General features: G+C 40.7%; 6 protein-coding genes across 13 annotated transcripts in view; 4 read left to right on the top strand and 2 right to left on the bottom strand.

Moving 5' to 3' along the window:
• Positions 1–264: 264 nt before the first annotated feature.
• slc22a6l (solute carrier family 22 member 6, like) lies at positions 265–7749 on the top strand. The gene is made up of 12 exons (XM_026182117.1): positions 265–394; positions 613–643; positions 734–1228; positions 1316–1419; positions 1564–1718; positions 1812–1980; positions 2083–2206; positions 2293–2408; positions 2503–2717; positions 2802–2910; positions 4548–4751; positions 5000–7749. Exons 3-12 carry the CDS (start codon positions 824–826, stop codon positions 5085–5087), a joined length of 1689 nt encoding a protein of 562 aa, XP_026037902.1. The 5' UTR covers positions 265–394; positions 613–643; positions 734–823; the 3' UTR covers positions 5088–7749.
• Positions 7750–7820: 71 nt separating this feature from the next.
• On the bottom strand, positions 7821–86801 carry nrg2a (neuregulin 2a). Of its 5 annotated transcripts, none has more exons than XM_026182111.1 (11): positions 85248–86801; positions 48676–48841; positions 47324–47442; positions 25336–25456; positions 20574–20632; positions 17047–17070; positions 15234–15336; positions 14856–14979; positions 14621–14748; positions 13602–13823; positions 7821–10316 (listed from the first exon to the last, which is right to left on the bottom strand). In XM_026182111.1, exons 1-11 carry the CDS (start codon positions 85654–85656, stop codon positions 9662–9664), a joined length of 2130 nt encoding a protein of 709 aa, XP_026037896.1. In that variant the 5' UTR covers positions 85657–86801; the 3' UTR covers positions 7821–9661. The 5 variants fall into 5 exon arrangements, with proteins under 5 accessions (XP_026037896.1, XP_026037898.1, XP_026037897.1 ...); XM_026182113.1 differs by lacking the exon at positions 85248–86801 and adding an exon at positions 58581–59906; XM_026182112.1 differs by lacking the exon at positions 17047–17070.
• Positions 86802–88140: 1339 nt separating this feature from the next.
• On the top strand, positions 88141–96192 carry puraa (purine-rich element binding protein Aa). Its single transcript, XM_026182120.1, has 2 exons — positions 88141–88257; positions 92338–96192. The coding sequence occupies exon 2, from the start codon at positions 92406–92408 to the stop codon at positions 93261–93263; it is 858 nt and encodes a 285-aa protein (XP_026037905.1). The 5' UTR covers positions 88141–88257; positions 92338–92405; the 3' UTR covers positions 93264–96192.
• A 2420-nt stretch (positions 96193–98612) lies between these two features.
• Positions 98613–114334, top strand: LOC113030568 (SH2 domain-containing protein 4A). 2 transcript variants are annotated; one of them, XM_026182119.1, is made up of 8 exons: positions 98613–98759; positions 99444–100002; positions 103799–103943; positions 104154–104256; positions 105171–105209; positions 105306–105347; positions 106706–106997; positions 113100–114334. In XM_026182119.1, the coding sequence occupies exons 2-8, from the start codon at positions 99816–99818 to the stop codon at positions 113321–113323; spliced, it is 1032 nt and encodes a 343-aa protein (XP_026037904.1). In that variant the 5' UTR covers positions 98613–98759; positions 99444–99815; the 3' UTR covers positions 113324–114334. The 2 variants fall into 2 exon arrangements, with proteins under 2 accessions (XP_026037904.1, XP_026037903.1); XM_026182118.1 differs by having other exon boundaries at positions 105168–105209.
• A 55342-nt stretch (positions 114335–169676) lies between these two features.
• Positions 169677–188559, bottom strand: cxxc5a (CXXC finger protein 5a). Of its 2 annotated transcripts, XM_026182607.1 has the most exons (4): positions 188250–188559; positions 180769–180871; positions 179862–180674; positions 169677–169864 (listed from the first exon to the last, which is right to left on the bottom strand). In XM_026182607.1, exons 3-4 carry the CDS (start codon positions 180654–180656, stop codon positions 169820–169822), a joined length of 840 nt encoding a protein of 279 aa, XP_026038392.1. In that variant the 5' UTR covers positions 180657–180674; positions 180769–180871; positions 188250–188559; the 3' UTR covers positions 169677–169819. The 2 variants fall into 2 exon arrangements, with proteins under 2 accessions (XP_026038392.1, XP_026038393.1); XM_026182608.1 differs by having other exon boundaries at positions 169677–169861; positions 179862–180871.
• Positions 188560–199161: 10602 nt separating this feature from the next.
• ppp3ca (protein phosphatase 3, catalytic subunit, alpha isozyme) overlaps positions 199162–229025 on the top strand; it is a 31393-nt gene continuing 1529 nt past the window's right edge. Inside the window, exons 1-14 of one of the 2 annotated variants that reach the window (XM_026181808.1) lie at positions 199164–199619; positions 204567–204767; positions 209349–209473; positions 209570–209681; positions 210153–210298; positions 210389–210528; positions 219571–219648; positions 219779–219873; positions 221864–221989; positions 222094–222171; positions 223522–223606; positions 223774–223871; positions 225435–225485; positions 227843–229025. The exon at positions 227843–229025 is cut by the window's right edge and continues 1529 nt beyond it. In XM_026181808.1, coding sequence (XP_026037593.1) covers positions 199565–199619; positions 204567–204767; positions 209349–209473; positions 209570–209681; positions 210153–210298; positions 210389–210528; positions 219571–219648; positions 219779–219873; positions 221864–221989; positions 222094–222171; positions 223522–223606; positions 223774–223871; positions 225435–225485; positions 227843–228021 — 1569 coding nt within the window. In that variant the 5' untranslated portion in view covers positions 199164–199564 and the 3' untranslated portion in view covers positions 228022–229025. Of the gene's footprint in view, positions 199620–204566; positions 204768–209348; positions 209474–209569; positions 209682–210152; positions 210299–210388; positions 210529–219570; positions 219649–219778; positions 219874–221863; positions 221990–222093; positions 222172–223521; positions 223607–223773; positions 223872–225434; positions 225486–227842 lie in introns of both variants that reach the window. The other variant, XM_026181809.1, reaches the window with a different exon arrangement.

The following is a 229025-nucleotide window of genomic DNA, read 5'->3' as shown; positions in this document are numbered from 1 at the left end:
TTTAAAGGTGTCGTATACCTTTTTTGTACATATATTACCAGCAAACCGGCCCTTGCTTGATTTGCGAACAATTCAAGAAGAAAGAAAAGAATATTTCAAAAAACGAAAGAAAGAAAGAAAATGACAAAGAAAATCAAATTCAGCCGGCCTGACACGTATGAACACACACACACACACGTTTGTGCGCACACACTGCCCTTCGTGTTATGTAGTCACTAAAGGGCAGGGAGTGCATCTCAGAGCAGCGAGCTGAGCATAGTTATGTGCTCACTCTTGATGCTGAAGCTCAGTTGCAGTGAAGGACTTGACGCTGCCACTTTACAACAAAGAGTACTCTACCTCAGCTTTCGCAGAACAAGCTGGTAATACCTCAAGAATTCACAGTGTACTTCAGGTAATCCAAACTTCAGGAAAGCTTTTGGAATTTGTGAGCAGATTGCTCACTTTTCCATGGTGCAGCAACAAGACGACTTTAACTTTATTTAGCATTTATAGCTTTGTTTTTTAAGGACTGTCTGTGGACCACTTTGCTAGCATTCATTTGAGCTGCATTAATTGTTTTAATGGCGATGCTACAGTAACCAACATAGTCACTGTGCATTCTTTTTCCAGTTTATCTAATTAGAGAAGACTAACTTGGCAGGTAAGTCTGTTTAACTCTCTAATATTTAACACTATCACAACATTCAGTGGTTGTTTTTCACAACCAGTGTTTTTTTCAATGTTGTCACAGGTGCCGGAACCAAGTTCATTGGGAAACAACAGCATAATCTAGTGCCATTAACATTAAAGTCACCTTCTAGCGTTCTAGTTGTACAAAAGCATGGGGTTCAGCGACCTCCTTGAGCAGGTGGGCAGCACAGGCCGCTTCCAAATCGTGCACGTAACCCTCCTCTCCACACCCATCCTTATGTTGGCCAGCCACAACCTGCTGCAAAACTTTGTGGCTGCGGTGCCTCCTCACTACTGTAGCGCTCACTCAAATCTCTCACAGTCCCAGCTGAGCCCAGAGGAAGCTTTGCGGATCACAGTACCACAGGACCACAGAGGAAAATTGCACAGGTGCCAGCGTTACGTTGTTCCACAGTGGCACCTCCTGGATAAAAATGGGACCTCCAATTTGAGAAATGAGGGAAACAGTGTGGATGATCTGGATGCTGACCTCCAAGGATGCATAGATGGCTGGACGTACAACATGGCTGACAGAAGCTCCACAATCATATCTGATGTAAAACTGCATTTTTATCACACTGTTTCAGTCAACTTGTCATCGCAGTGCAGATGTTCATATGTTGTAATGTGCATTTTTTGCTAGTGGCATTTAGTGTGTGACCAGCACTCTTTGAAGCAAATGGGACAAACCATCTACATGGGAGGCGTGCTTGTGGGAGCGTTTCTCTTCGGAAGCCTTGCAGACAAGTAACACCAATAATATACAATAAGCTGAATGTGTAATATTTTGACTCGTCTTTGAAAAGAAAAATCTTAATTGCCCAGTGGCATGAATAATAAACAGTTCAGCAAGTCAAATAATGTTTCACCGATGGCCCTCATGTCTTCTAGATATGGTCGACGTATCCTCCTGCTCATGTCTTACCTTCTGATGGCGGTCTCTGGAACATGTGCTGCATTTTCTCCTTCCTTCCCTCTGTTCTGCTTTTTCCGGTTTGGTTGTGGCATGGCTCTATCTGGCATAGCACTCAACAGCTTGTCCCTCAGTATGATTTTTAGTTCCTTTATTTTACTTGACTAAAGGGATGTTGATGACATGGGCTCCCAATCTTATGAAAATGTGTTTCATCTGTTTCAAGTTCTTGAGTGGATCCCCACTCGTGTGAGAACTGTGGTGGGCACGATGAGTGGCTACTGTTACACACTGGGCCAGCTGATCCTGGCATTGATGGCCTACTACATCCGGGACTGGAGGTGGTTAACCCTGGCTGTGTCTTTGCCTTTCTATGTGTTCTTCCTCTACGCATGGTGAGATGGCAATCATTGAACTGAAAAGTTTCAACTATAGTCACCAATGTAAGCTAAAACATTTTTAAAAAATGTAGCAAACCTAACCAATATTCCTTATAGGTGGTTTCATGAATCCGCAAGATGGTTGGCCTTAAAGAATAAGCCTGATCGGGCGATCAAGGGACTTAAAAGTGTGGCTAAGTTTAACGGACGGTGTGATGAGGGAGAAAAAATTGACATTAAGGTAAGGGAATATTTTTAAACTTTGGGATAAATCTGTGTTTCACATAAACAGACTGTATATTAACAATGTTTTCTCTTTGTGCACAGATGCTCCAGGAGTCCATGAAGAATGAGCTGTCCATGTCAAAGGGCTCCTACACTGCCTTGGATCTGTTCCGCACACCCTACATGAGGATTAGCACAGTCTGTCTGGCAGCTGCCTGGTGTGTGTGTGCTGCTCTTGTAGAAACACTCAGTGACAGATTTACAGCACCTTCTGTGAAACTGCAATGACACCAAGTGTATTTTTATATTTAGGTTATCAACCAGCTTTGCCTACTACAGCCTTTCCATGGATCTGCAAAAGTTTGGAGTGGATATTTACCTGATACAAGTGATCTTTGGAGCTGTTGACATACCAGCTAAAATCATCATCGCTGTGACTATGAGTTATATAGGGCGCCGGCCGTCGCAGTCTGCTGCTCTCATCATCGCTGGGGTCACTATCTTAATCAACCTGCTGGTACCTTATGGTATGTCAGAACACAGACATGTGCACAAGATAAGGCTGAGGAGAAGCAAGTGAGTGACCTGATGAATGTTCCGCTTTTTTGCAGATCAACAAACTCTGCGGACCTCTCTGGCTGTTGTGGGTAAAGGTTGTCTTGCTGCATCTTTCGTCTGCTGTTACCTTTACACTGGAGAACTGTACCCAACCGTTATTCGGTAAGTCTCATCTGGCAAAACCATAAAACTATCAGCAAGGAAACCTAGATGACTTTGGTTTAACAATGAAATCTAGGTTTCGCTGAAGAGCAACAACTAAGGATAATCGCTAATCCAGGGGTGGCTGCTTTTTTGTTTTTTATACAGTAGTAGATTTACAAATTCTGTGAACTGGAAAATCTATTGGTAACACTTTATAATATGAACTGCAAATTGCAGGCAAGTACGCTGTACTTACGTGCATTTTGAGGGCAACAAGTCAGGTTTTTGCAAAAAATAATGAACAAGTACACTGTAAGTACCCTGTACTTACATGCATTTTGTGGGCAACATGTCAGGTTTTTGCAAACAAGTGAAACAAGTACAGGGTACAAACAGTGTACTCGTTTGAACGTTTTTGCAAAAACCTAACTTGCCTGCAAATTATTCACAGGTCATGTTATAAAGTGCTACCAGACTTTTTATGTTTTCAAACTGAAGGTCTAAGCCAGACCTTCCCAAAGTGTGGGGCCGGGGGGGGGGGGGGGGCTTCAAATCACGGACAAACAGTGTCCCACATTCTTGATTTTTAGTTCACACACACTTGTTGTAATGACTAACTACTCCTGACATTTTGGAGATGTTAGCTCTGTATACAGTAAAGTTACAGTGGGATACAAATAATATCAGGCTGATCCTGCCACGATTTGTTCCCCCTGTCTAAATCACGGACAAACAGTATCTCACACTTGTTTATGTTTTTCAACCCATTTTGCACAGACAGGCATTTTTCGAAAATGAATTGATAGCAATGTTGAATATTATTACACGGGGGAATAACAACTACACGTAAAATAATCACACCGTGATGCCTCTGCCTTTCTAAATAGAGGGACAGTAACTGCGTGTGTATATGTAAGCCTGTAAAAACCGAAGATAGTCAGATTAACAGTATTTTGTCTCTATCTGCCATTCTGCAATTCATCTCCGGTAAACAATAACGTGGCGCAAAACGTTTTCAAAAATACTCGTGTAGGTGTGGACGTAGCATAAAAGAGTTAGTAGTTTATTTTCTTACTACCTGTAATTTATTGCAGTTTATTTGTATTTGCTTAATTGTTTACTAAATGTTTGAGGTGTGAAATAAACCGCAATGGAGCAAAATATGGGTGTGTGTGGTTGGAGGATGTGTTTGTGCACACGCACACGCGAACATTTTTCTTGTAAAACAAAGGGGGGCCCAGCAAAAAAAGTTTGGGAACCACTGGTCTAAGCAATGAGTTCCAAATAATGTCTTTGTCACGTAGAAAACCTGAACTGTACCGTTGAAATTGTGCTGATTTTTCTTATATTAAGAAATCTAAGGTATTAAATGTGTAGACAAACTTCTTTACACTGATATAAAGAGGAGTTTGAGGAGTTTCACTGGTCTGGCCCACTTAAGTTCAACGTTGGCTGGATGTGGCCCATAATGACATCTCTGCTCTAATATATGGTTTCATGACATTTTAATAGTCTAAGACTGCACATGCACTTCTTTACTATCACTAAAATAATTTACATATTTACTGACCCTCTGTTGACACAATCTCTGACTTTACTAGTGTGTAGTTATGACTGTTTGCAGCTGTTTTATGGTTTTATGTCTTCTCTCTCAGTCAGAATGGCATGGGATTGGTGTCCAGTATGGCACGTGTAGGAGCTATGGTGGCCCCCATGGTGCGCCTCACGGGAGACTACATACCTTGGCTACCAGGTTTAATCTATGGAGGGGCGCCAATCGTCAGTGGGGTTGCTGTTATATTTCTTCCAGAAACGCTTGGCACACCCCTTCCCGACACAATACAAGATGTGGAGGAGAGGTAAGATTGAGTTCCAGGACGCAGCATGTGTTCCTTTTATTTTATCTCTGCATGTCCCAGAATCAAAACATTAATTTTAGAAACAGAACTCAGGAGGACTCGAGGGTAACGTATACAGCAAATAGCAAATCATCATGGTTTACTCAAGGCCAAAAAAAGCACATAAGACTAGAAGAGAGAAAGAGAAAGGGAGAGAAGGGAGAAAAAAAATAATGTATCCACATTTGCATTTTCTATTTTGCACACAGGGGATCTGGGAAACGCTCCAAAATGTCACCAAAAGAAACAATAATCTTGGAAGACACCGGGGCAAACCTCCTAAAGCCTGTTGCCTGAGTGTTTTTGTACTCCACATGTTAATGAAAGTAGAGTGAGTGCTACTTTTATCTCTTCTCTGTTTGATTTCCACAAATTTGGTTCACCTTATGATTGCTGGACGAATGTTTTTTCTTTCGTTTTGTGAACAAATGAGTTAAATCCGAAGCGAACGCCACCGTGAAAAGAACGCTGTGGACAATCAGACCTGTTTATCTGACAATCAGTAGATTTCAGGATCTTAATCTTACTTTGCACATGTCATTATTATTATTTTTTATTTGTATTTTGAATGTGTAGAGCGATTTCTTTATTTGAGCCTTTCACAGGTTAAAGACGGCATCCACTGGTATCTTTATTGTTCTATACACAAGCCCGTATTGGAAAACAATTGCCTTTTTGTCTTTTAAATCAAGACTTCTTATAATCCTTTTTAAATCTCAAAGTCTGTCTTTTTTATGGACGTTTGAACACAAATACTAGTAAAACCCCTTTCAGTCTACTTCATCTGGCATGAGTCACTTTGAGCTGAAGTAACTAAAACGAGACAGAACAAGAAATCAAGGATTTGGATTTAAATAAAAGCAGCAGATGAGCCACACAACAGAAGGCACAAAGTATAAAAACTAAATAAATAGATTCACAGCAGGAATCTGACATGCCGTTGCTTTTCACTGCCCCCCCCCACACACAGTTTTGCTATAGCATTGTTGTTGTGAACACAAGAGTAAAGGCAGATTTCCCATGAATTATGTGAAATGAACCCCCACTCTTTAAAAATTGAACACCCTAGTTAATGTTTGAAGGGCAGATCAGTGTTTTGTTGCTGAAGCAGGTAGCTTGGATGGGTCAGAGGATTTTGTTTGTGTTTTTCATAAGACAGCCTCCGAGAAATGTAGTTTCTTAGATTTCAGTCCATTTAATTTATTCAACTACTTTTGTTCTCAGCACGCTGCACGCTCTGGATTTAACGCCGCTCTCTTGAGTTCTCACAGTTACCACCCGGAAAACGATCATCACGCAAGCAAAAATGTAATGCAGTAGTTATCAATGTAGTTATTAAACGGATGGTGGTCAGCGAAAAGAATGATAAGAGTGAATATTATGGAAACATTACTTGGTCTCGTCCCTTTCCTTGAATCGGTTCAGCGGATTTGCTGCTTTTCTCTCAGTTACTGCTGTTACACGGATGTGAGGGGGGGATGTTACTGGTAAAGGAGGAAACAGTGCTGATGCGGAGCACCACTCACGCCTACATAGGGTGAACTCTTGTGATTTGAAGACTTCCGCATCTTGCTGCTTGTGACACCATCTAGTGGTGCATATATGCCAATGCAGGAGCTGAACTTCCCATCACGGGAAGGTATCCATGTGAGGAAAAAAAAATTAAAGGTGGAAAACTAAATCTAAAATGAAATCTTGACCATATTGAGGTTTTGTCTTTCAGTGTTTAAATATTGGACTTGGATTTCACATATTGTAGCTACTCTCATTTATCAGAACAGTTGATATTTTGGCCATAGAGTCATCCATGATTAACAAAAAAGGCAGCGTCACAATACTAGTATGCTTTGGTTCGTGTTCCTTAAAAGATCCGTCTGGAGTGAAAAAACCCAAACAAACCAGGATTTACAATAAATAGATTCATACTTATAGCCTCATATCAACATGTATGTTTTCAATTTAAGGCTCGTACTTTCCTCTTTGAAATAGTTAAAGTTCGCCAGTGCTCTTGCTCTCACGCAACAAATGCATTGTTGTGTGTGTCTGGCACTAACTGTATGAAACTGCTATCTAAAACCTTTTGGTGGCAACATATAAACCCTCGATCACTGTATTAAATAGATTTTATTTCACTGTCAGGTTTTATGCGTGTTCTCCTGAGACACCTTGCGCACGCCAGACGAGTCCAACCCCAAGCCAAGAAAAAAAAAAGAAAGAGAGAGAGAAAGAGAGATGAATCAAAATACAGAGCAAGGCGGTCTACAGAAATGACTACAACGTAAAATGATATGAATAAAGATTTATTTTCTCATATGAACAGGTGGATTCATTTTTCATTGTATTTTACAATCTATGACAATCTCGCAAGTTTTTTCTTTTTTCTAGCATATTTCAGGAATGACATGGGGAAAGGTTCTTTTTTATTGCTGAATGTTAAATGAAATACACTTTCACTGACTGGAAAAGAATTGTCTGCTGCTTTTTTTGTGTGATTTTTTTTTTAAATCTCTTTTTTTTTAAACCATGCACCCATCTAACCTTGACCACAAGGACATGCAGAGGAGAGGTGTTCAAACATTTCAAGCGAGGGTGGGGTCGGGGGGGTCATAAATTTCAACAGAAGAGGCTGATTGGACGTGCCCGGTAGCATCTCAAATGGGTGAGAGGACTGGCAGGGTGAAGGGGCTGTCACATTAAAACTGGAGGTGAAGTCTTCTTTTGCACTTTTCTGACATACAAAATTAGACCCAGAGGTGAGAAACTCAATGAAAACATCTGCATGTTGTGACCAATGTGTGACCATCCTCTATTGCCATGCCACTGTGCATTTACCATATACCAGTCAGAATTGCAGATCAGTGTTTAAAAGGCATTTCCCCCCCTAATTGCAGCATTCCATTATTTTTTAATAAGGAGGAGCAGAAATATACCGACAGAGACGAAACATCAGCTGTCCTTTCTGTGCGAGCCACACTGACGGCTGTGACTTTGAGATATCTTTCAAATATTTACTTCTCCCTCAGTGGAGGACAAAGGGCTTAAAATGAATTTATTCACTTTCAAAATCATCATTTACAGGCTAAATTTTAAATGACTCCATCAGTCAACAAGACAAAGCAGTACACATTACTATCAGAGGAGAAACTATTTGGATTCTATCGGCTATTACTGGGAAGTATGCACGTGAGGTGGAGGGATCTAAGCCGAGTGATAAAATAATTCACAGACACAGTCATTCAATGGACGTGACGTTAAGTGAACAAGAAAGGCTGAAAACATGATAGACGGCTGCATAATGGCTTTCAAAAAATAACTCGGGTAAATATGCATTTGTATCATGTTATTTCATTCTACACTATAGGCATCACATTTTTTTTCCACACAACACACTACAGTCACCTCTTAGAAAATGATGTAATCAAACAGCAAAATAGAAAGTTTGCATATTTTTGCATCATATGATCCTCCAAAGTTTCACAGCTATTTCGTTAATATTGTCTAGTATGCTCTGTACTGTGATCCACTGAGCTGCTTCCACCTGACTTTACTTTTCTCTGCATGGGAATGATCGGGGTACTAGTAACTGCGTGTTAACACGTAGGTCCTCAGCATCTGAGAACTTGAATCTTAGGTAGACCTAAACTTAAGGAAGAGGTTGAGCAGGGCTTGAGGTGGAGGCGGGGGGATGAATGTGGAAATCCTGAGACGCTGGTGGCCTTAAACGTAAGCCACGAAAACAGAATGGACACAGAAGGATGATTAGGCGTGGGATTCGAGTGAAAACAGACGCAATCTTTTTGTTTTGCCACTGCCTCTGACAGCAGGGGTCACCCTGTGCCAAGCGGCTCAGTGTTTGTTGGCCACATACCAGGCTGAAGCAAGGAAAACCTGTTGGGAAATAATCATTTTCAAAAAATTTTTTTTTAAAAAAGGACGTAAATGGGGCGGGCTGGGGAGGGGCAGAATAGCTGTAAACACATCAAGCAATGACCTGGATAACATACAACCCTACAGCAGCCTTGCCTGCTCACCTACACTGGGGTCACTGTTCTGATTAACCACTTTTCTGTGAACCTCCGAGACTCTTTACTCTCACTCTCCTGAGACACCAGTAGACCCACACATTTGATGTTACCACAACAAACAGTGAAGTTCATCTAACAGTCACAAACGCATGCAAGCAACACACACAGGTGCGCACGAGCGTGCACAAACACGCACACACACTCGCAGACATTTATGCACACGCAACACAATTTCTCACTCTCTGTGACTCTTTTTCTCTTGGTAGACATTAGTTAGCGGGCAAAAAAAAAAGAAAAAAAGAAAAGAATCTACATCGCATTTATGAGGCGTTCTAATAAATCCCAAATCATAAAAGAAAACCCTACAGGCGAATCATATTATCATATGTAAACATACACTTTATGCTGAAGTGGTTTATATCGCGTGATATGGAAGGGGTTAGACTTCTCGAAGAATGCAATTTGGAAAGAAAGTAAATAGGAAACCAGAGAGGAAAAACAAAAACATAAATGTGTATAAAAAAATGAGGCGTCCATATAAGAAAGGCTACAAAAACCTCCACTGGCCCTCTGGCATCGGCATACAGCAAAAGGCACCACAATATTACTCTATTTTTTAACATTGTGAAAAAACTGGCACATCTTTTTATGCTGTAAATCAAAATGTACATATAAATAGAGTTTTCCCTATAAAAAAGTCTTTGCTGTTAACTAGTAGACAACTTTTGCTAAAATGAAAATAAATATTTCATTTGTTTAGAATATCTGTCAGTTATATAAAATAAAAATATTTCTTATAGATGCAGGTCTATACTATATTGATTTTTGTCGGTTCATTATCACTCTTTAATGCGGTGTATTGTCCGGTTTGGAGCGTGACTGTGTGAGTCTCGTATGCGTGTTCCCATGCCCACTGTGTCGCCCTGACGAGTTAGAAGTCCGACTGTCCGCCGGCCTGTAGATGGTGGAAGGCTCGGCGTTCATGTTCTGCATACTGAGGAAGGGCGTGCTCTCGCCGTCCTCCTCTGACTCACTATCTGTTAGACAGCTTCGAGACCCATAGTCCCGAGATGCCTCGTATCCTCGTGGGGCCACGTGGCCATTCAGTCTGGATCTCCGCCAGCGCCGGCTTCCAGTTCCACTGGACCCACTTCTCTTTGGTTGCTCCCGAGAGGACAGATACTCCTGGGTGGTCTCATAGTCTTCATCCTCAGCCAGCCGGTAGGGGCTGGAGGGAAGGCTTCCCCTGCTGTCATTTAGATAGGTTCGACGCTGCTGCCGGTAAGGCTCCTGGCAATGAGCATCGTGTAGGGGCACCTGGTAGCGGCGCAGCAGAGGCTGGTCATCCTCCAGGGGGTACGGATTGTGAACAGCAGGAGGGAGCGACATGGCGTGGCTGGCATTGGGGGATGTGATCTGGAAGGTAGGCACCTGCGGGGGCAATGAGTAATGGAAATCCACTGGGGATAGGCGGGCTGGTGTTGTCAGGGCTGATACGTATCTGTGGTAAATACAGAGAGGAGGAGGAGGTCATAGTTAATTGGAGAAGAACAAAGAATTATGCTGACAAAGACAGCTGCACATACAGTAACCTAGCGTGAATGTTTTAAAGGTATTCTTTAAACTAATGAACATTATACCCTGAAGCTGCACGTACACTTAAATATTCAGTCAAAGTGATTGCTTTTCGATAGAGACGTTTAGCTTAGAGTTTCACCTGAGCAGCACCGCTCCCTGCTGTAGGTGGAGCACTGGGCGTTGGCTACAGGTTGCCCCAAAGTGTAGTTTACTTCCAGCAATCCTCTGCAGTCTAGATAACTATATTACTGTTATATTTGCTACTCGATTACTGCTCAGACTGCTTTTGCTTTTGTGTGCAGAGCTTAAACATCTCTAATGAGAAATATAATATATAATAATATCTCCACTTGTAACAGCACCATGGAGTCTCCTCTGTGATCTGCTCTGGATTGCATAACCCAACACAGGCACAATACTGCTTTATGTTCAAGACTGACAAAAGTAAAACCATCATTACTATGTTTATTAATGTTGGTACAGAAATCTTTCATAACAACATGGCTCAGGATTTAGTACACAGACATTCAATGTTTTTCCCCAGCAGAGCTTGAATAGCAAACATTTACATCAGTTTTCTGATGATCTACTATGAGCAGCCAGGTTTCAGTCCTGACGAGGAAGAAGGATGAGGACTTAACTCTCTTCTTTAATAACCGTGGATCAACCTGCCCAACAAGATCAACGAGTCAAATCTGTAGCTATACTTTACAAAACTCTTCAAAACAAACCCACGTTTAGCCATTCAATGAGCGTACTAACATCGTGCCTGATTGCTGAAGTTAATGTTGAGAATCTATATTTAGACATCGAAAGCGCATACGCTACAGATGCAGAGTTTTCCCATCATTTGTAATATTAAAATAAAAAAAAATAAAAAAGCAACAACAATTCAAAACATTCCTGAAAGACAGGTTAGAATTTATGGATGGCTGACGGTGACTCACTTTGGACCTGTGTGTACAGAGCGTTTTATTTATTTACTTTTATTTCCTTTAGGAAACCTGCTATATTAGACACAAGCCTCAGATATCCCCGCAACACCACTCATTCAGCTGAGGCAGAAACTGCCACCATGATCAAAGACGTACGTGCAACCTGGAATGACTCTGAGGACATGTAATCTGTCGCTGCATCACAACCTAGCGGTCATGCACAGATGCTGCATGCGGGTATTGTCAGTTAAGTTAAGAACTCAAGCAGATAAAAGGCAGCACATGTCTTGTTCGGTTCGGTTTTCTTAGGTACTGATAGTTGGCTTGGATTCTGTATAGGAGCTCCAGCCTCCTTGATACATCCATTTCATACTTCCATTTTGGCTCAGTACTAAAGCCAAAGGTACAGAACAGAATGTTAGTACTGGTTAATATATTAATCAATTAAAATGTGATTATAATTTGGTCTGACTGTTATGCATTTTAAGTTTGGAAAGGTAAGAAAACCATGCTAAGGTAAATCTAATTGTGCCTTTCAATATAATGAATCCCACCGAGCAGACTGTTCTGCTGGATGCTTCTAGACTGTACCACTTTGTATGAAGCATTTCACTTAGGGGTTAAGTATATTCAACAAAGTGACTTTTGAGAAGTAGTCTTAAAAAAATAAACAGCTGCTTTTCCATTGGAATCTTATGTTTCCTTTAGGATCAGCTTGTCAGTTTGAGCTATCAATACACAGTACTGTTTTCCATCTGAAATGGATTAGGCGATGATAAGTGTTATCAAGCATGCATGAAGCAAGATACTAGAAGTGATGTAGATCCTGAAGACTAAATCTGCCTGATCAGTTCAGTTTCAGCTTGGCAGCACTCACAGTTGCCTGTTGGTCACAGAAAATGCAATTCATACTGACAGGTCACAAATGATCTGCGGCAGCAAAACAATCTGTTGCTGTTTTAGTAAAACAGACAGACAATAATCGCCGCTGAAGAAATGATCTCTAAAACTCCTAATGGCTTACTGTAGAGCTGCTTTGTTGAACAACAATGTTTAGGAGCATTAAAGCTCACTGATACAATCTACACTATAGTAAAAGTCTGTTTTTACAGTAATGTGAAGCTGTAATGTAGCAGTAAGGGCTAGAACACATTCAGTTAGTACAGTATTTTTTTCCTGGGAATAATGCAGCTACCCTGTGCGTAACACTGTATAAATATTGCAATACCTTTACAGCAGACCATAGGCTCAAATCACCATTATGTTACAACACCGTTAATGACTTTCATTTGAATAAAAAAATGTTTGAGAGTGTGATGTTAAGCACCCTTTTATAGCAGGTCTTCATACTAAGAAATAATTTGTTTTAAAAAGAAGAAGAAGAAGCAGAAGAAGAAGAAGAAGAAGAAGAAGAAGAAGAAGAAGAAGAAGAGAGAAACCTTAACCTTAGTGTCTTTAAAAATCTTTGTAGGAGTTGTGTTGAAGCAGTAGAAACAACCATGCCCCCAAATTCCCAAATTTCCTCTCTGCTCACTGCTAATCTAGGCTTGCTGAGCGATGGATTGTCAGCTGTGAACAGTGCTGGAATTCAAAATATCAGCAGAGACCGAGGAGGGCATTTGGGGATTTTAGGTACCACAATCAGGCAACAGAATAATGTAACGCTGACTACTATTGAATTGCAACACACATAAAGAGAAAGACCTAGATGCACACTATTTAGATCTAAGTTTAGGTCTGATCTGATTTGTCATGTGAGAACTTTAATTTCTCTGTGCCTCTGGTACAGACATATTTACATGAAGTACAGGAAATAAAAATGATACAGCTGTGGAGGTGATGAAAGTCGTATTTCTTCGTATCTGCCAGACTGTTTCTGAATCTCCTCTTTGTGCTAGCTTTCACTAAACCTGTCCTATTTCTGACTTAAGTGAGTTTAAATCTGACTGTGCAAAATGGCAGACAAGTGTATTTAACAAAATGTCACACCATCCCTTAAATAAAATAAAATAACATTAAAAGGGAACACTAGCCAATTAGAATTGCATACTGGCCAGGGAATACTCTTCCCATTGAAATGAGCACTGTTTCTCACTCTTGCCTACCTTAGCGTATTTCATCATCATGCCTGCTGTGTGTCAGTTTCCACTGAGTTTCTCAGAGTGCCCTGACTGGCCTCTCGAGGCTGAGAGAGAACCAGCAGAGAGAGGAAACTTCTCAAAATATTCATGACAAACCCAGTGCCATATCAGCCACACAGGTCTGGTCCCCACCTGTCGCTGTGCGGAGAGTCTCCCAGCGAGTCGAAGGAGTCCCCGTACTGCAGCCTCGGCCGATGGGGGTCAGAGTAACCACAGTGTGCAGCGCGCCGTGCTCGAGCCTCCATGCACGCAGGGCTGCTGCATTTACTGGTCCCCACGGATGATGACATCATTCCCGGCGAGTCAGAGAGGATACTGTCAGAATGTTCCAGGCTCCATGTCCGTTCCTCATGTCTGACAATAAAAAAAAGACAAAAAAAATAGGTGTTAACATGCACACACCCCACAATGTGTCCAAGTTTCACTTTTTTGTCCTTTTTTTTTGAAAGAGTGCTTGATAACAAATCTGCGGCTGTCTCTGGAGGAAGAACATTTCCACAATTCAACTGCAATTCCATGATCCGTTAGCAAAAGTACCAAGATATTCAGCTCTTATCTCTTTTGATCCTGTTCCTCTCTAACCTGCATATGAAAACTTAGTCCCTCACAGCGACAGGTCAGTCATAAACCCTTTGATTAAGTTGCTTCTGAAGAGAAGTCCACAAGAGCTTTCCAATAGAAACAACAGAAGAAAACCAAATCTTCAGTAGTGCAGACTAATGCATTCAGCACTCGTTGGCCTCTGTGTCTTTGCAAATTCCCATGTGAGAAATCCTGGTAATACTTTCAGCTGTGACTCCTCTGCCAGCACTACTTTTTCCCATCTTAGATCACTTACAAATTTAAAATCGTGTCTGTTACAGATAACAAAGCTTGCCTTTTTCAGCAGAAATCAGACAGACTGTCTTACCTCACCAGCAATTGGCTCACTCTGCAGCAGCGAGACTCCTGGTGTGTGTTTTTTAACGATTCTATTCAGATACTCTGCACTGTTAACAATTTACTTACATCGGATTGTAATGATCAACTAAAACCGAGTGTGCCCTTTAAATATAGGAACTTGTCTCGATGAATCAAACTCTTCTATCACTTTGTGATTGATTCCCTATTTGCAAGAGGCAGTTATGATGACGCACGTGCTGGATGCTCACCTGTGAGTTGATGAATGAGCTCGTGTGGAAGAGTTGTGAGATCTGGAAGAGGCATGACTGGCAGGAAATGAGCCCTCTGTAGCAGGCCGTATAACACGTTCAGTCGCAGGGACATTCTTTGATATGTACTGCAGGTGGAGAGTGAAAAACAAAAACGATTGTAAAGAACAAAATCCATGTGGTGTAAATTAGTCTGTGTGTACTGCAATAATGTAAGGAATCCTCGGAAACATACATCTACCATAGGGATATCCTCCGGGCCGGGTCCTGGGTGATTGGGTCCATTAGCTAAGTTACGATTGGGATGTTCTGGACACATGTTTTGTCGCAGATGATTGTGCATCCTGTTTCTTTGTTTCCTGTTGAGAACATCTTGGTCATTCCCTTATTATTTAATCACCTTTTATTAAGTCTTTTTGATTTACTGTAACACCTACAGTAACTATTTAAACATGCCTAATAAAGTAAGGGTGTATTTTAAGACATAATCTATCATTTCCACCTGCTGAATGTCACAAGGACTGGGAAGTACACGAATATTTACGGTTTTGTATATTTATTAAATTAAAGAGCAGGAGTACATCTTCAGAAATCATTCATCATCTGGACTTACTTGGTTTTACAGTAGGCAACCACACACACGATGCCCACGACCAAGAGAGCCACACAAATACCCGTGATTGTCAGGACTCTTTTCTGGTAGAGTTCCTCTGCCTCTGTCAACATCACACACACACACACACACACACACACACACACACACACACACACACACACACACACACACACGCACGCACACACACGCACGCACACACACGCACACAGAAATGACAGAGGAAAAAAATTAGCTTCTTTTCTTTAAGGTGGTTATGGTGTCACATCTACACATCTATTTTTTTTATTTTTTACTAAATCCTGAGCAGAATGAAGCATCATCCCCCCTTTCCCTTCACACTTAAACCTCTTCTTTTGCATAATCACAAATGCAGCAGATGCTGCTGCTGCTCCCTGCGCTGCAGTAAGGCGGCGTAGGTGGGGGAAGGGCATTGGACTGTTGGAGAGTTAGACTGTTCGATCAAACAACTCTAAAAACCAGCTATTTTAAATTGCACCATGCATGATAAAATGAAAAATATTCAATAACAAGTCTTAGTCTTGGTGTCTTTGGTGGTCTACTATCTCACTCACTCACTTACAGAAGCGATCATCTGCTCAGGCATTCAGTGAAACACAACGATGAGATCACAACAATTTTGCAAAAAAATTTGTCAAACAAGAGAAATTAGAAATGAAATGAAGATGAAATTTGATTGATGCTTTTGCTTTTCCAGAGAAGAGCTTGTAAAAGGTTGACGTAGATTCTTTGTTTCCCCTGGGGGGAAATAATGGAGGCAGTGTAGTCCCCAATTAATAATGTAATAAGAATGAATTGAATCTGTGCAACCATCTCGGGTTTCCTCCTTTCATTCACCAGTAGCCATTTTACATCAGCATACCAATTTGTGTCAACCTTCTGACGCCATAAATAAATCACTGAAGTCAGTTTATTTTTAGCTGCAAACTCAGTGATATTTCAACAATATTGCTTTTAGCCACTGATATTGAATTTGAAACAGAGGAAACGATACTTGTGTTAGTTTAATGACACTTATGGTCTACTACTAGAGTGCACTTGTGTAGTTGAAGCAGCGAGATCTACTATTAATTTTATACTCCCAACCACAAGAGGACTTTTCTGGAAAAGGTAGCAGGAAACAAAGGCTGACGATGAAAGAGGGCAGAAAGAGTGTCTGATAGAGGAGAAAGTGTAGGTTCTAAATATAGCATGGCATGCTCACATCACAGCATTTTACAGCATCCCTGAAGGATGATCCAAACCAGAAACGTGTCATGTTTTATACTCCGACATTACATTTCAGCTACACTAATGACGAAATGATGTAAGAGGCATGGTCAGGATCACACATAAAAAGAAAGACTGAGGTGGCATATCAAAGAAAAAAAAAAAGAGACGCTAGAAATGAGACCAAGAAGGTCGGAAAGATAGATCCTAATATTGAGCAAATCCTTGGGTATAGCTCCAAACATGACAGATCATGCTTGTTACAGATGGAATGAGGAACTAAAGTCCAAGGGGAAAATATGCTCTTGTAAGTGAGATGGAAACTGAGTTAATGGTATTTTTCCATTGCACGCGAATGAGAGGTGGAGGCGATTACATCCATGTTAATGATGTTTGATGAAGGATCAGTTGCATTGACTGAGGGTTCGTCGCCGTAATAAGTCATGGCATGATTGTTTGAGAGATCGACTTGTTAATCGGGGGACGATATGGTCACACCACAGACGGAACACGAGCAATGTCAAAATGAACGACATCTTAGTAGCTATGCTAGCACTGAGAATCAAAATGGATTGTTCCATACCCATAAATTCAATCCCAAGATGCTCTGCCATTGCAGAGAGTTGGAAGGTGGGTGGGAGAGGGGGGGGAGAGACACAAGAAACAAAAGACCAGATTAAGAGCGGCACCTTCTAATATAGAAGTGGAGCAAGTACAAATTGGCATTACACAACACTTGTTGGTCATTGTCAGCACGACACGGTCAGTACTATCTAAGACGAGACACAAGCATGCAACACACACTTCAAACCACACTACGTATCAGTATCACTACCACATATCACTACTACTAATTCTAATAAAGGGATTTTTGATTTCTTTTTACTACTTTTTAATACTCTTAATAAAACTACAATATTCTGCTCTTGCTTGAAAATTATATCCACTCTATATCTCAGCATACGGGGCCTCAACAAGATCATTTCCTTTTTTTGTAATTTTCTTTGAGTTAGCTGAAAAAGCTGACTAACAGTAAGTTTACAATAAGTAATAAGTTTTCGCTCTTTTTTTGATACATGTTACCAGTTGCTGTGTTGGTCCAATTCAGTAATAATGCAGTGCCAAGTAAAGGGAACGTTTCCAGATATGATCAAAGGAGAGATGACGTGGCCCTGTGTGAGTCGCTTAGTGTTTATTACTCCTATAAAAGGCTGATCCCTGACAGCAACCAGGTGCTAGTGGTGAGCACATCCTATAGATGCACCCACTGTGGTAGGTGTAGGGTTATTTAAGCCTGTTCTGCTTTCGTGGCGGATCTGTTACCAATAGTTGCGGCTCTCTAAAAACAAACAGGACGTACTCGTAATCTTAACAACCAAAGATTGCCTGGAGTCACTACCGCTGTCGGCTTTGTCATCCTCAGTCTCCATTTTTAATCACACGTAGCGTCTCCGGCGGCACGTGAGGGGGCTGAATTAACCCCGCTTATTTTCTTTCCAAATGCAATGATGCAGAATTTTGCCCAAGCATGCAGCCACTTCTGAGGGACTGTATTTATCTTGCGCCACAGTTTTATGTTTTACAAGTAAGTCTTGAGGTTTATGTTTTATGGAGCGCCATATCATTGCATAACCAAACAAAATCCTAAAAGGGAATGGGATATTAGGTGCATAGCAACTGTTTGGGAAAATATGCGTCATCTACCGAGATTACCTGTGCTTTCAGTTTTCTGCTTTCTAAAAATGCAACACTGTCAATTCCAGGACACACCCATCACATGAACAGGCAAGTTAAAAGGAGTGTATGTGCACTGTGTTGGAATAATCATGAAGAATAAGAAGAATTATGGCTTGACTTTATATTGTATGGCAGATAGAGGCCACAGGGATGTCGTACCAGCTAGCAAGTCCATATTTCTGGCTCCTCACTTGCTTTACTTGGGCTAAAGCAATTCCCAGCTGTTCTTATGACAACATGCTCTTATTTAATCCAAGCACTTATGGCTGAGGAGAAAAAAAGCCATCCTCCTTCTCTTTTTTATCTCCTGGGGATGGGAGGTGCCCCTTTCGGGACGCAGGTTTTTAACTATGAAACGGATGTGCGTGAGCACAAGGGTCTGCCTTTTAAACTAAAATTTTAGCAGTTCTACTTGATTGTAAAGACTAAAAGCCAAGCTGTTCCCATGATAGTGTTGTAACGGAAAGAGGGTGCACGCTTTTTTTTCTCTCTCATTGTTTTACTATTTGTTTTTATCATCTTCTGTCTGTTTTTTGATTACTTGGTTGTATAACCATGCAAAGCAAATAATACAAGGCTGGTCTGTACTTGTGTAGCTGGATGAGAACAGGAAATAAACGCTGTCCTTGATGCACAGCTGCGCTGAAGTTAAACAGAATGTAGAAAAAGTGTGTGAGTGTACGGGGGAGGAAAAAAAAAGCTCCCACACAACACTGTGCTCTGCTCTGCCAGAAAAACAAGCAATTTCAGCACAGTGCATTACAACTTAATGTGAGATGAAATTACTTGTACTTAAGAAGGGGTTTTTTGGGGGTATTGTACTCTGTGCCAATATACAACAAACAGAATGTGTAAGCTTGAAAAGTCAGACTACAGGGATGAGCATTAGGAAACTCCAAACGCAGATGCAGTTTGTTATTTTCTGAATGCAATGTTACATTAAATCGCAACCATATGGGCTTGCAAAGGCATGATGCTGCCATTATCCAGCATAAATGACAGGCTTTGGATTTAATTATATATCATTTTTATACTTGAACCCTGTGCATGCAGTGCTTTCCCTAAAGAATCAAGTCCAGACTTTTTGAAATTTCAGTCGTTTCATTAATGTCACGTCTCTCACTGTACAAGTAATCACCAATCAAGTAATACTGACATTTAAACGCTCCACAAGAATCCCCACCATGTGGTTGGTTTTTAAAGCTAAAACCCTTAAGGGCAATATCAATCAGGCCATAGTCGTCCACAAAACGTCCTCTAATCTTAGTATAACAACGCAGTTGATAGATGTGTTTGCAGATGTTGCCGTGTGGGATGGTGCAGGGTTTAGTTCTCTAACCCCAGGCTACTAAAGCTGCTTGACATGGCACTCCAGTACAGTGTTTGGACTATCTGTCGTGCGAACACCATTTTGTTTCTTCTGGATCAGCGTGTTATAGCAGATGTAATTGGCTAAATGTTCTTGTGTGGACCTAACAAAGCTTAGTGTTTTCTACAGGCTGGCTGTGATTTAGGTCCTCCGCAAGTTATCCACTGGTCTCAAAGTTAAACAAATAGTGCTTCACATTTACCATCTTGGCTAATTTTGAACTAATGCGAGGCAGGTGCTGTAAAGTTTTGCGGTAAGTGGGCCTTTTCTTTTGGAATCCATGATTATCTCCGACATCAAATCAAATCAGTGTGATTTTGTTTTTTCATTTTCATATTTGATCTTTATATTGATGATAACGGTTACGCTTTCACACCTGTTTATCAATAGTTAATAAATCCTAGTAGAAAGAAATGCACCATCATTTCAGCTTCAGCTGGTTGCAGCCTCTCAAATAAGGGCTCTTTACAAGCTTGCTGTTATCAGTTAGTGCTCCACCTGATAGAGCCAGTCATTTGTCATGCTTGTTAGTTGCGACTAATTGTTTGGGCCTGGCTTTCCATACAAGCTCTACTTAGGGTCAAACGTGCTTGCATGTTTCAAGCTGATTGCGAGAACAGGCATCATTAGTAAGTGGGCTAAACAAAGTCCTTTTGTAATTATTTTGCCATTAGACTGTGTCGTTACATGCAACTTGCGATGTGCAAATCAACTTGCACAAAGCAAACTCACACCCTGACTCGCTGCTGTCGGCCTCGCTACGAACTCTTATTCTGCGAATGCGCATGCAACGCACTGCACTAAGTCAAAGGGCACACAATATTACATGCAGACCAAACACAGTAACAGACTCCACTAATCTATGCCAGCTTGTGAATGAGTCACCAGAGCAGACACAGACAAAACTATTAGGTAATAACAGGAAATTAATGCGGTCTCTACACCCAGCATGCACGCGTGACACGAGGACAGACTGACAGTGACAGAAGAGGAAATTGACATACGGTAGAAACTGGCCATAACGTAGGTTTGACAGCGATCACCAGTAAAGTCATTTGGACACCTGATGGAAAGAAACAAAGCCGAAGAAAGAGAGAAGGAGGAAGAGGGTGGTGAAAGAGTGAGAGAAAGGAAGAAAATAGAGGGGGAGAGAGTGGAGTGAAAAGGACAGTGTGAGTAAGAAAAAGTGAGAAAGAAGGGAAGGGGGGGAGAAGAGGGGGGAGAGAGGAAGAGAGACACAGAATTAGAACAACAGAACATCTACAGACAGCAGAAGCAGAGTGTTCCCTTTGGATGACACCATCGTGTGCATGGTGTAGTGCACAGCTCAATGCGTGTTGACCTGAGAAGGAGGAAGAGGAGGAGAAAGAGGAAGAGATCTGGTGGGGGGGGTGGGGAGTGGGGGGGGGGGGGGGGGATGAGGAGGGCAGCAAGAGTCCACAGAGGTAATCCAGTGACAACTGTGTCTCTGTTGTCAGCTGCTCATATCATTTGAACATACTTTTGAAAGGATTGGGCATGTACACCCGCAGTGGCTCAGTCTGTAAGCATCGAGGGCCGAAGTATCCATCCGGACATCTGGGAAGGAGCAGACAAGTGTTATGGAAAAGGAAAAAAAAACACACAGAGAGTGAGGTTGATTTCAGGGGCTTGAATCCCTTCACACACATTTCTGCAAAATGTCACAGCATGTTTAAACACACAACAAAACAAGTAACAGCAACAACAAAAAAACTGCTACCAAACTCACAGTAAAGTGCAAACAAAGCAAGGAGGGCATCCTCTGCTGATGAACGTGCCCAATTTCGCAGTTTTAAATTGATCTCAATCTGCACAAAAATGTAATGCTTAGCAGATGCTGCATCTCTCTGATAAGCTAGCAGCTCCCCCCCCCCTTACAGACACACTGACAAACAAAAAAGGGTAAAAATATACTTCAGCCTGGGCTCTCATCTTGGCAGCGGAATTAAAAAAGAAGAAGAAAAGAGAAAGAACCAAAAAAAACATATATAATGACATATAATAATAATAATATGGGCTTTTATAAAAAGAGATAAATGTGATTCAGGATACTGACAGTCCCATGGCTTTCTGAACTCTGTCTATGGGATGAGAGAAGAGCAATTTTCATGAGTGTATGGAGAATAAGAATGTAGCTTGGGATAAACCAGGCAATGTTTTATAGGTAATCAATAAATCATTCCTTGGAAAGCAGTGAAACAGAGCTGAAAGTTGGGAAATGTTTCTCTTTCTCTTGGAGCCTGTTGGAATCCTTGTGGATGTATCCATAACCTGCAAACGTGACTGTTTTATAACTGATACCAGAGCACAGAGTGTTAAAGCAGTCAGATCAGGAAATAAGGAAATAAAATCCCAAATTTTAATTTCCAGCTTGGAAAGGAAAAAAAAAAGAATATGTAAATGTTTCTTGGTAAACACGCGAGGATGTGTTCAGCTGTTCTTTGAAGTCAGCGTCAAGACCAAAGTTTCAAATGTGTGGCTGCGTTAGGTTTTTGTTACTGAGGACAGACTATCATCACCATCAGGAGCGTTGGGTTAAACCACATTTCCTCATTATAATCTCAATTTGGATGAGAAGTTGGTCTTTTCAGGGCCACCAACAATCTACCCAGAGCCACAACTAGACCACTGATCCAACAAATGTGATTTACTGGGTCCACACAGTGCCTCCTGGGAGCACCATAAATATTCGGCAATGAGTTACTCATCCTGAGTGATGGTGTTTAACTGGGGTGGGGGGGGGGGGGGGGGGAATTGCGCCACCTAGGTCGAGGAAACTTGGCTGAAAGATGAAGGAAATAAACTGTCACGGGGTGCAAATGACCACAGAGGTGCAGAAAATAAACATGTAACTTTCAGGAGGAAAACAAACACTTTGCAATGTTTATGAAAATGTTCTACAAACTGTAGATACACTGAACTTTCTCAACTCATTACCCTTCTAATAAGTTCCATAAAGAAGTGATAACTATCGTTCTCTTAGGAAGACACTTCTGTTCAACAACTTTCATTGTACTTGTATCATCATGTATAGAACTGAAACAGTCAATTTATTACATAATAGTAAAACTTCTAATCACTGTGTCTCTGATGGTTTGCTGCTTTTCCTTGTTTTGAATCATTATAAACGTAATTTTGTTGGATTTGGACCGCTGGTCAGACAGTAGGAAGCAAACTGAAAGACAGAAAAAAAAAATCAGGTATCTGTAACGAGCATTACCCAGGAGATCTGTGAGACCTGTGGAGTATACGCCCGATTTAAAACCATCTCAGTCAAATTTTGAGCACCTTTATTCGAGCCGTTTCAGCTGATTCAAAAATATAACAAGCACATAATTAGTTGAGGGAAGCCACAATGTCAAGATTGGCTTGCAATCCAAGCACATCAGAAGATCTCACTGCCAGCTTTTTTCACCTTATGCTTAAGCTGATATTCTTGCATGTTCAATCATCAAATTTCATATGAGGTACCTATTTAAGTTGCTTTCACCTTCCTTGTAAGCAACTAAAAGTGTAGAAAAGTCCCAGATTAGAGCCATACTAATAATCTTCTGCACGCCAGAGTCCTGCAGATGGAAATAATTATTTTCCCTTTTTGGCTGCAGTGGTCCTGACTGAATGTACACAACTAACAAATACAGTTCTTTTTTCTGCACATTATGCATGCTTTGCATGAAAATAACAGCAGGTTTCAACTTTCAACACTCTTCACATCATTTCACCTTATCACATCACCTTACCTCAACCTAAAAGTTTCTATCTGAAAGTGAAGGAGCTGGGAATAAAAGTAGGACTAGCTGTCTGCAGGACTTGTTTAGCCAGAGAGTAATACCCACTGAAGCCTGGCCTATATTGAATGAGATGGCTGTGGGGCAACAAATCCCTGCAGGCCTTCACCACTGCATTATCCAACTTTTCTGGACCCATGCCCCAGCCGTGAGTGAATTAGCTGCAGCAATTGAGTTATTGCTGCCTCCAATTTGTACACAGCGTATTGAACGGCTGTTGCAGCCATGTCCTGCTTGCTCGTCGAGCATTCTTCCTGCGGCCAACTGGGCACAGAAAGCCTTGCTAGTGTTTCAGCTCTATATCAAATCAGCCAAAAGGATTATGTTAGCATATGGTTGAAGAGAAAATACATCAGAATATCTGACAACAATGCAAGCAGATGTCATTTGTTTTGTAACTACACAATAAGGTTTAACTGATTTTTACAACTAAGGTAACCTATTTTTTTTCCTTTTGATTAACTAATACATACAGCTGTGCTCAAAGGTTTACATGCACTCACCAGTGGCAGTGGTAGATTACACAAAGTGAATGGAATAATATAGAAGTAGGACTACCTGCTACCTTCACCTTAGATCAACAGCTAGACAGTTGAAACGTGTAGACAGTTGCATGTTCCAACAAGAAAATGATCCCACAGACACATCAAAAAGTGAAGTTAAAAGTTGGGCCTGTGCCAGGAAACCAACCACTTTAAACAAACTCTACCAATTCTGCCAAGAAGAGTGGTCAAATATCCAGACAGAATTAATCCAGGTTGTTAACTGCTACCAAAAGTGTCTGATTGAGGTGTAACTTTCTAATGTACATTTAACCAAATGTACGTAGGAAAGGTAGTGAAAATCTTACATAAATTTAAACTTGTGCACCAAATATTTGTTTTTAAAGTCATGAAAGATGTATGTTGTTCAACTAAATCATTAAAAGCCAAAATTACCATGACGTTCATGCCCATATTGAGTGTAAATAAAATTCTGAATACAACTGTATTTGGGTCCAATAAATGTAAGAAACTCTAAATAACAGTCACAGTTTCCAAAGGAACGGTTTTGAAATTGCTTGTTTTGTTTGATCTACAGCCCAAAATCAATGATTTTATTTTAAAATAGCAGCAGATAACCAGCCAATAGTCATTCCCAAATCTAAAACCAGTGAACATCTGGCTTTTATGACTAAAAATGAGTAATAGTTAATGCAAGTAGTTGCAGGGCGTTTTTCTGATTACTAAATGACTAATCAAGAAAGTGGTTGTTTCATCTCTTAAAATAAATTTTTAAAAAACAACAAAAACTGTTAGTCCTCTACAAAGAAAACCACTTGTTTAGCTTAACCTCTCGTGCACATGGTCCCAAATAATGTTGATTTCGAGGCTAACACAAACTCACATGTAAATGTCAAAGAAAAAAAAGGTTGTTTCCGTGATAATGTCAACCTGTTTTCCTCCTGAAAAGCTAAGATGCATGGTTCCTCCAACGCACTTTACACACAGGTCTTGATCCCCTTTGCCAAATGTAAGCAATGATTCTATTTACCTCATTGGGGGCCTCTAACAGGCATAAATATTTGCTCGCGACTAAACCAGTGACTCATGACATTTTGAAAAGCCTTTTAATGTGCGGCCCTCCTGTACACTAAACATGACTTAAAAGGATGAGCACACCATCGCCTCACTCCATTATTAGTGTTAAAATACACAACAGGTGGGTAGTTAGACAAACTGGCAGCATATTCCTGTGATGCGTCGCTGCTGCTGCTGAAAGAAGGAAGGGGAATCGAGCTATACCACAAAAACAAAAAGCAAGGTAAAAACTTGTAGTTAGATAGCTGAAGATGATTATCAAAGTCAAGATGCCGTAAAAGAGCCTCTAATTTGGACTGTGGGACAAAACATCTGTCAAACAACAACGGCCAAGAAGAAAAATACTTGAAAAGAAAAGGATAGAAGAGATTACTCACTTGCAGGAAAGCTGATTTATACCATGGAAGAAGTAACAGTCGCCGCCATTCACACAGTAGGCTCTCTCTGTGTCGTTGCATTTTCTGGCATGGCCTGAGCCTGGAGATAGCGTTGTGGTCACTGAGAAAAAACACAGAGAAGAAAATGACAAATTACCTCCAGCTGACCCAGTGGATCCTTTATAACGTCAGCTTTATTTCCTTTATAGCCACAGCCAGATGAATAAACAATAATTTGCAGTCAAAACAAGGAAACGTCATGATAAATGAACATGAAGAGGATTTTCATTTAATAAAAATTTGTTAGTTTTTCTTGTATCTCTGCAAGACTAATATGACTTTTATGTGTGTATCTCTAGTTTTTCTTAAAGAGTTACTTAAATGCCACACTTGTAATTCCACAAGGACTCTTAGTCTTTCATGTACAAATGTAATTGTTTCTCAAAAGGAGTGTTGACATTATCTCAACAAGTTCTATGAGCAAAGATAAATATTTCCCTGAAGTAGCGTAGGAGGTGTTTATGCCTCGACTCAGGTCCTTGGAGTGGCCTGAAATGTCATGTATCTGCACTTAATCCCCCCCATTGAACAGATATCTGTTTGGGATGAAGTCTGCTCATCGGAATCAAAATAGGGATGTTTAGAGGAATGAGAGTGCTGAGAAAGGTTCACTGTGGCAGGATTGGGCTTGAGAAGGGTGGAGTGCACCTCACATGTCAGATACTGACATGTGATGGAAATTGTGTACCTGCTGTCAGACGATGTTAGTACCTTGGGAGAATGTGGCTGTTAGGCATAGAGAAGTCTTCGGCTGGTAAGAGTTTTACACTGACAATATATTGGCTTCAGCAGCCTGACACTCATTTTATCAAGCATAGCCACTGGGTTTACTGTAAGTAATGTCAGTCCTGTGAAAACTAAGCACACTCCCTGATTCAGAAGCTTGTAGAAACATCTTTAGCAGCAATACCTTGAATTAATTGCATCCTATACTTTTATACTTTTCATCCCAGCCTCTATCAGTCTCTCACGTCATTCTGCATCTCAATCGCGTGAAGGTCTGAACTTGGTCTGACTAGGTCACTGTAGCATCTTGATTCTTGTCCTTTTTTAGCCGTTCTGTTGCAGAATTGCTGCTGTGCTTGGGATTATTGTCTTATTGCAAAACCCACTTTCTGCCAAGCTTTAGCTGTCAGACAGATGGCTTCACATTTAGTCTAGAACACCGATACATAGAGGTGGTCATGGTCCACCAGTGACAGTGCGTATGAGGTGTGTGTGTGTGTGTGTGTGTGTGTGTATTGTACTGCCATGAACTTAACCAGTTAACATGCCAACTCAGGTTTGGAGTCTGAGATCTAGTTTTGGATTTTTTCCAATCTCTCTAAACATTGCACAGTCTGTTCTTCTGAAGTATTTGCTGGGACATTTGCTTCTAGGAAGATTATAGCTTACTGTTAACATTAGCAACTAGCAAACTTCCAAAACATCTGCTTTTATACAGGTGCTCACACATTAACTGAACATCAATTAATCATGTTCAATTGACTAGCAGCACCTGGCTGCTATATATCTTCTTAATGCTGAACAAAGCAATAGGGCGTACATAGTCTGATCAGGAGGGCTAGCTCTGTGGTCGGCATGAAGCTGGACACTCTGGTGACAGTGGCAGAGAAAAGGACATTAAAGAAACTGATGGACATTATGGACAATGCCAGGCATCCTCTGCACACGGCCATTAACAACCAGAAGAGTCTGTTCAGTGACAGGTTGCTTCTCCCCAAGACAAGAACTAACAGACTTAAAAACTCCTTTGTCCCACACGCCATCAAACTGTTTAACTCCTCTCTGGAGGGGAGAGGGAGGGGAAACAGGAGGACAAAGGAGGGGGGAACAACTAAGCTGTAGTGCCTCTTCACCTCACTGTGCAATACCTTGTGCAATACTTTTGTAAATAGTCAACAGTGCAATAGACCTCAATACTTGAAATGTGCAATTCACTTGTATTTTTATTTTTTATTTTTTTATTCCTATTTATTCTATTTATCCCCTTCGTATATTTTATTTATATTGTCTCTGTATTTATATATATGTGTGTGTGTGTGTGTGTGTGTGTGTGTGTGTGTGTGTGTGTGTGTATATATATATAATATTCTGTAACTCTGTAACTTCTGTCGGTGCTGTGCTTTTTTGGAAATCGAATTTCCCAGAGGAACCCACCCGAGGGATTAATAAAGTTCTATCTAATCTAATCTAATCTAATCTAATCTAATCTAGTACATAGAGTCCCGTGAAAACGTTCTTCTTCACATGCCAGATTGGCTGTTTTCCGTAAAGACATACTATACCCTCCGGCTGGAGAAGTGCGTTGCTTACTGCAGAAGCTCACCTCTGGTTTGGCTACTACATTAGAGGTTAATTCCCATGCTTATTAGGATAGAGAAGCAAACAAATGACATCAGTCTGTGCGTCATTGCCAGTATGAGTGAAGAGCACGAATAAATCAGAACACTATATAACCAAAAAATGTTTTGTTCTTTACACATGCAGTATACCAAAATATATCTAATAGCGTGTCATTGCTGGGCAAAAATTACTTTGTGAATAAAGTACAACATCCATCCATTCAATGAACAAACAAAGACATAAATCCACTTGGTTAAATCGCGATGAGATAAGTCGATAAAAGGTGTTATTTATACCTAGCATTTCATTTTAGAGGTAAAATTTTACTACGGTAAATTTACGATGTCACGCTGTTCTGCCAAAATTCCTTAAAAAAAAGTAATGCTCCCAAGACAACACCACACCTATTTATTATCATAGGTCCAAATATTCCTAAAATATTTCCAGGTTTACCCATTGATCAGAACCACTTCATCACCTGATGTCTCACTTGGAGGACTGGTTCGTAAAACACTTCATTAAAAAAAGAGGGGAAAAAAAATCAGAAAAAGCTGTCGGGCAAACCCTTTTTTAAAAAAACCAAAAAAACCTCCCACGCTCAAAATGGAAACTTCGTGCAGGATTCAAGTGCAAAACCTGTGCAGGAACATGTGGACAAACAAGCTGCACAAGGCTGCAACCTTTCCCAGAATGCACCAGTGGAAATCAGAGGAGCGTCGTAGACAGATCATCAGTCTCCACAGGACGGGTGGACGCCACGATACTCGTAGTCACAGATAATCTACGGTCCACCTGGCGTGCATGTGGGTGGACTGCGGGTGGAAAACAGATGACCCACACGGGGAGGTGGAGAACATGCAGACTTCACATAGGAAAGATCAAGGCCTATATCTGAACCGTGGACAAGTTCTGCTGTCAATGTTTATTTTGCTACTGGTCATACCAAATTAGTTCCACAGTAGTCACCTTTTTTCCCTCTTTGTCATCATTTTCAATGAAAAAGTGAAAAGTGAAAAAACAACTTCCTGCACTTAGTTGAGCTGTTTCACATAAAAAGAGTCAGATGCAAAATCTCAAAATTACACATATTTTTTGTCTAATAGGGCTGCTAGATACATTTTAACTAACTGAAACCTATATTTGTTAAGATCACATTATTTTTATACAGAAATAAATGACTTAAAAAAAACCCAAATAAACCAAAATAAGGTATACTGGTACGGGTAAAGGCGCTATTTTCTTAGCTGTACTCCTTGTTATAAAATGTTCAAAGTGAAGATCAGCCCTGTGTAAGCTAACTGGAATGAGGGCATTTAAACAATATATCCAAAATCCCTGTTTTGGATTAAACTTGATAAATAGCTACAGTTTGCGAAGAGGCTTTAAATCTGGACAGCTGTAGCATGGGGCTTATATTTTTATTGCCATACAGCTGAATGCTTGCAGGTGGAGACCACACATCTCCTCAGCCGACAAGGTTCATTTACCTAAACAACAAACACCACCTGCAATATTAAGGGGCTTCCTAGAGGAGCAGAAAAATTCCTGCAGACCACAATTTACACTCCATACAGTGAGAAGAACAGCAAATCCAACTGACTGAAGGAAATTACACGCTAATATCGCTGCAACGATTCATTAAATATATCAAAACAATGAAAGTGTTTAATGATGACTTAACAATTTGGCAAAAAAAATAATTCCTGGAGTTGATCCCACTTTCAGAAAACTATCTACTTCTATTTTACTGAATCTATTCTCTGCCAAATGTTTAAAATGAATTTAAATGAATCATATAAAAGTATTATTTGTATAACTTTAATAAATGATCTATATAAACATACTCCTACTGGCATGGAGGAATTGATGATTTCTTAAGAAAAAGGTCACTTTACATATTTTAGCAGGATTCAAGCACTGCTTTCAGTGGGCTTCAAAGATTGCAGTTATCCTAACATTAACATTACTATTGGTTTTCAGTCATCAACATCTATGATGTAGCACAGTGTCCCAGTTTTATCCTCCCCTACTCCTTTTCCCTGCTGTCCTCCCTTCTTTCCTTTGTGTCTTCCAGTTACTCCCACATAGCAGACCCTCTGCTTTAAGAAAAGTGAAGAAAAAGTTCCAGTTTTTGCACACTGTGTACAGAAAGCTTAGGAATTCTTACTAAAAAAGCATACACATATACACCGTCAGCAGAAGCGTATAATAAAACAGTTGTTGATGTTTACGGCATTCGAGATACAAAGTAAAATGATCATGTGTAAAATTACAAAAACCTCACTATCCGTATTATTTTCATAACAGTTATGGTTTAAGCTTGTGAGCAGGACGGCCTAAATAGGAAACATACAATTAATTTCAGAGGCAGACTAAAAACTTGAAAACACCAATAGGAGACTCAGTGTTTTAAATTGTGTCAGATTTAAAGGTTTACGGCAGTTAAAGGCCAACACACAGGACCTGAACTGATGCATCTATAAATCATAGGTTCGTGCACTTTAGGGTTTATGATAAACTTGTAAACTTGACAAAAGCATGTGTAAAAACCCTGCTGAGCTGCAGTAAAATATCTAAAAACCCTGAAATGCTGAAGGCTAGCTTTGCGCCCAGCAAGCTATAGTTTTTTTTTGTTTGTTTTTTTGCAAAACCAAACTGTTTGGTTATTCCCATCATCATGCCTTCTGTCAATAAAATAGATATTTATATTTTAAGAGAAATTGAATGCACCTGGAGTAAAACATTTTATATAACATATGTCTGTGTAGGTTCTCAGTCATCCAGGCCATGGTAATCTAAGGAGCTTGGAAAAACAGCTACTGAACCTCTTTAAGTTTCTTGAAGATGCTTCACTTTCATCCGAGAAGCTTCTTCAGTTTTAAGACCAAATGGTCGAGAGTCACGGGTTTTAGTCCTTTAGGGTTGTTGACCCACTATTGATCATGTGTCTCATCACATGTGCCAAGGCATGACAACAACACCAATGAAGCCTTAAGATGAGACCCCCCAAGTAACTACAAAAAGAAAGTCATCAGTTGCCAAAACAACTTGAAAAAATGATAAAGCCATTGACCACTCTACCTAGGGCTGCACGATTTTGCATAAAATGAGAATCACGATTTTTTGGCTTAGAATTGAGATCACGATTCTCTCACGATTTTCTTTTCCAGTATAAATATTTATTGCACTTATTAACTGCACATCAACTTCGTAACAATTGAGACTGAACATAAAAACAATAAATAAACATAAAAACAACAAATGTCTCACGTTTTGTTGTTGCCGCAAAATGTTGTACTGCTTGAAATTCCGTCTCCACCGTTGCTCGACACTGCGTGTATAGAGCAGGTAGTGCAACAATAGAAAAATAGTTGCGGGACGGCACTGTGTAGCGTTTGTCTAGGGTGTTGATCATTTTCCTAAATCCCTCGTTTTGCACAGTGTTGATGGGAGCCATATCTTTGGTCAGGTGATAAGTGATAGCCTCCGTAATTTCTTTGTGCCTGCGGAAGTTCGACGGGTATAGGGAAGCGCTGTATAAGGTTCCCGTTATTGATGTTTGGGTGGTTGACCGGAAGGATTTTCTCCTGTCACTTTCTCGTCATCCCTGACGTGCTCTCCGTTGTTTTTTCCCTGCTAATTTTAGCATCACACCGCACAGCTTCTGTATCACGTGGTATAAGGCTCCGCCCTTGTCATTTGTTGAGCAGGAAGAGTGAGCGCTTGTTTTCATGCAGATTACGTCCCGGATCAAAATGCGGTACAATCGTCGTCTTTTTTTTTCTTTTTTCTTTTTCTTTTTTAAATCGTTGTCATTTGGAAATGAGATTGCACATAAGTATGAATCGAGATCGCGATTTTCTAACGATTAATCGTGCAGCCCTACTACGTACCACTGTCTGTACCCAGGGATGCTATACCCTGTTATACCCTGGAGTCCCACCCAGCCACCTACAACATTTCCAAGCACCTCGTCACCATCCTCTTGTGGGGAACACACCCCATCACATCAAAAACTCCCCCTACTTTGCCAACAAGGTTCAGAAAAGTACACTGGATCCAAATGAAACCATTGTGTCCTTTGATGTGGTCTCTCTCTTCTCTTAAAAGATAGCGATCTCTGCCTTACCACCACATATTTTAAATACAAAGAGGGTTTCTACAGACAAAAACATGAGTGTTCCCCAGTGTCCCCAGCCTTTACATGGAGGAAGTGGGAAATAAAGCTCTTGGCTTTTTCAAAGGGACAGCACCTAGCCACTGGTACAGATACTTGGATGACACCTGGATCAAAATCGAAACCCAAAAAGTAGAATCCTTAATTCTTCGCATCAAATCAGTGGATAAAAACATAAAGTTCAAAAGAGAAGATACAAAGGATAACAGCCATTTCTGGACTGTGCTGTGAGCATTGAGGAAAATGGAAACCTTAACACTGAGGTTTACCAGAAGCCCACACACATGGACCAGTACCTACTCTTTAACTCCAATCACCCTCTGGAACAAAAACTTGGAGTAATCAAGAAAAGGAACACACACATGCAAAGAAAACTCTTAAAACATGTAGTTATCCCAACTGGGCTTTCATCAAATTTGCAGAGATGCACAGTAAAGAAGGTCAGACACCAATTTGTCATCCTTTATGTAGCAGGTTTATCAGAGAAACAACCAGCCACAGCTCAGACAAAAACTGGTTCATCCCAAAGACATAACTCCCAAACACAAACTAAACAACATACTATATGCTGTGAAGTGCAGTGAGAAATGCTCAGACCTCTACGTTGGAGAGACCAAACAGCCACGTCATAAATGCATGGCACAACATAGAAGAGCCACCTCGACGGGACAAGACTCAGCTGTACACCTGCATCTAAAGGATAAAGGTCACTCTTTCGAGGATACTAATGTTTTGGACAGAGAAGACGGGCGGTTTGAAAGAGAAGTGAAAGAAGAACAGAGGTGGAGGTTTACAACACCATCTGCCGCTCACAATCCAGTTTTTAACACCCACTCACATCTTGTGTCAGTTGATCTCAGTAGGTAAGGCTCTCCATGGTTTCACCCGAAACCTCTGATGATAATGACCCACTCCCTTTTTCACACCTTGGCTCATGTGATGAGGAACATGAACAATAGTGGATAACGACCCTCTTAAGGGACAACTCCCACTAGGGCTTAAATACTTGGGACTCTCCAATATTTAGCTTTAGAACTGAAGAAGCCTTTTAGATGAGACGTGAAACGTCTTCAAGAAACTTAAAGAAGCCCAGTCACTTTTTCTTTCCAAGCTCCTTAGTTTATATAACATATATAAAATTGTATATATATTTATATTCCTGCAATATCTATATTCATATTCATAACCATAACATTTAAGGTATGGTACAGATGAAGGGTGAAGACTTAAATATGCTGTAGTTGAAATGTTTTTGACCTTCCTCCCAGAGTTGGAAACACATGATTTAAATGTTCCTATAACAAATAAAACTTTCGGCACTCTACTATGAAGAAACATTGCATTAATACAGTAAACGACCATCCAGTCACACGCACGCGGGCGCACACACACGCCTTTGAAGCAGTCTCGTTGTCTGCTCCACCTCGATATGTTTACAAGAAAAGGCTCGGGTCACGTCACGCCAACGCCACAATTTCAGGAAGGACGTACATCAAGTGCAGCAGGGAAAATAAAATGAGGGGGGAAAAAAAATAAAAAGACTACCACAAAAATATTGCAGGTGATGGTTATCTGACTTAATGGGAAACCCATACAAGGAAATGGTACATGCAGACTCGGTTCCAGAGATGAAACAAGAGCAATGTTTTCTTTCTAAGATCTACTTCAGCCAATAGAGTGTTTACTCAGGCTGCACCACATGTTTACATGAGATTAAAACTCATGACAAGACCTAACAATTTATTGACTTGGTTAGAGATACACATTTAAACAACAGAGAACATCTCATTTAAGGGTGTGTGATGCAGATTAAAGAAAAAAAAGTGTTTGAAATCGCTGTACTACTGAAATATAGTTAGCATAAGTACAACGTTTTTGACTTTTTAGGAATACATTTCTGTAAATGAGAGGAGATAACTGGTCTGGTAACAGACTGAGTTATTCTTCAAAGAACTGCAATACAACTGCAAACGCTCCAAATGGTTTCCTTTGATATGAGAAGATAATCTTTTTCTTTTACTACTTAACAATATCACGCAGAAAAGCCTTTTTTTTCCCCCGAGTCAGTTGGGGCCAGCACAGTGGAGCAGTGGTCCTGGTTTGAATCCGAGTTTCCATGCTCTCCCTGTGCTCGCACGGTTTCTCTCTGGCTTGCTCAAACAGTCCAAAGACATGCATGCAGTTAGGATGATTGGTGATTCCAATAGAGCATGCATCAAAACGTTAATTGGGGATTGCAGAATGGCTGCTGGTGTGAATCTGAATGTGAATTGCTGTCTGTCTCTATACGACAGCTCTGCAACAGACTGGCAACCCGTACAGGGTGTACCCCACCTCTCACCCTGCGACAGCTGGAATAGGCTCCAAACCCACTGTGACCCAGAATGGGATAAGCAGAAAAGATGAATGGACTGGATAACTGGTCAGACCACCAACTAGAAAGCAATAATTCAAAGCTTGATCTTTATGTTTATGGACTCATAACAGATTTAATTACTGTTGCATACTGTCATCCTGAGATAAGACGTATGGAGTACAGTCTTATCTCAGTCGCTGTATCTAAAAGGACTGAAATGCTTCATAATCCTCACTGGCTTTTGTTCTTCTCCTTTTTTTCTGAGGGTTTCATTGTTTAGTTGCAATAAATCACATCAGTTTTGCATCATTCATCTCTCTGACCTCTGAAGAGCGTTCTGTTTGTGTGGACTAAAAATGATCCTCACAATCTTGCACATATTCAGTGATAAAATAATTACATGGGTTCAGGTTACAGTTTTATGGTGTGCGAACAGCACCGAATGACAAAGGATGATCTGCGGTGGACTCACCTCTAATCATCGAGCGCGACTGCGGCGAACAAACCACTGCAATTTTTGTTGACATTTGGAATAATAACATGTGTCACGAAGGCTGTATGTGTTCATCACTGCCATGCAGCGCAGCTGTTCAGCTGGGTTAGAGTGCTAGTGCCTTTGCATGTGCTTATTAAAGAAAATTGACATCAGTAATATATTTTTGTATTTTTTTTTTTTTTTATAGAAAGACACGGTGTTACTCAAGCAATCTGTTTCATTAACTACTAACAAAAATAATAAATAAATAAAAAGCCCCTCTGTTCCACAAGCTCCAGTTATTCCTGTCAACTGAAGGGTTGTTTTCTCCAGTGTCTGAAGTGATAATTAACAGAAGCACAACAGCGGGTAGCTCTATTAACAAAAATAGAGTCGTCTTATCCAGAAATGAACAGTTTTGTTATAACTCAGATTTTGTGATTTTATCTTATTTATTTATTTTTGGCTTTTCTTGTTTCGAGCTGTCGTCCTTTTTTTCAGCTCGCCGCTTTCATCTGCATCTGTCAGGAGATAGTGATGAAGCTAAAAATGGTTTCTAAAAAGGCAAAAACTTTGTCTGATCACAGCAATCAGAAATCCTTTTTAGCCTTCTTGTGCAGGATAAAGCACTGAATCGCTGAAATGCATTTGACTAAAAACAGAACAAAAGGGAACTCGGATAATTAATCTCTACAGAGAATCCATAAATACCAAAGTCCAAATGACTTAAAGTTCATGAGTTTGTTCTGCTGCATTTTCTTGCCTTTCGTGCCATATGGTGTTGTCTGTCTCCAGTCACGCTACGCAATCCCCCTCCCCGCCTCTCAAAGGGGACCAGAGTTCAGGTGTATTCATTAAGGCTGACTCCTTGCTGGACGCAATACAGATTCCTTTAACCTGAGGAGGACATCAGCTGCTCCGCTAAACAGAATTGGGGGCAGAGTTTGTTTATCTGCACTCGTGTAGCCAAGGTTTCGTTAAGTGTGCTTGGTTTTTAACCTTGGGTTTCAACTTTCCTCAGTACTGTAGCCCAGGGGCTGAATTTGACTTGAAGTAAGTTGAACAGAGGTTTCCTCTGGGTTAGTGAGAGCCACAGTGTTTAGCCATCAGCCCTTACCACTGACTTTGATTAATCCTTCATGGCTCAAGAACTGAAAAGAAAAGCTGGGGGTGCAAGGCGGACCATCTGGAAACCTTCATAAACATGCCTGTCTTTCCACGCTCTCCAAAGGATTCAAGGAAAATCGTAAAAATGAAAAGAGAGGTCCCTTTTGCACAGTTTTGTCCTCTCGAGGCACCCTGTGCATATGCAGCAAGCAGAAATGCGCTCATACTGAATCCTAGCCCTGCGCTGCACCTCACAGCCCGGCCCCAAAACACTGAATTGTGTAATGAAATACATTTTCAACAGGCCCGCGGTGAAGTTACACACACGTCCCTGCAATTTATGGCGAATGCTGATAATTTACTTCAGCTTAGCCTAATCTTTTTCACCTCAGCACTGTAGATGAACAGTAAGGCCTCTAAAAATGCGAGACAGAATCAGATTCAGTGCAGGGAAAAAGACAAGACCAGATCCATCTGGACTTGGTTATGAATTTCTTGTTTTCACTCTTAAAAAAAGTGTTATCAAGATGAGCAGTATAAATTATCTAGCCTATTTGGAAATATGTCATTGAGCAAGAACAGGTGCGGAGATTCATCTCTGACATTTCTGCAGCAAAGCAACGCAAATAAAGGAGGTGAAGGTGCAAAAACCACTAATTTTCTGCAGCTTAACAACCATTACAATGGACGAGCGTGTTATCATTGCAAACGTAACAACCTAAATATAAATCCAAATAATGTAAATCTTCATCACAATCTAAAGAGGGAGGAAACCTTCGAGCCAGACCATAAAAATCAGAAGAGAGAGTGATAAATGCAAATGTACAGAGCCTTCAGCAGAGACGTAAAGAGGGTGGTCTCTGCAATAGCTCTGCCACCCAGACAGGCTTTTCCACAACTCAGTTTTATGTACCAGAAAAAAAAAAGTACTGAGTGCCCCCTAACCTCCCAACTCTTGGTAGGGAATGCCTGACGTGTCTCCTGTTACAGCTAGAACCGAGATCTTTTATCTTAATACTCGAGACCTGTTCATTTTGTGAGCATTCTTGCTACACATGTGTACACTGCATTTTGTTCCTTTCTGCTCTTCTGCAAAGACGATCCCATCCAAAGAAAACGGATAAATAAGATAAACAGATAAGAAGAGGTACAAAGGAGCAAACTGGGAAGTGTGGCTTTGATTAAATATAAAGCTGTTGACAGCCGTGTCTGATGTGGCAACAGAGAATGTCCAGTGAGGTTTAACAAAATGAATGAGGAGAAGAAGAAAAAATATTTGCAGAGTTTAGCTATTTATATTGTGGGCTGTACTGAATAGCAGCATTACACTTTTAAAGAAGGTGCGACCGGAGACAAATGAGCCTAGAAAGTAAGATAAATGTCTGGACCTCACAAATGCTACAATAAAGATCTGCTGCTTGAACAAATATTTATAAAAGTTAGCAATTAAAAATAAAAAAAGTGTCTATTTAAATAAATAAAAAAATGCATACAATACGTGTTTTCACGCTCAGCTTTGGAGCCACAACATATTTTGACAGGAGCTCAAGCCCAGACAAATGTAGGAGCAATGAAAGAAAACAAGAGACACATGAGAAGGACAAAGAGCGATGGATACAGAAGTAGTGCAGGGAAGATGAGAGCAGAGAACGAGAAAAGAGGGCTTGTTGACAGGATCATTAGGTGGAAAATATTTCAGCTTGCCAAAACCAACAAAAACCAAGCATGCTACTTCCACACATACAATATGGCCACACCCAGTCAGTGGTAATATCAAGCATCTGTGCCTTCCAGCATTTTGCACAAAGTATAAAATAAGCAAGAGATTTCATGTCAAAGGTCCAAAGAGGAATTAAATTACTATTTACTGTAGGTAAGACGCAAGAAAGAGCCCATTATGAATGGCGATGCACTTAAAGCTTTTTTTCAAAGGAAATTTATCCACAATTCAAACTCCTTCAGTACGAAACGGGAATGTTTAGAAATGAACAAAATGGAGCCTGCCAGGAACATTAATCTACCACCCACTCTCAGCAAGACTGCCACTGCCACAACCAGTGTGTCTTCTTTTATATTCTTGTCTCCTATTACCATTTTTCAGTCACATAGCTGATTTGCCTGGTCTTGCCTGCCTCAATCATCTCAGCGCTGAAGTCAAATCAAAGCGCGACATAGTATGTGATTGCACAACAGCTGCTCACGCACTGCGAGGGAGCGAAGAGCTCTTAGGAAAGACAGGGTATGGTGTGCGAATGGTGTACAAACGGGCGCTGTTATGGTCACTGGCGGGCACCAGTGTGTGTGCAGCTGGCAACAGGGCAGCACGAGGGGTTTTCCGCGCCGCGGTTAAGGACAAAGGTATTCTCTCATGGGCAGCTCAGATCAGAGTCAGGGTGGCGTTCGAGACACTTTCACAATCCAAGTGTGGGGATGCCAGTGGCTTTCACTTTTTCAACTCTGGGCTGAGAAGCTGTTGTTTACCACATCCTTGAGTTTTCCAGCCTGTAGCCATGGCTACAGTGGTCACAAATGAGCATCAAAAGGTGAGGAAGAGCAACGGGCTAACTCTTTAGAAAGCTTTCAGCGTCACTGTGAATTTACTGCAGCGAGGACTCGGTGGACAAAGATTCAAATCGGGGGGAAAAAAACCTGTGGTAACAAAAAAACAAACAAACAAACAAACAAACAAACAAGAAAACACCACAGGGCTTTAGGGCACACTGCATCTCCACTTTAGAGTCACTGACATCTTTTATTTAAACCCGACAGGCAGCGACTCCGATAGCTAAGTTGGGGGAAAAAAGCAGATTTACAACTCGAAGCTAACATGTTAGAACAAAACAAATGAAATTATTTGTAATGAAGCGAGACTGATTTTGCTGTGAAGTGTTTATAAAGTTTTAAGTAGCGGATTGAAAGGCGCTCGATGAAAAATAATCACCGATCAAATCGATATACTTAAACGTGTTCCACAAACAGAAATTCCATCTAATATTTATTATGAGTCATAAATGCTGGAAGTGGCCACAATTTCAGATGATCAATCTGATGTCAACTATAAAAAATACATTAGGTAAAGCTTTAAAAGGACAGAGTGTGAGATATCCATATGCTCCTTTGCCTTCACCTTCAACAGCTGGCCCTCTTTTCCAAGGTAGGCCTGCCTTTGCGACCTTGTACCAGATATAGAAGACATATACCACAGCTCCATATTTGGGTCTTGTACTCACAGCTACAGTAGTGGCCAGCTGTTAGGACTAAAGGTTTTCCCTCGGTTATTCCCCGAAAGCCTGAAAGCACACAGCAGCCCTCCTTCGGTCATAAACACACATGCACACACACCACCCACACCTGCTGTATGTCCTGAAAACAGGCAACGCAGCAAGTGTGTTTTGTTTTAGGCTGCCCTCTGTATACTAACGATGAGTTCACTGTGAGTGTGTCATTGACTAAAGAGAGGCATTTTCTGTTTACACCTACACACTTAGGAGGAAATGGCTTCAACGCTGATGACACTATTGCTGTACCCACTACTCATACAGAGTCCCCGGTAAAAGAACTTACTCACCCTGACACACACACACGATGAATACAGTTGCCGAGTGTCCAACAAAAGGAAGCAGCACGATGGAGTAATGGGAGGTTTAAGATTAAAGACAGCTGTGGCAACTAAACTATAGTACTGTTACTCTGAGCTTTACGCAACGGAATGGTAAATATATGTTCCTCTTGTACTCAAAGAGAATTTTAAAGAGAACAGAAGACACCCCTGAATTAGTCTGACCCCATTCTGAAACATGCCAGGTAAGAGTAGGAGCAGGGACTTTGTTTTAATGCGAATGAACACATCTTAAGGCAACTTAATGTCATTACTCTGTCGGCACATCCAGGCCCTTATGATGAAATTCATCATTTTTAGACAATCGCTTCTCCTCCGAGGTGCTTCTTAGTGATTTGTCAAGAAAGAAGAAGACGGCGCCCAGTCACCCTGCACAGTTGGGGTCTCCATCAGGGGGAAAAAAGACCACCAGCACAGCTGAGGAGGGCTGAAAGAGATTCTTTTATTATGCTATCAAATTAAGGCTCAGATAGGTTTGGTCCCAGGGTACTGGAAGAGTTAACAAAGCCCTGCACACAGCGAAAACCTTGTGTCACCTGCTCACATCACTCAGCTTTTCAAGTGTAACAGCTGCTTCCTTCCTCACACATAGCAATATCCTCACTCATTCACACTAACGGCTTAACTGTCCCGCATAACACAGTGAGATTACCGGACATTCTCAGAAGTCTGATGTGTTTGGATTTTTTATAACTTAGTTGTTTTTTCAAAGATCTGAGTGAGGACGTCCACTTATCGTCCTGGATCGGAGGGGATTAAAGTGAAGTGACAGATCAAGCAAAATATAATAATCCATCGAGGGACTTTTAGAAAGTGTTTTCTTTAACATATTTGACTCATTTTTCACAGATTCTGATGTTAGGATCCAACAGCTGCCTCTTCTCCAGGACATTAGCACGTAGTACATATGAAAGCCAATAACTCACAGTCCCTGTCAAAAAGCAATGAATTACTGACAGATTAGGGAGCTGATTTATGTTTTAGGTGCGAAACGTAACTTGTCTTCTGTCAGATTAACTTCAGGAGAAGCCCCCAAACATTGGTTAAAATCGATATACTCTAAGATCTGAGGCAGTATTTACAGATGTGCCTCACAGTGGTTGCTGTGGTTGGGCTCAGGTATGCATGTTGTGCAGAAGGTGCCAAAAGATCAGCAAAAGAATGATGGCATCGTTTCCAAGAATTTTCTTGATAGTCATGATAAATTATTCTTTCCCTTTGATTTCTGCTTCATTTGGATGTTACTGGAAGCAGCGTTCGAGTCCTCCACTGCCGTACGTATGCACTCATCCATTCATAACACGAGCTGTGTTCTGATCACTAGATGATGCAGAGTGTGTTCATCCTCTCGCGACGTAAACGCTTCCGCTTAGTCTGGAACTTCTCACCACACCGGATGCTGTCCACTAATACAAAAAGTCTTTAACAATAAACAAAAACAAACCGCAGCGTAGATGAAATGATGATTCTGTGAGTGCAATAAGAAAACAAGTGACTCACTCGAGCTGTCATAAGTCAAGTCGTAATGTCAGACAGCAAAACAAACAATCTGGTTTCATTTGATAAAACAGGTTTCTTAACACGTGAAAGAGAGGAAATGCAGATCCCGATTCTTTTTATATGTCTGGATTAACGGCTTTTGTAAATTTGCCTGCAGGCTGCTGCACGCAAAACTGTAGACAATGGCAAGCACGACTTCAGAAAGTTTGTCGTTTTACTTCCAAATGGTCAAGATCAGGATCGTTTCCTTCCGTTTGTGTTCATCGAAGAAATCAAACATTCAGCAGCGTTTTAAAACCACAGCAGTCTTCTATAAGGCAATGTGTTTGCCGCTATATGTTAGATTACAACATGCTCTTTGCTGTACAGAGCCCTGGACCTGATCTTGATATTGTGGAGATTCTGGCACAATCAGATGGCCACCTCAGAGACACGCCTGTCCAGACCCCCGGACTCCTGGATAGTTTTAAAAAAGTGGGTATGACTAATAGCCGAGCAGCTTGATCCACAGAACCTGACAAGCTGTTCTCCAGTGGCCTGTAAATACAGAGAGCTTGGCAGATGTGAAGGCCCGTTTCCTGCAGACATGGTTGTAGCTTTACCCGCAGCAATCAATACAATTGACCGACTTACAGATACTCCACATTCATCCGAGGCCACAACTAACATCCTTTAGCGTCACTAGAGATGAGTTTATCTTTTCGCTTGCGTAGTAGGATTGAGTAAGTTTTGCTTTTACTCAGTTGACCATCGAAAGACATGGAAGGAGTGAAGGAAGTTGTTGTTTATCCAGTGCAAAGAGGTACTTACTGTAATGATTCACTTACGTAGAACATATTAACTTACTGGAAGAAAACAGAAAAAGCTTTTTTTTCTCGGTTTCGTGTTTATTGCTTTGTGTTAATCATGTCTTCTGTAACTTATAAAGTTGTTTTACAACTCGGGAAAATTTTGGCCTTCGGTTCCAAGGAATGGCTTTCTAAACGCATCGTAAACCTTTCTCTTTGATAGACTTTGATCAATGTTTTGTATCATCACCAAGCTTTAACACTGAATGTGAATAAGGGCTATCGGTTTATTTTCCATATTTGGTCTTGTTGTCCGTTTTAGCTAAGTTCAAATAACAACCAATCAGGAGCTTTTTCATATAATCACAACAAATCTATAATTTATATATTAGCATATTTTCTGCAGGTGAATTATGTGCAACAGCAAATGTGACGGAGTAAATGTAGCCTTCTGTACTGACTTGAGGTCAGATGCAGGATGACTGGGGTGTAATTGCTCGAGTTCTTGAGCCTTTAACAATGCAACAAATTGTAAATTAAGCTTAAGCTTAGTTCTCGTTTGCTTGCTCAATTGTTTAAGTTATTAAGAGTTTTTGAGATTGCCAACAGCTTTTTTCCCCTCTTTTTGACAGCAGGAATGCAAGTATTTGATTTCAAAATGAGAAGCGAAAACACGCAAAACATTTACGCACATTTATATGTGTGTGGGGTTGAGGAAGGGGTAGGGGCTGAGGGGCATTGTGCATGCGTGCGTGCATGCGTGTGTGCGTGCGTGCGTGCGCAAAATTGTTGCTGGTGGGCCTCAGCAGGACTGTTGAGGTTGGAGGAATCGTACGTTCAGCTGTGATTTCCATCAACACATTCCTGGACGCTCACACACTCTCTCAGCGGAGCTGCGCACAGCACCCCCCAAGGATGTGACCTGCAGCCTGCAGACACAAATGGCTGTCTCACAAGCGCTTATCACAACACAGCAGCCTGTAGGATAATGGGACGCCTTAATCTGAAGCCACGTGGAGCTGAGCAAACTTTGACTAGTGTTGCTCCTTCATGCTGGCCCTATGGAAAACAGCGGATGATATACAACACTGTTCGGCAGTATGCCAGCAGGTTTCACCATGCCAAACTGATTACAGGGTAGAGGTCAGACCACATGGACAACAAATGGTCCCTGGCACTGGGGGTTGGGCATAAGGCGGAAAGCATCATGCTCAAAAAGACAGCAATTGTCACCGAGACTGTTTAAAGGATACATGATATTCCAAAGCACCAGGAAGTGCACAGTTGCTCATATGCTGCACACTGTTGTGCATTTTGTCAGAAAGCCAAAGTTGGCGCAAACACAAATAATAAAACATGTGGCCTCACAAAAGTATGCAAAAACTGGTCCGCAGATTAAACTAATGTTTCAAAATTCCCAGGAAGCTAAAACGGAGCCAAAGAGAAGGAGAAAGTATTAAATGGGACTTAAGACATTGATAACGAGCAACTTAAACACTCAACTCAGCAGAACCTCCGACCATCTGTGCTGAATAACTGTACAGTAACTGGCACTTAATCGGTGTGTGTTTCTCTTCTGCTGCCCTAACAAAAAGACATGACTAAAATCCCCACACAAGTCCAATCAATCAATGTTATTGGCAAACTGCAAGGCTGGCGTGAAGCCACAATGTGCTGCATGCCTCCAAATGCATAAAGGGGTTCAGTTTGAGGGAAGGTTCTGCTCACAGCAGTTTCTACGCCATGGTCCACATCTCGACTCGAGATTACACAGGTCTTATATTTGTCTTATATTGATATGGTTTGTGATGAGTCATGACCAGCTGTTCTGTGTAATATGGGAATATATACAGACTGCTTTTTCCTTCTATGGCAAGTGGAAGCGGTTCTCCTAAGAATAATTTGAACTGAACAGAACAATAGCTTTTAACTTTGGCGACACCTCAGGAGAATGCGTCATATCCTGGCACTCCTTCTGTACCTGCTACTTTGCATATCAAGTCAAACACTGTACCAATAAAGACGGGTTGAAAAAAATGTTTTGTTAAGTGTGGTACCGTAGCGTCTTCCGATTAAAACCTTTGTGGTGATCCACAAAAGCTTTTTGAAAACGTTTGAAAAGGTCCTTTCATTTACTTTAAAACATATTAATGTATAACACACAACTGGCAAAGAATGAGGTGCGGGAGTTACTGTGAGCCGCTGAGATAAAGATGGGTTGTGGTGGCCTGTGTTCACCATGTGGTGGAGCTGAGTGCTGGTTTCCCGAAGTGTCTGTTCACCAGAACAGACAAGCAGGCAGGCAAAGCCCGGCGCACACTGTATCCAAGTGCGAGCGCTCGAATGACGCTCTCGTGCTGAGCTGCTATTTGACTTTATTATCTATGCTCTACGGATTTCACTTTCTGTCTTCTCCTTAATAAGTTCAAGAAGTGTTGGCTTGTTTGCATGCCAGATACTGTTAGAGACACACCACAGGCAAGGAGGAAAGACACCCTGAATCTAGATGTCAGGTACAGTACGGAGGTGCTCAGGACAAAAGCTGGAGAGCAGTAACTGCATTCTAAAATGGGTGTGAAACCCTCCTCTGCAACAGAGCGGACTCATGTCTTCCTCTTCATACTTTTCTCTCCCTCACTGTCTGCCTCTCTTTTCCACTGGCTGTATCTCCCTCTTGCCCTCTACCCTAATGTCTTTGTCTGCTTTCTGTCATGCATTCCCTCATTTTGCTCCCCCTCCCCACAACCCGCCCTCCTTCCTTTATCCACGCTATCTTCTTCTTTAGCTCACTCTGTCCATCTACATCTGCACCCCCTCCCCTCGCTCTCCCTCCCTGGAAGGCACACATACACAGATAATACTGCGGCTACATGCTGCTTCTGCAACATACTGCAGCAGGCGAGCATACTCCACTGCAGCCCTTTAACACAATGGCCATTTCTCTTATGACCTCACAATGAAAACAGCTCTCGGTCTAAACAGATTGCATGTTCTCTGCATCTCAATCAAAATCACACAGTACATTTTTTGGGGAGGAGGGAAATACATTTCACAGAGACTCCCTGCAACATGCAATGCATCATTTTTTTTTTTATCTGCATCTGCTAATATCAGCCTTTCACAAGACCAGCATGTTAATCAAAGCAACATGCCCTGCTTGCTTCCAATTCCTTTTAATACCATATGTATTTTCAGTTAAGCACTCCCACTGCCTATGGACATATCACCCCTGATTCGCCCTGTCTTGCCTTCTCCCCCGAAGCATGACAGAACGAGACGTGCTGTTGTAACACAATGGGACTTTTTTTTTTTTATTGAACCATGAACAAACACATTCACACAAACACACACTCCCAATCACACACAAAAACAAAACACACAGAGACAGACATCTAGTGATCGTAGCACATGAAAGGACATACAGTGATGCCATTGTTGGAATATCCAGGAGTGATTTAAGGAAATGACAAAGTGTCGACAGATAACAACACAAAGAGAACACAAAGATGCTTTTACACAAAGACAAAAGAGCGACAAAACTGTGAAAAGGATGACTTGAGATTCAATGAAGAAGTATGCTTTAACCTCAGCTTTGACACATGCAGATGCTTAGCTTTAAGTTGGAACTGTCGGGTGTTCGGTCATGTTTTATCCATTGTGGCTACTGTACATCTCAGCCCACATGTTCATTGCTTTGTGATATCATATTACCTTTGATATTGCTGCATTACCAGCTCTTTTCGTCTGCTAAGGTCATCATATACAGTTTCATGTGCCGCCAGTCACATGTTCGCAAGCTCGATCAAACAGGTGCTACCACCAGGGGTTCCTAGGGTCTCAAGCACGATCTGACCTTTCTTATTTACTTGCCATTAAACTGACTACTGTTTATCGAATTAATTTTTCATAAATGTTAGCGCAGTATGTATTGCATCACTGACCCTTTAAATATTAAATGCACATAAGTGCAAAGGAATATATCACTGCACTGGAGAAGAGCCAAATCTCATGACAAGCAATATAGTGAGAGTCACACAATCTGTCTGTGAATCTCAAATGAAGCCTTTTATATGCAATATTAAAGATACAATATTAAGCCCCATTTAAACACAATACGGAGGACTTCTTTTCGGCGCAATTGTTTGCTGGAAATCAAACTTGCATGCTGAAACCCCTGAGAATCTCCGTGTTTCCAAACACAATGGGTCCTTTCTTTATCTGAAAAGGCTCTAATAATGAAGCTCAGCTTAAGTCTGTTAACTGTAAACAATAGCTCTAAAAGGTGGCCTTGACAAATGCAAAACAAGAAGGTGGAGGTGATTATTGTGCCCTGAGTGCGCCCAAGGACAGGGTGTGATGGATAAACTCCAATCCCCCTCCTTTTCCCCACCATTTACACCTCCATCAGCGTGGGATGAGTACAGAAATCACCTAGTTGGAAGGTCAGCAATAACAAGAACATCTCCACTGGTGTGGCACGAGGAACCTTACTTTTTAAGTCACTCATTCTTCAAAAATAGTGAATATGTGGATGTTGTAAACTAGGAAATCTCTCACTCGGAATAGCGTGAATAAAAATATGCCGTCACGCACGAGAGGTTTGATTAAACAATCACTATCTGCGCTGACTTCATTCACGTCGCATGCTCATGCCTGCACAGTATCAAAGTCTTGCGCCATTACTCAGTGGTCTACAAACAGAAAAGCCGGGTGATCTCAGTGGAGGAAGTTGGATTTCCTCAAGCACATCCAACAGTTTCTGACTCTTGCATGCCAGACAACCATATAGATCTCTGACAGTCCAGCACCAGATAACATCAAGTCCTTTCTTGAAAGGATGCAGAGCAACATAAGGTCTTTAAAACTCTTTCTTTCTTTCTTTCTTTCTTTCTTTCTTTCTTTCTTTCTTTCTTTCTTTCTTTCTTTCTTATATTTTGATATATAAATGTATTCGATTCATCTACTCAAAAAACAAGCTCCCCACAGCAGCTAAAAATTCGCTACCCATACTGTGAGGAACAAACATAAGCTCACTAACCCACTGAATGGAAGCAGCTGTTATCAAAACTCTTTCATCTGATACAATACTTTGCAAAAATCTGCAATGCACACACACCACTACCACTACTAAACAAGCCTGTTAGATTCTATCACACACACTGAAGATACTTTTTACAACTCTCATATTCTGTCAAGCTATGTTTCAGATCTAAATCTGTAGTCTGCTGCTTTTGCTGCGTGTCGGTGACGGTCAAAGACACTGTGCAGAACAGTTTTGTGGGGTTTTGCATTGCAAGCGAAGAATGGTGAATGAAAGGAGATAACACACAATACATTGCATTTAAATTCCATTCACCCCAAAGTGCAATTCTGTTTCCACTGATTAATAGGCCAAAACCACATGTGTGGACAGTTGTTCTTCATGCGTGTTACTCTTCTTGCATGCCTGTTTGTAATGGCTCCTTTGGATCTCTCAATTGGCAGGAGAACAGTTATAACAACAACAACAATGCCAGTACATCTGTGCCGCTTTGCCTGTTGCTTAGGAGTCAGTACTCACTGCTTTGGACGTTAACAGTGCCAGTGGAGTTGTCCTTTCCCAGCAGGTTCTCCACCACACATGTGTAATTCCCAGAATCCTCCAGTTTTGCTCTGCTGATCTGGACTCTGGAGTTTTTCCTGTGGGTGACAACACTCACATAGCTGAGTCAGGGGAATCAGGGCAGGGAGGAAATAGCAAGTGAAGGCAACAAGTGGAAATACTGAGGGAGGGGTGCCGGTGCATGACAGGGCATGGCACCAGCTCTTCTGTAATAAGGATTCATGATTACTTGCTCTGGAGAGTGGGATGACTGTTTTTAATAAGAAACCGTGGAACAATATGTTAGAACTAGCTGCTGTGTTGTTTTGTAGCTTTGTTTCACGTCGATATTGTTATATCGTGGCCTCCTTAAGTTTTAACCTTTGCTCAACAGTAGCCACGGTGAGTAATTGCTGGACAAGGACACAGAAAACTGTCATATTTCCTTTCTTTCCTTGGGTATTTCTTATTTTCTAATGATGTTTTAAATCAATTAAAAAGAAAACATAATTACAAAAGAACCCCAGACCATCAGGTATTTTTGATGTTAATTTACAACAAGGTAATAAAGCATCCTCCCCCACCCCCCACACTGCTGTTATGAAAGAGGCATTTGTAAAGCTTTCCACAGGGCGACCTGAACCCCAGAGCTAGTTTTAACTCTGAGTGTTCCACACCTTTGATCTGTTCAAAAGCTAATTTATGTGTGATCTCCAAAAATAGTCTAAAGGCTGGCAGTAACAAAACTGTGGCTACACAGCGTGCAAAAGAAAACCAGAAACAAAGAAAATTATAATTTGTAGGGTTTTCAAAAAAGATATATATATGAGGGGCACTATATCATACTCTTGTATTGCTAATAATAATAATATATTCTTTGAAGAGGGACGAAACAGAAAACAGCTACTGCAGACGTAGCTCACCCTCAGTTTTATCAGGTTTAGCTGGTTTAGCTGAGAATAAGTCAGCGACATCACCCTGTATGTTTCAGCTTTACATAAAACATTAGCCCCCGGTTGCACTCCTCCAAACCAACTTGACTAGTGCTAACTTGCACTTCTGCCACATTGAGTGCTTAGATATATGATCTATTGCTTTGAAATGCAACTTTTTATTTGAATGAGAAAGTTAAATAAAAGGAGGGATCAAACGCTAACTGAGTCATTACAGTGCACTTCAATGAAGGAATTATCCTTTATAATCCCAAATACTAGAAAAGAGGAGGAAAACTGCATCAGCCCTGCCTTCTGACAGTAACGTCACCCACGGAGAACCTTTTACCGTACCGCCTATGTTGGGTTTACAGTACTCGGTTTTTGATTTGTACTCACTTGCCGCTCCTTATTTTGACTTTTTTGCTTTTCTTCAGCTCGTTGCCATCTTTGAACCATCTGTAGGTAGGGGCAGGGTTTCCTGTGGCCTCGCACCTAACTGTGAGCTTGCTTCCCTCGTCCACTATCATTGGATTTTTCATCGGTTTTAACTTTGGAGCCGCAGCTAAAAATAGAGAAAGACAAAAAAAAAACAAAAAACAACAAGTCAGTGATAATATATAGACATGGACTTGATTATGGTTTGGTTTGTGTGTAATTGTGTGTTTTAGGAGGAGACAAAGAGACTGCAACAGAGGCGGTGATTGTCTCTACGGACTGAGCCAACAGCTCTCTCATGTAACCTCCAGATGTTGTCACCAGAGACATGATCAGCTTTACCTCAGACTAATAAACAGGCTGATTTTCAATCTGGCATCGCTTTTATAAAAACACCTGAAGCAATATTTAGCAAACATCCATTGGCTGATCTAGAAAATCTGTAACCGCAAACTTTAAAGCCAATCTGTACGCAAGAAAAGCCAATAACATTATGACTGCATAACAACTAGTCTGTTGTGATGATGGGAACAACAAAAACAAAAAAAGGGATTTAATTATAGCTCTTCTGTTTGTTACAGTATTGTGCTTTGCAAGAGCACAAAACCCTTGTTTTGCCCAGAAATGTTAAACTTTGAGTGAATTTCTTGTGTGTTCATTTCTTTCTCTGTATGCTCATATCAATGATCAGTGCCTCAGCAGTACACTCTGTAAATTCTTGCAACTTTTCTTTCCCCTTTCTTTAGTCTCCAGAAGAGGAAAAGATTTTAATTGAAATATGAAAATGATCTGCATCCAAAGCACACACAAAACAGACAACACAGACACACTCACTCATTCACACAAACACTTGCCAGCTGACAGCTGCACACATGTTTAGGAGAAAACTCATCCAGGGCGGAGCAAGAGGAAAGAGGTGAACAAGGGTCAGCCAGGGCTGGCCGAGAGCCCCCTCCAAACCCTAATGCGCACACGCACGCACACACACACACACACACACACACACACACACAATTTCCTGCTCCATGTGTAACATTTAAAATTTCATGCATTTGCTGAGTTGAGTGGTCCCACAAATTGCAGCTATTTGTGGTGCATCAAAGGATGACAGCTGAATGAAGACAAAGCATGACAAGCAAAATGAAGTACACACAGGTAATGACTTCAATTAAACACTGAAATAGCAGTGTACCGAAATTATCCCTTGTTGTCCTCTTTTTTTTTAAAGAGACTGTCCCACTTCACTGACCTGGTTAAGCGACATGTCTGCACAGAGAGAAAAACTCTAATGATGCTGCAGTTTTTATGTTCTGTGTGTGTTTAAGTGGGCAGCGGGTGACAGTGGTGGGTTTTGATGCAGCTACAGGTATATCTGTAGATTGATTATATCTACATAACAGCATTTTCACATTTTAAAATGTGGCATTCCAAACGTATACCGTTGTTAAACAATAACCACAGGTTTGTGCGCTACTTTTGAAGGTATTGTTCCTTGTCAGTTCTGCAGAGGTCACTGTTGCTTATTACTGATCCTACCTCAATATACTCTATTATTCACAGGAACAGAAATGCAAGCACTTTCCGGTGCCATGTAAGCCAAGCAGATGTGACATTTAGGAACTCTGTTGCAGCCAAGCTTGTCAGTGTGTCCTACAACTGACAGTGTGTCCTCCACTCTACATCCTGACACAGACCTGTGCTCGATCTCCTGGGCCACTTGGCGCTAATTCTCCTGACAGGAGCCGGAGGTCAGTGCTCATGGTCCCAGTCATGGATCTCTCAGTAACGGACATGAAATGATTCCTCAGCTGAAGCAAAAGTATGATGTAGACAAATCATTCATTCTTGTAAATAGAATTTTGCTAAGAACACTAACGCATTATAATTATTATTTATAATTACACTATTTATATTATTACATAATTATTACTTACAATAATAATTATTATACAGTTATTACTTTATAATTAATTATTATACTTGCACTTCAAAAGGTTTTTCAGTTATCTGTTCACCTGGCAGTTAAAAAACCCCAACAACAACAACAACAACAAATACAAACGTCCCTTTTTCTTCCCCTGCACTCCTGATACAATCAGCTAAATTCAGTTTGCCTGCAGGAGGTGTACAACTTTTAAGGAGTAAAGATACGGACATTTTTTTATTTTTTTTGCACGAAAGGACAAGAATGCTGAAATACTGAAAACCGCCCCCAGGACAGAAATAGCTGCATTATACTTACATAACACAACTTGCAAGCATCTGCACAGATAGCATGCTAATGCAAAGCTAGCAAAGAGTGTATGCCGACTCCAGCCCAGCAGCCAGACCCTGAACTTGTTGCTCATATTTTGAGCATTGTAGCCTCCATTTCTACCTGTAAATGTTCCTACAGTAGAGTCACTGTGGCAACCGCATTAAGGTCTCTTTTGGCTAGCTATATCTTTACTTCATGTTCATATATAAATGCTAAAATGAAAGATCCTGTGTTGGTCCTCATTAGTATAGAGATGTGTGTTGGTCTGTGGGACTATATCCTCAGGTTTATAAGTTACCTGGTCATTATGAGACTATGCTTTTCAACTCATTTAACAGAGTAATGTGAAAGTAATCTAATAAGTAGTTTGACAAATTACTGAGTAATTGGTGAGTAATTAACTTACTGAATTTAACTGCGTTTGAGAAAAGTAACAAGCAGTGTATAATAAATTACTTTTTTGAGTAACCGTTGTTACTCACGTTTTGCCAAAAACATTTCTGATATTTAGTGAAGTAATCTTAATTGCTGAAGGTTATTGTTAGATAGCTCGAGTTAGGCCTCAGAAACCAGTTTTAAACATAAAAGAATGTAAAAACCACAATTACTCTACAATAGTGAATACTATAATTAGAAAATTGTGCTTGTGTTGCACACACTGCTTTTTTCAGGGATCAAAGAGAGAAAAATGTCAGATTTAAAATAGATCCCAACCAACAGAGATCAATGGAAAAGCTGGTATTTTTAGTTCAATAGCTGGCATTTGATACTAAAATTACTGGAGAAAAACAAGGAACTTTTATCTGTGAACAACATCCTGCTGGAAAAGACTCCTACACAGTGGAGAGTCGCAGATGTGCCACTGTAAGGTGGCACGTACTAACTTTAATGAGCTTACGGTCTCAATATGGATTTGTGCGCTGCAACTGCTTGACACATTCGGTTCAGTTCAGTTCAATTTCATCCAGTTCAGTACAGTTATATTCACATAACTCCATCTCACAACCACAGTCATCTCAGGGCACTTAACACTGTAAAGTAAAGACCTTACGGTATTATAGAGAAAACCCAAAGATCCCCTTTGAGGAAGCACTTGGCGCGACAGTGGTTTGGGACAATAAAACCTTATTTATGCAGTAAGACATAAATGTGGCTTTGCAGAGAGTCATAACGTTATATAGGCTTCACATATTGTATATTACCATTCAAAATCAACTCTGCTAGTGGGGCTGGTTTATCGACAGCCTGCAGCAAGACCATATAGTGAGTGCAAGACTCCTGATGCTCCAGATGTACTTCATTAAGCATTTATTTATTAAATCTAATATATTACACAGGACTGGAAACTCAATGGAGATAAGACTTCACAATGTAGGCTCCTGGTACTCTTCACATTGCAGAGCTAATGGAAAATTACCAAAAATGAATCAGCTGTGCTGTAACTGCATTGTTGAATACAGTAAAATAGAGTACACATGTGTCATGTTTAATAAGCAGCTTACTCAGACACTCTCAAGGACTTTTATTTCAATTTAATTAGGATATTATTCTCTACTTTTCTATTTAGTGACATACAAAGCTTACAGAATTTACATGGGTCCCAATTCTACATAAATGAAAATACTGTGCATGATTTCCCTACACACTCAACTCTGCCAGACCCAGCACATTGCCTGGGGACAGCCTTGTCAGTCATAGCGCGGAGCGGGAATGAGGCTGAAACGTATAGAATGTTTAGTGCTTTGTCTGGACACAGGCCTGTCCTTGCCAAGCAAATTAAACAAGTTTCGTCCTTGACTGGAAAACTTCCAGGAAAACAGAGCTGCACTTTTCATCAAACAATAAGCCAGATGTGTGAGAGGGAGTACTCCAGTATACCGTGCTAATGAAGACGCAAGGAATCTTTGATATACATTTAATGGTAACTTTAAACCATGTATACATTAGCACAAAGAAGGATTTAAAATCCATGTACTTTGTGATGTAGTAGCTCAGTTCTGGAACGACACATGGAAAAAAAGCACTATTCAATCAACAGTTTAATGGACATTATTGTGCAGGCTGTGCAACAAAGTAAAGCCCAACATACATTTTTTTTAGAGAGCATGTTCATTTTACCAAGTGCAATTAATGTTTTCCAACAGGATAATAAAGACTCGTTATCCTTGAAAATAAAATAATTTCTTGGGGACAAGCAGTTGTCTCATTTTCCATTACAGCAGTGGAAAAAGTTTCAGGGAGTAATGATAAACCCTCGCCTCAACAACAGCCTGATTTTCTCAATTTGAAGCACAGGGGCAGCTGCAGATATGGACTATAAAAACCCAATTTGAGAATAGAAGCCTATCCGGTGTGTCAACGGCTCATGTCTTGGGTAACAGTTGGAAACCTCAGCCCAGAGAGTTGTTCAGAAACAAAGTTACTTGATGAATTAACAATACAGTGCTCTTATTGAGTGAACGATTCTGTTTTACTTCCAGGAGCTTAGACAAGGAATCTGAGGCATGCCTTTGTGTTTTCCTTTCTAGACAAAGTATCCCTGATTACTCTGGTGTTATGTCACTTCACTGCACGTTGTCAAAAGACAAATTACATGGTGAGACAGCCAGAGAAATGGGTTTTGCATGTGGGAATGGTCTTCAAGCACCTCACACTAGTCACTGTAACTCAACATCTGTTCAAAGAGATCATTTCAACAGCCTCCCAGCACATCTAGTGCACTTTCACCAAATAATTATCTGGGACATTGTTTATATGTGACCTCTCTCTTACCAGCACTGCATGTCAGATTTTAATTGTGACTACTGTTCTGAATGATGAACGTTTGACAGAAGTGATAATGACTGCAATTCAAAACTCTTTTGAGTAAATGAATCCTGGGTTTAATCACTTCTCCTTTCTAGTAATTTTCCTATGAATTCAATGCTGACACTTGAGTTAAATATAGTAGTCAGTCAGTAGTCATCAAGACTCCAAAGCAGGGCACAAAAATAGACTAAACATTGAAGATGCAATTGTGAATTCAAAAGGTCTTATCTCACCCCATCTGTATTTTGGATTATCGCACTGGTTCACTTGGGACCAAAAGAGGTTCTTCCATTTAGATTTGCTTACAAGCAGCAGAACTGGCTTCTATTTACAGTTTGTTGAACACACAAAAGGTAAACTTTTACCAGTCCATGTTTCACAATGTTTCCTCCATGCTTGCCAGTGCAGTGCTTGCAAAACCATGTTTGTTTCAGAGTCCAAGTACTATAGAATTTTGTTTGCAACATTAAAATATATGTGTATATAAAAAAAACTAAAATTTCTTCTATCATGTCTATAGCACGGTCCAGGATCATCGCTTCATTATGGTTCAGGTCTTGAATGGTTAAGAGTGCCACAGCCCACCTTAAAAACCAGGATATCCCATTGGGCATCCCTAATCTAATAAGAAAAAACTGATGTATGTTGTTAAAATTTATTCAAAAAACAAACCACAGAGGCTGTCAGCCAGAAATTGCTAATGCTACCTAGTCATGCACAAAATGTTAAAGCCAATGTGTGACCCACCTGCCACTGGGACATTTTGCATTAATGTTTTATTGATTATTGCATTAATTGTTGTTTAGTTGTTTTGTACTGCTGAGGTTTTATACATTTCAGTTACCGCTAATTAAAGAGTAGTAAAGTAGTTTATTTATCATTCTTTTGTAAGCTAACATCACAAAAGCTACAGTGGGTAGTGACGCAAGTGTGACTTGGCAAAGGTTTTACCCCAGGTGCCCTTCCTGACAGAGTCCCAAAGGCAATAGTGTTTCCTCCTGGGATCCTGGGAATCTTCCGCTTGTCATGTGTAAACCACTACACTATTAGCATATAAATTTGAAAAAAATAAATAAACAAAATTATAATTCCATGTTAGGGCCTTACCCTGTGCTTATTTAGCTGTAAGTGACATTTATGTTCAGGAAGTTTCCATTAATATAACCATAGTCGTTACTGTTATGTTCAATGCCCCAACTGTGCCACGATAAGCGCCATGCAAATGCTTTACACAAATCAGAATTCCTTGGTATTTGATTCCCAGAAGCTGCCGCCTTCTGTGTAATTTAAATATGACATGGCATAACAAATTTAAATAAGACATTTGTTTATTCTACCAAGAAGTATTTTTACATCGATATGGGAATGAATGCGAAAGGGATGCTCGCATCAACACCTCCCTACATGGCTCCACGAAGCTTTCGACTACTTCCGGCCCTCCATTCGACGGTTTAAACCAAGCTGGGTATTTTTGGTTCTTGAGTCTCTATCTATAGCGTTACCTGAAAGGGTGAGGAATTTTGTTTTGTTTTGTTTTTTTTAAAAAGGGGGAAAAACGGTCTGGGGGGTAACTGACGAAACCCAAACAGCAATAAAATGAAAGCAAGACAGAAGAAAGAAAAGCTTCTCGTGTGTTGGTAGATCAAACAAGGGCAGCAGCTGGAAAGAGATTCCAGCAGGATGCCCATGATACTCTGTTTCTGCTAGATGTGTAATACACTTTCAAATGGCTGTAGGGATTTGACTACAGCCATTACTACAGCTGCTGGTCTCCTAACCCCAGCCACTGAGATTGGTGAACAAACATTGTAAAGACAGAGAGGGACAGAAAGATGGGATGCAGAGGTCTACTTTTATGGGAAGACAGTTCTGATATCCCACAAACTTAAACTTTATCATAAGTTATTTTTAAGGTATTTTCTTTCAGACAACTTTTCCATAAGACGTTTGCAGAATGGCAGCGAACCTAACATAAACACAGGCACAGTTATTGAGGATTTATTGTATTCTATCATCTAGAATCAATGTCGTCTTACTTATTTTCTCAATCCTTTTCCTGTTTCCAGCAGGAGCTTGTAATAGCACATTAAAATAAATATATTGAGTAAGAGCTGTAAGAAGCAAGATCACACCTGAATCAGAAGTTGAGGCTGTCTGATCTTTCACCATTAACTCCTCTGACTATTGGTTGCCATAAATTAGATTACTTGATGTAAACTCTGGAATTCTTCAATTTAAAGGTGTGGTGGGTGTTAGCACATGGCAAAAAACACTTGGCACAAAAGGAAGGAATAAGCTCTTCACTTCCATAATTAATTATTACCACGCTCACTAGGCACGCAAGCCAAAAAAAAGAAAAAGAAAAAAAAGAGCATGCCTTGTTCTGTCTTGGTATTAGAAGTAGGAGGAAGTCTGTGAAAAATAAAATACTTTTCCAGTTTTCCCCTTGCTCTGGTGTCTTACTTGCCAGCGAGGACCAACGCTTTAGCAGAAATGTCTTTGTCGGGACCTGTAGAAGTTCTGCCTTTCCCACCCTAGACCTGCCTCATTAGAAAACTTGTGCAATTTTCTCCAAAGAGTGTCAACTTACAGACACAATAAACGTAGCCCTCAAAGGCAGAGATGTGAAAGGAAGTCATCATGTAACACTGTAGCAGGAGTATTCCCTAAAATCAACACTGAAATATTTTCTAGTCCAATTGCTGAAAAAAGTAATTATAGCTGACAAGTACCTACTGTGAGATGATATGCTTAAAATAAAATGTAAAATTTCATTTTCAGGGAAGCTGAGGAACCCGGGAGAATTCTGTCTTATTTTTTTAACCCTGTAATGTCTGTGATTGATTGAGGACAGTCACACCAAGACCAGCCGTTATCCAGCAATACGTGACCATATTCCAGTGAGTGTATAGGCAGCAGATAGGTAATCTACAAGGCAGTCTTAGCGTTACATTACAAGTATGCTGCAAGTGCGCTGTAAGTTAGCAAGCTGGAATATCTGTATACTGTACTCTGTTTTGAACAAAACAAAGACAAATAAAGTAGAATAGATGACAACATACAGGTCTGATAATAAAATGGTTATTAAATGCTGGCAAAATTTCATAAGGAATCAGATCAGACTGAGGAAATTTATAGAAGCTGATTCTCTCCAAGTACAACAGAAAGGAGTGTGTTTTTCATTTTGGAGCCAAGGCTCATAAAACACGTCTGATGTTGTGCTAGTACCTTTAGTATGTATACGGTAATCGTCACCCACGTGAATGTATTCATTTGACCTACTTTGAAAGCTCAGTTTTAAAACAGGTGAACGCGTCACCTCACACAGATGAATCAAGTTTTTACCAAGAAAATGATGATTCAAAGATCAAATGATTGTGCTCTGGGGGACTCATACAAAACGGACATAAGACATGTATCAACACGTGACAGCTACAAAAAGACATTTACAGTAACATTAAATGCTTTGTGCAAAATACCACAACAGGCAAACACAGTTTGTTTCCATTCATTTTGTGACAAGCAGAAAAAATAAACTAGAAGATACACATTACATGCAGCTGTTTTCTGTGTGCACAGCAGCTGTGCGGCAAATTCTCTCACACACACACACACACACACACACACAGATAATCTGCAAGTATTCCAAGTCCCCTTTCGTTTGGGGAGCTGTTTACCTGACATGTTTATAGATCATAATCACACTTGGAATGACGACTGGGAATTATTTATATGATCAGATCTGCATGTGTAATAGAACGATTATATAAAGTAAATAGGACAAAAAATAGCTACGATAGCATATTTAGGATGAAAGGAGTGCAATTTAAAGAATTAAGTGGTGTAAACACACTGTTTTGGGGTTGTTGGGGTTTTTTTGGAAATCATATGACTAGTCTTGATGGTTATCTGTTGGAAGCTGACAGAACTGAGATCAGTGGCATCAAAATGACTATAAAGATGAAGAGACCGAGCCTAAAATAGAGTATCTGATCAAACGGAAGATGACACATTGTGGCTATAGTAAAAAACAAAGTTTTGTTTTTGGATGCCACTAAAATAGGGATTGTGCTTCCCCATGACCTGAGGTCAACCTACAGTGACATGCTGCAGCTTGTAGGATCCTCTACTGAGCAAGCACGTCGCCACCTTAGTGACTCTGAAAGACAAACAGCTTCCATTTTATTCAAATTTCATAAGTGGCTTCGAGCAAAAATACGGAGACACTTTCACACTGAATGACTCACCACGGACTAAAATTCTGATGAGCACTGAAAACACGGCTAAACCCTTAAATTATTAACCCCGTTAAAGACTGTGTAATGAAACATGATTTACAGCTACACGCACTGCTTTTAAAAGTATAAAGCACTGTGATACAGCAACAGAACTGTGACCTAACACAAGCGTGTTGTAGCCAGTCACCAGTTTTCAGAGACCTTTTAATAAAACGACACTTTGGTCGTGTGAGGTGCAGGGATTAATTGAAAGCTTATTCTGTACACAAGTCCTTTCATTTGACTTCCATGCAATCCCGAAGTGCTGCCAAAACCAGATGTTTCTCTTTCAAGCTGACCACCTGAGAAGTCTTTTCCATGTGACAACCTAGCAGCAAGCTTTGACAAGCCGAGGGAATACTTACTTTCCCACACTTTTGTAATAAAGCTGCAGAACACAAACTTAATCTCACTTGTTCCCGTTCTCCAAATCTTTCTCTTTGTCACTCTCTCTCTCTGTCTCACACACACACACACAAAGCGGAACACACGTTACACAGAAATCATCTGCCATTTAATTTTACCTTTAGTGGGATCACCTTCTGTCTCCTTTTGTCCTTTCTTACCCACCCTCTTTCTCCCTTTTTTATCTTTCCTCTTTCCGTTCTCTGTCATGCTGTCAGATGTTAGTAAATCCTTAGGAAAAAAACCAGGTAGTCCTTTTTGGGAACGTGTGGTAAGTGGGCACCACCAGACTCTGAGCCGGTTAGAGCGTTTCTCCTCCTATATAAACTGGCTCCAATAAGAGGAGAGAGGAGGGAGAGAGAGGAGCAGGAAGGGGCAATACTGTAGAAGGAGGAGGGAAGAAAAAAGGTGGGGGAGGCAAAGAAAGCATTTCCCATTGCTTTAAGGCAATCAACTGTTGTCTTACTGGATCTATCAGATAAGTACAGCGTCTTCCAGGCCCAGAAGCCAAAGCTGAGGACAAAGTGAGAAATCGAGTGAGTACACGTGAAAATCTGAAGTCAGCCCATTCAAGCTCCATGGCTCTGTTTCTCCTGTCCCAGCAGCATCCTCTCATTTGTAATGAAGCGTGCAGAAAGTGAAGTGAGACAAGTTAAGCTGTCCACTTTGCACTGCTGACCTCAGCCACATAATTCAGGCGGAGACTTGCCCCTTACCAGGTTGATGTTTGGGGTCCCAAAACACTTCACATCTGTTAAACATTTGTTGAAAACAGATTCAGTGGATGCGTGTAAGAGAGCGGTGTGTGCGCGAGGTGCCAAAATGTCAGATCCCAATCGGCGACAGACTGCTTCTTGCAGAACTACACAGAAATCGGCTCTGCCGGTCTGCTCCCCTTCCTCTCCTCTCTCTGTCTGTTAGCACCTCTAAGTATTACAGGCAAGTTTGAGCTTGTCTCCGGGTGTCTTTCTGCCTTTCACTGCCGCTGTTAGCCCGGTGTCATCAATGTCCACACAGCAATAAGTATTAGAATGCCAGCTTTTACAGTAAAAGTAAAATTTTATTCGCACAGCGCCTTTCAAGATAAATATCACAAAGTGCGTCACCACAAAAATGCTAGAACGTCAAAATAAAATGTCTGATATTTCCTTATCTCTGAAAGTTGAATGTGCATTTCAGTTTTTCATGCCTCTGTTGCATTCTGTGTATTCAAAGAATTTAGGGATTCATAATTTAGAGGAATTTAGGAAAATGGAGAAAGTTGAAAGTCAGTAGAGGTACATGTGTGGCTCCAAAAGTGGCAGAAACTTAAATATTAAATAGGCAATCACCGTCCTGCCTGACTCTAATATAAAAAGGATATTTTTTCTCTTTATATTTGTGTGAAACAGCATTTAAAGCGAACATAACTACAACATCAGTTAATCTGTTATCTTTAGTTGACATAGCTCAAGATGTGACTATGTAAAAAAAAGAAAAAAAAAAGAAAAATGTGCCTTCGAAACAAGAGCACAATGACTCAATGAAACTCATGTTTTAAAAAAGAAATCTGTAGATGAGTCACATGTGAGACCATCTCAGTCAAGCCCTCAGAGGATTCCTGACGCCGCTTGGGAGTAGGCGGCAGCAGCAGGGATTGAAAGGGGCAGCCGAAGGGTCATGTCTTAACAGGTCAGCTCACTCAGTGGCATAAGCTGTGGGCAAGGAACCTGGAGGGGTCGATTCAAGGCCAGTGTTTGACATGCCAGTAAGGTTCAAGGTGGAGATTTTTCTAGTTCAAAAACAACTGGCTCTTTCTGCTTTCCCTCTCTTGTTCTCAGTGACATAACAAATCAGCAGTTGAAGCTGTGTACTGTTAAGGCGATGCAGTATCACAGAAAACTGCCCCTTTACCACCTTTATCCCCCCCGCTGCCCCGCAGTCTCAAAACGCACTTCCTCCGCCTCTATCCTACAAGATGAGACTTGCTCAAAGTACTGCTTGAGTGTGGGTGGGATGGGATGGGATTGCGATTCATGCATCTGTCATGTACGCGAGGATTTGTGACGTCGGAACAAAAAAAAAGAAAAGCGTGCCTTTTAGGATGACTTCATGCAGATTTGGGAGAAGATTAGTCTCTCAGGGCATCGCTCATCATGCTCTTCTAAGATCTCAAAATCTATTCAAACGGAGCCACGAGATGTAAATGACACAGGATGACATCACCTATGAGGGTGTACTGTATTTAGCTATAGGGGCATTTGTGTGATGTTGATCTTGAACAGCAACATGTACCTTTAGGTTCTGTAAACATTTCTTTTAACGCGTGCTAAAATCTGCAGCGTAGAGTGTGGATGCAAACGAATGAGCTTTACAATCGCCTGCTTGCCACAAGTGTCTCCCATTGGGACGGTTACATAAAATATGCAAGAACTGCATGAGCATGCACATGAAAGTGAGGGGAGGCGGACTTGTAGTAGACAACACACTGTGAGGAAATTAGGTTTTTAAGAACCTAAGCTCTGAACAAGGTCTAGCGTTTTGTATATGACCTTGTGGAGTACAATGGAAGTCTGAAATAAACTCACATTTTACACACCCAAACTCAAATATGGTCATGAACATGTAGATCATGAACATGTAGATCTCTTCTTTTTTCTTTTCTTTTTTTCTACACTACTCTAAAGCATCTGCTGTTTTTCAGCAGCCGTGGGCTGTCCTTGGATTAGGGTCTGTAGGTGGAGAGACACAATAGACCAGTGTGGGAGTGGCAAAACTTTAAGAAATCAAAGAAAAAAGGAGCCAACCTCTGTAACTTCATACATAGATCCTCCATAGATATATGCCCTACCCATAAATGCTTCATAGATCCCATCTCTGGTTGTCTCCTAACCCCTTCATTGCTTCTCCCAGAAAAGGGAAGATAGCTTCCCTGCATGATGGAGCTGAGCTCCAGCCTCCTAACAGCAACATACCTGCACATCATCATTCTGATACTCCTTAAAAAAGCCCTTTCATAAGCACAAGAGTTTATCTCTTTAGACATAATGGCTTTAAACAGCCATTAGGTTTTACTGTTTACATCTGTCAGCTATTTTTTTCCAGCAAAGTGTATACTCAGGACTTAAAGCAAGGTAAAGTGCCTGCTTTTAACAAACATCTATATTTTTGATTGACAGAGGTGAGGCAAAGGCAAGGGGGAGAAGAAAGAGGACCAAACCTTCTACGAGAAGCAGAAGTAAAAAAGAGCTAGAATAAATAGAAAGCATGGGAAAAAAACAGCAGTAATGGAGGAAGAGAAGGGAAGATAGGGTTAAAAAAAAAAAAGCATGAAAGAGGGAATTTGTGAGTGAAACTAATGTCCCTTTCAACAGATGACAGAAAACAGCCCCACCTGCTGCATTCACCTTTTTAACAAGGCATCTGTTCCTCAGCTGACCACACGCTGAGCTGTGCTGCTGGAATAAAAAACACATTGTGCCTGAAATAAAGACATGCTGTGTGGTAGTAACCAAAGAGTTTGCAGCAAACCCAGATTTGTCTGCATGAATTTGACAGCTGCTGTTTGCTCATGTGCATGTGCTACAAATGCCTGCACAAGCGGACAACGTGTGGCCAGCAACAGCCGAGGAGGGTCGAGACGCCATCGATTAATGTCACCTTGCGAGCTGCTGAGTGGAGTGGAGACGTGACACAAATCAATGTCGGTGACATCTGGAGTTCCCAGAAAGGGGCTGGTTTCTCAAGGTCAGCTGCGCCAAGGTCAACGGAGATTCCAAATCTGAGTGTTACTAATGAGTGTGCTCAGCAACAGCTGGGATCGGGATCACAGAAAAGAAGCCACAAGTTGCTTCTGCTGCCTCATTTACAGCATGGCAAAATGGTTGGATGCATTCAAATCAAGCGTGTCCGTCTGTTATTTAAGGGGAGCTGCCAGAAACCAGAGGGAAACGACAGCAAAGAACACAAGTGTTAAAACAAGGAAGTGATCCTGTGTGGATTCAGCTCTTTGACGTTTCTGCAGCACATAGCTGTCACCATGGCAACCGCAGTCTTAAAGGTAGCAACTAGAGTATGTGAGAGAGGGATGTGGAGGGGCAGAGAGAGGATGAGAGACCGGGAGAGCGAAAGCAGAGAGGATGCTAGTGAGAAAGTAGGAGATAATGTGCGAGAAATACAATGGGAGGAAGAGTGAGGGAGGCTGAACTGAAAGACAGGTAAGATAAGAGGGCGTGGGGGGACGGAGCAACACCGAGAAAAAAAAGAAACGCAGAGGGAAGCATCTTCCGAGCAGCTGCAGCCTGGCCACTGTATCGCTCTATAAGAGAGATGTCCATGAGTAAGCCTGTGCCAAGCCTGCTGGGAAGCACTGCAGTAGCATCTCAGAGAGGGAGAGATGACAAACATCAGCACTGAGCATGCTCCACTCTCAAGGCCACTGAGAAAATGAGATTTCAGCTCTTTAGCCTCCCAGTTTGTTCAGTTCTCCCGCTCTGTACCAGTCTCCATCCTTCACTAGCTCGCTCTGACAGACACGTGACATCACCAACACCTCTCACAGCTTTAGATGTGGCTCCACAGTGGACAAAATGTGACTGGTGTGTCTGATAACTGATTGATTTAATGGCAAGAGGCATCTTCCCCACTTACGGCCACGCTGACTCACACTGTGACAGGTTTGATTGCGGCTGAGAGGAACAAGAGACGAGCACAGCAACTCATCAGCCGGTGGGGCATGATACTGCAATAACAGTCCAACCCTGCCACCAGATTTGATCTCTGTGCCTCCCAACTCTAACCGACTGTCTTCCTAATCTGGACGGCTGCCAGAACGGAAGAGGAGAGAGAATGGCAGCCATACATTAGCGTCAGACCTACCATTAAGCAGATTTTGATTTATGTTACGTTTTGCTCTTAATGCCTGTACTGCAGGCAGACAAACACCTACTCACACAGATGTACTGTTGTGTGTGCTTTTCCTTTGTTTCACAACTGAAAGCTGATTCCTTTTTTTTTGGCCTTGCTCATGGTAATGTGATGAAGTGTGGGGTTATGTGTGCTTGAGAGCAAGAGAGAGACAAAAATTGTGCGTGCATTGAATGTGTTGCGTGTGTGTGCAGGAAACTGTACAGAAAGCTCTACAGGATGTCAATTGCCTCTCGACTTCCAGTGGGGCTAAACTGACAAACTCTGTAAAACAATTTTCTGCTCCCTGATGATGAAAATAAATATTAAAGTCATTGAATTTCACGTTCGCTAGCCATATCCTTTCAGCTGGATAAGAATAGCTCATTGCTGAGATTAAAATAGAACAAACATTTTAAATGACAGATGCTGTCTGAGTAGCTGAGTATGACTTTGATCCTCTTAAACAAAAAAATCCGCTCTATCTTCTTAAGGTTGCCTGATTGAATCTCTCTCCTTCTCTCCTCCTCTTGTATTCATCCACCATTTAAACATATTTATTTTCTGAGTCTCTTTGTCTGTCTCGCGCTCTCTTTCTCTCTGCCCGTCTCCCTCCCTTCTGCCAAAGGAGACATAAAGAGGTTTGTGTGACGGAGCAGATTGACTTGAAGATAGAGGCTGGAAGCAGATCTGCTCTTCCACCTCCTCATTCTGCTCTATCTCTCCTGCTCTCACCCAGATGAATAGACAAACAGTCTCCCACATGCTCTCACAGTTTATCAAACACACACCCACATAGAACGAGGTCTTCACGCAAACACATATGTGCACTCTCGCCAGAGAGAACAACACACACTCAATCTAAGTGTCCTCAGGCTGACAAAGTATACACTGTCACACTCAAATACAAACAGACCCCCTCAAACACGCTCGTACGCATACGCATGCAAACACACAGGTGCATCCGCATGTAAATAAAAGATGCACGTGGGCCACTGATGCATTTCAAATTGACCTTTTTCCACTCGTAGTGTAGTAAATACAAACCACTTGCATGTAGTTTACTAAAACGGACCTTTAATTTGCCACATCTGAATCACAAGATAGTGGGGTTTTTCCATTGCGTACATTTTAGCTCTTAAACTGACAACAACAACAAAAATTCCCCATCTTACATAGAATTATGAAATACATATAGAGCTATTAATAGTATACCTGTTATATCAGTTTCTATAACCACACAATAATAACACCAATACCCCCAAATTTCCATGACTGACAAACATTTACATTGCGGATTTAAATAAATCATGTGTAAACATATCTGAACTTTTTTTTTAAGTGAATCCACCAATGACGTTTTCATACATGGTTTAAAACCGAAACATAAATGTACACATGGGAAAACACGGGAAGGTTGTTTTCTTATCAGCACCCCCCCCTTGAAAAACATACGCTCATCCGTTCTCTGCTTTGCATTCTTCACATCAAATCAAATTCCTTTTGTGCTCTGCACTTTTCTTTATCTCCAGAATGTGCTTTTAGAGAAGCACAAACATGTCACAATGAGGACACTGTGAAGTGTTTCACACACACTGAATGCAGCTCCTTGGTCAAGTCATTTGCGATTCTGTTTTTTGCCTCGTGGCTGAGCTTGGGCTTATCGAGACTCTGTCTTATCTCTTTGTTTGTTTTTCACCAATCTAGGCTTTTCCTGGAAAACAGGCCACTACGCATGTGTAAGCTTAGATCATGCTTTGGCGGCATGAGCCCAAACCAAGGTGGTCTCAAATTGAGTGAATTTGATAAGTGGGCAAGAGAGCTGGCCCAGCTGATGGTGCCTCACACTGAGCTCTGGCAAGCCAGATGTAGCTGACAGGAAGCCAAGGCTGTGGTTGGGTCATCTCGAAGCGACAAGATGACTGCAAAGGCACACACACAAACACACACACAGGAAAAAAAAACCTCTCTCTAACTCTCTACAAGCAGTTAAATCCAATGCCGAGCACAGCAGCGACTGACAACCCCGGCACTAAGAAGGAGGTCAAAGCTAGCTAAAGCTCAAGCTCAAGGCGAGCCACCACCAGCTTAGTGATGGAGGTGCGGTACCAAAGCTTTAGCTTAAATTCTAATAGTTGAATTTCAGCCAAGAGTATTTACTATTGCTCAAAAAGCCAAGTAATAATAATAATATCATGCTATACCAGGTTTAGATGGATAAAAATGAAATGCTAAGACACTGGAGACAGGGTCAGAGTTTCACTGACTGCAGTGCAAAACTAAGGTCAAATAATTACCCAGTATTTTAACCAGAATGACCTTTCACAGTTTTAACAGGGCAAACAGAGAAGTCATCTACTGGGATATTTTTCAAGGTACGTTTTATGTTGTTTTGTATTGCTGGCTTGCCTACAGTGGTTTCCTGGCCCATGGCCATTTGCAGTATGATAACTCCTCGCTTCTAAGCCTAATGTCATGAAGACAACAAGGGAAGGAAAAGAAACATGCCTAGACAATGTGTAGTAAAAGTACACATCCCAACAGATGTGATGGGGAAAAAGCGGAAACGAGGCTACGGGGCTCACACTGCAGGGACTTTCTGTAACACTGATCTTACTGGCTTTTACAAGTACAACAGACCACTGTGAGGAATGCTGCGTTCTCATTTAGGGTAAAACACCCCCAGAGTTAAGGGGTATCAGTATCACAAGGGAGATATTTCCTCTTTTGTCTACATTTGCTGCAGCGAGGTGATGGTAGTGTGCTGGTCTGTGGGCCAGCTGGGACACATCTCAGTTTCCTTCTGCACACACACACACACTGAAGCTTGCTCTACGCTGCTCGCTATCTTTCAACAACAAGCTGAGCAACGACCAGACGGAAAGAGGTCCTATTTGTGCAGGAAGATAAATACACTTCTGCACCCAGTCCTGTCCCCTCCAGATTAGAGCAACACAATAATGAGCAGGAGCACTGGTGGAAGGTCAGAAGAAAGCAAGGCTAAAGGACAGAGGAACAGCCAACGACAAAAACACACGCCCTGGCATGCATCACACACGCAGGAGTAATCACAAACAGACATGCTTGCTTTTTACCTTTTTAGAATTTCAGAAATTTTTAATGATTGCCTAAATTTTCTGAAAAACCTTGGGGGTTGGGGCGGGGGGTGGTGTTACTATCCTACGTCATACTTCCCAAATCATTCCACTGGAAAATGTCCACAGTTTACAACTTGATGGCGTCACAGTTTGTAGACCAGTTCTCGGACGGCACACAAGGACTGCTTTGTGCATGGGCGTCAAGTATCTAGTCATCTTATGGTGTGATGAATGAAATATCCGTATATATATATTGTAAATACTGAGGAATACAATGGTTGAGTCGTCGACATGTTATTGCTGGTCGAGTCAGCAGCTTCATAATCTTCTATCAGCTCCTCCTCGGTATTACGTTCAGTCACAGAACACAGAATTAGGCAATTTATCTCCAATCTGCAAATGATGCATATTTTCGTTAGTTTTGTTGTAAAGTAAACATCTGTCCCAAGGTCGGAGACCCCTGTTGAGGGAGACAGGATTTTATCTTGGTCCACTTCCAAACACCGCTAACAAGCCATTCCATTCTGTGTAAAGTTATTTCATGTTAAGACACACATCAATCCACACCTACAACATACCTGAGGAAACAAACCTTCTCTCAGGATATGTACTGTGTGTGTGGGGTGAACATGGCCGGACACGTCCCTTAAACACACCGGGAGGCGCCCAGCAGGAGTGCCAGCAGCCCCTCTTTTCAACACTTCGGCACGCTGCACACAAACACCGTTGCCCTTCCCATGGTCCTTTTGTTCCCTATCATTTTGTTTGTTTATTTTTGGTTGAAGTTCCTGTCATGGACACCATCAGCTTTCTTTGCTAAAATGCATAATTGGCTGTCATATTACACAGTTTTCGGACAAATGTTTATTTCAGTCTATTAAATCTTACAGAGGCTGCATGTCAGTGTTCACGCTTGAATCACGGCGCAAATGCAGGCAAGGTTTGAAGCTAGCCATTCTACAACCAGCTGACGTAGGAAAGCGTGCATATGCTTGCAGACTCAGAATTATAGCAAATGTATTTAGAGAAATTCAGCCAATTATCCAAAAGGATAACACGCACAAGCACCGGCAAGCAACAACATCGAGCTGGGAATTTCTTTTTTCCTCGATCTGCATGCATTCCCCATAAAAACAAAACAAAAAAGTGTTCAGATTCAGATGAGGAAAGGATGAACTATTTCTGTATGTACCTTTTAAGAAGGTGGACTGAAATGTGAGATATCCAAATTAACAAAACAACTAAACTACTCTGAGAGTTATGTACTCCACGTTCTAAGCAACACTCTGTTCCCAGTGACTGAACAAATTTTACTACCGTGACATGACCTAAAAAGAAGTACAAAACGCTGGTACGTCTGTCATCAAGTAGTGACTAAATAAAACCTGCCCGAATCTACTGATAAAACCAGCAGACTACAAGAAACTGATGCTTGATGAGAGTGAAGCAGTAGCCCGGGGCCTATAGTAATTGAAGGCCAAAGAGAGAGAGAGAGCCTCAGTGAAAGGTTATCATCCGTACTGTTCTTTATTGCCACGTTGTTTCCTGTGAAGCTACCGGACAATTTGTTGAGGTGATAGTGTAATGAAGAATCGCCCAGAGCTACAAATGGTTAACTGATGAGTAGGTTAAAAAAATGCTGCTGCAATAAGTCAAATTAAGGCTGTGAATACTAAATTACACAAATCACAAATGAAGTCATGTTTGCCACTCGTTAATGCAACCTGCTTCTTACTGTTGCCCAATAATAAGAAGCAATAATAAGCTGTACTATAATTCTTCCAAAGACTTGGCACTTTCTTGACATTTTACACTGTCAGTTGATACTGTTCCTCTCCTTTTCCAGCCAAAACAAGCTACACGGCTTTGGCTACATCGAGTCATAATTTCCAATGAAAGAGCGAGAGTTGCATTTGTGTTTTGATTATAGTGTTTGTGTTTTATTTTAGGGATTAAGTAAGACTGTGTTAACTCCCGTTCTCCACCACAGTGTCACTGACATTACAAACACAGTGCGCACGTATGTATACTTAAAAACTTGTGTGGTGCTCTACAGTAACCGAAGCTAGAGCCAAAGCTAAAGATGCCGCCGAAGACGTTAAGCTGTTTACACAAACCTTTTATACCTTGTGATTGAGGAGCTCTATTCTCACCTATAAACCAGTTTATGGAATGTTTATGGAATGTGTTTTCTTCCATGATACGCCTGCAGCTACGAAGATCGACAAGCGAAATGTGTGCCTGCCAGCTATGCCCTCCCTCTGTGGACTGAGCAATAGTAGACTACTTCTGCAACATGCCAAAACAGTGTTGATCTCAAGAGTAATTTGTGTGAGCACAATCATGACCACAGGCCTCCAGCTTTAAGCAATTATTCTGTTCATAAGAATTATCAACCAAAAGTGAATCTAGTGCTCTGTCGGGCTGCAGAAACAACAAGTATCAGACGCAGGGAAAAGAGTAACCAGTTTAGTATTGGGGCAAACCAAGAAGCTTCACGAGGCTTCCGATCAAAAAAAAAAAAAGGAGGTTACCTGAGTAGTTTGTGAGTTATGCCGTTCACATGTATTAATCCAAAGTGATATTAATTAATATGTGATGTGATTAACCTGTTGATCGATGTAAAGAATGCAAAATCTGTATATAACAAAGTTAATAGCCCAGAATTATTTCCCCCAATTTAGTTGGAATGATGGATAAACTGTATGCAGTGCAGATTTCCAACATTGATCTACACTCTATGCCATTAATACAGATGGGCCACATTGTTTTTTTTTTAGTGTCAATGAATAATTAACTTCTAATGTTCTGTTGTTCTTTGCTCCAAACAAAAAGACTAGTCTGCAGTCTAATCTTTTTCATACTGAAATACAGCATAAGTTAAAAAAAAATCATGTTTGTTTTACATTTATGCATGTGCAAAAGTCTTTGCTCATTTGTCATTTCTCTATATTTAACTTCCAAGGAGCCAGACTTTCTTATTTGTCTTTAAAAGTGGTCTTGAGCAATAATTCTGAAGGTCTTTCAAAGTTTTTCTTTGTACATTGGCTGCTTTTTCACTCATTTTCAGTCCAGTCCTTGTACCTGACCATTTTCAGAGGAATGTTTATTGTTTGTTAAGCCACTTAACACGGACCTGTGACTCATTCAAGCATGCAAAAGGCACATAACTCAAGGGATGAACCAGTGTTGTGTTGACACGTAAGAGACAAGTTAGGCACTTTGTTACTAACAGCCTGTTTCAAAAACACATAATTTGTTCTCATTTCTTTACTTTAATCTATGAAACAATCCAAAAATAACGCAGTTTTAACAGGCATAAAACTGGATTTTTGCACTAACAAAGTGATTCCCAAAGAGCTATTAGCTGAAAACGTGCGTGTCCTTACAAGATTTGAGCAAAGTAGAGAACAAAAGAAGAAGTGGGAGGCCTAAAAAATGATACACAACAGATGACGAGTGTCTGAATGTAACGTGCTTAGGAAAGAAGGACACAGGACCTGAGAGACGCATTGGTCCCTTCAGCTGATCCATCTACTGTTCAATGATGTCTCATTAGAAATGGTCTCAGTGGAAGGGTAGCTGTCGAAGAAACAGTCTCAAGGAGAAATGGCTGATGTATGCCAAATTACACAACTGGACCAAAAATCTGGCAAGAGGTGTTAATCCATATTTGAAATTTGTGTTTCAAATCATCAATATGTACTGAGGAGGTCAGGAGGGAGCTAAAACAGTGAGTATCTACAGCCATCTATAAAACATGGTAGAGGCTCCATCATGGTTTGGAGCCAAAACACAGTGCCAGTTCAGTAAAAACTCATATCAGTCATGGATTGGCCCCCCAGATCCAGGATTTCAGCATTTTTGAAGCAGTGCAGGATCATCTTGACAGTGAACAGAAGAAAACTCCAAACCAGATAACATCCAATGAAGAGCTTTGCATGTCCTTCAAGAAGCCTGGAGAACTAGTCCTGAAGACTACATAAAGGAACTACAAGGAAACTTCCCTAAGGGGTGCAGGCTGTGTTGAAGAATAAATGTGGTCATATCAAATACTCACATTCAGGCTTGTTAGAAATTCTGTTTTGCCTTATATGCTGCATTTCTGTGTGCGTTTGCATATGTTTCAATAAATTCTGCAACTATTTCACATTTTCTGAGAGAAACAAGGGGTGGTAACCCACAGAACTGTATATGTCTCATATTTAGACTTCACGTTTAAAAATAGGATCGTGTCTCTTTTTATTTACTGATTTCTTATTTAATGATAATACCAAAGGAGTTTAAGAGGTTATTTTTGGTGACAGCCTTTCATGGCGTGCACAATATAAAGAAAAAAAAAACAAGTTTTAAATATTTAAATACGTGCACTAGCTGCAGCCTGTGAAGGAAGCGTATTGCAGCCCAAGATAGCTGCAAATTACTGAATAATTCAAAAGGCTGAGTAAACTTGAACTGCCTTCACAAAGCAGGAGGATACAAGTCATAATGATCAGGCCAACGTAAACACACTAAATAGGGGTCTATGGTGTGGAAACATGCGCTGCAAACCAGGTATATGTGTGTTTTTCCATTTCATTGGCAATTTTGTGTTTTTTTCTTAGTCATTCATCTATAGTATTTTTCTTTTTCTTTTTAAATTTCAGTACATGCCTTATGTTATTCAGTGCTAGCTCTGAAGTATACCTGTAGTAATACTGTAGTATTTGAAAGAGTCGATTCTTTGTATTTTAGGAATGTCCACCCCAGGGCATTCAGGGGTGGACAGGAAAAACAGATTGCCTTTGTCATCAAAGTAAAATCCAAATGGCTGTGAGTTTCACAGTTGTTGTGCTGTTGATATCTTGCGGACTGTGCGGCGATTGTGGCCATTTGAGCGCTGCTGACACTGCTCCAGCTGTAGAGGCAAGGAGCCTAACAACTGCTGGGACATTCCCAACGGACTCATCCCTTTCAACTTTTTGGTGTTTCTCCCACTTCCTCGTCCTGATCCTGATCATATACTGCCTCATTGTGGTGAAGTCAACATTCTTCAGTGGGTTGAAAAACTCTAACTGCTAAAAAGTCCACTTGCAGGGTGTAAACTGTAGTTACAGAGGCCAAAGTCTAAGAACTACAATATTTCCAACATTTGTGTTAGACTAATGTTCTCTTTAGTGCCAGATGTTCTTTGATTTCTTCTTTTATTTATCTAAAATGTCCCTAGCAAGTGTTATATACACATTTTGTTACCAAACTTCTGGCCAGCAATTTTAGGTATTCAGCAAAAATAACTGAATTTATAAAACTGGTAAAATATGATAACACCTAAAGCCATTTACAGTTTCCCTATGCTTATAAAAGTTCCCCTCTTATACCATCTCTCAAGGTAGTCCAAAGAATAAGCCACTGGCCGTTTTATAAATATTGACCTACTTAATTTTTTCTAATGCATAGTCTTAATTTACACAAATCACAAACAAATACCAACCTACAAATTTTTAACTTGTCAGGTTTATTACTGACGATGTAGTCAGTAGATATATATATTTTTAAATGCAGATCCTTTTATGTGGCTCTAAGAGCTTGAGGACATCTGTTTATGAATGAACTGACACATCCCAACAATATAAAAAAAAAAGGTTTCGAGCAGATTTTCATTGTGTTGTCGTCGTTTAAAGAAACTAAGCACATCTTCCCAGTTCCAAAACACACACACAGAGAAAAGACACATACAGTGAAACAGGACACATGAGGAGAAACTGTAAATGAAAGTAAGGACTGAAAGTCACCGTCACACAAATATACAATAGAAATAACATATCAGTCCTGTGATAGACTGTCCCGAAATGACCCTGAAAAGAATAAACAGTTAAGAGAATGGCTGGCTGTCTGGATGCTCAAGGAATGCTGTTCAAATCGTGCTATGTGCATTATTAGCAAAATTATTTTACAAGGTTGGATGATTAGTCTACACTGCATTATTTTCAGCTAAGAAACTGCTCAGCATCTGGTACTGAAGAGATCCATGGCTTTTATTCCATTTGTTTCTCTGGTGGGGTGGGATACGCATTCTCAATAAATGCCAAAGACAGTAATAATTAATCTGTTTATGACGCCATCACTTAAGGTGATTAAACAGAAATGGGAAGCTTTAACAAAAGATTTAGTGAGAGAACAGTGAGGTTGAGATACACTGCTTAACCTTTGCTAAAAATTTTAGCTGTAGGCCCAGCTTTTAGTCTAATAAATAGTGCACTGAACACTGTGACTATTTAGTGGACATAGTCAAACATTGTGCTCTCCACTACCACTGCAGTACTACAGTACTTGTACAATAGGAAACAAGAAAGTAGTGACTGAAAATCACAGAAAAACACAGTAAAGACTACCATACAAAAATATAATAGGAATCATATATTAGCCCTGCGTTAGGGTGCCTTGAACTGACCCTGAATCGGATAAGCGGTTGTAAAGATGGATGGAGTGAGGATTGTTTGATTCCCTGTTTGGGTTGAAGGAGTCTCCAATAATGCCACAGACAATAATATTTAATCTGTTAATGACGCCATTGCTTAAGGTGATTAAATGGAAATGGGAAGCTTGAAGGAAAGATTTACAATAGTGTGGTCAAGATGACGTGCTTACTTTTTGAACCTGAATGAACAAAAAAAAAAAAAAAGGGGGGGGGGGGGGGGGCGCTTGGTGACTCACATTCTTCATTTAAAGGTGACCTTGGCCCTTTGCAAAAACAAAAACAAAACAAAACAAAACTGGAGGTGATCTTTGATGGCAGCGTCATTTAATAAAGAAATAAATTCTGTTGTTAAAACCAATTTCTTCCAGATGAGAGCCCTCGCGAAGATTAAGAACGTTCTCCCATCTGCTGACTTTGAGAAAGTAATTCATGCCTTCATTTCATCCGGGCTTGATTATTGCAATAGCCTTTATTTCGTAATCAGCCAGGCTCTGCTTTGTTGTCTACAACGAATGCAGCAGCTCGACTGCTGTCAGGCACACGTAAATGAGACCATATTTCCCCTGTTTTTGGCTTCTTTACACTGATGCCCGGTTACAGAATTGATTTTAAGATTTTATTGATTGTTTTTTTTAAATAAATGGTTTTAAACAGATTAGAATCCTTTTACATTTTTGAACTTTTAACTATGGATATTCCTGATATGTCTTTAAAGTCAGCTAATCAGATGCTTCTGGTAGAAGCAGATTAAAACACCTAAATGTGACTGAGTTATTGTTTGTCTTCCCAGCTCGGTTATACTGCTTTTAGTTGTACAGCACTTCGGTTATCCCTTGTCGTTTTTAAATGTGTTAAAGAATAAATAGGTTTGACTTCTATAAATGTTGGCAGTGGTTGGGGGGCTGTAAGCTAATCTAAAAGCCCAGCTCGGTCCACTACATAGTCACAGTCCAGCACTACACTGTAGTGTCTGAGACGTCAAGGCCCATGAGATTCTGCTGTACCGTAAAACAGGTAAAGAGAAGGAAATGGGGCATATTAGTGGAAGGTTCTTCGTATCAAAAAGCAATGCATCAGGTGCAGGAGGCTTCCATGCCATGTTACAATGCCTCACTGATACAGTGGGGCAAAAAAGTATTTAGTCAGCCACCGATTGTGCAAGTTCCCCCACTTAAAATGATGACAGAGGTCAGTAATTTGCACCAGAGGTACACTTCAACTGTGAGAGACAGAATGTGAAAAAAAAATCCATGAATTCACATGGTAGGATTTGTAAAGAATTTATTCGTAAATTAGGGTGGAAAATAAGTATTTGGTCACCTCAAACATGGAAAATCTCTGGCTCTCACAGACCTGTAACGTCTTCTGTAAGAAGCTTTTCTGTCCCCCACTCGTTACCTGTATGAATGGCACCTGTTTGAACTCATCATCTGTATAAAAGACACCTGTCCACAGCCTCAAACAGTCAGACTCCAAACGCCGCCATGGCCAAGACCAAAGAGCTTTCGAAGGACACCAGGAAAAGTATTGTAGACCTGCACCAGACTGGGAAGAGTGAATCTACAATAGGCAAGCAGCTTGGTGTGAAAAAATCAACTGTGGGAGCAATCATCAGAAAATGGAAGGCATACAAGACCACTGATAATCTCCCTCGATCTGGGGCTCCACGCAAGATCTCATCCCGTGGGGTCAAAATGATCATGAGAACGGTGAGCAAAGATCCCAGAACCACACGGGGGGACCTGGTGAATGACCTGCAGAGAGCTGGGACCAAAGTAACAAAGGTCACCATCAGTAACACACGAAAACGGCAGGGAATCAAATCCCGCAGTGCCAGACGTGTTCCGCTGCTGAAGCCAGTGCATGTCCAGGCCCGTCTGAAGTTTGCCAGAGAGCACATGGATGATACAGCAGAGGATTGGGAGAATGTCATGTGGTCAGATGAAACCAAAGTAGAACTTTTTGATATAAACTCAACTCGTCGTGTTTGGAGGAAGAAGAATACTGAGTTGCATCCCAAGAACACCATACCTACTGTGAAGCATGGGGGTGGAAACATCATGCTATGGGGCTGTTTTTCTGCCAAGGGGACAGGACGACTGATCCGTGTTAAGGACAGAATGAATGGGGCCATGTATCGTGAGATTTTGAGCCAAAACCTCCTTCCATCAGTGAGAACTTTGAAGATGAAACGAGGCTGGGTCTTCCAACATGACAATGATCCAAAACACACCGCCCGGGCAACAAAGGAGTGGCTCCGTAAGAAGCATTTGAAAGTCCTGGAGTGGCCTAGCCAGTCTCCAGACCTCAACCCCATAGAAAATCTGTGGCGGGAGTTGAAAGTCCGTGTTGCTCGGCGACAGCCCCAAAACATCACTGCTCTCGAGAAGATCTGCATGGAGGAATGGGCCAAAACACCAGCTACTGTGTGTGCAAACCTGGTAAAGACCTATAGTAAACGTTTGACCTCTGTTATTGCCAACAAAGGTTATGTTACAAAGTATTGAGTTGTATTTTTGTTATTGACCAAATACTTATTTTCCACCCTGATTTACGAATAAATTCTTTACAAATCCTACCATGTGAATTCATGGATTTTTTTTTTTTTCACATTCTGTCTCTCACAGTTGAAGTGTACCTCTGGTGCAAATTACTGACCTCTGTCATCATTTTAAGTGGGGGAACTTGCACAATCGGTGGCTGACTAAATACTTTTTTGCCCCACTGTAAAGTATAATTAAAGGTTCAACCATCCTTTAAAATGTCCTTTGGTGCTGACACTGTACATTAAATCCAGTGCTAGTGTTTTACAGGGAGGTTTATAAAAAATAATGGTGTCTTCCAGGGTGAATGAGCTGTTTAACTGAATAGCTGATAACATGGACGTGGATGTTTTCCTCTGAGGTATGCCATGAGATCTAATAAAGTTGAAGAATAAATTAAGTATTTAGACTGAACATGGATCATTTTATCAGAACACACAAATCTGGGTTATGTGGAGGCAAGGTTGCCCTTTTTATTCTCCTTTTGATATTCTGATAGCGTTTTTATTATTATTTGTTTTTTAAATATTATTTTTATCTTTTTGTCTTCCTTCGGATCTTCCTGGCAGCAGCCAGCAGGCAAAATTGGGGCGATAGGGTTTGGGGTTATGCAAGATCCTTGTGTGATAGAGATGGGTTGAGTGAGAGCTGATTTAATGTGCTGGTCCACATTTTCCTGCAACTTCTAACCATATCCTCTTTTTTGTCCCTGTTGCTTTAGAAGGACCAGTAAACTTTTTTGTACCAATTCATTAGCACAGTTTTAAAATATAATAAAACTGTGACAGAACTGACACTGAATATTTCTGACTGTTAAGTATAAAAAACACAGGTGGAAACCCTTTCTGTGACAGGGTTTCCACCTGTCGCAGAAAGTATCAGACAGACTATCCTCGTGTTCTGCTCTAAATAGTTTTGCCATTTCAAACGCAGCCTTCATCCCAGTTTGTGAATTCAAGCAGGCTGGAGATTAATGGAGATTATTGTTTGCGAGATTAGGTTCCAACTGTAAGACTAATCTGCATTCACACCACTAACCAATCCAAATCTGCTTCTCTGTCTGATGGTAGATTTCAGCCAGCTGTTTGCAAGCTGCAGTGTTGCAGTATAACAGCCATGACACAAAGATCTGTGGCTTTACAGTTAAGGTAAATGCTCTGGATAAAACATGACTGTTTATCTAATTATACACAGAAAATATTGACCCGTTTGTCAGAGACTTGCGATGCAATGTTTGATAAAAGCTGGTGAAAAGGTGCAGTTTACCTGCAGCAGAAGGTGCATGCAGTATTGATCTATTAACAAAAAACCTTTTCCATAAAATTACAAATACATGAATACAAATAAAAGCAGACACAGCTATTAAATTACTGCAATTTTTTTTAAATCCATATTTTTGCCAATAATATCACATGCATATTTTGCTTAATCATGTTTAAGCGAGAAACTGAACAAGCAGGCAGTCTATCATGTTTGTCTACTATCATATCTACCAATATGGCATCGTGCAGGCTGTTATTTCCCCAGTCTCGTGATCTTACGAAATACTTTTAAACTCTCACTTAAGCAGTTTGCACTTATGGAAGCAAATAATAAACCAGATATAAAATTGAAAGTTTTAAACTGCATGGCATTGCAGACTTGTTTTCATAGTTCTTATCCAGCTGAACTTAGAGTAAGCCCATTATTCTCCATGAGCCCAGACATAATTCTGTATTACATGGAAATTTATAATCGTCCAAAGCATTGCTTTAGTGTGTGTGTGAAATCTAAAGCTTATGTTAACAGACATTTAAACTATAGCAAGTATCTCTGATGCTGGATATGTTAAACTGCACATAAGTAAACTGTCAGCATTTTGTGGATCGGGAAGAATTAGGAAGTGATAACTCCATTTTGTGCTTTGTCCAGAGCTTTCCTTGCATCACAAATGGTGCTTAACCTTAATAACCGTAATACTGTATGAAATCCGTTAGGTACATGACATTCTCTAACATTTGTTGTCTAACCAGCAAGAACCATTAAGCAAGCTGAAAACCTGAATCTTATTTCTCAAATACCTGCTACCAATCGGTGCCCATCTTAAATTACTGATATGAATATAATTTGGAAATCAAATATTGTGTTTGCAGCTGATAGATAATTTTGGCCCGTTTTGTATCTTTCATATACCAAAATTGTCATATATTTATGTTTACTGTATATATATATATATATACACAAATATTAGTGTGCAAGAATCTTAAGCCACCACTTTTATGTGGCCTTGAAGAATAGTTTTTCTTTGGACATTGGCTGCTTTTTCACTCATTTTCAGTCCAGTCCTTGTACCTGACCATTTTCAGTGGAATGTTTATTGTTTGTTATGCCACTTAACACTGACCTGTAGACCTGCACATAACAGACGGCTTAGCAAAGAACCAACTTTAAATTGCACCTTTGCATTGCACTTTGTTACTACCATCCTGCTGCAAAAACACATTTTCATTTCTTTACGTAAATCTGTGAAAAATGCTCCAGTTGGTATACTTATACAAACGCAAGCTAGTATTTTTCCACTAACAAGGTAATTTTCAAAGATCTATTAGTTGAAAACTTGGTATGGTATGCAGTGTGTCCTTAAACAAATTTGAGGAACCTGGACAAGTAGAGGACAATAAAAAGTGGCAGGTCTACAAACTAACCTTTCAGCATATTTCAATACTCTTTACTGGAGCCTCATCATTGGTCTCAGCGGAGGGGCGTTGTCAAGAAGCTATTCTTAAGGATGGGAAAACAAGGAGAAAAGACTAAGGTATGCCAAATTACACAAGAACTTGACCAAAAATCCATCAACGTGTACAGAGGAAGACTGGAGAGAGGTACAACAGTGAGTGTCTACAGCTGTAAAACACTGTGGTGGAGGCCCTGTTTGGTTTGGGACTGCGCTTCAGCCTGTGGTGTTGGAGAGCTTGCCAAAAAACAGAAAAGTATCATCAGATCCACCACGCAATATGGAAATATGCAATACGGAAAGCATCTAATTGGCAATAGCTTCAATTTTAGCATGTCAAACACCCCAAACACACTGTCAGTGCATTAAAAGCATACCTGCATAGAAAACCACACAGAAGAACACTATCAGTCATTGATTGGCCTCCTTCGAACCAGAAGCTCAACATTATTGAATAAGTGTGGGATCATCTTGAGAGAGCAGAACAAGAAGCAAACAGCATCCAAAGAAAAACTCTGAATATCCTTAAAGAAGCCTGGAGAACTAATCCTGAATAATCCTTAAAGAGAGTACAAGAAAGTTTGCCTAAGAGAGCTCATGCTGTGTTGAAGAATAAAGGTGGCCATACCAAATATTGACTTTCAAGCACCTTATAAATGTACATACTCTGTTTTTGCTTTATATACTGTATTTCCATGCGTGTTTGCACATATTTCAGAAAATCCCGGCACACATTTCCCATTTTCCCAGCAAAGTATAAAGCAATGATAGGTGGCTCAAGACTTCTGCACAGTATTGTACAGTAACCGTATTAATGTTCTAAATCATGGAAGGCAAGGAGTAACACAGTACATTTACATAATAACAGAAAGTTTTTAGGTGGTAGTAACTAAAGCTAATATGTTCCATCTTCATCCACTGTGATTTTGAGTATTTCAAATGACATTGCATATCTGGTGAATGCCACAACTAGAGCAGAAAGGAAATTGACATTCCTCATTGATGAGATAATTGTGTAACTTTCACAAACATGCATCAGCGTTAAGAGCTTCACACTGTTTTAAACAATAAATGGATCAACTAACACTGTAGTTAAAGTACTGGCTTACTCAGTAACAGTAATAACCAAATATGTGCCTCACCTCCAAAAAAAGAATGAATTCTGCTCTAAATCATCATCTTTTTCTAACTCTTATTTCTGCTATGACTGTTCTTTCTTTTTTTCATATCATGGCTCTATAGAGCTCATTACGTAACGCAGAAGAGCAACAATTACAACACACGAGCTGGGAAGAATCTGATTTGAAATTTTAGGAGTGTAGAGGAAAGGCTCGAAGCACACCGCTTGCTCACTTGCAATAGCTCTGCTGTACAAACAGGTACAACCATGACCCAAATCAGAAAACCTCAACTGTGCCATGACAGCTGCTCTGTTACTGGGGCAGTGTGACTTATGGAGACGCAAAAGATAGATATCCTAAATGCTTACCCTGTCACAATAATAGCTTTTAAAAATCTGTCTCTAGAAACGTGGAGCACAAGTCTGAGTGATTGTGAGAAAGTACCTAATGGACAAGAAAATGGGCACCCAATTACTGAAAATGGTCATGCCTTTTTCCCCCACAGATCTTGTGACTATACATCAAGCAATCTTGTCACTGTAAAATAGCCAAGATGAGATTGAATGGGGCAGAAATTCTTCATAAATGACCACCATGTGAACATAGAAAACAATCCTCACACAATCGCATAATATAAAGTGTAATCTCAGTCACGTTCAGTTGGAAGGCCACAACACTGACCATCGAAAAACGCTTCAGTCATCACCTAAACAAGCACACATCCTTTGCATGGCAATAATTTTTGCTGGTGAAATACAGTAAATGAGCACCTTTGTCACAACTGTTTGCTAAATGGCCCCTGAGAGTGTCATTGGGGTGTAATGACCAACTTGTAGATGCATGCTGATTAATGCTGCCACAAGACTAAATTGTGGGGTAGAAGCAGAGCCCAGTAGCCATCAGCAGCTGTCATTCTTGTTCTATGTCTGGCTCTTCTAAGGACCTCTTCCAATTCACAGAAAGATATAGCTTGCAGGCAAAATTCTGCCTGTCTACCACCTCAATGCAGCAGCTGTGACCTGCATACAGTTGGACTTTGCAGTGACAGATTAGTAACAGGGTGTGCATTCACTGCAACAGGTTTACATTGATCAAGCTCAAAAAAACTAAATGGCCAGAATGAGCACTTTAAAAATACACACAAGTGACAGTGATTTGCATGTTTGATGCATTTTGCAGTACAATGTACAGCTTTTAAAATGAGAGCTTTTTGTCATAGACATTGCACTGATTTGTACTTCATTTTACTCATACAGTGCTCCCACCAGCCTGAATACACCCACACACATGCACACGCAAAATACAGCTATGTAGGTCTCCTCAATGAGTCTGTGGATAGACAAAAAGCTGGGGGGGGGGGGGGGGGGGGGGCACCTACCACATTTGTTTCAGTCTGCACACTTTTGATTTAGGCTAAAATAAATAAATAAATACATAAAATAATGAAACAATCCTGAGATGTGATCTCTGAAAAAGGTTCTGAATAGACAAATGGATGACAATGTGTGTGTGTGTGTGTGTGTGTGTGTGTGTGTGTGTGTGTGTGTGTGTGTGTGTACAGAGCAGTCTGCCTCCTACTTCAGTACTTGTGCGCCAAGTCAACTGACATATGTTCAACAAGCTTAAAAAGAGATGTAAACACAAATTGTGTACTGAGGAGTAGGTCACTGGGCCTTATGGTGCACTAATACTGACTATGGTCCACTGTGTAGATTTCCTTATTCTGGAATACCAGTATATCTGACATGCTTGTGCCTGCTTTGTATAATAAGCGAACTTCCTTTTTAAAAGTGATAGCATCAACAGTGACCTGTTGCAGAGCAGCACTAAACTCCAAGGAAATACTGGCTGTCATGCAATGATACTGAAATGTATACTTGAGTGAGATGTTTATATGTCTGCTAGCTTACTGTATAACTTTTTTTATACACAGTAATGTCACAGATAATGCTACTGATTCAGCCAGACATGGACAACCAGTGTGAGGGCAGCATTTTCATAGCTAACATGAACCTGTGTTTGTGCATGCTTTCTGTAACCTGTAGCATAAGAAGTGTAATTGTTGCTGATTTCATCTCTGCTCTGACAGAAACCCAGAGCACCCAGCTGACTGAGTCCTGCAGCCAAAGTGCAGGTGTTAACAGGGAGTTACAGTGGGATTTTGCAGGTGAGGAAACGGGTATAGCAGTGCAATGTGGGCATAAGAACCACTTTGAAATAAGCAATTATATTTTGCATTGTGAGATCCAGTAAAATTTTCCTTTGTGTATAGGCTGTGGTCTGGTGCTGCTGTGAGAGTCCCTGCTCTTTGTGGATTTTTGCCACTTAACTTTCAACAAGATAGACGCAGATGTTGTATGAGCTATCGTCCCTGATCTGAAACCACTAGACGATATAAAGTTCAGATAAAAGGTAAATTCCACTGAGTGAAGCTTATCGGCATCATCAGCTTACTTTTGCATTAAGATCTGCTACCCTTGATGTAAACTTACATTGACCATAAATACCACAATCTGCTCTGCACCTGTCCAACATAGCACATGACTGTACATTCACCACAGTACTGCCAGCTAACCAGCCTGTATGAAACTGTACTGAAGTACCTAGTATTTCATTGCAAACTTTGAATACAGCACCACAAAATTATGATGCTTTGATTTCCTTTGCAAGATGTTTCACAATATGAAAAAACACAACTACAGCATGTCATGCATGTCTGATTAAAATCTCCAAAGTTAAGGCATTACAAGTAAACTTTAAATTTCCAGTTTATCAAATATCTGCTCAACAAATAACCGGTTAACTTTAACTAAAATTATGTTTCATCTTCCTCCTTTGCCTAACACATTTCTCTATTGTAAATAGGCAGCACATGTATATTTAGCGAGCATGACACACTGCAATATAAACTGCATATAAACAGCTTGTGTGTGATCATATTTGTTGAATTTATTAAGCTTGTTTCCACTTATTTTTAAGTGGGAAATCATTTCAAAACGTACAGAAGCTTGTTTTGCCACTGAAAAAAAATGACATCCATTAATCCAAAACTTCAAGTTAAATATCTCCGAATTTGGGGTTTCTTGAGATATAATAACTTTAAATTTTAAGATAATAACCTGAAGTTCTGATTTATCGATGGCAAAGAAATTTGCCTTTTTTGGTTTGGTTTTATTTTAGTGTTGTTATTTTTATTTGGTGGTACAGTGGTTAGCGTTGTTACCTCACAGCAAGACTTTCTGCATGGAGTTTCCATGTTCTCCTTATGTTTGCGTGGGTACTCTCCCATTCCTCTGGCTTCCTCCCACAATCCAAAGACATGTTAGTGGGGTTACGTTAATTGGCATTTCTAAATTGGCCTGAATGTGAGTGTGAATGGTTGTCTGTGTCAATGTGTTGGCCCTGTAATAGACTGGTGATCTGTCCAGCGTGTACCCTGCCTCTCGCCCTACAACAGCTGTCGCTGGCAACCCTAAAATTGGATAAGCAGAAGAGAATGGATGAATTGAAGGAAGCATTTTTTTCAGTGGCAGAAACAAGATTCTATACATTTAAAATTACTGCCCACCAAAAAATAATGTTTATGAGCAAAAGTATAAACAACATTTATGCTAACTCCTCTTTTGAAGAGGAGTGAGCTAGATGCTAAATTTCCACCACAGCAGCTTCATTTACATCTGCACCATTAACACTCAGTAGGGATGAGACGGACAAGGGGATGTGACACGAAATCCCACAATGAGGTTGTGGGATTTCATGCCATTATTTTCTTATTACTCCATCCTTTTGGCTATAAGCAAGTACAGGTAGAAAAAAAACATACTCAATAGTAATATGTATTATTCTGCCTATCAGATTTACTCTTTTACTAAAGGTGCTCAAGCTCACTTTAACACCTGTGTTAACTGCTGTAGGTAGCCTGAGTTTAAGGCAGCTCATAGGAAGTGGAAGTCACACAACCACATAATTTTGAGAGTTGCACAGTATATATGTTTAACACACTAGACAGCATCTGTACGGTGCCAAAAAGGGATTAAAGGCAAGTTTTGGGGAGGTCCTAAGAAGACCTGGAATCAGTCTCTGGGCCTAAACAAGATTTGTTAAGCCAAAAAAATATGAGCAAACATTAAGAGATAGTTAAATGCCTAAAACAGTCACCATAAAGTTGGTGATCTTTGGTTAGTGCTGAACAAAGAAAGGAACTGAAAGTATCACGAGGATATTGTTACTGTTTGCATGACAAGCCATAAATGGGGAGGAGAGGGGGGTCAGAAAAGAAACTCTGGGGAGATCTTAATATCCATGTATAACCACATACTTTGATGGGTTCTTTGAAGTAAATAAAAGGCCCAGGAACTGGGTGTGGTAACTCAAAGTGACACAATAGGTGGCTGTGCCAGTTTGATCACATCACTGACAAGCTTTGATAAGTGCCAGAAAAACTGACAAGGGCTGTTTGGGCTGTTCAGGGAATCCAAAAGGGAATAGGGTCCATTTTCTGTTACCTCTCTAACAAGATGATGAGTTTAAAAGCCACAGTGAGAGTGGCACAATCAAGAGGAGAGGGGAGAATTTGTGTCTCGTGAGTACAGACTAAGTGGATTTAAGACAGCAGCAGTACAGGACACGCATCACATTTTAGGCCGCAGTGCTTCAATGGAAGTGCAAATGTGTGTCCTAAACATTGTGGAAGAAGTGTGGAAGACAGGCAAGTAAGATTTTACAGCTGAGTAGCAAACACCATAGCCTAGACACAATGAAGGAACTATGTGGCCTTTAAGTTCACGTTACAGACACTTGCACTACTTTCTAATTAAAGTAGTAGGGGCTCATTTTAGCCTAGTAAAGGGCATTGAAAACAACATTGCTTATGCAAATCAAGTGAAAAAGCAAAAATCTGTGTCCATCTACATATGTACAATAATTCAGGATTTGAGTGCAGCCTGTTGCACCGCAGTTTCCTTTATTTTTTTGTACTCCGTAATTTCCACATCCTCAAGAAAATAATCTAACAAAAGAAGAAAAGAGCAAAGTTATTTTCCTTTGAAATATCTGCTGTCAATAAACCTGATTCTCTCAATGGCGATTAACAGGGTCATGATGCCTCACTGCAAACATAATGCCCTGGATATTGTTTTCAAGTTACTCTCTAAGAACAACATCTACAGACCAAAGTTATTTCTTAAACTACTAACAAGAAAAGGAAAATGCTTGAGTGTGACGTGGGAAAGTTGTTAATTCGACATTTTCAATCACAGCATCACGTTTCAGGATTCAGCTACAGCACACTGCTAGCCCTTAGCATGTGAGCAGGTCTGTCTGTTTGCAGACAGACCTGCTCTGCTGCTGCTACGACAAAGTGTGGCATTAAAGCATTAAAGCAGGGCGGTAGCCTAAATATAGCCTAGGAGCCAATTTGCCTAGGGCAGCGTGATTTTCAACACGTGATACCGGTGATACAGGCCGCTGTCCCTGGTCCTGAAATTGTGCTCGCTCCTTTAAATGTAAGCGTTTGGCGTTTCATAAAAGAAGCCACGAGGATATTTGGAAAACTGCAATGATTGTATGACTAACGACAAGTAAAACGTGCACTGCAATGTGTCTGAAATGTCAAAGAATAAAGCAGCTTTCCTGGCTGCAGATAGTAAAGTACACATAAACTGCAATTCCTCACTAGCAACAGTGCGAGGCGCTTGTCTATTGCAGTTCAGGGAGAATGGGAGAGAGAAAGAGAGTTTGATTGATCATGTGGGCTATGGGAGCCTGCGAGAGTTGTCGAAAATTGCTGCATAGACGCCCCTTAGGCACCTATTTGGTACCCAGTGACTCCAAGCCATGCTGTGGCCACAATAACCACAATTCACCAGAGTGCCTGTTACCAAAAGCCCCAAGCCCGGGGCTGTTAACACAACGTTGATTCTTCCGGGTTGGACTTCACCGGTATTCCACATTAGGGCTACATTGACTTACCGCAGTCCTCACACAAGATCCTTCCAACATCCTTTTTTAGGTTCTTTCCACTGGTGTCAAGAGGCGCGAACGATGCCTTAAAAACCAAGGGCTCGTCAGTGGGGTCCATGAAAAAAATGTACTTGTGGTTTTTCTTCACTTTGGTGCACGGAGCCTCAGATCCAAATTCCCCCACGGTGACGAGCTGTTCTCGCTCCAGACCCCCGCTGTTTAGGGGCCAAACATCCAGCACTTTGACATTCACACGGTACGGCTCCGCAGAGACGTTCACAGGCGTAGACTGCACCTTGCCCTCGATCACCACGGCGGATTTGTAAGCCTGGTCCTGCAGGGAATTCAAACTCGGGGAGTAGCAGGCGAATGAGACCCCGATGACCAGCATGGATAAATGTACTGAATCAAGCCTCATGCCGCCTGCTTTGGCTCGGTGGTCGCTGGTCGCGTTGCGGCAGGGCTCTCTCGGCTGCGGGGCGATGGCGATGGAGCTGGGTTGAATGAAGAGACAGCAAGTAGGCTCCAGTAGCACGACAGCGCGGCAGACCTTGCATAAGTGTCCATGCCATCGGGATCCGCTGCTTTTTCGGGTGATTTTCAGTGGGTAAACAGTAGCTCTGGAACCGCGGGGTGACGCTGGGTTTCAAACCCAGTCACTGATTTCTACTAATAATAAGGCATCGTAGACATGCTAAGCAAGGAATCGGCGGTTTCACTCTCTCCAGAAGATGCTTCCTATGCTGCCATAGTAGCCTTAACTGCAAGACGACGCCACTCTTATCTTTGCCCAAAAATTGCAGTGGTGGGGTACCGCTATGATGGTTTTCTGTATCATCTGCAGCGGAGAGAAAAGACGCAAAATGCTGCAGTGAACCACAAGTTTGGTAGTCCGCTCGCAAAACAAAAGCCACGTTTCATTCCCCCCACCCCTTCAAAAAAGAAGAAAGAAAAGAAAAGAAAAGAAAAAAAATTAAATTAAAATAAAGCAATTATTTCTGCTCGGCAGCTATAGCGCTAATACGCCGCCTTCCACCGCGGCTCTCTCTCCGCCTCCCCTACGAGCCACAGACGGACAGAAAATAATGCCGATTGCCAAGAGGCTCCCTCAACAGAAAAAAAACGCAGAACTGGAGCTCTGACACGGGCAACCGACGCACCGAAGGGTCGTTCTCCTCACTCCCCAAACCCCGCTACTGTGTGCCGATCACTCCATGGTCTTTTATCGGTGTCGACCTCACGTTATAACGAAACAAACGAAATCCAAAATCCATGACTGTCCCTCCTCAAAATCGCATTTCACTGTAGCCAAGGCATCGCTCCAAAGACCGAAACAGGTTCACACGGAAACCCGCTGAGCCCAGAGAAATCATATGGCTGCGATGACTAAGGCTGCGAAAGCATTTCGGAGTCTTCAAGAGACTGTTTTGAATGAGTTTTGCGTCTCATCCCATTAAGTCATGCCCTGCATTCAGGTCACATTCACTGCTCTGCCTCTAAAAAAAAGAAGAAGAAGAAGAAAAAGAAAGAAAAAGAAGAAGAAGAAAAAAAACGCTGTTGAAAGAAGACCGCATTAAATCTATAGAGCTGCAACACCGGGGTCCAAACCGCAGATGAACTATTTGTTAAAGTGTTGTTGTTTTTTAAATATATATTTAAACGTGTTCATTCAGGGTAGTTCTGACAGAGCACTTTGACAAACGTCACGTTACATAACTACACAAATTAACATAGGAATACTGATTATCGTCATACCAAATATAACTAAAGTTGAAATTTATAATGGTTTGGTTTTAGCCTGAATGCGGATACATGATGTTCAAGTAACTGCATCACAAAGAGCGACATCTGCTGACCAGAGAGTAGTTGAGAGACAGTAACATACCCTAACTGCTGATGTTCATCAAACAAGCGACACAGCAGGGTGCTAGATTTGAATTTGGCTCAAATGAAAGGTGCACAAGATTAAGTGAAATAACCTTTAAAAGGTAAAAAGGTCAGGGTATAAATTCTATAATAAATCAATCTAAAACCAGGAAGCCAAAGACTCTCAAAACCATACTGTAACTTATAATAGCACAATGGAGTTACTTGCGTGCACCACCTGCCAGCTTGAAACAGACCTGGCTGCTCTCCGTGGTGCTGAAATTTGAATTAGACCTATAGAGTGTTAATGTCAAACACGCTCACAATAGACAAGACATTACTGTGTGGACTAAAGTCCTCCTGTCAGCACCTATAATTGAGAATGCGATTTTTAAACAGCACTCTGCAGACCAGTGCGGGATAGATGCGATGATGTAGGAATTGGTGGAACAAGCATTTAAGGAGCAATCACATAATAGGTAATGGATTTCCCCTTTAAGATCAGAGCTACTTTATCAATTCTTGGCTGGGAATTACTATAAATAGTCACTTTAGTTTTTCAGTGGCTGCTCAAAGAGCCAGGACATAGGACTTTGTACAGGGGTCATATGTTTTTGAATATATTTTTGATAGGAAAACCAATAATTAGAGTGATTAAAAGTTTCTCCCACTGAAAACGCTGCGTCCAGATGAACAGAATCAACTTTTGGAGATCATTCATTCATTCATTTTGCCACTGGCAAAGTGGGACACACAAGTTCACAACATTAACGCAAAAACTACGCTCGGATTTCACTTCTTTAGACGCTACCCTGCATTACAGTTCCCAGAAATGTTGCCCTATACCTGTTACAGTCAAAAAGACAATACTGTAATTCCCCAGTGTCGCCGAGAAGTGGCGCCCTTGAACCGAGTTTCCAACATTTGCGTGTTGACATCATGCAACGTGCAGTGGCGTTGAATTGTGCGTGTGTCGCTCTTCGTGCCACGACTCTCGGTTTCTTGTCCATCTTGTGAAGCAAGCAGGAGCAGTCCGTGTCGCTGTCACGCAGGAGTCCGAGCGCATTCACATGTGTCTTTTGCCTCGTCTCGCCATCTGCGGCAGGCCGTCGAGGTTTTAAGGCGCTGCGCCTGCAGACTGAGCGGGGTAAAGGTAGGTTATGGAGTCTCGCTCGGTGGAATGACGCTTTATTTACAAGTCATTCGCATTGTTGCTGTGCTGTAAGTGTCCTGACGTGCAGCCAAGCATATGACATTGCTTAGGAGAGTTTACAGAAGCATGAATACTTCACTGTACGACCGATCTGTCTGATCTGATACAAAAAACGAAAAATGAAAAAAAAAAAATGGAGCTGCATTTGGAGCGATGCCACCTATGCTGGGATGTAGGGAGAAACTTTGGGAGGTGATCACAGCGGCTGTCTTTTACCAACTGCGACAACACTTTCTGAGGCTGAAAACTGCGTTGGATGCGATCTCGGGATCCGAAAAAGACCTGCATGTATGATCCACGTCCATAATTTAAAATTGTCAGAAAGAAAATAGGCCAAGTACCGACTGGTGATGAATTTATTGCTTAACTGATAAGTTATTCATCTGTCTAGTGGGTCTTCATAAATCTGCGTATATAGAGGCGTATATAGTGTTTTAGGTGTAACTTTGTACAGACAAAGATGAGCTTGTCACAGTAAACGCTTTGATTAGAAAGTCTGATGAAATTCTAAATGAGTGGTTCCATTGCAATCTGAGGCCCAGAGAGGTAAGGCCATTTTAAATCCGACACATTATTCACAAACGAGGCCTGTAAGTTTGCAGTGCTGTTCCTTCATTCAGTGCAATAGGAATGACTTACCCATTTCGCGTGCATCCACAGCGGTGTTTATTGGACTCATCTATTTAGAAAAACTAACAATAAAAAGAAAGGGCACATCATTTAAAAAAAAAAAAACAGCATAGAGTTGACTTCTCTTCAGCAGAAACACTTAATGAAAAGAATACAAGCTTGTACTCAGAGTTTCCTGGGGAGTGGCAATGAAATAATGAGAGAGGTTCACTGCGAGCAGGTGCGGACAAACTTAGTTGATTTTTTTTTGCATAGAAAACCAACAGGCCAACCTCACGCTGAACATCACAGTCATACACGTTTAGACTCTAAAATTGTCATTGGTTTAATCCTCGCGCAGTTGTTAGGTTTTTAATCACAATTTATTCATTTATTTTTTAATCAAAGTGGGAATTACTGGGGAATGAATCACCCTTTGAGGCGCAGAATAGGTCATATTTGAATGTTTATGTGTATAAAAAATATAAAAGGTGGGTAAAGATTAAGAGAACGTTTAAAAGAAGGAGAAAATTAGTCAAGTGTATTGTTTCCTCTTAAGGCCCACATGCTTCTGTCTCCTCACCTGCAGCTCTGATTTACACTATTGATGGACAGAGTAGAAGAGCGACCTAAATTCTTCTTCAGGGAATTTTAGAGGGAATAATTTTCTTGAACGCGACTTCTCTCTTAGCATCGTCCGGATATTTCAGCGTCCTCCTGCTTCACATTTTATTATTCATTATTTGTTTAAATAAATTATAATTTTTAATATTTGTAACTTTTTAAATTACCCAATATTTTTTTCACAGCCCGGAATTTTCTTTTTTAAACAATAAGCATTTGAAATGATTACTATAAACATACAGAATGCATACAGCATTTTAAATGTAAAGCATTTCAAATTACTGCTTTAATATTTAACGCCTGAGAAATCAAGTAGTATCTATAAGTCAAGATGCATACATGTTTATTTTTATTTTATTTTACTTTATTTTTAAGTTTCTGCGTTGGGTTTGTTTGTATGACTGGCTTCAGTCAGGCCTAACAGTCTTGTGGAAAGGTAGAGAAGAAAGGTCAACTTTGAGAGGGAAATTAATCACGTATCTCAACGTTTCCATCAATGCAGTTGATATTTTCTATTCTAAATAAAAGTTTGAGGTTCAATTCTCGGTCTTGTTTGTGAAGTGAAGAACGAATAGTGCCTAAAGGATACCCACAGTTAAACATCTTACCATTTTCCCTTATTTGGACTCGGCAGCGACACATAAACGAGTCTGCAAGAATGAGCGGCGGGGGAAACAATTATGTTTTAAATTCTGGGCTTTCTGCAGTGTAATCATATAGACGAGGCCTAGGACAGCTGTCTCACAGTCACTGACTGAATACTAAATTTTATTTTCTTGTAATAATAGGCCTACTAACTCTTTGTAGTGCGCTTGAATAAAACTCCGGAATCACTATTTGAGCGATTTTTACATTTAAAACCTATTTGCGCTGTTTATCTTTGGTCGTAAAAATGATTTGGAGGCAATCTAAAGTAGTTTGAAGTAAATATGAAAAAGGAATTAGAAAAGGCGGAAGAAGGGCAGAAGATTTATGCTAAATAAAAAATACAGATACCCTATACAGGCTCATAGATGCCTCGAGTGAAAGGTCTTGGCACTCTTTTTTTAAAAAACAAAACAAAAAAACAAAATCGTTTTCCAGGTAAATCGGAAGTAAGACTAAAAAAAAGGTCCTTCGTGTAAAAAAAAAAAAAAAAAAGTATCGCCAGCATTGATTATTGTATTTTATTTTTTGGGCAGAATTTAAGTTAAGATGGGTTTATTATTTATTTATTTGGGGCTTTATTACTACTTATTTTTATGCTCTAAGATCGTCATGGTCTAGTCAGTAATAATCTGTGTAGGCCCAGATGGGCATGCCTTGATCTTTTCCCATTATCAATCCATGCAGTGGCTTTACTTGAAATGCGCAAAATATTACCAGAGCAAATGAGCTGAACTATCATAGCCCAGGTCTGCCCATCAAATTTCACATTTGCGCAAGTAAAAAAAATAAAATGAAAGAAAGAGCTTTGACCCGGAGCAGACATTGCCGCCGCTGAATAGCTGAAGAGAAGGAGGCCCGAGTACTAATGAGGCAGGCCTGCGAGCTGCAGGGGGCTCCGCTGAGACAGCGTTCAGACCTTGCTCGGACACCTGGGTGACACAATTCTATCTTAAGGCGTGAATAAGTGGGTAAGATTACCTTAGAAATAGTCGCCACAAAGTCAGAGTTTAGAAACAGCACCTTTCTTTCATGAACGTAAGCTACAGGAGGGGTTGCTACACTTTCACGCCTTCTGTGTGTGTTAGCCTTGATGTTGGCAGCTGTTTTGCATGTCCCGTAGGCATACCGAGCACGCTCATTGGATGTTTTGCTACATAAAAAATGTAACCTTTGTAAAAAAAAATTTGCACCTTTACAGATTTCAAACTGAGGAATGACTGGTGGTATTAAAGCTAGCCTAGTTGTTCCGTCTTTTATCTAAGCAGAGGTAAGTAGCCTCTAGGGTGGGGAAACTTAGCTGAGTTGCTGAAACAATGTTGTGTGAGACCCACCTCTGCTCATATTATTCCCACACAGTTAACATGGCGGCTCTCTTTCCCTTTCTGACATGATTTGGCGTTATAGAACAAAACTGCTCATTCATAAAATAAAACGGGAATCGGAAACTAAAAATTAATATATATAATTTTTTTTATTTGTATTATTAGCTATACATAGCATATATTTTAAACTAAACTTCCTTCCTTCCTTTCTAATTCTAATGCTGATATCAGTGTTTAGTATAGCCTAGAAATCCAATACAATGTATAAAAGGTAAGACGTATTATAAATTATGTAATAATTGACTGTCGCCTAGAGTGAAAACTAATTATTCGTTACAAGCTATTCGTTTTATCAGTCCTGCTATTATTTGTATTGCTGCTGATGTGGTCCTGTTAAATAATATGTATAGACCAATTTTCTTGTGACTTGTAAATCAAAAAAAAAAATTTAATTCTTCAACTCTTTGAGAGCAAACGGTGATCTGTAAACTCGTTAGCACATCCCACGTAAACAGATACACTTGTGATGTGAAGTCGGTGATGCATTAGAAGGCTATTTTCTTAGATAAAAACTTGAGGGCAAGCTTGGGTCTTTCCAGGTTGGAAAAGCACCTGGCTTTTCGGGAGTTGTACAGACGAAATGAAACTTAAGTGGGCTGGTAGACGCATTTCCTCCAACAACCGTAGGTTTCGCTTTCAATGTTAGTGACAGCTTATGACATTAGTCGTGCGGTGTGGCATAAAGGGCATTAAAACACATGGCAATCGCTCTGCGTTAAGCGCCCTTCTCGTTTTATTTTTTTATACTCTTGTGTAGATCTCGCGAGAGCTCCGGCTCGCTGTGGCTGTGCAGCAGACAGAGGGAGAAGGCAGGCAGGCAGCATCATGGCGGACAGAGACAGTGGAAGTGAGCAGGGAGGAGCAGCTACGGGCCCAGGCTTCGGTTCCATGCACCTAGCGACAGGAGGGGCGGGCTCGGCCTCCGGGCTCCAGCATGAGACCCAAGAGCTGGCATCGAAGAGGGTTGACATCCAAAACAAACGTTTCTATTTGGACGTTAAGCAGAATGCGAAAGGCCGCTTCTTAAAGATAGCAGAAGTCGGGGCCGGTGGAAACAAGAGCCGCCTCACTCTCTCCATGTCCGTGGCGGTTGAGTTCCGTGACTACTTGGGGGACTTCATCGAACATTATGCCCAGCTGGGTCCGAGCAACCCGGGGATGGTACAAGACGAGCCCAGGCGAGCCCTCAAAAGCGAGTTCTTGGTCCGAGAAAATCGGAAATACTATATGGATCTGAAAGAGAACCAGCGGGGACGGTTTCTGAGGATTCGACAGACCGTTAACCGGGGGCCCGGTTTGGGATTCACGCAAGGCCAGACGATTGCTCTGCCTGCCCAGGGACTTATTGAGTTTCGTGACGCTTTGGCTAAACTTATTGACGATTATGGTGTAGAGGACGAACCTGCAGAGTTGCCCGAAGGGTCATCGTTGACTGTGGACAACAAACGGTTTTTCTTCGACGTCGGATCCAATAAGTACGGTGTGTTTATGAGGGTAAGCGAGGTGAAGCCAACGTACCGCAACTCAATTACAGTGCCCTACAAAGTGTGGTCCAAATTTGGGAATACTTTCTGTAAATATGCCGAGGAGATGAAGAAGATCCAGGAGAAACAGCGGGAGAAAAGGGCATGCGAGCTGCAGCAACAAGAGGAGATGCAGCAGGACGATGGAGACGAGGATTGATATAGACAGCAAACAAAAAAAGAAAAAAGAGAGAGAGAGAGGAAAAACATGCCAGAGTAATGAAAATAACAAGAGAATTATAATTAAAAAGAAAACACTCTACTGTATAATGAAAGAAATCTAAAGATTTAACTGTATTGGTTTAACCAAGGGAGCATCACCCACAATATAAGAAACCTCCACGACCTGACAGTTATGACATGTTGTCACTCATCGCTGGATGTTACCCCACTTAACCACCATTAATACAGTAACAGGCTGCTAAACAAAGTAATAACATTATATTTGAACATTGTTTCCTACTTGACAAACGATATTGAACTGTTTATTTCCCTTATTAACAGAAAACTTTTGTACCAGTTAAAGCTATTGTAAAGAGGAGAGGAAAAAAAAGTGTTTGCAATGTTCAAATTGAATTATTGCCGAGTTCAAAGGAGAGACAAAAAAGTTTCCTTCTCATGTGAGTTAAATGACTTCAGCACAAATCAGATGTTTTAATTTTTAGACCAAAATTCCAAAACTTTGTAAAAGGTTGTCACATGTACTTGCCATCCTATTTACCTTTACCTGTGAGTAGAGAGGTGTTTACACATAAATCATATGAGGGCTAGGCCTGCTTCGGAAACTGATAAGATTTCATGCAGTACATATATATATATATATATTAAAAACAAAACAAAACAAAGGAACGTGTAGGCATTTTCATGAAATGAAATAAGTGCTCTATTTATTGTGCAATATGCATTGCATATAAGGAACTGGTCATTGGATCTTGACATTTGCCAGAGGCATTCAAAGATATATTAATATTGTAACTTTTGTTTCAGTTGAAATTGTTGCCATGCAGATGGATATATAATAGACTACCTTTGTGTCTCGTTGTTAATGCAATGTGTTCAGTTTAAAGGTACTAAATGTGTATTTGATAGAGGAAATGCAGAGACAACATGTAGCAAATGGCCTGAACTGCAGATTATTTAACAAGGCAAAAGACCCTGAATATACTGTGTTGATTGGCATAGTAAAAACTGGAAGAGCGCAATCGGTTAGTACATATGAAACAAACTTTTTGTGATCTTGTTTAGTCATAAAAGTCTAAATGGTGCCAAGGAGTGCTGTTGCTGCATGTTTATCTGCACTACGATTTCGTTGGTCTCCCAAAATATTGGCTCAAAGACCCTTCCATACGTATCTTTATCTGCCTATGTTGTATGAATCTCAAGTTCGAGGACTGGGGGGGGGGGATTACCATCCAAAAGGCTCGGTGTAGTTCTAGTGGAAGTTGTTTCAAAGCATGATTGTAAAAGCAGCGACCTTGTGAACAGTAATCGAAATGTCACCATCACACTATGAGGACGGCCACTGAGGCGCTTGCCTGGCTTAGCCGAGGTGAAGACGGCCTGGTTCACCTGTTGGTGAATGTCTGTTATGTCATTGGATGTGCACATTCCTTTCTTGCGTTTTAAGATCTGAGGGTGTGAAGTTCAGTGTGGGGCTACTTTGGATACATTCTCATAGCTCTGCTTTAGATTTGTAAGCCCAAATACCCACCTGGGGTGATGAGATTCTGTTCTGGTCTAATTGTAAATATTTGGGCTGCCACACGGAAAACAACTGGTTCTAATCCAGTTCAGTCGCATCTCATAGATGTGTGATAGCAGTTTTATAAACTCTGTCAGTAAACTCCAGAGAAACTGGCAACAATCAGATACTGTCAGATTTACCTCAGCATTGAATTAAATGATTGCTCCCATGTTTAGATTGACTGGAAACCAGCAAACTAGACTGTCCTTGACCACCTATTTTTGGAGCCTTTGGTATAGCCTAAATGATACCTGATTGGGAGCATCCTCTTCAGCATATAAACAACCTGGTGCCTTACACACTCCGCATGCTTACACGCTGGCCTGGTGCTTTGGATCGCAGTTATGGCTTCTTTTTGTTTTCTTCTTCTTCTTTTTTTCAAAACTCCTTTTTCTTCTATTTCTTGTGTCTCAGCCCCCTTGTGTGCTAGCGCACGACTCGTGGTGCTAAAAGTGTTTGTTACAAACTCTTTAGAAAAATAGGAGCAGAATTCTTAACTTTTTTCTGCTACCTTTCAGCCCCCCCCCCCCCCCCCCCCGACTTTATTGCCATCCCCATTCCCTAGCCATCCAGGTATCGGCCTACATGTAAACATGGAAGGGGGTGGTCACCTAGATGCAAGACGATGCAGAAGAGATGGCTCTTCACCAGCCATATGCATTAGCAGGGAGAGCAGGGGCTGATTGGGAACATCAGTAGTGGCCTGAAATGGTATCCGTTGTTACGGGAAAGCCCCACCCCACCCCTTAAAATGCTTGTTTCATGGCTTGGGTTAGTTATGTGTAAGTTGTAAGTTGCTCAATTAATGGGGAGTAGCAAGCATGTCTTGTTTTGTTTTGTGGGGGGTTTTGTTTGTTTGTTTTTTGTTTGTTTTTATGTAGTTTTACCTTTTCAGCATTATTCCACATTATTTGTAATTTTGGAATGTTTTTGCCCACAAAAATATCGTTTTGTTTTTTTTTTCTTTCTGTGCAACATTTCATCACTGTGTGCAATATCATATGTGCCAATGGTGGCAATATATGTATATCAATTAAATATATGATTACTATTTGAAAGCATATGGCTGAATTCCATGTTTATTTCTCATGAAGGAATTGTATGCCTTTATTTGCACACAAAGCTCCATCCTGGAGGAAAATATAGTAAACCAAGGTCTTAGCAGCCTGTTGAGTCAAGCAGTTCACGTACTTACTTTAACTTGAAATCGAACATTGTCCCTGCAAGTATGCCCCTCTCAAGGAAAAGGGTAAACTTGGCTAATGGTTTGTTCAAGGTAGACTGTAAACATACAATGGAGGTTTTTTTTTTTTTGTTTCTTTGTTTTGTTTTTTCTTTTGTTTTTTTGTGAAAAGGAAAATTTAAAAAGAAGAAAAAAAAATCCCTGGAATCTCCATTTTAGCTTTAAGCTAAGAAAAGGTGCTTCAGTCCAATCCTCATTAAGGTGTATGGTGAACTGTCTTCAGTGGTTGTTGTGTGTAGCACTTTGCTTTCCCAGGTTAATGAAATGCCTGACCAATACTTGTTTAAAAATGATCTCAACAAAGAATGTTGTTCTCTTTTCTGTTACCTCTTTTTATTTAAAAAAAAATGAGGTTATTTGATTTGCTCATTTGGTTTTTGATGCATTAAATATAATTTATGTACATTTGACAAATTATAAAAAAAAAGAATAAATTTAATTTACCCATGAGGGTGAAAAAAATCTATATTCAAAATGTATGTGTTTTTCATGTTTCATTTCTTGTTGTGGGATGGGGGTGGGGGAAATCACTGAAAAGTCTGTTTAATTTTTATGTAGTGCTGTCTACAATGTCTGATTATACATTTGCAATGATACTAATTGCTAAAGCTTAATTTTACAGCCTATAAAATGCAAATTTTGCAATGGCGAGTACCTGATGACTCATGTCTTCTTAGAGATTTCTACAATAGTACTGTATGTGTAAAACCAGGCTGTAAAATAAAGCGTTACTTTGTTCTCTGACTATCCCGACTATGCAATTTGTGATCATCTGTATGCAACAATTGCTCTTCTGTGAGTTTTTCTGTTAATCTAAAACTAAAGAAATTAGACTTTATTGATCGTGACCCAACAGAACCTGCACATGTTTCAAGTTACATTTTTGTAATGATTGTTTTTCTTTCTTATTTTTTTTCTTTTTTAATACGTTTGGTGTCAGAGTTAAGCTAAAAATCAAAGTTTAAAAAAGAGCTTAAAAAAGTTGCTTCCAGATGTTTTTAGGATGCATCTCACTATCTTGAGTTTATAGCTATTTATAAGTAAAACTGATTCCCTGTAACAAGTTGAAGTCTTGGTTTAATTCTGTTAATAAAATGAAATGACATAGAAAATGTTAATTATCATTATGTAAATTCTGAAAATTGGCAAAGTGATAAAGCAGCACCATTTGGGTTGCTTCTAGGTTCTAAATCATGGAGCATAGAGGCAGATTTATTTCTGGGCCATCCACACGCGGTACCTTTGTATTGCTTCAACCATTCTCCTCCTATCAGAAGAACCCACATAAGAGTAAATACAGCATAACGAGCTGGGAGGTCCATTCTCTAGATATGCCCAAAGGTATTTCTCCAGGACATATGTATGTTTGTGCTTTGTTGTTAGTTGATAGTCCCAGCCTGCCAGAGGGGGATGGAGGGTGAAAAAACTGAAGTGGATGTGCTATACCGAGATGGACTCCAGCCCAGATGCCAGCTTACACTCCGACTTTGCTCCTCATCCCAGAATCTACACAGAGAACTGGTCTCTGTCGTCACAGCATGATTAAAGCATCCAAAAAAAGGATAAACCCCATTTAATTAAACAAAAATTCTCTTATTAAACATAAAACACATTGTAATGTGTTCTGATGTGTTTAGTCTGATCCAAGGTGCCACACTTTGAATCTAGAGAACTTACATTTTATTAATTTTGAAGCATGACCATTCTCACATGAGCACTTTGCCACCGCTGACTATAACAAATGGCTTGTTACAAAAGCATCCTGCCCCTCGTTACGTTTTAGGTGCAGGTGTCTGCATGCATTGTATATTTACGCTGTTTTGCAGTGGAAATTTATGGAGCCATGCGGTCAGTGTGCATAAGTGCTTATACACAGTTTTTATTCAGCTTTCGTTTAGTGCTGTAGTTTAAGGTAGTTGAGCACTGGCTTGGGTGGTGACGTAATCCATGGCAGGCTCCTTTTCTTTTTTTTTAAATCACAGCAATTGCCTTAACCAGTAGAGGCCGCTCTTTACCTAAAAATGAGTGGCTCATAAGCAGAGGAGGACAGTTAGCTGAGAAAATTTCCTCTGGCTTGAATGTGCAAACTATCAGCAGACATGGTAAATTAAACAGCAAACAGTTACTTGCATAATGCTAGAAGGCACATCGGTTGTTTCACATAATGCTAGAGGCTGTGCTAAAGTTTTGGGTAATACTAAACGCGAACGTTAGCAAATAGCATTTCTTAATTAAAAGGCGTCATTAAAATGGAAGAAAATACAGGAGGAAGAGAGCTCATTTTTCTTTGCTGTATTTTTTTTTAAATATTATTTGTGTAGAATTATATGTGTAAGCGAAAATGTGTGAAGATGTGGAAAATACGTGTGTTATGAACATGAACGCATGCCTTTCTTTCTAGCTTTTTAAAGTGTGAGTTCAACTTCCTGAGACCAACTCAGGAAGTTGAAATGTAGCCTTAAATGTAGCTTTAGTGTGTGTGTGTGTGTGTGAGAGAGAGAGAGAGAGAGAGAGAGAGAGAGGAAGGGAGAGGGAGGTAAAGAGATTATGGAATGCTGTGATGTCATCAGCTCAGTCATACACACAAAGACGAGGAGGACCCACAGGCGCTGTGACTCCCTCAGCTCAGTTAGCATACTCTGCTGTGGAGCGGCTGTCTACATCCCACTGTGAGTACTTCAGCAAATTCTAACCTTCTCCTACAACTCCCTTTTTGTTTTGTAGCACTCATTTTCTCCACTTCACCCCCTCCCCCCTGTTTTCTTTGGTTTCCTTCTCTGCACCCTGCGGTGTGTTTAGCAGACACCAATCTGTATTCCACCAGTGTGATAGTTTTCAGTCTGAGACGAGCTTTCTTTCCCTCCAAGTGCTGCCTATGTGGTAGCCATTGTTTAACTACCCACTGTGACTGGAGGAGTCCATTTCAATCCTCTTGTTAGACAACCTGGCTCTCGCTGTCCAGTGCTATGACCCAGATTTTTATCCCTCATTACAACCAGACACTGGCCATGTTTTTTTACAAAAGGAAAAAGAGGCGGGGGCCGCTATCTTGTGAGAGTTTTAGAGAGAAACGAACATGGTTTTGGGGAGAGGAAGGAGCAGGGTGGGACACTGATGTCAGATGCAGTCCCATTCCTTTGGAATCTCCTCCCATTCTGGGTAGCAGACTTTCTGTAAAGTGTTGAAATTGGCTTTGGGCTCTTCCGTATTCATGCACGGAAGGACAAGACAACTGCTTTAAACAGATATTTCTAGGAAATAAGAAAAAAAGTTTCTTAAGAAAATATGTAAGACACTGCAGCTTTGAAAATCATGCAAGATGATCTTCACTGTGTGTTTTGTTTTTCTCATAGATTGTGCCAAAGATGACCTCCAAAGAAATCTGACATCTTGATGGGGAAACTGAGCACATTATAGAAAGGAAGCAGGATTTGTGTGTGTGTGTGTGTGTGTGTGTGTGAGAGAGAGAGAGTGTGTGTATGAGAGAGAGAGAAAGACAGTCTGTATGAGTGAGATAGTACAGCTTGTACAAAAGCATGTGTAGAAAGAGCAAGAACCTTAATTCATGACTTCAAGAGTGACTTTAGAGACAAATAAGAAGCTACAAAAGTCCTCTGCTGACATGAGACCATAAATCATCCTTACACACTGTGCACTACGAGAAGCAAGCTTCAACTGCTTGCCAAGTGGTACCAGGTTAACGTACCAACCATTTGGCCGCCAACATGCTGCAGCAGATCTTAAAGGACATGTACATTGACCCTGAGGTGCTGGAAGCCCTCAACGAAGAGCAGAAAAAGACACTGTTCCTGAAAATGCGCCAAGAGCAGGTGCGGCGCTGGAAAGAGCGGGAGGAGAAACTGGAGAGAGAGGGGGGCGACGCAGAGTCCAAGAGAGCAAAGCCAAGAAAAGGTAACCACACTGAGTAAAGACTCTTCATCAACAACCACAGCCGCCACCTCACCTTTTTTAACCTTCTCTCTTCCTGTTTATCTCAAACCTGAAGCTGCAGGGTGCAGCTTCAGGTTTTTCAGGCACTCCGACTGTCACGTTTTCACAAAGGTTCCACAGAAAACCATCTGTTCTCTTCTGAGCAAGCGCTTTCAGAGTCCTTGGAGTTGAGATATTTGCGTAGTGTGCTGAGAATTACCCGATAGAGCGTTACAAAGCTTGATAAGGGAACCACTGAAGCATGTGTACGTTGGCTGTGACAGATATCCTAAGCTTCTGGAGTTTGCATGCTCCCAATTATCTGAACAGCTGTTTGTCAAAACATGAAGTGAGCATCAAAATAAGTTTTTTTGTTTTGTTTTGTTTTGGTTTGTTTTTGGGGGGGGGGGGGGTTACAGCTTAGGTCCTAAACTATTGCAGATCTTTATTTAAAGATCTGTTATAATTGCACTTTTTATTAAATGCTTCACCCTCCACAAGGTGAAAATAGTTTGACCGTATGGTCTAATTTCCTTGTCTTCTGAGCCTCATTCACACAGACAGAAACTCTAAATTAGATCATTTTATTTCCAATTGAAACATTGCAATGTGAGGTCCCAGATGTTGCTCATATCTGGAATTCTGTGGTTGATGGCAAATAAATGTCAGAAGAAAACATCCACAGGACAGGAGGAGATGGCAAAATAACAGCCCTGTCGGGAAATTTACAAGTTAAACGAAGAGCACATGTGTTTATCAGAAGCTGACATAAGATATGATTACAAATACTGTCTTTTTCCTCATATTTGGTAAATTCTTTTGCTCAACCTAGGTGGTGAGAGTATGCATGGGAAAAACAAAACAAGCAGAAACTCAGGAAGCTGCAAGCCGGTCGTGAAACTGGTTTGGCAAAATCTTGCGTGTCTGCATTTTCTCTTGTACGTCTTTTGTATTAAGGACTTCTGGAAGAAGGGCGTTGCGTAACGACGCGAACATAACAAATTGTTCTATCACCTTAATCCAAACATCAGAGGCAAAGTTAATTTATTTGAATGAGTGCAGCAGTTACTTAAACTACAATGATATCACAGCATGACTTAAAGCCAGTTGATGATTGACACAGTGATGTGTTTTGTCTGGTCTTGGTTAATCAAAGCACTTTCTATCAACTGTGGTACAGAGCGAGAGAACAATGCACTGTGTCTTAATGACCAGTGCAGTCATCTCTAGGAGGCTGTAGGTTGAGAACACATGGTTACAACTCTTCTCCACAAACACGGCTTTTTTTTTTCTTTTTCTGTCTTGCGTGTAGAGGAAATGGTGGATAATTGATGTAAAAATGTAAAAATAGGACATGAGTCAAGACTCAGGCCTTTAAACAATTAGCAGAGTCTGAAATGGGAAGTTAGCAGGAAATGTATGTGTTTGAAAAAGAAATGGAGACTTTGATTTTTATCTGGATGGTCTTGTGGGAGAGCTGAAATGCCAAATGGGTTTTTAGCCACAAAATGAAGCTCATATCCCACTCAGCAGTTGCTCCTGCACTTTTGTGTTTTCCATTAGTTTTTGTTTTTCTTTAGTTTTCCGGTTTTGCCTGTCGATTCAGGTTAGTTTTGGTTAGTTTTCCAGTGCAGGATGTGCTTGTTTTGATTTTGTTGTTGTCGCAGGTCTAATTCGGTTTGGTGGCACTTTTGAAATGTCTTATTGTGACAAGGAGCGCACTTGTCAGACTGGAGGATTAAAGAAGCTCACAGAAGTACATTAACACAATACAACAATACAAACACATGACTCACAGTCACATATAAATCCTAGTCCAAAATAATACACACGCAGCAGTGCCTTATTGGGCTGTTTGTTCTGACGTCAGACTGAGAGAGACTAAAACTAAAGACATTGCTATTTTTTTTACTTTTCTAAGTACAATTTTGTTTCTGGAAGTACTTTTTTGGTTACCACAAGGTTGTCCTCGTGGTAATGAGTGTTTATGTGCTGACTTTGACTTTATGCTGCCCTGTTTCTGTGCCTTTGTTTATGTTGTTCTTAGACTGCTGACATTTACACGAGGCGGGAAAAAACTGATTAGAATCAATGATCTTGTTCTTCAGCAACAGATTGTTATTTCAAATACAGATATATTCTGTTTATAAGAAAGTGCAACACATTCTTGGTGAGGACAGTGGAAATGCCTCTTGTACATTCTGTCCATAAAATGTAGCATCCTTGTACTCAGATGACAGGGTTCATGTCATGTGCGTCTGACAATTGTTTTGTGGCTTTTGCTGTCAGTTTTTTGTTGGAAATGTGTTTAGAGGTATGTTCTGACGGTTGCGTCATGCTGGTATGCCTCGCAGGAATGTGATCCACAGGGTTGGCTGGCAAAACCAGTTCACTATGAAAGTAACTTCTCAGTGCTCCAAACATAGTTACAAGGATGTGACATATGGACCGATGACAAATTAAAGGAAAAACCCAACTCTTGACGTGTACTTAAATCCAGTGTCTTTGTTTTCTTGGTTGGCTCACTGTGGGTCCATGTTTTCCCCTTACACAGATGGGTGACTGCAAATCAATACAAAGTTGTTTTGAGTGGTCACATTTAGCCTGTGACGAATATCATTTATATTCTGATAGCAGTCTCGACCCCAGGATAACAAGACAGCCCCAGGGCATAAAGGATCAGCGAGTGGGTTGATGAGTGTGAGAATAATGTGCATTTCAGTTCAGCTTTAGTTATATAACACCAGTTCACAAACAAGTCTTGTATTGTCATTTAGACAATATTAGAGGGAAAGAGAGGGCCTAAAATGAGACTATCCACTATGAACTATGGTGGGGAAGAAGAACCATCTTAACAGGAAGAGACCTCCAGCAGAACCAGGCTCTATGAACTATGAGGTCTTTAAGAAGGCAACCTGAATTTTATAATGTTGCCTAAAGAGCTCATGTACAGGATGAAAAGCATCAGTTCTAAAACAAGTGTAAGTGTTTGCAGCTTAATAACCTTTTATCGTGTGAGAAAGACTTGTCATTTACACACACACACACACACACACACACACACACAGACAAATATGTATCTCCATCTAAGTAAGCGCTACAAGTCTGTTAAATGTTGTGATCACTGCAATAACAGAGAGCTGCAGTAAAATCAGTGAAGACGAAGCGATAAGTCAGAAGCCGCGAGATAATCACAGGTAACTTTTACTAGTGATCTTTTAAGTGAGCCGCGTTACCATACAACACAATCACGTATATTTAGACTTTTTTTTTTTTTTTTCAGGCGTATATTATATTTGGTTAGAAGCCACGGACCCCATCTAGAAAGCAAAACAGCAGAGTGAATATAATAAATGAATAAATAAATGAATAAATCATCATTTATAAATCTATAAATTATTCTCCTTGTGGCCTTAGACCACAAGGAGAATCACCAAGACTGGACTGTGATTTAGAATGTCTTTAACCAGCACTACAAGTTGTTATGTGAGGGTCAAAGTATGCTTATGTTGATCACTAGTTATCAATGTTAATAAAACATTTCAGAGTAATCGTTTGAAAAATCAGGGGTGGGCCTTCTAAACAGTCTATTCAATATTTCATCATTTATTCCGTTGTGTTGTTTTGATAGCCTTATAAGATTTGTAGGCATATCCCACATTTTCATTTTTTTATTTTTTTTTTGACAGGTTCACTGAGGGAAATTCAAAAGCACTTTCAGTTTTGTTTCAGTAGCTAGTTGACTTGTAATGTTTAAGTGTGTTCGTGTTTTTAACAGCCAACAATAAGAGTGTCAGCTGGCAGCTCGGCCGGGATGGGGACGTGGCGGTTGTTGTGATTGGGGAGGTGGATGAGCTGAGCTCCAAATTCATCTGCTCAGGATTTGGAGAGAAGAAGACTCCAAGCCTGCAGAACAACACGAGGTAATACACATTTGTAATACAAAACAGACAGTGATGTTTTTTTTTTTTTTTAAATAATTAAGAATAAAGGCAGAGAACAACGTGTAACAGAAGAATCAGTGTTTCAGTTTTTTGTTTTTCTTTTTTTGTGTGCATGTGTTGCTAACAGACTGTCATTTAAGGAGATTTGGTTGGGTTTTATACGTGACACATTCTGTTTATGTTTTCCAGCCATCAAACTATACTGAAGGACAGAAAAAACACGGAACCTGTCAAGACTGAGAGAGAGAACCTCCTTTCTAAAACGCAACCCGACGTCTCCCTGAATCTAAAGGTGTGTGTGTAGCTCTCTGTGATCTTTAAAAATCAAATCATTTTGGTTGGAGAAAAAAAAAAGTCATAATTATTTTTTAATATTAAACACTGCTATCGCCTCTTGATTTAAATAAAAACATACACCTAATAAATATGTTAAAGTTGATCAAAACATCGTGTATAATAAAAATGACTGAGATGGAGTGGGCTTTCAGATCGACATAAAATAAAGTTTCACGGTGCTCTTTATCTTTTATCCATTCAACTCAATATTTCCATCTCAATCTCAACACTGTGGTGGAGTCATTTTCACTTCTCATACCCGCAGAGCAGTTTGTGGAAACTTTCCATTAGGTTCTTGAGCATAGCTGGTGAAAATCAATCGCTGCCCTGTTTCTGTGTCAAAATAATGTGCTGATGATTTCTGACCTGGTGATATTTTAGGTGTGTGTGTATGTGCACAGCAGTGTATTAGTTTTGGTGTGTGTGTGTGTGTGTGTGTTGGGGGTGCTGGTGGGTGCCTCCTTTTTTTTTTTTTTTTTTTCCTTTTTCCATGCTATCTCAAAAAGAGATTTGCTGTGTTGTCATGGCAACCATGCACACACTGAGCCACAGCGAGCCAGCGTACACAGTCTCATCTGGCCTGACCATGATGTTTCTCTAAAGCTAAAGCTGCTTGCTGCTCATTCAGTGGAAATAAGAGCCCATCATTGTTTTTCCTGCAGAAACAAAACCACCGCACAGATGTTTTTTTTCTTAAAAGCAACTTTTAATTTGAAATATATTCACACAATTAAGTATTTTATCTCATCTCTATTTCTTAAACTCCTTTAAGTATAGATTTAAGAGCTTATTCCAAGCACTGAGCTCTAAAAGTTGAGGAAGATGACGAGTCGCCATCAGCACTAACTGTGTCTCTTTCTCTCCCAGCAGGGGAAAAGTGAGGAGGCGAGCACTTTACTCCCTCTGCCGGTGAGTTGGAGTAACTGCCTGCACTAACAGAGCTGTGTGCTCTCACACTGCATCATGGCCTAGATCACTCATGTAATGTCTTTGTTAAACCCACAGGTGTCAGTGAGCGAGCATTCACCGCCTACAGCAACTGCAAAGGTATCTGTGAATTAAAGTCATTGCAGGTGTTTTGATCTCATTCTAGCTTTTTGAAATATTTTTAAGAAAGGAAATGTTTGCATACCTGTGCAGAAAAACACTTTAAAAGACATGTTTCAGCAAGGTGCTGTATACGATGTGCAGTAAAATCTCTAGCTCTTTGAAGCACAACCACCACAGAGTGCCTATATGACTTTTTGTGGCAGTCCTACCCTCTGAGTCACAGGAAATGGTGGTTGGGGCCAGCTGTCCCCTCGCTCCCAGCCTCTCTGCAGATCATCTTTCTCCCAGCATTCTCCTTCTCTGTGCTCCCGCTTGTCTAAGCTGCCGCACCCCTCACAGTTCTCTCTCCGGGGAACAGCTGAACTGTCCTGTCCTCCCACTCGCTCCATCGCCGCTCCAGCCTTGTGTCGTCTGGGGAGTAGGCTTGCTATATCCCCTTGCTTTCTTCTGCGTTTATGTGCATACAAGTGTGTGTGTGTGCGTGTGCGTGTGTGTGTGTGTGCAGGTGACACGCTTTGCAAGAACAGCTGAATCACAGAGACAAGGCAGGATTTCTGGACTGCCCTAGAACAGATGGTTGATGAACTTGATCAGGGAATTAAAACGCCAGAGATAGAGAATGCGTCAGTCGCAGATGGATGGGATTGTGGGATAGTCTCCTGAGGTTTGGGCGCGTGAGCTCTCCTCTGTTCCATTTTTTTTTCTTCTTCTTTTTTCCCCTCCTCTTTGCCACAGACAGAAATTTCTCTCCCTCACATCTTATATCCATACCAGCCTCTCTCCATTACAGGCCCCAGCACATCTTTGGCCCACCCCATGTGCACATGGCAAGAAAGCATTCACACCTTAGGAGGTTTGGCAAGTGTGACAGCCAAGAATTCACAGCATAAGCCTTTCTTTATAGGATTCATAATTTGGTTGAATGCCTTGTTTATAGATTGAATGATTTGTTCCTGGAGGAGAAAGGAAACGGGGGCGCTTTGGTGATGTGGCTGTTGCTAACGCCGCTGCAGCTTTTCTCCAGTTGATTTAGAGAGCGAAGGAGTCGTCGTGAGGGAGGAGGAGAGAGTGAGATTGTTGATTAAGAAGGCGTAAGATCAGGAGGCAAGATTAGCAAGGCTGCTTGATTTTCAAGTCACCTTATAATTTTCTCTCCAAACATCCTTAAACTCTTAATCAGTGGTCATAGTTCTGCGTGTTTCATTCCGGCACCATGTTGTCACTGGAGGATTCTAATTTAGTGAATCATTTATCCAATGATTTAATCAAACATGACAGTAATTCCACTGTATGTGAATTAGCTGTCAACACCGATCGCACTCCCCGCTTCTCTTTTGTCACTCCTCACTCTGCAGCTCGAGTTGAAGTCAGCCAATGCAACCGAGGAGAAGTCAGTTCCCCAGCCCTCCATCTGCTCCAGGCCTCCCACGAGAGCTAACGCTGTCAAGACGAGACCGGCTTCTGCAAATGCAGCACCAGACTATGTCAACACGAGACCTGGCCTCACAAATCTGAGGCTGGCTACCGCCGTGCCATACTCTTCTCCCGGCAGCGCTGTCAAAATAGACTCTGGCATGACGTCATCAACCAAAGGGAGCCTGCAGTCAAAAGAACCCCAGAAGCCACAGGAGTCACCGGGTGGTAAAGGTGAGTGAATTTAACTCAGAGTTAAAAGTACATGACACATCTAAGGTTGGAGTGAATTGATGACATGGTATTGTTTTAACCCCTGTGATGTACTGGGAAAACTGTATGGTGTGCCATCCATCTTTCACAGTATCAGGTGGGAGGGGCTTGTACCCCTTCTACCTTTTTATTTTCTCGGTTTTCCTGTAATCCAATAAGCAAAAGCAACCATACTGATTATGATCAGTGTCACCGTGGATAAACTAATCTAGATTCGTGGGAAGTCCATGATTCTTATTTCTGGCTAAGTTTCATTTGTTGCGGAAAGCCTGGACTCCAGTTTTAAACATATGGGTTTAAAATTGAGTTCACAACATGGTTACTGCCTTACGTGACAATCACCACCGCTCTCTGAGCCAGCCGCAGCTTTTTCTCTAAGAGTAATAATAGCTTTGGAGAGCTGAGCAGAACCAGTCTGAACAAAGTTCATACTAGATAAATTTCTCTGTGCTGCAGCAAGGAAGAAGGATTTATTTCCTGAAACCCAATGTGCTCGCCAAATAGTGCCTCAGCCCCCTGGAATCTTTATGGACTGGCAGAGTAAAAGAGGCCTGCCTAGAGGGGAAAAAAAGCAGGGGAAAACGTACGCGACTGGGATTTGTCCCCTTGTAACATGTTGCTCGTGCACACCTGCTCTTTTGATAGCTTCTCTATTGTGATCAGTTTCTGTCAACAATTAATTTGTCAACAGCCGTGGCAATGCAGTCGACATTTGGTGGGACCAAATCTGCTGGATTTGAGGGTCCAATTCCCCCCCCCCCCCCCCCCCCCCCAAAAAAAAAATCTAAATGTGAAAACCAATTTCCTGATGGAAATTGGTGGCCAGCAGGGGTGTTTGCTCTGCTCTTCTCTCCTCTCATTTTTTTGCCTCTCATTCCATCCTCTCCCCAGCCCTTCCTCTCCAGATCCTTTATTCTCCAGTCTTTTCTTCAGAGCGTCGTGCTAAGTTTGTGAGCAAATACAAAAAAGAAGAAAAAAATTTTTTTTTTGACCTTGATGAAAAATATCATGAAGTCAAGGAAAAATGTGAAGGAGAATTATCTGCCAGCAGTAAAACTAAAATATTAGTTCCCTAGAATGACTACTTAAAACTCAACTTGTTCTTCTGTGTTATTTCATGGAGGCAACATAAATGTGGATAAAAGTGTAAACATATGCCTTTGTTAAGTGGTAATTTAGTAATAACAAAGGATACCAGTCAAAAAATTAAAACAAAAGGTTTTGTAAATAATGCCCTATCTATCTTTCTGTGTCAATCTTGGCAAAGGTTGTTCTTCAAAGCTGCATTACTGTGCAAAAGTCTCGAGTCACTCGTCATTTCTTTATATTTTTCTAGGAAAAAGGGAAATGGGTTCAGCAAATTATTAAAATTCATCATTCAAATAAAAGCCTTGAAAGACCTCCAGAAAGCATGGAGAAGTCTGGCTTGTTGCAACCAAAATGGAACGAAATAAGGTGTGAAACGAGACTTTTGTACAGTATTGTGTATATTATATTAATTTTGTTTCAATTTGGGCTGAGATGAGGTCTTCCTGTTAGGGTAATGTATCAGTGTTTTTGTTTCTCTTTTATGGGTCTGCTCCTCCTTTCCTTTTGTGCCAGTGTTAAATAAAATGGGGAGTTTTTTTTATGTTGTAGAGATGAACCAACTTCTTGTTTGAATCTTTCTCGAGTTATCGTTGTAATATCTAATATACCTGTTGGAAGCTCATGTACCACACAGTGACCCAGTTAAGTATAAAAATGGTCATTGTAAGGGTGAAGTTAGCACCATCCAGTGGAAATCAGTGATACTGTAGGGAAAGAAAAGTCCAGTTGAGCAGAAAATCTCATCTCCATAAAGGTCCCTCTGCTGGAAATATGCTCTCCCTACACCACACGCTCACTGCAACATGAACTTGAAGGCTGGCTTCCTCCAGAACCATTTTTTTTTAATTTGGAAGAAACAAAGAAACCTAAATAAAATCACATTTTTCCTTTCAACGGTGATTGCAGCAGTTTTATTGGGTCAACTTAAGTTTATACCAGGCAGATGTCGACAGAGTCAGTTTCCTTTAGAAAGCCATACAACAAAACCAAGTTCCTAGCACCTTAACAGGAACTTCCTCATAGCTGTGTGACTGTCTATTGGTTTAGCCACATGTTTTTAGCATTTTATATAAAATGGGTGGGGGGAACAATCCTGAAAATATTTCCTGCCCCCCGCCCCTTTTTTTTCTGATTATTGTAAACATTCAAGATCATTACAGATTTTTGGCGGTCAAACCCACACACTCGTGAGAATGTCGCAAAAAGACAAAGTGTGTTGTTGTTTTGTTTTTTGTTTTTCTTGTTTGTTTTTAGTTAAATGTGGATCTGGCTGCAAAGATGTATTGTAGAAGTTTGGTGGCATGTGTGTCTTCACCCACTTTGGTGGTTAGATTAGTGGCTACATCTATGCTCCCTGGGCGCTAGCACGACAGTGAATAAGAGCAAAATGTAGAGGGAAGAAAGGGAAAGGAAACCCAAAAGAACAGCTGGTGTGGTGGGAGTTGAGGTGGGTTGAACACAGTGCTGAATAAATGTGTTCGACTCCGGAGCAAAAATACTGACACAGTGTCTGTCCTTGACAATGGCAGGAAGCTTGTTCCAACAGGAGGAGGAGGCCAACAAAGATGAGGCTCATGCCTCAGCTGTTTTCATTTGAATGCGGGTAATGACAAGGGTTCATGCATCCTGAGCAGTTACCGTGGCTCACGCCTCGCTTTCCCAAAGAATAACTAACTTTGTATTAGTGACAGTATAAATTTGGATTTACAGCTACAACGAGGAACATAAAACTCTGAAATCTAACACTGGAGCATTCATGCTGTAAATGTTTTACACAGGTAGACTGGATGTCATGACAAGCCAGTATGGTTTAGGCTAACCCAGGAGGATAAGACGAAATCCAATTTAAAAGTCTCAGGTTCTGGATATTGACAGGATGCCGTTATCCCATCTTTGATAAATTTTAAATGGCTTAAAAAGATTAAAGGTTTTACATTCGTCAGGTAAGAGGTTGGGTAAGAACAAGAGTATCCAAGTCCGTGTATCTCGACAAAAGCAAAAGAAAGTCTTGCTATACATGGATCGAGTTCCTGGATCCAAGAGGATATGAACGCAGATCAGTTTGTGATATTTTCTTGAAAACAATAAGACATTAACCCCCCCCCATATTTCAATTAAATACCTATCTGTGAAGATGTGGCATGAAATTTTGGGCCAAGTCCCACCTCTGCTAAAATGTTTGAGTAATCCTCCTAATAAACAGAGAAACAATGAAACCAAACCAACCACAAAACCTTCTTGGCAGAAATTGTGAGTGAACAAATAAAATGGCAATTAAACCCTGGTATTTTTCACAGTGTTGATGTATTTATAACAAATAATCTGGTAATTAATGTTGGTGAGAAAAATCCATATTTCTCACCAGTTTTCTCTTCAGTTTCTTTTGGCAGGAAACAGACTTTTTTGGAAACAAACAGGTGTAACATCTGCGTGGAGAAAAACAAAATCAGTTCATGCTTGAAAACGTAAACACTGAAAGCCTGTAAATCTGAAAATGAGTCTTACTGTTAACTGGGACTCTGCACAAAAAGTGAAACCTGTGTTGCCTCACAGAAAGAGGTTCCTGGGTTTGGACCTGTCCTTCTGTGTGGAGCTTCACCCTGTGATCGCGTGGGTTTTCTCCTCTTTTGGCAGCAAAAATAAATCCTGAATCTTGAGATTTTTATTTCTTAGTTAAAGTTATAGAAACTGTTAACACTCCAGATAATGAAGGTAGGATGGCAGAGCCGGTGCAAGAAATAAACCTATATATGTTGAGACAGTCCATATGATTTGAGGATGGTTTCAAGAACATCAAAGTCTTCTGCAGCTAATACATGCACGCGTGTTTTTGTGTTTATAACTCTTCCCTGTGTCTCCGTCCGCTCTCCTCTGGCTTCACCTTCAGAGGGAAGGACACACATTCCAGCGCTGCTTTCCGACTCTAGCCCTGGGCGACGCTCAGCCAGAGCTGATAAGTGACAGGGGCCCCAGCCCCCATGCAGGAGCTTGCCCCAACGCTTACACACACACACACACACACACACACACACACACACACACAACAAGCGCACCTACACCTCTCCTCCTCCCCACGCTTCAGTCCACAGACGTGCTGCTGGGGAATTCTGCCCTCTGCCCCCCACCTCCCACCCAAGTCCTCCACCCTCGCACCCCTCCTCTTTCTCTGCGAGACATGTGGACGTCTTTAAAGAGATAGATTAGTCTTTAATTTTTGTGCTAGCCTGATCATTGACACTTCTTCCCGCCCCTCTTCTTTGTCCTCTCTGTACATTTACGAGCTGCCCCGGGACGTGATGGGTGGCATCTTGAATGCTCGATTGGGAGATTAATCAATCTCAACAAGCAATTCGTTGCAGAGGTTCTCTTTAATTTAAATAGGTGTTTTCGCAGGTAGCTTTAATGACTTGTTTCAGCGGACAGACAGAGCTCGGGGTGCAGCTGCTGAGGAGAGTTTCATTTAGTCCCTGCCCATACACCAATCCTCCCTCTCCTGCTCTTTCTATCTCTCTGTCTCTATTAAGCATTCCACTCCAGACCTGCAGGAAGGCTCTGAGCTCAAAAAACTCTCTGGCCATGAGTGTGTGTGCGTGCCCGCGTCTGTGTCTGTGTGCATCTGTGTGTGTTCGGTGCGTGCCTGAATGTGTGTCAGCCTCAATTGCTGGAGCCTATCCAAGGTTTCCGTGGTGACCACACAACACAACGAGACAATCAGAGGCAAGCCCACGAAACGCAGCGAGAGGACATTAACACAGGAACTATGGGTCAGGGGGCAGAGGAAGGCAGGGCAAAAGGAAGGTAGAGGGGAGGTGTTGGAGCCACGGGGAGAGGTGCACGAGAGAATGAGAAAGAGGAGCAAAAGCAGAGTAAACAGCAATAAACAATAACACAACCTTAAAGGCTACTTTAGGTCTCTCCCTTTCATGCCTGCAAGACATCAAGAGCTTTAAAGGTTTCCCGGCCTCAGGAGTGCCCATGTGGTTTTGGCTGTACCTCACCTCTTTGTGTGTGACTGTGCGTGTGTGCACACTATGCCGTGGCGTTAGTCAGCGTTGGCTGCATGCGTGACTGAATCCATGTGCAGTGGGTGGGGGGGTCTGAATCCGTGTTTATGTGTGCGAGAGCATGCACGGACCCGAACGTAACGTGAGAATGTGCATGTCTTTTGAAATTCAGCTGTTAGAAACTCTGTACACGCCTGTGTGTGTTTTCACTCTATTTTCTGCGTGTGCGCACGTTTGTGTGTGTGTGTGTGTGTGTCTGTAGTCACGCACACGGGTGCTCTCACATATCTCTGTCCCCCGGGGATGACGCTAAAAATATGTGGCTCCTCAAGCCTTCTGGTGTCTGAGCAGCGTCTGTCTGCTCTCCATTCCCGTCCCTGCGGCCCTCCCTCCCCTTCGTTCGTTACTCCTGTTCCCTCCATTCCTCCCTCAATTACACCCTCTTCCAAACACAGTACCTCGGCAACACACACGCACGCACACAAAAGCACAAACTACACCCAGCTGTGTCCCTACTACACTTCCACTGAGGATGACCTCTGCTCAGCCGTAGCGGGATAAAAGAAAGCGAATGAAAGGGAGAAAAAAAGGCAGAAAAGGGTGAAGAGCAAGCTAACATGGCATTGCGGGAAGGGTAGTGGTTGATTCCTGCTTGCCCAACAGCTACTGAACATAAAATCCTAAATAAGTGATTTGCAAAGCATTTAAGCTCCTATATCTAATTGAAAACTGAAGACGCACACAAACATCCCTATATATATATATATATATATATATAATTTTTTTTTTTTTTTTTTTTTTTTTCCCCATTCTAAACTTGATACCTGGAACATGTGACATGTTTACCACCATGTTGCATCATCTCTCCTTTAACAAAGCTTTGTAAGCATTAGGGAACTAAAGAGATCGTGTTGCTGTGGTTTTAAAGGCAAAACGTAAACTGTTGTGTGTTGTTTTCTTTTTCTTCCAGATATCCGCGAATCAGAAAAGCTTCAAAAGGCTAGCTCAGAGGAGCCTTGGACGTCAGGGAGTGCACCAGTCTGCGCAGGGCGTGGCCGCGTGGCTCAGCTGATGAAAACCTTCAGTGTCGATCGCGCTACAAACCCTGCACAGACCCCTTCCCGTGGGATTAAGCCACCCCTTCCCACAAAACCTAGCCACTTGCGTCAAACGAGCACACCTACTGTCAGGTAATCCGTACACTGGTGAACAGGCACCCACCCAAGCTTCATGCATCTCTGTGATTCAGATCACCTACTGTGATGCCTCATTCAGAGGCTTAATGGGATGGACTCCAAAGGTGGTTTAGAAGTGGTAACGTTTGCATTGTTGCTGTCACTCTGAATGCACAGTGATGGAAATGCTTGAATGTAATGGTTTTCTTTTATTGTTATTATTATTTTTGATGCTGCAGTACTGTAAACACTCTTTAAGTCAAAAGAATTCCAAAGAAGTGGATTGCATTTGAAAGTTTTTAAACATTTTTGCCAGGAAAATGATGGCGCACATATTTTCAAATGAATTTACTTGTTACTGATGCTTTTCACTTCATACAAGCATGAAAAAATGTGCTATTTTTCTAAAACACAGTTTTTACCCTAATTCACAAAGTCCGCGCACACGATATTTACTGACACGTTGCCTTTTCTTTTGATTGCTTATAAGACAGTTTACATTCGCTGGTGTGCACACATGCCTGGTTCTGTTTTTCCTCCTTATTTCTGTCTTCTTGAACAAAAGAATGGGCATGGGGGGGCATGAGGGTGTGAAAGAAGGCACAGTAGAGGCCTCCTTTATCTTGCTGTCTCCTCCCTGGGAATAGTGTAGAGTTGTTTATTTGTCATAATGCAATGTATGTCTCCCTCTGCCACCTGGCAGGAGGCTCACTGCGACCTGTTGTGGACCAATGACAGTGCCAAATGCACTCATCTGTCACTCCCAGTGGATCAAATCCTGGCAAGTTAGACAGTTGCTGCCAAATAATCCAGCGTTTCATGTTTTTGAGCTGTGTGACTGTACTTTTTGCTTATTGTTTTTTTGGTTTGTTTTTTAAATTTTTCTATATGAGGAGTGAGATTTTGTGATGGGATATTTAACATTACAGCAATGTTCACTTATAAAATGAGGGACATTTTTTTTTTTCTCTTTTTTGATGTCAAGGTTTTGTGGTACAGTCAATGAAACAATAAAACTGCATAACTTGTATACCCGAGTCTTTTAAAGTTTGTGTGTGTGTGTGCTTACTCTCTTAAAAAAACCCTCTCACTCTGTCTCTATTTATTCTGTCTGGCAATCCTTCAGCTAATTTGCTGACTTAGCCTCTGAGAGCAACAGCCAATTTTTCGGGGTTCTGATGTAGCCACCAGATATTCAAGCCAAGAATGTTGTCCATTAGTCACTGTTTGCAAAGATAAAAAAACAAAAAAACAAAAAAAAAAACAACCACTTTTAATGAAAGTTTGTGTTCAGTCTTTTTTTGATGTAAGCTTTTCTTTTTAAATCTGCTCCAATGTGATTGGTCAGTTGAACTTGAACTAGAAACTAGCTACAACAGGTAACCAGTCAGCTCAAGAAGCAAATAATCTTGTCCCTTTCCTACCAATTCTGAAATACCGGATAATTCTGTTCATAGAATTTATAGTTTAGCTAACTTTCATCACTGTAATCCCAATAAAAAAGAAATTAAAAAATGTTTTATGTGGCGTTCAGAGGGCAAAACATTTGAAATAATTTGATTATTTACTGTAAAAAAAAAAAAAAGAAAAAAGGGGGGAAAAAAACCTGTAAAAAAAAAAAAAAATTAAAAAAAATTCTGTAACATGTAGGTTGCAGCTGGTGAACTGAGAATATCTGCCTCTTTTAGATGTCCAGCCTCAGCAAATATACTTGCATGCTTCACCAGGGTCAGTGTAAAATTTTAATTTCAGCAGCACAACAGATACACCCACACGCTTGGTATCGCTGTGCTCAGACATTTCTTGCTTAATTTCCAGTAATGCTCTCCAAGCCTGCAGATGAAATTCAAATCTTTGCAAAAATTGAGGCATATTTTCACATTTGTACCTGCGATTTCCATTGCAGATTGCAGTTGCCTTGGCTAATGTTTGGCACCTGGCTAATCTGTTTAAAGAACATCCCCTGTAACAAATCAGCCAACTGGGGGTGAGTAACAGCAACACTCCAGCACCTTTAAAGTTAATGCACCACTCACTTATTAATGGTGAGTTGCAAATGGCCCTCTGATGCCCTACAGTGCCATAATTAACAACATTTAGACAGGAAGTGGTCTTTGTCTGTGTTTTGTCCAGCAGAAAAAAGTCTGGTACTGGATTTTAAGGCAGGAGTCACAGGAGCACATGAGATGGAAGTAAAATGGCACGCAAGTTTGGGGTGACAGAATTGATGTTTTTGTAATGTCTGGATAGGCAGCAACATGCATGCACAGGTCTACAAAGCAGAGCCCATGACTCAGCGCTAGCTCTATACTCTACAAAAGACACAGTGTAAGAGTGTCATGACGCTGCTGATTGATCGAGACTCCTTTCAAACACAAGCACACACTGGCACCATTTTAACAAGTTTCATTACAAGCTATTGTATTAATTACACTGAATACGTCAGAGTTTTTCACCTGGAACCAGATGTGCCTCAGATCCATGAACACCTTGGAGAGACCAGCTTCTGCCTTAATGATTGTGATGACTTCAGATAGTAGGTGTGTGTGTATGCTGTGGGTTTTATTAACTTGAATTTAAAACCGTTACAAAAATGGATAATGTAGGAAGACTGCATTCACTCTGCCGTAAACACTGCTTGGTCTTTTAATCACTTAATCTAAGAACAGCAATACAGTAATCGACAGAAGATAAGAAAATGTTGGTGTAGAGAATGATTTCATTAGATAAGCATAGGTAATTAAGATAGTATGAAAAAGTGACAATATTAAAGTAAAAAAATATTCTTTATATGTATTTAAAGAATATTTGATTTACCTTGTCTTGGTCACCCATTGGCAAATGCATTTCATGTCATTGTGTTTGTAGAATGATTTTTGCATCCGTCTGGGATATTTTAGGAGATGAGCATGAATTCCTGAATGGAAATCTTTTGGAAAACTCTGCGACAGCAAAGATGGCCCACCCCTCAAAAAGCATGCAACAGCTGAACCAATAAACATGCAAGCCCCCTGTGTTGTTGCGCTGACACATGCACACAGCAGAGGTTAATGACAGTTTCAGCTAAGCAGTGGCAAGCATATCTGCTTGTTTCTGTAGTGAAGAAGTAGCTAAGTTTCCTTCTCATTTTTCTTTGCAGATACGTAGTAAGACAAAATCGCCTTTTAATCCTTATTATGGGGCAAAATAAGGAAACTTCTGAAACTCATTTTTCCTTCGGATGATCATTCTGTACATAGTCTTTATGCCTGATGACTACTGAAATTTAAGTTGTGGCTCTCATCTCATTTATTCAGATAAGGGCTAATATTTATTAGAACGTGACTATTTTGTAAAACCAGATAAAATATAGCCTTAGGCCTTTGCTTATGCATCTGTTCTCACCTGATGTCTTTTGAACCAAACAATTTTTTTCTCCTGATTATGACTGTAAGATAATTTTCATATGATATGATGAGCTACTCTAATATTCCCATCTGGCACTGCAAAGTCATTGCAAACAAAACACTGCTGTCTAGACTGGTGTGGATCTTGTATCTGCGTAGGCCCACACAGAGGGCAACAGTGTTCTCTCCTGCAGGAAAGTGCTTTATAACTTGACAAACGACCTGCGAGTCCACATCCAAATGTACTCCTCAATCAGGTCTCATCACCGAGGTCGTCTTTTAGGATTTACAGCACAACACGTCATGTAGCATGCATAGTAGGTTCTATTGTTCACGCTCTAGGTACTTGTGCAACACAGTGAAAGTGCTGAAGCACGCAACTGTGCAATGCCGCCTATAGATCTCCGTCCCTCAATGAGCCTAACAATGGCTGTGGCTGTTCTCTGATGCGCAGAGACATCGTCGAGCAGTTTCCAGGAGATATCTGTGGCGAGTCCCTTGGTATGCCCCCCACCCCCCTTGGCCCCACAGACACACACACACACGCACACACACTTTTCTCTTCATCCACCGAGCGCGGCCACTGCTGTCGTCAGGGCCCTCCGATGGGAGATAAAAAAGAAGCTGTTGTTGTCTCCTTGCAGGAGAGATGGACGCCTGTTTCTCTCTCTCTTTTCTCTTTTTTTTTTTCTCTGCCTCACTCGTTTCGCGCTCACACAAGGGGAAGTGAAGAGAGGAGAGGAAAGAGAGGGGAAAAAACGAACAATGTGGAGGAAAGAAAGAAAGCTATACTGCGTGCTGTGGCGTTCCACCACACCACCAATAACTCCCCCTCTCCTCCAGCACCAGCCCCATCCACAGCAACCCTAGTAGTGAGAGAGAGAGAGTGAGAGAAGAGAGGGGGGCCAGGGCCATGTGATATGGAGAGCATGCGGGCACAGCTTCACCCCCAGGCAGAATGAACGGGGGCCTGCTGTGTCTCTCCTGCATGATTAATCTGGCTGAGGGGCAGGAGGACTGCCACAGCCCTGCCTGCATTAACTCCCTACTCTCCAGGTCTGCACGAACACACACACACACACAAACTCACACACCAGCTTTAGAACCATGGCAGGGATACAGGTTGCTAACCACACAATGCAGTGTATATGCATGTGTGTGTGTGTGTGTGTGTGTGTGTGTGTGTGTGTGTGTGTGTGTGTGAAGAATAGTGAGTGGCAGTGAAGTTGATTCCCTTTGAGGTATCTGATTCTGAAAGTTGAACTGTATATTTGTCGGTGGCCAAGGGGCAGCGTCTCACATGTTATTCATGCACTGACACGACACTAAACCTTCTGCATGTTGCCAAACTGTAAAGACCACCATGATGCAAGGGTCATTGGTTTCTAGGTAGTTCTGGGTTTCGGTGAGTCATAGTCTCATGTGACCTCTGTCTCCCAGGCAACATTGTGGATGTTTCCTGGTCTTGTCTTTTTGTGTAATTCACATGAAGCAGATGGTCCAAGAAATGCGGCTTGCTCTTTAAAATTCTCCCTAAGAGTATCTGGCGTGTAAGTGGTCAAATTTTCAAATAGCCGTGACAGCTACTTCAATGCAGTACAGCAGGTCTGTGTTGTCTCTCAGTACCACGCTTTCGGCTAATGTAGACACCGTAACTGTCCTTCCCGAGGTACGCAGCACTTTCTTTCATAGGAATGTTCAAGCCCTGGGCTGCTGTAAAGCAGGAAGTGTTGGGGAGGACCGGGTATTGTGCAACAGTGGAGACCAAGTACCAAAAGGCAGGCAGAGGGTTAACATCCTGCAGTACGCTCCACATTAACTGGAAAGGAATGAAGTGTCAAGCATGTTTTCACCACAGCGAGACGGTCAAAACCCTACCCCCTCCTCCTCCCACCAACCAGTCACCCCTCAAACCTTCTCCTCCACATCACCCGCATGCCTCCCACTCCCAACAGCCTCCCACAGCCATGACCAAATTATTTTCCAGCCTCCCGAGATTCGCCTTGCCAGACAAAAATCTGCAGCGCAGTCCTGAATCGGTGCGGAGCACACTCAGCCTCCCTTGTCTCTTGTTGCCTCTCTGCCACCACGAAGAAAATAGGTCTTCCTTTTGCCAACTTGGTCTGTGCATGTGTTTACTTGCCAGATGTAAACAGCTACCAGCCAAATGAGTAGCCTGCCTGCGCTTTTACTTTGAACAATGACGCGTTCAAAGTGCTGAAGTGTTTTGCAAAGGATTCATTGAATACAGGTATGAAAGTGCTGAATGAGCCGCAGAGACACAGAGAGGGAGGAAGCGCAAGACAGAGAGAAAGGACAGGCGCTCGGTGATTGAGAGAGTAAGTGAAAGGGGGGAGTAGAATGAGAGAGAAGAGAGACAGAACGAGGGAGGGAGAGAGAAAATAAGCCCCACCAGTGAGCAGGCCACACAGCCCTGCCAAACTGCTTGAAAAAAAAGCCCCCTCTGTTTTATTTATAGTGCACTGTATCCATGGCAACCAGAGAGGTCAGGCAAGCTGGGCCTGCGCTTCACCCTGCTCTGGGGATTAGGATTTCACAGAGGTTCTCAGATGTGAGGAAGGTGGGCTAGAGCAGCTTGCTGCTCGCCAACGCAGTCCTCCTGCCTTTTGGTGAAGTCTGGGCCCTTCGCGGGAAGAGAGGGGGAGCAGCAGAGAGTCATGGGAATACTGTGGGAACGGTGGTTTGTGGTGATGGAGCTGGGAAGAAGGAGACTAGCACGGAGAGGAAAAGTACACGCATGTTAGCAGTTGCATGCAGAGGCTGTTTTCACTGAGTACCTTCTGTCACACCAAAGCTCAGCGGAGTTTGTTCTGTTTTTTCGGTTTGCTTCTTAGAGCAGAATATAAAAGGTCATGCAAGGTCATGGGAAACTTCACTTTTGGCAGGATACATAACACTGTTTTATACATTAAATCTGAGTAATCTCTGGTAATTGGCTAAGGTATTGCAAGATTATTTATTTTGTCAAGATTTATTGTAAATGTCATCTTTACCCAATTTAATAAATAGTTCGTGATATAATATTCCTATGCAGTGTACACCTTTGCCATGTGTACAGGCCACAGGGGGACGTTTACGGTTGCTGTTCTGAGCTCTACTCTAGTGTTTGTGTTTTTTGGTACAGACTTCAAATAAAGCCCACTGGTTCTGAGGTCGATGCTGTCCCCAGGTTCTTACTTACCTTTGACCTGAAATGGATTTAATTAAGTGCTAGTCAAAAGTAACGTATAGGTACAGGTTAAAAAACAATTAAAAAGTGAGGCAATGTTGACAAGAACAGCCACCTGTGATCAAAAATAAGAGATTTTAGGTCAGAAAAGCCTGGGCTTTGTATTAGTTATGTTCTTAGCTTTGCTTTTTGTTAATATTTCCCTTTTCCAAAGCTATTTACGAGAAACTATCAAAAAAAATTGTTAGAATGAAGAATATTCACATGAGAAACACAAAGACATAGGCCAGGAGTGAGGGAGTCAGTGAAGAGATGAGGGAAAAGCCGATTGCCCTCCAGGAAATGCATGGTACAACTACAGCAGAGGCCTCCAGATTCCTCCTGGGGCAGAAGACCTACGTTGCTAGGAAATGGCTCTCGGGCTGGTGTTTTGCCATGTGTGGAGGCTGTTGCCTGCCATATTCGAATACACAGGAGAACAAGGATTCAGTGCACTTTCAGTCAGCATCCTGCTCAAAAAGACCTTAAGAGCCATGAAAAAATCCCAAAACAAAACCTGTGGTCCATCGGCATCATCCAAGAGCAGTACTGACTTTCCCTGTCTCTAGGGGGCACCCTCACCACCTGAGTCACAGGACCAATTCAGCCAGATTTTTTCCCCCCTTGGAAATGTGACCAGTCCAATATGTGTAGCTGCAAAAAAAAAAAAGGATGTCACAGACACATGATCATTGGTGGTGATCAGTCCATCCTCCTTAGACCAGTGTATGGTTCATTAGATGGATGGAGGATGAGGTGTCAATGTGCAAAGAAAGAATGAATTCAAGTCGCTTGAAAATTGCCTAATGAGGACGGGCTATGCTGCTATTAGTGGCAATGACAGAGGAAAAACTAGCCAGGCTTGTTTATCACCAGTCATTGGCTCTGGCTTTAGACTGTCATAAAACACACAGCAAGGTATAATAGTTCTGGCTCAACAATATAGAAAGTTACAAAATACTAGAATTTAGAAGCCTACGTTATGTTTTTACATGTAACTGTGGATAAACCTCACACAGAGCAGATAAACTCAATAAGAACCATTTGGGTGAACAACTTGAGTGTAGTAGAGATAAACTAGACTTATGCTTATTGTTGTTATTGTCAATTCCGTTACATTTTACTCAAGATTGTATTCCTGTTTTTACCCCATCCATCTCTGGAGGTTTGTGGTTTATCACGCTCACATTCTATATTTAAGGTATATGAAGCTTTTACTTTGTTTCTACAGCAGCAAACAACCTGAGTGTATAATAATCAGTCTAAAACACTGCACCATAGCGTAGCAATGCAGATACAATGGGGTGTCTCTCTGTCCGAAGAGATAATTATTCCATGGGTTGTAATGATATTTACACTCACCCAGGCTCACAGGAACTAAATTATATTGCACATTACTGTAAATAGGTTTTCAGGAGAGTCAGTGTACAGAGTTGGTTGTGAAGCAAATCTTTCAACCAGAGAAGCCAGGTTCAAGCCCTTCTGCTGTCAAACAGACCGCCTACTGCAGCTAACCCTGTAGTCGAACTATATCATCAACAAGGATTTCACTTCTCAGTCCATTTTTTTTTTTAAGTAAAGGGTTTGATATACAGTTTCCATGTAAAAACTATGCACATTTTCTAAATAAAGTAATACTCTGGGAAATCTTGGATGCATCCATTTAGCACCATCTAGGTGACCAGTTTAAGTGAAGACACCCAGACTTCCCTCTCCTCAACAATCTCCACAAACTCTTATGAATGGACATAGAGGTGTCCCCAAGCCAGCTGAGAGACACAATTTGTCCACTGTTTCTTGGTTATTCCATGGTCTTTCCCCATGTGGACATTCCTGAAACACCTCACCAAGCGGAATTTGGTTCAGATGCCCAAACTACCTCAAATGGATCCTTTTGCTGTTGAGGACAAAGGCTCTATTCTGAGACCCTCCTGAATGACCAAGCTCCTCTCCCCATCTGAAGCTCACACTGCTTCAAACTCAGGTGCATAAGAACTGGAGGTCATCATGATCAATCAAACAGGATCACATCATCTGCAAAAAAGCAGAGCTGAGCTCCTGAGACCACTAACCTCGACACCTCTCACCACTAGGTTAAATTCTTTCAGGCATTCATGTGAATGTGATGTTGACATACCAGCCACTTTAAAGACTGCTGCAAATCAAGAACATCCCTAGTGTGTGCCACCATACTGCTCAGGGACAGCTAAAGGAACACAGCAATGAAATCTCCCAACCTCTTAAAGTCCCAGGCACCACCACTGGCTTTCTGTGTCCTGATGGGTTAGAGTTGTGGCTAATTGTTGTAAATTTTTGCGTTTCAGTTTTTAAAGGGCGCTTACAGTTTTTTCTGATTGCTTAAGCACATTTTTTGTAACTATTGGCTAATTTTGCAAAACTCTTCACACAAATAAGAAAACCTGTCACCCAATAATCAAAACATTGTAGTTCTCTTGCAAAAGCAAACACAGCTAGATTAACTCTTCACACCTTCGTAAAAATGGTGTTTCCGTATCAAACAGTACACACAAGCCATCATCTACTAAGCACACAATGCGCCAACTGCACACTGATGGTATGAATACAAAACACATCTGGCGTTTGCCTTCCCTGTGCACAAGGTAGGCTATGTCAGTTTGAGCTCATACTTCTGTCATAGATCCATAAGCATAGAGGAATCCAAACTTCAAGTACTGGTGTTTAGTCAAACACATCAAAACAAACACAAGTGTTTATTTCCAAGTATAGGATTATTTGCAATCGCCATAATGACTATATGGGTTACGTGGTCTGCAGTGAACATGCTTCCTCTGCCCCCTCCTCATCTTCCTCTTGCTCCTCCTTGTCCTTGTCGTCCTCTTCATCCTACTTCTTCACCTCCACGTCCTCTTCCTCGGCCTCCTCTACTTCTCACTCTTTCTGCTCCCACCATTGTACTCCGCACACACAGCTTACCTGTATTATAGTGCTTAGGCTGATTGCAAAGTGAACGAATTATCTAAGAAAGTTTTCACATGTGAAAGTGTGCCAGACAGTTGGCAAATTAGTGTTAATGATAGCCATACATGTGTATACTTTTGCTAGGAGTGTGTTGGAAATTTGGAAATTGAGTGTTGTGCAGTGAATTGTGCCTACAGTCTTGCAAAGTGTGTGTTACAAAATTGCAAACTGAGTGCAAAGCAGTTTTTGTGCTTTTAGTTTTGCACACTCAGTGAGTGGTTTTGCTATAAGTCTGACTAGTTTTAGAAATTGTGCTACAGGAATCACAGTTAGGGTTTAGGCATTCGGTAAAAACTGTATTTTAACACAACAATAGCCCATTCGGCTAAGCTTTAACCATTGTGTCTTTTGCTGTTCTGAACAAACAACTAATATCCAGTACACAGTTCATGTTTATTTCTGGGGAATGATCCTCTCTGTTGCACTAGAACTCTTACATTACCAGAAAAGAAAAAGCAGCAGCTGTTTGTTTGAAATCAATACAAGACCTCAGCATGCACACTCATAGACACCTTGAGCAAGCAAATGAACAGACTGGTTACCTGCAGAAAGGTAAGTTTCAATAGCCCCAATACAACAAAAACAATGTCAGTATGGGTCAAATAAGATATTCTTTAAATGCAGTGAGCGGCAAGAACCTTGCAAGCTTTGAGGGAACAATGAGTGAGAGAAAAGTTGTGGCCTGCTTGTCCAAAATGATTCCTGAATGTGTTGCAATAGCAGATTAAATGCTAGGAGGTAAATAAGAGGGGTTGGGAAGCAAACATGGATTTGGTGGGTCAGTGGGGTGACAAGGTCATGCAGATCCATTTATGAAAAACTAACAAGATCTTTTATCTACTCAGTCTTTTTCTAATAAGTAGTATTTTTAAGATCTACTCTTACTGAAGGCACATAACACTGTAGAAGTAGCCTAATGCAAATAACACTAGCTGTGTCTGAAGAACTGAAAACTTGGACTGTAACTGTAGACAGGAAAAATGCATTGTTACTGGAATAATATCTCAAGAAGTAGTTACTGCAAATATGTGTGCAGATGTGCATCCAGAATAAAGAAGCAAACGTGGCACTCGAGAACAATGACAGTACTAACTATAATCACTAACATGTTGTAAGCACTGTCATTAGGCCTGGACTGGGACAAAAATTGGTCCTGGCATCCACAAGGTGTATGAGCACACAGGGAAGGTAGGAGAGGGGAGAGCTTTGAAATTTGATTGGGCAATCCATTGTCAATAATGACAATGAACCAATGGGCTTTCGTCAGTGCTTGTCGGGCCAGTGTATAGTGGCCCTTCAAGCCAGCCTGTAGGCTATATAATATATTGACAAAGAAAATAAATTCCCACAAGTGCTCCGGCCCACCGGGCAAATGTCCGGTATGTCAGTCCAGCCCTGACTTTCATCATAGTGCACTTATATAACTATACTGACATTACTGGGATCTCTGTCAGGCATAAACAAACTGAAAATACAATATGAACAATAGTTTCTATAATGGTAGTAAAAGGCACTGAAGACCAGATTTAAAAGTGAGGAAAAAATAAATAAGCCAAGACTAAGACAAGCAATGAATGTTTCAATGTGGAAAAAAGGTTAATTCAGAGCCCGATGTACCGAACCTACAAACACTAAAAAATGTTTTAGCAAGTGACCACCTTGGGCCTTAAAATTTAATCCATGAACCAAGTATTAAAGACTGCAGTTGAAGTAGGCTCAAACCTCAATATACACCCATGTTTTAATTAGAGATGGCACGATACCACTGTTTTATGTCCGATACCGATATCATAAATTTGGATATCGGCTGATACCGATATGAATCCGATATAGTTCAAGTTTATTTTAATCAATAAAACTGTTTTTTAAATATCTTGCTGCATTTTGTATAAGTTTATACTCAACTTTAAAAAACAAAACAAAACACTAAAGCTATTATTTTATACCTGTATGCAAAAAATACACTGCACCCAAAATATTTCATAGTTCAGCAATACAGATCAATCTAATAAACTTAAACCTACCTACTCCACCCTCCCAATTCTGGTATTTTAAAGAGTACTTAGCAGAAAAATTAAGCAACCTAACTAATAGGGTTGCAAACTCCCAGTAAAAAAAAAAAGAAGGGGAACCACCCCCCACCTCATGATGCTTAATCGACGTAATCAACTTTAATTTGATGCAGTGTGAAAACAAAATGCACAGAAATCAATTATTTTTCAAGAATAATTAAATTGATTCAACATCTTTCTTCAACAGAACTGCAGAGATGGTACCTTCCCAAAGGAAAAAGTAGTATAGCTTACTAGGGTATATTAGACTTAATAGTTACTATAACTTTGGGTGTAAGATTCAGATAATTATTTATTAAACGCTAGATATTTTAAATGAGAATAAGAAAGAAAAGTATGTCTTTGTGCCCCCTTTTCCCTGTTCATGCCCTATCGGCCCCCCTGGCTAAACTTTGCTAGATCCGCCCCTGCACAGTTACCAGCCGTCAGCTACATAGAAAAGGATCCTGGTCTAGAAAGTAATAATAAATAGATTCTAACAACAGCTTATCAAGCTTAAACGTGCTGCTGTTGTTCAGCCGCTGGTTTCCTCTTTCTGACAGGAAGTGGGCAATAAACAAACAAGAGAGACGGACTCACGACAGAAAAGCCGATCAGCTGATCATTGATCAGTTTCGATTGAAGTAGCAGCAGGAGAGGGAGGGAGAGAAGAGGCAGTCGCTCCATATATCGTTGTTAAGCTTAACGCGGGAATGCTTTACAAACATTCAGAGATGAACTTACACACTTGCTTTACTTCTCTATGGGATCACTTCCTCGGAGATGAAATGCCAGTTTGGTAGCAGGGCTACAAATACTCAACCAGACCACCAACAGGTCTCACACGCCACAGCCGCTCTATCACGTGGTGCATACTGCTCGGTTATGAGCCGAGTTATGCAAGTTTCGTGAGGTGCTTGTTTGATATTTAATGGATCATTACATTTTTTATTTCTCTCTGATATCCGATCCAGTAATTTAGGTCAGTATCTGACTGATACCGATATGTAATATCGGATCGGTCCATCTCTAGTTTTAATACACTTGTACACACTAATATCTTTACAGATTACTAAGTTTTTTTCATGAAAAAATATACAACGATCCCACTTACCAGTTCCACTTGCACTTGGGCTCCAATCAGCTGATTTCAGTTGTGTGTGGAAGGAGGAGGTCTTCAGTCTACAGCGTGGATATGGGCATAACCTTTATTTTTATTGCACAAAAGGAGAAGAGCGTGATGGAAACTGCATGCAAGACAGAAACAGCTGTATTCTGCTGCTAACACAACTTCAGCTCCTTGTAAGCATCTGCACAGACAGCATGCTAATGCTAAGCAACCTAAGAACCCAGAATGATGTTAAAGATGAGTGAATGCTGACCCCAGCCCAGCCTGCTGAACAGACAGGCTGCTGCCTCTGTTTCTACCTGTTCATGTTTCTACAGTAGAATCACTGTGGGCATCGCTTTAATATGTCTCTGTGCTGATTTTCATTTTTGCTTTGTGTTCATACCTAAATACTAAGAGAAAAATTATTTGTGTGTCCTCATTAGGATAGGGAATTATGTTGGTGTGTGTGGCAGTAGCTTTGGGTTATATTGATGTCTTTCAGCTACTTCACAGAGTAGCATGAAAATAAAAGTGACATGTGTAATAATTGTTTTTGTTGAGTAACGACTCCAACACTGATCACAACAAAGCAGGGAAAATACCTCAAAGACGGACAAACATTTCACCCACAGCATGAAGTTAATTTGCATGAATATAATGTCACTGATATGCTGCTTAGTGATGGTGACCACTCTCAAAAAAGAGGCAGTTAGAACATAATGAAAATCGATAAGAGAATCGATATTGAATCAAATCGGTAAGTGATATCAATTTGATATCCATCACTAAATTCGTATCAGTTCCCATCCCTAAACAGAACTAAACTCAAGTTGTCATGGCAACACAGGAAACAAAAGTTTCATCATAAACTGCTCAAACAAAACTAACAACAGACCAGACAAACAAGAGTCAAAGAGAAGCTTGAATCAGACTGAAGTAGATAACAAATTACAACTAATCACGTTTATCTGTTAAATACTTACTTTACAACTTTAAAGCTATAAAATACAAGAAAATAAGAAAATATGTAACTTAAAAGTCAAAGAAAATGAGCAACATAATTTAAGGTATACAAGTTACCCCACTACCCTCAGTCGTGTAGCAACATTTGGCATGTCCCAGTTAACACTTCCTGTTTTGAGTAGTGTTGAAAGGCCCAACTTCTTCTCTTAAGAGGGCATCTTCTCAGCCAACAGACCCCTCAGCACAGGCAAAAAAAAGAATATTTAAAAAAAAAGCTTTAAAAAAGGTATGAATTAATACAAAATAAAGTAATTTAACAGAGCTGAAAAAACAAGACTTAACAAAAAGTTGACTAAATGCATGCATACATACATTCCACTGTTGTGTACTTCTACTGATAACTACAACTAAAAGAAATAAATAAGGCAATAACTGCTGAATGTCACTATTCATTCAGTGACTTAACTACACATAAATGTACAAGTCCTTCATCACAAGCAGTTCTGGATAAATTCTGTACCATGCACTTCACTTTTATTATTTTAACAACTACCCCAAGGGTTTGAAACATTTGTTTGTTACATATTTGTTCTTACTTTAACTCTGACATACTTAACTCAACTACAATTTTCTGTTTCACTGTTTGAATATTTGTAATATCTATGTTTTTGTGTTTCCTTTCAATTCTCTTTATTTTTGAATAATTTCCCAATAATTTTTTCCCCATCCTCAAGCACTTTATCTGTTTATTTAAAAAAGAAAAAAAAAAGAACTGAGACATCTTGTCACTGCGTGACTTTGTGAAAAATATCCTGTTTTCCTTGTCATTTTGGCCACACTTTTGACCATGCTTTTCTGCTGTCCATCTTTGTTATTGGCATTGTCCAACCATTCTGTTGATGTCTCTCTCTGTATTTTCCTCTCCCAACACCGGGTAACTGGGGACTTGTGTTGGTCTGTGGAGACAGACTGTATCCAGCACTGTGAGGGGCTCAACTTGGTTCTCCTCTGGTTCTGGTGCTGGCTGACCAGCAGGCCCCCACAGCTCAGGCCCAACTCCAGGACAGGCAGTGGTGAAGCGGACAAAGGACTTCATTTTCTACTGGATGTGCGTGTGTGTGTATGAGGGGGGGTTATAGGATGAAGGAGGCGTTAGGAGATGAGGAAAGCAAGAGAGGAAGGGGGAGCTGGCGCAAGGGTCTTATCCTCCCGGCTCAAACACATGCCACCAGCTGCTGCCCCCTTCCTGTGCTTTCATTAAAAAGCCTCCCTGTGTTTCGCTGGGGTAATCCACATGCTTCTCTGAAAAAGTGTGTGGTAAATTCTGTTTGTCCATCCTCTGCGCTATTTTGCCATTTCTTTCCCTTTGGTGCTCCCTTTTTTACTCTTTCTATGATGTGCTTTGCTCGCCAGTGGAGAGTGGTCCATTCTCTGCATGTCTGTGTGTGTGTGTGTGTGTGTACCTGTATGTGCGCCCATGGAGTCTGTCAGACTCTCAGCATTTCCAGCACTCAGCCCAGAGCCAAGGCAAGCATTGCCAGAGGGAGTGCCTGCAATGTAGGGCGCCCAGCGAGCTGGACGCAGGCAGAATATCAACGCCACACGGCAGACACTCCTCCCAGCAGCCCACCTGCTGACTTACGTGATCCAAATTTTAGGAGGAGAGGGGGTGTTTTGGGGAGAGAAGGTGGTGGGGGAGGATAGGCTGCAGGAAATTGCCAGGTAGTTTCCAGACCCACTTCCCTGCGTTGCGCCCAATTAATCAGGGCTACATCTGTGTTGGATGGACCTCTACCCCAAGGGGAGGGGGTGGAGCAGAGACGGTGTTTTTCGTCTGTAAATGCACATGCATTGTGTGTGTGTGTGTGTGTGTGTGTGTGTGTACTACCTGTAAGAGTGCACAGTGTGTATGTTGTATGGGAGCGAAGGGAGTTTTGTGTGTTTTGTATTTACCAGCAGAGATGGGAGGAGGTTGTTGATGCCAGACTTCTTCTAGCCTTGCAGTCAGAACTAGAGTCATGGGTAACCTTCTTCGGTCCACTGTCCTCTTTATCCGGTTTCAGTTTCGGCTATACCTCATTCCCCCCAACGCATACCCAGACACACACACACACACACACACACACATATGCACACTTCCCTGGGTTGCTGTGCCTCACAAGGAAAAGGGTCATTTTTCAGCACCTGTGTAGCTCAGTGTCTGTATGTTTATTTCCTGAAGCTTCTGGCACACCTGGACCTGAGCTACCCCTCCTTCTTTCATCTCTGCTCTCTGTGTTTTTTTTTCTCTTCTCCCTGTGTTTGGCTGTTATGTCGCAAATCCCTTTCCGGGTTTGTTCATATGACTAACAAATAAAATAATATAAAGCCAGACAGTGTTTGCAGGCTTCCACAAAAAAACAAAAAAAGAACTGAACTTGATTTCATATTCATTTTTAAAAAACCGGCCGTTAAACAAATGCTTGTAGAGGGCTTGGAACAGACAGGACAGACTCAGTTTACGAAGATGGATGTATAAGCGTACTCTGCTATCACTGGGGGCTGTTTATATTTTTAAGAAACACCAAATATACATGAGAAAGATTTAATGAGCCCTCGCTTTCACATATGTGTTTCATTTGACTGCAGTCTTTTGCCGTCGGAGCAATTCGGTGGTCTGCATCACCTGATTAAACCATTCGTGAAAACCTTTTTGTTTAAAAACTATGAAGACACGTCCCATCGTGTTTTGATGTGTTTTAATGCTAGCGTGCATGTGTGGCTCACGATCCTGTGTGGAGGCCTGGCATAGTGTGGTGCAGTGCAGAGTGGAGAGGAGAGACAGCTGCCCTGACAGATGCCGGGAGGCAGGACCCCACTGGGAAGCAGAGGGAGGGAGCTGGCACTGTCTCACCCCAGCGGAAACACCATAGGCTGCAGAGGAAGTGGGCAGGGGGACAAACCAGGGGCTCAGTGTGTGTGTGTGTGTGTGTGTGTGTGTGTGCGTGTGTTTGTATCTGAGCTACTTTAAGAGGACCTTGGCAGTTGTTCATGTATGTATGTATGTATTTACATCTGATGCACCATAAGAGCAGAAATCCAACTAATCAGGCAGGCTACACACTCCATGCTGCAGCCATGTTATTCCAGCTCACTGTGGCTTTTTGCAAGAAAAATGGATAAGTCAGCTTGCAGCTGCTTGACATTAAAACTGAAAACAACTTAATGAATCCTTAATGAAAGTACATTAAGTACATTTATATACTGTGCTATTATGCTAAACGTTGTTATTATAAGCACCTTTCCTTCTTAATGTTGTATCCTGGACATGTTGCTGAATCGATAATTCAAGATGACATAAAATCACATCATTCAGGTGTAATCCAACAGGGTGTGGAAATGGCCCAATTAATTTTAATGGAGGGACACGAGTGTTGGTCGACTTCAAAAAGAAAAAAGTTGGGATCAGATGACCGTCTTTTTTTGATGGTCGTGATTCTATTGATGGTATTGCAGGTCTACAAAATCACCCAGGATCAGTTTCTTACGCTCGTTAAAAATAGTTGAAATGGCAGTAAATGTACTATAATGCTTTAATGTCTCTCATAAGCTCTTTAAAGCACGATCAGTACTTAGTTTCAAACTTTAAGCCTGGATTCATTAGAATATTTAAAAGAATATATTTGAGCTTTATTTAAAGTTCACTTTAAAGTTACACTGTTCTGGTTCTGTTGGATCTCAGCTCTGCTTTTGATACTGTTGATCACAGCATCATGATAAATAGGCTGAAGGACTTGTTTGGGATTACTGGTGTTGTTTTAAAATGGTTTATGTCGTATCTATCTGAGAGATCCTTTACTGTCTGTATAAATCATGTGCTGTCGGAAACATCAGTTCTGTCTTCTGGGGTACCTCAAGGATCTGTTTTAGGTTCTGTTCTCTTTTTGCTGTATATACTCCCTCTAGGCCACATTATCAGACGTTACAATAATATTTCTTATCATCTCTATGCTGATGACATTCAGTTGTACTTTTCTTTCAAAGCTTCTGAGTTGTATAAATTGTCTTGTTTAAATAATTGTCTGTCAGAAATCAAACAATGGTTAAATGACAATTTCCTTCAGTTAAATGCAGATAAAACAGAAACTTTGATTATTGCACCTGATCACATGCTCTCAGAAATTAGGCAGCATATCAGGTTTTTAGACCCTTCATTTCAGTCGAGTCTCAGAAACTTAGGTGTTATATTTGACAGTTCGATGTCTCTTGAGAAACACTCTAAACAACTTGTCCGGAACTGTTTTTATCATCTAAGAAACATTTCTAAACTCAGGCTACTGGTGTCAAAGGCAGAACTTGAGATGATTATTCATGCTTTTATCTCTTCTCGTTTGGATTATTGTAACGGTCTTTTTACGTGTCTCAACAAATCAGCTCTGGATCGCCTTCAGTCTGTACAGAATGCAGCGGCAAGACTTTTAACTGGTACAAACAAGAGGTCACACATTACTCCAGTTTTGGCTTCTCTTCATTGGTTGCCTGTAAATTTTAGGGTTCATTTGAAAATTTTAGTTGTAACTTTTAGAGCTCTGCACGGTGAAGCTCCCCAGTATATCTCTGACCTGTTGAAACCTCATGCTTCATCCCGAGCACTTAGGTCTTCAAGTCAGAGGCTACTGGTGGTCCCACGTACTAGGTTTAAAACACGTGGGGATCGAGCTTTTCAGGCACTGGCACCTAGGCTGTGGAACTCTCTGCCGTTGTCTTTACGCTGTCTAGACTCTACTGACTCCTTTAAAAAGCAGCTGAAGACATTTTTATACAAACGGGCTTTTAATTAATTTTAACTTGTATGTCTGATCTTATTGTAAAGCACTTTGTGATTTTTATCTGTGAAATGTGCTATATAAATAAATTTTACTTACTAAAGTTATACTTTGACCCTTATGTGACCTTTAGGCTCTTTACCTTGCAGTTGTCATTGTGTACAATCAGCTTATTTGGATCAGACAGCGGTGGTGGTTCTTAGTTCTGTAATCTTTGCACTATTTGTATTTGTGGAATTTTGTATTCACTTGATTCAGTAAACACAGAATATCTCTTTTGACTTTTTGTGTATTTCAATAAAGACTGTATACAAATTGACAGACTTTTTTTTTTTTTTGCAATTGATCGCACACAAGACTGCGTACACCACTCTGGCTGAGGCACACATTCGCATATTTTTCAAGTGACTGTATATGTTACAGAATGAAACAGACAGACCAGTTCAAATCACTGTTGAACCCTGTGCACCTGGCAGAGACTGTAGCTTTGGCTCGTGATCAATATATTTGGAGAAATGACCTTGTCCCCTGCCTGTCTCCTTTGAATAGCTTCTAATATTAGCAATGTGTTTTCAAGAGAAAAAAAATGAATCTGAAGAAGTTCAAAGAGGCTTTATAGAAGCATTCATACAAATAGGTTGGCTGAGTTTAGCTGACACTGTGTCACACATGTAGTTAATCAGAATTATGTGTTTTATACAGTTTTCAGCGGTAGCATGAGCTCTCTGAGTGTTCACTATATACGGTCTTCTTTGTGCTGGTTATTTGTTACTTCCTGCATTATTGTAAGATGCGCTTTACTATTTCTGAGTGTTGTTTTGCTGAGCCATCTCTGAATTGGCAGCATTATTATTTTGGGAGATGAATGAAAGCATCATCTTTTAATCAATAGGCAGAGAAGCTGAACTCTTTGTCCTGCTAAAAGTGTTGTTTCTGTTGAAATCTCAAACACCAGTCCTATAAATGTGTCAAATTTTTTTCCATCTGGAACATGCTGAGCATACAGATTTGTGGAGGAGAGTGGCTAGTTTGAAGGCGCTGTTTGAAAAATTTCTGTTGACATTTTGACTCTTTCAGTGTGAAAATTTTGGATTTCATGCCTGACATTTATGACTACTTGATGACTCCCTTTCTTCTGTAAAGGAGAGTTAAAGAGGCATGAACAGTAAGATAAATTTGCAAATAAAGACATAGCAGATGTGTACGTGCTTTAGGTCAAGGTTTTAAGAACTCTAAGTTTTATTAGGTTTCAATATCAGGTGCCTGTTTACGTATTCACCAGTTAACTCCAATCAGAGTGCAGTAAATCAAGAGAAACTACATGATCATTACTATTAGTTCTCCAAGTGCACATTTCTTCAGTGTACTTAGCGAGTAGATTGTTCCAAGCTTGTTGGAGAACCGTCCTTTTTTTAATATAAGCTGTCTTACTGTTTCTTGCTGTCTTCTGCCTCTTCACATAATTATTCCCTCCCACTGAGTAGACAAGGGGTCTATTTGGATCCATACCATCTGTTCGGAGGACAACTTATTCTTCTTGTTGCTGAAGATAGTTTTCTGTGACTTGCTGCGCATTCATGCAGCAGAATTAATTTGTGATCAATCAGATTTCTCCCTGACTGTACTGGCAGAGTCTAAGCATCTTGATCACCTAAAACCTTTGCACAATACTGCACATTTTTACTCAGAATTTGATCCCAAGATGTATTTTTGGTATTTTTTACCCCTTTTTTTCACTGCTAAAATATCTCCTTTGGAAAAAGAAGTGAAATATCTTTGATACAAATTATAGACTTTAAGTCAGGAGCACATGTTGTGAGCCATTTGCTGCACAAAATGTTACAAAGCCTTCATGTCGGTGCAATGTGCTCTGCTCTCCAGGTTGTTCTCCGTGTGATTCTGAACAGCTTAGGCACCATTATAACAATACATTTATATGACAAAACCCAGTAGATAGTGCTCATTTTGTAATTCTACCTATAAAGGCCACAAACATATACTTGCAATGACATTACTGATTAATGCTATGAAAGAAAAGTGAAGTAGCTTGCTGTTAAAAAGCCAGACTGGTGCATGCAGATACTGTAGTGCGTATTTTAGTTCATGTATGGAAGAAGAGTGTAAGAACTGCTGAGCACACACATCTATAGCCACAGAAGATATAGCACATAATTGAGCTGGTATAGGCTTAAAAATGAGATTTTTAAGATATTGCCACCGCATAGTATGCCACAATAATAAGCAGAATCAAGGCCAAATACCTTAAAGGTGACTTTATTCGTAATGTTACATTTTTAGAGAAAAGATAACGGATTTTTAATGATTTTCTGGCCAGAGAGCAGCAGGTGGCCCCTCTGGTCTGAACTGCAGAGGCAGTAGTATGACTTGTAGGCAGCTGCTTGTTCAGTGTCACTGACCAAAGACCCCAAGCACTTTGAACAAAGTACAAAGCACTGATTCAACTCTTTATCCTTCATCTTTGACAAGATAAATTCATGAGAATCACAAGATTGAAAACTAAAGCTCTTTAAAAGAATTCCTATTGTTTGAAAAAAACCTTCACTCTGAAATTAATTCCACAGAAATAACTCCCGCTCATAATACCTGCCAACAGCAGAGATAAGTATGGAGTTTTGAGAAAACTAAATGTCACCGTGGCCAGCTGTTTTTGTTCTAATTATGTATGTGCATACATACTTGTGAAAAAGATGTGTTTGTGGGTGTATGTATTCTTTAGGGTCTCTTTAGGAATACTGGAGACCTGGTTTGCATGCTGTGTGCAGAAGACTAATGCAGCTGCAGGGCCTGCGCAGTGGGAAGTGTTGCCATGGTGAGCTGGGTTATCGGGCCCTGAGAGAGACCATCCACACAGTCCTCATGGTCAGTGCAACTGACTTTACTGGTAATGCAAATGGTGTGTGCATGCTGTCTGTGCTAGTGTATTATTCTACCCAAATATTCACAAATAGTGAATATGTGTCAGTGAGGTTTAAACCCTTGCAACAGAGAAACAGCCGTAGCAGTAATGTTCAAACCCAATAGCTACTTCAAACTGTGCTTCCTCCTTTTTCCTTTCTTCAGACACAGCAGCTGACAGAGTGAGACGTCCACAGGGATCATGTCCACTGGGAACAGTGCTGTGGAGGCAGAGCCTATGGAGAGCCACAGTGACAGTGTCCAAGAACAATGTGTCTGCTAAAGTCATCCATGTGTGACAGGCTAAGGAAGAGGGATCTTACGAGGTGTTTGTTTCTCTGAGGGCTGTCAAAGAAGGTAGGGTAGTGAGCAAATATGAGCAAATACTTGAAGGATTCGTTGGACATTTGGGGAATATCCTCATTTGCTTTTATCTGAAGAGCTAGATGTGAAGATTGACACCACTCATGTCTGTGTGCTAACTATGGAGTTTGACTTAGCAGTCTGTTAGCTTAGCATAACAAAAGACTCCAAATAGCACCTAGCCTGGTTTGTCCAACGGTAACAAACTTCATCTAGCAGTATCTTACAGCTGACTAATGAATAAATAACATCTAATTTGTTAAATATGAAAATCTGTTGCTGTTAGGTGGGTGTTGTTGTGTTGTCTTTCGGCCAGCTTTCTCCAGCCAGTTTCTTCCCTCAAATCGGATCATTGTACATTAGAAAAAAAAACATTTGGCTGCAGGTTCTAACTTTATTTTTACTACACATAAACATTAGAGAGGTATCACAAATGTTCATTTAAGTATATATGCCAAAATGTTGAACTCTTAACTTAATGGCTGCAAGTTGTATTTCTGGAAGATAAAGATTCATTACACAGGATGCTAATACAACACTGCTTTTAAAAAGGAAAATAGATGCAAACAAGACTAAAAATCGAAAAGAAAGAAAGAAAAGAGGGACAGAGCTTGTAGTTTAACCAAGGCGTAATAAATATCCTTTATTACAGAAAGTAATCTGTGCTCAAATCTAATGGGTTCTTTCATTCACCCAGCTGCATGTCTGCTCGACTTCATGAAATTCAGCTTTTTAAATTTCAGCATGATCCACACAAGGATTCATATTATGGACAGGACAGAATAATTTGTAACTACAGACGTTAATACTTTTAATCCTACACCTTCTATATGTTATTGCTGGTAAGTGCATGTATAAATTAAGAAAACAACAACCAATCTATCATCGCCATTTTTGCTGTGGATTGTGAAGACCAATACACGCTATCTGTTCACTTAAATGCTGAAATGCAACGTGTAATTAAGTAGATATCTTATCCGCAGGATTACTGTCACATAGATGAGAGAAACAAAGAGCCTGTTGGATGAGCGACACTGTGTCACATCAACAGAGAGAGAGAGAGAGTGATGCACTGTGCTGTAAATTCATTCACTAATCTCAATAGAAACCACCTGTGCTTTCAAGGAGAAAGTAAAACAAGCAGACATTTTCAGCTCCGACTCCTGTCTGTTCTATAGGTTCTTCTACTTTGAACAAAAAAAAAGACTATTTGCTGCAATCAGTGAGTTCATCCCCACTGATTTACGCATTACCCGCCTTCTGTGCAGCCAGAAACTGAAGGAATATTTCTACTATAAAACAAAATTATGATAATAATTACAGGGGAACTATTTGGTAAGAATTCTCATGACAAATGGTGTAAACTGGGGAAATTACATCTGTATACAGTGCAAATTAAGCTAAGGAACTTTTCATCCTCAGCCACCTCTGAACCATGGCGTGTTTGCTCAGATGTAGCAGGTGTTGGTCACTGTGAAACGGCTTGTTGCGATTGGTCAGAATTTGCCTGTGATAACCTAATAGGTTTGCTGTTTACTTATTTAGAAAGACAAACACATTTAGTATTTTGCTTACTGATACTACTAATGCTTCTCATGGGCAGTCAGGATGGGCCTGTCGGGTGGTCCCTGGCCCCTTAGGCCCACAAACAATACTCCAGTATCCATTATCTTGCTGATAGACAAATTCTTGCTTAGCTGGAATAAAAAAATATTGAGAATAAAATATTCTCAAATATTGGCACAAAATATTATTTTTGCACCAGTAAGTGATTCCCAGAGATCTATTAGCTGAAAACTTAGTCTACTGTATCTCAGCATGATGGGCAGCGTGCCGTTTAAAAAAAGAGGAAACTGGACAATTAGAGGACAAAAGATGAAGTGGCTATCTACAGAGGATAAACAGTAACTGAAAGTCATGGCTTTAAACAGAAAGAAAATCAATTTGAGTGATGAATCCAAATTTCCAGATTGTCTTCAATATGGACAGAGCAGGTGAGTAGAGAGGTACAACAGTGAGTGTCTACAGCCTCTGTCATGGCTTGGGACTCCATTTCAGCCACTGGTTCGGGAATCTTATTTGAACACAGAAAAATACCGTCCAATTTTCACCCACCATGCAATACCATCCAGAAAGCATCTGATTAGTTATAGCTGCAAAACACACAGTGGAGCACTATCAGTTATGGATCAGCCTCCCCAGAGCCCGGACTTCATAATTATTGAAGAAGTGTGTTAATATCCAACAAAGAGCTTCTTGAAGGACTCAAGAAGCCTGAAGAGCTCTTCCTGAATAGATTCTTTTTTCTTAATTAGAAGAAGCTTGACTAAGAGCGTTTAGGCTGTGTTGAAGAATAAAGGTGGTCATACCAAGAATTGACTTTCAAGCTTGTAAGAATTGTACAAATTGTGGTTTGTTGTTGCCCCTTTCCTAGCTTATATAAGAAAATGAAATGGGGCTCAAGACTTTTGCACAGCATTGTAGGTTTCAAGTACTTTACTGTAGAAGAGCAAACTTGAGGTTAGTTACAAGGTGAAAAATATTTCAAACACTTCCTTGCACACTGCTTTTTAAATGCTGTCCTAATCCTTAGATGCAGAAGATAAAATAAAATATATAAAAGATATCAAGTCTGGCTCTCGGTAGCCAGGTCAGTGGAACAGGCTGTGCTCTGCTGAAGTTTGATGATTGAGATTTCTCTAGACATATCTGCTTTCCTCTGAAAAAACAGCTAAGCGCATACCACCCAACTATTGTGGCTCTGATTGAAAAATAAAATGAACAGCAAGTGAGACTGAAACTTTCACTGGCTTTCAATCAGAAGTCAGAAACTTTTGGCAGTCTTGTCATGATATTATGGAACTGCATTGTTTCTTGTCAATCAGACAAAGCCTGTCACTTAGTGTGGAAATTATTTAAGACTTCACAGCCTGAGTGCAAAGCGTCTGAAGCTGTAGCTGCTGCTGCTGATGCACCCTCTCACAGTATTTCCGTGTAACAGCATGAAGATTTGTCAGATCAGACTCTTTGTACTGGTGAGAAGCCACAGTGTCCTGTGCGTCAGATTTAGACATGCTATGACAAAGATGCCGAGAACTGAGTACATGACATTATCGCAATTTCAGGTGAAATTTGTCCGTCCTGGCAAGACTTTAAAACATGACTCATGCTGACTCATCCTCTTGCCTCTTTATTCAGCCATGATCTGCAGAGGGTGTAGCCCCAGTGTCTGCAGAACTCCTCTCAGACATCAGAACATCTCAGTGTAAGTTTGCGTTGTCCTTTTATTCACTTTGCCACGTTTGTCACAAATGTGGAGTCGCACAATATCTTCTAAAGGCCTCTGTTAGAGAAAAAAGCCAGTGCCGTAATATAGTGTATTGTTTTTTATTAATTATATAAAGACTGAATTTGTCATGGTCCCGGGTTTTTAATTTTTGGTTATATTTGTTGTGTTTCTCCTGTTTTCTGTGCTACATGTTCTTCATGTTTGTCTCCATGTTTCACTGTTTGTTGTTTGGTCTTTAGATACTTCCTGTTTTACTTTTTGGAGCACGTTTGTAAGGATAACTGCTTACACATAACCTTGCACGTGTGGTCTTCCTTTTATTCAAGGACTGTCACTAATAACTTTCACATAGACCTTTAAGTGCATATAAAACCTTGATATACTGTACACCCCACCCCACACACACACTTTTTGTTTTTCTATTTAGCTGAGCTGTGATATGAAGCTCTCAGGTGATGTGACGTGCCTGAACAACTGGCTACCACCCAAGCTTTCTGATGCGTAAAAATTAACATGGCAACTGCTACCATGTGCAAAATCTTGCAGTGCAGTGCAGCTGGACTGGGAACAAGTAATGACTGAAGGTTCTTCACTAATCATCTCTATTTGCCACATAAGAAAAAAAAAAGAAGAAGCTATAACGATCGGGCATGTCTTCCAATTTTATAAAATCAAGTTTAATAAACTCCAAGAGATCTTTTGATAGCCTCGCTTTTTTGAAGACGACTCATAATATAACAGAATGTGATGATAAAGTTACAGTGTTAACAGTGACTCACTGAGGCATCGGCCCTTTTGTAAGCATACAGTGCATCCAGAAGGTATTCAAAGTGCTTCCCTTGCTCCCCATTTTATGTTACAGCCTTATTCCAACATTTTTCACCTTGAAATTACTTACTTGAAATCACTGAAAATCTATTAGAAACATGAAACAAATATATAACATATATAATATAATCATTTACAGCTTTTGCCTTGACACTCAAAAATGAGATCAGGGGCATTTGATTTCCACTGATCGTCTGTCCAATGTTTCTACAACTTAATTGGAGTCCACCTGTCGAAATTGTAAAGTTGTGATTTGGGAAGGCACACACCTGTCTATATAAGGTCCAATAGGTGACAGTGCAGGTCAGAGCTCAAACCAAGTCATGAAGTCCAAGAGATTGTCTAAAGACCGCCAAGGCAGGATTATATCGGCACAGATCTGGAGAAGGATACAGGAAATGTTTTCAGTATTGAAGGCCCCAGTGAGCACAATGGCCTCCATCATCCATAAGTGAAATACATTTCCAACCACCTGGACTCTTCCTAGAGCCAATCTGAACGAAAGGAATAGAAGGGGTTTAGTCAAAGCTGCAGTGTTGCTCTGTGGAGAGAACCTCCCAAAAGGACAACCATTTCTGTAAAAGTAATCACATGACAGCCCACCTGGTGTTGGTCAAAATGCACCTGAAGGACTTCCAAACTGTAAGAAACAAAGTTCTCTGGCTTGATGACACAAAGATTAAACTCTTTGGCCTGAATGTCTGGATGGAACCAGGCACCGCTCATCACCTGACCAATACCATCCCAAAAGTGAAGCATGGTGGTGACAGCATCATGCTGTGGGGATGTTTTTTGGCAGCAGGAACTGGAAGACTAGTCAGGCTCTTCAGGAACCTGGTAACCTTGATGATCACCTGCTGCAGAGCACTCTAGATGGTGTGCCAAGCTTGTAGCATCATATTCAAAAACACTTGAGTCTGTAATTGCTGCCAAAAGTGCTTGAAAAACATGTTGAGCAATGGCTGTGTCTTTTTTCACATTGTCAGTATGGGGTATTGTGATTAAACTCATTTTTATTTGAGAATAAAAATGAGTTTAATCCATTTTGGATAAAATAAAGTTATAACGTGACAAAATGTGGAACTAATGCACTGTGTGTGGAACAGCCTTTCATGTATTTTTAGTGGTTTCAAAGGTCATAGAAACTTTCCAGAGTAATACTGAATACAATTCCACTTAACCTATTAATATAGTGTCAAAAGGCTACACAATCGAAATTATAAGTGAAACAGAAAGCAGACTCCACAAACTGGGCAATGTTGAGATCCAACATATGCATAGCCCAGCATGAGACCAAGTACTAATTCAACCTGACAAAATCGTTTTTATGCTGATCTCAATTGGAAACAAAGTGCTTGTTTTCTTGAAATCACAGAAATGTCAACCACCCTGCTTCAAGCATCAAAGTAGCCACCTTCTTAATGATGCCCATTGTGATGTAAAGTTATCCATTGTGATATAGGGGTGCATGCAGTCTTGTATGGCCATTTGCTCGTGCATTAATATGCAAGAACAAGTACATTTCTTTGTTTTTGTCTTCAGACAGAATGAAATGTAGCCGTCATGACAAAAGAAACAAACAAACAAAAACAAGACCAGTGGAACTGGAGTTAAACAGCTGGGTAAAATATATAGTCTCCAATTAATTTGCCAGATGGATGCAAGTGTAACACATGCCAAAATCAAGGTTATTAATACAATTTTACGACATGTAAATTTTTAAAAATGATTTACAACATTTAAAGTTTAAAAGATTGGTGCTACTCTTACATCTGTGTGTAGATTTAGATTTATTTGCACTGATAATTAATGATTAATTAATTAAAAATCAAGCAGTCAATTGCCTCATCTGTCTCTGATTTTGAGAAATATATTTGTAGCACTAAGTGATTAATGGCGATGTTATCCCTGTATTTATGTTTCTACTGCAGATAGATAGATAGATAGATAGATAGATAGATAGATAGATAGATAGATAGATAGATAGATAGATAGATAGATAGATAGATAGATAGATAGATAGATAGATAGATAGATAGATAGATAGATAGATAGACTGCTTATTCATAAGTAGTCAACTGATTGTTGAGGTTTTCTCTGCGTTATTATGGGATCATTACCTTACAATACAAAGCGCCTTGAGGTGACGGCTGTTGTGATTTGGTGCTATATAAATAAAATGAATTGAATTGAATTGAAATTGATCCACATGGGAAATTGTTGCACCGCTCTGTCTGTTGTTGCTCCAGAAGGAGCTGAACAAATCTGATCAGCTGACTAAGTTCACTCAGCGTTTGTCTAAAATGGAAAAAGGAGAGGAGTCAGAAAGGTGTGAGCTTATCAGAACTCTGTTGCCTGCTCCTCTTATCTGCTTGAGGCCAGAGGCTACATTAGGTGCTTCTATCACAGAACAACTGAGTTGTCAGTGGTCAGGTTGCATTGTGGGTAATGTAGGCGTTAGGTCTTTGACGTGAAAGTAGGACACTCTGCAATATGATTTTGATTTTGGCTCTTTTTTCGTCTATCATGAAATGAATGAAACACTTTTTAGACAATCAAATTCTAAATTGTGTCTCATTGCGTCATTCAAGAAATTCCACGTGATCATTGGCGAGGTACATATCAAGTACAAAAACATAATTACGCGTTGCTGTTCACTTGGCAATTCCTTGAGATTTTCGCTGCCAGCCATTCTTTGTTTGACTGTGGACTCATGGATGCCTGACTGTTGTGAGGAAGGACAGACTGCAGCAAAAGTATTGTAGGGACATTCACACGCATCTCCTCCCTGCACTCCTGGGGGAGGATCCATTCCCTTCCAAACACACACCATCGCCTGAGGGGCAGAGTGACCGCTCAAGCAGTGCCTGCCTCAACACTTGCACACACACAAACACACACACACACACACACACACACACACACACACACACACACACACACACAGAGGCATGTTCATGTTAGACCGTTGCAACATCCTAGCCAATTGATTAGACAACAATGAATGCCTAACGGACTGACTGCCTATTAATGATTAGCAGCAAACTGAGATATGTGTGAAGGATATGCTGCTCTCCAAACAAAGGGTGATTTCAGTTTGACTGCTGTGAGTGCTCACACTTCTCCTTCTTTTTTTGCATTTTAATGCAACACCCTTATTCCTCCACCCTTTATCTTTTTTTAAGTGAGACCACATGTTCCTGTCTGTATTTCTTTGCTTTATACAACTATCAGTCCTATCACCCCCCCCCCCCCCCCCACACACACACACACACACGCACACACACACCTACTTTAAGGACAATGCTCTACTCTTCTTCCCCGCAGTCTCTCATTACCCTGCTGTTTATATCTTTGTCTTACTTTCACTTTCTAGCTCTATTTTCCTTGTGCCTCGTACTTCTTTTTCATATTATAGCTGTGTCCCCGGTCTTTTCTTTACCTCATCCTCACTGGCATGTTCCCGCCTGTCTCCCACCCTTTGTGGGTCTTATGCTTGACACCTTCCCCAGCCCTTTGACATGCTCCACTTCATATTATGAGTGTCACATGTCACCTTGTTAGGTTTTGTGTGTGTGTGCGACTGTTTTCCGCAGAAGGTGAGAGTGAAGCAAAGAGAAAAGAGAATGAACAAGGAGGAAGAGTTTACGCATTTAGCCCGAGTTTGTTAATAATTAATGTGTCACAGGTTTGCAAAATTGCCTCACGCTCCCTCTGCTCAATCCTCCCTTCTTCCTCTCTCCCTCTGGCTTTCCTTTCTCTCCTTCACTCTGTCTTCTTCCTCCACCTCCCTCGTGGCGTTGGCTACCTCACCCTCTCCATCTCAATCTTTCTCAAAACACAATGCTCACTCTGGTGTTGCTGTGTGCCTCAAGGGAAGATGAAATGTTAATACACTCGTGGGGAAAGAGGCACCAAGCGTCCAGCTAAGATGCCCACCATGACTCCATCTTTCTGACCAAAGTCGTGGGCAGTCCGGGTGACAGTGTGCTGCCATAACAACGGGGGCACATCCAGCTCGCAGTGGATTTTGGTAGCACTGTCAGTGAGAATTTACTTGCTTTTAGTGCCTTGTATGTTTTGAAGACCCTGCTGATGCGTCGCTTGTTGCCTCCCAGTTAATTTTAGACATGAAACGAACCAGTAATTTGTATTATTTTTAAAAGCCGATCAACGAAACTAAATGAAAGACTTTATTCGCATGTTTCTCCCTTTCTCTCCTCTCACTGCAGTGCCCGTCACTATGCCAGCCGTCTAATGCTTCAGGGTGCTGGACTGCGCAGGCGGCAGGTGACACGGATTTCAATAAAAGGGATTATAGATGTGGGGACTGCAGAGAGGGAAAAACAACACATTCATGTACACATTTGGGGCAAAAACATGGCTGCAAATAGGCAGTGTACACACAAGAAAACATTTTGGCTTAATAATTTTAAGACTTATAGAGAACAGTCTCATTTAAAAAAAATCTGTGTTAAAAGTGCCATCAAAAAAGCAACATAGGATCCTGGAATCAGTCATTCAATCTGCTGTTGTAGCTACAATATGCATGTAAAAATCTGTGGACAGTTTTAGAACCAGCACCGAGTGAATCAATTTCAAGGGACCTTTTGTATAACAAAAAGTTTTGTTAAAAACAGGAATTTTTTTTGAGCATTAAATTTTTAATAATAGGTACACCATCTTAATTATAGTTCTTAATCCACTGAAAGAGGTGTCTTCCATTTATAGTGGAAGCCAAACATTCCATTATATAAACACAGATGCCAAGTGACAGAAATTTAATAAGAGCCTCTCAAGCTTTTCTCATATTCGAAACCTTTTACAGTGTGTCCATTGTCAGGTGCTGGACTTCTGTGTCTCAGTAGGTGGACAGAGGACCACAGAGTGACCTGCTCAGGACAGCTGCTGACATAATGAGGCCAGTAAACAAGCATCTGTCTCACCCACTGAAAGGCAAACTCACTCAGACCAGGCCAATTCTCTTCCCTTCTTTCTCATTGTGAGTTTTAAGCTGGGATTCTGCAAATGGTCAAACTGGAGACAGTAAAAACATAGGATCTCCCATAAGCCTATGGCTATAATGGCTATAATGTAGAGATAAGAGAAGTCATAGTATTTAAACCCCTCTACTGTTACACAAATGCGAATATTTAAGATGATTTATCAACTCACGCATGTTCTTTTTTCAGTAATGATCTAATTTTTTGTGTACTCAATTATATTCAGTTCATTTCTGCCATGTAGCAGTGCCGTCTGATTGGTTGCTCCTGATTTGTCGTTGGTTAGTTAGTGGGTTTTGGTTGTTTATTGGTAAAGTTTTCCAGGATGATTTTTAGAGGCCTGAACAGGACTGATGCTGTCCTCATCTAGAAAACATTCAGTTTTTTATGTAAGGTCTGTGTAAAGGTAAACTAGTTACAATTTAAAACTTAGACCATGTTTTTACACTTGAAAAAGTGAAATTAGAAGAGTCCAACTTGTTTTCCAAATTTTTATATGGTGAACATAATTATATCATGTAGGATCTGTATAAAATTAAACAGCTTAATTTGTTCTTGTTGCGATGACGTGATACAATCTGGCAAGAGTGGTTAGTTGCCTGGATTCGCGATATCACAAGATCACACACGATTTCAAACCTCAGGAGACTTACTGGGGTTATAAGAGGCAGAAAAGCATACACACACGACGTGCACGCTGTAAAGTTATTGTTGTTTAACCTGTCGTCACAAGATATAAAGAGAATTCTCTATCGACCCTGGTAATCATAGTTTTCCTACTTTTTTAAAGTATGGATTGACATCTCAGTGTCGCAGTGATTAGCACTGTTTCCGCACAGCGAGAAAGATCAAATCAAGAGTTCAACTCCACCAACTAGCCGGGGCCTTTGTCTGTGGAGTTTGCATGTTCTCCCTGTGTTTGCGTGGGTTCTCTGGCTTCCTCACAGAGTCCAAAGACATGCGGTTAGCGTGGTTAGGTTAATGAATGCGAGTGCCTCTCTGTGTTAGCCCTGCGATAAACTGACAACCTGTCCAGGGTGTACCCTGCCTCTGACCCTGTGACAGCTTTTGTGACAAGCAGATGGATGGAGTGACAACTATGTGAATTTTAGAGGGAAAAAAGATCCACATGAGAAGTTTTATGTCAACACAAAATGCACAGGTTTATGAATATGAATAACTTGTGTTAATTTAACTCAGTTGTTTAAATTGCTTCCAGAGCAAAACATTTGTGTGCAACCAATGTCCACCAATGAATTAAGTAAATCCAACGTTCTTTTTTTTTCAGTGTAGGTTATAACAAATTTGTGTTTTAAACCAAACATTGCTAACCTGGTTAGCAATCTTTTACAAATGCTAACCTGGTTAAAAATTGGGTGTGTTGCTGTGCTGCTTCTACACTACTTGTTGCTTGATGCTGACTTCGTCCTTTTAAAGTGGAAACACTCCTATGTGTCCTTTTAGGGGTGCTTACAAAGATGTTTCAGACAGTAGGAACAAACTACCATTGTTATTAATTTATCTGGAGTAATATGCTTTCAGGGAGTATACACTTCTTAGGGGCTTTGGAACAAACAGTTCTGGGGACTACCTGGGAGTAAGTACCCACACGGAAGGTCCCTCATGAACTAAATAATTTCCAAACCCTTTTTCCCCTATTTTCTTTTTACACCACTAATAGGAACTTTGAAGTGCAATCTCACCTCTGCTAGTGTTCCTTTATTTTCTTGTTTCAGCTTGTTTCATTTCAAGTCTACTGTACATCTCATCGCTGTGCGCAGGATGCCTTGTAGCAAGTTGGGGGAAAATTAGCAAAGAGTTTTATATATAGGCCCAGCTGAGCTAAGACACCAACCAGCTTTTGTGGTGTATTCATTTAAAGCTGGAAGTTCGAATTTCCAAATTTCCAGTCAGAATTGGACAACTTAAACGCCACGTTGGAAGATGGACTCTCAGCTCAGAATGTTAGCGCAGGTAAAGCTTAGTAAAATTGTAAAATCGGGCACTGTTGTGTATTTGTGACTGGAAAAATGATCCATATGCAAAAATTTGACCATGGTATATTCGTAAATGCGCTTCTGTGTTTTTTTTACCGCATAATAGCAAGCAGTGCACTGTATTGTTAGTAATACATGAATGCCTCTACCTTTCTAAGGGGCAAAATAAACCCTGATTTTTCTCGTCTTCTTCACCGCGCTCAAATCAGGAGTGACGTCACTCCCAGCTCCGACATTTGTCTTCAGAGGTTAATGGCCTGCTGCTTACACAGCTAATGTTTTACCAATGTTTACACTTTTTAACTCATCTGGCTGAAGGACCGATGATCTAACGTCACTGAGAGGCATCCGCCTTCCTTCTATCCATTCACACTTCAAGAGAATCACTATTCCTCCAACTGCGCTTGTCAGATTTTAGTGAAACTTACACAAAGTGATCACCTAATGGTTCTTTACCCAAACAAAGCTCATTGTCAAGGTCACATTTGTGGTTTTACAGGGAATAACCTGTGAATTCTGATTCGTTAGCTGGATGAGCTACTGCAACATTGATGTCTGAGTATTTAATTAATGGAAATTGCCAATGTTCTATTTATGTGCTTGTCCAAACAATGTGCTTTCATATCTTTACCAGTTACAGCACACATGTAACTCAAACTCCCTCTGATGCTTAAGAAAGAACTAAATTAATATTTCCAAGAAGTACAGTGGTACCAAGTTTCGACTATGTAAAAAGTTCCCGTCCTTCAAAAGTGTCAGAGTTCGCTTCCCTTCTTATTTAGTCTGATTATCTTGTTGGAATATGATTTCAAACCTCCTTCCTATATTAACTATGGCCAGTGAGAACCAGTGAGGAATGTAAACTCACAGCGAAAGCAGACTATTGTAAAGTATAAGGGATTGAGTGAATATGTCAACATTCATGACCTAGAGTTCGGTGAGACACACTAGATGTAAAGGAATGAACCATTAGCTGAGAGGTTACAAGCAAGCAAACGCTTAGGTAAAAGTGTTTATTTTGGTAATAGCCATAAAATGCAATCCCATATCTGTATATCTATAAAATGGGGGCTTTCAGATTTTTTTAAACATGTAATTTTCTGTATTAAATCAAGGTTATTAAATCTGCTCTCACTATTTCACTCGTGGTCCGACATCTCAAATAACAGCAACCATAAGCTACTAGGAACATTGTAGTATTAGTACAAAGAACAGTATCATCAATGCACCAGATAGCATCTAAAATAACTTGGAAGACAACTTACTAAAGCTAATTTCCATAATCACATTGTCTCAGCTGGGAAACCTCCACCCACATACCCAACGATGCAGTGGCTACAATACATACAAGATTCGGCATTAAAGCTCATCCTAACAATTCATGAAGAAAATAAAACAAAAGGGAAAAAAATTAAGAACATATTAGGAGACAAACAGTAATACTTTTCCCCATCTATTCCACAGAAAACAATTAACTCAGACTATATTTATATTACTCTTAAATGGGGTCTAATGACCACACCCCTTTTTGACAATTACATGTGTTTATACTCCAGAGGGAGGGGGGGAGAATCGTGAAAATTTATAATCAAAGTCATCAAAATCTTCATCAGCAGGTTTCCTTTATCGAAAAATCCTAAAACTACAGACAGAGAAAACTTTCTTTCTTAACGGCTGTTTTCTTCCTCAGACTCTGTGCACGCTCACATAAATAGGGGGGTGTTTTACAAGTCATTTTACTCTCCTTCCACTGAAAATGAACCGTTTGAGTGCCGCCTACTTCAGTCACAAGGTCACCGTCATCGAGCCCTACGAAGATATATAGCAATATTCCTGAACACTGTCAAACTTGATAGATTTAAACACAAGTCTCGAGAAGTGCACGCAAGTCTCGCTCTGTCTAATGAGTGAGACATGGAAATCTCTGAAGGTTCTGGTCAAACCAGAGTAAAATCATTTTTCTTGCATATATCAGTAAACACTAATCCATTTTCTAATGCGCGATTGTGCCGTGATAGCACACAGACAGACTCAAGAGGTGAAAACAATATCAGCCATGCTGTCAGTGCTGGTGAAAACTGTGACGAGACTAGACTAGACTTCCTTTAATGCTGCATTTATTGCTCTTCCACAGTTTGCCTTTACTGTATCTTAATGGCTGGTAAGGTTTCATAAGTACTGAAAATGACTCCCTAAATCACACCATAAATCATTTTGGTTTGTTGCGGAGTGCTACCAAAGCATGTATATAACAGCATGTTATATTACAGCGCAGGTGCTGTCAGTGCAAATGTCAGGCAGCGTCCTGCGGTGGTAAACTGCACTGGAGTTTGCATTTCAGCTACACCTGCATGCCTTTGTATGAAGAAGGCATACGTGTGACACACATGTAAACATGCTGATACAAATTACATTGTCTGCATTTGCATAGAGAAGGACTGGAATGAGGCAGAGGAGAGATTTATTGCTCCGTAAGACAGTAACGGGGGTTGAGGTTGTTGGAGAGTGCGGGTAAGGAGAACTGTTGAGTCTTTTCCTGTAGTATGAGTCATTGTTGGCAACCCGACTCTCCAGTCTGATTGCCTTGTTGAGCTCCCTTTTGGCATGGTGGCGCTCTCACTATATCCTCTCCTGAGCGCCTGATCCATGATATTCATGAGGTTTCTAAGTTCCCCGCTAATAGCTGTTGAAGAAGTGGTGAATGTCACATTTTATCGTCTTTGAAATCGCTTTATGGATTTTTAAAAATAGTTTCCAAGGTAATTGTATCTTTGTATCAAGACGAGTGCAAATTTGTTTTGATTAAAGTGTAAAATCATTAGTTCCTTAATTTTTAGAGATATGTAGGGTGAGACATTCAACAGAAAAAAAAATGATGGTGAAGTGTAAAGTAGAAAATATACTAAGCTGTTTAGGGTAAATCTTGCTTCTGTAATATGTCTCCCCCCCCCCCCCTAAGAACCGAAGGCAGGTCGTGGCTGCTGTTCAGACTGTAGAGAGAAGGTTATTTGAGCATTTGAGAAGCAGGATAGAAGAGCCAGGGCTCAGTGGAGTGCTGACCAGAGAAGGAAGGGCCAGGCAAGAGAGGGAAGCAGAGCGTGGAGTACGAGCAGTGTGCAGTGTTGGAGCATTGCCTGGAGGTATGGGGGGTGCGGCTGCCTCGGCAGCACTATGTGCCTGCACCAGGGTTTACAATCCATTACGAACGAACCACAGGCAGCCAGTGGATTGAGTGATGCACAGAAATCGACATCACAGGAAGCAGCGAGGTCTGCCAGTCTACGTTTCACCAAAAAATGTGATTATATCTCTGCTATGTACAACATCGTTAGGTTTTAAGATCTGCAGTGGCCTCTTAACATGTAGTGGTGTTCAAAAACAATTACTCTAATTTTTTTTTTTTATTGACCTTTTTAAAAAAAATGTTTTTATGTAAAAAATCTGATTTGCAGCTTTCAGCTTCATTTGGGTGAGTGTTGTAAACAAGGTTTAAACTGCGTGAGGTCCTATACTCCAGCAAATGAATGACGATCCCCCACAAAATCACACATTTCCTATCTTGTTTCAGCAGTACTCCACTTCCCAATGTGACACCAAGTACTATCTGATTGCTTGAGAAGCTCTTCATTCACTGGCTTCATTGCCAAAGCTTGTGCAGTCCTGCAAAGCCCTGCGCACAAAATTTGATGAATTTGGACTTTTTTTTAAAAAATTCGACATGCTCACACAGGAATTGATTGAAACAAAATGTAAAATGTGATATTTATTAAATACAGTATTATTTTTATACCCATAAAGGCTTACTAGATCATATAAGCATTCCTGAAGATTACATTTATCACAGGCTAGTTATAAGTATATTAGTGAGTATATCATTAGGGCATGAATTCTTGCTACTACAGTGTAACAAGAAGTGTTTTGGGTTTGTTTTGTATCTGAGTGCTTTATCATAAGATAATACCTCACACCTCTGGGAACTTCGCTGCACTATTTAATCCTGCTGGGCTCTTCTTGTTAATAAAATTGATTGTGACTATTGCATCATTATTTTAAAAAAATGCTCTGACTCATGCACGTCTCACTTCAAAGCAACAAGTGCAGCATGCATAAGAGAAAGTAGAATGGATACATTGTGTGTTATCTGTCATATTGAAAGTCTTTATATTCACAATTTTGATTTTTGCACACTTTATTACTTTTTTTGTGAAGTCATGTAGTGTTGCGAGTCCTAGAGCAGTATAAGTTTAAATACTCAAAAATAAGACAATCTAGAAAAGTCCATTGTTTGTGTGTTATATGTGTCATGGTTCATTGTGTGGCGGGCAAGGTAGGAAATCCAAAGATACAGACAGATGATAAAATGTCTCATTGTTTGTTTGTTTGTTTGTTTGTTTGTTTGTTTATATGAGCCTAATTCATTTTGTCAGGCATACAAACTGTCCGTACTAAAGTTTATGGGCATGAAAAATGTGTCTGAGATTTTTCAGCAGCATAGTGGAAAGGACACTGCCCTCCCCAAAGCCCCGCCATGATCTTGATCTCATTCTTGTCTTGAAATTGACAGAATCTGTTTGTTAGCAAACAAAACAGCAGAACCTCCCAGCAGCCTCTGGCTGTTATTTTTACACCTCAGGTACAATTAGTGCTCCCTTTACCAAACTAAAAACCTCCATAAGTCTTTCTTCATTCTTCACAGGGCCTTAGTGAGAGTTGCACAGACACGGGGAAAAGGCCAGAGATGCAACACACAGTTTTCCCACTGGAGCGAGACATGGAAAAATAAGTTAGACAGAGCAAGCGAGAAAGGAATTGAAGCGAGTTGAAACGGAGTAGAGAATGATAAAACCCTGTTGGGGACACAAAAAAGAACAGGACGGGGCATTTCATCGGGGCATAATTGGCAGTCTTTGTCAAAGGAGGCCCTTGATTTAATAGGCAGGTCTGGTGACTAAACCACTGGAGTGCAAACAGTGAAGAAAAAGCTGAGGCAGATCTGGAGTTTCCTGACCAGCCGCCCCTCCCCTCCCCCTCCCTGTCTCTGTAGACAACCAAGCAACTAGCTCACAGCCTGTTTTCCTGACTGCTTGCACCCAAGCCACACTGCATATCTCACCCTGCCACCATGTGCGGTGCACACTGCTACACACATTCACAACACAGCGCCATTATCAGCTCCCCACCATATTAAGATTTCATCCCTTCATTGACAAGAGGGAGAGCTACAGACCAGAGGTTTTATGTGATCAGTGCAGCAGCAGCAGCAGGTGCGTACACCTTAGTGTGGTCGTGTGACAGAGCAGCCTTTACTCAGTCTACAAATGGGATGTGATACCCTCTAACCTTACACTAGACTTAGCACAGCACAGATGAAGGAGCGTCTATACCTTCCTTCCTGAAACCTCATCAGGTACATTACAGCATAATACCAGCTATTGCAGAACTATATGGGGCCATGTACTTGCAGCTGTATGCTCACTCCCCATCAAAGCACCTTTTAACTTGAAGAATATAGAAGATCATGGACTTGATGTGTAACAAAAGCTGGATTTCACTGCACATGGAGCTGCTAAGCCAAATGCACAGAGTAAGCATACTGTAGTGAGGTTTACATATGATGTACAGTACTGCTGGATCACATACAACTTGCTAGACATTGGTCTAGCACAGTCAAAGGCCACAAAAAGATAAGCAGCTGGAGGGCAATTTTCACCTATTCAGCATTAGAAGTGATAACAAAAGAAGTCACACCTTATTAATTTATTTTAAGGGTGTTATCTCCAAATTATCCCAAAAATAATTGCTTCTAACTGTTGCAGATTTAACCCTGCTGAAAAAAAAAAACAATATTTTTTTCAATTAATTCATGCCATCATTAAAATAGACCTTACATGTCAGGCTTGAAAAGAGTAGATTATTATTACTTGATTTACTACATGCATTTGGCTCAACTAAATACATGTAGTAAATCAAGAGATAGAGCGTGCAAACCTGCACAGGTCTCATACATGTATTTCACCTCCTCTGGCTGTGGCTCACATGGTACAGGTTCGATGCCCAGTACTGCAACACGCCAAAGTGTCCTTGGACTGAGGAACAGCTAATGCTAAAAGCTCTGATAAAAGTACAGAGTCATTTACAATTCCAACCAGACCCTGTAGTCAAAAATAGATAGATTTGCTGGTAACTGCTGCAGGGGAGATATAAATAAACCCAAATCAATGCACACATTTTCTCACATTTCAAAGCTTATATCTAAATGAGAAAATTCCATGTATCAGGTATTTCCCACAGTACAACTGGTCAGCATTTAGGGGGTTAAACGTGGATGTCTATACATTACATAACCTCACCATCTGAAACAGAGAAGCACGTCAAAAATCTTACCTTGTCAGAGTTTTGGTTTCAGTGCACCTTGTGGTCAAAACTGCTGGTCATACATCATTCATTGCACACTCAGTCTTATCTGAAAGGAACTTTTAAAACCACCCACAGGTTATGAAGTCTAGGCCAGTGAATAAAAGCTTGAGGAATAGAAGGAAATGATAGACTGCACCTGAACTGACCCAGCGAAGTTACAAAACCCAAAGCTTTGGTAAATTTGGTCCTTTTTTTCTCCTCCAGACCGCTAAAATATAAGTTAAAAATGTACATTTCCCAATTTTATGTAATGTGATGTGACAAAGAACAACATAAAAACAAAAGAAACAATACATAACAACCCCCAAAGATTAAATATGCATCCAAAATACACAGTTACGGTACAAACCCATAATTCTGCATAAAAAGTCCTAAAATTTGTTTTAAAAATCCAAAGAAAATACTGCAGTGTAAGATTAAGATATCACAAAAATTGATTTAAAAATGCTATTATGTTTTGTATGTGCTCTCTATATGTGTGTTTAGTGCTCGGAAGGAATTAAGAAGCTAAAAGGTGTGACAGAGGAAGGTTAGGTGGAGATGTGTGGCGATGGAGGGGGGTGGGAGGGCGTGAGGTTGCGTCAATGCTATGATTAGCGCGGACCAAGCTATGCTGTTATTGATTGGCACAGTGGAGACACTGGGCTGCCTTCCACTACACTCTAATGAGAAGCCCTGACCTCCACTAGTCAGCAAGGTCACCAAAGCCTACTGTAATTGCACTTTCTCTAATGGCGTCAGTCACGCACGCACTCCAACCCCAGTAATGACAATTACCATAATGTCACCAGGCTCTGTGGGGGCCTTCCAATCATCTGTCATTTTGGGAGAGGGGATGTTAGTCAGCTGCTGCCAGAGATTCAAAGGGTGCAACAGTGTATTTGATTATGATACCTTTACGCACTGAAACCTGTTTCTTAATCACCAGGGTGCACCAGATTTTATACCGACCATGCACACACATGCGTGCTGCCTTAAAAAAAAAACAACCCCAAAAATATAATAATCTCGCAAGAAAAATAAATGGCTCGCACTACGTTTAAACTCATTTCCACGTGCAGCCTCTGGGAAAGAAGGACGCCAGTGATATCGATATTTTTTCTTATTACTAATTATTTTTGTCCTGCATTGTTTGTGTTCTTCTCCTTTGTTTGTTTAATTGTTTTCTTTCTGGAGGTGAAAATGGTTTGTCTCAATGTCAGAGACATTCAAAGACCTGAAAGACTCACAAAGTAGCCAAATACTCCTCTTCTATTACAAGAAAAACACACCTATTTTACTATATACTACACTATACTATATTTTATATGTATTTATTGCCCAGAGTCATCAGAAAATGACAGCACTGATCAATTGTTTAAAGGGATTAAAACAATCAGTGTTGACGTGCATGACCTCTTAAGAGCATGCGGATGCTCTATGCGTCAATAAGCTAAGCTCGGTGCATGTTTTGACCCCTGCTGAAGAGGTCCATGTTACCAAACAAGTCACCTTGAAACATCAGAAAAGAAATTGCTACATTTATTACTGAGATTTCTTTGGGGAGGTGTCAAAAACCTACAAAACAATCCGAACCACAGATGGTCAAGAGCCGCAAACGTCATCCACTTTCTCAGTACGAAACCTTATGAAACCTTTGTCTGACTTAAAAATTATTTTTTATGTGTTTTTGATGATTAGGCTGGAATTTGAAGAGCATTCTTTGCAAATTTTCATTTCAATAGTTACAGTTAGGACCGTATGATTTTTGTGTACTTTTTTTTTGGACACAACCCTAGTTAATGTAAAAATTTTCAGTGTGTGATTTAAGTGCAGACTTGTGACCTGTACTGAGAATTTCTAAACACAGTCTCCCATTTTCAGAGGCTGAAAATCAATTGGACAGTTGATTGATAATCAGTTTCATGGTCAGGTGAGGCCTGTTTCCTCCTTATTAAATGAAGCCATTAAGCAGATAAAACATGTGGAGCTGATTCTAAGTGTTGATCTTGTTGGTAATTGTTCACTGGAACTCTCGATACAGGAAAAATCTAGTGCGCTCTTAAAAAGAATGAATGCACTGGCAAGCTCAGTAACACCAAAAAGGCCTGAACGAAGACCTCTAAAGCGGATGATGATGGAATTATTTTCATGGTTAAGGAAAACGACTTCACAAATCTATCCAAGTTTCAAACATTCTTGAGGAGGTGGATGTATCATTGTCTCAATCTACAACCAATAAACACCTTCATGAATGGAAGTACATTCATGAAGCAAATCACTGGTTACACTCAAGAAAAATAAGGTCACACTTTCAATTTGCCAGAAAACATTTCAAAGAAGCGGCACAGATCTGAAAAAGACCAAGTTGGACTTTTACCAGAATGATGGGAAGAGAAAAGGATGGAGAAGGAGAGAAACAGCTTATGATCCAAAGCACACCACTTCATCTGTCAGACATGGTGGAGTCAGTGTTATGGCATGAGAATATATGGCTGCCAGTGGAACCGGTTCACTAGTGTTTATTAATGATGTGACTGCTGATAGAAGTAGCAGGATGAACTGTGAATTGTACAGCGCAATACTCTGCGCTCATATTCAGCCAAATGCTGTAAAATTAATCAAATGGTGGCTCACAGTGCAAATGGATAATGACCCAAAGCTTACTGTAAAAGCAACCCAAGAGTTTCTTGAGGTAAAGAAATGAGATATTTTTCAATAGTTAAGCCATTCACCTGATCTCAGCCCAACAGAACGTGTTTACTGAAGTTACTGAGAAATATGAAGACAGAGAGAGACTTCAGTCATTGACTGTTCTTATATTTAAAACAATGCTAATTTGTTCAATTGCTTCTAAGCCTCTGAAAACTTGTGTCTGTGTATAACAATGGCTGTAATTCCTAAACATTTAATTCAAAACTTGTGTTAAGTCCCTTGAAGTAAAAGTTAAAGTCTGGACTTCAATCACATCGCGGTTGTTGTTTTTTTTGTTTGCTTTGTTTTTTAATTATATATCGTGCAGAGAGGGGAAATTTTAAAAGGTCTGTCATTGTCCAACAACTTGTTGACCTTACTGAAAATCTGCATGTCTGAAACTGCGAGGTGACTGTGACAAAAACAGAGCACAGATCGCTTAGTGTCGTTATTATTGAGGGGTCAAAATATAGTCAAAATACAGTTTTAATACAGTTTGTTTGTTTGTTTATCCCCACTTGATTTTTCTCTGCAGAATATTGGGTTTCCAGTAGAACAATGCCAAATGGCTCTGTGGGTGTTTTTAATAGCCTACTGTGTTTGGCTTGTGTTTGCTGTTCAGTGTTGAAAAAATCAATCTTCCTTCTACTTTTCCCCGTCTCATGAGTACTGTCGTGCATTACAGTGATTCAGTTTGTTTTAATTAGAAATGCAAAGAATAAACTTTTGTTTTCTAATATTTGTGTTCCTTTTATTTCTTTCTATATGATTAACATCTGGTGGGTAGGTGTGAGCTGCCTGCTGCTGAGATTTTTTCCTACCTCTACAAAAAGAGTTGCATTGTGGTAAAAACTGTTACTCTTATAATAGAATAAAACTGCTACAGCTAATAATATGATTTTTTTTTAGAAGCAGAGTAGCCAAACTTAAGACTCTTCAAGTGCTCATATCCAGCAGCTATAGTTAGCATAACAGATGTAGCATCTTTTTTTATAATGATGCTTTTACACACTCTTCAACACCAATATCTCATGTTTTACCCCTTAATAATAACTAATCAGGCATTGATGTTTTCAATAAGTCACCCTTTAAATTTTGTCTTGGCTTGAAGTTTTGCTTCTGGCTGCATCACCTGAAAGGTGGATGCCAACACAGGCAGCTGTAGCCAACCTAAAACTGGACCATTCGACTGTATTTGTTGTGCTGTTGTCTTTAGCAACATTTTAATGCAGTTGACCAGCCAAAAACTAGGGTTTGATGAGTTGTTATTTTTACTCACACACTATCTAATAAATATTACTTAGCATGAATTTGCATATGTGTTTGTGTCTGTGTGTATGTGTCTGTGCACCCATCTTGGGTAAGAACTTAGCACTCCACATGCTCATCCAAATATGGTAACCTCTAGCTCCAACAAAACTGACACAGCACTTATCAGTGCTAACAGTGAGGCTTTAGAGTGGGACCTTCACAAACCAGCAGCTACATCTTTTATGTACAGTATATGTATAAGACAGAGATTTAGGTGTCCTTCGCTGTGTATTATACCTGGATTCTCTGCAACGTTAGGATGCATAATAAGAGATCCATAATGAGATTTTAAGTGGGGCCTATTTTGCTTTTCCTTATTTTATTTCAAATAGAAATACTCATGTACAAGTCTGGGCAGCACAGACTGCAGTAGTTAACACTGTGGCCTCACAGCAAGAAGGTCTTGCTGCTAGTGCCTTTATGTGTAGAGTTTATATGTTCTCTAAATTGGTCGTAGGTGTTGTCTGTCTCTCTGTTTTTGCCCCATGATGGATTGGCAATCTATGGACTGTTGTATCCTGGTGTATCACCCTATGAGAACTGGGACAGACCCTCAATTGGAAAGATAATGAATGGATGGATGGATACAAGTATTCTTACAGTGTTAGATGTTCATATTAAAAATGGGCAGAAAATAATCCCTGTTAGACAAAAGCTAATGTTTAACTCTGCTCTAAATGCTCAGCTTCAGACTTCTCCTCTCAGTTGCTCCCTTTAGGGGTCAATGCAGTGGACAATCTGCCCCATCTCACCCTATCCCTATCTTCTTCTGTCACACCCTCTGCATGTCCTCCTACACTACATCCATGAATCGTCTTTGTGGTCTTCTTCATTTCCTCCTGCCTGGCAGCTCCATGTTTAGCATCTTAGCTCTCTTATGTCTGCTAGGATGTTCTGAATATTGCCAACTGAGGCACAAACCCCTAGCTATGAGTACAGAAGCCCCACTCATGTGCTGTTTAAATCTTTTTGTTTGTGAAGTGCGGCCAATCGAAGGAAAGTGACCTTAAATGACGGGGAGCTAAAATCTCTTATCTTAGTGACTGAGATGGGAACGTTAGAATTAGTTTGGACCAGAAAACCTACAATCAAGCATAAAAACATGATGCTGGAAATGAGTATTAAAGACCAGGACCTCCTCTAAAACCCAGTCCCTCTTCCCACTGCAGTATTTTTGTGCAATCCCTTAAGAAATGGCAAGGGGCTCAAAGCCTTCCGGGATTACAAACAATGCGAAATATATTGTACTGACAAAACTCGTCCAAAAGTCACCAGATACCACCAACAGACTGTTTTTGTGGAATGGTGCAGGAAAGAGTCACAAAAAACGATCATGAGCAGCAGCAGCGTGAATGTGCTTCAGGAATGAGTGTGAGCCACGTTGGCTTAAACAGACCGACTTATTGTCAGTCTGATTGTAACTTGGCTGCTCATGGGTCAGCTGATAGCATGCATGACTGAGTGTCCTATATGAACTGCTTCAAGCTTGACTTTGCGCTTTCCGGAGTGGACTTTTTAAACTCAATCTGGCCCCACCTACCCGTGAAGCGAAGTGAAGTTCATTATGTAGGTGGCCTGAGCCAGAGCCATTAAATGCAATAATCACTGAGTAAAGACTGTGTTTAGCTTTAGTTGTACATCATACTACTGTGATTCATAACGTCTCTGTACAATGTAAAGATGAGAAGACGTTTCCACAGACAATCGGCCACTATACGCTCATCTGCATGCGTGATGAGGGGAAAAGGTTTATGCTATCTGGCAGAAAGTGTACGCGCTTTCCTTCAGATTTACTGCAGCGTGTCTCCAGTTTTAGGAGGTTCATGTATTTAAGTGAGAGCTGGGGTCATAAAAAAACTGGGAGTGAAAAAGAAAAAGTTAAAAAAAAAAAAAAAGGATGGCCAGGGTAGGTGGTTGCTAAATCAGTGAGAGCACAAAGAGGCAGGCGTCTGAGAGGTATTGACCCTCCATTGATCGTCAGAAGCTGCGTGGTGGTATTGACCAGATAGAGGAGAGACCCGGGGAGGCAGCACACAGCTCCACTGCTGAGAGACAGAGAGAGGAAAAAAAACAGAGAAAAACAACCATATACACTGCCTACTCTGACCTTGTGGGCCGTCGCTGTCCTACAGCCCATACCACTCTACCCCCACCTCAAACAGAAAATGTGTGTGTGTGTGTGAGAGAGAGAGAGGCAGTGGCCCCTGCAGAGAACCATGCAGAAAGCTTGGCTTTATCTTACTGAGGCCATTTCCTATCGTGTCTCTCAAGAATCTTCACTGTAACGCCGGGAAACACGGCAACAGATAACAGTCCGCAAGGGCCTTCTTCTGCTGCCTCTGCTACAAAAACACCCAGACATGTCCGCATGTAGAGCTGGACCTCGGAAAAATCGCTGAAATTGGTCAATATACAGTATTTGTTATGATCCTGATTTGATGGTTCATTACTTAGTAGCAGGCAGTTTTCACACTGTAAACAGAAGGTGGGGGATTTTATTCTAATGTGTTACAAAACGAAGCAATGTGTCTAGTCAAATATAAATGCGAGTAATTTAAAGAACACTTATCTTTGCCACAGTTGAAGCAGTAACTGGGAAAATGTGGTGCTCAAACGGGCAGGAAAAACCGCCCATGGTAACCTGTAGCATAAGCTATAGCATTGTTGATCTCGGCAATGTATGCTTCCAGAGGTGAAGGAGGGTGGAGACGTGTGGTGACAAAGAAAAGGTGCATACAGTATTTTGTCACCGTCGGCTGTGATGTCAGTCAACACAACATTTTTTTTTTTTTAAATTTGCATACATGAATGAATAAGATGATATCAGCATCATGCAGGCATAGGACTCTGTGCTCGGGGCTCCAAACTCAGGAAAGTCATGGGGTAAAAAAAAAAAAAAGGAAAAGGTGGAGGGAAGGGGGGGGGTCATTAAAGTGAAAACCAGGAGCCACATGGGAGGCAGAATTTTAAATGACTCCCCTTGTAGCAAGACTAGCCCAACAGAAGGACTAAACCTCTCTCCCTCTCGCTCTCTATCCATCTCACTCTCTCCCTCACAGAGATGCAATTAATTCGGATGGAGCGTGCCAAGTGTGCAGAGATAGAGCGAGCGGGATGCGCCCTCGCACATGCCGGAGGGAGGACAGTTTCACATTCCCCAGAACAAATACAGATTTGGGGGGCTTTCAGCCCAACGCGTCACGACCAAACTTCATCCCATCATTTCCACCTCGTCTCTCCTGAGTTCCTCCTCACTGCAGCAAGAGCACCACCCAAGCTTGCTTCACATCTATCACGCTCGCGAGCTCGCCAGCTAATAAAAATGCTGCACAGCCCAGAGTTTAAACCAACTCTAAAAGAGAGCATGGTGTGGAAACATTTGGGTCGTTCACATGCTTGCTTATACCCCCTCCTCCAGAACACAGTTACGCAGCTGTTGACATTTCTCAAGGCCAGGATCGGAGGACTGCAGGTGGTAAAAGCCCGGGGTTGGAGTGGGTGGGGGTGTTGGACGTGGTTGAGTGTGAGTCATGTCATGGTACACAAAGCACGTACCATGCAAAGTGCAGGAGGGAGTGCAGCTCGGGGCCAGGGAGGCCATCGATACCAAGGAAATTGATTGTAATCAACCAAGTTACAGAGGCTGAGCAGGGATTGGCCAGCGACCATCTTTCCCCTCTTCTCCTCACAGTCCCTCCTCCTCCTTTCTTTTCTCTCCTCTTCTTCCTCCATCTTATGCTGTGGTTCCTGATGCCGGTTTTACCCAGACTGAAGAATAATTGCTAGTCAGCAAATTGAAACAGGTTGCACAATGTAAACACCAAGAAAAAAAAAAATAAAAACACGTAGGAGCAGGCAGGTATGGTTAACGCAGGCTTTTTATTTAAATGTTCCAACTTGTCTGATAGAATTATCTTTGTCCCGGTCTCTGTGTGGGAGTGCGTTTGATCAAACAAATCAAAAAGAAATCACACGGGAAGAAAACAAAGAGTTCTTGAAAATCAGTTGCATCTCCTCTGCTGTGGCTCCACTGTAATTTCTCATTTGAAGACAGTGGCATACCTGGCAGTGCAGCTGCACCGTTAAAAACGCTGCCCCAATTATAGCATAACACCTAGCCTTATGGTTTCCATGGCTGCACGATGCATTTTCCCGCAGGACGCACCGTGGAGAAACGAGTGTCTTATCAACCATCACCCTGGTAATAACACTCCCTCGAGCCTTTGCCGCATGTGTCAGACCTTAACGAGAACCCTGGGTGAAATCTCTCTCCCAGTCCAGCCACAGCCATTGATTTGGACTTAATCTGTTCCTACGTGTTCTCGGGTGTGTGCGTGTGCGTGTGTGTGTGTGTGTGTGTAAGAAAGAAAGAAAGACTGTCTTTGTGTCTGCTCAAAACTGTGTGTTTATTTGTATATTTCTGTTTGTATATTAGTGGTTGTGCACGCTCAAAAGTATACATATATATATATTAGGGGTGCAACGATACACAAAATTCACGGTTCGGTTCGATACTTTGGTGTCACGGTTCGATATTTTTTCGATACAAAATAAAATGTTCATGCCTTTTTAATTTGTCATTTATTAAAATTATAAATATATATTTTAACTCAAAAGTACAGTTTTTAAATTTAATGTTGCTGAAACAACAAAGTAATAAAAATAAATAAATCTGATCGAGAAATTAATCATCTTTGGAAAAGAGAGTTTATTACAGAGAAATGTCTCTTTCCAAAATAAAAGCTATACTATCCGCTTCTTCTGGGCTATATTCTCAGCAGCATATTAAACATATCAGGTCCCCATAAGGAGAATCATGTGCTAACGGCTGTCTAAACGACTCGGGTAAAGTTTGTAGCATGCGTGCTTGTTGTTTTTGTCTGCTTCCACTTGTCTTTGCATTAGGATGATGTCGGAGTAAATGTGGAGTCATATTCGTTGTGTTCCCACTAGTGCTGTCAGCGTAAATCTCGTTGAAATGACGTTAACGCCACAACACGGCAAATCTCCGTTAACGAGCTACCGCGGATCGCCCCGTGCGTGGGGCTGGACGGCCAACACGTTAACGAGCTAACTGCGCTAACACACTAGTTCCCACCAATGTAATTGAGCATTGCGTGGCACATCCAACATACTGTTTTACTTTAGTCCATGACGCGCTTACCTTCAGGGTCATACGTCACATGAAAACCAAAATAATTCCAAACGCCAGATCTGAATGAGGGTGGGGGAGGCTCAATTTGGCATGTTGCAAGGAGAGCTTAACTTCTGTCTCGCTAGCTTGCCCTGCGCTCAGTGAATCTGCGTTCGACTACTCCGCCTAGGCTGCACTGTCGAGCGCAGATTCACTGAGCGCTCAACACAGACAGCATCGTCAGAAGGAAAGTTGATAAAATAAATTAAAATTGTGTATTGTTCGATACATATGCGTACCGAACCGAAAGCACTGTATCGAATGGTTCAATATCGATACGAGTATCGTTGCACCCCTAATATATATACACACACACACACAAACACACACACACACACACACACACACACACACACATATATATATATATATATATATATATATATATATATATATATATATATATATATATATATATATATATATAATACATCAGGTGTAGGCCTGTTATATTAAACTGGATTGTTTCATGTTAAGAGATAAAATTGTTAAATATACTAACTTGGTATAAAAAAAATCATAAATACATATCAAGACCATTTTTAATATTGACATTTAGGATTCAATTCTATCTTCAGAGAAAACACCAAAACCAGAAAAGGCCTGACCCAGACTCTGTGGCTTTTATATCATTGCTGGAGCATGATCTTAGCAGCGTGCAGGAGTACATCCCAACCTACCCAAGCATACCAAAAAACTGCATTTTAAAGCTTTACACAGAGATGGCTTTATCCTCATGCTTGTCCCGAGCAGTGTCCCTATCAGAGTTGACATGGACATGTCTTCAGGGCCTGTTTAATAGGATTTTTTTTTTCAAAGTTAGATAGAAATTGTAATGGGTTGCGCAAGATTGTGTCACTGTGCTCATTCACAGATATTTATGTGTAAAAAATCTGGCCTAGTGTTGTTCAACTCACATCCTATTCACCCCCAACCTTTTTAATCTCACAGTCTAGCCAGTGTCACAGAGTCATTGGTCTGTGTGTCATCTTAAGAATGTCATACATTTGTAGCCTCAATTGTTTTGTTTTTAACTGTTTTAACTTATTTTTTTTTAAGTATAAATGGACTTAGAGGTTAGAGGTCTTAGAGGTCACTTTAAATTGTGCCGATCCTCTGTAATTTTCCTAATCATGAACATGCCCTTAGTCAGCCCTCTGGTTATCAATAATATATTTAAATCCGAGAAACTGCTGGTGAGATTTTGACAGATGAACTTTAGTTACTCAGTTCTTTTGCTTCCCAGTTCTAGATAAATGAAAGCATAAATCTGATGATCAAAATTGCTTTTAGATCATTTATTGCACATAAAAATGAACCGTGCTTTCATAATCCGATCCATTCTCTGTAATTACTAAGAATGGATTGGATTAGCAGACTCATATAACAAGTCTCAAGCCTTATATAGAAATGTCGTGATTCGTTCAAAGGTAGTTTATGAATGAAGTTTGATTATATATTACAGCAGAGCAGCATGAAGTATACTTACAGCTTCTTGCAGCAGCAGCTTTTAATGTAATAATTTCAATAGAAAGGTTTCATTTAGAGCTCAGCGTGGTGGGTTTTTTTTTTTGGTCACCACTCAGAACAGAAGAAGTTAAAAATACTGCACAGTGCTCCATTAAATTCAGCCACCAGCTCATATTTTAACGACATTTGTGCTGAAACACCCACAAACAGACTTTCCCTGATTCCATCTGTGTAGAGTTTCAGGTTAAAAAGTTACAACGGATCTTCAGTCTGACTCCAACAATTGAGACTCTGCTTAACGCATCATTTTTATTTATAAAGCTGTTGGCTTTTATTTCGTTTACTTAGACTTCAGCAGGAAGCGCCATAATGCCTTTAGTGAGCGAGTGAGTTTTACAATACTTGTCGAAGCAGCTCAAAGTAACTTTGTTCCATCCGCAGGTGTCAAGAGGACAGGGCTGCGGTGGCAAAGGAGAAAGTGACTATTTTCCTCATTCATACCCAAAATGAGATGAATCCTTTGCTATGCTTGATTCCTCTCTGATCTTATGTGTTTACTTGTGCGAGTTATTATTTCACACACGCAGGTAGTTTGCGAAAGATTGATTCAGCTGCACTCCATTGGTGACAAAGTGTTGATTTCATCACATCAGCTTTCTGTAAAAAAATAAAAATAAAAATGGGACTAACTTTAAAATCCTTTCTAATCGCTTTTAAGGCAGTTCGGTTTCACCAAATATCAGAAAGCTGCTAAACTGTTTGGGGTTCACGAAGGTTTTTTCTGTGTTATTGCTTCATTGTCTTTGGTGACTTGATTATTACTTACTACTGCATGTACATAATAATCTTTTTTAAAAGAAGCATGATGAAGAAAAAAACTAAGTATAAAATATATTAACTGTACTTTTCCTTCTTTTGTTGACAGTTTTTGTTATTCTTCAGTACAAATATGAGCAACAGCTCAAATGGGATGGTGGTGGATGGGCCTTAAGACCCAAATGTCATCTAAATACCTGAAATAGTTTCTTTATGAGTCATGTCATAGCTTTCAGTGTTACCATTAAGCCTGTATGTTATATCTTTAATAGACCTCTAGTAAAAATAATAAGACAGTGGAGACAGATAATTAGAAAACACCCAGACTCACATTTAACAACTGGAGCTTCAGCTGGTTGACATAATATCACTTTGATTAATTTCACCATAGCTGTAGTCTGCTCTGATCTATGACCGAGGGTTTCAAGATTAAACTGTAATCATGCATTGCTTCCTTCATCATGAATTTGTTCCTTGAGTACGGATATATATTAGCACATACATATGTTAGCATTATCACTAAGTTCATGAGGCAGCACTGGAGAAACAAACATCAGCTTCATCAGATTTCTACTTGAATCAGGTGCATCAATGCAAAGGTAGAATTTTATACAAGGTTTTTATTATTGTACATGTTTTCACACAAGTGAAGAATCGATTTAACTTAGTAAGTTAGTTTATTTACTAATATAACCTAATCATAACTATATTAAAAATGGTTGTGTAGTAAAAGACTCAGAGGGGAGCTTTTTTTGAGGATTTAACAAAAAGGCGTGCACAGTCTTTAAACTGAATGTCCTAAGCAGAAGAATCACAGAGAAAACTCTCTGAAGACTATTTTTTCTTTACCTTTACAAGTAAAAAGGATCTTGAGGGAGTGTTGTTGTTGTTGTTGTTGTTGTTGTTGTTGTTGTTGTTGTTGTTGTTGTTGTTGTTGTTGTTGTGACCTGGCAATATATAATTACATCTGAATTTAATTCAATTTTTTTCAATAGCAATCAACAGTTCGAGTAAGAGGAAAAAAATGTTTTGGGAGCATCTAACACACGGGATCATTTTTTCCAGTGAACAAATTTAATATTAATATGTAAAAAGTCACTGAATATTTTGTAAGGTTGGAGATACAAGTTCTAACACAGCTAGAACAGTATCATAAATGACCTTTGTTGCTGCTGTAACTGTTCTGCAGAGCATGCAGTGAGACAAAGAAATGGTCTACCATGAGACCAATCTTTCATCCACGTTCCTGCAATACGCTGAAACAGATAAATAGCCTAAGATAGAATCGCTTTATTAAAACCGTTTACAGTCCTCCTACATTACATTAAGAGAATATAGAAATAGTCCAATTAATGAGGCATCATATTGACTATTTTTTATGAAGGCTAATGTTGTTTTTTTACACCACAGCACTAAAACAACAATGTTGTTTGGTGAGATTATGCTTTAAAAAACAACTTTAAGGACATATGTATCTTTAAATAGCCTCTTGTACCTCATTCTGCTTTTTACCGTGACTTGACTTACATTCGGTCAATTACTAAAACCAGGGTTGCGCCTTGTACTTACTTGAGGAGCTTGTGTTTTTCTTCCTGTTAGTCACATTTTACAAGCAACATTCCTCCCCTCCTCAACAATTGGACTGCATCAGTCGCTGCTATCTCCCCGTTCGAAGAAGGTGGCGACTGAGCTGAGAAGGGGCCAGCCTGTGCAGGGGCATTTGGATGGGGGAAGGGCATGTCTGCTGGCAACAAGGGTGAGTAGATCAGTGCGGCTCAGTGTCTGTGAGGCGGTGATAAGATTCCAGGATTTTCCCAATGTGACAGGCCTGCTCACCAGCCGTACACCCCTCTGTATGGAGACAACCGCAACCTCCACCACATGACCCTCTCACCCCAACCCTTGGGCTGCTACAACTCAGCAGGCAGGAGCCGCTGTCACCTGCAACCACACCCAGAACCTCAGCACTCACAGTGAAAAGATGTTAATCTGAAATCTGCTAAATGTAAAATCCAGTTTCTATGTTACACTCAGACGCTTGCACCCTGTACACAAGTCGTGCTGTCTCTTTCTTTCTCTCTGGCTCACTTCTCTTTCTTTATCTCTGCCTTCTCAGTCCCCCCTCCCCACTCCCTCTCCCTTGGATGGCAGGTCAGGCAGTGAGCTGTGCGGGCTCAGAGGAGGTAAGGACGCCGCGGTGCACATTAATAATGAAAGGCCTCAGCCACCACCCCCAGACACACACACACACACACACACATACACACACTCCCCCCATCGCCATGGCGATGGCACTAGCCCAGCACTGTCACCGGGGGGGAAGCTGGGAATATAGCTATGCTCTCCAAGTCTCTGCTCACCAAGCTGATCACAAGCTCGTACACAAGCCCACCATACTGGGCCTTCCACCACGGATATTTTCTAATTAAAAACACTCCGCACTTTGGCTGTCTGTATCTACTTCCCCACCTGGATAAGAGATAGTGAGTATGAAGCTGTAAAACTAAATTAATCACAGAATCATTGCATAGCAGGGAATGGAAATCAACTCAGTAATTACACTAAGACCAATGTGATCAGCTCTGCCTTCTCGTATCCGTAGATGAGTCTCAGAGTCTCGCATGCTTCCATCGTTATTCTCGCTATCTTTAGTGCATAAGTGTGTTCACACCAAGAGCCAGCCTCTGGGGCTGGAAACGAAAGCCAACGTGGAAGCTTCATAATCTTGCAGTTCCTGGAGTGGCCACTTGAGGCTTACTCAAAAAGCAAGTCAATCCCCGTAGATTTATGTGTTCACCATCTTCACAGCCTGATATAAAACAAATTCTCTGTAAGCTGTTTACATCTTATTTTATCCTAAAAGTTAGACCACGTTGGCTGAGGGACGGGTGTTGACACAGGAAGCTTTCCACTGGGCTTCTACTTCACTAATTTGAGTCACAGAACCAGACCTCTCAGACGAGTTTGTGGTGTTGGTGACTTTTAAAGGAGTTTTAAAGGAATTATCTGCCAAATAATATGACTCGCTGTGAGGTACAGCCCATCCAAGAAATCTGTGCTCCTGTTTTGGAGAGTCTGCTTGGATTTTATTGGATTGTTATTTAACATTAATTAGTAGATAGCTGTGCACTGGAGACAGACAGTCTCTGGATACCGCTTTTAGCCTTACCTGATCAAAGCACTACACCCTCTAATCGAAATTCAAAACACACACACATATTTGACAACTTGTAAATTTTCAATAAAAATGTCCATGCGACAGGTTGTTGCAAGGCAACATGTGATCATGATATACCCTTCATAATAAAGGTTTTGTTGATAGATGTTACTTTAGAGAAATTAAAATCATATGATGGTTTTGTATGGTGTTACAGGTGCATAAATGCTACAAATGGGTCAATTTTGCCTATTGGTAGGTGGTTACTAGGCAATGTGATGACATCATAATATCTGATATAGATAAGAACCTTCACGGGCCTAAGAAGTACCTGTGTGCCAAGTTGCTCAACTCCAACTGTGTATAGAGGAGTTGGCAGGCAAACAAATAGACAGTGACTTATGTATTACAGGAAAATGCTAGCGGAACAATTCTCAGAAAGTGCACAACTTGCTGCATTAAATTTAAGATGACACTAGTGTGTTTAAATTCACATACTGGATGTATGCAGAGTACATTGTGAACTACATGGTCTCTCTTGGAAATGAGATTTTTAATCTCAATGAGATTTTTACCTGGATAAATAAATAAAGGACTAACATGAAAGTGCTGTGATCCAAACTTTTAAACTCTGTGTACACATGATACTATCAGCGTTAAGCACCACAGCCTAAATAGCTCTGGACACGGAGCTTGCAATCATTCATCCACAAATATCATCAATTTTCAAAACTTCTGCATGTGTTTTCGGACTATAAATATCAAGAAGTTGGGCAAATGTCACAAACATCTTGTTGAGAAAGAAAAATCCTCGAAGAATTAAAAAAAAAACATTTACGTGGAGCTTCAAGAGGTTTCATGCAATTTGAAGAAAAACTGCAAACAAAAAGATCTTATTCAAACATTATTTAAATCATTTTGGTTACATTTTAGCATAGCAAGGGTCCATTGTTCCACTGTAGGCAGATACACTATATGGGCAAAAATATTGATATAAAAGTATAAAGTGTAAGAAGTAAAGTGGGTAAAAGTCACCAATGATCTGCTGGTTCAATAACTTCAGAGCTCCAAATCTCTTCTGGGTTTAACATCAGCACAAACACTGTGTGCCGGGAGCTTCATGACACGCGCCTTTATGGCCTAGCTGCTCCTGTAGGGTTCATGTGTAGATTTCCCAGTACTTTTGTCCATATAGTGTATTACATAGGCAGTAAAAAAGAGATCTCAGTCAACCCAAGAACATCTTAGCGATTCATACCACCACCTGATTTACTTTAATGAGCTGTGTTTGAGTCAAAATTATGCTGCAGCGTCCAATTGTAAAAGAAAAGGAAACTTTTTTTTCCTTCTAATTTGTGGAAAATGTATCCTTAATATTTATTTTGTCAGTCCAACCATTTTTTTAAAATCAGCTGTTAAAAAAAACATGCAAATAGACAAGTAGACAAACATCAGATTTGTAAATTTTGACACGAATACATGCATTCCTTTTTATTCACAAAACCAGTCCAATTTTCTAAACAAATACAAAGATTGGTTATTTTTAAAAGCTGTAGCTACCCAGCAACATAACTAAATCATAAAAATATGACAAATAAACAAATAAATTTAAAAAAAAATGCTTGTCCCAGTGCTTTCAGTAGGGTAGACTCAGAGCAAGTGCTGTCTCTTAGTGCTTTTGCCCTGAGCAGTATTGGCACATGCTCAGTAGGGCCACAGTAACAAGGCTGCCAGTTTCACTAAAGGAACAGTTTGGAAATGCAGAGGAGGGCTGATTGAGGAGATTACAGTAGTGACGGCTCTGGCGAACAACATCTTCAAGCCAGCGAAGAATCTCAGGTGATCTGCCCATTAACATGACTTTTTTTTCTTTCTTTTTTTTTAAAAGTTTCATTACAATCCAAAATGGACAGCACCACAATTTGAAACATTTTCTTGACTGTCAAAGGACAACCACTTAAATCTTTCTGGAAAGTAAAATGAAATCATAAAGAAGACGAGGGCTTTGAGTAACATAATGGTGAAGAATTACAATAATGTTTACCATTAGCCACTAGTTTTTAAAATATAGCTGTAAATTTACATTCTCTACACAAGTACTTTATCTTTCCACACATGAACAACATTAACACCAAACACAGAAATTAGTTGATTGTCCACACTCAGTCCGTCATTTCTGTTTCTGGCAATGAGCAGTTCCATGTTTAAGCGACAGAAAAAACCTGCTGGGATAAGGACAAAAGGTACCAAAATGGAAACATAGAAAAGGGAATGAAAGTTGCCATAGATGCTTTTCTTTACGTTTTCATTTTTGGTTCAAGGAATAAGTAGGTGCATCCATTATCCGGCTGATTTTTTTCCTCTTTTTTTCTGCTTTTATTAGTTTAGTTTTTTTGTTTTTTGTTGGGGTTTTTTCTATAATTTTATTTGTTGCTAGCTTGTTTATTAGCCAGTGTCTGTTCCGGAGACAATCCAGGAGTTGGCATTGCACTTCATGGCAGAGCTTTGGGTAGGGAGCGGAGGAGGAGGAGGAGTCCTACTGGAACCACCGGAACGCCGCTCCTGTAGGAAGCATCACCTTCTTGGAGAAACAGAAGACAAAGAGGGAGGAAAAAGGGGGGAAGGGGATGGGAGAGGAGAGGAGCAGATAGGGGAAGAGCAGAGAGAAGATGCGGGTGTAGTTGTTAATGAAAAGCAACACATTCTATTTGGCATTGCAAAGATAATGTCAAGTCCACCACTTAACTGCTAAACATTTTTCGAAACTTGAAAATCGAGGCGTGTCTAATGTTTCCCTCCAGTTAACAGAGAGTTCCTCTGCCTCATTTTTGGGCACCAACCAGTGATTAGTTAATGAAACAGTGATTGCTTAATGCATGAAGTAAAATTGTTTGCTACCAGAGGCCATAGTGTGACAACTTGTTGAGATTCAATTAGCAATCTCACACCAGTCATACAAAAGACGAGGACAAAAAACAAAAAACTTGAGATGAAGGTGAAGTATTTCCAATTGACAATCGACTGGAATGATTAATGTAAATTAAGTTTAGCAGCTAATCAGTCGTCCACCACTTCCATCCCCCACCCCTGGATGACTAGGTCTGAAATCTTCACATCTTTATCCTCGGCAGCACCACAGGAACAGGCTTCAGTCCTGGCTTCACACAAAACCCAATATGCCACATTTATTATTTAGCCACCACACGCGTTGCTCTCCCACACCATCATCAATGATGATGCCGTTTCCCGTCTCCCCCACCCCTTCACTCTCTCTCTCGCTGTGGTTATCTGTGTGCCTGATTGAACTGAGCAGGAGTGGCACACATGCATGCAGCAGCCTGCCAGTCGGGAGATAGAGAGCAGCTCGGGTCCCTGGAGCCGCAGCACGGCTGGCGTCCTGTAAAGTGCAACTCGATTCTGCAGCACGGATTCTTCCTTTAGGCCGGCTCTGCCTGGAGCGAGGCAGGAGGAGCTCGGGAAACATTTATGCACCCACACACACTCTCGCACCGAACCAATATGTATTCAAGTACAGTCACACACCTCCACACACAGCGGCACGTTAACCGACACTCACAATACACCCCCGAAATCGCACCAAACAGCGAGACCGTTGAACTAAAATTCTCATAAACGCTGGATTCATTTCCACTTCTCCATCAGTACTCAACAGCAGAAGGTTTCATAAGGAATCATGCATACTGCGAGTGCAAACACAAAAACACACGTGCTCGTGATGACACGGAAAAGTAAACAAAAGATGCACTAAGGGTGTGTACCGGCCTCATATTTATAGTTCCCCTCAGAACAATTTTTTTCGATTCTAATGAAATTCAAATTTAAAAATTATTTGTAACCTGAACATAATCAGACTTGATTTTTTTTTCCGGTAAACTGTTGTGCAGCTCTTTTTCACAGCTGCAGTGAAATTACAAGTTTTTCAACAAAGGCAGCTCAGCAGCAAATGGCCCATTAGTTCAAGAAGCTTGTTTGAAACCAGAAACAATGCCAGCTCTAATTACTTTTCAGGCCCACTTAAACCATTCCTCTACCCTTGAATCAGCAGTACAGTGTTCTTTTGACTGCTATTGTTCATATCTGGACATGAAACTGAATGACAGCAGGGTTCGTGCTCCACAGGTTTCGTGTACTTTCATTTTGAAAGTTAACTCCCGCTGACAAAAATAAAACACTTTTGCTTGGGTAAAAAGAATTCAAACAAGGTAATTATTCTGGTGGTCCCAGCCAAATATAACCCACACTGTGCTTTATTTGTGATGTTGACTCAAACAGGAATAATCTGACAGAATATTACGGCGCTGCTCGTAGCTCTGCCTCTCAACGTCTCAACTTCTCATGTTTACGGATGCAGGTTTGAATTGGGTATAGCCTAAATTTTCCCTACAGCTTTCAGTTGATCCTGTCAGCAAATCCTTTTTGGCTCAAATGAATATTAATACAATCCACAAACCCAGAGGTTAACAGCCAATGTACATCTAAGATGATTTGATGATCCGTGTGTTAAAGTGTGCTAGCCTCTCATCCATCTCTGTGATGACCTTTCTGTGGTGGTACTCAGCTGTTAAGAAGACAGACAGAGGACACAGCAACATCTGGCACTGTCGCAGATGTCAAAAATCTGGTAGGGGCTAGACTGACCATGACGTAATGTGTGCGGAGGGAAAAACAACACATCCCTCGACCGAACTGTAAACGCCGTTTTTCCTCATTATTAAACATGTGCAATCAATGGAAAAATGGCAGCGTTTCAGGAATAGAAACCCCCTTTTTCACCAACACTGATTGCAAAGGTTCAAACAGATGGGATCTGTGGGTGTGAAGTGGCCAATCACTAAAAATCGATGGATGTGTTTTTTCGAACAATGCATGCACATTTGTCTTACCGGTGTGGACTATACCACAAAAGTCAAATGAAATTAATGTTTTTTTAAGAGAGCTCAGGTTACGCTGCTTATTGTTATCTGTTACTGATCCCCGGAAACCAGTTTAACCTATCATGAAATCATGTTTTGGCCCCAGGGCACCGGTGAATGTTCTGGCTATTGTTCTCATTGCTTTATCATCAACAGTTTTCACTACTTTTTCACAGACACCCACAAAAAAAAAAAAGGAACGAAACACAAAGCATCTCTGCACACAATTGCACATGTGGGATGTTGCAGCGTCTGTAGCTCACAACGACCAGAAAAGAAAAGAACCTTTAAAACAACTGAGTCAAAAACCGCGAATGACCTCCAGCTGGCATAAAGATTCACTGTTTGTCTGGCTGAGGCGATGATGCATTTTCCTAAGCAAGCGCTCTCTTCCAAGAGTCGATTGTGATTGATTGTAAATACATTTGATACGATTCCTCTTACTTGACCACTAAACACATCTCGCAGCCAGGACCGGAGTAATTACACAAACACAATCTGATCTATCAACCCAAAGGCCTTGAATTTATTATTTATTATTAAACCATACACATGCACTGACATAATCAGTTGTTGTCTTCATTGATTTGTCTGCTGATTATCATCTCAGTTACTTATTAATTGTATAATGTGACCAAAGTCTTCTTCAGACATGGAATATGGAGTTGCTAACTTCAGTTAAACTGTTATTCTGTCATTTTAATAGTTAATTTTGTTTTATTAGCGATGCCTTCAAAGACACTTTACTAGAGTTCAGTAAACACATCAAACCTTTACTGAGGATTGCAGTTTAACTGTAGCTAACAGCTGTGTGCTCTGTGACTACACAGTGTCATATTTATTATTAGATCCTCATCCATCCTGCCTCCATGTCTGGGGCAGACTAATTTATCAAATATTTTCTCAGGTTTGTGCTACATATGAAAATGTGCACCACTCTCATGGTTGGATCCTGCAAGTATGTAAAAAAGCCCAGGGGACTCCCGCAAACTGACTGTCTCCTGTCCCGTCTTCATTTTGGTAAAGATGTTGCCCTAAAGGTTGTGTTTTACAGATATGTCACTTTAACAGATGTGAAACTACTAAAGCACAACGTCTGGGGGGCAAACTTCAAATAGTTGTAATGTATGCCAACTGAAGGCATGCTGCTTGGGGCATCCTCCAAAACAATCATGTCTCGTAGTAAGCCGAGCAGCTCATGAGGTGGCGCAGGAGAGATTTGCAGATACCACGATTTATATCTTAATCTTGTGCGTGAATCCTTTGATGCAGTTTTGTTGCAAAATAGGTGCAGATTACTTTTCTACTCATCATCTAACGTTTGACTTCAACGTTCATCTTAACTTTAACCCATCAGACCCACGGCCATTAATCCCAGATCAAAAGACACATGGACATCTATCTTAAAGCTGCGTTTAAACTGAAAGATTTTTAGAGGCCTCTACGTATTGTAGCTCTTTCAACAGTGTTTCTAAACAATAATATTCATCTGTTCGACACCTGAAGATTTTGTTGTGTTGTTGTGTATAACATCTTAAAATTGTTTTAACCAGCCAGCATTTACTTTAAAAATATTTAACACTACTGTATTTAAATTTCTGAGCTGGACATTGATGTAAGCAAGGCAACATTACCTCTATTACTACGGGCCCTTCGGAGATATCAGCCATGGCTAATTTACATTTACAGTCGACTACAACCACAGAAGTACTGATCATTCATCGCGAGTTAGACCAAATATTAGACAAACATCAAGTTATAAAGTGTCAGATTTTTTTCTGTATGCGATGTGCACAATTTCAACAATATTTATAGAGATCTGACTGCAAAACCATCAATTTAGACGTCCGTCCTCTGTAGCCCGACCAGACATCTCTATTGTTTTTTTTAGACTGATTATAGCAATGGATGCACACAATACTACGCCGCATTGATTAAATCTACCTTTTATATCTTATATTAAAAGAATACTCAGTGGGAAATGCTACAGCAGAAGCAATATTATAGATTGACTTAATAAAATGTTAAATACAGCCTACAAGGCAATCAGACCATTTTTTTTAAGTATGAAAGAAGCCAGCCTATTGGTTGGGTTATTGCCCTTTAGTCAGTCAGGTAGTTGTATTGTGAAGTTAAAGTGAAAGAGAATGCTGCAGTTCAGGGAAAATAAATGTGGCTTAAAGTTGCAGTAACTGGGATATTCTGTGAAATTCAAGATTTTTTTTTTGCCCCCCGGGGCCTCATGGGTCCTTTTCGCTTATAGCAGCAGTGAGTACGACACCTTGGCTGCCTGAAAACCTCGTCTCTCTCGTTGTACCTAACTCTCCCTTGACTGTCCACTCTGACTTGTCCCTCTGCCCGCCCAGCAACTTGCCCACACACCCATGTGTCTCTGTGTCAGTCTGCATGCCTGTCACTTTGTGTGAGTCGCTGCTGTCCTGACTGCCTGATGTACAGTGTCTGGGAGCCAGGAAAGACCATGAGGGAATATGCTACTCCCATATCAGCGTCTGATACTGGCAAAGTGGCTCCCAATGGAAAACACTTGTATGTTTAGGTGTTAGCTGCATCTGAAGCACACAACCACTGAATTTCATAACAGAACAGGCTCTTCTATGAGTAGACAAAAACAACAACATAAAAAACAGCTGGTCTTATCTTTTAAGTAGTCCCGACACTCCAGTACAGTACATCCCAAGCACACAATGACATTCAAGTAAAAACAAAGTACACTTCCTAACCCCGGCTTTCCTTTTACTTTTTTTATGCCAAACAGCATCGCTGAGACTTACATCACTTGAGGGTATTCAGACATAGCACAGAAAGGAACTGCCTTCCCACTTATTTCTATCAAATGTAACATTCCCAGAATAAATCCAGACACCTTCAGCCAGTGAGCTATGAGGTGGCAAAGGCCTCAGCATACTGACTCCCCCTCACTTGCCAATTTTACGCTCCTCTTTGAGCTGCCATGAGCTTTCAATGGAAACCGTCAACACCCTTAAAATAAGCACACTGCTGCTGGACTGCACTTGTGTACCGACGTGTATACGCTCATAGGCTCGGTACAAACACGAGAAGAAAAACCTTTCAATGCAAATTCAGGGAAGCGAAGCCAGGATATTTCTGCCAGTCTTTTCTAGCTGCAGCTGCGCGCACACATAGACGAGCTGAAAAAACAGTCAAAACCATCTGATAAACTGACCGCGCAACGTGTTAAATAAGACATAATGCTCCTTTAGAAACTGTGCGCCGAGTATTAAAGCCACAGCAGACGGGGATGTGCTGCACTATCTTTGATTGGAAGGAAATGTGACACTTAGGGGCTGTCTGAGCTACAGCTGAGGCTCACTGCAGCTCACTGTGGACTGTAAAAGCCAGGAGGATCTTCTGTTCTGGCGCAGGTGCTTCCCAAGTTGCCCTGAATATGCATTAATGGAAAGTAGGAAGTTCTCTTCTAAAGCCCGTGTTTAAAAACTAAATAAATACTGCGTGAAACACATTTTCACAGCATCTAGGCGGTACAGACATTAGTGAATTACGCTGAGTCTCTGCTCTTTCTTCTGACATGATTTCCCCTTCGTGAATCTCAGTCTCAGAGTGTGATGTACTGATGACATCACACTCTGACAGTGCAGTTCGGGCTTTGATCTGTGATCTCATCACCTGCTAAACAAGATCTGCAGGCTTAAGAACAAAGACAGACAAAAATGAAACTTTTGTAGTACTGGCAGAGCTCTGCTCCAAGGGAAAAGATATCAAATAACATTCAGGGTAAAGGCGTAACAGCTCACGGACCTCTTTGAATTAATAAGACCACTAGGTTTATAAAGCAGCATCAGAGGGATTACCTAAAAAAAATGTGAGTTTGTTAGACTGCCAGTCACCTTATCATGAACGTTTCCCACCTTTTCCCAAATGTAGCCTTGCTGCATCTGTGGATCTGCAGGAATATTCACACATCCAAGGAGGCACTGCAGCATTGTTCAACAGAAGTCAGACTTCATCTGTTGCACAACAACAAAGCACTTGTTGTTCTATTTAATATCTGATGTACCGGCCAACTTTATTGTGGCATATTCAGTGAAGTGAAAAGTGACAACATTTCATGTTTACTCCAGCTACTAATGGATTAGGTCAGGCAATGCTTGACTTTGAAAGCACACGGCGTGCTCTGGTCAACTACGCTGCTCTGCAGATGCTATCGTGAGATGATGTAATAGGAAACGCTGACAATATTCATTATTCTTGTATTGCTGTATTATTTTTCACATTTAATTAAGCGGCAATAAAAGATTAGCCTCCCCATATCTGGTCAGAAAAAACAGGGGAAACAGTTTGACAGGGTTATTAAATAAATTAGTTGCAAGTAATTACTGAAGTCAGTGCGATTCTACTTAAAGCTTTGACAGGTTTATGTGAGGTGGTCACTAGGAACATCAGCGGGCTGCGCCCTTCCAAACAACACGACTTCCGTCAACTACCGTGATTATTCCAATCCCCTCGGGTTTGGCATCCGCGGTGTGAACAACTGGTGTTAGGCTAACTGCCATGACAACATCAATTGCAAATCATAAATTAAAATTAAATCCTTTTCTCTAAGAGACATTGAGCCGCACCACCTACATAGCAAGCTGACACATTTCACCATTTTCGGTGAATCATCGACAAAGACAAATGGATCTTCTCATCAATTTGAATCTGAACAATGCGAGAGGCAAAAGCAAAATGATAATATTCATACAGATCAGTCTGATTTTCAGCATCAGGGAACATCTGGCTGTTTTCCCCTAACAATGGTCGTGTCTGACCAGGTTAGTTTCACACTTTCAGCTCACGGAAGGGCCAGTAATAAGTTATGGCGTGTTTGTAAAAGGTTTTTACTCCATTAGCATTTCTGTAAACTTTTTAATGTTGCCAGTTATTTTTCTTTTTTACATTTATTTACACGCTGCATAAAAACTATTGCCAAGGATGCTGTCAAACTACAAATTCCAGCTCCAAGTCAGTCAAACCAGGCACAACCTCCACTCTGACAGAATCAGTTAGTCCTCTAAGGATAAATAAGATCAAATCAATGCTGAGTCACTATTCTTTAAAATTACACATACAGTAGAAGCCCTTTTTCAGTCTGACATGCTGACGAGCATTGCAATGGATAGGATTTGGGGAGGTTTCCACCTTGTTATGGACGAACTCTTCTGATCTTCTTCTTCTCTCCTTTTTTTTTTTAGGTATTTCTATATCATGGCTATAATAAAAAGCACTTGGTTAGACTGAGCTCATTAGACAGAGACAGCATTACTGGCTGTGATGCCCTGAAATAGGAAATAAGTAGTAGTAGTACCTCTCTGTGCAGACTTAAGGGGGAAGAATGAAGAAAAAAAAGATTCATGAGTTCATCCTTTGCTTTAGACAGACAAAATTAGGGCCACACAATCAATCCAATTGTAATCTTGATCACAGTTCTGTCTTCCCACCATTCAATGAGCGTGACTGAGCAATATTATCAGCGCTCAACACGTGCCAATCACAGATGTTCCCTGCACCACGTCGCTTGAAGTTACCTGGACTAGTCTGGACGAGTAGCAGTGCACGAAAACAGATAAACAACAGGGAAAAAACCTCAAACGTCCAGCAGGCCGTTTTCTGGAAATCCTTTTGGGTTTAGCAAAAGTGATGTTTACTAGGAAGAAATCACATGCACAGAGCGCTGTGTGTCTGCCCCATAAAGAAACACAACAAACTTATTGAAGCGCCTGAGAAGCCACCACAAACTGCAGCGTTTAATGCATATAATTAAAACCAAGAAAAACAACGTATTGTTGCTGCTAACATAAATCGTATAGCATCAGTTCAGATGTCTGTGAAAGGCAACCGCAACGATGTGTCAACATATCCAGCTCACGGAGATGCACTGAAATCACCAAATGTCTGACTTTGGCCATAGATGTGTGTCCACTAAACACAGTCAGTAACGACTGTTTCCAGAAAATGATCAAGATACTGGACAAAAGTTACATTACCCCCTCGTGCAATTATTTCAAAGTGGTAATAAATGCACTGTATGCAAAAGTTTAATTCACATCCATCATATAGGAACAATGAATGTAGTGCAAGACTTTAAATTATTTGTCAGTAAAGACATTTTAAAGAATACTAAAGCACAGTTTATGAATGTAGTACAATGTAAAGATGATGTTAATAGAATTTGATTCTATGCACTTTTTTATATATATATTTTTATATATTACTTATACATTATAATGTTGGTTGCTTAGCAAGACATAATCTTAAAGGGCTAAAGAGCTATATTAACCTACATTAATCAAGCTAAACTAAGCTAATCCCTTTCTAACGTCACATTAAAGTGTACACACAAGCTAAAAAATGTCTGCATTACTCAAAGTGTCCAGTGAACATGCTATCAAGTTTGACTTTGGATGGTCAAAGTCAGAATGTGGAGACTGAACACCTTTAGCCTGCTAGGATGAGGTCAAGCTGTCACCTTCAATCAACATCAGAAAGCGAAAGTGGTAAAGCTAAAACCAGTTGGAATCATAGATCCAGTTTGTGTCAATTACACCAGCGGCCTCTCCGCTGGTTCACAGGGTTACATATCTGTCAATTCATTATGTAACGGCAAAGCGACACTATTAGGCATTGATCGCAAAAGTTTATTTCCTTTGAGATGGAACATCTGCTCAGATGGATTTCATGATTGGTCATTCTGTCACTGCAGCCAGAGTTAGTTAGGCCGCTGAGTGTGACGGCGGAAGCAGACAGGAAGTTCAGAGTGCCATTTAGATGAACAGGAGTGTCACAGGAGAGAAGGACAGTGGCGGCGAAGGACAGTGGCGGGGGGAGGAGATGGGGGTTAGGTGGGGGTGCATGTGCCACGCTGACACCTGGTGCTCCAGATGACAGCTCTGTAGCCAGATGGACCTTGTTACATGTGTACACATACGCAAAAATGCCCACACATGTATGCTTACATGCATACTGTACACATATTCACAATTACTTCCACTCTGCCTCCACACACACCATTTTATTTGCATTTCCTGGCAGTTAAACAGAGGAACACACAAGGCAGTTTTATATGGGATCAAATCCAAAGTGCTCTAGTAAAGGGAACTACATTAAGTCGCATCATTTTAAAATGACATGCTTGTTTTTTAGCCGGTGAATCAGTCTTCCAGTAAAGAAATGTGGACACAGCGCTTGTTAGTTATGGTGAACAGATTAAAGACACCCCATGGCATGAACTTACCCACCGCACTCTTCACCACCTGTCATTTTCCTGCTTGTGGAGCCATCACCCCACCAAAAAGCCTCCCTGTACTAGCCACATTAAAGGGCAAGGACATTCAGGTATGAATCTCATTTGTGCCTTCCAGTGTGATTCTCAGATTTGTTTGTAAAGTTTAAAAGTCTTTGTGGCAACTTTTACAAAGGTTTTGGGATTTTCCCTGCTAACTTCCCAGCTACAAATCTTAAAGCCAATAATTACAACTGTGTGGCTCATATTTCTTTACCTTTACAGATAATGAATGGTAAATGCATCCAAATAGCTTTTTAGTGACCTTTTGCATCAGAAGGGCCTCCTAAAGCAATGGCACATCATAACAAACACTGTCTTACCTCCAGAGCAGCAGAGGGCTTCTTCTTCAGTTCCTCACATTTGCGAAACTTGCAGATCTGGTGGCCCGTTTTTCGATTCCGGCAGCTGCTGCACTGCTCACAATTAATCCGCCGTCGGCAAGGTGGGCACATCCCACAACGTTTTCGCTTCTTTTTACCGGAGTTGATAGCAGAGGCCAGCTCGCTCTGCACTGGGTACTCGGCCAGGCCGGCCATGTGCAGCGCGCTGTCCGCCAGAAACACTCCAGCCGGCGTCATGATGAAAAGCCCCGGGTTGAAGGGGAAGCCACCCCCTACTCCATATGGGAAGTCAACAGGACCACCTACGGCGTCCGTGACAGACGTACCCTCCAAATCGCTAGCCCCCGAGCCTGCGTCTCCACCGCCAACTCCCACTCCCATTCCCCCAGGCAGGAGCATGTGCTCCATACCGGCTCGCTTTAACAGTGCTGCTGCCTGGGCAAAGTGCAGCAGGCCATTCTGTCCTTCCAGAACCTGTTCTAGGGTTCGGTCCAACTTGGCTGCTGTCAGTGCAGAGACAGTGGGTTGGGGCTGCGGGGTGGGCTGAGGCTTGGCCGGGTGGCTCTTAGTCTCACTATTGTCTGTGTGTCCATTGGTGGTGGCAGAGGAGACCGCTGTATACTGGGAGAGGGTGCGGGAGTTCTTAAGGCTCTTACTGAGGGGCTCACTGATGATGCCACTGCGGTTTCGGCGCTCTATAACAGGAGAGTCCTGTTTGCAGCTACTCCGCTCCAGGTCCTCTGTCTGGCCACCCTCCGATAGCCCGCTAGACATGGTCCAGAACGTATGTGCCTGGGTTGGGGGTGAGGGTGGAAAGGGGGCAGGGGTGAGTAAGGAGGGACCTTTCCTCGGTCCGTTCTGTGCCCCAGTGAGAGCGGTACCTCACCTCGATGGAGCAGTCAGCCAGGCGACGACAGGCAGGCCTCGAAGCCCTCTGTCCCCACTACTGCTCAGCCCTCATCCACGCTCTTCCATGAGCCATCTGGAAACTTTAGACAGGGAGAGAAATGTGTACGTTATGCATTGATGATCACTTCTCCGAAACACAAATCAACTCAAAAGTACAAAGAACCAGTATGTTGGGAGGGAAACAATATTGACATAACAGCACCTTACACTTCATTTCATATCAACTGTTTCTTTTTCACTGTAAGACTTCAGTTCATTTGATCAATCACCGCGCTTTTCCTTTTGTCTGATTTGCATCTCTTCAAATCCTAGATGTTGCACTGTTCACCAGCTAGAAGCTAAGTGTGTTTCTCAGTACTGCACTGGGAGTGCACAGAGAATTTCTGCTTTAAAAGAAATGATGTTAACAGAAACCAAAACGGCGGCACTGCAGGCCACACAGCAGAGAAATGAGATGAAACTCAGCATAAAGCTCCTTAAGGAGAACAACAGATTTGAGTGGCTCTTCTCGTTCAGGCTTACTCGTGAACACTTTTAGATTCTTCTGCTCTTTTCACGTTACAATTTTATATTTAATCATTTGTGCTTTTATTAAAAAATGTTATTGTTACGTTAAAGACATCAGGTTCACACGAGATCAGGTGAAGATCAATAAATTAGAAAATTACCAAACCTCACATCCTGTTCCAGGCCTCGCAAAACATGATAAAAATGCACAAAATTTAACAGGAAAAATTATTTTATTAATGTTGTATAGTGTAATATTGTGCAAATAATTGAATTAATTATTGAAATGTGAACTATTTGTGTTGGTCTTCCAATACTTCTGCTGCTTTGATGCATAGTAATTAGCTTATGAGACAATAAATAACACTTCTAATAATATATAAATAAATGAATACCTGCAGGGATTAAAACTCGGATGAAAAGAGCCAACTCATTTTTAGTTGAGGCAGAAAAAAAGAAAGAAATCACCCATCGAGAGGGACCAAAATTTTGTCTCAGTAAATCAGCTTTAATTCTGATTCTTTTCTTAACAAACTACAAAAATCAAACCTCGCAGTTTTGGGCTGGTGAAGAAACACCGGCTCCCCTGGAGATTCTCTGATTGGTTAGCGACAAAAAGAAATTACAAGGTAGGGAGCCAAATCTTATTGTTATCTCATTATTGTCCAATTAACTTGTGCTAAGAACAGAAATTTCTTTGGTAAACAACACAAATTGCAACTCAAAGGTTCATTATACCTTCTTGTTTTTTCATTCTCACCTTAAATACTCTGAAGACCTTTGAAAATATATGAAAATATACTCAGAATCATCATGTCGTCATCATTGCCTACAGTGGAACGGTGCTCAGGTGAAGTCGACTTGTTGATCTGCATTGGGTGCAACACGGTTGTGACTTCTGTCAAATTATTTTATACTTCTCTGTGATTGTTGTCTTTCCAGAATTGATCATTACCTTTGTTATGTAAGTACAGGTGTGTTTAAAGACCAACCTGGCAGTGAAAGTCAAATAGCATGTATTGACCCAATTGCAGTTTAGTCATTTAAGAAAAGACTGGATTTATTGAAACTTACAGCAATTTGGTACAAAATATGGGAGAAAATAAATATCTATGTTATTAGACTTTCTCACACAGCTCAATATCAGGTGTTTCTGCTGATAAAAAAATACGCCAGAAGTCCAGGCTTCTCTCATGACCGTCCTTTTCATCGGAGCATCCCTTCATTTTTGGGGGGTTTTTTGTTAAAGACCAAAACTGTGGAGCAGTAAAATTTGGCAAAGTGTTATTATCAAACGGGCAGGTAAGAGATATGAGGAGGGTCACTCACAGCAGACTACAAAGTGGATGAGCACACATGCATCTAGAAGCTTTTAGTGTAAGACTCCTGTGACTGCTATGAAAAGAGAAAAAAAACTACGCCGCTGTTCTCCTGACCTGTCCGTGTTCACAAACAAGCACACCACCTCCCACAGAAAAGCTGAGGAAATGGCCGGGCAAGTCCTTATAAGGGAAACAAAGGGAAAGGGAGGGGAAGAGGATTGGGGGGGGGGGGGGGGTCTGTGCAGTGTGTGGAAACTGGAAGGCCAGAATTAGTGGGAGGTAAAGCTTCAAAGGCAAGAGCACAGCCCCCACATTCTCACCAGCTCAGGGGGATGTGGCGCCAGCGAACCAGAGCCAGCGCCGCAGCCCCTCAGCCCCATAGTTTCAGTTTCGCCCACTACAGCACTGACCGGGGTCCAGTTTCCCAGAAGCATCCCCTCACTGCCGCTACCTCTGCTCAGCTGTGTGCGAACAGCACGTGAACTCATCAGAGAAGTGCATGGGAGGTTTGTGGCTTTCATGAAATAATGGCACTGAAGAGATAGAAGATAGAGGTCAGTTGTGACTCTTCAGCGAGAACTTAAACGCACGATCCCGAATTAAATATGAACAGCTTATTGTAAAACTGAAGAGTTTCCTGGTTAATCAGGGCTGATCTATTTCAACAGTGCTCTAAATACAGTAAATATGCTAAACGACTTGAGTATCCCACATAATTAATGAACTGGCTCATTTTCAATTGCTGGAATAAATGAGTCCTCGAGCTGAAAATCATTACGCATGAAAATGGCTTCTGATCACTCGTGATGCAACCCAACCAGAACACCAGCTCCAGTAACTGGCCTGTCAATGATACCATTAGTTTGTTGTTTTTTTAAGAAAAGGGAAGTCTTTCAGATAACACATTGGCTGTTTCAAACAGGAGCTCAGTTGTAATAAGTATACCACAATTCCTTTCATGAGTACTTCTGACTTGCTTTGCTTAGCACCCCTATCCCCCAACACCCACATACAGTATGTTGATGCTAGAGTCTCAGTAAGCTACTTTCAGCTCCTCCTTTATCACAAGGTGTCACTCTACATATTTGATTTGCCAGATTTTTTATGCTGGACGTCCTTCCCGATTCAACCTCCAAGGGATTTGTGTCTCCTCCAGGGATCTTTTACATTTTATGTGAATGTGTAGACCACTACACTTCAGAGCCGCCTTTCAGGAAACGGCTAACGATATTTAATAAGAGGGATTCGTAGGTAAGCATAAGTTGTTTTTGTACTCTAGCTCAAATATCACTTTGACAAGCGTGGCTTTGAGCTAAATCGTCTCCCTCGATGAAGCATGGTTAAAACCACAATTCTAGCTCTGGGTGATGCAAACTTTTGGTATGTCTATGGAAGAATAATCAGTAAAATATGAGTTAAATTATTATAATGGACAACAGCTGTCCTAAGATTTGCAACACAGGAATCAATTATTCAACAAATTTTTAACCGATTCGGATATGATGGCGTGCAATGGCAAAAAAAAGAGAAAAAAAATCGATGACGTTAAGGAAACCAACCCGGAATGACAAACACATGTACGTAGATTTATATTTCACATGTTTAAAGGATGTGTGTTGCCCACCGAGGCACATTTATTACTTTGGTCAACCACATTATCTAAGAAATGACAGCAAGGGCACCTATCTAAAGACTCACACTCATTCTCCTCTGCTGTGTGTGCGTGTGTATGTGTGTGTCTATATGTGTACACATCTGCCTTCCATCTCACTGCCCTATCAGTCACACTCTTTCCATCACCATAAACCCTGAGCATGGCATATAGTCTTTGGCTAATCATCCTCCTCCACTTCCAGCATCATGGCTCTTCAGATCCCCTCACCGCATCATTTACAGAAAAGGTTTATGTCCTCATGTGAACTGTCTGCTGAGCCACAGCTGCATCTTCTACTGAGTAACTACGATACAGCTCAACTTCCTGTGATTTTATTGGCCTGTTGCTGTGATTTACATAATGGACGGCTAGTAGGAATAACCCCTGTTTTTCTTTTCTAAACGAACACGTTTCTGGCACGTTTCAAGCCTGTTTCCAGAACAAAATGACCGGGTGTGCGTCAGAAGTTAGTAAAGCTGATCTCTGACTATACAGCTTAGTAGGGATAACCTCCTCTAATGAACATCAAACCACAGATTTATTGATATATACTAAGGTCAAATGTTATCTTTAAGAGGGAATGAATTAAAACTTTACACCACAAGTTTCTGTGACTTGGCATGACCCCTACACTGTAACTGGTGGTAACATATTAACGCCAGAATGAGTCTTATTCCTCCTTTCCAGCTCCTTCAGAATAAAAAAGAGGAGTAAAATGTGGCTTGTCGTCTTCTCGAGTCGCTCTCTTTCTCCTTTTTGTTGTTAATCTATCTTCACGCGACATTCTGCACAGGAATTACGGATAAAGGTGTGAATAAAAATGATCAATAAGGTCCGACAACTACCGGTGTCGCCCCTTTCAGATTAACAGGACAAGCCTCACTGTACATCAGTGTGTTTTTGAGCTGGTTTTGATACACCCTCACTGTTATAGTCAAAACTGAATCACCTTTTTAAGCTCTTCTTGCACAACTGGGGAAGCATACATGAGTGTAGAATAAATTTTGGTTTCAGTGGTCGGTAAATCATTTAGTGCAGCTGACAAAATATTTACTAGCCTGTAAAGGTACGACACGGGGCGCTTAATGTGATTATAAAGGTTGCTGTTTAATCAGAAAAGACGGCAAAAATCTGGACATTAATTAGAGCCAGGTGCACGCTTCGTCATCATCGGCCGATCCAGTCTACTGATTTGAACTCTATACTTTTATACTGTAATAAACATGACAGTGTGATACAAAGAGAAGCTGTTGTGCACTGTCACACAGGGCGTCATGTAAAGAGGATTTTTTTCTTAATCCAGATATTCCTGATTAACAATCTTCATTAAATTCACAGCTCAGTATCAGTGACCTTAGATTCACAGTCAAACTAAACATGTTCCAGATCAACTGTATTTCTTGCTGAGAAATAGCTAAAAATATCCCTCATGGTTGGGTAATTATGAACCTAGGGCAAGGAAATTATTAGCTTAGCATAATGACTGGAAACAGTGGGCAACTTAGTCCAAAGGTTCAAAAAGTGACCTACTTGCACCATAAGCTGATGACTTAAAATATTAGTTCTTTTCAAAAAAAAAAGTGGATGTTATCTACCAGGATGATTTTCTAACCAAGAAATAATAAAGATCAATAACATAGGTTCCTTCTCATCAGTAAGTGGCAAAATGACTTTGTGTGTGTGTGTGTGTGTGTGTGTGTGTGTGTGTGTGTGTGTGTGTGTGTGTGTGTGTGTGTGTGTGTGTGTGTGTGTGTGTGTGTGTGTGTGTGTGTGTGTGTGAATGATATCAGTCTCCCCATAACTCTTGGCAAGAAAGCAAACAAGTACATTTCTGGAAATGTCAAACTTTTTTTTTCTTCTAGGCCACACATGGTCAGTACAATCCAATCTTACCTGAGGCAAAGCTGCCCATAACACTGTGTCAAAGCGTTGTAAAAGCCATTCAAAAGCCCACATGATGTCAGGTGTATGACTGATCAGCAAACATCTGGTGCACACAAACCAAGTGGAGTTTTTCAGGTTCTTTTGGAACCTCAAAAAAAAAAAACTTTCAGGCTTGAAAATCATTTGTGAATGAAGTAGCACTTTAACAGCGCCATAAAAAAGGGAAGACTAGTTGTCAGCACTGCTGTATGAACATAAACAGCTCATTTAACATTCAGATGCTGCTCTCAGCTTGTTACAGCTTAAAACCTGACTGGCTTGTCACCTCAAAGACACAATTTTAAACTGTTTTTCTTCTCCGATTACACACCAGCTGTTGCGAGAGGATACCAAGAGATCCGTGTATATAAATGAAAGCCGGCCCACAAAACAGTGACAGCCAGCTGACTGATGGATGAATGGTTGGCTGGTTCAGTCATTGACCAGTTGGATCAATGGGTGATGGGGGGAAAGGAAGAGAGCATTTAGGGCCAGTGTGCGTCTCTCTTTTCCACTATTTCTGGAGCTGCGCCGTGAAATTATCCAGGTGTGAATCTCTACGGCACTTTGCGTCATCCAGTGATCATCCCTGATTTACACATTTAAAAACTGAAGTGAAAAAACAACTAACCTGGAAAAAAAAAATCACAAAAAGATGACAAAACGAAGCTGTGTGACACTTTCAGGTGCACACGTCCGTGTGTAAATCACGGGATCTGAAGTGGGCTAACTCCTAGGTAAGTTTCCGTCACTGACGTCACTGCTTGCGCACGTGTCAGGTAATCGCGGTGAGCTTTTTGACAGAGGTGGGGGGGTGTGATTTCCTGCATGGTTATGAATCATTTGGTCCCCCCACGAACTCCGGAGCAGCTGACTACACCTCCAGACCTCCAGAGAGAAAGCTTAATGCGTTCAAGCGATGCGCGACGCAAATGCACTCCCTCCCTCCCTTACCTCCCCTTTCAGACGCGCTGTCTGCGGACTCTTTATTTGTCCACGGTGAGCTACACACTCTATTTCCCCTACCTCCTGCGTGTGCGCACACGGGCGCACACGCACAAAAAGGCAGGGGGAGTTAGAAAAGCCTGGTGACAATAATTAGACTCAAGGCTTCATCCATTGTCCACAACCTGCTGCGTTTCTATTTTCCCTAATTAGGCAATGCACACAAAAGTTAGAGGAGAAAAACAACCACGCCGCGCACACTGTGACTTCAAATTATTCGCCAGCATATGGAGGACTTGGAGCTGCGATATCATCGGTGGCGGATTGCAGGCGGTGAGGAAGAGAGGAGGAGGGGGGTTGACTGTAAAATCTGCAGGTAGCTCGAGAAACGCTGCCGGGGAACTTTCTAATGATGCCCGGAGAAGAACGGGGGGGTAGGAGATATAAGAATAGTATATGTTTAAAAAAAGAAACAATAGTCTCTTCGGGTCTCAGTGAGAAACTGTGATATTCGTTTTGCGGTTAATGGTTTGAGGTGACTGCTGAATAAAAGTTTCAGTCATAAACTGACAGTCTGATGTCAAATATAAGCGTGACCTGACTCCAGGCATTTCTTTCATTAAGTGTAAACGTCAAGTTTGGCGCGCATCATTAACAGCTGATTCACAATAAACCAGCGGACTTTTTGTTCCGGTGGTGTGGCGATCCGTATCGGCGCTGAGGGCGACTTGTTAAATAAAGACAAATGATGAATCCTGTTGACATTAGCTTCTGGGAGAAGCTTGTAAAACATTTCCATCAACCTATCACATTAAACTCATCAGCTTTTTTCCCTTCATCATTTAATCACTAAACAGATCCAAACAACTGGCTTCTTCCCGGACTCTGTTTGAGCACAGTAGCCTATCTGCGGTACCAGCATATGCTCTGCAGTCACACAGAAGCCCCCAGGTTCACCCTGCTATAACTTGATCCTATGCAAAGATGACATCCCAACTTTCAGCACACTTCAACAAAGTGTGATTCCCCCCTCCATCCAACCCCTCCTCCCTCCTTTTCTATGTATCTGCATATTTGCAAACACGGGCCCATTTTATTCGCACCTACCAAAGCAGATCCGAGCAGAGGGGAGGGCTCCCACAGTCCGAGCGGTCCGTCTCTCAGCCTGCCGTGCAGAATGGTGACAAAAAAAAAAAGAAGAGGGCAGGGGGAGGCAAAAAAGCTTCTTCTCCGAGAACACAATCCTACAGAGTGCCTCTCTGTTAATGGTAAATGTGAAAAGAAAAAAAAATATTCACCGTCAGTTATTTCGGAAAAGCGTACTTTCTCAGAGGCTGAACGCGTGGGTTCCCAGAGCTTTCTCGGTCCTTGCAATCCCACCTCTACATCCCCGCTTGCGGAGAGGAACATGCAAACACATTTCATAGATTTTTGGAGCTTCGCGGAAAAACCGACCTGGACTTTTCGGCGGTGCGCGCACTTCAGCCGAAGCAACAACAAAACGAAAGCGAGGGTTTGGTGTGATTTCAGGACAACTGTGGAGCGAGAGCTGTGTCAAAAATAAATAAACACAGCTGACAGCACCAATCTACGCGACTGATTACTTGCTGTGTTTATCCTGTCTTCAGACACTCGGTATTGGCTATGATAGTAGTATTCGACATGATAACAATTATTATTTGCTTTTTGCCCAAACAGCAGAGACACGTGGGCTTAATTGTGTGATTTAAAGAGTGATCTCTGTTATCACGAAGGATCCGGGGTAGCTGAGAATAAACGGGGTTAACCTCAGTTCACCAGTGTGTTTATTTGGAGCACAGAGGTTGTGCAGAAATGACGCTGACATAAATCAGTCTCATCCCCGGTTGCTCTTCCTTTCCCTCAGCTCCAGAGTCCAGTCCGCCTTTTTCGACTGTCCTGTCTGCTGGCAGGCGGCCAACCCAAGTGTGTGGAAATGACACCGCCAGGGCGGCAGAGATTTTCCTTCATTTCTCTCCTTCCCGATCGCAGACTGGCTGACATTGGCTAGAAAGTGGAGCAGCTCGTCAGGGACAATCAATGCGAATCGATCGAGCTTTGCGGTTGAGGCTCCAGAGCTGGAAAATATCGCGGCAGCTGAGGAGAGGGAGAGGGAGGGAGGGAGAGGAGAGGAGGGGGTATTCGACTAACTCTGCCCGTAGCCAGCCAACCTCCCTGCAAACAAATAACGCTACGGCTTTCATATACATGACACTCACTTCGTAAACACTGAAGTCAAAAAGCCGACACATGCGTAATTACGCACGGTCTTTGTGCTCTAAACTCGGTCACAATAAAGGTGTCCACCCACAGGCTAGTCCATATTCTGTGCGTGCGAAAACATTGACAATAAGGACTTTGTTGAAGTTTTTGCGCTTCTTTCCACAGTACTTGCCTCGTGATGAAATGACTCTGACGTGAATACTTCCGAAACACATTTCTCCGAGCAGGAAACATTTGAAATAAAATGCCAGGGAACGATTGGCTCCTTTAAAAAAAGAAAATCTGTTTAAAAGAGCGTCTCACTTTGCATTCTAACTCCTCATAAATTAAATTAAATCCCCTTCAAGAAGTGTTGGGTGACGTGTGCGTGTCTGTGTGTTATTTTGACATTAACAGCTTCTCCACTTCAGCAAAGAAATGTTAATGCAGCGGGGATTCACCCTAATGTGACTTGGGATTAATATAATTAAAGGCATCTTTAGTACATTCCGCTTTTAGTCACTTTCAAAACTACAATGGATCTACTGTGGACACCTGGAAGCGGCACTTAAACACCACATGTAATCATTTTGCCCAGTACTCACCAAATTAATTGGAGACACATTTCAACACACGTTTTCTGGTGACATGGGGATTCAAATATATATAAAATTATACAAATATATATTTACACAATATTGTTTACGTTCTGCCTTTTTACACCTCTTATTGCTTTTGAGTTTAGTCAATGAAAGATTATCCCCTCTTTTGAGCATGAACAATTCATCAAAGCAAGCAACATGGTTCAGATCGAGAACTCAAGGCTGTAGCTATGGTGGCAAAAAAAAAAAAAAAAAAAATCCAGATGGGTGTCTATCTTCTCTGAGGCTGCCCAAAAATAAACTGAATATCCACTGTTCCACATGATCATGATTGCACTCACAGTGAATGAAAGTTGGCTTCAATAAACCTGCTTACACTTTGATTAAACACGTGATAGTTATACTGTAGCTACACTCGAGGAGTAGACATTAAATTAGAGAGAGGCCGTTGCTCTCTTCATAAATTATGGTGTTTGTGTATACAGCATTAATGACTTTTTACTCAGACATGTGTTTTTTATGACTAACAAAATGTAATGCAGATATAAATGTTAGATGAATATACATGTGAGCATGTGAACGTGTGGCTAATTAACTTTCCAGATAACTTAGCTATGATATGGTTCATAAATGGCCACATTTGCAGTTCCATTTTAAAACAACTGATTAGAGTTTCACTTTTCTACATTTTCTGCATTCAGGGTTTCAGACTATGTCACCGCTATTCTACATTCACGTAGGATAAAATGAAGCGACCGTGTTCTTTGACTCTTTTGTAGCAGACGTCCTTCCCTTTTAACCTTCTAAAGTCCTCTATTTGTGTCCGGAAAAGGCTGGAACGTTACACAACAGCCTGCAATCATACGTGCTTTTCCCGGGTTGAAAAGACGATCAAAGAGAGAAACCATGGCTTAGGAGAGTCATGCATGGATAGATGGGTAGGAGTGAGCAGCAAGCTGTGACTCTTGGACATGTTCTGGTGGGTGCACTGAACCCCGGAGGCTGCAGCCACACTCAGCCCTTTGTTGTTTTCACTCTGCACAGGGAGGCCGGGTACTTTCCTGAGCTGGGGTGGAGGATTAGCGTTGCATGGCCTCCATCTCCAGCTGCACACATGACCAGCGTTGTAGGAAAGCCCCCAGTGATGGCCCAGAAAGAGGTACGTAAGTGATGACGGGAGCAAGCAAAGCATGAACATCAGCTTTTTCCAATTACAAGCCCTGTAAACTGCCTAAATAATCATTGTAACACTCTTCGCACATGCCACTTATGGTATTTCTGAAAGACTGGCTTCGTGTCAAGTGTCTCTCCCATGTTACCATATACAAGTTTTTCTTTTTTCTCTCAGATATGGATTCTTTAACCTCTCACCTATATCCACATCAATACATGTAATCATGCCACCTAATAATCGCAGTTCACATTAGTCGTAAAAGCACACTTTTATGTCTCCATGGGACCCACTGGAAACAAAGCTCTCTCATACTGACTGGTCTTTGGTGCCAGGTGACGTCACTTAAAATACCACAGATCATCTGTCACCAGAACTAACCAGTTGTTAGAGCTCTTTCTTTTCCCTTGCCAGGAAGGGGAAATGCTTTGAATTATTGTTGTTTTTTTTCCAGTTGTTTGGTTTTTCTCACACATGCAAGCAGCTTTAAAATGTCACAGACTACTTTATCTATTTAGTAAAAACTCCTGTGTGTCAATTGCAGTCTGCCCCTTATCTCTATGCGCTAGCTTCAACAGGCCTGGAGTCCTATCAGAGACTCCAAGAAGTCACTACAGCCATGGTGACAAGCAGTTCTCGCTGCCAACTCTTCTTGTTGTTTATCAGTTACAAATGTTTAATTAGCGAGTCGCGGAGATGCACGTTGGCATATTTTGGGGGCTCGGAGAAAGACAGGTTGGTGGTTTCCCTCTTTCTTCTTGCTCCCGATCGTCGTCTTGAACTAAACTAAGTGCCTTCGGGCTCTGGCTCAAGAGCTGACGCACAAAACAACTCTTGAGCCAGAGCCTGTGGTGTCAACATACTCATGTAATTCATGGTTAAAAAAAAAAAACCCTAGTGACTATTGGTCAGAGATTTTTTAAGGTACTCCTAAGGCATAATTAAACATTTTTATTTATAGTGGTACTGTGGTTTTAGGAAATGGAAGTGAGGAAGTTTAGCCAAATTCAAGGCTAGTTTTTGGAGCATTACATATGGATGACACAGCTTTTCTATCAGAAATAAAAGAACATGTATATGTATGTATATATTTATATAAGTATTTCTTTAAACTATTTGGGATGACACTGAGAGAGACAGAGACAGGGGAATCAGCATTTTATTAAACTTGGGAATCAATAGTATTTATGAAGCAAGGGAAGTTTATGATCTGTATGAGTCACATGCAGCATGGCTTGTGATTCGATGAACTGTCTGTGTGGTGACATGACCAAAGATGCTTAAACTCCAGCAACATTTGTAGTACGCTGAAAACTTTATTGTACTTTTAGAATATATAATGTCTGAGATGTTGATAAATAGACCCCCTTTTGGTAATTCCCCCTTCTCCTCCCTGCATTTTGATAGTAGTGCCAGAAAGCCCTAGTGATGTGATTGCGAGAAAATGACTTAAGTAATGTGGGAGCTTACAGCTGGATAAACTCCAGGACATAATGCAGCTCCTTTCACTCTACCGTTTTCTCCTACTGTTGTGCCAGGACAGCACGCCAGTAAAAATAATATTTAGGTTCTGCACGTCCAAGGATATGTCATTACAAGACGTGTAATGTTTTTAGGCAGTAAATCGGGATTGGCATTAAGTTTCTGAAAAAATATTTTTCATTTTGGTGTTTTTTTTATTTGTTCGTTTTTTGTGTTTAAGTGAAGCAAAAACAGGAACATTGGCAGAAAACCGTCTCCACTCTGTTTTTTTCTGTCCTGGTAATAATGACAACTCCAAGGACATACCATGTGCAAATCCAACATGCAGTGGACCGACTTTTGAAAAAAAAATTCAGTTTCTAATGTGGTATGGATTTTGTGTGAAGTGTTTTCCTGTCCCACTGAATAGGCCTAAATCAGTCACACCTTGTGTGAGCCTGACAGCTGCAAAGGCTTTCTGCCTGATGAGCAACACTTGTTCCATTTCTAGAGATTTATTACTCATCCTGCCACTCATCACATGTTCTGCCTCATCTGTCAGCGAGGAAGTGCCTCTGTTGTCTTGACTGACAGTTTTAGGACAAAAAAGCATGACAAAATCACATCAACAACTGTTTAGCTTGTGCCACTAAATAAGCGGTGTCACTGCCTTCTCAAATTATCACGTCTCATAATGCAAAGCAGCAAATGCTGCCCCTCATGTAACAGTACCAGAGAACCAGCTGTTGCTGCTGCTGCTGCAGTTAAAATAAAGGTTAGAGCTCCATCTAGTGGTAAGTCTTCAAAGTGACGACTGTATAAGCAACCATAAAGTTTCACGTCTAAACCAAATAAAACTTGTCTTGGACAGAGATTGGCATCAACATCCATCCAGCTCAAAATGTTATGAATCAAAATGACATCTGTGAACTCTGTTTCTGTTTCTCCGTTTCACTTGAGATTTCTTTACCTCTCGTGTCCCATGACTTTCTTCCAGTTTGTTTGTTTCATACGATGTGAATCTTTCAAGTTCACCCTCAACCTTTACAGATAGAAATTCAGCAAAATACTTTCAAATATAAACAATAAAAAAAAAATACGTACACCATAATATAAAATATACACTTAACATAGCAGAAGATACATAATGCTGACACTGTCACCATGAATCATGGGACCAACAGATTATACAGCGGCTTGCAAAAGTATTCGGCCCCCTTGAACATTTTGTCACATTACAGCCACAAACATGAATCAATTTTATTGGAATTCCACGTGAAAGACCGACACAAAGTGGTGTACACGTGAGAAGTGGAACAAAAATCATACATGATTCCAAACATTTTTTACAAATAAGCAAAGCAATGCTATGAAAAGCACCACATATTTTCATGCTTTTTAAGGCTATATGTGGTCATAACAAGGTTAGTTACAGGTTGCAGTTAACCAAAACTAGTTTTAAAAAACATTTTAGTTAACTACAATAAAAAAACAAGACTTTTGAAATTACTTTAAACTACCTGAAACGATTTTGTAAACTTGGAAAACTACCTAAAATAAAATATACTACACCTAATAAAACAAGAACCACCTCAAGAGTGCCAAGTACCGCTGCCTGGGTAGGGTTTACATTTAACGGAATACTATTGTATTTTGTTTTCTTTGTTCTTTTTAAATGAACTTTGAGATGTTTGTAGTGCATTAGAAACAAATGCAAAGTGTGGGTTTTTCTTATTTGCTCTTTTGAAATACATTTTAATATGCCTGACATAACTGGCAGAAATAAAATGTAAAAGCGAGGTCAGAGGTCAAAGCTGACATGATATATGATATGTGGCAATGTGATATTTAAAAAGCAGATATCCCAGTGTCACTAAATGTTGCCAATACAAACAAAGGTAGTAGAATTTTAACCATAATTTTAAAGATAAAAGATATTTTAGGAAAGTTTGACCTTATTTGAGCTTGAAGAAAAGGTCAGAGGTCCAAAGTAATGCATCATTATATCATTGATTATATGCCTATATGTTGTTAATTCAAACAATGGCAGTGAGAAACAAAGGTTTAAATAGCTCCGTATAGCATTATCCCTTTGACCTTCAGCTCAGTCTACTGACCTTGAAAGAGAGGTCAAATGCGACATGTTATTTGAAATCTTTATACTAATATATTTACCCTTTTTTTTTTAAGTCATAAGGCTTTTTGTCACTTTTCAACCACTAAATCATTAAGTAGACCTTGAAGACCTTGGTGGATGCATACATTTCATGTTTACAGACAGAGTGACAGGCACACATGCAAACGCCACCAAAAACATAATCCATCTTAGAGGTAATAAAGCAAAAAATGTAGAGGAAACATCCTTAGGTTTAGTATTTGTTAATTTATTAAAACTAATCAAATCAGAACTTGACTGAAGAGGCGTTGATCTCTGTGTATATTGACACTTTAAATGCTTACAAGATTGTGAGTCAGCTGCTTTGAAAAAATTCTGTTTTCCTTTCTTTCTTTCTTTCTTTCTTTCTTTCTTTCTTTCTTTCTTTCTTTCTTTCTTTCTTTCTTTTTTACTTGTACTGATTTTTCTAAATACACTAACACTTAAAAAGCTAAAACTGGAACTGGAACTAAATTAAAATTAAACTGAAAACTAAAAGTCAAAAGTAAAACTGATTAGAAAAAACAAAACTAGAATCATAGTAATCCTGATATGAAGTAGTCTAATTTCTGCCAAAATTGTTCACAAGCCTCTTTGACTCATTGGAGTGTTTGGATTTGATTTCTAATTAGTTTGTGCAGTGTAGCCAAACAATAACATGAAAACGTATCACTTTCTTTGTGGACCTCACACATTATAATAATCTGAGAATTGTGGACTGTGAGCTGGATAAGCCAGGACTAACAACAGTCTATTAAATAGTACCATTATTATGGGAAGAAACCATAACTCAGAATCTAAAGAGAGACGACCCTCACTTTGTCACAGATTCACAAGACAGGACAAAATTCCAGATCAGGTGAACTGAAGAGAAAGTGGGTCTTTTATCTGACTGTTGCAAAAATCCAGAGAAGTACAAAGTCCAAAAAAGAAAAAGGTGAAACAAAACAGGAAACTAAAACAGGAGCAAAGAGAACGCTCATCTCTCATCTCCTCCACACATCACTCACTCACTTGGACACTAGAAGGGGGAATTATGTTAAAATGCTCTTCATAGACTACAGCTCTGCATTTAATACCATAATTCCCTCCACACTCACCACCAAGCTGGAGCATCTGGGACTCAGCTCATCTATGTGTCAGTGGATCTCCAACTTCCTAACTGGCAGACCACAGGCAGTAAGGATGGGCGGACATGTCTCAGCCTCCACCACTCTCAGCACTGGAGCCCCCCAGGGGTGTGTTCTGAGCCCCCTGCTGTACTCTTTGTACACATATGACTGTGTGGCCACTACCAGCTCCACCACCATCATCAAGTTTGCTGACGACACCGTCGTGGTGGGCCTGATCTCTGATAACAACGAGACGGCCTACGTGAAGGAGATTAGGAATCTGGAGAACTGGTGCCAGAGGAACAACCTCCTTCTAAACGTCAGTAAGACAAAGGAGCTGATAGTGGACTTCAGCACTAAGCAGGAGAGGAACTACCAGACCCCCGTCATCAACGAGTGCCCAGTGGAGAGAGTGGACAGCTTCAAATACCTCGGAGTTCACATCACGCAGGACCTGTCATGGTCCTGTCACATCAACACCGTGGTGAAAAAGGCCCGTCAGCGTCTCTACCACCTCAGACGCTTGAGAGACTTCCAACTGCCCTCCAAGGTGCTCAGGAACTTTTACTCGTGCACCATAGAGAGCATCCTGGCGGGAAACATCTTAACCTGGTTCGGGAACAGCACCATGCAGGACAGACGAGCTCTACAGAGGGTTGTGCGGTCAGCTGAGCGCACCATCCGCTCCGAGCTCCCTGACCTGCACTCAATCTACAGCAGGCGGTGCTGGACTAAGGCCAGGAAGATGGTGAAGGACCTCAGCCATCCCAACAACAGACTGTTCTCTCTGTTGAGGTCAGGAAAGCGATTCCGCTCCCTGAAGACCAACACAGAGAGACTGAGGAGGAGCTTCTTCCCGCAGGCGATACGGTCTCTCAATCACACCACCACACAGTACTGACCCACACATATGGTTCTTACACACACACTGGACTTTCTGGACTTTGTTTTTGCACAACACTGGTCACTATATTCTTCATTTCCAGTTAATACTTGTACAGCTGCTGTTATTGTGTATATATTTATTTATATTTAGATTTCTTCATACATTCTTATATAGTTCTATATTGTGTATTGTGTATTTTGTTGTACAGTTATTTTATTTTCAACTTTAATTTATATATTTTATCTTATTCTTCCCAGTTAAATTTACCCTTCATTCTAATTTGTGTTGTACAGTTATTTCATTTTTAACCTTAATTTATATTTTATTCCTTCCTAGTTAAATTTACCCTTTTTAATTTTTCATATTTATTTCCTATCTTATTCATAGCCTTTTCCTTTTTTTGTTTTCTTTAGGTCACGAGCAGTTGTCCAAGCATTTCACTACATATCGTACTGTGTATGACTGTGTACGTGACAAATAAAATTTGAATTTGAATAAAATTTGAATTTGAATTTGAAAAGTGCAAACAGATACTCGGACAAAGACACAGATAAGATTATATGCACACAGAGCTGATGGCCCAGTGAGGCACGGGCTGGAAGAGGGCACAGGGGGTAAATATTTAAGACAGGGCAAACAACTCACACAGGAGAAACTATAATACAGGATGGAAACTATCAGAGATGTAGTAGAAAGACAGAGAAGGCACATAACGAGAAACCAAGGTGAACCAGGAAGAAACAGCACGGACTTCAACATCAACAATGAAATAAATCACTGAATTGGTCTCGTGTTTCAGAAAGCAGAGACCCAACACAATGGATTGAACTAAAGGAATAATCCTCATTCACTCAAGTGAAATCCTTCACTTGATTTCCTATAAAGAAAATAAGTAACATTTATTTTTAATCACACTATAGTGATCGTATAGCGTATGCTTGTTTGCACATTCCCTATCAGATTGCTTGCTGACAACTAAAGTAAAAATGATGCCCCTTTCCATCTTTGATTTGCTTTTTGTTTGTTTGGGGGTTGTTGTTGTTGTTGTTGTTGTTTTTGCTTTTTGCTATATTATCAGATTCATTGTGATACAATTTAGTATGTAATTTATAAATGCATTTATAAGTGTTTATTCTTGATTAATAAGCTTGTATATAATGTGCTCATGGTAACATTTCGAAAGTCTGAGTAGGTGATTAACAAACTATTTAGATCTACATTTATATACATATAATGATTAAGATATGAGATTAGTTTCTAAGCTCAGTGCATCTCTTTCTCTTAAACCCCTCTTACAAACTCGGACTCTGGTCCTACCTAGATTTCAGTAATGTGCAAACCTCCGGTGGCAATAAATGTTTGAGTGTTGTGTATCTCTCTGTGCTTTGGGTGAGTCGTTTTTCTGTTGTGGAGATAGCTGAGACTTGCTCGAGTCTTGGGGTACTTTCATTTTCATTTTTAAATACTGTAAAAGGCAAAAATACTCCTAACTTTAAATGAGGTCACACAAAAACACTTAACAACTAGTAACTGCCTGAATTAACCATGAATTAAAATGTGAAATAAGTATTTATAAAACCTTTATTAACTCACTCACAAACAATTAGTTGATCAATCAAGAACAAAAATATCTATATTTATAAATTACATGCATGCTAATGTACATGCTAATGTGCGCCATAAATGATGCACTTACCCGTGTTAAGTGTTACCAAACTAGAAAATTATTTTAACTCGATTTTTTTAAAAACTCTAACTGTTCTGGCTACAATTTGTGCAGAGTTAAATGTGGAACTAGACTAAATTGCGAGATTAGATGAAAATACAGAACCATTATATGTGTCATGGTTGACAGTATGAAGAGTGTGGTGATGTGGGGAAAGCAACAACACACTTGACCTTGCAGTCTGGTATTTTCATGTGAAGAGTTCATATTTATAGATTGATGATTTTTTTTTCTTAAAAACTGAACTACAATTCGTAATAAGGAAATGAGTCTGAGCATCAGACGACTAGTATTAAATATCATTCATTTTAAAGTGAGCAAATTGTAATCACCATACAACGCGTTAATTTACCTTCCCTGTGTCCAAACGTGATTATCTCATCATTAGGATCCACAGTTAACCATATTAAACATTTTCCTTGAAAGATCCGTGGACTAAGTTGCTACTTTGATTGCTTACTTTGCATAAAACCTGATGGTTTGTCGCCACCAAGTGAAAAGTCTCCGCCAACATACGCACCCGACTGCTGCTTTTGGCGCACACGTGTGCCCGCTGCGGGAATCAAACCGAGCCCGTCTGATTGTGATGAACGTCTAACACGTTTAAGCCGAGGTCCACGCGCTGTCATTATCAGGCGTACAAATTTCGAGAATACCGAAACATGGCGCGTAGTGCGTGCGTGGGGGCAACCCCGTCTCAGCCTCCATCTGATGGCAGCATCAGGCAGTCCCGTGAAACATTTGCGTGGGAGTTCCCTTCACCGCCATGTCGGGATAGTGCACATCTCTCTCTCACTCTCTCTCTCTCTCTCACTCCCTCTCTCTCCGCGCATCCTCCCCCACATTAACAGCTTAGGACAGCAGAAGCAGCTCCTACAGCATCCAGCACCCAGCATCCATCCCTGCCTGGGGAGCAGCAGTCCTACCCGGCGCAGCACCGACGCACGGAGGGGGCGCATCATCTAAGTGATGCCACAGCATCAGCCGCATTTCGACAACAAATACTGAGAGTACATCCTAAAGGAGAAGGAGCAGGAGGAAACAGAAGATAAAAAAAAAAAGCTTCAGCCTCGAAGACAGCAACTGCCCATGAAGATGTCTAACGCTGACATCGTCTTAAACGCCACGGATCGGATGGTGAAATGTAAGTTAGCCTATATTTTCTGCGTGCTTATGGCTGTATTACATAACACCTCCGGTGTTTAGCTCTCTGCGGATCGGCAGGACGCGGACTTTATGAACGTGTCGCGCATTAATGGTGCATATGCGGCCATCAAGTTGTGTTCGTGGTGGTGTTGGTAGTGGGCAAGTGAAGCTTTGATGTTGATAAACAATCCGGGTTCCTCTGCTGCACAGCCCCCGCGGAGAGCGAGCCGAGCACACGGGCAGCACCAGGAAATATGAAGTGTAATACATTTTTAATTGTGCCCGCTGATTTATGTTTAATCGTATCTGTCATGATTTGACTGTACGCTTGCTTTCGCTCACGACGGGAGGAGAGGGGGAGTGTGGGGGGAGAAGGAGGAGGAGGAGGAGGAGGAGGAAGGAGGAAAAAACAGCTGAATTGCCGAGCTTGTGGTAGAAGCTGGAGCAGTGATGCAGCAGGATTTCAGGGGCTTAGACGGGGGCCAGCAAAAAGAGGGAGAGGGCATGAAATGGACATTTATTGGGGGGTTTATTTTACCGGGCTCAAGTCAGGGTTTAATTTGATTAGAAAAAAAGGGTGGCGGTGTGTGGGGGGATTCCAAAAGCTGAATCAGTAGATGGATCAATGGAGGATGATAAAGTGCCCACGGATGTCATAACTCACTTAGCCCTGCTCATTTTTCCCCCTCTCTCTTCTTTACAGTGGATCTGCCAACAGTCAGCACTCTGCCTGAATACATACATACATACATATATATATATATGTGTGTGTGTGTGTGTGTGTGTGTGTGTGTGTGTGTGTGTGTGTGTGTGTGTGTGTGTGTGTGTATCCACATTCTGTATATTATCATAACGGCCGAGCAGCTCAGTCAGCATTAACAACTTTGTCCTTTAGCCTCCGGAGTTTTAGAAACAGTAATCTGCACTGTGAGATGCACTTACATGACAATGACTGCAGGCGCACAAATGTACTGTGTGCACTAGCAGTTACAAACGAGCCTTAAATTGTCATTGATTACAGAACATGAACTGTGTCACGTGAAGAAAATTTAAAAAAGGAAAAAGACACTCTTCCTGAGCTGCCTGAACAATATTGTTTTCTAGCTTTACTTTAAGTGGAGATTTATCTAACAGGCCATCTGAATAGCTTCGGTCTCGTGCTGCGGACACTTTCGTTTCATTATACTTTTACTGTACTTTCATCTTTTTCACAGGATATTCGGTTTCAAACAGAATTCTGTTTCCGTGCCGTCCATCATAAAAGGGAGAAGTTGGTTTTGATTTGCCGTGCTGTTTTCTGCACATTTGAACACGAATTTAAAGCAGTGACAAAACCATTGTGGTTATTTCCTGGCGCAGCTTCACTGACACCCAGGAATTCAAAAATATGTCAAACAGAAGGTTTATATCAGCGAACGTAACACAGCCAAGAATTCTGACTCAGTTTTCTGCTTTTGTAACATGGTCATGTAACACTTTAGGATTTAGGAGTTGATAAGTATTTTGTATTTTCTTTCATTTTCAGGCTGTGTGCCCTGGATACTTGTTAAATAGCCTCACCTGTGATTTCTAATGCAGATTAATTTGGCTGATCATAGAGAAAGAATTATAATTTTTCAAAATCCTCTTTTTTTCCATGCTCTGAATTGTCAAGATGCTATAAAGGTTTGTTATTGCTTGGCCGACACTGAATGTGTCTTTTGTCACTTGTATCTGCTCTCCTATTCTTGCACACCACTTTGAAAAAGAAGTAAAAGCCATTTTTACAATCCCCAAAAGACTGAAAATTGGAAGAAAAAAAAATACAAAGAAGAAACTGAATCTTGCATCCATCAGGTGATCAAAGGAAGCTATTGAGGTAGTGAAAATTTTGAGCCAGAAGACTGACGTTTCCTGCTGTTTTTGTGTGCGCTGCTTGTAGTGAACTACCGAGCACTGACACTACAAGCTACTCGAAGCTATTTTTATCCCTGCTGTATACATAGCTTCAACTTAAACCACAGCCAGTTTCTCGCTGGTTCTCTTTTAGTCTTACATGTCTTAATCTGACAGAGCATATTTAAAGTGGTACAGTAACTGCTGGGCTGTGCAGTTTGTTTGCTACAGTACCGTCACCACAGGCTGTTTAGTGCAGGTGCGCTCTTATATTTCACCCCGAGGTATAATATATCAATGTACAACTTTGTCACATTCATGTCAGCCTTTGGTAACACCATACAAATACTTGTATTGGCATTAGTAATTTATTAATGGCCATGATGCGGCAGTAGTTAGGTTTGACAGAACAGACCTGCTCTGATAGCATCTAAATAAAAACATCAGTCAGGTGGTACATACAGTAAGACACTGAATATCATACAAAGCAAGCTATAGCAGAGAATATGGGCAATAAACCAGAATACTTATGTCATTGTTTTATTTTATTTTATGGATCTTTTAATTGCACTGTTTACTTTTGTGAAACCATCCTGCACTTAACAAGACAAACTATGGTTAACAAACACATAAACCCACCATACATTTATTATTAATTGAACAGTGCAGAGAGGCAGCTCTTCTTAGCCGTCTTTAGCTGAATGTCTTTTAACTCCACACAGAGGAATAACTGTGAGCTTAAGGTTTGACCAATGTGTGAGCATTTGCATCACTGTATCTACGTGAACCCCCAATGCAAATCCCAGCTTTCTGCGGAGCACAGCTACTGGCTGTACTCCAACAGTTAGCTGCTGCTGCTGCTGTTGCCCGGCAACGTACAGTATTTCATAGTTCAACTCTGCTCGGGTGCTGAGCAGAAGTCAGCTTTTCATCTCTCCACCATACATCTATATCAGGAGACCGCTCACATGTCTGTGTCAACATATGTGCGTTTCTTTAAAATGTGCTGTTGAGGATTATCTCGAAATAATCTCTGTTGGGTTTTTCTGATAATCGGCTAAAAAAAAACACAAAAAAGAAACAAAAGAAAGAAAACAGAAAAAAACAAAGCGTAATGTTCCTTTTAAAGTATCCACATGAGGCTAGTTTCAGCTCATTTTACAGTCAAATTGCTCTGCTAGTTTGAAGTTTAAAATGAAATAAGAACGGTTCCTGAGTAATCTGGGCTCCTGCACCACATTTACCTTTTACGGTTATGTAAGGTACATAATAGCACCTACGCCAATGTATTTCAACACAGGTTATGTTTTCAATCTTTTCCATCTGTCAGACATGCTACACTGACTTATGGTAATTATCAGCTTTAAATCAAAATGACATATTTTCATCTGGCCTGCCTGTAGCAATGTCTGCCTTTTCTTGTTTATAAGGCAGTGGATGTAAGTCAACTGGTGATTCTCAAAGCACTTCCAACCATCAACTGGTCCTCTGAAGGGGCAGTGGATGGGACAAGAGTAGATAGTACTTTCATACTAACACATTACAAGTCTGTTTTGGTTGGTTTCTGGTGTTTGGGTTGACTTCATGTGCACACAGCCATAGCTTGCGGCATTCCGATTAACCCAAGTGCAGTCTGTGAAAACTGCAGACCAAGACTTCAGAATATCGTTGCAACTTATTACACAGTCGACCCATGCACTGACTTGTAGCACATCAGGCTGTTAATTTTTAAATACTGCCATGAGCGCAAGCCCCTCATCATGGGTAGAGGTAGACTGCATCGTGTACCTCAGTATAAAAGTAAATAGTTGGTATTTGAAATTGTTCACGCTGAGGTTTGTGGATTTTTCTTTTTTTTTAAGTAACTGGGACATTATCTTTTGGAAGGAGACATTGTTGCTGAGTTTTTCACCATAAGACAAGTGCTACTTAGTTCCAGTACATTCAGGAGATGCAGACATTTCGAAAGCCTGTGGATAAACAGGTAGGGCGTTTAAAGATACTTTGCGAGCACTGTCCACATACCCCACAGGCTCACTTCGCTTCCTCTCCGTGCTGACTGTGCTGAGTTTGTACTTGCTGGTAAAGTGTCAAAGTACACATTGCCGTCACAGATACATGCTGCACACTGTGAAAAATTTGAGTCCCATTAAAAACACTCGCTGGGGCTTGCCTCATTATACCACGAGTGGCGACTTTGAGATTCCTCTAGTCAAGCATTCATTATTGAAGAGCATGTTGGTCATGTTCAGTATAAGCCTGAGATTTGCGACTTTTCCTTTGTCTTTTTTTTTATTTGGCAGTGCTGAGTGGCTCTGTTTGCTATTCTCTGCACAAATCTGGCAGGCTTTTTTGTTTGTGTCTAGCTTTTCAAATGAATTCTGCCACTGGACCTCATGTGATTTTTGTTAAGCTAGATGAGGTGTAGATTAACGTAAATACACAGGTCCTGATAGCTTGCATTTAGAGTACACAGAGCTCGGCACCAGGTCTAATAAATAACCTTTGCTGCCACTGAAGTAATGATCGGTGGTTGGATTTCACAGTTCCACAGGCTGTCTGCTGGTAGGTGACTGATGCATTTTAATGGCCAAAGGCTTTAGCGATCCAGGGAGAGTGTTGGATGAGTAGATGGCTTAGATATTTTATCTGGCACTCAGAAAATACAAGTAACCACATAAAGGACAGTTGTCAGTATGCTAAGATAGATAGATAGATAGATAGAGAAGTCCTTGCATTTTCATGGGAGATTCTTTCTGTTTTAAGGAAAACTGTGCTCTTAAGAATGCTCTTCATGCCAAAGTGCACACACCATCAACAAAGATGGAATGAAGCAGCTGTGCAGTATTGCTTGCAGGCAAAACATGGTCGGGGTTTTCTCTTATATGATTGCTGCATGAGTTCCTTGATAAAATGTTGTCAGTATCATTCCTGAGGACTGTTTACTATAATAATGCAGCACAGTGGCAACAAAACCGTCGGAAATTGTGTCCATTTCTTTAAGAGTAGCCATAGTGACCATGATGTCCCTGTGCTTAAATGTCGCTGCGTTCCTGTGCTCTGTCCTCAGCTGTCCCCTTCCCCTTGAGCCACCGCCTTACGATGAAGGAAGTGTTTGACTGTGAAGGGAAACCTCGCGTGGATCTCCTGAAGGCCCATCTCACCAAGGAAGGTCGTGTGGAGGAGGCCGTGGCGCTCCGAATCATCAATGAGGGAGCAGCTATCCTGCGTCAGGAGAAAACTATATTAGACATCGAGGCACCGGTCACAGGTATGAAACCTTTCACAGACACTTACCTGAGACTTAAAGTCAAACTGCAGCATGGCGAGCCTGGAACTTGAAACGACTGAGTGTTCAGATGTAGATCTGTTTGGATGTAGATCAGGAAAAGAAACAGGTGTTTTAATGTTGGCTCATTTCTGCTGAGTGTTGCAGTAAACCATGACAATGAGGCAGCCTGCGCAATAGCCAGGAGCAAGCTCACTTGACTAGAGCACAGTCATTGCTAATTTAGTTTACTTTAGTTTGATGCCAAGCTAAAATGTTTGCTTAGATATAATATGACATGGGGCTGGCATTTGAGCTTGCATATGAAATTTTCTAGTTTTAATATCCTTTATATTAGGAAGTTAGAGGATCTGCTCTGTCTTGATTTTATTGGACAGCTGATATTCGAGAAGAACCGGAAGCAAGTGTTAGATAAATAGAATTGAATTTGTCTTTTTAACTTTCATCATCACAGTTCATCCATCATTTAGTGATTGAAAAAAGTTTTACATTTTTAATTAATTCATAAAATATTTTAAGGAAGCAGTCAGAAGTAATAAAGAAAAACCAAGGGATATAACGTCTTGTTGTTGTTTTATTTTTTCAATTTCTCAGGCTATTTTTGATCTGGACTATATTTGCCAGGGAAACTGTTCAAACGAAGCATATAAAAATGAGTCCTGTTTAAGTTAAAACTGTCTTGACTCTGTACAGTAGTACCACATTGTCATGTAAAAAAAAACTTTAAGCTTTTTGAATTAAAAGTTGTCTACAAGTAACTGTCAGTGAGACACAGTGAGAGCTGACAAAAAAAATGCAGCACCTAACTTTAATTTCCAAAACTGATGATAAAGTCATCAACAGCTCTGTGACAGTAAACTTGAGCTAGCTTAACCAAGTACGTCTACCGTGCTACATGCTAACATTTGCTAGTTAGCATAAAAGACAGCTGATGCTATTAGCCTTATTTGTCAGGTAAGTTAAGACATTTTAATAAATTGTGAGAGGGATCTTAGATCAAATTTCTGCTCCTTTATGATCAGTATTTTTTAAAGAGAACAGAGAGCACAAGTGATTTTTAAAAATAGATAAAGGAGAATTCGTGTGAATACAGCAGGAAGCTGTCACTACCAGGCAGAATCATCATTATCTTGTTAAATAAGTCCATGTAAAGTAGTTCAGCGGTATCTCAGAAGCACTGTCTCTGCGCAAATTTCTGGTCTGTTAGGATGATGTTAATCCCATAATGTTTCCTTCTTTGTCTACATTTTGCTATGCAGCCAGTTAATCAGGTTGGAAAACACTAGTTTGAAATATATAAAAATATATAAGTCAAAGCTTTAAACCTATATTTACTTTAGATGTAAGTAGAGAGTATAAAAGTTAAAACAAATGCTGAGTTTAAAAGCCTGAAGTATCTCTCATGTATAAACAGATAAAATCTTTTTTTCTGCTGAAAACCCTGCAGTGTGTCCTAGTTATGCTCTAAAATATTAACATGCCTCAGCCCGACACAAAAGTATCCTGTGTACTCAACCGTGGCTTCCCATCAAGAAAATTTAATTAAGAGACTTAGTTGGGTTTTTTTTTCTTTTACATCATCTATTTAGCCAATTTTATCTTACTAAAGTTGTGAATATAAATACATTTTAAAGTAAAACTCAATATTGTTTCTTGTACTAGTGAAATGTCAGACTCTGTTGTAGCCGGTTGTGTTTCAGCTAAATTTAACATGATTCTGTCGCCAATATGATAAAGGGGTTATTTGGGGCTCTCACTGGTCGACTGCTTACCACACATACTGTATAATTACAACACCCACCTCTTCAGCTTTCAACCTTTGTTGCAAGTAATTTCTCTAACTTTCTCTATTTTCTGTCTGTTGCTTTCTTACTTCTTAGTTAAAAAAAAACAAATACTGTTTTCAAAAAAGCCATTTATAAGGTTAACAGAAAATGGTCCAAAAAAGTGAAAGAGTTGTCTAAGTAAAAATGCATTGTTGATGCTGGAGGTCGAAGGAGAATGGCCGTACTGCTTTGAGTTGATAGGAAGCATAGTCCAACCTATAGGATTTTTAACACTGATTCACATGTTTGGTTATTTTAAAAAATCGAATATATTGGTCATTCTTTTTTCCCCAGGCATACAAGACACAAACACATTTGTTAGTTCGTACTGAGCTAATGTGACGGTGCAGTTTTAAGAGAATCTTGTTTGATTGCCACAGCGAGTCACAGAGTACTCATTTAAGCTCTGGCTGATTCGGCTCACATCAGCTGGTTGTTGTGTTTGTGGCGTTCAAAGCTCTGAAAGCATAGCATGAACATTCATAGCATTGTTAAAAGGTGTTTCTCTTTTTAAATTTTCATTTACCAACCTTTATAAATACAGAGACAGATATGTTGACAAATAGCTCATTTTGCCCAGAATAGCAGCAATATTGGGGTCTAATAGGAAGTCAAAAAACGACTCATGACAACCAAGATATGCAGAATCAGGTGAGCTACAGCATCAGAAAACCACTCCTGTCAGCTAAGAACAGGAAACTGAGGCTAACATTCACACTGGCACACCAAAATTGGACAGAGAAGACTGAAAAGACTGGCTAGATTGATGAGTCTCAGTTTTCTATATTCAGATGGTAGGGCATGCATACGTCCTACCTTCTGTCAGACTCATCTAATAGCACCTTTGGGATGTGGTGTAACAGGAGATTGACATTATGGATGTGCAGCTGACAAATCTGCAGCAACTGTGTAATGTTATCGTGTCGATATGGACCAAAATCTCTGAGGAATGTTTCCAGCACCTTGTTGAATCGATGGCTATGGTATAATTGAGGCAGTTCTGAAGGCAAAACAGGGCCCAACCTGGTACTAGGAGGGCAGGGTGTACCTAATAAAGTGGTTGGTGAGTGTATACTGAACATAAATGTGAATGCACATGTAATTATGCATTTACCTAGCTTCCTATCAGCTTAATGTCATCAAAGATGACAAATGCACTTCAGGAGAAGGCCTCAGCTCGACCTGCATCAGCAAAATGGAGGCTTTATGTACTAAGTATGAAATATGTATGACAAACTAAGTATTATGTCTGCACATTTGTTTATATCTGTGTGAGCGCGAGCAGTGTTTGAATGTCTCTGCAGCCGATTATGCATGTGAATCCTTACTTGCACGCATGTTTTACGGGTGTTTGCGCATGAGCTTGCATGTATGTGCGCATGTGTGCTTTTGATTGCTTTAGTCACACAAGAAGTCTCCCACTCACATTGCTCTAAGCTTTGAGTGGGCGAAGGCCACTGTGGAGCTGATAGGGGAGACGGAAAAGCGAGAGGAGATGGAGGGTGAGTAGGAGAGAAGGAGACAGAGAAAGATGATAATGAAAAATTGAAGGCAGCGAGGAAATGAGATGTAGGTTTGCACTCCAGTGCCACAGTGTTCACTACGAAAAAGTATATATCTCCCCGGGGGCTCGAGATTTTTCTAACTCTGGGAGGCGTGAGCGTCTCATTTCTCAGAAGCAGAGGACAGAAGCCTTTCAGCTAGAGTAGAGACCTTAGAAATATCTCAATACAGCGACACCTAAAGAGGGGAGAATTTCTAACATGGCATCCATCAGATCCAGATGCACACGCAAGAATATTATTCTCATAACATGCCGCTCTGCTGACAGGCCGTGCTTTCTCTATATGTGAGCACTAAAGAGTTAAAAGAATGAAGAACACTTCCAGTGACAATGTGAATAATTAAGTGCTCCGAGTTCTCCATGGAAGGAGAGAAGAAAAGTGCACATAGTAGATGGAGTAATCCAGAGAGCCCATTCGGTGAAACCATATTTTTCACCTCACACAGAATACGCTCAGATCTTTATGCTTATGGCATAAGTAGTTATTTTTATTTATGCCTTTGTTTATAGTTACATTACATCCATATTTCCCTGTACGCAATATTGCATTATTAACGAGAGCCCGTTCTACAGCTACATTCTTAACTGTTGCAAAAGGTATTACACAACAAAACAAACGCGAGACATTTTTATCAGATGCAAATAATCAGTAGAGTCACGATACAAACAGCAGCATCTCCATGCATCTGCACAGCCTGGCTGTCTATTTATGCAGCTAACCTGCATGCAGAAAATGAAGACACACACCTCTGGTACAAAGTGTACTATTCTGTAACGCCATGAGCTCCTGTCACAGTGGTCTCTACTGTCTGTCTCTCATCTTCTGTTCTTCAAACCTTCAAAAACAATAAATATCAAGCCTGGAAATCCAGGCGATACATATAGAAACTCACAACTCATCACTGTCGTGTGAAAAAAGACAACAGTGATGAAGTCAGAAGTATCGGTCGAATCTTGAATGTTTTGTTTCGTGAAAGCACTGCAATGGCTGCAAATGGTTTTACAGGCTACGGTAGGTATGACCGAAATGATAATGTACTGCATTTTTTTATCCTAGCAGACGGGGAAAAGATGCGTGCACATGTTGGCAAAGAAGAGAAAAGGATTTTCAGTGTGTGGGGGGGGGGGGTCTTTTCGGTTTCATAACATCTGCCTTTTTGGGGTGTTTTTCAGTCTGTGGAGACATCCATGGGCAATTCTTTGATCTTATGAAGCTGTTTGAAGTGGGAGGATCACCAGCTACAACACGGTACCTGTTCCTTGGTGACTATGTTGACCGTGGCTACTTCAGTATTGAGGTAAATCCAAAAGAATATTATTAAGAACGCCACACAGGAATCCAAATAGGAAAAAAAACATCACAAGTAACATTTTTCTTGTGCTTGTTTCAACAGTGTGTTTTATACCTTTGGTCGCTGAAAATCCTCTATCCAAAGACACTATTTTTACTCCGTGGAAATCATGAATGTAGACATTTGACAGAATATTTCACCTTCAAACAAGAATGTGAGTACCTCTCAGTTCTTCTTTCTCTGTCTTACTACGGTCCTGCGTAGCCTGGAGCTAATGTTAATGCTATATCAAGGTATATAAGGGAATGGAATTCACCTCACCCCAAACTGGTCATGGCCGACGGTTTCTTCCTGTTGAAAGGGAGTTTTTCTTTCCACTATTGCCGAGTGCTCGCTCATTGTTGGTTTCTCAGTATTGCTGTAAGGCTTTTACCTTACAATATAAAGCACCTTGAGGTGACTGTTGTTGTGATTAGGTGCTATATAAATAAAATTGAATTGGAATTGCCTGTGAGAAGCCGAAAATGAAGAGCTACAAATGCAACAAGTTAAACAAATTCAAACTGAAAGAACTAAAAGTATGCCTACCAGCCAAAGTTAAACCCAAATAATTACCACTTGCTAACATTTCAGTGTTCAAAAGGTGACTCATTGAACCAAACCATTACTTTTTGTGTTGTGCCAGGTAAAATCAAGTACTCAGAGCAGGTGTATGACTCGTGTATGGACGCGTTTGACTGCCTTCCCCTGGCTGCGCTCATGAACCAACAGTTTCTGTGTGTTCACGGTGGACTCTCACCTGAAATACACACCTTAGATGACATTAAAAAGGTAGCAGTCCAGTCACGCCTCACCACTACCATATCCCACTCTGCTTTCTTTGTGTGTGCCTGACATCAATTTCTGAATCCGTGTGTAAAGTTGGATCGGTTCAAGGAGCCACCGGCTTTTGGGCCCATGTGTGACCTGCTGTGGTCCGACCCTCTCGAAGACTTTGGCAATGAGAAAACCCAGGAATATTTCAGCCACAACACAGTGCGGGGCTGCTCTTACTTCTACAGGTGAGCTTTTTCTTTTGCTACCTGCAGCAACTTCAGATCATGTTTCATAGTGGAGGGAACTTTATTCCTCGCTTGCTGCAATATTTTATTTTATTCTAGGTCTCAGTGAAGCAACATAATCTTAAAACAGAGAGCGCTTCAGCTTTATGGCCTACTTAATGACCTCATGCAAGATTTGCCAGCAGCCTGCTGGTTTGAATAATGTTTAATACAATTTAATACATGTTCATTACTTGCACCAAAGACCTTTTAATACAGTTAAGGTTGAAGCTGAAAAAGTTGTAGTAAAATGGTCAGAAATGCCATAAAAAATATTTAAGTCATATAAATATGTAGGAGAATATGTAGTTGTAATTATAGTCACATCTACTTGTGTCTTAATGTGGGGACAGTTATAATAATATGTCTCTTAGCACAGCATCTGTATTTTTGTCTTTCCTGACTGTGGCTGCACCAAATGTATCACTTAATCTCTTTTACACATTTTACATTCCTTAAAGCTTAGTTTCGGCTTGTACAACCGCAATTCCAAAATTGTGACTCTCATCTCGAAAGCTGGGACAGTTTTACTAAAAAGAAAGAGGTGAAGGAATATTTAGAGCATCTTAGTGAGGCAAAGATTCTCAGATATAAAGATGGAAAGAGGACCAATCTATACAAAATTGTGTCTACAAATTGTGGAACAACTTTATGTCAATATTTGTCAATGTGAAATTGTGAAGTTTGATGTTTGGGCCCTCAGGTGGCACTGTGTTAAAAACAGGAATGACCATCATGCATGAGCTCAGCACGAGTTCACGGTGCTATCCACAAATGCAGGTTAAAGCTCCATCATGCAAAGAAGGATCCACATGTGAACTTGATCCAGAAGCGCAGTCTTCACTGAGCCTATGTTCATTTAAAATTGAATGAGACAAAGTGGAAAACTGCCCTTTGGTCAGATTAGTCAAAATGTTGATTTTTTTCATCTGGACTAAAGAGGAGAGGAACACTGTCGCACTGGAAAAACAGTGTTAATGCTGAAAGGTATATACAGCAACATTTGCCGTCATCTAGACATTGTCTTTTTCAAGAAAGACTGGATATTTGAACCACATACTGCAACTATTACAACAGCGTGTCTTCATATTAGAAGAATCCAGGTGCTGAACTGCTCTGCCTGCAATCCAGACCTTTCACCAACTGAAAACATTTGAAGCTTTATCAGACAACAATGAGAAATACACTCTTCCTCAAAATGCAGCAGCTCAGTTCTCATATGTTTGCTTACTGTTAAAGAGGGGAGGGTGCTAAACAGTACTAAAAATGCCCCTGCCCCAACTTTATTTTTTTGAGATATTCTGATGCCATCAAGTTCAAAATGACACTTTTTTTTTCTTAAAATGTTACATTTCCTCTGCTTAAGCATTTGATGTTTTCTGTGTTGTATTGTGAATAACATGTGGGTCTATGAGACTATTTTTATACAGCATCCCAAGATTTTTGAAACTGGGGTCACAGATTGTTCTTAGAAGAACAGGATATATCTATATTGCTCTAGATTGGTTATCTGCAGCCAGCATCTCCCTATTTGGAGAAATCTCTTAACCGCTTACAGAGTCGTGATTGCAGTTGAGGTTTAGCAAAATTTGATAATAAAAAATATATCCTTGGTATGTTGAACATGACCCCCGGTCTCTAATTGTAAGTTTTAAAGGAAAGACTGCAGCTCACACTGTGAAGCTGTCTACAATAAATCCAGGCTGATATAAATAGGGCAAGCTTTTAAAAAAAAAAGAAAGATAGAAGCGCATGTGCTTTGATCTTGAAGTAGGTGGCTATTCATCAATTGTGTGTATGTCACACTCTTTCTACTTGGAGTACAGTTAAGAGATGGAAGAAGATGGGAGGACAGGGATGACATGCATTTAAAGTTAACACCCTTAGTTATCAGTGTTGATGATCTCATTTAATCTTTCAAGGATAATGTTGGGTGAAATTTGACTGTTGCACAGAACCCATGCAAATGAGCTCTTAATAGCAAAAATAGATGTTAGGATTATAAACTATTAATAGATATCAAACATTCTTTTTTATACCTGAGCACAAATCAAATGTGGACACAGCTAACATGAACACAGAAGGATTCAGACAGATAAGCGTATCCCTGACCCTTACAGTGTCTATCAGTGAAGGAGTCCCCATGTCCTGAGGTTAGCGTGGGTGATAAAGCAGTGGTAAATATGTCAAATAAAAACTGAGGCAGAAACGATGCCCTGGTAACGTATCAAGATGATAGGAAGGCAGAGGAAGAGTGAGCGCTGTCCTAATGTTGTTGTGAGATGGAAGAGAGCCGTGGAAGTAGGTGGTGGTGAGGAGAAGAGATTAGGTGGCAGTTATGGTGAGAGTTTTCTTAATGAAGGTTCAGAACAGCACAGAGCCATGCGTGGGAGCTGCAGATCTGCTCAAATCACAGAAAGACATGAAGACTTGCTCTTGTACCAAAGAGTAAATGGCATTCTGGACAGAGTGTGTAGGATAATTGTAGTTCCCATTATAATCCATTTTTAATTTAATTCCTGTGTATTTTCAGGCACCGAAACTAATATCTAAGAAAGTGTCCTTTTTTGTCCAGTTGTAACAGTTTTAAAGAAGTGTTATCTGCTTCTGAGGCCTAACTAAAACCGTTCTGACAGTTTTGTGTATATTAGTGTGTTAGAGTCTAATTTGCATAGCATTTACAACATTCCCAAAGCATTTTCATTTTTATTTTTGTTTGAGCTTCAAGAACACTGTTTTCTGTTTCGGAGATCACCTTGCTGCAGGAGCAGAGGTTTTCAGATTTCTGTATTAATGTTTCCCTGCAGGATAAAACCAAACTCCAATTAAACATATGAGATCTCTTTGCAGCAATAAGATAAACTTGTTTACTGTGGTTGAATTCTCTTATAAAGCAAGTTTCAGATGTCTGAAGGTGTTGATTATATTACAAAACTGAGGTGAACTTCAATATATTATTCTTTGGAAAATGGATAGCAGTTTAGACCCCCCCCCCCCCCCACACACACACACACACACACACAAAGAGTAAAACACAACGCAGGTACTTGAGAATAGTGAAGACGAACAAAGAGAAGCCAATAAAGTGTTTTAACTTCTCCTTTCACTCCTGTTAAACGGTCACTGATAGCTGTTCACCAGGAGATGGGAGCTCAGTGAGGATTATTCTGTGGATGTGTGGAGGCTGCTGCTATAATAGTCATCTATCTCCCCGTGGCTTAGTTCCTGCCTTCGCTCTCAAACATACCTCTCCATCATTATGACTCTTGCTAAGCTTACAGGATGCATGCTACACAGAGAACCTCATTCTGTATTATTGACAAATGACAAAAATTGTAATAGAAATCGAGCAGGAAACGCAGTGTATCGAAGATGCAGTCGGGTACAGATGAGGACAGAATTATCAGCCCACATTTTTTACATTATGTTACTCTGCATACACAAAAAAAAAATTTTTTTAAACTGCCAGGGTTCAAAATCATTATCTCCCCTGATGCTGACAGTTAATTGTGTATCCTTTTTGCTGGATAACAGGCTGAAATCATTTGCCACACATGTCTCCTTAGCAATCCCTGTTTCAAGCTCCTCCAGAGTTGATGTCATCTGGTATGGACCTTGATCTTCAGTTCATGCCCGTTCAGTGGGATTCAAATGAGGGCTTGAATCACCCCGTCATTAACGTCCACTTTGGTCTTCTGAACAAAGAGCAACATTTGTTTTGGGGCATTGTCATGTTGGGAGACAAAGCGACTGATTTATGTTTTCTTTCAAAATCCTTCTTTTTTGGAGATCACTTCTACTTTGATGAGAATTTGTATGCTAGACACATTAAAGCATTCCCACAGCATAATACACCCACCACCATGCTTCACTGTGGGGTCGGTCTTCTTTTGACCTCTCCCTTCTTTCTCTAAACATAAGCAGTGTTGATATGACCAAAGAGCTCTTTTGGCCTGCTCTCTCTGAATTTCTTGATGATGTTTCTCACAAGGTATCTGTGATACCATCTCCTGCTTTGTGAGCATCAACAATTCTTTTTCTCAAGTAAAAACTGATTTATTTTGTTTGTGGCACGATGCTTTCTCAAGTGACGGCTCAAACATTCGCTGAAGTTTTTATACTCTGTATAAATTGGAAGATAACCCCTCGGTTTTATTTCACAAGCTTTTGAGCATCACAAAGTTAAAGCACATCATTACACAGTAGTGGTTTGTGCAGTTACTCAATAAAAAGGTCCTTTTTTCCAGGGAGGCTAATAAGATTAACCCTGGTAATTTTTGTTTTTCTGAAATCATTCTGTTATTCTTTGCAAATAGAAATAATGTATGCTTTCTAAAGAAAATTAGTAAGAAAAAACAAGAAAAATATTTTTCTCTGTTTGAAAAAATACTTAAAAATTTAGACAAAATCTTTCAATTTCATGGGGGATCAAATAATTTTGCACATATAATTATTAGACTTCCCGAATGTGTCTTCCATGAACGCAGTTAGCAATGAAATTGTTTTTTCCCATAGTTTGGAACAGCATGCCTGCCTTTGGCTTTTCTGTGATACAGTTATCACATACAGGGACATTTGCTTCTTTTTGTTTTCTTCTGTTGTTTTTGTTGTTGTTGCAGGCAGGTCCTTTTTTGTTCCTCAAGTGACCTTTGATGAATTGCAGTTCTTGGCACTTGTACATTGACTTCATTTTTCAGCCTTGGATGAAATGCATAAGTGCAGGCTTATCTTGTTCAGTAATGTGATGTAGTAATGCTGCATATGATTTAAGGTTCTGCATTAAATCTGTTGTCTCATAAAGTATAGGCAAATACATCACATCGTGTGTTTGTTTACCTTGGCCTTTTATTCTTGTCAGTCTTATTATTATGATATCAAAGCACTAACTAAACATTTCTCATGCGCCAAGGTGCAATCAGAAAAGTGTGAGTCAGCTAAGTGATTATGGATATGTTTATATGATTTCATAGCTTTTATAGTGGGGGGAAATGAGATTAATGACCACCAGCCTGGCAGATGGATTTTCTAAGGTGAAAGGGGAAAAAAAACTCTGTTTCACACTCACAACACGCCACTTCCATCGCTCTCTCGGTCTCTTTCGCTCATACTCACTTGTCAGATTCCTCGCGCTCTCTCACTCACAGGCTCACCGACACATTATTGTGTGTTTTCACAAAGGCAAGAAAAAGAATGTGAGCTGCAGGCAGGCATTGTGTGGGTATTCTTTTCCTTTGCAGTAATCAATAGATAGAGCGGACAAAAGAAAAGGAAAAAAAAGTACATCAGTGCATGATGAGTTCTTTATTTTTATCTTGTTACACGACATGGAAAGAAAACAAAAAAAGAAAAATGCTGTTTGCAGCTGTAACAGGCTTAATCTTCAGTATGTGTGATGCAAAACTGCAGAAATGCATTGTGGATGTGTTTTTTAATAGAATCTGTTATATAACATTTTTTGAGAACAGCGTTTTGCAGATCGGTAACGGTGCAGCAATAAGGGAAAGGGTTTCAACACATTCAAGCTAATCCTGTGGTTTGTATATTGGCCACTAAAGGAGGGTTGCCCGTGCGACCTACTTACATATGGTGGATGGCATAGTTTCGCCAGGTGCTTAGGGCACAGCAGTCTCCTTGTTGTTTCTTCCGGCACAAACCTTTGAGGGCTTAAATATTTTAAACACTTCTGAAAGTTTGATGGGTCCAAGGATGGCAGCGACTTTAGGGAAGTGCAGGAGGAGAGGATTGTTGCTGGGGAGGGTTATGTTGTAGAGATTCGGAGAAAGATGAAAGCGCTGAAGCGATTATGTTTACATTTTTTTAATAATTTCAATCAAGCTTTTCAAAGCAGCTACTTTTCTGACGATTGTCAGTGTAAAGTAATAATAATAATAATAATAATGGATACTTTATTGATCCCCATGGGGAAATTACTTGTTTTTCTCTGCATTTGACCCATTCACTCAGTGAAGCAATGGGCAGCCCACTAAGCAGGCGCCCGGGGAGCAGTGTGTAGGGACGGTACCTTGCTCAGGGGTACCTCAGGGTAGCCGTTAAGTGGATTCGAACCGCCGACCTTCCGATCATGGGGCGACCACTTTACCTACTGAGCTATCCCTGCCCAACGTGAAGATATTTCTATTTTAGACAAAACTAACTAACTAGTTATATATCAAAGCATAGTGGAGAGATTAACTAACAGTATAAATATTACAAAGTACAACATAGACGTAGCCAACGTCACATTAAATGAAGTCCCATTTTAAGTCCCTGAGATGAGCGTTTTCGCTGTCTTTGTGTTCTGAAACTGGATGTGATGAGCGAGAGCTTGATCTTGCTGTTCATTGGCTAATGACTTGTTGATCACAAGTTGTTAGCCAATAAACACACCCGTTCTGACATTTAGAGTAAGGAGATTTTATATAATGGACTTCGTGTTTTATTCAACAGGCCCCAAAATGAGTGACTGACACCATAAAATCACCAGCAAAGTTTTTCATAAGTTAAGGTCGAAATCTGTTTAGACTTCTATTGAGGTTTCACACCATGACTTTATGTGCACATTGTTTGAGATTTGTTCACCAGATTAGATGGAGTACAACCACTGGTTGTTAGGGAAACATTCCCCAATTGGTTTGCAGTAGTTCCCGGAGGTTGTTGGCTCTCACTGGGTGAAATCAGTTGCAAAGAAGGCGGTGAACCAAAAACCTCCCAGTAGATTGCCATGGTTGCCTGCATGTTTGACTGCAAACACTTTATCTATCAGCCGAGCAGTAGTAAAACTTGAAAAAGTGCAAGGCGATCTGGAAGTGGAGAAGGATAACCTTCAAAGTAAAATTTGTGCTTCAGAGCTTGTGAACGTTTTAAAAAGCACAGCTTTTACTTTAACCTCCTAAGACCCGAACTCTTCCATGGCATGCATTTTTAATTTCTCTTTGATATTTGGGCTGATTGGGACCTGATGAATGTAAAAACAAAGAATTACCAGATTTTTTTTAACCTGATTTTTGTTTCTAAGAAAAATAAGAGCCACATATGAGGACATTCGTTTAAAATTTCGATAGATCAGTGGCAGTATAATGTCCTCGTAAGTGGATATCAGGCCCTTGTAGAGCAAAATTGAGTATTTTGGTCTAAATAACCCAAAATGTGATGTCCACATATGTGGACGCCAGGTCCTAGGAGGTTAAAGACAAATTGTTTCCTTTTAATGTTACACTGATTCAAGTTTTAATACAGCTCAGCTCATAGTTTAACTGCTGTGTTTGTAGACATGCCTTATTCAATTGAGCCTACATTGTCGCCATGATTGTCATGTTCAAAATGGCCAACAAGTTAGTGGTCACATGTCTACAAAACCTCAATAGGTCAGGATGTCATTTTAAGCTACACCCCTCATCCCCTAGTAGTTGTTAAAAAGAACTGCATTTAGTGAACATTCGTGTATGAAAAGCTGAAATCACCAACATCTGGGGTCCATATATTGGAGCTGTTTTGTAATGTTAGGCCCTTCGGTATCTACAGCTGTTGTCTGTGATAGGTCAGTGGAAGAACATCAGGGTAAGAGAGAGTGTATGGCAATCAATTACACTGGAAACAGCCTAGTTTGCGATGTGTGCGAGGTGTGTAGCTGGAACTGAGGGACTAAAATATATCATTCTTGTAACTTCTTGAAAGCAGCAGCTGAAATAAAGAGATCACAAAGGACTTTAAAAAAAACTTTTTAGAGAAGTGACAGATTGAGGTGATGTTGCATTGAGGGCAGTAATTGCTGCATTTAAAAGGGCTAATTAAACTGTTCTCTAAAATCCTTTTTTCTTTTTTCTTTTTCTTTTAAATCTACAAGACTCAGTTTGAAGAGATAATGTGATTTTTGAACGACAACCTTTCAGGTGTTACAAATCTCAGGTGACAACTGCTAAATGTACCCTACTGTGGTTGGTAGCTGAAGGTGATCCACTTGTCATTATTTCTCCCTCCTGTGTTAGGGAGGCCTGATGCACTGCTCCATGATTCATGGCTATGAAACTCTGGCCTGAACTGTAACACTGGAAGTCATGTGTTAGCATTGTTAGTCTTCATGGGACATATTCTTGTCCATCTGGCTAGAAAACAAAATACATAAACAAATAAGGAATACCACTATGGCATACAGCCACATTTTAATTTGTTTTTTGGAAATGAACGTATCTTAAGCAGAACTAGAGAGGTTGTGTGACAGTAAAATCAAGGATTGGATCAAGTAGGTTCCATTTCAGATTATACTCATATACTCGTTTTTGTTGTTGTTGTTGTTTTTATAGCTGTAGCTGAAACACATCCACTAATAGGCTGAACATTATGAGCACTCCTGCCTAATATGCTGTCGGTCTTTTTTGTGCTCCGGCCTGCTTTCAAAACCTCTGAGGACACCTTATCCAGCACCAAAATGTTTGAAGCAGATGCTTTAAGTCCATTTATAGTTTTTCTCTCACCGACACTGCCTGGGAGACCCCACATTTGTTATAATTTCTGAGATGTTTGGAGTAATGGCAGAGTGAAAATATCAATTCTAGTCGACAGAAATACCTCAAACACTTCCAGTTCAATAAAGTGAGATGATTATAAGGAATTGAACTTTGATATACAGAACAGTGCACACAAAGATACGAAGGTGGAGCAGCCCTTTTTTGCGAAGCACTACATAGACAAACAAAGCAGCCACAGTCTTTAGCAGCACATTTCCTGTAAGGACGGAGCTGAGAGGCAGGAAGGTCTGACTGCCGCTATCTGGCTTTTATATATTTATTTTATCACACCAGGTAGATATCAGATGCTTTTTCACACACTTGCATCACCCGTGCAAAATTCTTAGAAATCTGAGAGTGAAACCAGATATGAAATTAGTAAGTCACACCTTAAATAAAATTATACCAAGTCACTCCCATTCTCTGTTGCTTGCACCACTCTGTTATTTTTACCTCGTGTTGTCACCTCTTAACACAGTTTTCATTGACTATCTTTCAGTTATCCAGCTGTATGTGAGTTCCTACAGAGCAATAACTTATTATCCATAATCCGAGCGCACGAAGCACAAGATGCTGGGTATGTAATCGCTACAAAAAGCACGGAAAGACACACCTATGCACACAAACAAAAATAAATGAACGTTTACCTATTTAAGAGCAATGCTCTGCTTTTCTTCTGTCTTCACCTCCACGTAATGGCCTTGAAGCTACCGGATGTACCGTAAAAGTCAGACGACTGGATTCCCATCCCTCATTACCATCTTCTCAGCGCCAAACTACCTGGATGTTTACAATAACAAAGGTCAGAATATCTCTTCATCTGTTTTGGCCCCATTTTTCATCATCATGTGCAGTTCTGTTGGTTTGTTGTTGTTTTTTTCCTGTGTGCGATATTGTGTTGCTTTCTTGCTGCTGTTTTTATTTAGAATGACAAATATGGGTCCGAATTATATTACGCCATGTAGAATGAACACGTTCGTTTATTAAATGTTGCAACAGAAAATAGTAAAGTCTGCTGCTGGAAAGGAGAGAGATTCCTCCAGTGGAACACCTGCACCACTTTCATTTTAGCTGAATCTAGGTTGTAACTAACTGATGAAAAATAACAGATTTGTAGATCATCAGAAGCACATTTTGGCATTTTATAAACCTTAAAACGTGGCCCTACATCTGATTAAAAAGATTGCCAATAGGCTCCTCAGACTTACGTACTAAAATGTTTTTAACAATACAAACTGCAGTGCACGAGTTAGTGCAACTGCATGTAGCTGTGTGCAGGCATAAAAATGCATCAGGGAGGCCCCGTTTGTTTGTGTTCTCAGATCTGTGTCTTGGTTGCCATAGGCTATGTTAGATGGGGAACGTGGGAGGGACTGTCGGCATTGCTGACTATCTCCATGTGGTTTTATTCCTCCTGATATAACAGTGTCAGCAGTCCCCTGCCTCTGCTAGGCCATCTAGTGGCTGACTTTCTTTTATTTTTCTCCCCTCTCTTTAACATCACTGAGTATAAACATGTTATGGTTCCTCTGAGGACACGTCAGAATGAATCTCACACTGAATCTTAATAACTCTGGAGCAGGATTTTAACACAAAAAAAGTATGTAAATTTATCTTCAATAGGCTTATTTAAATCAAATAATACTCAAGATTAAAACTATTCTGTGACCGCTTGAGTCGTGGTGACACAGTTATGTCACAGTTATTATCATTAAATGATTTTAATCACAACTGTGATATGCCGTAGTTGCTATGCATCAACGGAGATGCAGAGAAATAAAGTTACTACCAGTGTTTACAGTGCTGTCAGGGCTGTGAGCAACACATGTAGCAGAGTGTATCACAGCTGAACAGACAGAGGCAGAGTGCCAAGCAGTGTCTTAACTCTAACTCGCTTGTATGTAGCGGGAAAGTTTACAAATGATTACCTCACTCACTAGAGTTTTAACATACCATATGTTAAATATTGGCTTTCTACTCGCTACATCATGCTTTCACTGGGCAGCAGTGGCACTATTGAATCTGAAATCTACATAAATTTGCTATTCTAATCTAGAAATCCTTATCCTCACATACAAGATTATAAATAATCAGGCCCTTTCATACCTTAAAGACCCCGTATCACTACACTATCCTAATAGAGCACTTTCCCCCTTTGCCTTCTGGCTTACTTGTGGTACTAGGATAGTTAAAAGTAGAATGAGAGGCAGAGCCTTTAACTTCTAGTCCCTTCTTCAGTGGAACCAGCTCCCAGTTTGGATTCGGGAGACAGATGCACTCTCTAATTATCCGATTAGGCTTAAAACTTTCCTTTTAGATCAAGCTTACAGTTAGGGTGGATCAGGTGACCCTGAACCCTCCCTTAGTAATGCTGCTATAGGTTCAGACTGCTGCAGGACTTCCTATGATACACTAAGCATTGCATATCTACTCACCTCTTCTCACATTTATATACCACTGCAGCATGCCATTAAATCACTGCGTGCTCACAGAGGTTCATCTGATTATTGGGGTTTTCTCCCTACCTTGCACTCATTGAGCTCCTTGAGGCAACCATTTACGTGATCTGATGTCATATAAATACACTTGAATGGAATTTTATTAAATTATTCATTAGACCATTTAATGAACTCTATTCTCTTTTATATGAATACTTCATATCTGCTCTATGGATCTATGTAAAAGGAATTTTATGTTGCCTTCATCAGATCTATAACTACATATTAATGCCATAAAATGTTATGAGACTTTATGGAAAGTTTTCCTCTTCTGTGTCTCACCTGCCCCAACAGCTGCTGTACTTAAATATGAAAATAATGTGATGAACATCCGACAGTTCAACTGCTCACCCCATCCCTACTGGCTGCCCAACTTCATGGATGTCTTCACCTGGTCTCTGCCGTTTGTTGGAGAAAAAGGTATTTGTATTTGTCTGGGTTTGTTTGGGGGGGGGGGTCAGTTTTCTCCACGGCTCATTGCTCAGTGACTTTACCTTTGTTGCACTCTCTATTTTTTATCCCAGTCACAGAAATGCTGGTGAACGTGCTGAGCATTTGCTCTGATGATGAACTCATGAATGATGAAGATGAGATTTTTGATGGTAAGATGTTTTGTAAATAAACATGCCATTTTTCATTTTTTAGTATTTATTATTGTTCATTTAAACTTTTCATACACTAAACTACAGATGTGTGAAATATTGAAGGAAAGGCTAACCTATTGTATCTCATTATGGTAACGTTAACATTGATTGATGAACACAGTAATCACGGGTTTGTGGACAAAAACAACCACACAGAGACGCTGGGGAGGAGGTAGTGTATGTCTGATTTCAAACATACTTGCTTGTAGCGGGTGAATGCTGAGCCAAAAGACTTCCTATAGCCAGGTAAACTTTGCGTTCTGTGTTTCAGCAGAATGTCATAGAGGTGCAGTGCACACCAAGTGTATTAACAAGCCTTGAAATTAAGGTAAATTCTCAGCGTTACCCACAAATCCAGAACACAGCGGCTTTTTCCTGCTTTTACTTTTCGTAGTCCCACCCTAGACACATCTGGCCAATAAGTGGACTGAATGTCCTCACGTGGTTTGTATTGAGGTAATGCAGGTCGCTTTTAGTTTTCTCTGTGTTAAAAGAAACCAAAGTGCAGGTTAAAGGCTACAAGTTTACAAACTCTTCAACTGATTTAGACCACAGTAAAACCACAGTAAACGAATTCCAGGTGTGAAAATGCCCTAACACGTCAATCTTAAATCTCCAGAAAAGGGTTGAAGATGTGGAGACTGTTAAGGCCATTGCAGTTTTACACTATTTTTAAACTTGTCAATACGATGAAGGTGATGACTCTGAGCAGCTGCGTATTGATTTACAGCAACCCTTCTCTAGAAGGCGACAAGTGGACCCAAACCATGCCAGCAAAATGCACCTTCACAGCATAATAAAACCTCTCGTTGTAGGGGTCGAGGATTGAGGCCTTTCTTTGATTTGTCGCCCTTTTGTAAATCTCCCAGTGAAATGTGGACAGTGGCGGTCAATGCTGGCCTTTAGTGACATTTTATGATTTTATGCAGCCCACGACTCTAGCAAGGAATGAATTTACTGGACATTTCATTCCTTTACAGCTCATCATTATGCTGTTTAAATTCACAGCTAAAAAGCTATTAGCCAGCAAAAAAAACCAAAAAACATCACATGAACTCAAATGGTTTGAGCATATTTATATGAACGCTTGCTAAAAAATGTTTTGAAAACTTGAGAAAGCTTGCTGTAAAGTATGACAGTGACCTAGAACCTATTATAATATCACACATTATTATCAGGTGACAGATAATTAACAGAACATTCTTTGTGTCTAAAGGCTTCAAACTAGTTTTTCATGCACTGTGAAGCTTTATGACACCATCTCTTATTCAGAAAGCCTTTAATGACCGTATACATGTTCCTTTGCAGCCAACGCAGCTGCACAACGCAAGGAAGTGATCAAAAACAAGATCCGCGCTATCGGGAAGATGGCCAAAATGTTCTCTGTTCTCAGGTACATTATTTACACGTGTGTAGAGGTATGATTTCCAAAAAAAATTTTTTTTTTCCAATCTAGAGTGCACTCTGTATGTATATCTACTGTTATGAGAGTGGGGACATCCAGTAAAATCGTTTAGCTGCATTTTCTGATCTGTTTGCTGGCCTCTGTCTGTCCTGCAGAGAGGAGAGTGAAAATGTGTTGACACTTAAGGGCCTGACGCCCACTGGCATGCTGCCAAGCGGGGTTCTTTCTGGAGGCAGACAGACACTGCAGAGTGGTGAGTACGAGGCTGGGCCTAAGCCTGTTCGCCATCATTTTCTTCATGACCGACATCAGTCCCCTCCATGACTCTTATCTCTCAAACTGTCTCTCTTCTGCCTTTTTTTCTAATCTACCTTAAATTAAGTTAGCTTTGTTTTAGCCTCTTACTGACGTTCTTAACTGAAGAGCCTAAGTTAACGTAAAGGTCCAGTCTTCTAGTTTTTTTTAATAGTTTCACATGATGACAGTCATACAAATATGCAAGACAACTGCATCAGTGCTCAGAACAAGTTGTCTTGAATTCAAAGTTCAGACCTAACATTTAAGCTGCTGTGCTTTTTTGAGACTTATTTATAGGTGGCAGAAAAACGAATTCACAGCAGCACACCACTTTTATTTTATTTATTTATTTATTTTGTTCGAAACTGATGTGATGCAAACAAAGTTTATAGACAGGGGTGCACATAAGTGGTCCGCAGGTGCACATGCGCTGTCAAAATCAAAGACGCGCACCAGATAAGAAGTTGCAACGTGCGTTTGCGTACATATAAAAGGCACTGTTTTTGTCCACTAGAGTGGGATTTTCACGGCATATTCTGCACCACATCTCTGTGCGTTCATCGTTTGTTTGAAGCCAGCTCACCTCCTGCAACCACTTTTCAGAGAATACGCGCTTCTTTTGCGGTCCGGACTCCTGACATTTCTTTGGAGGTGGAGGAACACCAAAGTAATTGCTTAAAGGAGCTTCTTCGACATCTTTAAAAGTTCTAAACAAATGTCTGTTCTCCTCCAGAAAATCTTATGTACGCAAACGCTGGTGCACCCCTGTTTATAGACATTACTTATTTCCAAAACAATGTCCCTCTTTGGGCTTTTATGCCCATGAAGGACTGCAATACAGTACTAGAAAAATATAGTGTCAGACAGATAAATAATTTAAATATATGAATACATAAATTCCAAAAATATAAATAATTATGAAATTATAGTATAATTAGTTTTATTGGGGGGGTTATATTGGTTGGGTCTGATTATTGGTGGTGAGGGGGTCATAACCCCCCTAACCCCCCTGGAAATTACGCCCCTGGTAGGAATACACTTTGGGGCCAGACTGTTTATACATTTAACAATTAATTTAAGAAAACAGAGATGAAACTCTCAAAACTAAGTATTATAATCTTTTAGAAATATTACAATGATGCCACCTAACAGGCTTTTTATCCATTATTTTGAAACAAAGGAATTGAATATAGTGCTAAGCAACTACAAGTTATTTCTGTCATCTTATCTAATATATGTATATATATATTTTTTTGTTTTTCTCAGCCTACTACTTCTGCCATCTAATTGTCCCTCACAGTTTCTTTCTTCATGCCTCTGTCTTAATAATTTTTCATACAGTTTTTCTAACCCCAGATTGACAGTATTTCTCTCAGTACTAATGCATGGCACTCCTCTGAGTTTGGCTGCATTGCCAATATCTCATCCGGCCTAACACGAGCTGCCTTTTTCGCTGGGGCTGCATTTTACATTTGCATGGCTTAATCAGGAGTAACCCGATCCCCTCCTCCCCCCTCAGCCACCATTGAAGCCATTGAAGCCATCGAGACGCATGATGAGGACGGAGAAGGTAAACCCCCACCCATCTCCCACCCCTCTCAGTATATCATCAGGTTCTCCTGGAGTAGGGGCCACCTGCCACTAACATTTTCATGTGCACAACAGCCCACAAAATAATTCCTCCACTCTTATAACTCTTTAATCTGGTATGGCTGGCACTTTACTTTGCAGAGATTAGATTAAACAGAAAAACCAACTAGATGATTGGATTTAAACTTTTAGAAGAGATGGAACTTTATAAAGGACCGTGAGCTGGATTTTAACACAGTTGTGTGTAATGTAGACTCTTTTATCGCAGGGAAATACTGGCAGTGTTTGCTGGGTGGGGGGCTGGTGTGGTATCATGTTCATGTAACTCTTGAGTCAGTGCACTAAGGTTGGAAGGAACTGTTTCACACCTAATGCAGTATTCCCGTTCCTTGTGGACAGATGAAAAGACGTTGATAAGCATCCACAGTGACTGCAGCATACATTTGCATTTAGTAATTAGAAAGTGGGCAAGAAAGGGAAAAACACTACTTAAAAGAGAGGAATTACTTTTTAAGGGATATATATTCATAATAAATGAAAACACTGCAAAGTCAAGTGCTGCTAAGAGATGCATGACTAAAGCCCATTATTTTGGGTTTGGCTTGTAAATGGCCTCCATCTGGTACTAAAAAGTGTTGCATGCAGAAAAACAAGAAACGGCCCAGCACATCAACATGAAATATGCACCCCTGTGTCTGAGTTCCTGAGGTAATCTTAACTCATGAACGAAGAGTGAGAGATTTACAGCTTTGTTTATCCGACACATTATTTGTGCACTTTAAACAAAACTAAAGTAGCAGGATGACTGACAAGGGACATTGTAGCAAGTGGTGTTCGTTTTATTGAGAAAAAAGGGCAAGATTACAAACCATTGACTGAAGTCACTTTCTCTACCATGCAGTTTATGACTGGATTATTTAAAAAAGAGGTATATCACAGCTTGAAGTAACAAACATGCAGACTTGTAGACTTTGTAGACCTTTTTTTAAATCCTCTAGGTCTGTAGGCCTCGCAACTGGGTGGAAACTGCCTGACAACTACCAGTGAGTGTTTGCTGGTGTTTGCCTAAGGACCAGTAGCTGACTCAACGGTAACCACTGGTTGCTAGTGAAAAATGTCTATTCCCTGAATGGCTGACAAGTAGTTGCAGGAAGCTACTTGCTGTCGCTAGGTGACATTGGTTGCCAAGGTGTATACAGTGCTGCATAGAAAACCTTCTTTGTATTATACTGATTTTGCTGCGAGCTGACTGCTGCAGTTACATGTACTTTGCATGGAAGATGTTAAATTGTCTGCAAAGACTCACTTACTGCTGTAATGCAAACAGGAAACGTAGGCCGTTTGCTTACGAAAATTTACCTTTGGAAACATGTTGGGTTCAGCAGCAAAACACACTTTTAAGGCAAACACTTTCTGGTTTGCATTAAACTTTTTCTTTTCACTACTGCTTGGTGGTTAGTTAGCAAGTGTTTGCATGCAAGTGGCCACCTTCCATACAAACTACACACAACCCTGGCAATCTGATAGCAACCAAAGCAATTGCGCGATGGTTTTTCGTGCAGAGACCATCTTTGTGACTGATTTCATCTAGTGGCACCCACTCACCAGTCATGATTTTCCCTAGTAACCAGAGGTTGTCAGGGGGTTGCTGACCAGTCTCTAGGCCTGTGTGACTGAGGTCTAAGGAACATCAGTTGAGGGAAGGGCAGTTTAACTACAAGAAAGCAGCTGTCATGAGGAATGCTTGCCATGTCACTATTGTTAGTTGCAGAGATGAGTGATTAGTTTATATCAACAGCATGTGACCATGCGCACTTTAATAAAAAAGAGTATACTAATCCATTAATTAGGGGCGATTGTGGCTCAAGAGTTGGCAGTTCGTCTTGTAATCGGAAGGTTGCCGGTTCGAGCCCCGGCTCGGACAGTCTCGGTCGTTGTGTCCTTGGGCAAGACACTCCACCCGTTGCCTACTGGTGGTGGTCAGAGGGCCCGGTGGCACCAGTGTCCGGCAGCCTCGCCTCTGTCAGTGCGCCCCAGGGCAGCTGTGGCTACAATATAGCTTAGCATCACCAGTGTGCGAATGACTGAATGTAGTATAAAGCACTTTGGGGTCCATAGGGACTAAGTAAAACACTATACAAATACAAGCCATTTAATGAAATAAGCTCACTGATTCCTAATACGACTCACATTCTGAATTTACACATCTTCATTAGTTATAATCCCTGGGAAATCACAGCAGCAGTTCATGTCTTGGGAGGGTATGTATCATATTAAGAACACTCTGGAACTGCGGAGTTACGTGAAGATCCTGATCCCTTTATTTGTGTTTTTCAGCTATCCGTGGGTTCTCCCCCCAGCACAAGATCACCAGCTTTGAGGAGGCTAAGGGCTTGGACCGCATCAATGAGCGTATGCCTCCTCGCAAAGATGGGGTGAACCATGTGGGTCACTCCATTGGAAAGATGAATATGTCAGAGGCAAACGGCACAGAAGACAACAGCAACATCCAGTGATGTGCTGTCTGAGCCTCAGAACTGCCGGTGGCTGCACAGCAAGAACTTTGCTAAATCCTGAATTCAGGCCTCTGAACATAAAATAAAACAGGCCCTCAGATAGAAAATGAAATCTGCAGCAAATCTAAAATGGCGAAAAGGTCATTTCTTTCATGACACTATGTCATTGCACGGTTGGGGGAGGGGGGAGTTGGGTTCACGGCAAAGGGCAGGCATAAGGAGAGATGAGCAGGCTTCAGCTCGACTGAAAAAAAAAGTCAAGTGATTGAAAGTTGTGTCTGCCTGTTGTTCCCTTTCTCAATTCAATTACAGACTGAATTGTTGGGGGTTGTTTTGTTTTAAGCGCTGACACGTGTCTGCTCCTTCATCACAGGGCCTGACAGCAGACATAATTGCAGTATCCATGCCTCACAAATCATTTTAACTGTTTTATAAGGTGTTTATTATGAGTCACTCACAAATTCACTTGATGAGGAAAACGATCTTGTTTACCTACATGTTTTGCTAGTATTAGATCACACTACTTCATCAGAAAGAAAGAAAGAATAAAAAAGCAAAATGCGTACCTCTTCAAACCTGCAGTGCAATCTTACTGTTGAACTTTAATTTATTGATTTACCTTGTGGTAAGAAGCTGTTGTCCTGCATGGGAAAGAGGACAGGGTGCTTTGGCCCGGCCACCAAAGATCAAACTCCACTTTGCGTATGTCTCCGTAATCTCCAGCACTGCTCCTTTCCTCACCTTCCTCGCTGTCAGCCGTCTCCTAGCAAGACATAACTTGGAGGGGATGTGGGAAGAAAAGGGGGGGGGGGGGATGAAAGGAGCATTGTGAAATTTTTATTCCACCTCTTACTGTAGATATCCCAGTATCAAAAATTACATACAGTCCGAAAATGTCACACTACCCCAGAAGTTCAGAAAGTGCAACATTTGTAGGTGAATCTCAGAGGGTTTTATTTTATGTGCTTGTATCAGAGTTATTTACTTTCTCTTCACTGTCTGTT

This window comes from Astatotilapia calliptera, chromosome 10 (genome assembly GCF_900246225.1).
Source record: "Astatotilapia calliptera chromosome 10, fAstCal1.2, whole genome shotgun sequence".
Classification (NCBI taxonomy): Eukaryota; Metazoa; Chordata; class Actinopteri; order Cichliformes; family Cichlidae; genus Astatotilapia; species Astatotilapia calliptera.
Note: the sequence above shows the minus strand (reverse complement) of the source record. Positions and strands in the feature narration are given on the sequence as shown.

Excerpts from the sequence above, each read along its gene's own strand:
- slc22a6l (XM_026182117.1), top strand. The coding sequence starts at position 824 with ATGGGGTTCAGCGACCTCCTTGAGCAGGTGGGCAGCACAGGCCGCTTC. Across the intron at positions 1,981-2,082 it reads GTGTTCTTCCTCTACGCATG|GTGGTTTCATGAATCCGCAA; the intron begins GTGAGATGGCAA and ends TATTCCTTATAG. Across the intron at positions 2,207-2,292 it reads GAGAAAAAATTGACATTAAG|ATGCTCCAGGAGTCCATGAA; the intron begins GTAAGGGAATAT and ends CTTTGTGCACAG.
- nrg2a (XM_026182111.1), bottom strand. The coding sequence starts at position 85,656 with ATGAGGCTTGATTCAGTACATTTATCCATGCTGGTCATCGGGGTCTCA. Across the intron at positions 48,842-85,247 it reads GATCTTGTGTGAGGACTGCG|CTGCGGCTCCAAAGTTAAAA; the intron begins GTAAGTCAATGT and ends CTCTATTTTTAG. Across the intron at positions 10,317-13,601 it reads GACTCTCCGCACAGCGACAG|ATACGTATCAGCCCTGACAA; the intron begins GTGGGGACCAGA and ends TATTTACCACAG.
- puraa (XM_026182120.1), top strand. The coding sequence starts at position 92,406 with ATGGCGGACAGAGACAGTGGAAGTGAGCAGGGAGGAGCAGCTACGGGC.
- LOC113030568 (XM_026182118.1), top strand. The coding sequence starts at position 99,816 with ATGCTGCAGCAGATCTTAAAGGACATGTACATTGACCCTGAGGTGCTG. Across the intron at positions 105,210-105,305 it reads GCACTTTACTCCCTCTGCCG|GTGTCAGTGAGCGAGCATTC; the intron begins GTGAGTTGGAGT and ends TTAAACCCACAG. Across the intron at positions 106,998-113,099 it reads GGAGTCACCGGGTGGTAAAG|ATATCCGCGAATCAGAAAAG; the intron begins GTGAGTGAATTT and ends TTTTTCTTCCAG.
- cxxc5a (XM_026182607.1), bottom strand. The coding sequence starts at position 180,656 with ATGTCTAGCGGGCTATCGGAGGGTGGCCAGACAGAGGACCTGGAGCGG. Across the intron at positions 169,865-179,861 it reads AGCCCTCTGCTGCTCTGGAG|AAGGTGATGCTTCCTACAGG; the intron begins GTAAGACAGTGT and ends TGTTTCTCCAAG.